This window comes from Heteronotia binoei, chromosome 14, assembly GCF_032191835.1.
Source record: "Heteronotia binoei isolate CCM8104 ecotype False Entrance Well chromosome 14, APGP_CSIRO_Hbin_v1, whole genome shotgun sequence".
Classification (NCBI taxonomy): domain Eukaryota; kingdom Metazoa; phylum Chordata; class Lepidosauria; order Squamata; family Gekkonidae; genus Heteronotia; species Heteronotia binoei.
In genome coordinates this window covers 68,667,074-68,953,833 of record NC_083236.1, presented here as the reverse complement: position 1 = coordinate 68,953,833, position 286,760 = coordinate 68,667,074, and the positions used below count along the sequence as shown (strand labels likewise).

Here is a 286,760-nt window from a genome sequence, read left to right as displayed (position 1 = left end):
AGACAGCACAACCGAAGTTATAGTGACCGAATAACTAAGAATGTCTTGAAACAAAACCATACAAATACGTTCAATAGAAGACTAAACAGCAATAACAATTCCCCAAAGGTTTCCCAGTTCCATCCAAGGAGTCCCAATGAGCAGGCGGTCGACTTGGTTCTTCCGGCTTCGAATCCTTTTCTAGCATAGGGGGCTCCAGCCACATATCCCCACCAAAGGCAGAAGCTCAGAAAAAATATCAACGTGTTTCTGATGCATCAGTAAATTGCAAAAAGTAAATTGCAAAACGCGCAGGATTCTTTTCCGGTGTGCCCAGAAAGACTGCACATAGAAGTCCCAATGGACAAATGGGACAGAAAGCGTCCAGTAAGATTCCACAATCACACTAAACTCCAAAAGGCTCGAGTGCAGTTGCCAATCCCCAGGCCGGACAGGCTATGGAAGTTAAACAACTGCTGTGATGATAAAAAAAAGTTTATAGAAACCATTTAAAAACCTTCATGTATTTTAATGCCCCACGTTTTAAATTTTACACACTTCATGTTGTAATAAAAGTCCAATTTAAATATCTATTCATATCTTTCATGTTGTAAATTTTGCATACTTCATGTTGTAATTTCACAGCATGCTTGTAAGGTAGTACTTTCAAAATCAGAATGTTATTTCACATCAATCTTGTAAGGTAGTCCTTTACAGTCCACTGTCTCAGTTCTCCTTTGCTTGAAAGACGTAGACAGCACCACGCTTGTATAGGATTCCTCCTATGGGTAGCAGACCGAAGTCTGACAGGTGTGGCGGCTACACAGGTCCTAGGTTCAGTTCTGTGCTTCGTTCACCTTCCGCTGGCCGCTTTTCTTTTAGCTTTGGAACCCTGCTAAAGGCGATTGCTCACACATCACAATACAATTCGTGCAAGCTGCAAAGTAACATTGTATTGTAATGTGTGAGCAACTGCCTTTAGCACGGGTTCCAAAGCTAAAAGAAAAGCGGCCAGTGGAAGGCGAGCGAAACACAGAACTGAACCTAGGACCTGTTTCGCCGCCGCACCAGTCAGACTTCGGTCTGCTACCCATAGGAGGAATCATATACAAGAGTGATGCTGTCGACGTCTTTCAAGCAAAGGAGAACTGAGACAGTGGACTGTAAAGTACTACCTTACAAGAGTGATGTGAAATAACATCTCGATTTTGAAAGTACTACCTTTCAAGAGTGGTGTGAAATAACTTTTTGATTTTTCAATGGCCATTTAATGAATTTTGGGTGGTGATGATAATAATATCATTGCATCATTGTGAAAGAAATTGCTTAAGCATTTATTTGCAACATAACAAGGCAGTGGTTTATTTCTAGTGTTTGCCCACCTGGGATTGGCAACCCTAGGCCCGTGCCATTCTTTTTTTTTTTTTTTTTGAAGTTTTAAGGTTTTATTAAGGAAAAGAAAAGTACACAAGATACACAAGAAAGAAGACAAATCACATAAAACAGAACAAAACCCAACTAACAACATCTACTACATCTACTACAATAAACAACTACTACAAATACCCAATCACCCCACCCTGGGAGAGGGAGAGGATTAAGCATGTAATAAAACAAGAATCATTGCTCCATTGTTACTTTTGCTTGATATAGTTACTCTATATCAAAACCTCTGCTTTTAACCCAATTATATACAGGGTCCCATTCCTCCCGACATTTCTGCACACTACCACTTCTTAATCGGGTGGTCATTAAATCAGATTCCGCAGTTTCTAACAGTTTGGTAATAAATTCCTCTCTATTAGGAGTTCTATCTACGGCCCGTGCCATTCTTGATGGACCTGTGTTCTGATTCTGCAGAAGGCAGCTTCAAGTATTCAGCTAGTATTAGGACCACCCAAACGGGCCTGGAATTCAGCTCTGAAATGTGAAATAGGATAGAGAGAGACGGTGTGTTTCTCAGCAGAGGCCAAGTGCCTTGCCCCTGACAAACGGTTTCCTCACCTCCCCACCCCACCCCACCTCCAGCTAGGACGGAGGCATAAAGGATAATGTGTGGCTCTGAGGCAGAACGGATCCCCATCGTTCTCCCGCTGAAAGAACCAGCTGCACAATGTGTCACCTGCCCTTTTCTCTCTGCCAGCGTTTGTCGTGTTCGGCCTGCCAATAAACTGGCTTTGCATTGAATTGAATTATCACCGCGGCCGACTGCCAAGCTGGGAGCCAAAAGGATCCCTGGAGCCTTTCTCAAGATTCGGCTTGGGTTGCTGGCGGAATAGTTTTGCAAAATTCTTTGGGAAGATTCCAAAAGCAGTAATGACTGGAACAAGAATCCCAGGGAGTCACTCGGCTGGAGACGTTGGGCTGCCCATCACGAGGGAGAGAAGAAGAAAAACATGGCTTCTGTCTTTCCTACCTGGAAGGAGGCTGTCGTCTAGGAAGGCATCGTGGCCCCAAAGCTTCTTCCAGCTCTCAGACTTGAGGCTTAGTTGCTGAAAGGCCCCTGTAGCAGTTTTACGCATGGCTGCTAAGGATGTTTTTTCAGCGTAGCTTTAGCACTATCCACTTCATCTTTTCAGGGCCCAATCCTGTGGAATCTTTCATGTGCACAGCACAGATCCTATGTGTTCCGGGATCCTGTTCACACACAGAGGCAATGGACCCAGGCATTTTCCTGCAGCCAGGGAAGCAGGGAAATAATTCGAAGGAGAAGATGATGCTCTGCTAAGGTTCCAGCCCTAGCGCAAGCTGTTGGCTTTTATCTTTGTCTTCTCTGCATTCGGCAGATTTTAGATGACAGCCATCGTGGTGGAGTCGTTAGAGTGTTGGGCTAGGGTCTGGGAGACCTAAGTTTGAATCCCAACTCTGCCAAGGTAGTTTGAAGAGTGACCTTGAACCAGTCACACGCTCTCAGCCAAACCTACCTTGTAAAGTTGCTGTGAGTTTAAAATGGAGGACAGGAGGAGGAGGAGGAGGAGGAGGAGAAGAATTGGATTTATACCCCACTGTTCACTCAGAGACTCAAAGCAACTTACAATCTCCTTCCCTTCCTCTCCCCACAACAGACACCCAGTGAGGCAGGTGGGGATGAGAGAGCTCTTCCAGAACTGCTCCTGAGAGAACTGTGACTGTCCCAAGGTCACCCAGCAGCTGCATATGGAGAAGTGGGGAACCAAACCCAGTTCTCCAGATTAGAGTCCACCGCTCTTAACCACTATGCCAAATTGGCTGTGAGCTGGTTCAGGTCCTCACAGGAGAGAAAACTGGGGCATAAAGGAAGGAAGTAAAATAAAACATGGTTGGGATTCAGAGATGTTTGAATAACAGTGGGCGAGGTCAGAGCTGGAGCAAATTTTCTTTGGGTTCGAGGGTCATTCAGAATGGCCTTGTTCCCCTGGTCTATCTAGCTCAGCAGTGGCTTCATGGACTCTTTCAGCCTAGCCTACCTTGCAGGGTCGTTGAGGAGATAAACTGGGGAAGCGACAGCCATATATTCTATTTCTCTGAGCTTCCTGAAAGAAAGAAAACATCAGATGTTCTCCATGCCAGGGGACAGGCATGTTGTGTGTATGGGAGCTGTCGAGAGTCCAAGCTGCCTTCGTCAGACCCAAGCGCGAACGGAAATTCCTGAGTCCTTAACTCCCAGTCAGAAGGTAGGAGGGGTGTTGCCAAGAATGCTTGCAAAGGATGCCAAAGCTACATGCAGAATGCAGTCAGATGGATCATGTGGCAAACGGGTTCCCCCTGAACCTCAAACAAGCAAAGCAAAGTCAGACAGGTAGATCCATTTCAAAAAGTTTTACGTACAGTAGGAGAAAAGTATACAAGACTGAGTTCACAGTAAAGAATTAAAAAAAATACAATTTTCTTAGAATCATAGAGTCGGAAGGGACCTCCAGGGTCATCTAGTCCAACCCCCTGCACAATGCAGGAAACTCACAAACACCTCCTCCTAAATTCCCAGGATCTTCATTGCTGTCAGATGGCCATCTAGCCTCTGTTTAAAAACCTCCAAGGAAGGAGAGCCCACCACCTCCCGAAGAGGAAGCCTGTTCCACTGAGGAACCACTCAAACGATCAGGAAATTCTTCCTCATGTTGAGCCGGAAACTCTTTTGATTCAATTTCAACCCGTTGGTTCTGGTCCTACCTTCCGGGGCCACAGAAAACAATTCCACACAATCCTCTATAGGACAGCCCTTCAAGTACTTGAAGATGGTGATCATACCCAATTTTATATCTCCCCCAGCCACAAGACCCTACCCCTGTTCCCTGATTAGCTCAAGTACTGAGGGTTTATAATCTTCCAGACCGCCTGTTTCATAACAATACACATTAGCTCCTTACTATGACCCCCCACCCTCTAACACATATCGTATGACTATGTAAATGAAGCAATTACTATGCTGGGCATGTTAGTGACTATTCATACAGCTATTAAGCATGCTCCGTGTCCATCTGTAGACCCCCTCCCATCACACTTTCATCACACCCATCACACCCTGGAGAGCCGCTGCCAGTCTGAGTAGACAATACTGACTTGGATGGACCCAGAGTCTGATTCAGTATAAGGCAGCTTCATAGGTTCATATGAACAATGGATCTCCCAAAACCTTTAGGGGAGGGACGGTGGCTCAGTGGTAGAGCATCTGCTTGGTAAGCAGAAGGTCTCAGGTTCAATCCCTGACAGCTCCAACTAAAAAGGGTCCAGGCGTGAAAAACCTCAGCTTGAGACCCTGGAGAGCCGCTGCCAGTCTGAGTAGACAAGACTGACTTTGATGGACCCAGAGTCTGATTCAGTATAAGGCAGCTTCATATGTTCATTTCTCACTGCCAAGACTCGAATCTCTGGCCTTGAGATGTACCCAACTCAGTCTAACACACAAAGACTTCTCTATAATCCAGAGCATCCCTACGTTTCACTTCTACTGCTTCTCTGTTGGCTAAAGTTAACCCTTCCACCTCTGGTTTCACTTCCGTTCAAACGCCACTTGGGAAACGCTTGGGGGCAGGAAATCAGCAACTGGAGTGAGATAAAAATTAAAAGTCTCGGATAGCTTGGAACAGTGATGAGAAACCCAAGATCAGAACTAGGCACGATGGGTTAGGAAGGCCCACTGCTCCCTGGCCCGCAGTTATTTATTTATATTTATATTTTTATTTATTTCAGTTGGCTTCTATTTTGTCCTTTCCCGAAAGCAGGCTCAGGGCGGATAACAACATAGATGGAGAACGACGAAAACTCACAAATTAAAACCGTCCGACAATATAATAAAACCGTAACATAATAATATACAGCAACGCTAGGCGGCAATTTCAACTGGGCACATTCTGCAGGCCGATATAGCTACGGGCCCAAGGAATGCAGTAATAAGATGACGATGATACGGTCGCGTCACAGCAAGGGAGGCCAAACAGATGGAATAAGGATGCCTGCTGCCTCAACCGAAAGCTTGGCTCCATCTTTTCTTTTTTTTCCTTCTCTGCAGGTCACGAAGATGCTGGCCGTGGTGGTGGTCCTTTTTGCCCTGCTCTGGATGCCCTACCGGACCCTGGTGCTGGTCAACTCCTTCATGGACCGCCCTTACCTCGACCGCTGGTTCCTCCTCTTCTGCCGAGTCTGCGTCTATGCCAACAGCGCCGTCAACCCCGTCATCTACAACCTCATGTCCCAGAAGTTCTGCCTGGCCTTCAAGAAGCTCTGCAAATGCGGGGCGGGGGGGCTGTCGCAGCGGAGCATCTACGCGGCCTCCAGCTGCTACAGCGTCAGGAGGCAACCCAGCGTCCGGCACCAAAGCCAAGGAGAAACGGCCCCACCGCAGTCCGTTGGAGAGAAGGACCCGGCCGCCTTGCAGGCAGGGACAACGACGTCACCCCGCAAGATGGAGAAGGGACTGTCCTTCAGTGTGGTTTGAACCCCCAACTCCTGCTGTCTTCTTTTGTCCTTCTCTGCCTACTGCAAGTAGATACAGCTGGGGAGCTGAGAGAGACTCAATTCTGCCTTGAGCTGGAACCACAGTTTGGCCCTGGAAGAGCTTCATCAGGCCTTGAGTCCCCAGAGATGGCTGTCCCAAGGGCTTGCCCTCTTTAAGCCAGTTTGCAGGGCTGGATTAACAATTAGGTCAAGTAGGCGGTGGCTTATGTGCCCCCACGCCTTTAGGGCCCCCGGCTGGCTCCCCCCCCTTACCCCCCTGCTTGCAGCCCAACTAGCCTGCACATGCAGCCAGAAACTGAGCCGCTCTTTGCTCGACTTGCCTGGTGTGGCTGCTGCTGGCATTGTCGCCAAGTTTGCCTCTCGCTGCTTCTCCCTCGCAGCTTTCTCAAAGGGGCTTTTGAGAAGGGGCCCGCAAGCTGCAGCAGGGGCCGCAGGCAGTGGGGCGGGCGCTCGGACTCTGAGAGAATTTGCGAGGCCCCCCCCCCAAGATTTTGACTGCTTTGGGGCCTCCACAAGGTTTAATCTGGCCCTGCCAGCTTGGGCCAAACCTTGCGATGACAGAAGATCCAAGAGGGCCAAAGGAAAGGCTTCTGAGGTGGTCTGCTGTGCTCTTTTGCTGTACATAGGTTGCTTCCCGCTTTGCCTGCCTCCCCCCCCCAAGACTGTCAAGGAAAGGAAAGGTCCCTTGTGCAAGCACCGGTCATTTCCGACTCTGGGGTGATGTTGCTTTCACGTTTTCACGGTAGACTTTTTATGGGGTAGTTTGCCCTTGCCTTCCCTAGTCCTCTACACTTCCTCCCCCCGGCAAGCTGGGGACTCATTTGATCGACCTCAGAAGGATGGAAGGCTGAGTCAACCTGGAGCCGGCTACCTGAACCCAGCTTCCGCCAGGGATCGAACTCAGGTCATGAGCAGAGCTTAGTACTGCAGCTTTACCACTCTGCGCCACGGGACTGTCAAGCGGAACTGAAAATAAGGGGGGAAGGTGCAAAGAAATTCCCACCGACCCTCCTTGAAAGGGCAGGTTGTGTTTCCGCTACTGTCCTTTCTTGCTTGGGAAGCTGACTCAAAAGATGGGAGGAGGGGGGGGATGGGGGAGGAAGACCTCTGATCCTCAGGCACAGTGCTTGGGAAATCCTAAAACTGGACAAAAGTCCAGCCCTATCAAAGACTTGAACCAGCACCCCAGGCAAGACAAAGAGACCTTGGTGAGTACCCTCTGTCCAGTGCCAACCGCATCAAATGGTGCGTGAAGAAGAAGAAGAAGATATTGGATTTATATCCCGCCCTCCACTCCGGAGGGTCTCAGAGTGGCTCACAATCTCCTTTATCTCCCTCCCTGGAGAGGGGCTGGAGAGGGCTCTCACAGCAGCTGCCTTTTCAAGGACAACCTCTGCCAGAGCTATGGCTGACCCAAGGCCATTCCAGCAGCTGCAAGTGGAGGAGTGGGGAATCAAACCCGGTTCTCCCAGATAAGAGTCCGCACACTTCACCACTACACCAAACTGGCTCTTTCAATCAACCTTTCAAGGACAACCTCAGCAAGAGCTCTGGCTGACCCAAGGCCATTCCAGCAGCTGCAAGTGGAGGAGTGGGGAATCAAACCCGGTTCTCCCAGATAAGAGTCCACACACTTAACCACTACACCAAACTGGCTCTCTGTTTGCCTTCTGTGAGCCTTCTGAAACATATTTTTTTTAAAGAAAATCGTATCTTTATCTTGTCGTCAAATCCCAGTATCCAGGCTTCCACGAAAGCTTAAATAAAAGACCCCTCGAACCAAAATATCCTGCAGAAGAAAGCAGAAACTTCGGAAGAGAGAAAGCCAAAATTGATCCACGGTTAAGACTACCAACACTTTTTTGCAGAAAAAATGGACAAATATGCAATATGACATATAGGGCTCTTTTTTCTAGCAGGAGCTCCTCTGCATATTAGGCCACGCCCCCCCTGATGGAGCCAATCATCCTGGAGCTTACAATAGGTCCTGTACTTAGAGCCCTATAAGCTCTTGGAGGATTGGCTACATCAGGAGCGTGGCCTAATACGCAAAGGAACTCCTGCTACAAATAATGCCCTGCCAGAACTCTTGGGACTCTCTCGCTAGGAGAAACGTCAACTGAAGGGTGACATGATAGAGGTTGACAAGATTATGCATGGGATGGAGAAGAAGTTCTTTTCTCCCTTTATCGGAATGCAAGAACTCGTGGCTCTCCATGAAATTGCTGCAGTCGGGTTAGAACGGATAAAAGGAAGTCCTTCTTCACCCAAAGGGTGATTAACACATGGAATTCACTGCCACAGCAGGTGGCGGCTACAAGCATAGCCAGCTTCAGGAGGGAGCAGATGTCCATCAGTGTCTCTTAGCCACAGCGTATTGTTGGAGCTCTCTGTCTGGGGCAGTGATGCTCTGTATTCTTGGTGCTTGGGGGCGGGGCACAGAGGGAGGGCTTCTAGTGTCCTGGCCGCACTGGTGGACCTCCTGATGGCACCTGTGGGGGGGGGGGGCGGGGTTGGCCACTGTGTGACACAAGAGTGTTGGACCAAATGGACCATTGGTCTGATCCAACATGGTTTCTCTTATGTTCTTATGATCTATAACAAGGCACTCTTTCTGAACCTATACATAGAGGCTGTAAAGACTTCCAGGAGGGGTTCTTCTCAGGTGTGCAAAACTGTGTTTAAAAATCCATCGATTAAATCAGGGAGTAAAAATTGTTGGAGGAAATGTGGAGAAATTGGAACTTTCAGTCACATGTGGTGGGATTGTCCCTTAGTGAAAAAATTCTGGTTGCAGGTTGGCATAGAGATGACAAAGATTATGGGATGGAAAATTAGTATATCCAAAGCAATGGCAATTATTAATTTGGATGGTGTGGGATTAAGATCAAAAGAGGATAGTAAATGGATTAATTTGATGTTAGTAGCAGCAAGACAAGTGATAGCAAGGAATTGGAAAGAAGCTGAGGAATTGACAATTAATCACTGGAGGGATAAAATGAATAATATAATTATTTTGGAGTATTTAACGATGAAGATACGAAGAATGAACGGATTAAAGGTTAGGGAACAGGAGGAGGGGTGGTTTAGGAAGATGGTGAGATATTTGGAAAAGTTTAAACAATTTAAGACGATTGGTTGGTTAATAAGAAAATGAATGGATAAGATGTTTAAATAGAGTGATGGAGTTGTATTTGGATGAAATGTTAATAGTTATAAATTTATGGAATATTATAATGTATCTATGGCCTGGGACTCTCACAGAGGTGGATTGGTGTTGGAATATATAACAATAAATTTTTTAAAAAAATTAAAAAAAAAATCCATCGATTACACCAGACCCCAGCAGACTGAAAAGTGCTTGTAAGTGCTTCTCCAAGGTCTCCTCTGCCCAACAGCTGTTCCGACAAACGAAATGAAGCCTTTATCAAGAGCCAGGAGCAGTCCTCTTAATATCCTGGAATAGAGAGCCAGTTTGGTGTAGTGGTTAAGTGCGAGGACTCTTATCTGGGAGAACCGGGTTTGATTCCCCACTCCTCCACTTGCACCTGCTAGCATGGCCTTGGGTCAGCCATAGCCCTGGCAGAGGTTGTCCTTGAAAGGGCAGCTGCTGGGAGAGCCCTCTCAGCCCCACCCACCTCACAGGGTGACTGTTGTGGGGGAGGAAGGTAAAGGAGATTGTGAGCCGCTCTGAGACTCTTCGGAGTGGAAGGCGGGATATAAATCCAATATCTTCATCTACCTCACAGGGTGTCTGTTGTGGGGGAGGAAGGGAAAGGAGATTGTGAGCCGCTCTGAGACTCTTCGGAGTGGAGGGCAGGATATAAATCCAATATCTTCATCTACCTCACAGGGTGTCTGTTGTGGGGGAGGAAGGGAAAGGAGATTGTGAGCTGCTCTGAGACTCTTTGGAGTGGAGGGCGGGATATAAATCCAATATCTTCATCTACCTCACAGGGTGTCTGTTGTGGGGGAGGAAGGGAAAGGAGATTGTGAGCTGCTCTGAGACTCTTTGGAGTGGAGGGCGGGATATAAATCCAATATCTTCATCTACCTCACAGGGTGTCTGTTGTGGGGGAGGAAGGGAAAGGAGATTGTGAGCCGCTCTGAGTCTCTTCGGAGTGGAGGGCGGGATATAAATCCAATATCTTCATCTACCTCACAGGGTGTCTGTTGTGGGGGAGGAAGGGAAAGGAGATTGTGAGCCGCTCTGAGTCTCTTCGGAGTGGAGGGCGGGATATAAATCCAGTATCTTCATCTACCTCACAGGGTGTCTGTTGTGGGGGAGGAAGATAAAGGAGATTGTGAGCCGCTCTGAGACTCTTCGGAGTGGAGGGAGGGATATAAATCCAATATCTTCATCTACCTCACAGGGTGTCTGTTGTGGGGGAGGAAGGGAAAGGAGATTGTGAGCCGCTCTGAGTCTCTTCAGAGTATAGGGCGGGATATAAATCCAATCTCCTCTTCTTCTTCTTCCCCAAGAAAACTTGTTGCTAACAAATAATATGAGGCTCTGAAGAAAAAGATACTCTTGTATGATATTCTTTGGAGAATATCCTACAAGTACTTTTCAGTCTCTTGGGGGCTGGTGATGTTGATGGATACTTTTGCACACCTGAAAACCTCTTTTGGAAGTCTTTATAGACACTATTTATAGGTTCAGAAACAGTGCCTTGTGGTAGATCCTACTGCATATGTTTCCTATGGTTTATGCAATTTTGGAGTGAGTGTCATGTACCTTTACGCATACCATTATATTTATACACTATTTGCTCCCAGTGAGATGAAAACACTGACATAGCATTAAGGCCTTAACCCCTGAACAACCAGTTTTTCAGCCGGTGCCAATGATGGTGACTGGCTCACCCAACATATTGATCCACCTTTGAGGCTGCTGGAAGCAGGACTAACTATTGGCTTTTTCCCCCCACTTGTGGATTCCCTGAACTATTGCTCGGCCACACTTGGAAACAGTGTGCTGGGTTAGCTGTGCCTTGGGTATGCCCCGCCGGGGCAGTTTTTGCAAGTGATTCTGCAGAGTACCTTTTGCTCACCTGTGGCTCAACGCTTCTTTAGCCCTGAAATGGAGTTGCGCGTGGATAGCTGGGGATGGGCAGAGCAGGCTGAAATTCCGATCTGGGTGAAGGAATAAAAGGGTCACAGGCAATGTTCCCTCTAAGCTGCAGAGTCTTGCGAGCAAAAATTCTACTTTGTGAGCTACTGGCATGAAAGCTGTGAGCTACTAGCATTAAAGTTGTGAGCCGCTGCATAAATTAGTGTGCTCTGGGGTCGTCCTTCCTGAGCTAAGAGAAAAATGTGTGAGCTGGAGACTAAAAGTCTGTGGGCTAGCTCACGCTAAGTCAGCTTAGAGGGGACGCTGGTCACAGCCAGCAGAATCTCTTCTTCTAGTAGCCCATGTCTCAAGGGGAGAGCAGTGACAGATGGAATGTGGGCCTTGGTGGGGAGAGACAGCTCTTCAGCAATGAGGGTCTCAGGCCATGAGTAAGAAAAAGCACCTTAAACAGCAAGTCTGTGTCACAGAACCCAGAAACCAACAGGTAACTCATGTAGCTGCTTAACAACAAGTGTGGCATGCACACATGCGTGAGCCTGGGGAAATAGCCAGGCTGCTGTATTCTGTACTCATCAATGTTTTTGAGCAATCTTCAAGGGCAGCCCCACACAGACCATATTACAGTAGTCCAACGGCCAAGTTCCAGGGGATGCAACTAATAGGCAAATCCAAAACCCCTTTCTGCAAAAATATTGTAGACTCACAACCAATGCTCCCTCTAAGCTGTGGAGTCTTGTGAGCAAAAATTCTACTTTGCGAGCTACTGGCGTTAAAGTTGCGAGTGAGCAATTTGGCTACTGCATACATTAGTTTGCTCCGGGGCCATCCCTCCTGAGCCGAGACAAAAATGTGTGAGCCGGAGACTAAAAAACCATGAGCTAGCTCACACTAACTCAGCTTTGAAGGAACACTGCTCACAACTGAAGGAAGATATTGGATTTATATCCTGTCCTATACTCTGAATCTCAGAGTCTCAGAGCAGTCACAATCTCCTTTACCTTCCACCTCCCCTCAACAGACACTCTGTGAGGTAGGTGGGGCTGAGAGAGTTCTTACAGCAGCTGCCCTTTCAAGGACAGCTCTGCGAGAGCTATGGCTGACCCAAGGCCATTCCAGCAGGTGCAAGCGGAGGAGTGGGGAATCAAACCCGGTTCTCCCAGATAAGAGTCCGCACACTTCACCACTACACCAAACTGGCTACACCAAACAAAGAGCTTGCTTGCGATACCTTCAAGCTGGAAGTAGTCGTTATTCAATTTTTCCAGAGCAGAAGGTACAGGCAGCAGCCTGGGATGCAGATATTTCATTTTCACCAGGACAGGGGGGGAAGGGTAGAACCTCCACATAATATTGCCTCTGTTGCTACTTATGAGTTTCTCAAATGTCTATTCCCCACCCCCTGCTCCCAAGAGCTCTTCTTGGAACATGGGAGAGATTATCTGCATACGTAGGGGGAGCCTCTGCATAGTCCATTCGAAAAGACAATCTGCATGCACAAAATGTTACACTGGAAACAGCCGGTTGCGCCAGCAGAAAAGCAAAACACCGAGCAATCACTACATAAACTTCATTTTTTAAAAAAAGCCCCATTGTGGGTTTGGGGCAATGTTCCCTCTAAGCTGCAGAGTCTTGTGAGCTATTAAAGTTGTGAGCTACTGCATAAATTATTGTGCTCTGGGGCAATTTTTTCTGAACAAAGACAAATATGCGTGAGCCGGAGGCTAAAAATCTGTTAGCTAGCTCACGCTAACTCAGCTTAGAGGGAACACTGGTTTGGGGTAGACAAAAATAAAACCTTGAAATACATAGAAGCTAAACTCCAAAACACCCTGAACAGTTTCTAAAACGTTTATCAAAAATCCCACAAGATCCAAAACAACGGGAAGTGTGCCAGCGGAAAAGCCAGATTCCACCAACTATTGCCAACGAGCTGTTTCTCCCTTCCAAGCACCACCCAGCCTGAAAGCTCAAAGAACGCCACCCCTCCACTCCCATTTATGCCTCCCTCTCATCAGGACCAGAAAGGGCGGGGCGGTAAAGAGTGGGAGAGATTCTCTATTTAAATGTGCTTTTAATTGAAACTGTATAAAGCTCTTTCATCTTGCTTATTGGAGCCAGAGTGCTTTAGTGTGCATAAACAGGCAGTTAAATTCCATCCTTTTTATTCCAAAACAAATGAATCTGGCCTCTTGGAAAAGACTAATTTAATAGACTTTCCATCACTCTATTACACAAGGGGTGGGGGAGTCAGTGGGAGGCTGAGAATGGGCCATTTCGCCCACACTGGATCTCTCACTTGGTTTTAAAGACGCTTTGCAGAGCATGGGCAAATCCAGACCCTTCCGGCAAGGCAGTTCCACCCTGAGAGGCGGGCAGCGCATTCACTATCTAGTAATGTTGGGCACCTTTTCCCTAAGGACCCAGGCAATTGATAGTATGTCAAACCCCAGCCCATTTTGAAAACACCATTGGTTGAGGGGCCGGACTAGCAGCAAAACAGCAGCAATAAATGTGGCGATCCCATGACAAACCGAGCAACCCTCTCCGAAAGTTCTGTAAATTAAAACCAAGATGGAGTCCAGTTGCGCCTTTAAGACCATTTTATTCAGAATGTAAGCTTTTGTATAAGCCCCGTGGCGCAGAGTGGTAAAGCTGCAGTCCTGCAGTCTGAGCTCTCTGCTCACGACCTGAGTTCGATCCCGGCGGAAGCTGGGTTCAGGTAGCCGGCTCAAGGTTGACACAACCTTCCATCCTTCCGAGGTCGGTAAAATGAGTATCCAGCTTGCTGGGGGGACAGTGTAGATGACTGGGGAAGGCAACGGCAAACCATCTCATAAAAAGTCTGCCGTGAAAACGTCGTGATGCGACGTCACCCGCGTCAGAAACGACTGCACAGGGGACTACCTTTTACTTAAAAAAAAAAAAATCTTTTGTATGCCTAAATACTTCATCAGACATATTTCGTATGCATGCACATGAAAGCTGACATTCGGAATAAAACTTTCTTGGTCTTAAAGGAGCTCCTGGTGTCCTACTTTGTTCTGCTGCTTCAGACCAACACGCTGCCCACCTGGATCTCTGGCAGACTTCCATTGCTAGGCTGTTCCTTACGATGAAAGCCAGAATCAGAAAGGCCCTGCTCTACTCACTGGGAGACTTTACCGCATGACTAAAAAAAAATACATGCACGGAGCCTCTTCCCAGGGCTGAGGGAAGGACCAGCCAGTTGGTGGTACCCTCATTCACGTGGGAAAAGGGACGTTTTTTTGATGCCTTCATGAAAAGCCATTGCCCTGCTCATTTGCAGGTGAGGAGGAAGGGTCAGGATGCCGGAAGAGCCTCTGCTTGGCACGCAGAAGGTCCCAGGTTCGATCCCAGGCATTTCCTGTTAAAAATATCAGGTCACACCTATATGACTTTAAGAAAGTTGCAGAGACCTTTCTGCTGGGATTACAAATGGAAAAATTTCCAAAAGAAGATAGGACTCTAATTTGGTATTTGCTCTCAGCTGCTAGGACATTGTATGCGCAGTTGTGGAAGCAAGAAAAAATACCAGAGAAATGGGATTGGATTGTGAAAGTTTTATCGTGGAGTGAGATGGACAAATTAACAGGAACTTTAGGAGACTATGATTTGGATGTGTTTAAAAAGGAGTGGAAGAAATTTAGAGGATATATAGAGAAAGAGTGGAATGTAAAAAGACATTGGACAATTTTTTAATATGAATATGAGAAAAGAAAGATATTGAACTTTGATTGGTTAAGGGTACCTTTATAACTGAACTTAAGTATATAACCTCGGCGGGAGTCTAGTAACGGAGGGAGGGGGGATTGGAAAATATCATATGGGTTAGAGATAGTAATGATACAATTAGATATTGTTACCATATGTTATCAATAAAACTGTTTAAAACCAAAATATCAGGTCACACCTGCGCCTGAGATCCTGGAGAGCAAGACAAGATTGACCTTGATCAGGGCTTTTTTTTGTAGCAGGAACTCCTTTGCATATTAGGCCACACCTCCCTGATGTAGCCAATCCTCCTGGAGCTTTCAGGGCTCTTAGTACAGGACCTACTGAAAGCTCTTGGAGGATTGGCTACATCAAGGGGTGTGTGGCCTAATATGCAAAGGAGTTCCTGCTACAAAAGAAGGCTTGATGGACCAAGCGTTGGCTTCCTTTGTGGAAGGGCCATCGCTCTGTGCCAAAATGCCTACCTTGCAGGTAGAAAATCCAGGGTTCGGTCCCTGGCACACCTGCCAAGGATCTCAGGGAACAGATGTTGGGAGTTGCATTCCTTGGATAGAGACCTGGAAGAGCTGCCATCCGTTGAAGCAGAAAACATCAACCTCGATGGATCAAGGAGAGAAGACAGCACCATATTCAGGGAAGCTGTGGACTTTCTGAAAAGAATATCTTTCACATGGTTTTCTAAAGGACTGCAGTACTGCTTTCGGAGCCCTCCGCTCATGACCCGAGTTCGATCCCAGCAGAAGCTGGTTCAGGTAGCCGGCTCCAAGTTGACTCAGCCTTCTATCCTTCCGAGGTGGGTAAAATGAGTACTCAGCTTGCTAGGAGTCAAGTGTAGATGACTGGGGACCCGTAAAAAGTCTTCCGTGAAAACATTGTGAAAGCAACATCACCCCCAAAATCAAAAACGACTGGTGCTTGCACAGGAGACTACCTTTCCTTTTTTTCCTAAAGGCCCAGCCAGCTGAGCTGGAGTCAGAACGCCAAGGCCGCAACAGAAAAGGTCGTAAGTCCGATAGCACAGGGAAATGGCATGGAAGTAGAAAGGGTCTTTTGGCATTTCAAGAGTTGGCAGGTGTGCTTTTAGGGAAAGTCTGCCAGCAACAGAGGGCGGGACAAAACCCACCGTGTCTTTGCTGAGGTGGTATTTTCTGAGGAACAAAAAACTGTCTGTTCTGGAAATTTCACAGCCGTCTCCAGCTCCTGAGACATTTTCAGAGCAAGCTTCCCCTGTCTGTTGAAAGAAAAAAGTAATTAGCAGAGCTTGCAATCTCCAACTGCAATTACCCGAGAGCGCACTTTCCAGTCTGGGGGAAAAAAAAGCGTCCAAATGGGAGATTTTTTCCAAGGCCAGAGCAAGACGTCAGCCTGCGCACATAAGAGGAGGGGAATTTATAAAACTGTCTCCTTAGGAGGGTGTTGCGAAGTAGAAGTTTTTCCCCTTGAGACAATAATGGGGTGGCTGGCACTCAGCAGTGCCAGATGTAAAGATAGGGGAACACAACAAAAAATGCAAGCTAGTGACCAATTTAATAAGAAGTATATAGAAATCAGTCCAAATGTCCAAAACATGTCTATTCAAGTCCCAAAGTAGTGTGGTGACAAGCCAATCGATTAAGTACTTGTGTCTTTCCAGTCTTCATCAGACCTGGGACCACTTTACTAAGAAGTATACAGAAATCAGTCCAAATGTCCAAAACATGTCTATTCAAGTCCCAAAGTAGTGTGGTGACAAGCCAATTGATTAAGTACTTGTTTCTTTCCAGTCTTCATCAGACCTGGGACCAATTTACTAAGAAGTATATAGAAATCAGTATATTGAATCAACCAATATTGATTCAATTATATAGATTCTTTATACAATTTTCCAAAAAGAGGGACGCAGAGCGTCTCCAGCAGCAATTTCACATCGGCTACAGCTCAGTATGTGACTTCTTGCGCACCCTGATGGTGCAACTAACATGTTAGTGGTCCCAGGTCTGATGAAGACTGGAAAGAAACCAGGACTTAACCGATTGGCTTGTCACCACACTACTTTGGGACTTGAATATACATGATTTGGACATTTGGACTGGTTTCTATATACTTCTTAGTAAATTGGTCACTAGTTTGCATTTTTTGTTGTGTTATCCATTATAGTGACCTCTCTCGGATTGTATTCTAATCCCCAGGTGGAGGCCCTCCCCCCCAAGTCAGGGTCATCAGAAAGTGATGGAGGGGGGAGCAATGTTCCGTCTAAGCTGTGAAGTCTTGTGAGCCAAAACTCTTGCTTCGTGAGCTACTGGCATTAAAGTCGTGAGCAAGCAAGTTTCCTGAGCTAAGATGAAAAGGTGTGAGCTGGAGGCTAAAAAACTATGAGCTAGCTCACACTAACTCAGCTTAGAGGGAACGTTGGGGGCACTGTCTGCTAGGCACTCCATTATTCCCTATGGAGGCAGATAGGGTATAATGGTGAAATGATCTGCGGGTATCTGGGGCTCTGGGGGGGGGGGGCTGTTTTTTGAGGTAGAGGCACCAAATTTTCTGCATAGCATCTGGTGTCTGTCCTCAAAATACTCTTCAAGGTTGAAAAATATTGGCCAAGGGGGTCCAATTCTATGAGCCCCCAAAGTAGGTTCCCCTATCCCTTATTTCCAATAGAGGGAAGGGATTTAAAAGACGTGCGGTCCCTTTAAATGTGAGGGCCAGAACTCCCTTTGGAGTTCAATGATGCTTGTCACACCCTTGCTCCTGGCTCCGCCCCCAATGTCTCCTGGTTTCACCCCCAAAGCCCCCAGATATTTCTTGAATTGGACCTGGCAACCCTATGTACAGAAAATGTTGTGAGAATGCCGTCCAGCAGGAAAAAAAAAATATTTCATTGTTTGTGTGTTCAAATGCATTCAATGTCTTGCTGATTTTTTTTTCTCCACAAGCCCTTTTAATTCCTTTTTAAAAGTGCAACGGTGTGGGATTCATTTTTGCGAAACAAAATTTCAGACTCCTTCCCATGATAGCCACGCAAACGATTCCATTGACGCTCAGTGGAAAAACCTCTGCTTGGCATTTAGAAGGCCACAGGTTCAATCCCCGCATTCTTTAATTTAAAAAGGACGAGGCAGGGGGTGACAGGAAAGACCTGTGCCTGAGATTCCAGAGAGCTACTGCCAGTCTGAGTGGACAGTACCGATAGAACAAGGGCCTGATTCAGTAGAAGGCAGAGTCATGCACAAATGTGTCTATGTTTGGTGTAGTGGTTAAGTGTGCGGACTCTTATCTGGGAGAACTGGGTTTGATTCCCCACTCCTCCACTTGCACCTGCTGGAATGGCCTTGGGTCAGCCATAGCTCTCGCAAGAGTTGTCCTTGAAAGGGCAGCTTGTGGGAGAGCTCTCTCAGCCCCACCCACCTCACAGGATGTCTGTTGTGGTGGGGAGGGAAGGTAAAGTAGATTATGAGCCGTTCTGAGACTGTGAGATTCAGAGTATAGGGCGGAATATAAATCCAATTTCTTCTTCTTCTTCTTCCCCAAGAAAACTTCTTGTTGCTAGCATATAATATGAGGCTCTGAAGAAAAAGATACTCTTGTATGATATTCCACAAGTACTTTTCAGTCTCTTGGGGGCTGGTGAAATTGATGGATTTTTAAACATACTTTTGCACACCTGAGAACCCCTTTTGGAAGTCTTTATAGACTCTTTATAGGTTCCGAAACAGTGCCTTGTGGTAGATCCTATTGCAGATGTTTCCTATGGTTTATGGTAGGAGTTGTCCTTGAAAGGGCAGCTGCTGTGAGAGCCCTCTCAGCCCAACCCGCCTCACAGAGTGTCTGTTGTGGGGGAGGAAGATAAAAGGAGATTATGAGGCACTCTGAGACTCTGTGATTCAGAGTGGAGGGCGGGATATAAATCCAATATCTTCTTCCTTCTTCTATGTGGAGTACCACATAAAACCATCACACTTTGCCAAATAGAAGGGGATGACATGGATGTAGTGACAGACTTCACATTTCTGAGATCCAAGATCACTGCAGATGGTGACTGTAGCCATGAAATTAAAAGACGTTTGCTCCTTGGGAGGACAGCTATGGCGAACTTGGGCAGTAGAATAAAAAGTAGAGACATCACCCTGCCAACAAAAGACCGTATAGTCAAAGCGATGGTATTCCCAGTAGTAATGTGTGGCTGTGAGAGCTGGACCATAAGGAAGGCCGAGCGCAGAAGAAGAGATGCTTTCGAGCTGGGGTGCTGGAGAAGACTCTTGAGAGTCCCTTGGACTGCAAGAAGATCCGATCAGTCAGTCCTAAGGGAAATCAACACAGACTGTTCCCTGGAAGGTCAGATGCTGAAGCTGAAGCTCAAATACTTTGGCCACCCAAGGAGAAGTGAGCACTCCCTGGAGAAGACTCTTGAGAGTCCCTTGGACTGCAAGAAGATCCAATCAGTCAGTCCTAAGGGAAATCAACACAGACTGTTCCCTGGAAGGTCAGATGCTGAAGCTGAAGCTCAAATACTTTGGCCACCCAAGGAGAAGGGAGCACTCCTTGGAGAAGACTCTTGAGAGTCCCTTGGACTGCAAGAAGATCCAATCAGTCAGTCCTAAGGGAAATCAACACAGACTGTTCCCTGGAAGGTCAGATGCTGAAGCTGAAGCTCAAATACTTTGGCCACCCAAGAAGAAGGGAGCACTCCCTGGAGAAGACTCTTGAGAGTCCCTTGGACTGCAAGAAGATCCAATCAGTCAGTCCAAAGGGAGATCAACCCAGACTGTTCCCTGGAAGGTCAGATGCTGAAGCTCAAATACTTTGGCCACCCAATGAGAAGGGAGCACTCCCTGGAGAAGACCCTGATGCTGGGAAAGACAGAAGGCAAAAGAAGAAGGGGCGGCAAAAGATGAGATGGCTGGACAGCGTTACTCTTGTAACAAGCACGAATTTGAGCAGACTTCGGAGGATGGTGGAAGACAGGAGGGCCTGGCGTGGCTTGGTCCATGGGGTCACAAAGGGTCGGACTCGACTGTGCGACTGAACAACAACAGCAACCTTCCTTTGCCAAACAGTTAAGGAGAGCACAGCTCTGTAGCCCAAGATCATGCATTAGTGCCTGGGGCCGGACGAGGCACGGGGCTTTTAATTTGCCGGGAACACGCAGGGCGCGTTCGGTGTCAAACCGGTGCAGAACCCCAATTAAGCAGAGTGGTTGGCTGCCTCATTCAAATGAAAGCTGCAATTAGCATCATGAGGCCTCAACAGCCAGAAAGGAAGGTCCAGTCATAGAATAGAATAATAGAATCATAGTGTTGGAAGGGGCCTCTAGGGTCATCTAGTCCAACCCCCTGCACAATGCAGGGAACTCACAAACCCCTCCCCCGAAATTCACAGGATCCTCATTGCTGTCAGATGGCCATCTAGCCTCGGTTTAAAAACCTCCAAGGAAGGAGAGCCCACCACCTCCTGAGGAGGAAGCCTGTTCCACTGAGGAACCGCTCTAACGGTCAGGAAGTTCTTCCTAACGTTGAGCCAGAAACTCTTTTGATTGAATTTCAACCCATTGGTTCTGGTCCTGCCTTCCGGGGCCACAGAAAACAATTCCACCCCATCCTCTATACGACAGCCCTTCAAGTCTTTGAAGATGGTGATCCTGTCACCTCTCAGCCGTCTCCTCTCCAGGTTAAACATCCTTTTCGCTTTTGGGCTCATCTGAAGGAGGCCGAGATGAGGGGAAGGGGGTCGTTCGACAGTTGGCAGCAAAGCTGATTTCCATTCTGAAGAGATGAGAGATGTTGATGACAGTGCCCTCATTAGCTGGCCAAGAGGTGCCGTCTCTGCAGGGAACCGCGCACAGTGCTGTTCAGGTATGTCCGTAACAGCCAAGCACAATTATTGGCTTGTTATTAGTGCCCAAGCTGTGAGATTGGAAGGTGTGCAGAGAACAGTTTCTGGGCCTTGCTGGCTGGGAGGGGCCCAGAACTGAAGCAGAAGGGGAGGGGTTATGAGAGCCAGCGTGGTGTTAGGGTCAAGAATGGCAGGCTCTTTTATCTGGAGCACCGGGTTTGATTCCCCACACCGCCTCCCCCTGAAGCCTGCTGGGGAAGCTTGGACCAGTCACATTCCTCTCTCAGCCCCATCTACTTCGAAAGGAGACTGTTATAAGGAGAGGGAGGGTGATTGTAAGCAGGGCTTTTTTTGTAGCAGGAACCCCTTTGCATATTAGACCACACACTAGGGTTGCCAAGTCCGGCGTGTACCATAGTGTTTCCCCTCCCAAATTGTTAGAGTGTCCAGGGAAACCCCATAAGAGCCCCATGGCTCAGAGTGGTAAAGCTGCAGTACTGCAGTCCTAAGCGCTGCTCACGACCTGAGTTCAGTCCCTGTACTAAGGAAGCCCTGTACTAAGAGCCCTGTAGAGCCCTGTGGAGCAGAGTGGTAAAGCTGCAGTACTGCGGTCTGAAATCTCTGCTCACGATCAGAGTTCGATCCCGGCGGAAGCTGGGTTCAGGTAGCTGGCTCCAGGTTGACTCAGCCTTCCATCCTTCTGAGGTCGGTAAAAATGAGCACCCAGCTCACTGCGGGGAAAGTGTAGATGACCGGGGAAGGCAATGGCAAACTACCCGTTAAAAGTCTGCCGTGAAAACGTTGTGACAGCAATGTCACACCAGAGTCGGAAACGACTGGTGCTTGCACAGGGGACCTTTCCTTTCCTTTCCAGGAAAACCATAGAGTTTTCCCAAAAGCTCCTAGAGTGGCCGGCGTGTGAAGTCATCAGTGCAATGATGTCACTCACAGGATCCCCTACCCCACCAGCCCAATGGAGACCGGCAGGTTGGGAACCTCCCAGGTGGGGGATTCCTCACCTGACCCGAGAACTTGGCAGCCCTTCCACACACCCCTGATGTAGCCAACCCTCCTGGAGCTTACAGTAGGCCTTGTACGAAGAGCCCTGTAAGCTCTTGGAGGATTGGTTACATCAGGGAGGTGTGGCCTAATATGCAAAGGAGTTACTGCTACAAAAAAGGCCCTGATTGCAAGCCACGAGACTCCTTAGGGTAGAGGAGAGTGGGGCATAAAAACCTACTCTTCTTCTCCTACTTCTTCTAGAGCATCCGTTTGGCATGAAGAAGGTCCCAGGTTCAATTCCTGGTATCTCCAGTTGAAAGGACCAGGCAGGAAGTCATGGGAAAGGCCTCCGCCTGCTACCCCAGAGTTCCACTACCAGTCTGAGTGGATAGTTTTGACCTTGATGAGCCAAGGGTCTAATTCAGTATCAGGCAGCCCGAGGAAGGGCTTTTTTGGTAGCAGGAGCTGCTTTGGATATTAGGCCAAACCCACCAGATATAGCCAATCCTCCAAGAGCTTCCTGGGCTCTTAAAAAGGTCAAGGTAGTCCCCTGTGCAAGCACCAGTCGTTTCCAACTCTGGGGTGATGTTGCTTTCACAACATTTTCACGGCAGACTTTTACGGAGTGGTTTGCCATTGCCTTCCCCAGTCATCTACACTTTCCCCCCAGCAAGCTGGGGACTCCTTTGACCGATCTCGGAAGGATGGAAGGCTGAGTCAACCTGGAGCCGGCTACCTGAACCAGCTTCCACCGGGATCAAACTCAGGTCGTGAGCCCTCTGCAGCTTTACCACTCTGCGCCACAGGGCTCTACAGAGCTCTTAGTACAGGGCTTACTGTAAGCTCTTGGAGGATTGGCTGCATCAGGGGTGTGTGGCCTCATATGCAAAGGAGTTCCTGCTACAAAAAAGGACCTGACTCCAGGTGTTCAGAAGAGGTGAGGACGGAGTATAAAGGGTGCAGAAAGCCAGGGAGAGAGACATGACAAGAAAAGGACCCTGCATTTTGGACCCATGGCACTGGAGACTTTTTAAAGCACTTTATATGTACACCCCAGCTTTCTCTGCAGCGTGGGGCCAAAGTGACTTACATCATTTTCCTGCCCTCCATTTTATCAGCACAACAACCGTGTAAGGTAGAAAAGCTGAAAGTATGTTACTGGCCAAAGGTCACTCAGCAAGCATCCAAGGCAGAGTGGATCTGTGTTTCTGAATTCCTGCCATCTTTGCCATCAGCTCCTGATTTGGGCGCTAAACAGTTCGATCTTGCAAGGTTGAGAGGGGGGGGCATTCCTCCAGCTTTTTTGTTGCAAAAAATAGGGGAAATGATTTGTTCAGGATAAGCAAGAGGTAGCAAAAGTCACTGGCTGGCTTTAAAAGGGGGTTTCAGGTGGGTAGGTTTTTGTTTTACACATGGAGACTGTTTAAACTATTAGGACAGTCTCCTCCAGAGCTTCTCCTTTTTCCAAAGCCGCACCACTCTGGCTCTGAAACAGACTCCGCTTTATAGACTCTTCAGACCCTCGAGAGTCTCAACAAGCCACCGCTCTCTTCTGCAACCACTCTCCAACCGCTTGTTGCACTCCGCTTTACAGCTAACTGCAGTTCTCCAATTGGAGCAAGTTCCACAAGGTGTTAACCAGGTGGTTGACTCACTCTCTTCCAAGCAGCACTGCCTATCAGCATGCCTCTGCTTGCAGGCTGTCACAGACAGGACTGGCGCTAGAAACTCTAGCGCCCCAGGCTGGATCCATAAGAACATAAGAGAAGCCCTGTTGGATCAGGCCAATGGCTCCTCCAGTCCAACACTCTGTGTCACATAAGAACATAAGAGAAGCCCTGTTGGATCAGGCCAGTGGCCCCTCCAGTCCAACACTCTGTGTCACATAAGAACATAAGAGAAGCCATGTTGGATCAGGCCAATGGCCCATCCAGTCCAACACTCTGTGTCACACAATGGCCAAAAAACCCAGGTGCCATTAGGAGGTCCATCAGTGGGGCCAGGACTCCAGAAGCCTTCCCACTGTGCCCCCCCCCACAAGCTCCAAGAATACAGAGCATCACTTGCCCCAGACATAAGAACATAAGAGAAGCCCATGTTGGATCAGGCCAATGGCCCCTCCAGTCCAACACTCTGTCACACAGTGGCCAAAATATATACACACACACACACTGTGGCTAATAGCCACTGATGGACCTCTGCTCCATATTTTTATCCAATCCCCTCTTGAAGCTGGCTATGCTTGTAGCCGCTGCCACCTCCTGTTCATCCCTCCCCCCCATGGCTCAATTTGATGACATCATGATGACATCGTTGTCACACACACACATATCCCGATTTCATGCAGGCCGCACAAGCCTCGGGAGCCTTGGCAAAGTCCCAAAGGCAGTGGGCAACTTTTCTGCCTCTTTTGACTGTTTGACTTTTGATTCTCTGGAAGCCTCGGCAAAGTCAGGATGGCAGAGGGCGTGGGAAGAGGGGTGCCTCGTGGCCCCAGGCGACCACCTACTTGGCTTACTCCCATGCGCCAGCCCTGGTCACAAAAACCTATCACAGATGCACCACTGGAAGTCGGGGCTCGCAGCAAGTTTTATCCCAGACCATAAGGCACAGGATCAGGCCTCAGCTTCAGCAGGAGCTCACAGGAGCCCAGCTCCTGAACCTTTCTGAGGGTTCCCCCTTCCTCCACACCTACCTTGTCCACTGAATAATAGGTGCAGCTGCATAGCAATCGCTGAATTAGGAGAGCGGCCAGGCAGCCAGCAACCGGGATTTTTTGCCACACCCCCAGCAGCCCTCATGAACCCCTGGAGAAGCCCACACCACCCTTTTACCACTTCTTATGTGATTCTGGGCAGTGAGTGACTTTTGACTGGGGGCGGAGGGTGGGTGGGTGGCCAAGGAGAGCCCCAGGTGAGTGAGGCCTGCTTGGGCTGGCTGGATCCCTAGCCAACCCAAGCAGGCCTCGCTCTCCTGGGGCTCTCCTTTCTTACATTGGTTGCTTTTGGCTGGGAGGTGGCAGCATATGCTAATGAGCTCCACCATCTATTTTTCTACGAACGACCCCTGCACAGGATGCTGGCACTGTGATTGCATCTCTCCCTGTTTGTCTCCCTCCCTCCCTCCCCACCCCATCCCACATCATACTGGTGGTGCCAAGGATTTCAGATTGGAAATTGTTCACAGGGAACTCTCAGCCTTCCCTGGCTTTTGAATGTGCAGATCCCGCAGTGCATTCTTCCGTTCATTCAGAGGCAGGGCAAATACTCTCTAGAGCAGAAAATAATTGGGATAAAGCATCCACCAGGCCCTAGGCTGAAGGTGTCGAAGTCTCTCTCTTTTCAGTGATGCCCAACTGCTCTGGAAAAAGAAGACGATGACATTGGAGTTATATTCTGCCCTCCACTCAGAGTGACTCTTTTATCTTCCTCCCCCACAACAAACACCCTGTGAGGTGGGTGGGGCTGAGAGAACTCTCACAGCAGCTGCCCTTTCAAGGACAACTTTTGTGAGAGCTATAGCTGATCCGGGGCCATTCCAGCAGCTGTAAGTGGAGGAGTGGGGAATCAAACCCGGTTCTCCCAGAGAAGAGTCCGCACACTTCACCACTACACCAAACAGAGGGGATACAGAATACTAACCTTGCAATCAAACAGTCAAAAGAGGCAGGATATATTTCACTTCTGCAAAAAAAAAAATGCAATAAAAAAGTCTGAATTTCCTTGTAGGCCCACTCCACACCCATGGAGCCCTGAGCATCCTTGCGCATCTGGGAGTGAACTGACCAACCTCTCGGCTTTGCTTATTAGACTTTTCTGATTGAATTTAGAATATGCTCAATCACATTTTGCGCACGGGGTGGGAGGCAGTCCCTGGAGAGCTGGCTGGCAGCTGCGCTGGCTGTCTTCCCAGCACCGAGCTCCAGATTCATCCCTGGAAACCTGTACAAGTGAATCGAAAGATTAACACTGCACTTGGAACATCTGGAATGCCTTCATTTCTGAAGGCTTCCCGACATGATAAGAACAAGCACCTGAAGGAAGTCATCTGCAAAACCAAAAGCGCAGGAGCCTATCCACTGTGCTTGAGCTCTGAGGAAAAACACAGACAGTTCAGTCTTCCCTGTGCTTTGCACCAGCCCTCGGAGTAGGGTTACCGAGTCCCTTGACACCTCCTCCAATCTTGCCATCGCGATAACGTCACTTCCAAGTGACATCATCGCACTGGTGACGTCACACGCCGGCCGCTCTAGGAGCATCCGGGAAAACTCTATGGCAGGGGTGGCCAACGGTAGCTCTCCAGATGTTTTTTGGCTACAACTCCCATCAGCCCCAGCCAGCATGGCTGGGGCTGATGGGAGTTGTAGCCAAAAAACATCTGGAGAGCTACCGTTGGCCACCCCTGCTCTATGGTTTTCCCGGATGCTCTAGCAAAAACCACCCTGGCTCAGAAACAGAGTGTGTGTGCGCGAGAGAGTGTGCAGTGTGCACCTGTGTGCCTGTGTGTCACCCTATCAGTCGACAATCAAATGCTGCTCTTTGCTTTTCTGCACGGAGGAAATGAAATGACATTTTGCTTGGCAAAGGCAAACAAGCCACTGGGCAGGGCTCAGCCCACCTCCAGCTCTCCTCCAGCCCAGCCTGCCAAGAGACTGACATGGCACAGAAGAAGAAGAAGAAGAAGAAGAAGAAGAAGAAGAAGAAGAAGAAGAAGAAGAAGAAGAAGAAGAAGAAGAAGAAGAAGAAGAAGAAGAAGAAGAAGAAGAATTGCAGATTTATACCCCGCCCTTCTCCTTGAATCAGAGCCTCAGAGCGGCTTACAATCTCCTATGTCAGGGGTGGCCAATGGTAGCTCTCCAGATGTTTTTTGCCTACAGCTTCCATCGGCCCCAGCCAGTTACCTCCCTCCCTCCCCCAGCATGCTGGCTGGGGCTGATGGGAGTTGTAGGCAAAAACATCTGGAGAGCTACCGTTGGTCACCCCTGTCCTATGTCTTCTCCCCCCACAACAGACAACCTGTGAGGTGGGTGGGGTTGAGAGAGCTCTCCCAGAAGCTGCCCTTTCAAGGACAACTCCTGTGAGAGCTATGGCTGACCGAAGGCCATCTCAGCAGCTGTAAGTGGAGGAGTGGGGAATCAAATGTGGTTCTCCCAGGTATGAGTCCGCACACTTAACCACTACACCAAACAGAAAGGCTGGCCAGCAGGAAGACAAGTAAGGAAGACAAGAAACGTCGACTGCGGGGTGACATCAGAGAGGTTTACAAGATAATGCATGGGATGGAGAAAGTAGAGAAAGAAGTCCTTTTCTCCCTTTCTCACAATACAAGAACTCGTGGGCATTCGATGAAATTGCTGAGCAGTTGGGTTAGAACGGATAAAAGGAAGTGCTTCTTCACCCAAAGGGTGATTAACATGTGGAATTCACTGCCACAGGAAGTGGTGGCAGCTGCAAGCACAGCCAGCTTCAAGAGGGGATTGGATAAAAATATGGAGCAGAGGTCCATCAGTGGCTATTAGCCACTGTGTGATACAGAGTGTTGGACTGGATGGGCCATTTGCCTGATCCAACATGGCTTCTCTTATGTTCTTAAGTATGGCGCAGTGGGCTAGTCCCGGGAGACATCTCACCTCCCAGGGGCAAGACAAGCATCTTTCAAACTGTGTTCCCTCTAAGCTGAGTAGCGTGAGCTAGCTCACAAATGCTTAGCCTCCAGTTCACACATTTTTGTCTTAGCTCAGGAAAAATGGCCCCACAGCACAATAATTTAGGCAGTAGCTCACAGCTTTAATGCCAGTAGCTCACCAAGTAGCATTTTTGCTCACAAGATTCTGCAGCTTACAGGGAGCATTGCTCCTGAGTCCTGGGACAGAAGGGCAGCCCCCCTGGAGAGAGAAATTCCAGCCCCCACGGAGGGGCTAGCTTGGAGCTAATGCAGATCAGAGAGTCGCTGATAGCAATCTCTCTTTGCAGAGGCCGACTGGAGCTTTGGCGATTTCCCCCTCACAATGCCAAGAACTGATATCCTTACTAGTCTCAAAGGGCAGGAGACATGAAAGGAAATGCAAGGATATTTTTCTCTGGAACAAATCATATATTTATTCTGCTTGATGAAGAGACCTACAAAACTCAAATGCTTACTTTAGAAGAATAGGGGGTCATTCCTAGGGGGGAGGGTATGGCAAAGAGAACGGCCCTGGCCAATGGACAAATTTCAGAGGAAGCAGAGAGGTTGTTGTTTTTCAGTCGCACAGTCGAGTCCGACTCTTTGTGACCCCATTGACCAAGTCACGCCAGGCCCTCCTGTCTTCCACCATCCTCCAAAGTCTGCTCAAATCCATGTTTGTTACATCAGTAATGCTGTCCAGCCATCTCAACTTTTGCCGTCCCCTTCTTCTTTTGCCTTCTGTCTTTTCCAGCATCAGGGTCTTCTCCAGGGAGTGCTCCCTTCTCATTGGGTGGCCAAAGGATTTGAGCTTCAGCTTCAGCATCCGACCTTCCAGGGAATAGTCTGGATTGATTTCCCTTAGGACTGACTGATTTTTTCTTCTTTCAGTTCTAGGGACTCTAGTTGTGTTGTTGTTCAGTCGCACAGTTGAGTCCGACTCTTTGCGACCTCATGGACCAAGTCACGCCAGGCCCTCCTGTCTTCCACCATCCTCTGAAGTCTGCTCAAATTTGTGTTTGTTACCTCAGTAATGCTGTCCAGTCATCTCATCTTCTGCCGTCCCCTTCTTCTTTTGCCTTCTGTCTTTCCCAGCATCAGGGTCTTCTCCAGGGAGTGCTCCCTTCTCATCCGGGGGCCAAAGTATTAGAGCTTCAGCTTCAGCATCTGACCTTCCAGTGAACAGTCTGGGTTGATTTCCCTTGGGACAGAGAGCAGTGGTGGCCATACACAAACCATCTGGCCCTAAGAGAAACAGACATTATTTGGCCCACCTCAAACTCTCTACTGAGACCTTTTTCTTAATTAGGACATCCAGCAGTAATAGCTAAATAATAAAGCTTAACATCGACTGAATTGACAGCTACCTGCCATAAGAACATAAGAACATAAGAGAAGCCATGTTGGATCAGGCCAACGGCCCATCAAGTCCAACACTCTGTGTCACACAGTGGCAAAAATGTTATATACACACATACACTGTGGCTAATAGCCACTGATGGACCTGTGCTCCATATTTTTATCTAAACCCCTCTTGAAGGTGGCTATACTTGTGGCCGCCACCACCTCCTGTGGCAGTGAATTCCACATGTTAATCACCCTTTGGGTGAAGAAGTACTTCCTTTTATCCGTTTTAACCTGTCTGCTCAGCAATTTCATCGAATGCCCACGAGTTCTTGTATTGTGAGAAAGGGAGAAAAGTACTTCTTTCTCTACTTTCTCCATTCCATGCATTATCTTGTAAACCTCTATCATGTCACCCCGCAGTCGACGTTTCTCCAAGCTAAAGAGTCCCAAGCGTTTCAACCTTTCTTCATAGGGAAAGTGCTCCAGCCCTTTAATCATTCTAGTTGCCCTTCTCTGCACCTTCTCTAAAGCTATAATATCCTTTTTGAGGTGCGGCGACCAGAACTGCACACAGTACTCCAAATGAGACCGCACCATCGATTTATACAGGGGCATTATGATACTGGCTGATTTGTTTTCAATTCCCTTCCTAATAATTCCCAGCATGGCATTGGCCTTTTTTATTGCAAACGCACACTGTCTTGACACTTTCAGTGAGTTATCTATCATGACCCCAAGATCTCTCTCTTGATCAGTCTCTGCCAGTTCACACCCCATCAACTTGTATTTGTAGCTGGGATTCTTAGCCCCAATGTGCATTACTTTGCACTTGGCCACATTGAACCGCATCTGCCACGTTGACGCCCACTCACCCAGCCTCAACAGATCCCTTTGGAGTTCCTCACAATCCTCTCTGGTTCTCACCACCCTGAACAATTTAGTGTCATCCGCAAACTTGGCCACTTCACTGCTCACTCCCAACTCTAAATCATTTATGAACAAGTTAAAGAGCATGGGACCCAGTACCGAGCCCTGCGGCACCCCACTGCTTACCGTCCTCCACTGCGAAGACTGCCCATTTATACTCACTCTCTGCTTCCTATTACTCAGCCAGTTTTTGATCCACAAGAGGACCTGTCCTTTTACTCCATGATTCTCAAGCTTTCTTGCCATTACCAATACATCAACATATACCACTGTTAGATCAAATAGCACCTATCATTATTTTATGATATTGTTTTATATGTTTTTATTTATTATGTACCTTATATTTTTATGTTACGGCTTATCATTACTGGCTTTTATGACCTTTCAATGTCAGCCACCCTGAGCTTGCTTCGGTGGGGAGGGTGAGATATAAGTCGAATTAATAAATAAAAAATAAATATCCCCCCAAGAACTGGCACAGGAGAAAGGAAGCACGTAGCTTCTGGAACAGCCAACAGACAGGTTTCTTCAGAGAAGGTGTCACAAGTGGGGGACCAGGCAGGGCCTTCTATTGACTGCCACCACGCGGGTAAGGGACTGTCTGGGAGGGTCCAGAGCACCCACCCAACCCTTGTATTTCTTCTCAGCAAGCACCTTTTATCTGTGACTGAAGAAGTGTGCAGACCCAAGCATCTTTAAAAAAGGTTCCAGAGGAGATCCGGGAAATTACAGGCCAGTCAGTCTGACTTCAATACCGGGAAAGTTGGTAGAAACCATTATCAAGGACAGAATGAGTAGGCACATTGATGAACACGGGTTATTGAGGAAGACTCAGCATGGGTTCTGCAAGGGAAGATCTTGCCTCACTAACCTGTTGCATTTCTTTGAGGGGGTGAACAAACATGTGGACAAAGGAGACCCGATAGATGTTGTTTACCTTGACTTCCAGAAAGCTTTTGATAAAGTTCCTCATCAAAGGCTCCTTAGAAAGCTTGAGAATCATGGAGTAAAAGGACAGGTCCTCTTGTGGATCAAAAACTGGCTGAGTAATAGGAAGCAGAGAGTGAGTATAAATGGGCAGTCTTCGCAGTGGAGGACGGTAAGCAGTGGGGTGCCACAGGGCTCGGTACTGGGTCCCATGCTCTTTAACTTGTTCATAAATGATTTAGAGTTGGGAGTGAGCAGTGAAGTGGCCAAGTTTGCGGATGACACTAAATTGTTCAGGGTGGTGAGAACCAGAGAGGATTGTGAGGAACTCCAAAGGGATCTGTTGAGGCTGGGTGAGTGGGCGTCAACGTGGCAGATGCGGTTCAATGTGGCCAAGTGCAAAGTAATGCACATTGGGGCTAAGAATCCCAGCTACAAATACAAGTTGATGGGGTGTGAACTGGCAGAGACTGATCAAGAGAGAGATCTTGGGGTCATGATAGATAACTCACTGAAAGTGTCAAGACAGTGTGCGTTTGCAATAAAAAAGGCCAATGCCATGCTGGGAATTATTAGGAAGGGAATTGAAAACAAATCAGCCAGTATCATAATGCCCCTGTATAAATCGATGGTGCGGTCTCATTTGGAGTACTGTGTGCAGTTCTGGTCGCCGCACCTCAAAAAGGATATTATAGCTTTAGAGAAGGTGCAGAGAAGGGCAACTAGAATGATTAAAGGGCTGGAGCACTTTCCCTATGAAGAAAGGTTGAAACGCTTGGGACTCTTTAGCTTGGAGAAACGTCGACTGCGGGGTGACATGATAGAGGTTTACAAGATAATGCATGGAATGGAGAAAGTAGAGAAAGAAGTACTTTTCTCCCTTTCTCACAATACAAGAACTCGTGGGCATTCGATGAAATTGCTGAGCAGACAGGTTAAAACGGATAAAAGGAAGTACTTCTTCACCCAAAGGGTGATTAACATGTGGAATTCACTGCCACAGAAGGTGGTGGCGGCCACAAGTATAGCCACCTTCAAGAGGGGTTTAGATAAAAATATGGAGCAGAGGTCCATCAGTGGCTATTAGCCACAGTGTATGTGTGTATATAACATTTTTTGCCACTGTGTGACACAGAGTGTTGGACTTGATGGGCCGTTGGCCTGATCCAGCATGGCTTCTCTTATGTTCTTATGTTCTTAAGCAGTATAACAATAAGTTTATTGTAAGTGCTCAAGAACAAGTGGTTTTAATTATTAGTGCAACACTAAAAGTGAAAAACAGCAGTAAAGATGATGCAGAGAAAATAAAAGCCCTGATGCAGCTAGCTACACGTTCTCTTCTGCTTTCAACTGACTCACCGCTCTTTGGATGAGGGAACTCTCATGACTGCAGCCTTTTCAGAGAGTTCTCCTGACTGCAGCCTCTCCAGAGAGAATAACCCTCCCTCTCTAGCTGGGCCTTTTATTTCCATCCTCCCAGGTCCCAGCCCTCTGGTCTCCACTGGGCAAGTTTCCCCCCCCAAACTGCTGCCCACTCAATCAGAGGGACAGAAGGTATCTTGGGAAATGTAGGTCCTGTAGCTACTCTGATACAGGCTTCCCGGGAGCCTGTAGGCCTCACTAGACCTAGGATCATGACAGCAGGGATGCCACAGACTTTGCTTCATCTCCATCCCTGAGAAGAAAGCAGTGAAGTTTGCAGATGACACTAAATTGTTCAGGGAAGTGAGAACCAGGGGAAATCGAGAGGCACTCCAAAGGATCTGTTGAGGCTGGGCGAGTGGGCATCAATGTGGCAAATGAAGTTCAAAGTGACCAAGTGCAAAGTAATGCACATTGGGGCCAAAAAGCCTAACTATAAAGTCCATCAATCGTCCCTCTGGGTTTTGGAGCCTTTATCAGATATTTCCAAGAGAGCCGCCATGTTGGTCTGAAGCAATAGAAGAAAGTAGGAGTAAAGTTGCACCTTTAAGACCAACATGATGAAGTGTGATTCTAGCACACAAAAGTTGACATTCTGAATAAAACTTTGTTGGTCTTAAAGATGCCCCTTGATTCCTGCTTTGCTTTAGCAGATATTGTCCATTTTCAGGCTTTCCCCTTAATCACAGGTGTGGGCGAGCCAGATTCCATAAAAGTCTGAAATGATTCCAAACTCTGCTGCTAATATGAGGCTTCAGACTTGCCTTGGTTAACTCCTGATTGCAGCCCCGGGGACGTGTTTGCATGATTTCCCAGCCAGGGAGAAGTGAAGAGTGAAGAGGGGACACTTCTTTCTCTGCTCCAAGTTAATCCCAAAGTCCTTCATCTGATCCTGGAGGAGTGGATGTGCGTGTGTTGGGGGGTGGTGGGGAAGGGTGACTGATGCCGTCGCCCTAAACAGGGGCTTGCGTTCATCTGGAAAGTGCTGACATGGGGATAAAAGGAACAGGCCGCTAATGGAAGATCACAGCAGGTTTTCCTCCCAGCGCCTTCACAAGGCAACTTACCCAGGCCCTGTCTGTGGTCCTGAAAGGCAAAGCCTAGAACAAACAGGACGAGGGTCTTTCCAGACAACCATGTTACTGAACAGTACGCCCACCGTCATCACAGGAGGCCCAAGTCTGGTCCTCTTCACCCGGCATGGCTGTATGTGGCAAGAGAACGTGCCTGTGATAAAAAGCATGCGGAAACTTTGTCCCTGCCTTTGACACAGTTGAAAGGCATTACTTTAAACGGAGGAAACATATAGCTGAAAGTAAGAGCAGTAGGAAAACGCAAGAGCCCAGCCGCACCTCAAAGAATAATAAGGATCATAATGCTCCTATATAAACCAATGGTGTGGCCTCATTTGGAGTACTATGTTCAATCTTTTAGAGGGGGAGGACCCTCCAAGATGGAGATGGAGGGGAATTCCTTCCTGACCCCAAAGCATCTTCTTTCTCTGGATGGATATCTTGGCTTCTGTGACAGGCTCAGACTTCCTGCCAGGTTTTCCTATTGTGTGGCAGCAGCCTCTGCTCTTCTAGAATCTTGCAGGGTTCCCAGAGATTTTCTGGAACTGCCTGGAGGGCTGGCTCGTCTCTACCCCTCTGCCAGTTCTCTGGAGAAAGCTGGCTACAACCAGGGGGAAACCAAGAGGATTTGGGTTATTCTCTTCTCCACTGCAGTCCAAGTGAGAATGCTGGACGATACATAATATAAATAACTCACAAAATAAAAGTTATTAGAAACAGGTGGGGATGAAGGAGAAAATGGATGCACCACATCCCCTGGCTAGGCCAAGGCAGATTCCATCTCAGGGGTAGCCCAACTGTGGTTTGGGAGCCACACGTGGCTCATTCACACATATTGTGTAGTCCCCACTCACCCCATCAGCTGGGTTGGAGAAGGGATGTGTCTCTTTAAATCACTTTGCCAAGCCAAGCCAGCAGGTGACTTGGATAATGCATTTAAAGTTGCTTTCTTTGCACCTCTCTCTCCCCCTTCCCCATCTCCCTCTCTCCCTCCCTCCCTTCCAGTTTGGTGTGGATTCTTATCTGGGAGAATCATGGAAGGGACCTCCAGGGTCATCTAGTCCAACCCTCTGCACAATGCAGGAAACTCACAAATACCTCCCCCTAAATTCACAGGATCTTCATTGCTGTCAGATGGCCATCTAGCCTCTGTTTGATTCTGGATTTGATTCCCCACTCCTCCACTTGCACCTGCTGGAATGGCCTTGGGTCAGCCATAGCTCTGGCAGAGGTTGTCCTTGAAAGGGCAGCTTCTGGGAGAACTCTCTCAGCCCCACCCACCTCACAGGGTGTCTGTTGTGGGGGAGGAAGGTAAAGGAGATTGTGAGACGCTGAGATTCAGAGTGGAGGGTGGGATATAAATCCCGTATCTTCTTCTCCCTTCCCTTGCCTCCCCTTCTTCCTGCCTTCCTTCCGGCTCTCAAACATCTGACGTTTATTCTATGCGGCTTTTACATTAAGCAAGTTTGGCCACCCTGCTCTATCTTGTATCCCAAAGAACAAGGCTATTAAGGATGCAGCTGGTTTTGGGCAGGTTTCCCACCAGGCATTCCGCCTTCTCTTCACCCTCCCTGCCAGGGCACAATCCATTCGAAAGGAGGACAATCTGTTCCGAAGAGCGATATTCTGTTTGGTAAAGGAAAGTGACTTCCAGACAAAGCCACCTTTGAGGCAATAAGAAAAGGCAGCCATTCAGCCCGGCTTAGAAAAGGAACCGGGCTCCATTTTGCAGGTTGAAAGGCTGTTGCGGGGGACAGCTGCTGAAAGAGGCAGGGAGGGGGGTCACAGCTGGCCGGCTATTTCCTCTCTGCCTCTTTTTGTGCTCTGGCCTCAGAACTGCGGGCACCCTGCTAAGCGCAGCGTGAAAACCGAGTGATAGCTTTGGGGGGGGGGGGAATAGCAGTCATGCCAGAGTTGAAAATGCATCTAATATGTCTTGCACTTTACAGCATGAGGCAAATACATTTACAACCCCTTCAATCTCATTTCCCCCCATCGAGTTAATGTACTGGAGAGATACTTCTTTGGGCTGTGCCGTGAAAGGCTATTCGGAGGCTTCTGACAATTTACGGTTGTTACTTAGCACAGAAGTGGTGTGTGTGGGGGGGGTGGGGGGTGGTCAGACCTTTGAACACCCCTTCCCAAGACAGAGAACTGGCATCCGATGTTTCTCTTGACGGCGGAGATCCGACACTCTCGGACTCCCTTCATTTCTAAGTGCAAATTCAGCCCACTTTGGAAATGGGGGAAGAAACAGAAGAAAGAAACTTGTTAACAGAGAAGGCAGAGAAGGGCTGGGGCGCGATGCGCAGGGGAGGGGGGCAGAACAGAGGAGAGAAGCCATGAAACCCATCGCTCACGCCCTGCTTTTGTGCAAAGCTCAAGGCTTCCATTATGGAACTCGTAATCCCGCTTTTATCTGCTCTCCGCGGAGATCAGAGCCACGTGCAAGGCGTCTTCGGCCTCGATTTTATCTTCATCATCATCGCAGCACCTTTGTCAGGCATTTGTTGCAAACACTAAACAATCTGAAACGCCGCGGAGGCAGCGAGCACAAATGTACACATCAGAAAACACACTGGTACCCGGGGTTCATTTTATAGAAAAAAAAACAGGTGGTGGAGCTCATTAGCATAACTCATTAGCATATCCTACCCCCACCCCCAGCCAAAATCAACCTGAGGCAAGAAAGAAGAGCCCTGGGCAAGCGAGGCCTGCTTGGGGTGGATAGAGATCCAGCCAGCCCAAGCAGGCTTCGCTCTCCTGGGCCACCCCTTCCTCACAGTCAAAAGGCCAGCAAGCCACTCACTGCCCAAAATCACATAAGAAGTGGAGAAAGGGTGGAGCTGCTGGGGGCGTGGCAAAACTCCTGGTGGCTGGCTGGCAGCCTGCTCTCCTAATCCAGGGATTGTTATGCAGCTGGATTAGCTATTCAATGGACAAGGAAGATGGGGAGGAGGAGGGGGAACCCTCAGAAAGATTCAGGAGCTGTAATCCTGTGAGCTCCTGCTGAATCTGAGGCCTGCTGATGCCCTTTCCCTTCACAACAACTCTGGGAGGGAGGGATGGTCCGAGGTACCTACCGGACTTCAGGGCTGAGCCGGCACCCAGCCCAGTATGTTTTCCTTCTACATCCCAGCGATGGCTGAAACAATGAGGGGGAAATGCTTCATGGAGAGGAACAGAGCTTTGTCGGAGCCCTGCCTGCCAGAAAACAGCTTCAGAGGACTCAAGCCACAAAACTAAGCCAGGGGAACGAGGAGATGGTCTCTGCTCATGCCCAGAGGCACAGCCCCGCTGTATAGCCATGCCTGCTGAGCCCTGGATTTGAAAACAGCCCTTGGGACTGAGTCTGAACCTGAAGGACTTTGAGAAGGGGGCTCCGCAAGTAGCTGTCTCTCTCTGCTATTCTGTTCCAAAAGGATTTTTAGCGTGCCCTCTGCCCACAGAGTGGTAAAGCTGCAGGACTGCAGTCCTAAGCTCTGCTCATGACCTGAGTTCGATCCCGGCGGAAGCTGGGTTCAGGTAGCCAGCTCCAGGTTGACTCAGCCTTCCATCCTTCCGAGGTCGGTCAAATGAGTACTCAGCTTGCTGGGGGGAAAGCAAGCATAGATGACTGGGGAAGGCAATGGCAAACCAGCATGTAAAAAGTCTGCCGTGAAAATGTCGTGAAAGCAACGTCACCCCAGAGTTGGAAACGAATGGTGCTTGCACAGGGGACTACCCTACCTTACCTCCCCCCCCCCGACTGGTGAAGCACCTCACTGCAGGATAGAGCACAGCGTGGATAAAAATACCTGAGAGGCCTCTTGGAGCCCCCAAAAGCCAGCCACGTCCGTTGGTGGGGGAAGGTGAGGAGTAGAACAGAATAACTTGCTCACAGAGGAACGCTGTCATGTGCCGGCAACGCAGGCTTCCTCTGCGCTTGTTCTCAGGAAACAGGCCTTTCCCATCCCCCTTTGCACCCTTCATGGGGACGGCCTGAGTCAATCTCCCAGGTCCAGTGGCAGTTCCAGTAGAGCTGGCAATGTTCAGAGAAACTGCCACTGCTGTTTAGAGAGAAGAAAGGAAAGGTCCCCTGTGCAAGCACCAGTCATTTCCAACTCTGGGGTGATGTTGCTTTCACGTTTTCACGGCAGAATTTTTATGGGGTGGTTTGCCATGGCCTTCCCCGGTCATCTACACTTTCCCCCCAGCAAGCTGGGGACTCATTTTACCGACCTCGGAAGGATGGAAGGCTGAGTCAACCTCAAGCCGGCTACCTGAAAACCCAGCTTCCACTGGGATTGAATTCAGGTCATGAGCAGAGCTTAGGACTGCAGTACAGCAGCTTTAACACTCTGTGCCACGGAACTCCCCGTTTAGAGAGAAACAGAGATGTAAAAAAGCAAAAAGTGACACAAGGCTGTCTCCTAGGTCAGCTGATGGACCCAGGGTTGCCAATCCCCAGGTGTGGGCAGGGGATCTCCCAGTTTGGAGGCCCTCCCCCTACTTCAGGGTCTTCAGAAAGTGTGGGGGAGGGGAGGGTTTGATTCCCCACCCCTCCACTTGCAGCTGCTGGAATGGCCTTGGGTCAGTCATAGCTCTTGTAGGAGTTGTCCTTGAAAGGCCAGCTTCTGGGAGAGCTCTCTCAGCCCCACCTACCTCACAGGGTGTCTGTTGTGGGTGGAGAAGATGTAGAAGATTGTAAACTGCTTTGAGAGTCTGATTCAGAGAGAAGGGCGGGGTATAAATCTGCTGTCTTCTTCTTCTACTGCATCCCAGTCAGATGCTGTGATTTACAGGCTGGTTTTGAGCCTCTGTGCCTCTTTCTTTACATCCCATCTTTCTCCCCAGTGGCCACTCAAAGCAGCTGACCTCCTGCTCTTCTCCTCTGTTCCATCCTCATAACAGCCCTGTGAGGTGGGTTAGGCTGAAAATATGCGACTGACCCAATGTCACCCAATGAATTTTCATGGCAGAGTGGGGATTCGAACCTGGATCTCCCAGATTCTCCGCTTTCCTTCCCAAGATAAGTCGTGGTGAGCGGAGGACATCCCACGAGGGGGACGGGATGACCGCCGAATCCTTTCCAGATCAGGCGAAGCAAAGAGGCCCAGGCTGTCTCCGAATCTCTGGCTTGTTCTCCAGGCTGCTAAATCCGGCTGCTCAGTCCTCCGTTGTGAATTGCGAGGAGGGATTTGAAGCTGTGCCCTTCTCTGGAGCATCCCGTCCTCAAGTTGGCAGCAAAGGCTCACAGCCAGACAGAAGGCCGCCTGTGCCCGTCTGGAGCTGCGTTGGCAGCAAGGCGCAGTGTGAACAAGCGTGGAGACGGGAGAGCGGCAGCAGGCAGCCGTTCTGGTGGACAGCCCAGGCGCACGTTGTGGTGCAAGGAGGTGGGAGAAGACGCACCACCTTGCTTTGGTGCTCCGAGACCTCAGCGGCTTTGCTGTTGCGCTAACTGTGGCGAAAAGCCCCCACTTGGCTCAGGGAAGGGCCTCTCAGAGAGGAGGCGAGGCGGCAGCTCCCCTTCCTGAGGCTACAGCTGCAGCTGGCCACAATACTGATGTTGCACCCTAGAAGGCCCTGCACCGCTGAAGGGGGTCCTGGGCTGAGGCACATCTGTGGGGCTGTGCAGCCAGCTCTGCTCACAGAGGCAACAGGAAGAAGACTGCAGATTTATACCCCGCCCTTCTCTCTGAATCGGGGACTCAGAGCAGCTTGCAATCTCCTCTATCTTCTTCCACCACAACAGGCACCCTGTGAGCTGGGTGGTGCTGAAAGAGCTCTCCCAGGAGCAGCCCTTTCAAGGACAACTCTTGCGAGAGCTACGGCTGACCCAAGGCCATTCCAGCAGCTGCAAGTGGAGGAGCGGGGAATCAAACCCGGTTCTCCCAGATAAGAGTCTGCGCAGTTAACCACTAAACCAAACTGGCTCTTTCAACCACCCTTCCAAGGATAACCTCTGCAAGAGCTATGGCTGACGCAAGGCCATTCCAGAAGTGCAAGTGGAGGAGGGGGGAATCAAACCCGGTTCTCCCAGATAAGAGTCCACGCACTTAACCACTACACCAAACATGCTTGGAGACCTTTCTGTTCCAGGATTGCCATGAGCACCAACAGGGGTGGAATTCTAGCCGGAACTCCTTTGCATATTAGGCCACACACCCCTGATTTAGCCAATCCTCCGAGAGCTTACAAGGCTCTTTTTTGTCAGCTCCTGGAGGACTGGTTATATCAGGGGTGTGTGACCTAATAAGCAAAGGAGCTCCTGCTACAAAAAAAGCCTTGCTCCTAAGTAAACTTCACCGAGTTCAGCAGGCAAGACTGCCAAAGATCACAGAGAAATTGGTTCTTGTAGATTATCCGGGCTGTGTGCCTGTGGTCTTGGCATTGTGAGACCTGACGTTTCACCAGCAATTGTGACTGGCATCCTCAGAGGTGTCACCCAGAAAACCTATGAAGCAACGTAATCTACGAACGGTGTTCGGATCCACCAGAAAAATACATCAGATGCTATGATCTGCAAAAGACAGAAGAGACCCCCTCACTTCTGCAGGAGTATACCGCATACCCTGCAGTTGTGCACAAGTTTACATCAAGACCACACAACATAGCATCCAGACAAAAATTAAAGAACATGAAAGACACTGCAGACTTGGAAAAATCAGCAGGGGCTGAACACAGCCTTACTCAAACAGGGCACAGTATCTTATTCCAGGACACCATAATGAAGAAGAAGAAGAAGATGAAGATGATGATGATGATGATGATGATGATGATGATGATGATATTGGATTTATATCCCGCCCTCCACTCCGAAGAGTCTCAGAGTGGCTCACAATCTCCTTTCCCTTCCTCCCCCACAACAGACACCCTGTGAGGTGGGTGGGGCTGGCGAGGGCTCTCACAGCAGCTGCCCTTTCAAGGACAACCTCTGCCAGAGCTATGGCTGACCCAAGGCCATACTAGCAGGTGCAAGTGGAGGAGTGGGGAATCAAACCCGGTTCTCCCAGATAAGAGTCCGCGCTCTTCACCACTACACTAAACTGGCTGGACAACACATCCAATGACCTGGACAACACATCCAATGACCAGGTTAGATTACACAGAGAAGCCACTGAAATCTAGAAACATAAACCCAATTTCAACAGGAAGAAAGTTTAAAAATGAACAGGCCCTGGCTTCCAGTCCTGAAAAACAAAATGCCCTACAGCTTACAACAGCACTACAGATAAGATTAGAATTTCAATCCATATACAATAGCCAATACAAAAGAATCCCCTCAGGGAAGCTCCTCCATTAGCATGTCATAGCCCAGGAAACTCCCACAAGACAATGACTCAGCCCTGCCCCATCGGCCTGAGTAGATATAAATTACCTGCCTGCCAACTTCTCAGGTTTTTTTTATATAGAATCATAGATTCATAGAGTTGGAAGGGACCTCCAGGATCATCTAGTCCAACCCGCTGCAAGAAGAAGAAGATATTGGATTTATATCCCGCCCTCCACTCCGAAGAGTCTCAGAGCGGCTCACAATCTCCTTTACCTTCCTCCCCCACAACAGACACCCTGTGAGGTGGGTGGGGCTAAGAGAGCTCTTACAGCAGCTGCCCTTTCAAGGACAACCTCTGCCAGGCCTATGGCTAACCCAAGGCCATTCCAGCAGGTGCAAGTGGAGGAGTGGGGAATCAAACCCGGTTCTCTCAGATAAGAGTCCACACACTTAACCACTACACCAAACTGGCACAATGCAGGAAACTCACAAATACCTCCCCCTAAATTCACAGGATCCTCATTGCTGTCAGATGGCCCTCCAGACTCTATTTAAAAACCTCCAAGAAAGGAGAGCCCACCACCTCCTTTGGGGTGACCCCTGCCTTGGCATGCATTGCTTCCAATGGACTCCTGGCTGCTCCCTTGGGACACCCCACCCCACCCTCAGTCCCTTGAAGCCGTTTTTGCCTGGTCCTCCTAGTACCCACCTCCTGTGGAAGCCTGTTCCACTGAGGAATCGCTCTAATGGTCAGGAAGTTCTTCCTCATGTTGAGATGGAAACTCTTTTGATTTAATTTCAATCCACTGGTTCTGGTCCTGCCTTCCGGGCCCACAGAAAGCAATTCCACATCATCTATAGGACAGCCCTTCAAGGACTTGAAGATGGTGATCCTATCACCTCTCAGCCGCCTCCTCTCCAGGCTAAACATGCCCAGCTCCTTCAACCCAGAAAGAACTCCAGTTTTCTGGGCTCCACTTCTGAGGAAGCCAGTCACAGTTGCTGGTGAAAAGTCAGGTCTCACAATGCCAAGACCATGGCCACACAGCCCAGAAAATCTACAACAGCCAGTGGACTCCGGCCATGAAAGCCTTCGACAACATATCACAGAGAAAGCCTGTGTGACCCACCCCAACTGGTCTGGCTCGCCAGCATCAAGCAAAGTTTCTCCAGGGACAAGCTGATGTTAAATAAAGATTTCCCGGAATCTCTCTCCCATGGAAAAACCCTTCAAAAGAGCTGCACTTTACGGCTGTCAAGCATTCTGAATAAATAGATGCTAATTAAGCCTAATTAAACAGCTGAACAACAACTCATTTCCAAAGGAAAGTCGTGCCCCGTAGCAAGCAAATCTCCCGCCTCAGCCCCAGTGGCTCACAGCTCCCAAACTTTGATCCAGATTTACAGCCTTCCCCATTTCTTTCCTATTTCAGCTGAAACGCTTCTTAGATGACGGATTGATTTAAACGTTTTGATCAGTTACAAAGCTGCCCGCCTCTCCATTTACTAAGAGACAGGGGTCCCATCCCCCGCCCCATTTAAAATCATTTTTAATACAAATGCTACAAAAAACTGCAGATGGCAAACACCTTCCTCGAACAGGCCTTCCCACATGTGCACGAAGAGGAAAAAAGGAAGGACGGTTTCCTCCAAAACCAGCTGCAGCACAGACGCCCGGCATCCCCAAGCAAAATATGATGCTTGTCTTCTTAGAAGTCTGGAATTTTGCTCCTAGGTGGAATTATGCAAATGTCACTAAAACTCACAACATTAATAATTTAAAATGTGTTTAATGACAAAAGGCTACTCTGATATGTTTCGGTTCCACGCTGTGGAGAAATGCATTTTTCTTTGGAGGTTTGAACTAAACAAAAGCTTCACCCTAAGGGTTTTTTTTTTTTAAGTTTCTCTCTTGGCAGAGCACAGGAGTGGGGAAGGCCTCGGCCTCCAGGCCCTGTTGTTGGCCCTCCAGAGGAACTGGTTGTCCACTGTGTGAGACAGGAGGCTGGACTAGATGGACCCTCCCTGGTCTGACCCAGCAGGGCTCTTCTGATGTTCTTATGAAGGCCTCGGCCTTTCTGCCCTGTTGTTGGCCCTCCGGAGGAACTGTTCGGCCCCTGTGTGAGACAGGAGGCTGGAATAGATGGATCTTCACTGGTCTTATGTCAAAGCAATTGTTTTCTGGCCTCACCTCAGCCATCCTTTTAGAAATCTGATAAGTCTAGCAAGAAACAACGGGGAAGGTCAAGTTTTCATCCCTCTCCATCTAGACAGGTGATATCTGGACAAGGAACAGGGAACAGAGATTTGGAGCACTTAAAGGGCTAGAAAGACTTTAGGAAAGCTTCTTTGACGTGACCTGGCCAGCGGGAGATGGACAAGAGATGACTGAACTCGTGGGAGGGAGGTGGAGGGTCTCTTTATGCTGGTTCCATCGAGGCAGCTGCAAGTCTGACCTGAAGGCTGTAGGAGGTGACTCTTGCCATGTGCTGGCCCCCTCATCCAAGCAGACACTTCAAGGAGAGCCAGTTTGGTGCAGTGGTTAAGTGCGCAGACTCTCATCTGGGAGAACTGGGTTTGATTCCCCACTCCTCCACTTGCAGCTGCTGGAATGGCCTTGGGTCAGCCAGAGCTCTGGCAGAGGTTGTCCTTGAAAGTTTGGTTGAAAGAGCCAGTTTGGTGTAGTGGTTAAGTGTGCGGACTCTTATCTGGGAGAACCGGCTAAACATCCCCAGCTCCTTCAGCATGATATGGGTCATTATATATTAGCATGTACTCCGAATGAAACTATCAAAACGACAAGGCCGAGTTATCTGAGCCTGCTGAATGGTAAATCCTAGGTTTCCCCTGCCGCTTCAACTGTACGTTGTAAGTGGAATGTCTGCAAACATTCTGTGAGTTCACAATAGGTCAGTCAGTGGGAGTAGAAACCGAAGGCAGAAAGAAGGGTGCTTTTGTTTTGTTTTTTAAAAAGCAACTACAGATAAAAATACATTCCTGGTTCAACGCCATTAAAACTAGGAGCCAGAGAAGAGACATCACAGATAACAGGAACGACTCTTCCCTCCCCCCTTCTCATGTTTTCTCTCCCTTCAGAAGGCCTTTAATTAGACTCTTTTTCATCGCCACCAATATTTAGAATCCTATCCGCATTTTTTTTTTTAAAAAAAAACCCCAAACCCTCAGAGAGCATTTATAGGAAAATTAGTCGGGAAGGGTGTAAAATAAAAGTTAATTAAAATCAATTCTGTTTTGCTGGCAGAGACCTCCTTTGCTGTTTGCCAAGTGTATTTTCTCAAACGCAACGATGCCCAGATATTAATTGGTGGAACAAACTGTTTATCAATAGAGCTTATCTGGCAGTAAGGACTCCCCCGCAATTGGAACACTCCCCTTCAGTCTTTAGAAAGGGAGGCAGATGACTGGCTGCCGGCAGCACAGGGGGCAATCCCACTGGTGGTGCTTGCAGAAGAACATAAGAGAAGCCATGTTGGATCAGGCCGATGGCCCATCCAGTCCAACACTCTGTGTCACATAAGAACATAAGGGAAGCCCTGTTGGATCAGGCCAACAGCCCATCCAGTCCAACACTCTGTGTCACATAAGAACATAAGAGAAGCCATGTTGGATCAGGCCAATGGCCCATCCAGTCCAACACTCTGTGTCACATAAGAACATAAGAGAAGCCCTGTTGGATCAGGCCAATGGCCCATCCAGTCCAACACTCTGTGTCACAGAAGAACATAAGAGAAGCCATGTTGGATCAGGCCAATGGTCCCTCCAGTCCAACACTCTGTGTCACATAAGAACATAAGAGAAGCCATGTTGGATCAGGCCAGTGGCCCATCCAGTCCAACACTCTGTGTCACATAAGAACATCAGAGAAGCCCTGTTGGATCAGGCCAATGGCCCATCCAGTCCAACACTCTGTGTCACACAGTGGCCAACCCCTCCCCCCCCCAAGTGCCATCAGGAGGTTCACAAGTGGGGCTAGAAGCCCTTCCACTTTGCCCCTCCCCCCCAAGCACCAAGAATACAGAGAATCCCTGGCTGGCATCCCCACGAAAGTCTCCTTGTGTGTCTCTCTCTCCCCCCCCCCCCTCATCCATTTGGAAATAATGAAGGATAGGGGCACATTTTGCACCAATAGTCTGTTTGGGGGTGGGTTTTTTTAAAATAAGAGCCCTGTGGTGTAGAGTGTTAAATCTGCAGCACTGCGGTCCTAAGCTCTGCTCACGACCTGAGTTCGATCCCCGGTGAAAGCTGGGTTTTCAGGTAGCCGGCTCAAGGTTGACTCAGCCTTCCATCCTTCCGAGGTCGGTAAAATGAGTCTCCAGGGGAAGGCAATGGCAAACCACCCCATAAAAAGTCTGCCGTGAAAACGCTGTGAAAGCGACGTCACCCCAGAGTCGGAAACGACTGGTGCTTGCACAGGGGACCTTTCCTTTCCTTTCCTTTTTTTTAAATGGAGAGAGACTTTTGTTTAGGAGGGCTTTTAACTTGACTGGCAGGATCCCACCGCATCGCTGCTACCACCAACCCTGCTGTTTTCCCCCAACTGTTTAGGCAGGTGTGAAAAAGTTCACAACACTTGCACATTTTCAGACGGCTTCGTCAGAAGCCAATTTGGAGGATCCCTTGCAACAAACAAGGCAGGAGAGAAACATAACAACGTCACTAAATAAAGCAAACTATTCTTCTGGAAAGCTTTTGAAAAATGCAAAACTGGCTGCAGGCTCCTGGGTCGTTCCAGGTTATAGTTGCTTAGGGTTGCCAATCCCCAGGTGGGGGCAGGGGATTCCCTGGTTTGGGGTCTCCCCCCTTCCTGCTTCAGGGTAATCAGAAAGCGGGGATGGGGGGAGGGAAATGTCTGCTGGGCATTATTCCATTATTCCCTATGGAGACCGATTCCCATAGCAAATAATGGAAGATTGATCCTTAGGTATCTGGGGCTCTTGGGGGGGGGTGTTTTTTGAGGTAGAGACACCAAATTTTCCACATAGCATCCAGAGCCTCTCCTCAAAACACCCTCCAAGTTTCAAAAGGATTGGACCAGGGGCTCCAATTCTATGAGTCCCCCAAAAAGGTGCCTCTGTCCTTCATTGTTTCCAATGGAGGGAAAACTTGTAAAAGGTGTGCAGTCCCTCTAAATGTGATGGCCAGAACTCCTTTTGGAGTTCAGTCATGCTTGTCGCACCCTTGCTCCTGGCTCCATCCCAGAGTCTCCTGGCTCCACCCCCAAAGTCCCCAGATATTTCTTTTTTTTTTTTTTATGTCCAAAAACTTTTTTATTGAATTTAGTAAACATACAAATAAAGCAATCAATGACTGTATCTGCAATCATTCTTTGTGTATAAGCATAGCATACCAGTAGAAAACAGAATATATATATATACACAAAATACAAACAAAACAACACATACATACATTCACACATACATACATACTTGGCAGCTGAATTAAAAAATAAGTACTCTGTCCATATGTTGGAGTTTGCAACCCTATTGCTATGGACAGCTATTTTTTTTTTAAAAAACTAGCTAACAAAAAGCCTGCAGAAGTGAGGAGTGACTCATAAAAGAAGAAGAAGAAGAAGAAGAAGAAGAAGAAGAAGAAGAAGAAGAAGAAGAAGAAGAAGAAGAAGAAGAAGAAGAAGAAGAAGAAGAAGAAGAAGAAGAAGAAGATGATGATGATATTGGATTCATATCCCGCCCTCCACTCTGAAGAGTCTCAGAGCGGCTCACAATCTCCTTTATCTTCCTCTCCCACAACAGACACCCTGTGAGGTGGGTGGGGCTGGAGAGGGCTCTCACAGCAGCTGCCCTTTCAAGGACAACCTCAGCCAGAGCTATGGCTGACCCAAGACCATGCTAGCAGGTGCAAGTGGAGGAGTGGGGAATCAAACCCGGTTCTCCCAGATAAGAGTCCGCACACTTAACCACTACACCAAACTGGCTCTCCTCCTCTGCCACAAATTGTGTTGGTCTTTCTGGTGCTCCTGGAGCCTTGGTCTTTTTTACAGCGACAAAAACCCTCTTTGTGCCACGGCCGATATATCCTAGCTGGGCCAGCGAAAAGAAGCTGACTTCCAAGGGGTTGAATCTTGCAGCCGCCCCTGCCTAAGAGCCAGCTCCTTACAAGAGCAACTGTTAAAGTCTGCTCCTGCCAAGCCAGAGTCACCAAGACACCTCCCCCCCCATCGGTTCCTTTAATAGAGCCTTAATGGGTGTGATTAACCAGATGATGCTTTTTACCTCCAGCTTCCCATTTGCACACCTTAAGCCTCTGCTAGAGGGACAGAATATTTATCTCCAGGCCTGTGGGCGACTCTGGCCACTCACCTTTTCTAAACAGGATTAGGGCCCCAGCACTTCACGCCTAGAAGCGTGCACTGGAACAATGGCACGGCTCAGTGACTCTAAACCCTGGGGGAACAGGCTCCTTTTTAGATGGCAGCAAAACGCGTGACTTTAAATGGAAATCGTGAAAGGAACGTTCATTTCTAGGGTTGCCAAGTCCAATTCAAGAAATATCTGGGGACTTTGGGGGTGGAGCCAGGAGACTTTGGAAGTGGAGCCAGGAGGCACTAGGGGTGGAGTCAAGATCAAGGCTGTGACAAGCATCACTGAACTCCAAGGGAGTTCTGGCCATCACTTTTAAAGGGACGGTACACCCTTTCAATTCCTTCCTTCCATAGGAAATAATGAAGGATAGGGGCACCTTCTTTTGGGGCTCACAGAATTGGACCCCCTGGTCCAACCTTTTTGACACTTGGGGGGTATATTGGGGAGAGGCATTAGATGCTATACTGAAAATTTGGTGCCTCTACCCCAAAATACAGCCCCTCCCCAGAGCCCCAGATCAACATTTCCCTCCCCTCCCCCCGCTTTCTGACGACCCTGAACCAGGGGAGGGTCTCAAAACTGGGGGATCCCCTGCCCCCACTTGGGGATTGGCAACCTATCCATTTCACACGCTGTAAAATGATCCTTTGCGTCTTTACTCAGAAGTAACTTATCCTACAGAGCTCCACGGGGATTGTTCCAAAGCTAGTGTGTGCCTACGGTTGCAAATCCCCAGGTGGGGGCAGGGGATCCCCGGGGTTTGGAGGTCTCCCCCCTGCTTCAGGGTCATCAGAAAGGGAGTAGGGAAGTGTGCGGACTCTTATCTGGGGGAACCGGGTTTGATTCCCCACTCCTCACTTGCAGCTGCTGGAATGGCCTTGGGACAGTCATAGCTCTGGCAGAGGTTGTCCTTGAAAGGGCAGCTGCTGGGAGGGCTCTCTCAGCCCCACCCACCTCCCAGGGTGTCTGTTGTGGGGAGGGAGATAAAGGAGATTGTGAGCCACTCTGAGACTCTGAGTGGAGGGCAGAATATAAATCCAGTCGTCATTCAGATGTGGTTTGCCATTGCCTGCCTCCGCGTCACACCCCTGGTATTCCTTGGAGGTCACTCATCCAAATACCAGCAAGGGTTGACCGGGTTTGATTCCCCACTCCTCCACTTGCAGCTGCTGGAACGGCCTTGGGTCAGCCATAGCTCTGGCAGAGTTGTCCTTGAAAGGGCAGCTGCTATGAGAGCCCTCTCAGCCCCACCTGCCTCACTGGGTGTCTGTTGTGGGGGGAGAAGTTATAGGAGACTGTGAGCCGCTCTGAGACCCTCTCCTTGCAAGGGCAGCTGCTGGGAGTGTCCTCTCAGCCCCACCCACCTCACAGGGTGTCTGTTGTAGGGGGAGAAGATTAAGGAGATTGTAACCTGCTCTGAGACTCAAGAGTGAAAGGAGGGATATAAATCCATCATCATCATCAATCTTCTTCTTCATCTTCTAATTCCACTGCTGTACTACTCTGACGGAGCCACTTTGACTTCCTGCATCAGCTCGTTGTGGGGAGAAAATGGGGAGGTGGGAGGGGGAGAGAGAAGCAGCTGCTCGAGGGTGTCTCAAAGGGGGCAAGGCGGCCACCCCCCTCCAACCTCTGCTGGCCTCTTCTCAGCTCCCTTCTCGCAGCAACAGGGCTGTACGGTTGCCTTGGAAACCACAGAGCTGTCCATCACAGCGCCCTGGATGGAGTCTGGAGGGGACCACTCTGAACCAGGAGCAGAGCAATCTGCCCTTCAGTGCCCGCCCGCCTCCCAACTCTCACAGCCACGGTGAGGTGTGACTCGCAACCTTAAAAACATCGGGCAGGATTCGGAAGAACTTCTGTGCTGCTTCCCTCCAAACTGGGGGGGGGGGCTAAGAAAGGGAGGCGGTGAAGCCACAGAGGCGGCCCCTCCAACACCCACCCGCAGGGAGCAGCAGTGGCCTCCTTCTGGTCGGACTCAGCACAGGGGTCAAGGGTTACCAGGGGTCGTTTTGTAGAAAAATAGGTGGTGGAGCTTAACTCCTTAGCATATGCCACCCCCGCCCCCCAATCAGCCAAAAGCAACCCGACGCAATAAAAGAGAGCCCTTGGTGAGCAAGGCCTGCCTGGGCTGGCTAGAGATCCAAACAGCTCCAGCAGGCCTCGCTCGCCTGGGGCTCTCCTTGGCCACGCCCCCCCCCATCAAAAGGCCAGCCAGCCATCCGCCACCCAAAATCACATAAGAGGTGGAGAAAGGGTGTCGCGGGCTTCTCCAGGGGTTGATGAGGGCTGCTGGGGATGTGGCAAAGCCCCAGGTGCCTGGCTGGCTGCCTTTTCTCCTAATCCAGAGATTGTTCTGCAGCTGCACCTCCTATTCATTGGATAAGGTCAGTGGGGAGGAAGAACCGTCAGAGAGGTTCAGGAGCTGCACTCCTGCGAGCTAGGGTTGCCAAGTCCAATTCAAGAAATATCTGGGGACTTTGGGGGTGGAGCCAGGAGACTTTGGGGGTGGACCAGGAGACATTGGGGCGGAGCCAGGAACAAGAGTGTGACAAGCATAACTAAACTCCAAGAGAGTTCTGGCCATCACATTTAAAGGGACAGCACACCTTTTTAAATGTCTTCCTTCCATAGGAAATAATGAAGGATAAGGGCACCTTCTTTTGGGGCTCATAGAATTGGACCCCCTGGTCCAATCGTTTTGAAATTTGGGGGATACTTTGGGGAGAGGCACTAGATACTATATTGAAAATTTGGTGCCTCTACCTCAAAAAACAGCTCCCCCAGAGCCCCCGAAACCTCCAGATCAATTCCCCATTATACCCTATGAGAAGACGTTTCCCTCTCCTCCCCCTCCCCCCCCCCGTTTCTGGGAAATCTGATGCAGGGGACAGAACTCACTCACCTCCGGAGGTGCAAAGGCACATGGTCCTTTGGGGGCGTGGCTGGGCTCCCCTCCCTTCACCGGCCAGCTGACTGGGGGTGGGAAGCAGCCTGAGAAAACGGAAGAGCTCTGGCTGCCATTCTCCTCCCTCCCCTCCCCCCGCTTTCCCTTTTATGGCCAGCGGGGGGAGGAGGCTCCAAATCTGGAGTCTCCAGGCCTAGCGGGGGATTTGGGAACCCTACTGCGAGCTCCTGCTGAATTCAAGGCCTGAGGGTTACCATCCTTCAAGCGAGGGCTGGAGAGCTCTCGAGATTGCCGCTGATCTCCACAGGACAGAGAACGCTTCCCCTGGAGGAAAATGGCTGCTTTGGAGGGTGGATTCTTTGGCACTAATAGCCCAGTGGGCTCCCTCCTCTGAGCAAACCTTGCCCCTCCAGGCTCGACCCCCCCACCCCAATCTTCAGGACTTTCTCGAGAGTGAAGGGATGGTATCACTTTAGTCTGCTCTGGTAAGACCTCACCTGGAATCTTGTGTTCAGTTTCGGGCACCACGTTTTAAGAAGGATACGGACAAGCTGGAACGGGTCCAGGTGACGAAGATGGTGAGGGGTGGCTGGGGACCAAGTCCTATGAAGAAAGGTTGAGGGAGCTGGGCCTGTTTAGCCTGGAGAGGAGGCGGCTGAGAGGTTATAGGATCACCATCTTCAAGTCCTTGAAGGGCTGTCATAGAGAGGATGGTGTGGAATTGTTTCCTGTGGTCCCAGAAGGCAGAACCAGAACCAATGGGTTGAAAATAAATCAAAAGAGTTTCTGGCTCAACATTAGGAAGAACTTCCTGACAGTTAAGAACGTAAGAGAAGCTATGTTGAATCAGGCCAATGGCCCACCCAGTCCAACACTCTGTCACACAGTGGCCAAAAACCCCAGGTGCCATCAGGAGATCCATCAGTGGGGCCAGAACACTAGAAGCCCTCACACTGTTGCCCCCCCCCCCCCAAGCACCAAGAATACAACATCACTTGCCCCAAACAGAGAGTTTCAACAGTCTTCAAGTATTTGAAGATCTGTTATACTGAGGATGGTGTGGAATTATTTTCTGTGGCCCCAGAAGGTAGGACCAGAACCAACCGGTTGAAATGAAATCAAAAGAGTTTCCGGCTCAACATAAGGAAGAACTTCCTGACCATTAGAGCGATTCCTCAGTGGAACAGACTCCCTCGGGAGGTGGTGGGCTCTCTTTCCTTGGAGGTTTTTAAACAGAGGGTAGATGGTCATCTGACAGCAATTGTGAATTTAGAGGTATGTATGTATGCTGAGGGTGAAAGCACAAAAGATGTTGAAACTCAACATCAAAAAAGCTAAGATCATGGCATCTGGCCCCATCACTCCTTGGCAAATAGAAGGGGAAGACATGGAAGTAGTGACAGACTTCACATTTCTGGGATCCAAGATCACTGCAGATGGTGGCTGCAGCCATGAAATTAAAAGACGTTTGCTCCTTGGGAGGACAGCTATGGTGAACCTGGGCAGTATAATAAAAAGTAGATACATCACCCTGCCAACAAAAGTCTATATAGTCAAAGCGATGGTAGTGTATGGCTGTGAGAGCTGGACCATAAGGAAGGCCGAGCGCAGAAGAATAGATGCTTTCAAGCTGTGGTGCTGGAGAAGAATCTTGAGAGTCCCTTGGACTGCAAGAAGATCCAATCAGTCAGTCCTAAGGGAAATCAACCCAGACTGTTCCCTGGAAGGTCATATGCTGAAGCTCAAATACTTTGGCCACCAAATGAGAAGGGAGCACTCCCTGGAGAAGATCCTGATGCTAGGAAAGACAAAAGGCAAAAGAAGGGGACAGCAAAAGAGATGGCTGGACAGTGCTACTGATGTAACAAACACGAATTCGAGCAGACTTCGGAGGATGGTGAAAGATAGGAGGGCCTGGCGTGACTTGGTTCATGGGGTTGCAGAGTCGGACTTGACTGTGTGACTGAACAACAACAACAAATTTGTGAATATCCTGCCTTATGCCCTGGGGGTGGGGTCCCTTCCCACTCTATTATTCTATGATTCTATAAGAGGGAGATGGCAACCCCCAGGAGCCTTCTCTCCAATCTCCTTCTCCTCTCCGTGCACAAGAAATGGAGTTTCAGCCGATCCTTGCTCTGGAAGAACCGGGGATGGGCCTCATTCCTACCACGAAGACCAGCCTGCTCCTTCCTCCACTGCCAAAGCAGCTGATGTCTTTCTGGCTTCTTAGCCTCTGTCTTGCCTGGGGAGCCCCAGCACTTCCAGCAGTCTCGGAGCAGAGATGAGAAGCCTCCTCTCGCTTCCAGCATGTACCTTCTTGCTTCATGGATCCCCTTGAGCTGCCGCCCGCTATGAGCACCATGCACCCCACATGCTCTGCTCCACCCTCTGTGTGGAAGCAGCAGCTGCTGTGGCACTTCTATGAGATCTAGTTTCAGAAAAAAAGGAATGCAAGAATCTAAAAATTAACATGCTGGGTTGGAGTGAAGGTCCCAGGGCAGGAAGAGTTGCATCAAGTGCTTAATTCTCGTGCCTCTTCCTTTGTTTGGGCCGTCGTGGACCGGGGGGGGGGGGAGGAAATCCCCCTGCCGGTTTTTGACGGTGCGCCGCTGATGGCGGCGGACAGGGTCAAAAGCCTGGGGGTGCTACTGGAGCCGTCCCTAAAGATGGCGGCTCAGATAGCAACCACTGCCAAGTCCGTGTTTTTTCATCTTAGACGGGCAAGGCAGTTGGCTCCCTTCCTGGACCGCGACGACCTAGCAACAATGATCCATGCTACGGTCACCTCGAGGTTGGATTACTGCAATGCCCTCTACATGGGGCTGCCCCTGTGCCGGACCCGGAAATTGCAGCTGGTGCAGAATGCCGCAGCCCGGCTGTTACTGGGCCTCCCAAGGTGGGGGCACATTCGGCCGGGTCTTCGGGCTCTGCACTGGCTTCCAATAATATACCGAGTCCGGTACAAGGTGCTGGTCATTACCTTTAAAGCCCTATATGGCCTGGGACCTGCCTACCTGAAGGACCGTCTCTCCCCACACGTTCCCCAGAGAGTACTGAGGTCTGGGATGCAAAACCTTCTCACCATCCCCGGGCCCAAAGAAGTCCGTCTCAAGACAACCAGAGACAGGGCCTTTTCTACAATGGCCCCCACATGATGGAACCAGCTGCCGGAAGAGGTGAGGGCCCTGCGGGATCTTACTCAGTTCCGCAGGGCCTGTAAGACAAGCCTCTTCCGGTTAGCCTACGCCTGACTAGATAAATGTAGCTTATCAGACTTCAGTGAAATATACTGTATAGTTTTAACGTTAAGATTTTAAGGTTTTTAGGTTTTTAAATGCTTCGACTTTTTTAAATGTAATAACTTTGCGCCCTGTTTATTGTTTTATTGTTTGTTGTGAGCCGCCCTGAGCCATTTTATGGGAAGGGCGGGATATAAGTCATAGAATAAATAAATAAATAAATAAATACATGCTCAGGGCATGTAAGAAAGCTGTGGAGTCTCGTGAGCAAAAATTCTACTTGGTGAGCGACGGGCATTAAAGTTGTGAGCTCCTGCATCAATGATTGTGCTTTGGGGCCATCCTTCCTGAGCTAAGACAAAACTGTGCGAGTCAGAGGCTAAAAAGCTGTGAGCCGGCTCCCGCTAACTCATCTTAGAGGGAACACTGGCTCAGGGAAAACACTTTGGGGTCTGGAGGAAAGAGTTTTTCCAAGCCAGTTTGGCCAGGCATCTTGGAAGGGGGCTTTGCCATCTTCTGGGCATGGAGTAGGGGGCACTGGGGATGTATGTGTGTGGGGCAGAGGTATTTGTGAATTTCTTGCATTCAGCCGATCCTTGTGCAGGGGGTTGGACTAGATGACCCCGGAGATCCCTTCCAATTCTATGATTCTAAGAGTCAACTTCTGGGGATGTACCTTGAGATGGAGGAGCCCAGCTGTGTAGTTCTGAAAACTTAAGGGCACTTTCTTCATAGAATCATAGAGTTGGAAGGGACCTCTAGGGTCATCTAGTCCAACCCTCTGCATAATGCAGGAAACTCACAAACACTTCCCCCTAAATTCACAGGATCTTCATTGCTGTCAGATGGCCATCTAGCCTCTGTTGAAAAACCTCCAAGGAAGGAGAGCCCACCACCTCCCAAGGAGGAAGCCTGTTCCACTGAGGAATCGCTCTAATGGTCAGGAAGTTCTTCCTAATGCTGAGCCAGAAACTCTTTTGATTTAATTTCAACCCACTGGTTCTGGTCCTACCTTCTAGGGTCACAGAACCACACCCTCCTCTATATGACAGCCCTTCAAGTCCTTGAAGACGGCGATCCTATCACCTCTTAGTCACCTCCTCTCCAGGCTAAACATCCCCAGCTCCTTCGACCTTTTCTCATAGGACTCGATCTCCAGACCTCTCACCATCTTTGTCACCCTCCTCTGGACCTGTTCCAGCTTGTGCATATCCTTCTTAAAATGTGATGCCCAAAACTGAACACAAGGCTCCAGGTGAGGTCTTACCAGAGCAGAGTAAAGCGATACCATCACATCACGTGATCTGGACACTAGACTTCTGTTGATACAGCTCAAAATTGCATTGGCCTTTTTAGGCACCGCATCACACTGTTGACTCATGTTCAGCGTATGATCCACTAAGACCCCTAGATCCTTTTTTGCACAGACTACTGCTAAGACAAGTCTCCCCCATCCTATAACCATGCATTCAGAGTGGGTGGCAATTCTAGTTAATTTTCCCTCCTGCTGCAGCCTACTGAATTGCACAAATTTTGTTTCTGGGAGTCTGGAGAACCTCAAGAACAGCACGGGGGTGGTGGGGGAGGGGATCATCAAAAACCACAATTTAAGAAAAATTAAGTGCCCATAATTCTTTGGAACATAGGGTTGCCAATCCCCAGGTGGGGGCAGGGGATCCCCCGGTTTGGAGGCCCTCCCCCCACTTCAGGGTCATCAGAGAACAGGGCGGGGGGAGAAAAATGTCTGCTGGGAACTCTATTATTCCCTATGGAGACCAATTCCCATAGGGTATAATGGAAAATTGATCCGTGGGTATCTGGGGAGGGATCTTTTTTTGAGGTAGAAGCAACACTTTTTCAGCATAGCATCTGGGGACTCTCCTCAAACCACCCCCCCCCCCCAAGATTCAAAATGATTGGATCAGGGGGTTCAATTTTATGAGCCTCTAAAGAAGGTGCCCCTGCCCTCCATTATTTCCAATGGAAGGAAGTCATTTAAAAGATGTGTGGTCCCTTTAAATGTGACGGCCAGAACTCCCTTTGGAGTTCAGTTGTGCTTGCCACACCCTTGCTCCTGGCTCCACCCTCAAAGTCCTCAGATATTTCTTGAGTTGGACTTGGCAACCCTAGTTGGATGGAGGCCATGAGTTCTCGGCAAGGGCTTCCCCTGTAGTACTTTCCTCTGGGATGTAGGAAGCCCTTGGAGATGGGGGCAGAAACAGCCTCATGGGGCCAGTCCTCATTCCTTCGGTGTCTTTCCGACCTTAGGGTCCGTCAGCTAGAACAGCTCCCACCGCTTTCCGGGTCCTGTGGGCACAACAGCCAACTCAATTGGTTTGTAGAATATTCCTCTTGGCCTCTAGGCCAAGGTGTTGCTCTTCAGCCTCCCAAAGCAGACATGGCTGCCAATGGCCGAGTGGAACTGTGGCCAATGGCAGATGCGTTCCCTTCTGTGATCTCCTGCTCCAGGTAACAGCCTCACCTGCATTTCCATTTGAACTGGGCCATGCCCTCAGGAAACCCTCTTTCTAGTACAGGGGCTAGGGCTCAAACCTGCTGCAGCACGTTGCAGAAATGCAAACTCAATAGGACACAAAGGCACTCTGCACATGCCCAGTGTACCTTTATTCTTAGAAGACTGTAGATTTATACCCCACCCTTCTCTCTGAATCAGAAACCCAGAGCGGCTCACAATCTCTTGTATCTTCTTCCCCCACAACAGACACCCTGTGAGGTGGGTGGGGCTGAGAGAGCTGTCCCAGAAGCTGCCCTTTCAAGGGCAATTCCTGAGATAGCTATGGTGACCCAAGGGCATTCCAGCAGGTGCATGTGGAGGAGTGGAGAATCAAACCTGGTTCTCCCAGATAAGAGTTTGCCCACTTCACCACTACACCAAACTGGCTCTCTGTTAGAGCTCTGGCTGACCCAAGGCCATTCCAGCAGCTGCAAGCGGAGGAGTGGGGAATCCAACCCAGTTCTCCCAGATAAGAGAGCTCTGGCTGACCCAAGGCCATTCCAGCAGCTGCAAGTGGAGGAGTGGGGAATCAAAACCGGTTCTCCCAGATAAGAGAGCTCTGGCTGACCCAAGGCCATTCCAGCAGCTGCAAGTGGAAGAGTGGGGAATCAAACTTGGTTCTCCCAGACAAGAAAGCTCTGACTGACCCAAGGCCATTCCAGCAGCTGCAAGGGGAGGAGTGAGGAATCAAAACCGGTTCTCCCAGATAAGAGAGCTCTGGCTGACCCAAAGCCATTCCAGCAGCTGCAAGTGGAAGAGTGGGGAATCAAACTTGGTTCTCCCAGACAAGAGAGCTCTGACTGACCCAAGGCCATTCCAGCAGCTGCAAGGGGAGGAGTGGGGAATCAAACCTGGTTCTCCCAGATAAGAGTTTGCCCACTTCACCACTACACCAAACTGGCTCTCTATTGGAGCTCTGGCTGACCCAAGGCCATTCCAGCAGGTGCAAGTGGAGGAGTGGGGAATCAAACCTGGTTTTCCCAGATAAGAGTCCACGCACTTAACCACTACACCAAAATGGCTCTCAGAACATTGCTCAGAACTCTCTCAGCTGCACCTACCTCACTGGTTGTCTGTTGTAGGGAGAGGAAGGGAAGGAGATTGTAAACCACTTTGGGACTCCAAATGAAGGGTGGGGTATAAATCCAACCACCTCCTCCTTCTAGTGCAGGGGTAAGGAACGCTGGCTCTCCAGATGTTTTTTTGCCTACAACTCCCATCAGCCCCAGCCATCGGCCATGCTGGCTGAGGCTGATGGGAGTTGTAGGCAAAAAACATCTGGAGAGCCAACGTTCTCTACCCGTTCTAGTGCAACGTGCCATGTCCGGTGATGCTCTGTGAAAGTACACACCACCCTTACCTCGAAGGCAAACAAAAAAAGTTTCAGGACTGAGCTGAGATTCTTCATGAGTGTAACTCACGAAGAGTTAATTCAGAAGACTTCTTCCCAACTCACCCCATTGCTTTGGCCAGTGGGAACACCCCCATGGACTGTTTTGAGCCTATCAGCAGCGCTTTGGCACCATCTAGTGCCCACTACTGCAAACTACAAGCGATCTTAACCAACCTCGCTGGCTTCCGAATGGAGTGCCGCCAGCCATAGGCAAAAGGCCATGTTAATAATTACCTTGGAAAGCATCCAGCCCCGGACGGAGTGTGCGTGCACAGCAGCCCAACGGTTTCCTTGGAACGCTTCCCATTCCCACCAGTATTACTACTTCTGTTTATAACTAGCGTCGCTGACAACCTTTTACCCATATAATGCCAACATTGCAACGGAGGCCAGGTTCCCCAGCAGTTGAATCTTGGCAGCGGGCTCCCTTCTTGCAGGCTTGGGATTTCCGGTTTGCCGCTTTCTGGTCTGTGGAGCGATCCCGTACCAACGGCACCCCCTCCCGCATATTCCTCCCCTTGAAATCCACCCCCCATGTCCCCCCACTGAAGAGCCAGTCTCTTCCCGTCTTTCTGCCTTCACTCTAGCAAATTTGCCTGAACATACAGGAAGCTGCCTTGGGATCCATCTACTCAGGCAAGCAGCAGCTCTCCAGGGTCTCCGGCAGAGAGAGCCAACGTTCCCTACCCCTGTTCTAGTGCAAGACTGTATAAATCTACAGTTTTCTTTCACATCACCTCCGGCCTGGTGCTTTTTAACTGGAGGTCGAACCTGCAATCTCTTGCATGCAAAACGAGCGCTCCCTCGCTGAGCTGGGGCTGGCATTTATGCACCTCGCAAATTCCGGAAACCATCACGGGCAACAGAATTTGCGTTGCTGTCCACACTTTGTTGCAAAGCCCTTTTATTCTATATGGGGCAAAAGACCCCCAAAGCAATCCCACCGGTGATGTGATTTTTGCTAAGCCTCCTGATGAACATAAAAGAAGCCATGTTGGATCAGGTCAATGGCCCATCCAGTCCAACACTCTGTGTCACAGTGGCCAAAAAACCCAGGTGCCACCAGGGGGTCCATCAGTGGGGCCAGGACACTAGAAGCCCTCCCACTGTGCCCCCCCTTCCCAAGCACCAAGAATACAGAGCATCACTGCCCCAGACGTAAGAACATAAGAGAAGCCATGTTGGATCAGGCCAATGGCCCATCCAGTCCAACATTCTGGGTCACATAGTGGCCAAATAAACCAGGTGCCATCAGGAGGTCCATCAGTAGGGCCAGGGCACTAGAAGCCCTCCCACTGTGCCCACCCAAGCACCACGAATACAGAGCATCAATGCCCAGGACATAAGAACATAAGAGAAGCCATGTTGGATCAGGCCAATGGCCCATCCAGTCCAACATTCTGGGTCACAGAGTGGCCAAAAGACCCAGGTGCCATCAGGAGGTCCACCATTGGGTCCAGGACACTAGAAGCCCTCCCACTGTGCCCCCCAAGCACCCAGACTACAGAGCATCACTGCCCCAGACATAGAGTTCCATCAATACGCTGTGGCTAATAGCCACTGATGGACCTCTCCTCCAGATGTTGATCCAATCCCCTCTTGAAGCTGGCTGTGATCCCCTCAAGAGACAGACCACAATCCCATTTGACAGCTAACCCCCCCCCAATCCTCCCCTCCCCCTCATTGTGCCAGAAACCGGAATCAGTCTTTGCAACTGGCTGGCGGGAAGTTCAAATCAAGGAGCGGCACTTCACACAACGGGCGCTTGACTTTTGGGACTCCTTGCCACTTGAGTTGGCAACGGGCAGTGGCCCAGACGGATTTAAAAGGGGGAGATGGACACATTTATAAAGGTTACTATCACTGGTTACTAACCGTGAGAGCTGAATGGAACAACTGGTTTCTGATTGTCAGATCTGGGGAGTGAACCGCATCGCAAGGATGCTGTCAATGGCTGCTGAAGGCGTCTCCCCCCCCCCCCCCCGAGGCATCTGATCAGCTCCAACAGGGCGTGGAACTAGGTGGGACTCTGATATGCTAATGACCAGGGATTTTTTTTTGCAGCAGGAACTCCTTTGCCTATTAGGCCAAACCCCCCTGATGTAGCCAATCCTTCTGGAGCACGGGTGTCGAACTCATTTGTTCTGAGGGCCGGATCTGACGTAAATGAGACCTTGTCGGGCTGAGTCATGTTGGGCCGGGCTGTTTGTGTACCTATTTAAGATTACGTAGCAGAGATATGAACTTTATAAAGGACACAACAAACACAACGTTTTTTTTATAAAAAACTTAAAACATTAGCGTTCCTTGGTCTTAAAGGCGCTTTCTTTGTATGTCTCCCATGGGATCCAGGGAACTGGGCAAAGGAAGCTCTGGCTCTTTCCTTCCTTCCCCAGGGGACCAGGAGGGGGAGGAGCCTCAGCCAATAGAAGGAAGAGAGGCTTGGCTCAGTAGCTCTGCTGTGTGATTGAGAGAGCCTGGCAAAGCAAGCTATTCCTCCTCTTCCTCCCCAAGTGAGGAGCCTCAGCCAATGGAGAAAATAGAGGTTTTGCTCTGTAGCTCCTGTGCAATTGAGCAAGCCTGGTAAAGCAAGCTGTGATGCAGAAGGGAGCAAGAGAGAGCGAGAAGGAAGCAGATGACAACCAGTTGCTCGGGAGCCTGAGAGGAGCCCTCCGGGGGCCTGATTTGCCCCCCCAAACTGCATGTTTGACACACCTGTTCTGGAGCTTCCAGTAGGCCCTGTACTAAGAGCCCTGTAAGCTCCAGGAGGATTGGCTGCATCAGGAGTGTGTGGCCTAATAGGCAGAGGAGTTCCTACTACAACCCCCCCCCCCCCCCAGCTAATGATTGTCCGGCACAGATGAATTCACACAATCACCACCAGGAACTCACAGGAAAGACAGATCCCCTCGCTTCCTGCCCAGACACTGCGCTCCAACCCCCCCCCCCCCCCCAAATGCAAAGCCAGACCAGATGCTCAGATTCTGTAGACATTTATTTATGTACACACTTATACACACGGTTCCCGAGGGGAGAAGTCGTCCTCCTCTTCAGTGCTCTCTTGTTTGCATTTCTGTTCCAGTCCACATCAATTCTACATCAACCCACCGGACAACGATCGGGGGAGGGAAAAGGGGAGAAATGCACACCCTATGCAGTCCCCCCCACCCCCCTTTGCTCTGCAGAAAGTGACAACCAGACCTAAAAAGAAAAGAAAGGGGGGGAAGAACAGAAAAGGCCACCTGCTTGCGCCCCGACAAGGGGCCACCGAGCTAGCCCCTGCAGAGGTATGCTGGCCTCTGCAATCTAGGCAAGCGTTCGCAATGGCATCCAAAATGGGAAATGGACTAATGGCAGGGAGAGACCCTTCTCTGAGGGGCAGGGGGCAGGAGCTGCGGGCTGCGCCTGGGTACCTGAATTCCAAGGGCCTTCTTGCCCAAGCAGTGGGTCTTGCTGAGTCCGGCTAAGTGCACACCTCCAGGGAAGCAGAACTAACCTGTGCCACGTTGTCTTATCCGGGTCTTAAGTCTTCCAGTACAGCAGGCAGGTCTGCACAAAAGCGCCTCACTTTAACCTTTACGCCCTGCCTTCTGCTCCCCCACCTTTGGGGGCCTGTGACTCTGCCCGGGCCCATCGTCTCCACCATGAAAAAGTCTCCGGCAAGCTCCAAAATCAGCAGCCACCACATCCCCCAAAGTGGAGCGCTTTCCAAAAGCAGAGAGCCGGTGTGGCGCAGTGGTTAAGCGCACAGGCTCTGATCTGGGAGAACCGGGTTTGATTCCCCCGCTCCTCCGCTTGCAGCTGCTGGAATGGCCTTGGGTCAGTCGCAACTCTGCCAGAGGCTGTTCTGGAAAGAGCAGTTTCTGCCAGAGCTCTCTCAGCCCCACCCGCCTCCCGGGGTGCCTGTTGCGGGGAAGGGAAGGGAAAGGAGATGGGAAGCTGCTCTGAGACGCCTTCAGGCAGCGACAGGCAGGGCATAAACCCAATCTCTTATTTTTCCTCAGCTGAGGGGTGTGGCTCCTCCTTCCCTTGTCTCTGGACAGCCCATCCGGTGAAGGCAACCCGTGGGGAAGGAGGCCGCCCCTGGCTCTCTGCAACAAGGGGGCCGCTTTGGAGAGGGGCAGAAGCAAAAAAAACAAGAGGAAGAGAAGCTCCCATTCAGCAGCGGCAAACAGGGCCATTTGCCCTGGTTTCTGGCTGAACAGCCGCTAGGCTAGCAGACCACACTCGCTCTCCAGCCCCCTGGCTGCTAGGGCTCCAGGCCACAAAAAGCCAAACCCGGAGAGACCCTGCCCTGCCCTGAAGCTACGCATCCTCCTGGCACTCCCCAGATGGAAAAGGGGGCAAAAGAACTTTCCATTTGACTAGGACTTGGGGGGGCTGCATGTGGTCAGGACACCAGGCCCCCACATCCGGGCACGAGACGAGCTAGGAGAGGGGAATTCCGTTGCCTCCCTCCGGTCCCGAGAGGCAGGCAACCTCTCCCCCACCCCGGCCCTGCGTGCCGCTCGGCTGTCCCTTGCCGGCCTCAACGTTCGGGGTCCGAGGCTGTCGAAGAGTCCACCTTGGCCGGTGGCTCGGCTTCCCAGACGTGGCCAAAGTGCTATTTGATGTGTTCGGCAGCGTGTGAAGAACAGTAATACTTCTTGTGGGCGATGAAAGTCGACAGGCTGCTGAACTTGATGTTGCAGAGGCGACAGTACCGGTGGTTGCCGTTGGCGACGGGGGTGGGGGGCCCTTTGCCGGGCGGGGTCTGCACGCTCTTGTCCGTGTACCCGGGAGGGGTGCGGGGAGGGGCCTCTGGCAGGGGGGAGGCGGTCAAGGGGAGGGAAGGGGAGACGGGAAGGCCGGGCTGGGGGGAGAGGGTCGGCCGGGGGCTCCCGTTGGACACTGAAGGGACGGGCGCCTCATTGCCGTTGAAGCTGTCCTTGTGCAACCGGGGGAGGGGCTGCGGCGGGGAGGCGGCGGGAAGCGGGGGGAGCAAGCTGCTCTCGGCCAGCGTCCGCGTGGCCTCTATCAACGTGGCCCCGGGCACGGTTTTGGCAACAAAGAGGCCGTGGGCATTGCGGAAGTGCTCCGCCAGGTCCCCTTTGATAGCCCCGTTCAGCGGGCAGTAGGGGCACACGGCCAGGGACACCTTGGCGGCGTGGAGGTGAAGGGCTTTGGCATCCAGGTAGCGCTGCTGCAGCGAGTCCAGGCCAGGATAGGGGGCCGGGGGGCCCACGGAGCTCAAGGAAGTCGCCGTTTTCTCCATCTTGACCGGTACCCCTTCGTGCTCCTCGTTCAGCCGGTCGGGGCTGCCTCGTGGTTTCAGAAGGGGGGGGACGGCCCCCTTGATTTTCTGCAGCTGCTCCAGCGTGCTGGGCTGCAACGGGGTGGCTGGGCAGTAGTATTTCTTGTGGGCCAGGTAGCTGTCCAGGCTGTGGAAGCTGATGCGGCAGGCCGTGCACTCGTGGTAGTCCGCCAGGGGCAGGATCGGGGCCGGCAGCGCCTCCCCGCCATGCAGGCGTGGCTTCTTGCTGAGGTCAATCGGTCCCTCAGCGTCGGGGCTGGAGCTAGGCGAGGGGGTGCTCTTGACCACGGAAATGAGGGCCGGGACCGCGGGGGGCACCTCGGGGCGCGGGACGTCCAGCGTGCTGCTGGGCTGGCTGGCGGCCCCGTGGATCTCGTACAGCTTGCGCCGCTTCCGAGTGCGGATTGGCTGCGGCAGGAAGGGCACTTTGCCGGCGGTGCCGCTGCGGCGTAGGGGCGGGTCGTGGCGGGAGGCGCAGTAGTAGCGTTTGTGCACAACGTATGTCTCGTGGCGGCTGAAGCGGATGTTGCAGGCTTCGCACACGGTTCGGCTGGGGTCATCGTCGGGCTCCTCCACAGAGCTGCCCCCGGGGCTCTGGCTGTCTTCACTCATACGCCCAGTACCATCGGCCTCTGGGGAGGGGCTTGCTTTGGCCCCGCCCTCCTCTACCTTGACCTCTTGCTTGATCTCTGGGAGGGAGGGAGGGCTGCCTCCCCCAGCCTCTCCCTCCTGCATCACCTGACTCTCTCCGGGGGCCTGGGGCGTCAGGAGCACCCCTGGAGTGGGGGGGCCTTTTGGGGCGGACAGCGGGGCAGCTTTCAGCTTGCGGGGGCCAGGCGAGCTCTCCTCTGCCACGCGGCGGCTGGAGCAATACAGCCGCTTGTGGACATAGTAGTTGTTGATGTTGTTGAAGGTTATCTCGCACTCGAAGCACGTGGCGCCCTTGGGCACCGGGGTGCCCGGGAAGAGGGCGGGAGGCACGCTGCCATGGCCCTGCTTCAGACGGCTGTGCACCAGTTCCGACATCTTTGCCAAGATCTCTGACGCCTGAGGGACCACGGTGGCCTCATGGCCGAACACGTACTGTGGCAGGAATATCGTGCCCCCGGATGTGCCCGAGCCTGGCTCGCTGGGCACCGGGCTGGACCCTGGAGTGGGGCTGGCCATCTCGGACTTCACCTTCACAGACCGCAGGCTATGCGGAGAAGATGTCCGAGAGGAGGCGTCTGGTTCTGCCTCAGCAGCGGTAGCTGAGCCCGCTGGGGAGATATGTTTGGGGCCTTCTGCTTCATCTGGAGGCTCCTCCTTAACCCGCACTAAAGGTGCCGCATCGTTCGAGGGGGTCAAGGAACTTCTTTCTTGTTGAGGGGAGCTATCCTCTGCTTCCTCAGCAGGGGGTGTCTTTACTGACTTGGCGGAAGTCTCCGGCTGGTTTGGGGCTGCTTTGGGCTCTGAGCTGGGCAGAACCGCTGCTGCTGCGGCACTGTGCAAAACCACATGCTGCTGAAGGCTGGGCAAGCTGTCCGCCACGTAGCCGCAGAAGCTGCACTTGAGCGTGGAGGCAGGGCCCGGCGTGCTCAGACCTGCAGGGAGAGGGGAGGAGTCAGAAAAGGCAAGGGTTGAACCAGCAATCGTTTTCCTGTCTTGAGACAATTTCTGTTTGGTGGCTCCAATCTGCAGGTCCACTGCAGAACTAGAAACTGGAGCGCCCCTGGACTGAACAAGCCAAAATGTACAGTTTGATCCATCAGGAGAACCTGACTTACCTGGGGTGAGTGTTTTTGTGGCAGGGACTGAGGAGCCCGGAGAATAGACCTCCCCCTTGGAGCCTGGCTGGCAAATCATATGATTGGTCACCAGGTGGCTGTAGAGGATGTCTCGGGTGGTGGAGATGAAGCCGCAGCTGTGGCAAATACCTGAGGGAGACAGAGCACAGAGCATGTGCTGAGGAAGCTGCCTCAAACGAAGTTGGACCAAAATATTGCACTGAGTAAGCTCCCAGGCCAAGGTCTTCTCAGGGCCACGGGGAAGGGGCAGACGCTGGAGGTCCCTTCCAACTCTGATTCTATGATAGCAGTCTGGGCCCGTAACCCAATCTCTGGGCAAGCACGCTTTAACATGAGGCTTGGGGTGGGTCTGTTTGGAGTGAAGAGGGAATCTTTGTCAAGATACCTCTGGCAATTCATAGCCCCTCGCAACACTCTTCTCTGGAGGGGCTGAGGATTGAGCTGGGACATTCTGCCATGCAGTGCCAGTGCCAGGCTCTGAGTCTGTCTCCAAAAGATGGAGCTGGGCTGGGAAGCTCAGAAGACAAAAGTCTGAGGGGTCACGTGCACGCCTGCACATCGTACACCAACAGGTGGCTCAGTCCCATGCACAGAGGGGACCTCAGACAGCACCCGAGCCCCAACTGAGCTGAATGCATGAGCACACGCTACCAAACAAGGTCCTGTTTCTCCCGCCTAAAGGCAGTAAGTCATGTTTTGCGAAGCTCCCAGCTTCCCTACAGTGCTGCCACTAATAAACGCTGCCTGTCTGCTCGGATCCTACCTGTGGACTTACCATTCAGGGTGTCTGTGTGAACCTTCAGGTGACGCTCACAATTGGCTTTTGTGGTGAAGGCGGAGAAGCAGATCAGGCAGACAAAAGGCCTCTCTCCTGAAAGAGAAGCCCGGAGCAAAGAGTCCATGGTGAGGTCGGGCACTTTCTTGGCTCCTAACTGCCAGCCCCCTTCTCATTTAGGGTTGCGAACCTCCAGGTTCCGATGGGGAATTCCCCTCCCCTAAACAGGGACGTCATACGATGACATCACTTCGATGACATTACCTGGAAGTGACGTCATTGCACTGGGGATGCTCTGGTTTTTGGTCCCAATTTAACCACAGAGTTTGCCCCAAAACTGGAGCATCTCCCACACGATGTCTTCAACCACCCACGGAACACCTTCCCAAACCCCTCCGGTAAGGGGGGCCTGGCAACCCTATACCTCGACCCACAAGCAATGTGACTTCCTTCCCTCCTCCACTCCAAAACCAGGAAGCGCCTCATTGGCGCCATCCTGAAAAGAAGACTGCTTTGGCCTTCACTTGGCTTTGTTTCCTACCCCTTCCAATTTAGTATCACCTGCAAATTTAAATAAGCATTCTCTCCAATCCTTCATCTAAATCAGCGGTCCCCAATCACCGGGCCCCGGACTGGTCCCGGTCTGTGACCCATCAGCAACTGGGCCGCCAGCCGAGCTGCCCGCCCCCACAGCCTCCCGCCCCCTCCCGTGTCGCCTCCTGCTCCCTGTGTTTATTAGGTTAAGCCGGGGAAAGCGCCTTCCCGGCTCTTTAATTTGTTTTTTTTCATTTTTAAAAATTTATTATTCCAAACATAACATACATACATTGCCATGTAATTCTAGCATACTACACAACATACATCTTCTAACTCTTGCACCCACACCTACCACCCTTCCACCCATCCATACAAGGAGCTTAAAGGGTATTACTATTATACAGTTTCTATTTTCTCATATCAATTCCCAAGTTTCTGGCCCAAACATATATTGGTTCCCATGTCTTTCTACATTCTTGTAAATTTCCATCTCTTAACCTTGTGGTCAGTGTATCCATTTCAGCGGCTTCAAATAATTGTAATAAAAAATTCTTCTCTAGCAGGTATTTTAGCGACTTTCCAGTATTTTGCATATAGAATTCTAGCGACCGTAATTATATGGAGTAATAGTTTTTTCTCTGTTCTGGGAATACTCTCTTTACAAATACTCAATAAATACAGTTCTGGAAACTCCTCCCAGCTCTTTAAAAGCTCACCTCTCTCCCCCCGCGGCAGCAGCTGATCCGCGGGGGAAACCGGCAGCAGCGGTGAGCGACCACTGTACAAGGCAAAGGCAGCACCCCTTGTTTAGCAGATCGCTCACCGCTGCTGCCGCGGGGCGGGGAGCTTTTAAAGAGCCGGGAAGACGTTTCCCCTGGCTTAACATAATAAACACGGAGGAAGGAGGAGGCGACGCAGGAGGAGGAAGACAGGGCGGGGTGAGGCTGCACGGCACGCGGGGGGAGGCCAAATTCAGTCCCCCCACCCTGCCGGTCCCTGGTGCCAAGAAGGCTGGGGTCCAGTCATCTAAATCATTGATAAAGATATTAAACAAAACAGGACCCAGGACAGATCCTTGAGGCACTCCACTTGTCCCGCCTCTCCTACAGTTAGAACTTTCCTGACCGTTAGAGCGGTTCCTCAGTGGAACAGGCTTTGTGAGGAGGTGGTGGGCTCTCCTTCCTTGGAGGTTTTTAAATGGAGGCTAGATGGCCCTTTGACGGCAGTGAAAAAGAAGAATTGCAGATTTATACTCCGCCCTTCTCTCTGAATCAGAGACTCAGAGCGGCTCACAATCTCCTTTATCTCCTTTCCCCACAACAGGCACCCTGTGAGGTGGGTGGGGCTGGGAGGGCTCTCCCAGAAGCTTCCCTTTCAAGGACAACCTCTGAGAGACCTATGGCTGACCCAAGGTGATTCCAGCAGCTGCAAGTGGAGGCGTGGGGAATCAAACCCGGTTCTCCCAGACAAGAGTCCGCACACTTCACCACTACACCAAACTGGCTCTCAGGAGACAGACACCCTGTGAGGTGGGTGGGGCTGAGAGAGCTCTCCCAGAAGCTGCCCTTTCAAGGACAACCTCTGCCAGAGCTATGGCTGACCCAAGGCCATCCCAGAAGTTGCAAGTGGAGGAGCAGGGAATCAAACCTGGTTCTCCCAGATAAGAGTCTGCGCACTTAACCACTACACCAAACTGGCTCTTTCAACCGCCCTTTCAAGGACAACCTCTGCCAGAGCTCTGGCTGACCCAAGGCCATCCCAGCAGCTGCAAGTGGAGGAGTGGGGAATCAAACCCGGTTCTCCCAGACAAGAGTCCGCACACTTCACCACTACACCAAACTGGCCCTCGGGGAGGACTTAGGGGGAGGTATTTGTGAACTTCCTGCATTGTGTGTGCTGAGGGTTGGGCCAGATGACCCCGGGGGTCCCTTTCAACTTTGATTCTCCCTGCCTCGTACCACTGTGGCTGCGCATGTGGATCTCCAAGGAGCTGGCACTGGGACAGCTCTTCTTGCACTGAGGGAAGGGGCAGACTCGCTCGTTGGGGTAGGCCTCCTTGGGCTTCTCGTCGACCGCAGGGGACGCAACGTTCTGGCGGCTGGCGCAGTAGTACATGAGATGAGCCTGTAGGTTCCGCTCGCTGCGGTACCAAATGCCGCAGTCTTTGCAAGGAAAGACATCCTCTGGAAGGAAGAAAAACCAGGGGAAGGGGGAGACAGAAACACACAATGAGAAGAAAACAGGACTAAAAGAGCACACTTGCATATGAATGAGGTAATCTACAAATTAGGCCATGCCTGCCACAGCACCATAAGTGCCATGTGAGTAGGCCCCGCCCCATTAAGCCTCCAGACATTATTTGTGTTGGCCACACTCCTTCTACGTCACCAGGGTTGTCTCTTTTTCCCCAGCCCAAGTGCAACTTTCTCAGCCCCCTAACTGCCAGTTTGGTGTAGTGGTTAAGTGTGCGGACTCTTGTCTGGGAGAACCGGGTTTGATTCCACTTGCAGCTGCTGGGATGGCCTTGGGTCAGCCAGAGCTCTCTTATCTGGGAGAACCGGGTTTGATTCTCCACTCCTCCACTTGCAGCTGCTGGAATGACCCTGGGTCAGCCAGAGCTCTTTTTTCTGGGAGAACCGGGCTTGATTCCCCACTCCTCCACTTGCAGCTGCTGGAATGGCCCTGGGTCAGCCATAGCTCTCTTATCTGGGAGAACCGGGTTTGATCCCCCCTCCTCCACTTGCACCTGCTGGAATGGCCTTGGGTCAGCCAGAGCTCTCTTATCTGGGAGAACCAGGTGTGATTCCCCACTCCTCCACTTGCAGCTGCTGGAATGACCCTGGGTCAGCCAGAGCTCTTTTGTCTGGGAGAACCGGGCTTGATTCCCCACTCCTCCCCTTGCAGCTGCTGGAATGGCCCTGGGTCAGCCATAGCTCTCTTATCTGGAAGAACCGGGCTTGATTCCCCACTCCTCCACTTGCAGCTGCTGGAATGGCCTTGAGTTAGCCAGAGCTCTCTTATCTGGGAGAACCGGGTTTGATTCCCCCCTCCTCCACTTGCAGCTGCTGGAATGGCCTTGGGTCAGCCGTAGCTCTCGTAGGAGTTGTCCTCGAAAGGGCAGGTGCTGTAAGAGCTCTCTCAGCCCCGCCTACCTCTCAGGGTTTCTGTTGTGCGTGCGGGAAAAGGTAAAGGAGATTGTAAGCCGCTCTGAGACCCTGAGATTCAGAGTATAGGGCGGGATATAAATCCAATATCACCTCACCTCTCTCAGCCCCACCTACCTCACTGGGTGTTTGTTGTGATTCAGAGAGCAGGGCAGGGTATAAATCTATGGTCTTCTTCTTCCCCTTCTTCACCCACTCGCAACACAGGCACTCTGTGTTCTGGTCTGGGATGACCTACCACATTCAGAAGTACCATCAAGTCTGAACTGACTTAGGGCGACCCCTGCAAGGGGGGCTTCCAAAGCAAGTGAGGGGGTTGGCCCTGGCCTTCCTCTGCAGAGCCTTCCTTGGTGGTCTCCAGTCAACTACCAACCCTGCTTAGCTTAGAATCCTAGAGTTGGAAGGGGCCATAGAGGCCATCTAGCCCACCCCCCTGCTCAATGCAGGATCAGTTTAGCGCAGGGGTGGGGAATCTTTTTTCTGCCAAGGGCCATATGGATATTTATAACAACATTCATGGGCCATAAAAAAATTATCAACTTAAAAAACCGTGCTCTGCCAAGGGAGAACGATTCAGGCCAGCAAAATTAATGCAAATAATTGTTTTTCTATTTGAAGTCATGTGGGGAGACCTTAATCTGGCTCACACACACACACGGCCCGCTGTCCTAGGCAAGTGCAAAGGTCCAGAGCTTTTTTGTAGAAAAAGCCCAGCAGGAACTCAGTAGCATATTAGACCACATCCCCTAATATTAGCATATTAGGCCACACCCTCTGGGACAATCACGTGCAAACTGAACTGTGGCAGTAACTTTTCCAGGCCCTGCAGCAATTCCGGCCGGCCAGCCAGGCCCCAGGGAGGCTGCCGCACAGTACATTTGGGCCCTGTGATCCCTGCCTGGCCCTGGGGAGGCTGCTGCACAGCGCGGCTGGGCCCCACGATCCTCACTGGCCAGCCAGGCCCCAGGGAGGCTGCCGCACAGTACATTTGGGGCCTGTGATCCCTGCCTGGCCCTGGGGAGGCTGCTGCACAGCACAGCTGGGCCCCACGATCCTCGCTAGCCAGCTAGGCCTCAGAGAGGCTGCCACATGGCTCAGTTCAGCCCAGCAATCCCCGAGGGCCACACCAAGTGACCTCGGGGGCCGGCTACGGCCCTTGAGACGGAGGTTCCCCAGCCCTGGCGTAGAGCATCTGTGACCCATGTTTGTCCAGCTGCTAGTTAAAGACTGCCAGCGTGGGAGAGCTCACCACCTCCCTCAGGAGCTGATCCCACCCCTGAACAACCCCCACTGTCAAAAAGCTTCCAGTCAAATACCTTCCCATCCATAATTTCAACCCACGATTGCTAGTCCTCTCCTCTGCTGCCAACAGCTCCCTGCCCTTCTCGAAGTGGCAGCCAGGCCTTGGATCCAGCAGGAGCTCACAGGAGCCCAGCTCCTGAACCTTTCTGAGGGTTCCCCCTCCTCCTCCCCGCCTGGTCCATTGAATAGGAGGTGCAGCTGCACAACAATCCCTGGATGAGCTCCACCACCTATTTTTCTACAAAGACAGGCCTCGGATTCAGCAGGAACTCAGCTCCTGAACCTTTCTGAGGGTCCCCCCCTCCTCCTCCCCACCTTGTCCACTGAATAGGAGGCGCAGCTGCACAACAACCCCTGGATGAGCTCCACCACCTATTTTTCTACCAAGAGACCCCTGGTGACAGCCCTTCAAAGACTTAACGACAGCCCCTTCAGCCTCTTCTTCTCCAGACTGAACCTTCCCCAAATCCCTCCACCTTTCCTCTGAGGGCTTCTTGGTCTCCAGGCCCCAGATCATCCTGGTTGCTTTCCTCTGCACCCGCTCCATTCTGCCCGCATCCATAAGAACATAAGAGAAGCCATGTTGGATCAGGCCAATGGCCCCTCCAGTCCAACACTCTGTGTCATATAAGAACATAAGAGAAGCCCTGTTGGATCAGGCCAGTGGCCCCTCCAGTCCAACACTCCGTGTCACAGAAGAACATAAGAGAAGCCATGTTGGATCAGGCCAATGGCCCATCCAGTCCAACACTCTGTGTCACAGAAGAACATAAGAGAAGCCCTGTTGGATCAGGCCAATGGCCCATCCAGTCCAACACTCCGTGTCACAGAAGAACATAAGAGAAGCCATGTTGGATCAGGCCAATGGCCCATCCAGTCCAACACTCTGTGTCACAGAAGAACATAAGAGAAGCCATGTTGGATCAGGCCAATGGCTCCTCCAGTCCAACACTCTGTCACATAAGAACATAAGAGAAGCCCTGTTGGATCAGGCCAATGGCCCATCCAGTCCAACACTCTGTGTCACAGAAGAACATGAGAAGCCATGTACAATCAGGCCAATGGCCCATCCAGTCCAACACTCTGTGTCACATAAGAACATAAGAGAAGCCCTGTTGGATCAGGCCAGTGGCCCATCCAGTCCAACACTCTGTGTCACACAGTGGCAAAAACTTTTATATATACACACACACTGTGGCTAATAGCCACTGATGGACCTCTGCTCCATATTTTTATCTAAACCCCTCTTGAAGGTGGCCATGCTTGTGGCCGCCACCACCTCCCGTGGCAGTGAATTCCACATGTTAATCACCCTTTGGGTGAAGAAGTACTTCCTTTTATGTGTTCTAACCCGACTGCTCAGCAATTTCATTGAATGCCCACGAGCTCTTGTATTGTGAGAAAGGGAGAAAAGGACTTCTTTCCCTGCTTTCTCCATCCCATGCATTATCTTGTAAACCTCTATCCTGTCACCCCACAGTCGGCGTTTCATCCAAGACTGGGTTGCCCCATGCCATCTTCCCTCTGATGACCCGCTAAGGAGGCAACGCACGTACTGTTTACGATGGCTGTGGCCAGGATGGCGGCCATGCCCGCTTGCTGGGGCAGGAGCTGGATTTCAGAGGGCAGCACCGCCGGACCTCCGGGCTCCGATTTCACCGCGTGGCTGGGGATGCCCATCGGCTCCGCCATGACGAACGCCTTCAAGGACTCTCCTTCCGGGATGGCCTTGGTGGTCTTGCAGCAGATGGACTCATCTAAGGTGCGATAAGAGCATCGCTTCGGGGTTACCAGGCAACCGCAGAGCCACATCAAAAGGGGTCGAAAGGGTGAGGGGAGAGCAGTTGGGGCAAGGAGGGGGGGATCTGATTGCTCAGATGGCAAATGCCCTGCATGCACGCATAATTAGGAATCTCCCATTATGACAAATAAGGCAGCGTTTGATTGCTATCTCCGCTCCTTTCCCAGCCCAATTGGGAAGCCCATCCCAGTCTTATGTCCTGAAAGGTCTCTGGGGTAGGGTTGCCAATCCCCGGATGGGAGCAGGGGATCCCCCGGTTCGGGAACCCTCCCTCCGCTTTAGGGTCATCAGAAAGCAGGGGGGAGATGCCTGCTGGGCACTCCATTATTTATTTATTTATTTATTTATTTATTTATTTATTTATTTGGGATTTATATCCCGCCCTTCCCACAAGTGGCTCAGGGCGGCTTCCAGTGATAGATCCAACAAAATTACAGTATTTAAACATATAAAGGGATCAGCATTTAAAACAGATTAAAACAGATAAAACCATGGTTATCAATAAATATTAATAAATATTAATAAATATATCAACTGTATATAAAAGAAAGAATTCCCTATGGAGACCGATTTCCATAGGGAATAATGGAGAATTGATCCTTAGGTATCTGGGGCTCTGGTGGGGCTGTTTTTTTTTAGTTAAGAGGTACTAAATTTTCAGCATAGCATCTGATGCCTCTCCTCAAAAGACCCTCCAATTTTCAGGATTGTACCAGGGGGTCCAATGCTATGAGCCCCCAAAGAAGGTGCCCCTATCCTTCTTTGTTTCCAATGGAGGGAAGGCCCTTAAAAGGTGTGCGGTCCCTTTAAATGTGATGGCCAGAACTCCTTTTGGAGTTCAACGATGCTTGTCACAACCTTGCTTCTGGCTCTACCGCCAAAGTCTCCTGGTTCTACCCCCAAAGTTTCCAGATATTTCTTTAATTGGACTTGGCAACCCTAATGATTTCCAATGGAGGGAAAGCATCTAAAAGGTGTGCAGTCCCTTTAAATGTGATGGCCAGAACTCCCTTTGGCGTTCAATCCCAGCTCCACCCCCAAAGTCCCCAGGTATTTCTTGAATTGGACTTGGCAACCCTACTCAGGAGAGAAAAATGTAGGTACAGTAATTAAATCGGCAGTACGATCATACTGAAATGATCTATTATCTTGGATATAGGATGTAGTGTTGTTTTGTGGAGGAACTGTTTTAATGTATTTTAATATTGTTTTAATTCTATTCTATATGCATTTGTTTCTGATGCCAGCTGCTCTGGGCCTTGCTTTTGCAAGGAAGAGCAGCATAGGTAATCGAAATAAATAAAAATTATGTTTAAGGGGGAGAGAGATGCTCAAGAAATAAAACCCTTATATCTGGGAGAGGATCGCAAGGATGCAGTGAGCACGAAGCGCTAAACAAAATACAAAACTACGTGGCCCCCAAATTGCTTATATCGCAATAAATTGTATTCAAACATATCTCACAAAACACAATCAAAAGTGCAGAAGAATGAATGGAGCCCAACTCCAGCAAGGATATCTCAGTTCAATTAGTCCCGTTCTAACAGAAGATGAAGTAAAGTCCAGACCCTTACAAAAAGGGAAGAGGCTCAAAAGAACACCGGAAGAGCGCAAGTCCGTTCCAAGGAGGAGGTGGGGCAACGACAGCAACTCCTCTTCACTCGCCGGAGAAATCCAACTTCCATCTCTCGACGCCTCTGTCGACTGGACTCGCTGCTCGTCTCGAAGAACCGCCCTACGGCAGTTCACACTTTATCAAGAGCAAAACGGTGCATAACTTTTCTCTCAACTGCACTTCACACATTTCATTCCAGGCAGTGTGAACTGCCATAAGGCGGCTCTTTGAGACGAGCAGCAAGGACAGACGACAGACGCGTTGAGAGATGGAAGTTGGATTTCTCCGGCGAGATGAAGAGGAGTTGCTGTCGTTGCCCCACCTCCTCCTTAGAACGGACTTGCGCTCTACCGGTGTTCTTTTGAGCCTCTACCCTTTTTGTAAGGGTCTGGACTTTATTTGATCTTCTGTTAGAACGGGACTAATTGAACGGAGATAGTCTTGCTGGAGCTGGGCTCCATTCATTCTTCTGCACTTTTGATTGTGTTTTGTGAGATGTGTTTGAATACAGTTTATTGTGATGTACGTGATTTTTGGGGCCACATAGCTTTGTATTTTGTTTATCGCTTATCACTGTGTTTTGTTGTGACGTGCTCTTTGTGAACATAAAGTGCGGCTGGGAGCGTCCCGGGGAAAGGGCGGGGGGACAGAAGGAGCAAAAACCAGGCAAGGGCAGGCACCTGCAATACATGCAATTCGCCTCTAGAAGGCAGCACCAGCCCACGCATCCGTTGATGAGCCCTTGGTTTCTTCTCAAACTCTCCCTGCTGAATGCTGCTCTGCCCCCTGCAGCCCCCCCCCAGCGGTCTCATCCTTGCAGCCCCCCTCTCAGATATGCAGCCCCCTCCCTGAACACAGATCCACTCTCAATCCCTCCTTACAGCCCGCCTTTCCATAAGGGAGGGTTGTCCCCTTTTTAGACTGCCAGCTCCTTGGGAGCAGAGAGCTCTCCATTTCTGTCTGTTCAAGTCTGCCGGGGACATGTACAAAGACTGGGTGATTTGGGGGCAATCAGCGTGCAGGCGAAAGATAGCTGCCCATTTGTCCCATGCACAATTGCAAGTGCTGCAGCTCAACTTTAAAGCCCACACAGCTTGGGCCTAAGCTACTTTCAAGGTCCACCATCTCCCCTCCTGTCCAGCCCTCCAATTAAGACCACCACTGCAGCCTCTGCCAAAAGGGCCCTCACAAAGAAACCAGAGGCAAGCAGTGTCTACGGGCGGGGCTTGCTCAGTGGTGGCTCCTCGGCTGTGGAGTACCCCCCCTCCCGCCTAGACATTCATCTGGCACAGCATCTTACTGCCACTTAGGCAACAGGCAAAACCATTTCATTTCACCCAGACTTTTAGACGACATTCTTTTAGACGACATTTTTAATACCGTTCTCTGCAGCCTGCCCAGTGCTGGTAATCTTTTCGTTTTATACAGCTGTCTTTATTGACTGCATCTGGATATTTATTGCTGAAATTTTATGAGTTATTTTTAACTGGACTAATTGGGTCCTTCTGTTGTTTCACTTCTGCTGTTACCTGCACCAGGCAAGATTAAAAGAAAAAAAAATCTAAAGAAATGCCATATTCGTATGGATATAGCTTCCAGCCACTACTATCGAAAAGACTCAAATTTAGGCATTCAGGAGTTAATCAGGGCAGATTTAATCGGAGGGAACTTCTCTCTGCCCAAAGGTGACAAAAAGGGGTAAAGACCTCCTGGCTATTCTGAAGGACTTCCCTTAGCCCCTTTCAATATTCTGCAGCAGGTGTGGCCAAACTTGCTTAATGTAAGAGCCACAGAATAATCATCAGACGTTTGAGAGCTGCAAGACATGAACGTCAGATGTTTGATAGCCATAACACAAGGGAGGGAGGGAGAGAGGGAGGAAGGAAGGAAGGAAAATAGATTGGTGTGGGAGGGTGGAAAGAAAGCAACTTTAACTTTCAATGCATTCTCAAAGCTGCCAGCTGGCTTAGCTTGGAGAAGTGATTTAAAAAAGACAAATGCCTTCTCCGAGCCAGCTGACAAGGCAGAGAGTGCTTCAAGAGCTACACAATATGTATGAAGGAGCCAAAAGTGGCTCCGGAGCCACAGTTTGGCCACCCACGTCTTACAGGATACCGTTAACACCTCCCACCATACTCCTCTCTCCGCCCCCCTCCCAGAGGCCACCACGTAAACCAATACCAACCCTTTTTATACACCACCACGTTCGCTTCTCCTTCTCCGGAAACCAAAGGCAGCTTGGAGATCCAGCAATTCTCATCTTCTAACATCAGGGTCACAGGTGGGTTCAGCTGCCAACAGAAACAGAGCGCATTTAACATGGACCTGAACAGCCAGGGCTTTTGGACGGTATTTCCTTGTCCCCTTGCGAGATACTCCCATCTCCCCCATTGCTCACACTGCCACCGGCAGGGTCCAGAGAGGATGCCAGACACCTCAACTCTGCTACTCAGGATGGAACAGAGAGTGACATTTTAGATAGATAGATAGATAGATAGATAGATAGATAGATAGATAGATAGATAGATAGATAGATAGATAGATAGATAGATAGATAGATAGATAGATAGACAGACAGACAGACAGACAGATAGATGGACAGACAGACAGATAGATGATAGATAGATAGATGATAGATAGATAGACAGACAGACAGATAGATAGACAGATAGATAAATTTATTGTCATTGTTCTCAACAAAAAGAGAAAATTCTGGATTTGCTGCCAGTGGCCCCCAGCACAGCTGGCTTTCGAAGGGCATGAGGCAGATCCTTGGAGGACAGGCCCGTTGAGGACTACTAGCCACGATGGCTTAAGACAGGGGTGTCAAACTCATTTGTTATGAGGGATGGATCTGACATAAATGAGACCTTCTTGGGCCGGGCCGGGCCATGTCGGGCTGGGCCATGTGTGTACCGATTCAAGATTAGGTAGCAGAGATATAAATTTTATAAAGAATGCAGACAAGCACAAAGATATTTTTTAAAAATCCTAAAACATGCTTAAAACGTTAGCACTTGTTGGTTAGCACTCGTTGGAGAGCCAGTTTGGTGTAGTGGTGAAGTGTGCGGACTCTTATCTGGGAGAACTGGGTTTGATTCCCCACTCCTCCACTTGCAGCTGCTGGCATGGCCTTGGGTCAGCCAGAGCTCTGGCAGAGGTTGTCCTTGAAAGTTTGGTTGAAAGAGCCAGTTTGGTGTAGTGGTTAAGTGTGTGGATTCTTATCTGGGAGAACCGGGTTTGATTCCCCACTCCTCCACTTTCACCTGCTAGCATGGCCTTGGGTCAGCCATAGCTCTGGCAGAGGTTGTCCTTGAAAGGGGGCAGCTTCTGGGAGAGCCCTCTCCAGCCCCACCCACCTCACAGGGTGTCTGTTGTGGGGGAGGAAGGTAAAGGAGATTGTGAGCCACTCTGAGACTCTTCGGAGTGGAGGGCGGGATATAAATCCAATATCTTCTATCTTCATCTTAAAGATATTTTCTTTTCATTTCTTCCATGGGATCCGGGAACTGGGCAAAGGAAGCTCTGGCTCTTTCCTTCCTTCCCCAGGGGACTGGGGGGAGGGGAGCCTCAGCCAACAGAAGGAAGAGAGGCTTGGCTCAGTAGCTCTACTGTGCAGTTGAGAGAGCCTGGCAAAGCAAGCTATTCCTCCCCCCTTCATCCCCAAAGGAGGAGCCTCAGCCAGTGGAGAAAACAGAGGCTTTGCCCTGTCGCTCCTGTGCGATTGAGCAAGCCTTGCAAAGCAAGTTGTTATGCAGAAGGAAGCAAGATATAGAGAGAAGGAAGCAAATGAAAGCCACTTGCTTGGGGGCCTGATAGGAGTCCTCTGGGGGCCAGATTTGGCCCCTGAACTGTATGTTTGACACTCCTGACTTAAGAGAATGTCCTTCCTTGGAGTTTTTAAATAGAGGCTGGAGGGCCATCTGACAGCAATGAAGATCCTGTGAATTTAGGGGGGAGGTGTTTGTGAGTTTCCTGCATTGTGCAGGGGGTTGGACTAGACGACCCTGGAGGTCCCTTCCAACTCTGTGACTCTGCGATCTCTAGAGGCAGTTTGTCTCTGAACTGCAGTGCTGGCAGGGAGCATCGGTGGAAGTCCTTGGCCTCCGTGCCGTTTGCTGGCTCTCCAGGGCAACTAGTTGGCTGCTCAGTGAAACAGGATGCTGGACCAGACGGACCACTGGTCAGATCCAGATGGGAGGACTCTTAAGTTGGATGCGCGCCAACCATCTTTTGCATGGAACAGTCACCTCCGGGGGGGAGAAGGCTGCTAGGTCCAAACTGGGGTGGGGGAGAGAAGAGGACCAAGACGGCGGAAGCTTTCCAAGGTCACCACGCACACCCAATGCCTCCCCTGCGGAAGGCCCAGCTGGCTCCAGCGTCGCTCGGAGCGTGACTGCGAGCACACAACAAGTTTGTTATTTCCTCCTCTCCTTAACCCGGAGGCTGACCATGGCAGGCTGTGAAGGAAACTGCCACTTCACCCCTAACCTCCGCTCAAGGCAGGGAGGAAAAGACATGGGCAGGAGGGGAGGGAGAGATGGGGCAGGGCTTCACCCCTAACCTCCGCTCAAGGCAGGGAGGAAAAGACATGGGCAGGAGGGGAGGGAGAGATGGGGCAGGGCTTCACCCCTAACCTCCGCTCAAGGCAGGGAGGAAAAGACATGGGCAGGAGGGGAGGGAGAGATGGGGCTTTCGGCTGCTTTCGCAAGTCGAGAGGAAGTGCCGACGTCCCCCCAGCCTCGTGCTGCTGACGCAGCCACAGATGTTCGAGGGGAGACAGGAAGAGGACGTCGGTGTGGACCGGGCAAGACGGTCACAAAGCGGGCTGCCTGCCTGCCTGCCAAGCTTGCTCCGTGGAAGGTGTGACGGGACCCTGGGTGCCAGGCACGAACAACCTGAGTGGCAGAAGCCCATGCCTGAGATGGAGACCGATTTCCCCCTAGCCTTACCTCGTTCTCGCTCTCCTCTTCCATCGGCTTCCGCACAAGCTGCCCCGGGGTTGCAAATCGCTCCGCCTCTTTCACGCAGCAAACAAGAGCCTCTAAAAATGGGGTTTTCTTTGCCGTGCGAAAAAGGCGAAGTGAGTTGCAGTCCCAGGGCAGATAGTGTGACATCCGACGGAAGCCCCGCGGAGAAGAGGAGCGGGAGAGCGGCAGAAATCTAGTGGGGAATCGGTAGGACTCAGCTTTGCCCCCACCCTGAGTGGGTCCACCCGGAAAGCCACTGCATAAAAGAAGAGGATGGATGGAGATAGACTGGAGGGAACCTGGGGTCAGAGATCAGATCGACTTCCCCAGGGTACCAACACCTGGTCTTCCAGCTGCAAAAGGGACGTGTGGAAAGAAACTCTGTTGGGGCAACAAGTACTTTCCATGGAGGCGAATCCTCTCCATCCTCTCTTTCAAATGGCTCTCCTGCAAAAAATAAACTCTATCCAAGGAGTTGGACCATCCCTTGGGGCACAGCAAGCTGGAGACAGAGAGACTCCCTGCTAAATTATGAATGCACATAAAGCTGCTTTCTATGGAATGAAACCTTTCGGTCCATTACCCACTTGCTGGGGATTGAACCTGGGGCCTTCTGCATGCCAAGCAGAGGTTTTTCCACTGAGCTACAGCACCCCGCCCCCCCAATCCAGGCTGGCCCAGTCTCTTTGGAACTTGGAAGCTAAGTAAGAGTCAGCCCTGGAGAGCCAGTTTGGTGTAGTGGTGAAGTGTGCGGGCTCTTATCTGGGAGAACCGGGTTTGATTCCACACTCCTCCACTTGCACCTGCTGGAATAGCCTCGGGTCAGCCAGAGCTCTGGCAGAGGTTGTCCTTGAAAGGGCAGCTGCTGTGAGAGTCATCTCAGCCCCACCCACCTCACAGGGCGCCTGTTGTGGGGGAGGAAGGCAAAGGAGATTGTGAGCTGCTCTGAGACTCTTCGGAGTGGAGGGCGGGATATAAATCCAATATCATCATCATCTTTTTACTTGGATAGAATCTTGAATCATAGAGTTGGAAGGGACCTCCAGGGTCATCTAGTCCAACCCCCTGCACAATACGGGAAACTCACGAACACCTCTCCCTAAATTCACAGGATCTTCATTGCTGTCAGATGGCCATCTAGCCTCTGTTGAAAAGCCTCCAAGGAAGGAGAGCCCACCACCTCCCGAGGAAGCCTGTTCCACTGAGGAATCGCTCTAACGGTCAGGCAGTTCACAGAATCACAGAGTTGGAAGGGACCTCCAGGGGCATCTAGTCCAACCCCCTGCACAATGCAGGAAACTCACAAACACCTCCCCCTAAATTCACAGGATTCTTATCACTGTCAGATGGCCATCTAGCCTCTGTTGAAAAACCTCCAAGGAAGGAGAGCCCACCACCTCCCAAGGAGGAAGCCTGTTCCACTGAGGAATCGCTCTAACGGTCAGGAAGTTCTTCCTAATGTTGAGCCAGAAACTCTTTTGATTGAATTTCAACCCATTGGTTGTAGTCCTACCTTCTGGGGCAAGAATCCCATGGATGCAGTGTTCCCTCAAAGTTGAGTTAGTGTGAGCTAGCTCACAGTTTTTGAGCACCCGGCTCACACATTGTTTGTCTGAACTCAGGAAGGCCGGCCCCGGAGCAAACTAATTTCTGCAGTAGCTCACGGCTTGAATGCCAGCAGCTTTCCAAGTAGAATTTTTGCTCACAAAACTCCACAGCTTGGAGGAAGCACTGCTTGGATGGGAGACCGCCAAGAGATCCCATATTGCTCTACAGAGCTGGGCAACAACAAACGGCTTTGTCTCGTGCCTTGAAAATCCTATGGGGTAGTCATAAGTTGGTTACAACTGGACGGTCCTGTCTACTAACATACTTTGCAACTTGTCAGAATCCAAACATCCCTTCCAAGTGACCCAGAAAGATCTGCCCCTGTTCCAAAGATGAAAGTCTTGCTCCTCTGACAAACTGACGTCTACAACAAGATTGATTCCTCACCGGCATTTGAAGAAGAAGATATTGGACTTATATCCAGCCCTATACTCTGAAGCTCAGAGTCTCAGAGTGGTCACAATTGCCTTTTACCTCCCCCCCCCCAAACAGACACCCTGGGAGGTGGGTGGGGCTGAAAGAGCTCTTACGGCAGCCACCCTTTCAAGGACAACCTCTGCCAGAGCTATGGCTGACCCAAGGCCATTCCAGCAGCTGCAAGTGAAGGAATGGGGAATCAAACCCAGTTCTCCCAGATAAGTCTGCACACTTAACCACTACTCCAAACTGGTTCTGCTTTGGACAACTCCTGTGATAGCTATGGCTGACCCAAGGCCATTCCAGCAGGTGCAAGTGGAGGAGTGGGGAATCAAACCCGGTTCTCCCAGATAAGAGTCCGCGCACTTAACCACTGCACCAAACTGGCTCTCCATTTGCTCCACCCCCACACTTCTCCCAGCACCGGCTCAAGCGATGGATTCCCCACTAGTTGCTCCGCGGGCGCCTCTCATGTCGCGGCTCCTTCCTATTAATGTCGCAGCAACAGGACGCTGGCTTTTTTGGAGTTTCGGTTGCTGCGACGGGAATGGGAAGGAGCCACGAAGCAAGAGGCACTGCGGAGCAACTGGTGGGGAACCGACGGCTTGAGCCGATGCAAGGAGAAGCACTGGGGGGAAGGAGCATATGCCGGTGAGAAATCTGCCCAAGTCTGGCTAAATAAAGCCCCGGTGTAGTCCCAGGAGACGGGGACTGCCGAGGAAGGGCTCACACATAAAGATATGGAATTCAGTGTGCAGGAAGGCCTGCGATGTGAAAAAGGGTCGAGACCGGGAATCGGAAAGGGGATCAAAGCTGCAGCCACCCTGACGAGACGGAGCGCGGCAGGAAGCAAAACCGTGGGCGAACCCTCTCAGACGGGGGGGGGGGGGGGAAGGAATCGCGGGCTGCCTTAGCCTCCCCCCTTTCTGTCCACCCCCCCCCCTTTTCCTGGCTCTCGGCCTCCGCTCTTCTCTGCCTTCATGTGCCGCTAATGAATATTAATGAGCAGAGGAGGGAAAGAGAGAGAGAGAGAGGGGGAAAAATTAATCTGCCTGATCCTTCGATGGCTGCAGCGGTAACGATATGAAATCTAATTATTCGTCCCAATATTTCTAAACCCTCCAACTCAGACTGACAGTCTTGGCCGGTTTAGGGCTTATCACTTGAAGGAGAGGAGTGCTCACGGCTTGATAAAAACACACACACACACACATGTGTGCACGCACACACACAATGCTGACAGTGCAAGAAAGGTAGCGGCCCAATTCTTGACTGCACGCTTGTATGTAGGAAGGAGGGACCTGTGTGCAGAAATAAGTCTATCATGTCGGCACGGGAGGGGGCATTCGGAAGGGGGGCAGGGGGCGATTTGGTATAGTGGTTAAGTGTGGTTTGGTGTAGTGCTGAAGTGTGCAGACTCTTATCTGAGAGAACCGGGTTTGATTCCCCCCTCCTCCACTTGCACCTGCTAGCATGGCCTTGGGACAGCCATAGCTCTGGCAGAGGTTGTCCTCGAAAGGGCAGCTTTTGTCAGAGCTCTCTCAGCCCCACCCACCATACAGGGTGTCTGTTGTGGGGGAGGAAGGGAAAGGGGATGGTGAGCCACTCTGAGACTCTTTGGAGTGGAGGGCGGGATATAAATCCAATATCTTCTTCTACCTCACAGGGTGTCTGTTGTGGGGGAGAAAGGTGAGTTTAGCGTGAGCTAGCTCACAGATTCTCCGCCTCCCACTCACACTTTTTTTGTCTTAGCTCTGGAAAATTGACCCTGGAGCACAACCATCTACGCAGTAGCTCACAGCTTTAATAGCAGTAGCTCACAAAGTTGAATTTTTGCTCACAAAGCTCTGCAGCTTAGAGGGAACATTGCTGACAACATTCATATCCTCTGGAGAGCTTTTCCCCATTTGGATGCTGCGTACCACAAATCTTCACAAGGAAGCCGCCAAAGCTGTGCAGCTCACATCTCTGACTCAAAAAGGTGGCGGGAGCCAAGGACAGGTGTATCTCTGTATGCTGTATGTGAAGTGGCCAAGTTTGTAGATGACACTAAACGGTTCAGGGTGGTGAGAGGATTGTGAGGCACTCCAAAGGGATCTGTTGAGGCTGGGTGAGTGGGCGTCAGCGTGGCAGATGAGGTTCAATGTGGCCAAGTGCAAAGTAATGCACATTGGGGCCAAGAATCCCAGCTACAAATACAAGTTGATGGGGTGTGAACTGGCAGAGACTGACCAAGAGAGAGATCTTGGGGTCGTGGTAGAAAACTCACTGAAAATGTCAAGACAGTGTGCGGTTGCAATAAAAAAGGCCAAGACCATGTTGGGAATTATTAGGAAGGGAATTGAAAACAAATCAGCCAGTATCATAATGCCCCTGTATAAATCGATGGTGCGGTCTCATTTGGAATACTGTATACAATTCTGGTCACCGCACCTCAAAAAGGATATTATAGCATTGGAAAAAGTGCAGAAAAGGGCAACTAGAATGATTAAAGGTTTGGAACACTTTCCCTATGAAGAAAGGTTAAAACGCTTGGGGCTCTTTAGCTTGGAGAAACGTCAACTGCGGGGTGACATGATAGAGGTTGACAAGATGATGCATGGGATGGAGAAATAGAAAGAAGTACTTTTCTCCCTTTCTCACAATACAAGAACTCATGAGCATTCAATGAAATTGCTGAGCAGTCAGGTTAAAACAGATAAAAGGAAGTCCTTCTTCACCCAAAGGGTGATTAACATGTGGAATTCACTGCCACAGGAGGTGGCGGCGGCTACAAACATAGCCAGCTTTAAGAAGGGATTGGATAAAAATATGGAGCAGAGGTCTATCAGTGGCTATTAGGTACTGTGTGTGTGTGTGTGTGTATGTATATATTGGCCACTGTGTGATACAGAGTGTTGGACTGGATGGGCCGTTGGCCTGATCCAACAGGGCTTCTCTTATGTTCTTATGTGACACAGAGTGTTGGACTGGATGGGCCACTGGCCTGATCCAACAGGGCTTCTCTTATGTTCTTATGTGACACAGAGTGTAGGACTGGATGGGCCACTGGCCTGATCCAACAGCGCTTCTCTTATGTTCTTCTGTGACACAGAGTGTTGGACTGGAGGGCCACTGCCTGATCTAACAGGGGCTTCTCTTATGTTCTTATATGACACAGAGTGTTGGACTGGAGGGGCCACTGGCCTGATCCAACAGGGCTTCTCTTATGTTCTTATGTGACACAGAGTATTGGACTGGATGGGCCATTGGCCTGATCCAACAGGGCTTCTCTTCTGTTCTTATATGACACAGAGTGTTGGACTGGAGGGGCCACTGGCCTGATCCAGCAGGGCTTCTCTTATGTTCTTCTGTGACACAGAGTGTTGGACTGGAGGGCCACTGGCCTGATCCACCAGGGCTTCTCTTATGTTCTTATGTGACACAGAGTGTTGGACTGGATGGGCGTTGGCCTGATCCAACAGGGCTTCTCTTATGTTCTTATGTGGCACAGAGTGTTGGACTGGATGGGCCACTGGCCTGATCCAACAGGGCTTCTTTTATGTTCTTATGTAACACAGAGTGTTGGACTGGATGGGCCACTGGCCTGATCCAACAGGGCTTCTCTTATGTTCTTATGTGACACAGAGTGTTGGACTGGATGGGCCACTGGCCTGATCCAACAGGCTTCTTTTATGTTCTTATGTGACACAGAGTGTTGGACTGGATGGGCCACTGGCCTGATCCAACAGGGCTTCTCTTATGTTTCTTATGTGACACAGAGTGTTGGACTGGATGGGCCACTGCCTGATCCAACAGGGCTTCTCTTATGTTCTTATGTGACACAGAGTGTTGGACTGGATGGGCCACTGGCCTGATCCAACAGGGCTTCTCTTATGTTCTTATGTGACACAGAGTGTTGGACTGGATGGGCCACTGGCCTGATCCAACAGGGCTTCTCTTATGTTCTTATGTGACACAGAGTGTTGGGACTGGAGGGGCCACTGGCCTGATCTAACAGGGCTTCTCTTATGTTCTTATATGACACAGAGTGTTGGGACTGGAGGGGCCACTGGCCTGATCCAACAGGGCTTCTCTTATGTTCTTATGTGACACAGAGTGTTGGACTGGATGGGCCATTGGCCTGATCCAACAGGGCTTCTCTTCTGTTCTTATATGACACAGAGTGTTGGACTGGAGGGGCCACTGGCCTGATCCAGCAGGGCTTCTCTTATGTTCTTCTGTGACACAGAGTGTTGGGACTGGAGGGGCCACTGGCCTGATCCACCAGGGCTTCTCTTATGTTCTTATATGGACACAGAGTGTTGGACTGGAGGGGCCACTGGCCTGATCCAACAGGGCTTCTCTTATGTTCTTATGTAACACAGAGTGTTGGACTGGAGGGGCCACTGGCCTGATCCACCAGGGCTTCTCTTATGTTCTTCTGTGACACAGAGTGTTGGACTGGAGGGTCCACTGGCCTGATCCAACAGGGCTTCTCATGTTCTTCTGTGACACAGAGTGTTGGACTGGATGGGCCACTTGGCCTGATCCAACAGGGCTTCTCTTATGTTCTTATGTGACACAGAGTGTTGGACTGGATGGGCCACTGGCCTGATCCAACAGGGCTTCTCTTATGTTCTTTTGTGACACAGAGTGTTGGACTGGAGGGGCCACTGGCCTGATCCAACAGGGCTTCTCTTATGTTCTTATGTGACACAGAGTGTTGGACTGGATGGGCCATTGCCTGATCCAACAGGGCTTCTCTTCTGTTCTTATATGACACAGAGTGTTGGACTGGAGGGGCCACTGGCCTGATCCACCAGGGCTTCTCTTATGTTCTTCTGTGACACAGAGTGTTGGGACTGGAGGGTCCACTGGCCTGATCCAACAGGGCTTCTCATGTTCTTATGTGACACAGAGTGTTGGACTGGATGGGCCACTGGCCTGATCCAACAGGGCTTCTCTTATGTTCTTATGTGACACAGAGGTGTTGGACTGGATGGGCCATTGGCCTGATCCAACAGGGCTTCTCTTATGTTCTTATGTGACACAGAGTGTTGGACTGGAGGGGCCACTGGCCTGATCTAACAGGGCTACTCTTATGTTCTTATATGACACAGAGTGTTGGATTGGAGGGGCCACTGGCCTGATCCACCAGGGCTTCTCTTATGTTCTTATATGACACAGAGTGTTGGACTGGAGGGGCCACTGGCCTGATCCAACAGGGCTTCTCTAATGTTCTTATGTGACACAGAGTGTTGGACTGGATGGGCCATTGGCCTGATCCAACATGGCTTCTCTTATGTTCTTATGTGACACAGAGTGTCGGACTGGAGGGGCCACTGGCCTGATCCAACAGGGCTTCTCTTCTGTTCTTATATGACACAGAGTGTTGGACTGGAGGGGCCACTGGCCTGATCCAGCAGGGGCTTCTCTTATGTTCTTCTGTGACACAGAGTGTTGGACTGGAGGGGCCACTGGCCTGATCCAACAGGGCTTCTCTTATGTTCTTATGTGACACAGAGTGTTGGACTGGATGGGCCATTGGCCTGATCCAACAGGGCTTCTCTTCTGTTCTTATATGACACAGAGTGTTGGACTGGAGGGGCCACTGGCCTGATCCAACAGGGCTTCTCTTATGTTCTTCTGTGACACAGAGTGTTGGACTGGAGGGGCCACTGCCTGATCCACCAGGGCTTCTCTTATGTTCTTATATGACACAGAGTGTTGGACTGGATGGGCCACTGGCCTGATCCAACATGGCTTCTCTTATGTTCTTATGTGACACAGAGTGTTGGATTGGAGGGGCCATTGGCCTGATCCAACAGGGCTTCTCTAATGTTCTTATGTGACACAGAGTGTTGGACTGGAGGGGCCACTGGCCTGATCCAACAGGGCTTCTATTATGTTCTTATGTGACACAGAGTGTTGGACTGGAGGGGCCGCTGGCCTGATCCAACAGGGCTTCTCTTATGTTCTTATGTGACACAGAGTGTTGGACTGGAGGGGCCGCTGGCCTGATCCAACATGGCTTCTCTTATGTTCTTAGTGACACAGAGTGTTGGGATTGGAGGGGGCCACTGGCCTGATCCAACAGGGCTTCTCTTCTGTTCTTATATGACACAGAGTGTTGGACTGGAGGGGGCCACTGGCCTGATCCAGCAGGGCTTCTCTTATGTTCTTCTGTCACACAGAGTGTTGGACTGGAGGGGCCACTGGCCTGATCCAACAGGGCTTCTCTTATGTTCTTATGTGACACAGAGTGTTGGACTGGATGGGCCATTGGCCCTGATCCAACAGGGCTTCTCTTCTGTTCTTATATGACACAGAGTGTTGGACTGGAGGGGCCACTGGCCTGATCCAACAGGGCTTCTCTTATGTTCTTCTGTGACACAGAGTGTTGGACTGGAGGGGCCACTGGCCTGATCCACCAGGGCTTCTCTTATGTTCTTATATGACACAGAGTGTTGGACTGGATGGGCCACTGGCCTGATCCAACATGGCTTCTCTTATGTTCTTATGTGACACAGAGTGTTGGATTGGAGGGGCCATTGGCCTGATCCAACAGGGCTTCTCTAATGTTCTTATGTGACACAGAGTGTTGGACTGGAGGGGCCACTGGCCTGATCCAACAGGGCTTCTATTATGTTCTTATGTGACACAGAGTGTTGGACTGGAGGGGCCGCTGCCTGATCCAACAGGGCTTCTCTTATGTTCTTATGTGACACAGAGTGTTGGACTGGAGGGGCCGCTGGCCTGATCCAACATGGCTTCTCTTAGTTCTTATGTGACACAGAGTGTTGGACTGGAGGGGCGCTGGCCTGATCCAACATGGCTTCTCTTATGTTCTTATGTGACACAGAGTGTTGGACTGGAGGGGCCGCTGGCCTGATCCAACATGGCTTCTCTTATGTTCTTATGTGACACAGAGTGTTGGACTGGAGGGGCCGCTGGCCTGATCCAACATGGCTTCTCTTATGTTCTTATGTGACACAGAGTGTTGGACTGGATGGGCCATTGGCCTGATCCAACAGGGCTTCTCTTATGTTCTTCTGTGACACAGAGTGTCGGACTGGAGGGGCCACTGGCCTGATCCAACAGGGCTTCTCTTATGTTCTTCTGTGACACAGAGTGTTGGACTGGAGGGGCCACTGGCTGATCCAACAGGGCTTCTCTTATGTTCTTCTGTGACACAGAGTGTTGGACTGGAGGGGCCACTGGCCTGATCCAACAGGGCTTCTTTTATGTTCTTCTGTGACCCAGAGTGTTGGGCTGGAGGGGCCACTGGCCTGATCCAACATGGCTTCTCTTATGTTCTTATGTGACACAGAGTGTTGGACTGGAGGGGCCACTGGCCTGATCCACATGGCTTCTCTTATGTTCTTATGTGACACAGAGTGTTGGACTGGAGGGGCCGCTGGCCTGATCCAACATGGCTTCTCTTATGTTCTTATGTGACACAGAGTGTTGGACTGGATGGGCCATTGGCCTGATCCCAACATGGCTTCTCTTATGTTCTTATGTGACACAGAGTGTCGGACTGGAGGGGCCACTGGCCTGATCCAACAGGGCTTCTCTTATGTTCTTCTGTGACACAGAGTGTCGGACTGGATGGGGCCACTGGCCTGATCCAACAGGGCTTCTCTTATGTTCTTATGTGACACAGAGTGTTGGGCTGGAGGGGCCACTGGCCTGATCCAACAGGGCTTCTCTTATGTTCTTCTGTGACACAGAGTGTTGGACTGGAGGGGCCACTGGCCTGATCCAACATGGCTTCTCTTATGTTCTTCTGTCTAGCCAGGGCTTTTTTTTTTAGCAGAAACGCAGTTCCGGCTGGGTTGGTGTCAGGGGGTGTGGCCTAATATTCAAATAAGCTTCTGCTGGGCTTTTCCCACAAAAAGCCGTCTGCAAAACAATGGTGCCATCAGGGGTGTGGTCTAATATGCAAATGAGTTCCTGCTGGGCTTTTTCTACAACGAAAGCTCCGTCTCTAGTCCTGCCCCTTCCTCACTACCAGCTCCCCAATGAACTCTCAAGCCAAACAGCAAAATATTGCCCCCCCCCCCCCACTCACAACCTTCTCTGTAAAGGACTCCATCTCTCAACCACACAAGGCCGGTTCTGCAACAGTCGCCCTTTCTTTCTTCCCCCCTCCCCATGTTCATGGGGAGGGAATAAGGGGGCCGTGACGGACAAACATTGGCAACTGAGGTGTGGCTTCCTTTCCCGGTAGGTTCCATGCCAGCCCGGGGTAAGCGGGACGGGGCAGCGAGGCGACTCTGAGAAACCTTCCTTGTTTCACCCCCGAACAAAAGGGTCACTGTCTCCGATCTGCAGCGGCCCAGATAACCATCGGAAACTCTATCTGAGCAACATCCGCTTGGGATGCTTTATCTGGGGCAGTCCAGACCCCTCGCCAAAGAGGGGAAGGGAACCGCCACGCTGGCTAATCAGTAACCTTCGGGAGGATTTGGCCTCCCTGCAGGAAGGGGGGGGTTGAGATTCTCTCGCCTTTTCAAAGCCAGTCTGTTGCTGACCTTGCAAAGGAGGGGGGGGGCTGTCCTAAACTGCTGTGGCACAGATCCAGGCGTGTGGGGAGAAATCTCCAGTGCAAAGTGGGCATGTTTCTATTTTGCATGACAGATTTTGGCTGAGCAGGGCAGACCAAGTGGCGTGGGGGGTGGAGGGAGGGGAGTTGTGGCCCTCGACTAGCAAGCCCCTCCAAGGACCAAGACAGGAACACAGAGCCCTGTCTCTACCTGATTGGCCAAACACAAAGAGCCCACCCCCCAGGCTGTCCTATATATATCACAAACACACACACATATATACACACTGTGGCTAATAGCTACTGATGGACCTCTGCTCCATATTTTTATCTAACCCCCTCTTGAAACTGGCTATGCTTGTAGCCGCCACCACCTCCTGTTGCAGTGAGTTCCACGTGTTAATCACCCTTTGGGTGAGGAAGTACTTCCTTTTATCAGTTTTAATCTGACTGCTCAGCAATTTCATCGAATGCCCACGAGTTCTTGTATTGTGAGAAAAGGAGAAAAGGACTTCTTTCTCTACTTTCTCCATCCCATGCATAAGCTTGTCAACCTCTATCATGTCACCCCGCAGTCGACGTTTCTCCAAGCTAAAGAGTCCCAAGCGTTTTAACCTTTCTTCATAGGGAAAGCGTCCCAACCCTTTAATCATTCTAGTATACCCCTGGTATAGAGTCAAGACTAGAAAACACCAGATCACTGTGGGGAAAGATCAAATATCATGCATTACTAATAAATTCATTAGTAATTCCTAATTCCTCATGGCAATCTGGTACTTTCTAGTATACTTAAACTGTGACACAGTCAACCAATCTCTCCCCCCACACAAAAAAAGCGTTGCACACTGGATTCCTTGTTCTGGCCCAAGCACCAAAGGGCAGAGGCAGCCGGAAAAGTTGCCTTCTGACTGAAATCTCCCCCCCCCCCTTTCCCTGTCTCCAAGCCAGAGAGCCCCACAGTTACTTTCTGTGATAGAGAACTGTGATTTCTTCTTCCGGGCAGAGACAGTGAAGGGAAGCAAGAGAAAGGAAAGGGGGGGCATGAGAGAGAGAGAGAGAGAGAGAGAGAGAGAGAGAGACGCAGGGCTGGGAATCATCAGCCCGGCTTGATAAGGGAAGCTGCTGAAATGGGAGCAAAAATATTTAGACAATAAATGAAAAAAAGCAACCGCATATCTTTAAGAAATCAATCATCCTGTACCGGTTGTCTGGACATACGGCGCCACAGGAGAGATAGCCACCAAACTGGCAAGATAAGGGTTAATCAAGGATTTAATTCAGCAAAAGATAAACGGGGAGGCTCGAGCGGTGGAGAAAAGAGAAAAGGGAGAGGAGAGGCCAAGACTTTCTGTCCCATTATTTCTCGCAAGCCATCGTCCAAGAGCTGGCTGGATGGCTTCCCGCTAGACCCACCTCCTCGCTTCCCCGCTCTCACTTAAGGAGGAAGCACGAGGAGCTGGGGCTGGCCAAGGATCTTGGCTGCGCTGGGGGGCAGAGGAATCACCTGGAGGCCAGGGCCCCACACTCCCCCCCCCCATGTGGGTCGGGTCCAGTTCTGCTCCTCTCCAGCACCTCTTCAAGGAAGACCGTAGATTTCTACCCCGCCCTTCTCTCTGAATCAGAGTCTCAGACGGCTCACAATCTCCTATATCTTCTCCCCCCACAACAGATGCCCTGTGAGGAGGGTGGGGCTGAGAGAGCTCTCCCAAAGGCTGCTCTTTCAAGGACAGAGTCTCAGAGCGGCTCACAATCTCCTATATCTTCTCCCCCACAACAGACGCCCTGTGAGGAGGGTGGGGCTGAGAGAGCTCTCCCAAAAGCTGCCCTTTCAAGGACAGAGTCTCAGAGCGGCTCACAATCTCCTATATCTTCTCCCCCCACAACAGACGCCCTGTGAGGAGGGTGGGGCTGAGAGAGCTCTCCCAAAAGCTGCCCTTTCAAGGACAGAGTCTCAGAGCGGCTCACAATCTCCTATATCTTCTCCCCCCACAACAGACGCCCTGTGAGGAGGGTGGGGCTGAGAGAGCTCTCTCAGAAGCTGCCCTTTCAAGGACAACTCCTGCAATAACTATGGCTGACCCAAGGCCATTCCAGCAGCTGCAAGTGGAGGAGTGGGGTATCAAACCCGGTTGTCCCAGATAAGAGTCCTTGCACTTAACCACTGCACCAAACTGGAGGAAGGGTGAACTGAGCATTTTTCTTAAATTCTGCGGTGTCGTTGAGCTCACTGCGTTTATTTACAAGTCACCCCCCGTAGTGCTTTTGGGGCTCAGCTGTTCTTCTATTATTCCAAGCGTTTTTTTGGAAATATTTCACAATGTTTCTGTGGGAGTCAACGCACTAAGAGACATCTCTTTCCCCCTCTTGAAAGCACAAAGAACACCACACCCCTTTCTACCAGCCCATATCTCATGCAATGTTCCCTCTAAGTCTGGTGAGAAAAAAATTCTACTTTGTGAGCTACTGGAATTAAAGTTGTGAGCTCCTGCATAAATTATTGTGCTCCGGGGCCATTTTTCCTGAGCTAAGACAAAAACGTGTGAGCTGGAGGCTAAAAATCTGTGAGCTAGCTCAGCTCAGAGGGAACAGCGATCTCGAGTTAGATCTCCTTCAGGTTTCTGCAAGGAATCGGCCAGCTCAAAGGCAGAAGGTCCCTGAGAGAGAGAAACTTGGGGGAAGGAAACTGGCTTGGGGAGACACTCCTCCACCTCCTTTCATGTTTTTGCAATTGTGGGGGGACAGGAAAGACTAACAGGGGAAAGCAGGGCCTGAAAAACTCTTTTCCTCTTTTCACAGCAAAGACACAAGAGCTGTTCAACCAAGGCTAAGGGACTTTCTCATTCCACCGTTACATTTCTTTTGGTGGCTGGCCGAAGGGATGCTTCCAGATGCAAAGCCTATGAAGCAGAGCCTGAAGACAGCAACTTTTGCCATTTCCTTATCCTTCAGCAACTGGCATTCAGAGATACTAAGAGGGGATTGGATAAGTATATGGAGCAAAGGTCCATCAGCAGCTATTAGCCACAGCATATTGATGGAACTCTCTGCCTGGGGCAAGTGATGCTCTGTGTTCTTGGTGCTTGGGGGGGGGGGGCAGTGGGAGGACTTCTAGTGTCCTGGTCCCACTGGTCGACCTCCTGATGGCACCTGGGTTCTTCTGGCCACTGTGTGACACAGAGTGTTGGACTGGATGGGCCATTGGCCTGATCCAACACAACTTCTCTTATGTCTGGGGCAGTGGTGCTTTGTATTCTTGGTGCTTGGGGGGGGGGGTACAGTGGGAGGGCTTCTAGTGTTCTGGCCTCACTGGTAGACCTCCTGATAGTACCTGGGTTTTTTTGGCCACTGTATGACACAGAGTGTTGGACTGGATGGGCCACTGGCCAGATCCAACACAACTTATGTCTGGGGCAGTGGTACTCGGTATTCTGGCTGCTTGGCAGGGGCGGCAACAGTGGGAGGTCTTCTAGTGTCCTGGCCCCACTGGTGGACCTCCTGATGACACCTGGTTTTTTTGGCCACTGTGTGACACAGGGTGTTGGACTGGAGGGGCCATTGGCCTGATCCAATATGGCTTCTCTTATGTTCTTATGTCAGGGGCAGTGATGCTCTGTATTCCTGGTGCTTGGGGGGGCCCAGTGGGAGGGCTTCTAGTGTCCTGGCCCCACTGTTGGACCTCCTGATGGCACCTGGGGTTTTTGGCCACAGTGTTGGACTGGATGGGCCACTGGCCTGATGGAGACTCTGCATGATGATAAACATCACCTCTGTGGTTGGGGCGGTGCTACAATCACGGGACAGCACATGAGAAAGAAGGAAACGCACATCTGGATACAGTTGTTTGGATGCTGCCTTTAAACAACAGCTATTACTTTAAGTGCCAAACCATATCAGGCGGAGAGGGGAAAAAACCCCTGGAAGTTGAAGAGACCACCCCAAAGATGCTGCCAGAAATCTAAAAGAACAATCGACCGAGCAGTCCTTTAGAGACCACAAGACTCCTTCCTCCACTAGGGGACGGCAACCCTTTTCGTGCTCATTTAATCAGCAGATTAATTTTTATTTAAAACGTTTTTTATGCCAGCTTTCCACTTGCTCACGGTCCGCAAGGTGGAACTTACTGGCTTAGGCTTGGTCAAGACGCAGCCGTGAGAGGATTCTGTACAGGCAGGGACCACAATTTCGAATTAATCCCCCTTTCCTGTTAACCAGAAACTCTCTGTAAGCAGAAACTAGCATCTCCACAACAGATTGTGCTACAGCCTGGAGAAATGTCGACTTAGGGATGACATGACAGAGGTTTACAAGATTATGCATGGGACAGAGAAGGTAGAGAAAAAAGTCCTTTTCTCCCTTTCTCACAACACAAGAACTTGTAGGCGCTCCATGAAACTGCTGAGCAGTCATGTTAGAACGGATAACAGAAAGTCCTTCTTCACCCAAAGGGTGATTAACAAGTGGAATTCACTACCACAGGAAGTGGCGGCGGCTGCTGCAAGCATAGACAGCTTCAAGAGGAGACTGGATAACATATGGAGCAGAGGTCCATCAGTGCCTATTAGCCACAAGGCATAAGAACATAAGAGAAGCCATGTTGGATCAGGCCAATGGTCCATCCAGTCCAACACTCTGTGTCACACAATGGCCAAATTTTTTTTATATATATACACACACACACACACTGTGGCTAATAGCCACTGATGGACCTCTGCTCCATATTTTTATCTAACCCCCTCTTGAAGCTGTCTATGCTTGTAGCCGCTACCACCTCCCGTGGCAGTGAATTCCACATGTTAATCACCCTTTGGGTGAAGAAGTACCTCCTTTTATCCGTTTTAACCTGACTGCTCAGCAATTTCATTGAATGCCCACGAGTTCTTGTGTTGTGAGAAAGGGAGAAAAGTATTTCTTTCTCTACTTTCTCCATCCCATGCATAATCTTGTAAATCTCTATCATGTCACTCCGCAGTCGACGTTTCTCCAAGCTAAAGAGCCCCAAGCGTTTTAACCTTTCTTCATAGGGAAAATGTTCCAAACCTTTAATCATTCTAGATGCCCTTTTTTGCACTTTTTTCCAATGCTATAATATCCTTTTTGAGGTGCGGTGACGAGAATTGTACACAGTATTCCAAATGAGACCGCACCATCGATTTATACAGGGGCATTATGATACTGGCTGATTTGTTTTCAGTTCCCTTCCTAATAATTCCCAGCATGGCGTTGGCCTTTTTTATTGCAATCGCACACTGTCTTGACATTTTCAGTGGGTTGTCTACAACGACCCCAAGATCTCTCTCTTCGTCAGTCTCTGCCAGTTCACATCCCATCAACTTGTATTTGTAGCTGGGATTCTTGGCCCCAATGTGCATTACTTTGCACTTGGCCACACTGAACCTCATCTGCCACGTTGACGCCCACTAGATGGAACTCTCTGTCTGGGGCAGTGATGCTCGGCATTCTTGGTGCTTGGGGGGGGGCAGTGGGAGGGCTGCTAGTGTCCTGGCCCCACTGGTGGACCTCCTAATGGTACTTGAGTTTTTTGGTCATTGTGCGACACAGAGTGTTGGACTGGATGGACCATTGGCCTGATCCAACATGGCTTCTCTGATGTTCTTATGTTCTAACCCCTCAGCTCCATGGGCTAGCTTAAAAAAAAAAAATTAGGGCGTTTTTTAAATGAGGGAAGGGGTTATTCAAAACCAGCCATGGCAGATTATTTTAAAATGTCCTAATTTCTTTCATTTGTAAATGAGACTGTTGAAGTTCCGAGGTCTTCCTTCAGCTCAGCGCAGATAACTTTTGGTGAAGACTTCATTAGTTTATAACAAAAGAACATGTTTTGCATATTGGTTATTTGTTGCTCTGTGTGCACTGATTCACAAGTAATGGTATGTCATCATTTTCCTTATTTATTTTATATTTCATTCATATTGTCAGCCTTTGTATTATTATTCAGTACAACCATTTTTAACCTCTCTATTTTGTTTTGCTCTTTTTTTTTTTTTTGCTTTCTAGAGTTATTTTGAGGGGAATCAATCCAAAACTTTATAACAAAAAACAAGACGACGAAGAAGACTGCAGATTTATACCCCACCCTTCTCTCTGAATCAGAGACTCAGAGCGGCTTACAGTCTCCTAAATCTTCTCCCCCCACAACAGACACCCTGTGAGGTGGGGGCAGATTTATACTCCGCCCTTCTTCCTGAATCAGAGACTCAGAGCAGTTTACAATCTCTATATCTTCTCCCCCCACAACAGACACCCTGTGAGGTGTGTGGGACTGAGAGGGCTCTCACAGCAGCTGCCCTTTCAAGGACAACTCTGTGAGAGCTATAGCTAACGCAAGGCCATTCCAGCAGCTGCAAGTGGAGAAGAAGTAGAAGATATTGGATTTATATCCCGCCCTCCACTCCGAAGCTCAGAGTCTCAGAGCGGCTCACAATCTCCTTTCCCTTCCTCCCCCACAATAGACACCCTGTGAGGTGGGTGGGGCCGAGAGGGCTCTCACAGCAGCTGCACTTTCAAGGGCAACTCTTGCGAAAACCATGGCTGACCCAAGGCCATTCCAGCAGCTGTAAGTGGAGGAAGGGGGAATCAAACCCGGTTCTCCCAGATAAGAGTCTGTGCACTTAACCACTACACCAAACTGGCTCTCAGGAGACAGACACCCTGTGAGGTGGGTGGGGCTGAGAGAACTCTTACAGCAGCTGCCCTTTCAAGGACAACCTCTGCCAGAGCTATGACTGACCCAGGGCCATTCCAGCAGCTGCAAGTGGAGGAGTGGGGAATCAAACCAGGTTCTCCTAGATAAGAGAGCTCTCGCTGACCCAAGGGCATTCCAGCAGGTGGAAGTGGAGGAGGGGAGAATCAAACCCGGTTCTCCCAGATAAGAGAGCTCTGACTGACCCATTCCAGCAGGTGCAAGTGGAGGAGGGGGGAATCAAACCTTGTTCTCCCATATAAGAGAGCTCTAGCTGACCCAAGGCCATTCCAGCAGCTGCAAGGAGAGGAGTGGGGAATCAAACCCGGTTCTCCCAGATAAGAGTCTGCACACTTAACCACTACACCAAACTGGCCCTTTCAAGGACAACTCCTGCAACAGCTATGGCTGACCCAAGGCCATTCCAGCAGGTGCAAGAAGAGGAGTGGGAAATCAAACCCGGTTCTCCCAGAGGAGAAAGCTATGGCTGACCCAAGGCCATTCCAGCAGCTGCAAGTGGAGGAGTGGGGGAATCAAACCCGGTTCTCCCAGATAAGAGAGCTACGGCTGACCCAAGGCCATTCCAGCAGCTGCGAGTGAAGGAGGGGGGAATCAAACCCGGTTCTCCCAGATAAGAGAGCTCTGGCTGACCCAAGGCCATTCCAGCAGGTGCGAGTGGAGGAGGGGGGAATCAAACCCGGTTCTCCCAGATAAGAGAGCTCTGGCTGACCCAAGGCCATTCCAGCAGCTGCGAGTGAAGGAGGGGGGAATCAAACCCGGTTCTCCCAGATAAGAGAGCTCTGGCTGACCCAAGGCCATTCCAGCAGGTGCGAGTGGAGGAGGGGGGAATCAAACCCGGTTCTCCCAGATAAGAGAGCTCTGGCTGACCCAAGGCCATTCCAGCAGGTGCGAGTGGAGGAGGGGGGAATCAAACCCGGTTCTCCCAGATAAGAGAGCTCTGGCTGACCCAAGGCCATTCCAGCAGGTGCAAGTGGAGGAGTGGGGAGTCAAACCCCGTTCTCCCAGATAAGAGTCCGTGCACTTAACCTCTACACCAAACAAGGCCTCTCTTTGCACCCCACCCCAAACCTGGCTGCAGGCACGGACAGACAGACCACATTGCTGGAGAGGCTCTTACCGTCTCGCCTTGCCCTGGAGAAGGGGCAGGTTCAGTGTGAATGTTCCCCTGGTAGGGACCCCAGGACAGGCCCTCCGGCACGTTCTGCCTGGCAAAGACTTTGCTCTCGTCCTCAGACACTGTCAGCTCCAGCTCACCTGCCAGAAAGAGGGTGAGGAAAGAAAAAAGAAGGTTGGGAAAGGCAAGGCAATGACTGACACACACAAACACACACAGACAGTGTTCCCAAGCCCTGCTTTGTGACTAAGGCAAGGTGCTCTGGCTGAGTTATGACTTGTCATGCTGGGGTTTTGATTTCTTACTGCCATGGTAGTGGGATGACGAGGCAGTTCCCACAATGCCTACAAAACCGCTTTCCACACCAGCCGCTTCCTTTAGAACAAAAGCCTCCAGAACTCATGCCCATTTCTGGGGAGGGGGGGGGGCGAGACACCCCCTCCCCCAAACACACAGCTCCTGCACAGCTTCAGTGGTGCTTGACAGAACATATATATGAACATATGAAGCTGCCTTCTACTGAATCAGGCCCCCCTCTGTCCATCAAAGTCAGTATTGTCTACTCAAACTGGCAGCGGCTCTCCAGGGTCTCCAGCTGAGGTTTTTCACACTTATTTGCCCGGACCCTTTTTAGTTGGAGATGCCGGGGATTGAACCTGGAACCTTTCGCTTACCAAGCAGATGCTCTACCACTGAGCCACCGTCCCTCCCTTAATAACAGAACATATGAAGCTGCCTTCTACCAAATCAGACCCCCCTCGGTCCATCCAAATCAGTCTTGTCCACTCAGACTGGCAGTGGCTCTCCAGGGTCTCCAGCTGAGGTTTTTCAAACCTATTTGCCTGGACCCTTTTTAGTTGGAGATGCCGGGGATTGAACCTGGGACCTTCTGCTTCCCAAGCAGATGCTCTGCCACTGAGCCACTGTCCCTCCTTAATAACAGAACATATGAAGCTGCCTTTTACTGAATCAGACCCCCCTCGGTCCATCAAAGTCAGTCTTGTCTACTCAGACTGGCAGCAGCTCTCCAGGGTCTCCAGCTGAGGTTTTTCACGCCTACTTGCCTGGACACTTTTTAGTTGGAGATGCCGGGGATTGAACCTGCTTACCAAGCAGATGCTCTACCACTGAGCCACGGTCCCTCAGTCACTGCTTTTGGGCTTGGCTGCCCTTCGGAAGGAAAAAGAAAATGGGCTCTCTGTTTTGGATTAACATGGTGATGGCTCTCAGGTGGTCGCTCTCTCTCCCTATGTTATATGGCTGCCAGCCTCCAGGTGGGGCCTGGAGATCTCCCGCTTTTAAGGTTTAAGGTTTAGTAGATTTATATCGCACCCTCCCCGCCGAAGCTGGCTCAGGACAGCTCACAACCAGCAAAATAAGAACAATTTAAGAATTAAACAATCAAACAAGTTAAACAATCAAAATGGTTCAGAACAATTAAAACAGTCTGGTGCTAATTGTATCTGATGTCTTCTCGCTTCAGATGGCATTCAGTCTACATTCGATGTATCTCAGTCACCCCATAGCAGTCCTTTGATGCCAAATTGAAGGCCTGCCGGAATAGAGCTGTCTACTGGGCGAGGTCCCGCAAGGCCCTAGCTTCTTCCGGCAGTTGATTCCACCAATAGGGGGCAGCAATCGAGAAGGCCCCACTCTCTGGTGGACTGTAGTCTAGCCTCCCTTGGCCCGGGGATTGCTAACAGATTTTTCGTTCCAGATCTAAGTACCCTTTGGGGAATGTGTGATATCCAGCTCCCCTGGAGAAAATGGCTGCTGGAGGGTTATAAACACAAGTTGATGGGTTGTGAACTGGCAGAGACGGACCAAGAGAGATATTGGGGTCGTGGTAGACAACTCACTGAAAATGTCAAGACAGCGTGCGATTGCAATAAAAAAGGCCAACGGCATGCTGGGAATTATTAGGAAGGGGATTGAAAACCAATCAGCCAGTATCTTAATGCCCCTGTATAAATCGATGGTGCGGTCTCATTTGGAATACTGTATACAATTCTGGTCACCGCACCTCAAAAAGGATATTATAGCATTGGGAAAAGTCCAGAAAAGGGCAACTAGAACGATTAAAGGTTTGGAACACTTTCCCTATGAAGAAAGGTTAAAACGCTTGGGGCTCTTCAGCTTGGAGAAACGTCGACTGCGGGGTGACATGATAAAGGTTGACAAAATTATGCATGGGATGGAGAAAGTAGAGAAAGAAGTCTTTTTCTCCCTTTCCCACAATGCAAGAACTTGTGGACATTCAATGAAATTGCTGAGCAGTCAGGTTAAAACGGATAAAAGGAGGTATTTCTTCACCCAAAGGATGATTAACATGTGGAATTCACTGCCACAGGAGGTGGTGGCGGCTACAAGCATAGCCAGCTTCAAGAGGGGATTGGATAAAAATATGGAGCAGAGGTCCATCAGTGGCTATTAGCCACAGTGTGTGTGTGTTTGTGTGTGTGTGTGTGTGTATATTTTGGCCACTGTGTGACACAGAGTGTTGGACTGGATGGTCCATTGGCCTGATCCAACAGGGCTTAACTTATGTTCTTTTGTATGGGGCAAGTGCAGTGGGAGGGCTTCTAGTGCCCTGGTCCCACTGATGGACCTCTTGACGGCACCTGGGTTTTTTGGCCACTGAGTGACACAGAGTGTTGGACTGGAGGGGCCACTGGCCTGATCCAACAGGGCTTCTCTTATGTTCTTATGTGACACAGAGTGTTGGACTGGAGGGGTCACTGGCCTGATCCAACAGGGCTTCTCTTATGTTCTTATGTGACACAGAGTGTTGGACTGGAGGGGCCACTGGCCTGATCCAACAGGGCTTCTCTTATGTGACACAGAGTGTTGGACTGGAGGGGCCATTGGCCTGATCCAACATGGCTTCTCTTTATGTTCTTCTGTGACACAGAGTGTTGGACTGGATGGGCTACTGGCCTGACGCAACATGGCTTCTCTTATGTTCTTCTGTGACACAGACTGTTGGACTGGATGGGCCACTGGCCTGATCTAACATGGCTTCTCTTATGTTCTTAAGTCTGGGGCAGTGATGCTCTGTCTTCTTGGTGCTTGGGGAAGGCAACAGTGGGAGGGCTTCTAGTTTCCTGGCCCCACTGGTGGACCTCCTGATGGCACCTTTTTTGTTTTTTTTGCTACTGTGTGACACAGAGTGTTGGACTGGAGGGGCCATTGGCCTGATCCAACATGGCTTCTCTTCTGTTCTTATGAGGGTGGACTCTATGGCACTGCACCACGCTGAGGCCCCCCCTCTTTCCAAACCCCACCCTCTCCAAAGTCTCCAGGTATTTTCCAACCCAGGCCTGCCAACCCTAAAATATGATCTTGTTTCTCATCGATGCACCGCTGTTCTAAGCCATTTAGCCTTCTGTGCAATGCAAAAACTTGGACCCTTCAGCACTGGAAGAAAGTCATCTCTGGAATCTGCCACATTCACAGCAACAACAAGACTATCTGCCTTGCTGCGAGCTTGCAACCCCCCCCCCTCCTCCCAAATTCTGAGTGGACACCATTTCCACCCCACCATACAGCAAAGGAGATCAAAGCTGGTTGGAATTCTTCATCCAAAGGGAGTTTCTCTCTCTCGGGCTTCATTAGGACCCTCTGTTGAGGCAGCTTCCCGCTGTAATGGCCTTGATGTGCCGATAAGAGAGGCTTTAATGGGCTAGATAACATGTAAATAGGTTAGGAAGACTTGCCCTAAAATGTTTTAGCTGCACCTTCATCTCTCAGCAGGCAGATAAGATGGCAGCTGAGCAATACGCCAACGGGAGCTAAGTGGAGATGCCCGCCACCTCTCCGTGCACATCTGAAAGCAGAGAGACCCCTGAGAAGGGGGCAGGCCCCGCACGCCTCTCTCCCCCACTCCCACCAAAGGGGGAGACATTCCTGAGGACAGACAGAGGGCCAGGAGAGCGGCTGGCCAAGGTCCAGGGGCAACTTCCTGCGTGGGAAACAAGCCCTTGAAATCAGACTGCTCTTTTCACCAAAGTACATCAAATGCACTGGGGCGGGCAGAGAAGCCGTGGTTCCGGCACGCTCACGCTTATCAGAACTTAGGCGGGATGTTTCAGCAGACAGCATCTCTGCTCGGGCAGACCTTCCTCTACATGTGAACTCGGGTGGGAAGATTCGGTCATCAGCCTAGCTGGAGAAGACCTCAACCGAGCCCATCCAGTCCAGCCCAGATGCCCTCTGGAAGTCCCCATGCAGGGTGTGGAGGCACAAGCCCCTCCGACCTGTTCTTTGCAGCCCATCAGCTTGCTACCCCATAGGATGCTTTCAGAAGCTGGCATGCCGAGTCCTCTTCGGTTGACCCATCAGATAATCACTGGGGGCCCTTCTTTGCATGGGTTCTCCCGGATAAGAGTCCACACACTTAACCACTACACAAGATAAGGCGGGATTATAAATGGCCAAACGAACAAACAAACAAGAGCGCTCTGTGCATGATCAGAAGGCATTAACATTCAAAACAGATGCTAGAACTGCCCTGACTTGGACAGCCCATGCAAGCCCGATCTCATCGGATCTCGGAAGCTACGCAAGGGCAACCCCAGCAAATACTTGTATGGGAGACCTCCTTGGAATACCAGCGGTTGGGAGGGAGGAGTAGGCTTCATTCAGCCACCTCTCTGGATATCCTTCAGGCTCCCAGTAGGGGCCAGTCACCAGAGGTCTCCAGGACTTCCAGCTGCACACACAAGCTCTCTAACGCACATGCCCATAGAAATACAACGTCCCCCAAACCCAGATGCCAAAACTAAGCCCTAAGGAGCATTGCCTCAAATTAAGTCCTCTTTTTGGAAGTGCAGAATGCTTTCTCCCCCAATCTGAACTCTCTGATACTGCCCCCCCAGGGATGTTCACTGGGCCTCATCCTTGCCCTCTGTTCAAGTGTCTGCCAATAGTTTCCTTCCGCCTTCTATTTATTGTATTGGTCCTTCACATTTTTAAGAGGACCGCAGATTTATACACAGCCCTTCTTTCTGAATCAGAGACTAAGAGCGGTTTACAATCTCCTTTATCTCCCTCCCCGACAACAGAGAGGCAGGTGGGGCTGAGAGAGCTCTCACAGAAGCTGCCCTTTCAAGGACAACTCCTACGAAAGGCCATTCCCAGCAGGTGCAAGTGGAGGAGTGGGGAATCAAACCTGGTTCTCCCAGAAAAGAGTCTGCAAACTTCCTGATTATATAACTTTTATTTCAACACCACAACATAACAACATAACATAAATAACATAGAATACACAATAATGAAACTTAACCGCTACACCACGCTGGCTGGCTGGCTGGCTGGCTGGCTGGCAGGCAGGCAGGCAGGCAGGCAGGCAGGCAGGCAGGCAGGCAGGCAGGCAGGCAGGCAGGAAGGAAGGAAGGAAGGAAGGAAGGAAGGAAGGAAGGAAGGAAGGAAGGAAGGAAGGAAGGAAAAGACTGCAGATTTATACCCTGCCCTTCTCTCTGAATCGGAGACTCAGAGTGGCTTACAATCTCCTTTATCTTCTTCCCCCACAACAGACACCCTGTGAGGTGGGTGGCTGAGAGAGCTCTCACAGACACTGCTCTTTCAAACACAACTCCTACGAGAGCTATGGCTGACCCAAGGCCATTCCAGCAGCTGCAAATGGAGGAGTGGGGAATCAAACCTGGTTCTCCCAGATAAGAGTCCGCACACTTCACCATTACACCAAACTGACTCTTGTTTTTAAAACAAAAACCCAAGCTTCTGAAAAGCTGCCTTGAAAATTCATTTTGAAAAGAACTCCAACTACAGCCACAAATGAACAATACCAAGAGAGACTCTTCCCAATGCAGTAGGTGGGATCTCATGAGAGCACCTCCTAATCACACTTCCATCACACCATCCATGTGCTAGAAAGCCGCATTTTCATGAACTGGTTTCTGCAAAGCATAGACACACTGTGCATGGGCTGATACGCTCGCCATTAATGACATTTTATAGGTTACATGCAGTTCCTGACATTAATGAAATTTTGCTGACACAGTCCTAAGGGGAAACAAGACACATTCTGAGTGATTTGGGAGCAACTTGGTGGTTTGGCTGCCGGGCTGGTTTGTGTTTTTTGGCAACTACTGGACTGGCTTCTGTTTTTACGCAGTCTCTGGATTTTCATTGCATTTTGCCTCTTTTGGCATGCTTTTAGTGGGACTGTACGCTTTTAGTGTGACTCTGTTCTGAGGATACTTGAGAGCCAGTTTGGTGTAGTAGTAAAGTGTGCGGACTCTTGTCTGGGAGAACCGGGTTTGATCCCCCACTCCTGCACTTGCAGCTGCTGGAATGGCCTTGGGTCAGCCATAGATCTCGCAGGAGTTGTCCTTGAAAGGGCAGCTTCTGGGAGAGCTCTCTCAGCCCCACCCACCTCACAGGGTGTCTGTCGTGGGGGAGGAAGGGAAAGGAGATGGTGAGCAGCTCAGAGACTCTGAGATTCAGCGTGGAGAGAGGGATATAAATCCAATATCTTCTTCATCTTGAACATCCGAGAAATTTGCACAAAATGTATCGGTGGGGGGGGGGGGGGAACACACCGCAGAAAGGGCACACCTATATAGCTTTGTTGCAAGAACAGGTGCGTGGATAAATGGAGAGGAAGTGAAAACCCAGCCTTTGTATAGGACAGAAGCCAGGGCAGCCCTCCAAGAATTCACCTGCTGCTAAGAACCAAGGGCTTTGATGAACTCGATCTGGGGATTACTCGCACTTGAAGGTGAGAAGGGGCAACAGGACTCCCAGCATCTCTAATCCCTCATGCGGCAATTGGCGTGAAGGGCTCTGAAGGACGGGAGGACAAGCAAAGCAGAAGGCCCAGCTCACCAGTCTCTCTTTCTCCCGATGCCCCTCCTTAGTTTTATTCAGGAAACCAGAGCAAAATCCAATGAAAATATGATGGGGTGAAAGAGAGAGAGAGAGAGAGAGAGAGAGAAGTGACTCCCCTGTGGTTTCGGATCTGAGAGAAGCCAAGAAAAGGAGCACGATTGGAAGTTTGGAGAGCAGCCAAAACCCCCAGCTTGGCATAATTCAGATTTCACACTCGGAAGAGATGCAAGAATGCTGTCACACTGTCCTATGTATGTCAGCCAATCTCTGGAAATATGCCTGGAAGCAGCCCCAGTAGCCAGTCACCCCTCGTTCAAATGTGGGGCTGCTCTGTGCCTATATTGATGTAAGAAGAAGAAGATAATGATGATACTGGATTTATATCCCCCCCTCCACAATGAATCTCAGAGCGGCTCACTATCTCCTTTACCTCCCCCCCCCAACAGACACCCTCTGAGGTGGCTGTGGCTGAGAGAGCTCTTAAAGCAGCTGCCCTTTCAAGGACAACTCCTACGAGAGCTATGGCTGACCCAAGGCCATTTCAGCAGCTGCAAGTGGAGGAGAGTCCGAGCACTTAACCACAACTAACTGGAAGCAAAATAATTTTGAACTATTAACGTAAGCGGTCCTGAATCACAAGATAAGGCGGGATTATAAATGGCCAAACGAACAAACAAAACAAGAGCGCTCTGTGCATGATCAGAAGGCATTAACATTCAAAACAGATGCTAGAACTGCCCTGACTTGGACAGCCCATGCAAGCCCGATCTCATCGGATCTCGGAAGCTACGCAAGGGCAACCCCAGCAAATACTTGTATGGGAGACCTCCTTGGAATACCAGCAGTTGGGAGGGAGGAGTAGGCTTCATTCAGCCACCTCTCTGGATATCCTTCAGGCTCCCAGTAGGGGCCAGTCACCAGAGGTCTCCAGGACTTCCAGCTGCACACACAAGCTCTCTAACACACATGCCCATAGAAATACAACGTCCCCCAAACCCGGATGCCAAAACTAAGCCCTAAGGAGCATTGCCTCAAATTAAGTCCTCCTTTCGGAAGTGCAAAATGCTTTCTCCCCCTTATATGACAGCAATCACCCCTCCAAAGACTGTGAAACTGCTGGAAGTTTCATTCTGGATCCTTGCAAAGGGACTCCCAATGAGAAACCTTAAAGGACTCCGGCAACTTGATCAGGAAAGACACTATACAGCATAGGTGTCAAACATACGGCCCAGGGGCCGAATCAGGCCCCCGAGCAACTGGCTCTTGTCCGCTTCCTTCTCCCTCTCTCTTGCTTCCTTCTGCATCTCAGCTTTCTTCACAAGCCTAGCTCAATCGCACAGGAGCTACAGAGCAAAGCCTCGATTTTCTCCATTGGTTGAGGCTCCTCCCCCTCCAGGTCTCCTGGGGAGGGAGGGAAAGAGCCAGAGCTTCCTTTGCCCAGTTCCCTGGATCCCTTGGGGAAAATGCAAGGAAAGCACGTTTAAGACCAGGTGCTAATGTTTTAAGCATGTTTTATTTTAGTCGTATTTGTCTGTGTCCTTTAAAAAGTTTATATCTCTGCTACCTAATTTTGAATAGGTCCACACACGGCCCAGGCCCGACACAGCCCAGCAAGGTCTCATTTATGTCAGATCCGGCCCTCGTAACAAATGCGTTCGACACCCCTGATCCACAGTCCCTTTCCATGGACTAAGAAAGAACACTTAATGATTTCGGCTTGGTTTAAACAAACCTCAGTCCCAGGCGGATTCACCATCTGAACAAAACACCTCCCCTGTGTGTATAATGTTTGCCAACAGGAGACTGAACTTTGGACAGATCTGTGCAGCTTTCCAGAGAAACAGCAACATTTAGGCCCCTTTTATGCTTCTGTGGCTCAGCGGTAGAGCATCTACTTGGAATGCAGAAGGTCCCAGGTTCAATTTCCAGCATCTCCAGTTTTTTAAAAAAGGACCAGACAGTACTTGGTGATAAAGACCTCTGCCTGAGACCCTGGAGAGCAGCTGCCAGTCTGAGTAGACAATACTGACACCGATGGAGGCTCTAATTCCATATGGCAGATTTATGTGTTTATGGTTCATTTTCTTTGTTACTAAGGTCTGAGTTTGATACATAAAACCTACTGCCAAGAACATACATTTGGTTTATTCATGCTTCTGCCCTCCTTTCATAGAATCATAGAGTTGGAAGGGACCTCCAGGATCATCTAATCCAACCCCCTGCATAATGCAGGAAACTCACAAATACCTCCCCCTAAATTCACAGGATCCACACTGCTGTCAGATGGCCATCTAGTCTCTGTTTAATAACCTCCAAGGAAGGAGAGCCCACCACCTCCCGAGAAGAAGAAGATGATATTGGATTTCTATCCCGCCCTCCACTCCGAAGAGTCTCAGAGCGGCTCACAATCTCCTTTACCTTCCTCCCCCACAACAGACACCCTGTGAGGTGAGTGGGGCTGGAGAGGGCTCTCACAGCAGCTGCCCTTTCAAGGACAACCTCTGCCAGAGCTATGGCTGACCCAAGGCCATTCCAGCAGGTGCAAGTGGAGGAGTGGGGAATCAAACCCGGTTCTCCCAGATAAGAGTCCACACACTTAACCACTACACCAAACTGGCTCTCCGAGGAGGAAACCTGTTCCACTGAGGAACTGCTCTAACGGCCAGGAAGTTCTTCCTAATGCTGAGCCGGAAACTCTTTTGATTTAATTTCAAACCCATTAGTTCTGGTCCTACCTTCTGGGGTCACAGAAAACAATTCCATATCATCCTCTAGATGACAGCCCTTCGTACTTGAAGATGGTGATCATTTCCCCCTCTCAGCCGCCTCTTCTCCAGGCTAAACATCCCCAGCTCCTTCAACCTTTCTTCACAGGACTTGGTCTCCAGTCCCCACACCATCTTCGTCGCCCTCCTCTGGACCCGTTCCAGCTTGTCTTTATCTTTCTTAAAATGTGGTGCCCAAAACTGAACACAATACTCCGGGTGAGGTCTTCCCAGAGCAGAGTAAAGCAAAACCATCATTTCACGTGATCTGGACGCTATTCTTCTGTTGATACAGCCCAACGCTGCGTTTGCCATTTTTCTATCTTGCACTAAGAACCACATCCCAGCCCAAAAGGTACTTTTAGCATCACTTATGAAAATGAATTTTTAGAGACTGCTGCAGCTTGAGAAACAAGGAACCGACTCAGAGTAAGAGGTTTACAAGATAATGATAGAGGTTTACAAGATAACGCATGGGATGGAGAAAGTAGAGAAAGAAGTACTTTTCTCCCTTTCTCACAATACAAGAACTCGTGGGCATTCGATAAAATTGCTGAGCAGACAGGTTAAAACGGATAAAAGGAAGTCCTTCTTCACCCAAAGGGTGATTAACATGTGGAATTCACTGCCACAGGAGGTGGTGGCGGCCACAAGCATAGCCACCTTCAAGAGGGGGTTAGATAAAAATATGGAGCACAGGTCCATCAGTGGCTATTAGCCACAGTGTGTGTGTATATATAAAAATTTTTTGGCCACTGTGTGACACAGTGTTGGACTGAATGGGCCGTTGGCCTGATCCAACATGGCTTCTCTTATGTTCTTATGTTCTCTTATGTTCTTATCTTAGCCAAGAGATTAAAAAGCGGGTTGAGAGGATCTTCGTTTTCCATAGTGCATATACGTCATTTCCCCCCCCCCCGCCCCGCAAATCAAACTGTTTATTAAATAATAGAACAAATACAATGTAATACAGTTACAAAATAATTAGTAAGGTTGTAGAAAAACAAGAAATTTCATTACAAGCCGTTAAGGGCTTTCTCCGTTATGGCCCCCACATGGTGGAATCAGCTGCCGGAGGAGGTGAGGGCCCTGTGGGACCTGGTTCAGTTCCGCAGGGCCTGTAAGTCGACCCTCTTCCAGCTAGCTTACACCTAGCTGGGATGAAAACTTGATGTAAATGGCAGCCATCTGTTTATATGAAATGAAATGTTACTGGTTTTTAAGGTTTAATTGTTTTTATGAAATTGAAATGTTACTGGTTTTTAAGAACATAAGAACATAAGAGAAGCCATGTTAGATCAGGCCAATGGCCCATCCAGTCCAACATTCTGTGTCACACAGCGGCCAAATATATATATATATATATATATATATATATATACACACACACACACACACACACACACACACATACACACTGTGGCTATATATATATATATATATATATATATATATATATATATATATATATATATATATATATATATATATATATATATATATATATATATATATATATACACACACACACACACACACACACACACACATACACACTGTGGCTAATAGCCACTGATGGACCTCTGCTCCATATTTTTATCTAACCCCCTCTTGAAGGTGGCCATGCTTGTGGCCGCCACCAGAGGCGTCACTAGGGCAGGGCCAAGGGGGCCATTGGCCCCCCCTAGAGCATTCTCATTGGCCCCCTAGGGCTCTTTGAAGGCAGTAGGCGGCAAGCAATCACAGTCTTTATTGGCGGGAGACGCGGGGAGGCTCTTTCAAGGCAGTGGCGAAGCGAGAGAAGGCCGGGAGGGAAGAGGAAAGCGCAGCTCTCCGCAGGCAGGCATCAGAGGGCGAGCAGGCAAACCAGGGAAGGGAGGACGTTGCGAGCCAACCAGCGAGGGAAAGGAGGCTTTAGACGCGCGGGGCGCAGGAGGGAAGGGAAGGGGGCAGGCAGGCAGAGAGCGAGGGAGTCCCTCACGCAGGAGGAAAACAGGCGGCATCGGCCGCGCTCGCAGCAGCAAGAGGAGGAGCGGGTGAGGGGTAGCGCAGGAGCATTGCCGGCAGTGCGCATGAGCGCCAGTGCTGAAGACTCCGCACCGCAGGCGCTGCTGCTGGCGGCGGGGGAGGAGGGGGCAGGCGACGAGGACCCGAAGCGGGCTTCTTTCTCGCTGGTTCTCGCCAGGTGCGCTGAGCTCCCCCAGCCGCCGCTCTCGGCTAGCAACTGGTCTTGCACAAGCCCGCGCCGCCGCCAGCGCCTTGGGAGGGACGGACTGATGGAAGAAGTAGTTTGCAGGACGAGCAGCGCCTCTCCTCAAGTTTCGGGACGGTTACCGTCCCCAAATCTTTCGGCTTCTCCAGGCGGAGGCTTCCTTTGTTCGAACGCGAGGGATTTAGCACCTCTGGGCAGCGCACGAGGACTGCTGCTCTTCCCTCCGAGTCCGGCACACTTGGCCCCAGGGTGCAACCGACTTGGCCCCAGGGTGCAACCCACGCACTTGGCCCCAGGGTGCAACCCACCCCAGTGACGCCACTGGCCGCCACCACCTCCTGTGGCAGTGAATTCCACATGTTAATCACCCTTTGGGTGAAGAAGTACTTCCTTTTATCCGTTTTAACCTGTCTGCTCAGCAATTTCATCGAATGCCCACGAGTTCTCGTATTGTGAGAAAGGGAGAAAAGTTTTAAATGTTTAAGCATCTAATTGTTTTATACTTAAAATTGTTTAAATTTTATGCTTGATCAATTGTTGGAAGCCGCCCTGAGCCACTTGTGGGAAGGGCGGGATATAAATTCCGAATAAATAAATAAATAAGCCTCAAACTACCTTTGGCGCCTATCTTACTAATACAAAGAAAAAGAGGCTGTTCAAGTCACAGGGAGACATTTCTAACACTTAGTGACGTAGAACAAAGCAGGAGTCCAGTGGCACCTTTAAGACCAATTTTTATTCAGAATGAACGCTTTCGTAAAACTGAGTTGGTCTTAAAGGTGCAATCGACTCCTATTTTAGCCAACTTAAGAGTTAAACGACAAGCCCTGGCCGGCTTGGCAAACAAGCGGATTTTGTGCCCAACAACTGCCAGCCACCCTTCCCTCCTGCTTCTTGCTGGCTAATCAGTGGAGCTTGGGTCAGGAGACCATGCCTCCAAGATAACAGCCTTTTGCCTTACACTTTCCATGTCAGAGCACTCCATCTTCTGTGTATCAATCCCCACCAGAGAAAACACACGGCCACTGATAAAAGAAGGCAACCGTTCCAGACGCAAGGGGACAAAAATAGGGCAAGCCAGGCCCTGCTGGATTTTGTAAAAAAACAAAAAAAAAAGGGGGGAAAGGGCAGGACAGAAATTATGCCCTAATTAAAAGCCAAGCGGAGGGGAAGTCAGTGAAACAAAATGGAGACGGAGCAGCTGTACGCTAGCAAGTCGCTCCAGCCGGCAGGCCAACGGCTCCTCTGAAGAAGCCCGTTTGGGCCAGGCAATAAACCCAGGAAAAGAGGCCCACCTCCCCAGGCCAAAGAGAGCCATTTTTCACCCGCATGTCAGAGAATCAGGAACCACCTGCAGCCAGACTAGAGCTGCCTCCATTCAGTCCATGGCCAGGAGGGCTCAAACTGAAACCGCAGCTGTTCCTTGTTGACTGTGAGAAAAATGCTCTTGTTCTTGCAAAAAGGGTGCTCAAGTCAAGGTGGTGGTGGTGGGGGGGGAGGCGAAGGCTGGATGATGATCCCATTTTCAGACAGGAAGTCGGTCGGCTTTCCCACAGTAACTGTACTCCTCCACCTACAGGTGCTGGAATGGCCTTGGGTCGGCCGTAGCTTTCACAGGAGTGGTTCTTGAAAGGGGAGCTGCTGTAAAAGCTCTCTCAGCCCCACCTACCTCACAGGGTGTCTGTTGCGGGCGGGGGGGGGAGGTAGATATAATATAGTGGGTTTGATGCACTGAAGAGGTGAGATGGAAGTGATTATCAGCTCTTTATTAAATACAGCGTGGTAGGTGGATGCACTACAAGACTGGGGAACTGGGCCAACTATATACACTCATGGCTCTCGAGCAAGCATGTGATTGGATCATTCAAACCAGCAGGAGCTTGTGATTGGTGCAGGACAACAGAGATTTGGATCCTGATGCCTATTGTTCCCAAGTCCCCGACTGTATGGCTCCAATGAGCCAGGCAGGAACATCCAATCCAGTCTTCTCAGTCCACATACATAACAGTAGAGGAGACTGTGACTGCGCTGAGACTCCGAGTTTCAGAGTATAGGGCGGGATATAAATCCAATATCTTCTTAGTGGAATTTCCTGACTGTGTTCTCCTTTACCCATCAAGGACGGAAGTCTTTCCCCTTTTCCTGTGTACTGATATTGCTCACTGTGAATTTGCAAACTGGGGCAATTTTGTTTGAGTGATTATTTTTATTGCATTGCCCGGCTTTCAACTGTATATATATTTTTTGTACCTCTAGCATTTCATTGCCTTTTGGCCTTACGGTTTAGAATTTTATTTTTCTCTTCCATTGCACGGGCTTGCAACATTTTCATCCGCCTGACAGAGTAGGCTGTGGCTCAGGGAAGCCCAAGCCACAACGAATCAGTTAAGCCCCCAAAGTGCCACAAGACACTTTGCCAAGGTTTTATCTCGAGAGGATAACACAAAAGGCTCCCTTCTCTGAAATCTAGAGAGATTTCTCTTGCCTTGTCCGAGTTTTGCTGTGGTGCAAATCTGTTCGCACAGTTCTAGTGTGGTAGAAATCTACAGGGGTTTTTTTTGTGCATGAGTCAACAATATGCAAATATGTGCTAGATTCCTTGGGGTCGCCATCAGTGTTCCCTCTAAGCTGAATTAGTGTGAGCTAATTCAGGTTTTTTTTTTAGCCTACAGCTCAAACGTTTTGGTCTTAGCTCAGGAAGGCCGGCCGCAGAGCAAACTAATCGATGCAGCAGCTCACAACTTTAATGCCAGGAGCTCAGCAAGTAGAATTCTTGCTCACAGGACTGCACAGCTTAGAGGAAATATTGGTTACCATCATTCCCTGCTCTCTTAGAAGGTGCTGTCTGGTCTCCTGCAGTGCTCTACAACAGCAGTCCCCAAATTTTGGCACTAGGGACTGGTTTCATGGAAGACATTTTTTTCCACGGACCGGGGGGATGGTTTCAGGATGATACAATTGTGCACTTTATTTTGTTGGGGTGGTTAAGTGTGCAAACTCTTATCTGGGGGAACTGGGTTTGATTCCCCACTCCTCCACTTACGGCTGCAGGGATGGCCTTGGGTCAGCCACAGCTCTGGCAGATGTTGTCCTTGAAAGGGCAGCTTCTGGGAGAGCTCTCTCCAGCCCCACCCACCTCGCAGGGTGTCTGTTGTGGGGAAGGAAGATCAAGGAGATTGTGAGTCACTTTGAGATTCGGAGCGGAAGGCAGGGTGTAAACCCAGTGTCGTCTTCTTATTGTTATTATTACTACATTGTAATATATAATGAAATAATTATACAACTCATGGCCCGGTAGCTAACAGACCACGGACCGGTACCGGTCCACGGACTGGGAGTTGGGGACCCCTGAAGCCTGGGCTTCTTTCCTACGCTGTGCTGCCTTTTTCCTGTTCTCCTTCAAGCTCCGATTCCCATCGGGCTTTTGGTTTTGCCTTCTTAGCTTTCCTCTCCAAGAAGCCTACGGGGCAATCACTTCTCCTTCCCCCCTCAGGACGCTTCTCGGCCTCCCGTCTCAGAAGGGCCAAGAGATGCCCCACTCCGAGGGTCATACGGCGCGACACCCTCTGTGTTTCTCTGGACCGCGTCCAAACTGCCGGAAAGAAAACAAGAAACTACGAAGCGTACCTTAATAAGCGCCAGGCCCAGCCTAGCTAATGGCCAGAACAATCTTGCAGATTATCGTAAGGCACAAAGTCCATTTCTCTCGCTCAGTGCGCGCACGCGCGTCTCGCTGCCCCTAATCTTGGGATCGGTGGCGCTGGCTCTCGGTTTCACCACCCTGCAGGTTAATACAATTCCCCCCTTATCTTATCTCTCCATCAGCTTCCTGGCAAAGCCGGATCCGATTGGCTCCTGCAAGCCAGCTGGCCTGGAAGTTATCGGAATAATTCTTATCTCTGGGATCATTAACCAAATTGGGCTGGTATCGGTCTGTACGCCTGCGATAATAAAGTTACAAAAGGAATTGGGGAGGGGGGAGAAAATAGGGAAGGGACGGAGTCTGCAAAGGTTCTCTTCCCCGGGGTTCCACTCAGATGCTGAGGAAAAAACAGGGATCCCAGGCTAGAGTGGCGGGACCAGGAAATCCTAAAGCTACCCCGAATCCTCATTTTTCTGAGCAAGGCAAACAAGATGGCGGCTAGAACATCTGCATGCAGAATGGCATCCATCACTCCTGCCCAGGGAAATGATTTTGCCGCTACCTCAGCTTATTCAGCCCTTTGCAACATCCAGTGGCTGTGAGTTCCACAGTTTGGCAATCTGTCCGTGTATGAGCAACTTCTCTTCGTTGGCCTCCAACCTTTCAGTCTTTGGCAACGGAACTCATTTCCAAGTCACTTTCTTTGCACATTACATCTACCATGAACATCTGCAGTGGTGTGCTTTTCTGACCCTAAGGGCTCTGTTTGCTTACAAAATGTGGCTGCCTTCACATCTGAAGCTGCAGCATGTTTGGTTCCGGAATCGTTTGTCCCGACGGCCGGAACCGTGGGAAGACGGTGCTGATGGTGAACACAACTTTTAGCTACAGCTAACAACTGACTAGTCCCATATGAACCTACCTAACCACTATGCCATCTTCTGAGTCCCTGCTGTGGGTGCCTCCAAACATCTGAGGCTAGACAGGTCATCTCCAGTTAAAAGGGCCAGGCAGGAGGTGGTGGAAAAAACCTTAGTCGGAGACCCTGGAGAGCTGCTGCCATTCTGAGTAGACAATACTGACCCTGAGGGACCCAGGGTCTGATTAATATAAGGCAGCGTCAGGTGTTCAACTCTTCACAGAAATATTTTAGGGAAATAAATAAAATTCTGCATACCGCACTGTTGGGCAGTGACCACACACTGTCCCTTGCCGTTTTCTTCACTTAAGAGCGTAAGAACAGCCCTGCAAGATTCCTTTGTTGGGGAGGGATGGTGGCTCGGGGGCAGACGCGTAGGGAGGGGGGGGCGGGGATGGCGGACCGCCCCAGGCCCTGGGGCCCCGCGTTGGCAAGGGGGCCCCCCAAACAATGGCCGTGACGTTGCTGAAAAAGAATGGAAGCGCCCGCGGCGCCCGACAGCGAGGGGAAGCGCGCGCGCACGGCGGAAGAAGGGGGTGGGGAGGGGCGCGCGCACGCACGCACCTCGGGGCTCCTCGTTGGGAGCCGGGGTTATGCTCTGGGCGGGGATGACACCCGACGATACGCAGATGAAGGAGCGAGCAAAGGTGGGCAGGTCCTGCGGAGCGGCTGCGAGGTTGGAGCAAGCAAAGGCGGAGCTGCAGAGCGCTGGATGCTCGCAGAGCGTCTCACTCCAAAGGGCTAGAATTGTTAAGGTTGCCATTGCCAGTTCTGGGTCAGACGGTTTTTGGGGACTGGGGCCGGAGCCTGGAGAGGGAGCTTCGCAGGGGATAGTGGCATAGAGGGCACCTGCCAAAGCAGCCAGTTTTCCCCAGAGGAGTGGGTCTGGAAAAGAGTTGTTATTCCAGATCTCCAGGCTCTGCTTGGAGGTTGACAATCCTAGTATGTTGGGAGTGGGGAACAGCACACTTGCTTTGCAAGACTGAGGATCCCGAGTTTAGTTTGTGGCAACTCGGGGCTGAGAAACATCCTTTAGAAAGTTGTTGCAAATCTGAGTACAGTGTACCAAGTGAAATGGACTAATAGTACAACGTGACATGTAAAACAGTTAAAGTGGTGTCAAGGGAGGTATGCTGGCTTGGTAGCTAAAATCGTGCTGAAACTGGTTTTTGTTTATGTAGTTTATTTGTTCTTCCTTTTTTAATCCCACTGTTCTCTGAAAAGCTCAGGGTGGCATACATCGTTTTATTTTTACAACAACCCTGTGAGGTAGATTAGGCTGAGAATGACCCGCTCATTTCTATACAGTAAGCTTCATGACAGAGTGAGGATTTGAATTCTGACTCTCCCAGACAGTCTTGGTTGCTAAAGAGGTGTGATGTACTGGACTAGCGGTCTCATTCTGTAATGAAGCTGTGGTTTACTTTGTTAAATGATTTTGGTTTGTATCATTTTTTCGAACAGGCAGTGAAAAATATTAAAGATTTTAAAAACTATTCTTTGTTGTTGTATAACTTTATAGTACCATTAACATACATAATTTTTATTAAGCAAAATATTCAAAAGAGAAGGGCTGTGCCCCAAGGAGCGTGCTATCTAAATTCTGACAGTGAGAGAAATAAAACACAAAGATGAAGAGACAGGCAAAATAAGCAGGCGATGACCATGCATGGATGAAGTGACAGATACAGAGTATCCATTTAATTAGAAGTAAGTCCTATTTTATTAAATGGGGTTTACTTCCAGGAAAGAATTCTTATATGACTGCAGCCTTAGTCATCATTTACATAAGAGATAAGGATGAACAGAAAGTAGAAAACTTTATTTTTAAAACAAAAGTCTTTATCTCTGAAAGTATTGATGTTCTGGCAACATTGATATCTATTAAAATATGCTCAATCCATTAAACTGGGTGTAGTTAATTAATTTTGCTTTCTAAATCAGCATGTCTGAATATTATGAATGATTTTATTGAAAATGGTGGCATATCACATTTGACCATTTAGAGGCCTACAATTTTTTGAAGGTGTATTACAGAGACTCCATGTGTCAGGAAACTAGCTTATTTAGAGGGGAGGCAATTTCATACACGTAAGTATATGTAAATATCAAGTGACTGAAAATTGTTCTTTTATCTGACGTAACTACAGAAGCAAGATAGTGAACTTAGGACCTTTTGGTATGCAGGGCTTGTGTCCTACTGTTGAATAACAGGCCTTTCTGTAGTCAGCAGAGATTATTGGTTTAGGATCCGTTCTCTTGAAAGGCAAGGAGCAGGCCAGTACAGGTACAGATGATGCTACCTGTGATTAGATCTTAGACTATTAGCCATAGTGTGTGTGTATTGGCCACTGTGTGATACAGAGTGTTGGATTGGATGGGCCATTGGCCTGATCCAACATGGCTTCTCTTATGTTCTTATGACTCTCCCAGCTGAGCTGTTTCAGCTGATAAGGGCTACATAAGAAAAGCCATGTTGGATCAGGCCAATGGCCCATCCAGTCCAACACTCTGTCACACAGTGGCCAAAAAACCAGGTGTCATCAGGAGGTTCACTAATAGGGCCAGGACATTAGAAGCCCTCCCACTGTGGACCCCTCCAGCACCAAGAGTACAGAGCATCACTGCCCCAGACAGAGAGTTCCATCTATACCCTGTGGCTAATAGACACTGATGGACCTCTGCTCCATATGTTTATTCAGTCCCCTCATGAAGCTGTCTATGATTTACAAGAGGCCTAAAAAACACGGACTGGAAGTTGACCTGGCCCAGGAAAGTGAACAACAGAACTCTCAAGTGATCAGAAGGTCTGGCTGAATTCAATCAAGTGCTGACTGGCTTATTCTTATTATGGGACATCCAGGGATCCCTGGAAAGATCTGATAGTAGCAACTAGCATAAAGGCAAGGGAAATCCTAGCTTGGGAGAAAATCTAAGTGATTAGACGTTCTGGAGGCGTGCACACACATGGGGGGCCCACATAAATCTTGGGCCCCGGGCCCCCAAAGCCCTAGCTACGCCACTGCTCGGGGGTAGAGCATCTGCTTGGTAAGCAGAAGGTCCCAGGTTCAATCCCCGGCATCTCCAACTAAAAACGGTCCATGCAAATAGGCGTCAAAAACCTCCGCTTGAGACCCTGGAGAGCCGCTGCCAGTCTGAGTATCAGACTGACTTTGATGGACTGTGGGTCAAGTATAAGGCAGCTTCATATGTTCAAGATCATACCCTAACCCAGCGTCTGCCTAGTCTCCAATCTAGTACTCCATGCTGGCTAACCAGCTCTCCCAGAAGACCCACCAGAAGGGGCATCCATACGGCCTCCAAACATGAAGGTTCATAGAAACATAGAATTGGAAGGAACCTTCAGGGTCATCTAGTCCAACCCCCTGCACAATGCAGGAAACTCACAAACACCTCCCCCTATATTCGCAGGATCCTCATTGCTGTCAGAGGGTTATCTAGTCTCTGTTGAAAAACCTCTAAGGAAGGAGAGCCCACCACCTCCCAAGGAGGAAGCCTGTTCCACTGAGGAATCGCTCTAATGGTCAGGAAGTTCTTCCTAATGTAGAGCCGGAAACTCTTTTGATTTAATTTCAACCCATTGGTTCTGGTCCTACCTTCTGGGGTACAGAAAACAATTCCACCCCATCCTCTATAGGACAGCCCTTCAAGGACTTGAAGATGGTGATCCTATCACTTCTCAGCCGCCTCGTCTCCAGGCTAAACATTGCCAGCCCCTTCAACCTTCCCTTTCAGCATAGCATCTGGTGCCTCTCCTTAAAACACCCTCCAAGCTTCAAAAAGATTGGACCAGGGAGTCCAGTTCTATGAACCCCAGAAGGTGCTCATAGCCTTCATTATTTCTGAATGGAGGGAAGGTATTTAAAAGGTGTGAGGTCCCTTTAAATGCGATGGCCAGAACTCCCTTTGGCCAGAACACCCCCAAAGTCTCCTGACTCCATCCCCAAAGTCCCCAGATATTTCTTGAATTGGACTTGGCAACCCTAATCAGACCTGTGCATGAATTCCAATCCAGCAGCTTTTCCCTACAGAACAGCAGACCCCTGCAACAGCCAGCCTCTAAGGAACAGGTCTCTTCGGAGCCCCACGGACTGGGAACAAGCAAGCCAGACCAGCCAGCGGTGAGAGTAGGCGGAGCTAATTTCCTTTCTGCAAAAAGGCAAGTCCTGTGTTTGAAGCGGTTTTTTTTTAAAAAAAATATATATCTATTATTTTTCTTCGACAAGCTGCAAACACGAGGCAGGCGGAATATTAACACGCGCATCTCTCTCTCCCCCCCCCTCCCCTGACAACTCAACTAGAGAAATGATGCAGGATAGCAGGGCCCTGATAAGATGGAGGGGGCGATTGGGAGAGGTTTTAAGCTGCATACAAGCAACGTCTCCACTCTTCACCTTCCTGCACAAAAGGAAATCTCTCCAAAGGGGCTAAGGAGATTATCCCGGCTTTGCCAGCTTGGGTGCTCAAGTAATCAGGGGCAGCCTTGGGAATAACAAAGGAGCTGTTGGGTCTTCAATTAGACCAGCAGGAAGGCAGAAGGGGGTAGCAGAGACCCCTTCCCAGGACAATAGCATGCCCTGAATTTGCCAACACGCAACTAGGGAGCTGTGGAATTGGTGGCCCGCGGAGGTTAAGGCAACGATGCCAGAGATGCGAGAGATGCTATTTGTTTCTCTGGTCAGCGTCATCTTCCAGGACTGCCTTGCCCTGTCGAAGCCAAGTCTGCGTCTGGTGTTCCCTCTAGGCTGAGTTAGTGTGAGTTAAAAAGGTAAAGGTCATCCCCTGCGCAAGCACCAGTCGTTTCCAACTCTGGGGTGATGTCGCATCACGACGTTTTCACGGCAGACTTTTTACAGGGTGGTTTGCCATTGCCTTCCCCAGTCATCTACACTTTCCCCCCAGCAAGCTGGGGACTCATTTGACTGACCTCGGAAGGATGGACGGTTGAGTCAACCTTGAAACGGCTACCTGAATCCAGCTTCCGCTGGGATCGAACTCAGGTCATGAGCAGAGAGACTGCAGTGCTGCAGCTTTACCATTCTGTGCCACAGCTAGCTCACCGTTTTTTAGCCTCTGGCTCACACATGTTTGTCTCAGCTCAGGAACATATGAACATATGAAGCTGCCTTATACTGAATCAGACCCTCGGTCCATCAAAGTCAGCCTTGTCTACTCAGACTGGCAGCGGCTCTCCAGGGTCTCAAGCTGAGGTTTTTCACACCTTCTTGCCTGGACCCTTTTTAGTTGGAGATGCCGGGGAATGAACCTGGGACCTTCTGCTTCCCAAGCAGATGCTCTACCACTGAGCCACAGCCCCATTCATGGCTCTCCAGGGTCTCAAGCTGACGTTTTTCATGCCTACTTGTCTGGACCCTTTTCAGTTGGAGATGCCGGGGATTGAACCTGGGACCTTCTGCTCACCAAGCAGATGCTCTACCACTGAGCCACCGTCCCTCCCCTATGGTCCAAGAGCAAGCTAATTTATGCTGTAGCTCACCAAGTAGAATTTTTGCTCACAAGACTCCACAGCTTAGAGGGAAGCCAGCCCAGGTCCACTCCAAACCTAGAAGCACTTTGAACATGAGCCACACCTAGGGGAGAAAGATCTGCCCCACCTTGCAAGCAGGGCGCTGCAGCCGTCCTTAGACCCACAACAAGAACCAGCCTCGGCGCCTCCAACTACAGCTGGAGAGAGTTATCTACAATTCAGGGCACGGCAAAGTCCATCCCATCCAGGGACTACCCCTCCCAAAGCAGTATAGTCCTCGAACCTCCCCACTGCCCCTCACCTTCGCCTCTTGGCATCCGATCTTCCGGGCTACCTTCTGTGAGCGTCCGCCGGCTGCGATTCATTTCAAAATGGCGCCCTGGCAGCAGAGCAGCGAGCCGGTGGTTCAGATGTCCCTGATCCCTGCCAACTCTTCCTGCTTTTCTAGGGTCTCCTCTGACGCAAAGTCCCCGTCCCCCCCACTCCCTCCCCGCCAGTGTTTGCCCAGCCCCCACCGCTTAGCTGACTATCGGGGATTTCTTCTTGCCTATCGCAGTTGAGCATCGCAGAGGATTTATTGATTTTTTGACACAGTTAACAACAGCAAATCTTTATCACTGCAAACCCTGACCCCATTAATGGAGAAGCTCTTACCAAGCCTGTGTAGCGAAGGGGGCCTGTCTGCCCACCCCGAGTGCAGCGCCAACCACCGACTCCCCAGCAGGAGTTTCTGGGGAAAGGCTTCCGAAAAAGGGAACGAACCCCAAACTACCTTTTAAACCACAGCCATCGAAGCAGCCAGAGTCTTGTGTTCCTTTCTCTACATCAGTGGTCCCCAAACCTTTTTGGCACCAGGGAGCAGTTTTGTGGAAGACAATCTTTCCACGGACTGGGGGTGGGGAAATGGGAATGATTTTAGAATGATACAATTGTGCACTTTATTTCTATTGGTTTGGTGTGGTGGTTAAGCGCGTGGACTCTTATCTGGGAGAACCGGGTTTGATTTCCCACTCCACCACTTGCAGCCGCTGGAATGGCCTTGGGTCAGCCAGAGCTCTGGCAGAGGTTGTCCTTGAAAGGGTGGTTGAAGAGAGCCAGTCTGGTGTAGTGGTTAAGTTTGCGGACTCTTATCTGGGAGAACCGGGTTTGATTCCCCACTCCTCCACTTGCAGCTGCTGGAATGGCCTTGGGTCAGGGCTTTTTTTGTAGCGGGAACTCCTTTGCCTATTAGGCCACACCCCCTGATGCAGCCAATCCTCCTGGAGCTTACAGCAGGCAGAGGTTGTCCTTGAAAGGGCAGCTGCTGTGAGAGCCCTCTCAGCCCCACCCACCTCACAGGGTGTATGTTGTGGGGGAGGAAGGTAAAGGAGATTGTGAGCCGCTCTGAGACCCCGAAATTCAAAGTGGAGGGCAGGATATAAATCCAATGTCGTTGTCGTCTTCTTTTTCTGCTTCTTACATTGTAATATATAATGAAATAATTATACCACTCACAGCCCGGTTGCTAACAGGCCACGGACTGGTACCGGTCCACGGGCCGGGGGTTGGGCATCACTGCACTACAGTGCTATGGAGCCTTTTAATACCGCGAGGTACGGGGGCAGAAAGAGATGTCTGATGTTCAGCATGTCGGCAAGTAAAGCAGGGATCTGCATGTCTGCCTCATAAACAAAACCCATCCGAAATCTTTTTGACAGCTGCTCCAGAAGATTTGGGAGCGGTGGGTCTCTGGCACAGCTCATAAAAAAAAGCCCCTTCCCCAGATTACAATTCCCAGAATTCTTTAGACCAGGGGTGTCAAACTCATTTGTTATGAGGGCCGAATCTGACATAAATGAGACCTCGCCAGGCCAGCCCATGTCAGGTCAGGCCGGGCCATGTGTGTACCTATTTATGATTAGGTATCAGAGATATAAACTTTATAAAGGACACAGACAAACACAATTTTTTTTTTAAAAAAAAAAACCCTTAACGCATCCTTTAAAAATTAGCACTCAGTCTTAAAGGTGCTTTCTTCGTATTTCTCCCATGGGGACTAGGGAGCTGTGCAAAGGAAGCTCTGGGTCTTTCCTTCCATCCGCAGGGAACCAGGTGGGGGAGGAGCCTCAGCCAACAGAAAGGAAGAGAGGCTTGGCTCAGTAGCTCTGCTGTGCCTGGCAAAGCAAGCTCTCCCTCCCCCCTTCCTTTCCAAGGGAAGAGCCTCAGCCAATGGAGAAAATACGGGTTTTGCTGTGTAGCTCCTGTGCTATTGAGCAAGCCTGGCAAAGCAAGCTGTGATGCAGAAGGAAGCAAGAGAAAAGGGAGAAGGAAGCAGAGGACAGCCAGTTGCTTGGGGGCCCGATAGGAGCCCTCTGGGGGTCTGATTCAGCCCCTGGGCCGCATGTTTGACGCCTCTGCTTTAGCTAGAAGCCATGACAGTTAAACCAGTTCTGTAACAACCAGTGCTAGTCTTCAGGGTTGAATTATTAGTATCATCAGGGCTTTTTTTGTAGCGGGAACTCCTTTGCCTATTAGGCCACACCCCCTGATGCAGCCAATCCTCTTGGAGCTTACAGCAGGCCCTGTACGAAGAGCCCTCTAAGCTCTTGGAGGATTGGCTACATCAGGGGTGTGTGGCCTAATAGGCAAAGGAGTTCCTGCTACAAAAAAAGCCCTGATTATTATCAAAATTATATGTTATTACCCCCTCACCTGGATAGTCCACGCTGGCCCTATCTCGTCAGATCTTAAGAGGTTTGGTAAGGCCAGCTCTGGTTCGTACTTGGATGGGAGACCACTGCGGAAGTCCAGAGTTGCTCTGCAGAGGCAGGCAACAGCCAACCACCCATTTTGTCTCTCGTCTTGACCCAGGTTAGCCCAGTCTCATCAAATCTCAGAAGCTAAGCAAAGGCTGGCCTTTCTTCATATTTGCATGGGAGGCCTCTAAGGTCACGATGCGGAGGCAAGCAGTGGCAAGCCGTCTTTGAACGACACTCGCCCTGAAAAACCTTGCAAGGTTGCCCTAAGTTGGCTGCATCTGGCTGGTGCCTTCCTCCACCGCCACCAAATGTTCTTATGTAGCCTCAAGGTGCAAAAATACCGATTTCTATCCCCACAGCTGCTTACAGCAGGACTGTGCTAGGGGGAGGGGGGCAGAAAAAGGGGAAGAAGGCAGGAAAATCACCGAGGGACTTTGCCCTCTTCTCCTCTGGAAAGTTTGCCTAAGGGAGGTGGGTATCAGACAGCTGTCCTAGGTGGACCAGGCAAAAGTGGCTTCGAGGGAGCGAGGGTGGGGTGGGGTGTCCCAAGGGAGCAGCCAGGAGTCCATTGGAAGCAATGCATGACAAGGCAGGGGTCACCCCGAAGTACCACGTACAGGAGGTGGTGGGCTCTCCTTTCTTGGAGGTTTTTAAATAGAGGCTGGAGGGCCATCTGATAGCAATGAAGATCCTGTGAATTTAGGGGGAGGTGTTTGTGAGTTCCCTGCATTGTGCAGGGGGTTGGACTAGATGACCCTGGGTGGGTCCCTTCCAACGCTAGGATTCCTGACACTTAGAGCAGTTCCTCAGTGGAACAGGCTTTCTTGGGAGGTGGTGGGCTCTCCTTCCTTGGAGGTTTTGAAACAGAGGCTAGATGGCCATCTGACAGCAATGAAGATCCTGTGAATTTAGGGGAAGGTGTTTGTGAGTTCCCTGCATTGTGCAGGGGGTTGGACTAGATGACCCTGGGTGGGTCCCTTCCAACTCTAGGATTCCTGACACTTAGAGCAGTTCCTCAGTGGAACAGGCTTCCTCGGAAGGTGGTGGGCTCTCCTTCCTCGGAGGTTTTGAAACAGAGACTAGAGGGCCATCTGACAGCAATGAAGATCCTGTGAATTTAGGGAGAGGGGTTTGTGAGTTACCTGCATTGTACAGGCGGTTGGACTGGATGACCCTGGAGGTCCCTTCCAACTCTATGATTCTATGATCTTGAGCAAGGGTCGTGGACTGCTCTGTGCCCTGTTAGCAACTAGGCAGTGTTGTATATTTATTTCATTACATTACATATTACAATATTTCATTACATAGTACAATGTAATAATAATAATAATAATAATAATAATAATAATAATAATATGATGATGATGATGATGATGATGATGATGATGATGATGATGACGACGACGACGACGACGACGACGACGACGACACTGGATTTATATCCTGCCCCCCACTTTACATTTCAGAGTCTCAGAGCGGCTCACAATCTCCTTTCTCTTCGTCTCCCACAACAGACAGCCTGTGAGGTGGGTGGGGTGTCCACACACTTTACCACCACACCAAACTAATAGAAATAAAAGGCACAATTGTATCATCCCGAAGCCATCCCCCCTGCCCCGGTCCGTGGAAAAACGGACTTCCACAAAACCGACCCCTGCTGTCAAAAAGGTTGGGGGGCCCTGATCTTGAGACTTCAGCTGCTAACCTCCCCAAAGGGCTGGACTGTACCCGACCTACTGCTGGCCAAGTATTCTTGGGGAGGGGGCCGTGGTGCCAGCTATTTTGCGGTAACACGCCCTTGAAAGGAGTTGAGTGTGCTTGTAAGTGCCTCTGAAAAATCTACTATTTTATCAACTTTGGAAGAAAAACAGGTTGCTTACCTGTAACTGATGATCTTCGAGTGGTCATCTGTGCAGTCACACACATGGGTCTTGCCGCAGGCAACGGATCCATACCTCGGAGCTCCAATAGCTCGCCTATAGCGCTTTTTGGCGCGCTTTCCTCCCGCCCTGGGGAGCAGGCAGCGACTGCGCATGCCTGGAGCGGGGGGAAAGCGCCCATTCCACTCAGTTTCTTCCAGCCGCCAGTGGCACTGACAATATGCAAGGTTAAGTAACAATCACAAGAGGCCAGCAGCGGGGAAGGCTGGGTGGGCGTGTGTGACTGCACAGATGACCACTCGAAGATCATCAGTTACAGGTAAGCAACCTGTTTATCTTCTTTGTGGTCTCTGTGCAGTCCCACACATGGGTGACTAGCCAGCTGAATGTCCTGGAGGAGGGTGCTGGTAAAAGAAAGAACGAAGAGAGAACGAGCTAAGGAGGAAACGCAGCGAGGTAGGTGTTGTCCGGGCGGCGGTAGAGAAGAAACTGAGTGGAATGGGCGCTTTCCCCCCGCTCCAGGCATGCGCAGTCGCTGCCTGCTCCCCAGGGCGGGAGGAAAGCGCGCCAAAAAGCGCTATAGGCGAGCTATTGGAGCTCCAAGCTATGGATCCGTTGCCTGCGGCAAGACCCATGTGTGGGACTGCACAGAGACCACGAAGAAGATCTTCACATTCCCCTCTTTGACAACGGATCTGAAACGGCGCAGCAAGCGTCAGCCGGCTTCGGGCTCCGTCGGAGGTGGATTTACGGAGTCTTCTGGGAATGAACTTTCTAAAATTATTATTATACAAGCCCCTTATTGCACTCAGCACTTTATTGTATGCTTTGAGAAATTGTTCTCGAGATCAGAGGTTGTCTTGATACATGTATTACTAATGTTGCTAATATACATTTCGTTGATGTGACGTAGAAATGCTAATAGAATAAGCTATTATTGTAAGAGTAGAGCTAACTGCATTCGTTATTTTTTCACGGTATGTTTTTGGTTCAGCTATTTTCCTTCCAGTAGCCCCCTGCCCTTCCCGGCAGCTGGATTTGACAACTGGGCCCTGCCATAAAAACCTGATGCTCAGACAACCTGGATTGGGGGTTTTCTTTGAAATAGTTGGCAACCCTGGGTGGGGTGGCCAAGGTTCCCCCCACGCTCAGTTCCATAAGTGACATCCTGCACCAAGATCTTCCACTGGGCCTCCCCAATCCTCTTGCTAACGCAGGCACCAAACAAGCCCAGACTTTCCTCAGCCCTCTCCTGTCTGGCTCCATTCTTTCTCCTCTCCGTTGTGCACCGGCTTATTTATTTATTTCCAACCCTCCCCTCCCCACACACACTCCTCCCCCCATGCACCCTGTAGAGAATTTCTCATAATCGGCGCCCTGGACAGGCAGCCCCCGATACCATCAGCTCCGAGGAGAAGGGACAAAGGAAGGTGGGCTTTTGAGGGTCTGATCATATCCTGGCAGCAAGGGCGGCCCATTCAGGTCTGGAGCGAACCGTGATCCTATCTCTCCCCCGCCAGGGTGGGGGGCTATTGTGTCTCATAAAAGGGAGGACTCCTCACCACCTTCTCTTCTACAGCAGTTTCTTATCGGCACTGGCATGACCCCCCCCTTCCATGCCTACCCCGCCTCACCTGCCCACCAAAAGCCCCTTCCTACGCAGTTTAGTCCAAGCATTTCAGCCGAATGTGCGAGGTTGAGACCAAGGAATCTTTCACACCAGTGATCCCCAACCTTTTTGGCACCGGGACCGGTTTTGTGAAAGACAATTTTTCCACAAACCGGGGGGGGCGGGGGGATGGTTTCAGGATGATACAATTGTGCATTATATTTCTATTAGTTTGGTGTGGTGGTTAAGTGTGCAGACTCTTATCTGGGAGAATCCAGTTTGATTCCCCCACTCCTCCACTTGCAGCTGCTGGAACGGCCTTGAGTCAGCCAAAGCTCTCACAGACCCGTCCTTGAAAAGGCAGCTTCTGAGAGAGCTCTCTCAGCCCCACCCACCTCACAGGGTGTCTGTTGTGGGGGAGGAAGGGAAAGGAGATTGTGAGCCACTCTGAGACTCTTGAGATTCTGAGTGGAGGGCAGGATATATAGTATGTAGTCTTCTTCTTCTTATGACTACATTGTAATATATAGTGAAATAATTACACAACTCACAGTCCAGTTGCTAACAGGCCATGGACCGGGACCGGTTGGGAAACCCCCGTTTAAAACCTATCAGCGCTCTGCTCCAGAATATCAGAATAGAGGGAGAGAGTTCCTCTGACCATGTACAGAAGGTAAAGAGATCCTCTGAGTCCAGAGGACATTAGTTGCTGGAGGCTATGCTGAACATCACATGCTTGGGGGATCAAGGGCAGCCTGGCCCCACAAGCGCTCTGTTCCCACCGCTGCCTGCCCCCTCCCTGCAAGCATGGGTAATCTAAAACAAACAGGACTATCTAGTGTAAAAACTCTGTCCCAAGCGATAAAAGAAAATTGCTGGAATAATTTTTCCCACCCATACATACCAACGTGAAGGGAAAGAAACACACACACACACACAAACAGAGACAAATGCAACCAGATAACTGGGAAGATGGTGGCCAGCAGCGCCCTGTCCATCACAACGGGCTGTCCCGCCTCACACGGCTCTGCACCGCCCGATAATAAACCTTGAGGTTTGCACAGAAACTTCAGGCAGGGAGAGATTACTCAGACAGGAGTCACAGCACAGATAAAAAAGAAAGGAAAAGGAGGGGAAAGAAAGATCGAACAAAAATAGAGAAAGGGAAAAGTTTGCCACTTGAGATAGCAAACTGTCTCCCCCTGTCTAGACTGCGGCTGCAAGAGGTTTATGTAGCCACTGACCAGAGCGGATTGGATAAGCATATGGAGCAGAGGTCCATCAGTGGCTATTAGCCACAGCCTATTGTTGGAACTCTGTCTGGGGCAGTGATGCTCTGTCTTCTTGGCACTTGGGGGGCAACAGTGGGAGGGCTTCTAGTGCCCTGGCCCCACTGATGGACCTCCTGATGGCACTTGGGGGTTTTTGGCCACTGTGTGACACAGAGTTTTGGACTGGATGGGCCACTGGCCTGATCCAACATGGCTTCTCTTATGTCTGGGGCAGTGATGCTCTGTATTCTTGGTGCTTGGGGGGAAGGCACAGTGGGAGGGCTTCCAGTGTCCTGGTTCCACTGGTGGACCTTCTGATGGCACCTGGGTTTTTTGGCCACTGTGTGACACAGAGTGTTGGACTGGATGGGCCACTGGCCTGATCCAACATGGCTTCTCTTATGTCTGGGGCAGTGATGCTTTGCATTCTTGGTGCTTGGGGGGGGCACAGTGGGAGGGCTTCTAGTATCCTGGCCCCACTGGTGGACCTCTTGATGGCACCTGGGTTTTTTTGGCCGCTGTGTGACACAGAGTGTTGGACTGGATGGGCCATTGGCCTGATCCAACATGGCTTCTCTTATGTCTAGGGCAGTGATGCTCTGTATTCTTGGTGCTTGGGGGGAAGGCACAGTGGGAGGGCTTCTACTAGTGTCCTGGCCCCATTGGTGAACCTCCTGATGGTACCTGTTTTTTTTGGCCACTGTGTGACCCAGAATGTTGGACTGGATGGGCCATTGGACTGATCCAACATGGTTGCTCTTATGTTCTTACCAGTGGTTATTAGCTGTACCGACTATATGGAACCTCCCTATCCGGAGGCAGCAAAGCATTATCTGACTGTTGGATGCTTTTGATAAACATGAAGTTGTCTGGTTGTCTGTGTTTCAGGGGAGCTGGCTCCATCCAGCATGGAGCGGGGCCTGGCTGGCGGGTGCCTCTGCTCCCAGCCTCTGATAGCCCAACCTAGCTGGGCCTGGTCAGATCCTGGAAGCTAAGCAGAGTTGGCCCTCGCTAGTACTTGGATGGGAGACCTCCAAGGAAGCCCAGGGTTGTTCTGCAGAGACAGGCAATGGCCAACCGCCTCTGGATCTCTCTTCCCCCCCAAACCCCTCAAGGGGTCTCTGTAAGTTGGTAAGTTTGAGGGGGGGGGTGTGAACTGGCAGAGGCTGACCAGGAGAGAGATCTTGGGGTCGTGGTAGAGAACTCACTGAAAATGTCAAGACAGTGTGCGTTTGCAATAAAAAAGGCCAACGCCATGCTGGGAATTATTAGGAAGGGAATTGAAAACAAATCAGCCAGTATCATAACGCCCCTGTATAAATCGATGGTGCGGTCTCATTTGGGATACCGTGTACAATTCTGGTCGCCGCACCTCAAAAAAGAGATTACAGCATTCGAAAAAGTGCAGAAAAGGCCAGCTAGAATGATTCAAGGTTTGGAACACTTTCCCTATGAAGAAAGGTTAAAACGCTTGGGGCTCTCTAGCTTGGAGAAGCGTCGACTGCAGGGTGACATGAGAGAGGTTTACAAGATTATGCATGGGATGGAGAAGGTAGAGAAAGAAGCACTTTTCTCCCTTTCTCACAATGGAAGAACTCATGAAATTGCTGAGCAGTTGGGTTAGAACGGATAAAAGGAAGTCCTTCTTCCCCCAAAGGGTGATTAACACACGGAATTCACTGCCACAGCAGGTGGCGGCTGAAAACATAGACAGCTTCAAGAGGGGACTGGATAAACATATGGAGCAGAGGTCCATCAGTGGCTATTAGCCACAGCGTATTGATGGAACTCTCTGTCTGGAGCAGTGATGCTCTGTATTCCTGGTGCTTGGGAGGGGTACGGTGTGAGGTCTTCTAGTGTCCTGGCCCCACTGATGGACCTCCCAATGGCACTTGGGGTTTTTCTGGCCACCGTGTGACGCAGAGTGTTGGACTGGATGAACCACTGACCTAATCCAACATGGCTTCTCTTATGGTATTATGACAACACTTTCCATCATGAAGGACATTTCCTAAGGAAGGCTCAGGGCTCTGCATGTACTAACAATTCTCTCCAGCTGAGAAGGGAGCGAAGCTTTAGAGAGCCTTTTGCTTTCAGCCCACAAAGGTGTGTCCTGGCAGTGTCTGGACCAGGGCTCAAGCCCCCCACTTCCCCAGCAAGCTAGCAGGGTTTGTGGGCAAGTCTGCACGATCATCTCCGGGGTTTCCAGGGGGAGATGGAGAGAGCCTGGCTGAAAAGAAGCCGCTTCCAAGACGCCAGCAGAAAAGGAAACCATCCTGCATCCCTCTCCTTCCTCCCCGAAATTAATAGTAAAAGCTCTTTGCCGGGAGACAAAAAGGTATAAAACGTGACAAACGGCCTTACATAAAGAGGCTCTGGGGTCGCCAATCTATTTGAATATTTGATGGGGTGTGAAAATAAAGAAGCCCATAAAAAGGAAATAGGACAATAAAACACCAGGTAGAGTTACAGGTTGGGAAGGCAGTCGGGCGCCTTCTAATTATTTTCCCCCTCTTTAAAGGGGCTGCTTGGTATTCCAAGGGCTTGACAAAGCAGCCGGGGTCTGCGCCTTGATCTACGGTCCAGGCAGAAGCATCGCTCAGCCAGGGAGAGGTTGCAAGCCCAGGAGAGGGACCTCTTCTCCAGTCCTGCCGCAAGGATGCCAGGCTCAGCGGGGAGGCGGACTCGCAGTGACCTCTAACAAAGCTCGGCTACAGCTTCCGGCAGCCAGCGCAACAGGCAAGGCTAGCAAAAGGCCAAGCTCTGACTTCTCTGGGGCAGCCCTATTCCAGGCTCCTATTCCAGTCCTGATGACTGCGAGACATTGACCGATTCTGCACTCCCCCTTACGCCGCTCTCACGTCCGTCTTCTCCACGCGGCGTCCTCCCGAATTCCCACTATCTGTGCCGGGGCTGCAGCAAACGTCGCGGTTTTCACGCGGCAAACGGAAACCGCCAAAAGCCAGTTTCCGTTTGCTGCGCAAAAATCGCAATAGTGGGAAATCGGGAGGGCGCCGTGTGGAGAAGATGGACGTGAGGGCGGAGTAAGGTGAGTGCGAAATCGGCCATTGTTTGTGATGCTGCTCGTGGTAACTATTTGAAACTTCAGCTGGGGCACAAGCTGACGTATTTACAGAGGACCAGTCATCAGGGAGTACATTTGTGTGGCCCGTGTGATCCTCTACAGGTAGGAATCTACTGGTGATCCCTGGCCCCAAAGAAGTCTGGCTGTCCTTAACGAGGGCCAGAACCTTTTTAGTCCTGGCCCCGACCTGGTGGAAAGCTCTGCTGGTGGAAAACACCAGAGGCCTATGGGATCTTTTACAATTCTGCAGGGCCTGCGAAGCAGGTATGTTCCGCGTGGCTTTTGATTGAGGGTAGCAACAGTTGCTGAGCTGGCCCCCCCCTCCCCCAAAGGGGGGATTCTATGTTCCTGATGCCTCAAAAGCTGAATTGTTGCACACTACAAAGGAGGTTATTGGGTTTTTTAAAAATAATATTTCTAGTTTTATTATTTGTTAATAGAAAAGAAAAAAAAATACAGTTTAAAACCCAATAACATCCAACATAGTGAAGGATGTTATTGGGTTTTAAACTGTTTTTAATCTGGATTTGCTGGTTTTAGATGTATTTTATGTTGGTGTACATCGCCTAGAGCATGGGTGTCGAACTCATGAGGGCCAGATAAGACCTTGTTGGGCCAAGCCCTGTCAGATTGGGCAGGGCTGGGTGTATACTTATTTATTAGGTAGAAGAGATATAAACTTTATAAAGGACACAGACAAACCCAATTAAAGATTTTTTTAAAAAACCTTAAAACATGCTTAAAACATTAGCACTCTTTGGTCCTAAGAGTGTTTTCTTTGTATTGCTCTCATGGGATCCAGGGAATGGGGCAAAGGAAGCTCTGGCTCTTTCCTTCCTTCCTCAGGGGACTTTGGGGGAGGGGGGAGCCTCAGCCAATAGAAGGAAGAGAGGCTTGGCTCAGTAGCTCTGCTGTGTGATTGTTCTGCCTTTCCTCCTTCCTCTCCAAGGGAGGAGCCTCAACCAATGGAGAAAAAAAAAGAGGTTTGGTCTGTAGCTCCTGTGCGATTGAGCAAGCCTTGCAAAGCAAACTGTGATGCAAAAGAGGAAGCAAGAGAGAGGGAGAAGGAAGCAGATGACAGGCAGTTGCTTGGGGGCCTGATAGCCCTCCGGGCCTGATTTGGCCCCTGAGCCACATGTTTGACACCCTGGCCTAGAGCCTGGCATTGGCCGGGATAAGGCGATTTACAAATCCTCCTGCTCCTCCGTCCCTCTCAGGAAAGAAGTCTTTGCCAGGAAAGGGCTTGTGCCACTCCATAGACCGGGCTCCACCTCTAGCAAGGGTTTAATTGACTTCCTCCCATCATTCCTACCCCTGGAATAGCAGCTCCCAGTTCCGCACAGGCCATCCCACCTGTTGGAGGCACCCCGAGCTCCCAGCCGCTGGAAACGCCACGTTCCGCCTGAGAGCGAGATTTACGAGAACAGGAAGCAAATGGAATGGGCTGCTACATCTGCAAACGCTCCCAAGTTGAGGATTATAGATTATAGCTATCAGCTATTTGCATATCAGAATTTTAAAACAGCCGGGACCCCTCCAGCAAACAAGGTCACAGCAAAGATTTCTTTTTTTTTTTTAAATCCCTCTCATTTTCTTCTCCTTCCCTTGACTTTCTCATTCTGGCTACACAATGCACAGTACTGACAAAAGCACTCCGGCGCGCCGTTTGTCCTTTCCTTGGCCAACCGTTCTCACAGCGCACATGCTGTCAGCGCCATTGCTGGAGGAAAAAAAGGGTTTGCATTTCAACAGGAATAGTGGGGCGGGGCAACTCCCACGGCCAAACCCTGCCATTGCCTGATCTGGGGGAGCAGACATGATTTATTATTATCGTCGCTTTTTTGACTTGCCTTCCTGAAGCTGGGCTCAGGGCGGCTCACAGCAGCTATAACAGCTGTACACAACAGTTCCAACAGATAAAAATCAAAATAAATAATGCTAAAAACTTTATGATCCCCTAAAAGCAGGCCTTGAATTCAGCAGGAGCTCACAGGAGCACAGCTCCTGAACCTCTCTGACAGTTCCCCTTCCTCCGACCTACCTACCTCGTCCATTGAATAGGAGGTGCAGCTGCATAACAATCCCTGGATTAGGAGAGCAGGCAGCCAGCCAGCCACCAGGGGCTTTGCCACGCCCCCAGCAGCCCTCATTAACTCCTGGAGAAGCCCACGCCACCCTTTCTCCACTTCTGATGTGATTTTGGGCGGAGGGTGGCTTGTTGGCCTTCTGACTGGGGGGGGGGGCAGCCAAGGTGAGCCCCAGGTGAGCGAAGTCTGCTTGGGCTGGCTGGATCTCTAGCCAGCCCAAGCAGGCCTAGCTCGCCCGGGGCTCTCCTTTCTCGCCTCAGGTTGCTTTTGGCTGCTGCTGCTGCTGGTGGTGGTGGTGGTGGTGGCATATGCTAATGAGCTCCACCACCTATTTTTCTACAAAACGACCCCTGGTGTTAGCCTGGGTCTTTCAACCTTTGCTAATCAGAGGGCCGAAGGGCTGAGGAGGAGGCTCGGCCCCTTCTGGGTCTGGGTGCCTGAAGCTCAGTTGGCCACTCCTGGGCCACAAAAATGCATCCAGAATCCAGGAATGCTTGCCAAGGCCAGCTGGGACTGAAGCAGCCAAGAGGGTGCATGGGAGAGGAGGTTTAAAACAGAGGACGGGGAGCACAACCCCACCCCCAGCACACAGACACGCACAACTGCCTCTCCGCGCACACACACCCCCGGCCTCCACACACCATCTTCCCAGACTGCCTCTGCTGACACACGGCGGATCCTGCCAGATAAAGAAGAAATTCAGGCTGCTCACAAGCTTCCCTTTCCCCCCCTGCCCGTTCCATTCCTGATAAGTGCCGTGCCTGCACAGAGACTGATAGAAGGCCTATCGCGGCGGTTAGTGCAAGAAGGAAAAGCCTATCGCCGCGGCATCGCCGGACTCGCCTAAACTCCCAGCCACACAGAAATTAATATCACTCCAATTACCAGAGTGGAGATGGGCTGCGCAGCGACGATAATAAAATCTCTTTTACATAAAGGATGCAAATAACCAACTCCGGTGGTGGTGGGGGGAAGGGAGTGGGGTAGGGAAGAGGTGGAAACAATGCTCCATCCCGATGCTCGCTGGGAGCGGGGCCACCAGGAAATATGTCCCCCCCCCACCAACTGGCTGAACTCCAGCGGGCTCTTCTCCTGGAAGAGAGCTCATCTGAGCATGCACAGAGCACTGACCGCAGCCAGCTCTCACACTTCTACAACTAAATCAGCTTGAAGCCTTAGCAGCCTACATGGAAAAACATGGAAAATTGCTCCACTGCACCCCTCCCCCCAAAGCTCACAACAATGAGGTTTTAACATACAGGCTAAGACAGGGGTGTCAAACTCATTTGTTATGAGGGCTGGATCTGATATAAATGAAACCTTGTTGGGACACACCGTGTTGGGTTGGGCTGGGCCATGTGTGTACCTATTTAAGATTAGGTAGCAGAGATATAAACTTGATAAAGGACACAGACAAACACAAATATATATTTTTTAAAAACTTAAAACATGCTTAAAATGTTAACACTGATCGGTTTTAAAGATGCTTTGTTTGTATTTCTCCCATGAGATCCAAGGAAGCTCTGACTCTTTCCTTCCTTTCGCAGGGTACCGGGGGGGGGGGGGGGGGGAGCCTCAGCCAAGAGAAGGAAGAGAGGCTTGGCTCAGTAGCTCTGCTGTGCAATTGAGAGAGCCTGGCAAAGCAAGCTATTCCTCTTCCCTTCCTCCCCAAGGGAGGAGCCTCAGCCAATGGAGAAAATAGAGGTTTTGCTCTGTAGCTCCTCTGCAATTGAGCAAGCCTTGCAAAGCAAGCTGTTATGCAGAAGGAAGCGAGAGAGAGGGAGAAGGAAGCAGATGACAGCCAGTTGCTCGGGAGCCTGATAGGAGCTCTTTGGGGGCCTGATTCGGCCCCCAAACTGCATGTTCGACACCCCTGGGCGAGGGTTTTGTTAAGCTCCCGATGGCTGCAAAGATGTGAGGCCGGGACTCCTCAGAGCACAGAGGAAACAGAACTGGACGCTTTTATGGATACTTTAAAGGTCACAATGGAGTATAAGTGGGATGGTCTCTACAGGGGACTCCCAGGCAGCCTGAGCTGTCCCTGCAGGGCCAGGTTGGAAGAAGAAAAATTATTTCTTAACACAAGTCTGGAATGAGCTGGCCATGAACGAAGCTTGAATATGCCCTGGTTATTGTAAGCAGCATAAGAACATAAGAGAAGCTCAGTTGGAGAAGTTCAGTGGCCCATCCAGTCCAACACTCTGTGTCACACAGTGGCCAAAAAACCCAGGTGCCATCAGGAGGTCCACCAGTGGGGCCAGGACACTAGAAGCCCTCCCACTGTGCCCCCCCAAAGCACCAAGAATACAGAGCATCACTGCCCCAGACATAAGAGAAGCCATGTTGGATCAGGCCAATGGCCCATCCAGTCCAACACTCTGTGTCACTCAGTGGCCAAAAAACCCATCAAGAGGTCCACCAGTGGGGCCAGGACCCTAGAAGCCCTCCCACTGTTGCCCCCATCAAGAACCAAGAATACAGAGCATCTATGCCCCAGACTGAGAGTTCCATAAGAACATAAGAGATGCCATGTTGGATCAGGCCAATGGCCCATCCAGTCCAGCACTCTGTGTCAAACAGTGGCCAAAAAACCCAGGTGCCATCAGGAGATCCATCAGTTGAGCCAGGACACTAGAAGCCCTCCCACTGTGCCCTCCAAGCACCGAGAATACAGAGCCGCCCTGAGCCTGCTTTGGCGGGGAGGGTGGGATATAAATAAAATTTTATTATTATTATTAATTCTGGAATAAACTTTCCGGGACTAGAGGGCTCTAGCTAGCCCTGCGAGGAACGGTTGAAGGACTTGGGGATGCTCAGTCAAGAAAAGAGGAGGCTAAGTCTTTGAAGGGCTGTCGTTTAGGGGAGGGTGTTCTTCACCCAAAGGGTGATTAACATGTGGAATTCACTGCCACAGGTGGCGGCGGCGGCTACAAGCACAACCAGCTTTAAGAGGGGATAGGATAAAAATATGGAGCAGAGGTCCATCAGTGGCTATTAGCCACAGTATATATATATGTGTGTGTGTATATGTGTGTGTGTGTATATGCATGTATGTATAAGTGTGTATTGGCCACTGTTTGACACAGAGTTTTGGGACTGGATGGGCCATTGGCCTGATCCAACATGGCTTCTCTTATGTTCTTATGGAACTCTGTCTGGGGCATAGATGCTCTGTATTCTGGGTGCTTGAGGGGGCAGAGTGGGAGGGCTTCTAGTGTCCTGGCCCCACTGGTGGACCTCCTGATGGCACCTGGGTTTTTTGGCCACTAAGTGACACAGAGTGTTGGGACTGGATGGGCCATTGGCCTGATCCAACATGGCTTCTCTTATGTTCTTATGGAACTCTCTGACTAGGGCAGTGATGCTCTGTATTCTTGGTGCTTGGGGGGAAGGCACAGTGGGAGGGCTTCTAGTGTCCTGCCCCACTGATGGACCTCCTGATGGCACCTGGTTTTTTTGGCCACTGAGTGACACAGAGCGTTGGACTGGATGGGCCAGTGGCCTGATCCAACATGGCTTCTTTTACGTTCTTATGTCTGAAGCAGTGATACTCTGTCATCTTGGTGTTTGGGAGGGCAATAGTGGGAGGGCTTCTGGAGTTCTGGCCCCACTGATGGACCTCCTGATGGCTCCTGTGGGTTTTTTGGGGGGGCCACTGAGTGACACAGAGTGTTGGACTGGATGGGCCATTGGCCTGATCCAACATGGCTTCTGTTATGTTCTTCTGTGACACAGAGTGTTGGACTGGATGGGCCACTGGCCTGATCCAACAGGGCTTCTCTTATGTTCTTATGTGACACAGAGTATTGGACTGGATGGGCCATTGGCCTGATCCAACATGGTTTTCTTATGTTCTTATGTCTGGGGCAAGTGATGCTCTGTATTCTTGGTGCTGTGGGGGGCACAGTGGGAGGGCTTCTAGTGTTCTGGCCCCACTGATGGACCTCGCCCCACTGATGGACCTCCTGATGGCATCTGGGGGGGGGGCGTTGGCTGCTGTGTGACACAGAGTGTTTGGACTGGAGGGGCCATTGCCTGATCCAACAGGGCTTTTCTTCTGTTCTTCTGTGACACAGAGTGTTGGACTGGAGGGGCCATTGGCCTGATCCAACATGGCTTCTGTTATGTTCTTCTGTGACACAGAGTGTTGGACTGGATGGGCCACTGGCCTGATCCAACAGGGCTTCTCTTATGTTCTTATGTGACACAGAGTATTGGACTGGATGGGCCATTGGCCTGATCCAACATGGTTTCTTATGTTCTTATGTCTGGGGCAAGTGATGCTCTGTATTCTTGGTGCTGTGGGGGGCACAGTGGGAGGGCTTCTAGTGTTCTGGCCCCACTGATGGACCTCCTGATGGCATCTGGGGGGGGGGGCGTTGGCTGCTGTGTGACACAGAGTGTTTGGACTGGAGGGGCCATTGGCCTGATCCAACAGGGCTTTTCTTCTGTTCTTCTGTGACACAGAGTGTTGGACTGGAGGGGCCATTGGCCTGATCCAACATGGCTTCTGTTATGTTCTTCTGTGACACAGAGTGTTGGACTGGATGGGCCACTGGCCTGATCCAACAGGGCTTCTCTTATGTTCTTATGTGACACAGAGTATTGGACTGGATGGGCCATTGGCCTGATCCAACATGGTTTTCTTATGTTCTTATGTCTGGGGCAAGTGATGCTCTGTATTCTTGGTGCTGTGGGGGGCACAGTGGGAGGGCTTCTAGTGTTCTGGCCCCACTGATGGACCTCCTGATGGCATCTGGGGGGGGGCGTTGGCTGCTGTGTGACACAGAGTGTTTGGACTGGAGGGGCCATTGGCCTGATCCAACAGGGCTTCTCTTCTGTTCTTAGGAGCAGTTCCTGCGGGCAGCAGTGGAGAGGACTCACAATCATGGGTCTGATTTAAGGGCAGGAAGGTACCCGCTGGATATTAGGAAAAGCTTTTTTACAGTCCGAGTTGTTCAGCAGCGGCATCAGCTACCGAGGGAGATGTGAGTTACCTCCTTGCTGGCAGTCTTTAAGCAGCGGCTGCACAAGCATTTGCCAGGGATACTCTAGCCCAGAGGTGGGCAAACTTGCTTAACATAAAAGCCTCACAGAATAAAGGTCAGATGTTTGAGAGCTGCGAGACAAGAATGTCAGATGTTTGAGAGCTGGAAGAAGGAAGGAAGGAAGGAAGGAAGGAAGGAAGGAAGGAAGGAAGGAAGGAAGGAAGGAAGGAAGGAAGGAAGGAAGGAAGGAAGGAAGGAAGGAAGGAAGGAAGGAAGGAAAGGTGGAAAGCAAGCAAATAGATGGGAGGGAGGGAGAGGTGGAAAGAAAACCACTGTAACTTTAAATGCATTCTCCAAGCAGCTGGCTGGCTGGCTTGGCTTGGCAAAGCGATTTATAGAAGAAGAACTGCAGATTTGTACCCCACCCTTCTCTCTGAATCAGAGTCTCTGAGCAGATCTCCTTTATCTTCCTCCCCCACAACAGACACACTGTGAGGTGGGTGGGGCTGAGAGAGCTCTCCTAGCAGCTGCCCTTTCAAGGACGATTCCTGCAATAGCTATGGCTGACCCAAGGCCACTCCAGCAGGTGCAAGTGGAGGAGTGGGGAATCAAACCCGGTTCTCCCAGATACGAGAGCTATGGCTGACCCAAGGCCACTCCAGCAGGTGCAAGTGGAGGAGTGGGGAATCAAACCCGGTTCTCCCAGATACGAGAGCTATGGCTGACCAAGGCCATCCCAACAGCTGCAAGTGAGGAGTGGGGAATCAAACCCGGTTCTCCCAGATACGAGAGTTATGGCTGACCCAAGGCCATCCAGCAGCTGCAAGTGGAGGAGTGGGGAATCAAACCCGGTTCTCCCAGATACGAGAGCTATGGCTGACCCAAGGCCATCCCAGCAGCTGCAAGTGGAGGAGTGGGGAATCAAACCCGGTTCTCCCAGATAAGAGAGCTCTGGCTGACCCAAGGCCATTCCAGCAGCTGCAAGTGGAGGAGTGGGGAATCAAACCCGGTTCTCCCAGATAAGAGAGCTCTGGCTGACCCAAGGCCATTCCAGCAGCTGCAAGTGGAGGAGTGGGGAATCAAACCCGGTTCTCCCAGATACGAGAGCTCTGGCTGACCAAGGCCATTCCAGCAGGTGCAAGTGGAGGAGTGGGGAATCAAACCCGGTTCTCCCAGATACGAGAGCTCTGGCTGACCAAGGCCATTCCAGCAGGTGCAAGTGGAGGAGTGGGGAATCAAACCCGGTTCTCCAGATACGAGAGCTCTGGCTGACCCAAGGCCATTCCAGCAGGTGCAAGTGGAGGAGTGGGGAATCAAACCCGGTTCTCCCAGATAAGAGAGCTCTGGCTGACCCAAGGCCATTCCAGCAGGTGCAAGTGGAGGAGTGGGGAATCAAACCCGGTTCTCCCAGATACGAGAGCTCTGGCTGACCCAAGGCCATTCCAGCAGGTGCAAGTGGAGGAGTGGGGAATCAAACCCGGTTCTCCCAGATAAGAGAGCTCTGGCTGACCCAAGGCCATTCCAGCAGGTGCAAGTGGAGGAGTGGGGAATCAAACCCGGTTCTCCCAGATACGAGAGCTCTGGCTGACCCAAGGCCACTTCAGCAGGTGCAAGTGGAGGAATCAAACCCAGTTCTCCCAGATAAGAGTCCAGGCACTTAACCACTACACCACAGACAGAAGCCTTCTCCAAGCTGACCGACAGACTGGAGGGGGCTTGAGAGCCGCACAGTTATGTGTGAAAGAGTCACAAGTGGTTCCTGAGCCACCCCTGCTCTAGACTGATCCTGCATCTAGCAGGGAGTGGACTAGATGGCCTCTGTCGGATCCTGGGACTCTATGATTAATTCTAACACATGAAGCTGCCTTATACTGAATCAGACCATCAATCCACAGTGTCTATTCAGACTGAAGCTCTGCATGAGTTCAAGCAGAGAGGTCTTTCACATCACTTCCTGCCTGTTCCTTTAAAATTTATTTGTGTGTGTGTGTGTGTGTGTGCACACTTGGAAGTCATGGCAACCTCTGGTGACTGACCCCCTACTGGGAGCATGGAGGGTATTCAGAGAGGTGGCTGAATAAAACCTGCCCCTGCTTTCTGGCTCTGGCATTCCAAGGAGGTCTCCCATTCACAATCTTGCCTGAGTCGACCCCGCTTCGCTTTTGAGATCTGATGAGATCGGGCTTGCCTGAGCTACATGGGTCAGGTGTCCAGTCCTTTCTAACTGGAGATGCTGGGGGTTGAACCTGGAAGCTTCTGCATGCCAAGCAGAGGCTCTGCCACCGGGACACGATCCCTGCCAAACTTAAGCTGAAATAAAATCTTGTCAGTCTTTACCAAAAATAAAAAAGTCTTATTGTGCCATTTTTTAAAGCACAGTTTGCTAAAGAGGTTTCAGGAAGGGACATTTGTCCAAAACCAGACATACATATGAACATATATGAACATGTGAAGCTGCCTTCTACTGAATCAGACCCTCAATCCATCAAAGTCAGTCTTGTCTTCTCAGACTGGCAGCGGCTCTCCAGGGTCTCAAGCTGGGGTTTTTCACACCTATTTGCCTGGACCCTTTTTTTGGAGATGCCGGGGATTGAACCTGGGACCTTCTGCTTCCCAAGCAGATGCTCTACCACGGAGCCACAGTCCCTCCCATGTAATGTAATGCCTTTTACTGGGACCAAAGAGAACGGTGGCGGCACAGTGGAAAATCAGAATACAAAACAACCGGGCCTAAAACATATACTGAACACATACTTAGAGGAGAAACATTCAAAAACTTTTTAAAAGAAATACAAGCATCAATGTATCAACAATACAATACAAACGCAAGCCTTATAAGCACTAAGTCTCATAAAGAACAAGTCAATTTCACTGCGTGACTCGAGAAGAGTTCTTAGTCCTTGAGCGTTTGTAGAAAATCCCGATTAAATTCGGGACAGGGAGTCTATCCGCAACACTCAGCGCTTCCTCCTTCTTCCTGGGCTTTCCTCCTTTCGGTTTATGATTCACACACGTGGTCTCCCAAACAGACCTCACCTTCTTCTGCCCCAACTCCACTCACTATTTGTTCGGCTTATGAAAAAGCTGCATTCAGCGAAACGTGATTTTTCAAGCTGACAAGCACGTGAAGGCAAACTTACCTTCGGAGCCGACTTTTGCGGATAGACTCCGTGTCACGCATTTACTTGGGGTTTTCTACCACCCCTCAAGGACTAAGAACTCTTCCGGAGTCACGCAGTGAAACTGACTTGTTCTTTATGGGGCTCTGTGCTTATAAGGCTTGTGTTTATATTGCTGATACACTGATGTTTGCATTTCTATAAAAAGGTTTTTGAATGCTTCTACTTTAGGAATGCGTTCAGTGTATGTTTTCGGTGCAGTTGTTTTGTATTCTGATTTTACCGTGACCAAGCAAAATGACACCACTCAGAGTGCAAGTATTCCCAGAATACTTAATTAAGGTGGATTTTTTTTTTTTAAAGGAAGGAGTAAGAGAGAAGAAGAACACGTCTTTCTTGCATCCCACAGGCAAGATGCTCCTTCAGAGCTCACAGAATGCCCCCCGGTATGCTGGGTAAAGAAACCAAACGTATTTTTCTTCTAACGGCAAACAACAATATGTATGTTACATGCAGGCCTCAGATCCAGTGGGAGCTCACAGGAGCACAGCTCCTGAACCTTTCTGAGAATTCCACCTCCTCCTTCTGAGAGTTCCACCTCCTTGTCCATTGAATACTATGTGCAGCTGCATAACAATCCCTGGATGAGCTCCACCACCTATTTTTCTACAAAAAGACCCCTGGTTATATGTTAAAAGGTAAATTAGTTAGATGGGAAAAACTTCTGAGAAAGTAATGCCCTCTTTTTGACCCAGGCTTATATAACAGAGCACTGACAGACGTTCTCACATTTTGACATATTACTGTTTTATTGCTTTCACATGCTCATGCTACCCAGATTAAAGGTTTGCTCAATTTGTTAATTTTACTATTCTGTCGCTGGATCTTAAATTTGTACCGTTTTCCATTCTGAACCACTGCCGACCAGCTATATGTGGCTCTGCTCGCTGTACCTGATTCCTCGTCTTAAGAAGTGTGCTTGGAGCACACGAAAGCTTACGTTTTGAATAAAACTTGGTTGGTCTTAAAGGTGCTCTTGACTCCTACTTTGTTCTATTGAAGCCTCCTGTTAGAAATGTAAGCGCCCCCCCACCCCAGGTGTTTAAACACTGAGGCAGGAGACACTCAGTTACTTCTAGATGCACACAGAGGTCTGAACATCTCTGGGGCCCAGTGGGGGCTCTGGGGGGCAGTGGCGGACTAGCCAGGGTGTCAGCTTGCCCGATGGCAAGTGGGCCCTTAGGCAATATGTTAAAAATGTTAATGTCCTTTTAGTAGCTTGAAAATATAATAGAAGCTCCAATATTATTACTGTCATGCAGCTAAAATGTACATTGTATTAGGGTTGCCAGCCTCCAGGTGGGGCCTGGGGATTTCCTGCTTTTACAACCGATCTCCAGCTGGCAGAGATCAGCTCCCCTGGAGAAAATGCGATCTGTATTCACATTTCATATCTACTGCATCCTGCCAGTAAAGAAGAATAAGAATAAGAAGAATTGCAGATTTATATCCCGCCCTTCTCCCTGAATCAGAGACTCAGAGCGGCTTACAATCTCCTATGTCTTCTCCCCTCACAACAGACACCCTGTGAGGTGGGTGGGGCTGGAGAGGGCTCTCACAGCAGCTGCCCTTTCAAGGACAACCTCTGCCAGAGCTATGGACGACCCAAGGCCATTCCAGCAGGTGCAAGTGGAGGAGTGGGGAATCAAACCCGGTTCTCCCAGATAAGAGTCTGCACACTTAACCACTACACCAAACTGGCTCTTTCAACCACCCTTTCAAGGACAACTTCTGCCAGAGCTATGGCTGACCCAAGGCCATTCCAGCAGCTGCAAGTGGAAGAGGGGGGAATCAAACCTGGTTCTCCCAGATAAGAGTCTGCACACTTAACCACTACACCAAACTGGCTCTAAAATGTACAACATATGCACACCGTAATTACTAAATATATATATGCATTTATTTCGCAAAAGTTTTAATTGCACCTTTTTTTCCCACTTACGTATTTTTTGAAAATTTTATTTCTGATAAAAATTAAATGATAGCCTTGCAGTTGTGGGTGGGCCCCCTTTGTCTCCTGGCAACCCATATTTTTAAACCCAGCCCGCCACCGCTGGTGGGATCTGGGGCTGTACGTCTTCCTGTCAGTTGCCAAAGAGGACTAGAAGTGGAGCAAACTTTGCATCGCTCCATCAAGGGCAAAGGGCTGGGTGGGAAAGCCCAGATAACCCAGGAGGAGGTGGGACGTCTGGCAGATATTTCCGGCCAAAGCATCCAGGAAGGGAAAGGGAGGGATATCAGTTTGACTGTGGAACACATTTCCCTTCCTGGACTTGGTGGGGGGAAGGGGAAGCAGACCAACATTTTGAGGAGACGCTCAGAAGCCACTGTGGGGACGGAAATGTGCCGGCTCCGCTCCTCCTTGTCTAGAATACCGATAAGCGGTCAGGCAGCTGATGCTCTGGACCACTTTAGAACGAGATCTGGAGGATCCTTGTCGATCCTTAAGTCCTGTTTGGCAGTCTGAAGACTATCAGTGGCTACTTGCCCTGGTGACTGAGAGGAACCTCCACTTTCAGAGGCAGTCAACCTCTGAATCCCAGAGCCAGGAGGCAACTTCAGGGAAGGCCTCGGCCTCTAGGTCCTGTCGTCGGCCCACCAGAGAAACTGGTTGGCTGCTGAGTGAGACAGGAGGCTAGACTAGATGGACCCTCACTGGTCTGATCCAGCAGGGTTCTTCTGAAGAAAGGATTCAGCCTCTCTGCCCTGTTGTTGACCCTCCAAAGGAACTGACTGGTCACTATGTGAGACAGGAGGCTGGACTAGATGGACCCTCACTGGTCTGACCCAGAAGGCTCTTCCTAGGTTCTTCTCAGGGGAAGGCCTCGGCCTCTCTGCCCTGTTGTTGGTCCTCCAGAGGAACTGGCTGGCCACTGTGTGAAACAAGATGCTGGACTAGATGGACCCTCACTGGTCTGATCCAGCAGGGCTCTTGTGATGTTCTTATGAAGGCCTTGGCCTCTCTGCCTTGTTGTTGGTCCTCCAGAGGAACTGGCTGGCCCCTGTGTGAGACAGGAGGCTGGACTAGATGGACCCTCCCTGGTCTGATCCAAAAGGGCTCTTCTGATGTTAACTACATAGTAAAGTAACTGGCCAAACTGAGGCCAGCCAGGACAAGAGCAAAGCAATGGGACAGTTTTGTTTCCCAGATGGTTTCAAAAAAGAGCTGAGTCAATATAGTGCAGATTCTCTGCTTTCATGGTCCATATTGGAAAAAGGTACAAGGCAGCACAGCCTGTGCCCCTCATTGTAGAACGAGGGGGAGGGATGGTGGCTCAGTGGTAGAGCATCTGCTTGGTAAGCGGAAGGTCCCAGGTTCAATCCCCAGCATCTCCAACTGAAAAGGGTCCAGGCAAGTAGGCGTGGAAAACCTCATCTTGAGACCCTGGAGAGCCGCTGCCAGTCTGAGTAGACAAGACTGACTTTGATGGACCAAGGAGGGTCTGATTCAGTAGAAGGCAGCTTCATATGTTCATGTTCAACATCCACGTTTAGAGACAACATACCTCTATCCCAAGGGTAACATCGGGGGGATTTTGGGGGGCTTCTGGAGACATCTGGCTGACCATTGTGGGAAAACAGGATGCTGGAGCAGATGAAGATGTGCTCTGATCCAGTAGCTCTCTTCTGTTACGACCTCAGCAGAGACCAAGAACTAGGGCCCACAAGAATCAGGAGAGCCAGTGTAGTGGTTAAGTGTGCGGACTCTTATCTGGGAGAACCGGGTTTGATTCCCCACCCCTCTGCTTGCAGCTGCTGGAATGGCCTTGGCTCAGCCAGAGCTCTCACAGAGCTGTCCTTGAAAGGGCAGCTGCTGTAAGAGCTCTCTCAGCCCCACTCATCTCACAGGGTGTCTGTTGTGGAGGAAGAAGATAAAGGAGATTGTGAGCTGCTTTGAGACTCTGATTCAGAGAGAAGGGCGGGGTATAAACTTACAGTCGTCTTCTTTTCCACCTTATTTCCTGCACGGTTTCCTGAACAACCAAAAAAACCCCATGACAGAGTAAACACTCACTCCACTTGGAACACTTTGTGCCAGAAAAAGGAAGGATCACAACAGAAGAGGAATAGCTTTTTCTCGGAGGTGATGATAACACTGCCTACCAGCATCCCGGAATTTTATCAGGACTTCTTGGAAACCAGGGAAACCCACAGCCTGACCCAATTCCAGTAAAGACCCTCAGTCCATGAGCACCAGTCTGTTTAGAGCAGAGGCGGCCAAACTGTGGCTTCCTTGGGAGCCATATGTAGCTCTTTCACATATATTGTGTGGCTCTTGAAGCCCCCACTGCCCCTTTGGTTGGCTTGGAGAATGTGTTTAAAGTTGCTTTCTTTCTACCTCTCCTCCCTTCTTTCTCCCCTCCTCCCTCCCTCCCTTCCAGCAAGTTTGGCCACCCTGGTTTAGAGAAACCAGCTTGTGGCTGCAGCATTCTACAGTGAACTGAGTGAGGGGAAGAAACTTTTCCTGCTATAAAGATACAGACCACTCTGAGAGTGATCTTGATGAGCAAACCAAAGAGCAATAATAAAGAAGAGGAGACTTCCTCCAAAGTCCAGCTGTGCTGTTCAGCTCTTACAACAGGGAGTTCCGCAGGTTCATTTCAGACATCTTTCCACCTCACCCCACCCCCCAAGCTAGATGTAACCACACCACTGTTTGCCAGCTCATGACGCGCTCCCTTCCTCTTCTGTTAGCAGATGGAGAGCGGCACACCTAGCGTTTCACCGTGTGCCTCAGTGGCAGAGAGATGAAAGTCCAGTGAGAGAAGCAGACAGGCTACAAGTAGCATCCTGGCCTGGAGAGAATCACAGAGTCGGAAGGGGCCTCTAGGGTCATCTAGTCCAACCCCCTGCACAATGCAGGAAACTCACAAACACCTGCCCCTAAATTCACAGGATCTGCATTGCTGTCAGATGTGACTAAACTTTGCGATCTGCACATGCCACAATGCCCCTGTGTTTTTGAATGTGTTTGCTTCCGGAAGCCGCTCAGAAACCGAGTTGTTACTTGCTGTGTGCTCACACACTAACCTGCGAGGTACAAACAGGAGTGCCAAACTCCAGGTGGGTCTTGGAGATCTCCTGGAATTATAACTTTCTGGGATTTCCACCCCCCTGCCTCCCCCTGAGGTTCGTGACAGCATTAAAAAAAAATGTCATGCCCTCTTTTGGTTCGTGCTGTGTTTTATGGGTTTTAATTTGTTTTTAATGACAATTGTATGATATGATGCCATACACTGTCCTGAGTCCAGTCTCTCTGGGGGAGGGTGGTTTAAAATCAAATTTAAAAAATAAAGATCCTGTGAATTTCGGGGGAGGTATTTGTGAGTTTCCTGCATTTTGCAGGGGGTTGGACTAGATGATCCTGGAGGTCCCTTCCGACTCTATGATTCCTCAGGAGGTGGTGGGCTCGCCTTCCTTGGAGGTTTTTAAACAGAGGCTAGATGGCCATCTGACAGAAATGAAGATCCTGTGAATTTAGGGGGAGGTGTTTGTGAGTTTCCTGCGTTGTGCAGAGGGTTGGACTAGATGACCCTGGAGGTCCCTTCCAACTCTGTGATTCTATGACCTCCAGACAACAGAGGTCACTTCCCTTGAAGAAAACAGCTCCAACAGCAACCGGACTCTATGGTAGTACACCTGCTGAGGCCCCTCCCTTCCCCAAGCCTCAAACTCCACCCCCAAATCTCCAGGAATTTGCTGACAACCTCAGTGCATACCGAATAGTGAAGACAGCCTTTCCACTTCCTAAAAAAAAAAAGGCAGCCCTTTTTTTCCAGTTAAGGTTTTCTCATTCTCAGAAGAACAAAGTTTGAGTCCCCCGTGGCACCTTTTAAGACCAACAAAGTTGAATTCTAGGTTACACCGAATTAAACTCGGTTGGTCTTAAAGGTGCCACCGGACACAAATTTTGCTCTACGGCTCCAGACGAACAGGGCTGCCCATCTGAATCTATTCTCAGAAGAAGGCACTGTCTTCCTGGAAAATCCGCTGAAAAGGGTCAATCGATGGAATTTAAAAAATAAAAAATAAAATCTTCCACTGCGATCACCTGTGTTTTTAGCAACCGTGAGTGCCCAAGTTCACAGAACAACTACGTTGCGCAGACCAGAGTCATTTGGTCCATCCACTGAATATCCTGAACTATGCTAGTTTTTTGTTGTTGTTGTCAGTGTTCCCTCGAAGCTGAGTTAGGGTGAGCCAGTTCACAGATTTTTAGCCTCCAGCTCACACATTTTTGGGGAGGGACGGTGGCTCAGTGGTAGAGCATCTGCTTGGGAAGCAGAAGGTCCCAGGTTCAATCCCCGGCATCTCCAGAAAAAGGGTCCAGGCAAATAGGTGTGGAAAACCTCCGCTTGAGACCCTGGAGAGCCGCTGCCAGTCTGAGAAGACAAGACTGACTTTGATGGACCGAGGGGGGTCTGATTCAGTATAAGGCAGCTTCATATGTTCATATGTCTTAGCTCAGGAAGGACGACCCCAGAGCACACTAATTGATGCAGCAGCTCACAACTGTAATGCCAGGAGCTCACAAAGTAGAGTTTTTGCTCACAAGACTCTGCAGCTTAGAGGGAACACTGGTTGTTGTTGGAAGGTTGTCAGGCCCTGAGTGGGGAGAATCTGGATACCACCCAAGAGAGTTTGGATGAACCTGGTGGAAAGGGAGACTGCAGATGTGGAGAGTGGGAGAGAGGATTTACCTGGCCCGTTCCACGGATCCGGCTCCTGGGATTCTTCTGGGATTTCTTGCTTATCGGGCTCCTTCGGACTGGCTGAATTCTCTTTGGGCTCCGCCTCTGAAAGGGAAAGAGCAAAATGGCACCAGAGTCCTTGGGGAAGATACAGTGGGCAGCTGGGGTCACAGCTGACCACCTGACTTAATCACATGATCCTCCTTCAGGTTCTCTGCCCAGACTCACAGGGCTGAATGTTCCTCCTTCGGAGCCCTCCCCTGGCTTTTAGAAAACTAGGGTCTCAGGAGGGGAAGACTAGACTAGAACACTCCTCCCAATATGTCTGCTGTCTGCATGCAGGGGGTTTGTACAGCTGGAGGAGTATTCACCCATAGGAGCGTCTACTTTTGATAGTTAGGTTTGAGTTCAGTAGCACCTTAGAAACAAGCAAGATTTTTAGTGTATAAGCTTTCGATAGCCAAAGCTCCCTTCGTCCCGTCTGATCTTTGATAGGAAATTGTATAATCCAGATACAGATTTACAGCTTTACTAGATGTTTGTGAGGAGGAGGTCTAAGGGGAGGGGCCGTGGCTCCATGGCAGAGCCTCTGCTTGGCATGCAGAAGGTCCCAAGTTCAATCCTCAGTATCTCCAGTTAAAAGACCAGGTGATGTGAAAGACCCCTGCCTGAGACCCCGGGCTAGGGGCGTCAAACTCATGAGGTTTTTATGTATTTTATTGTATAATTTTAATCGTATTTAAATCGACCTCTGTTAGCTTTTATTGTTGTAAGCCGCCCTGAGCCCACCTCGGTGGGGTAGGGCGGGATATAAATCGAATAAAGTAAGTAAGTAAGTAAGGCCCAGATTAGACACAAATGGGCAATGCATGTCCTAAAATGAAATGTAAGGTAGCAGAGATATAAACTATATACTGGTCACAAACACAATTAGACAGGGGTGGAATTCTAGCAGGAGCTCCTTTGCATATTAGGCCAAACACCCCTGATGTAGCCAATCCTACAAGAGCTTACAGGGCTCTTTTTTGTAAGCTCTTGGAGGATTGGTTACATCAGGGGTGTGTGGCCTAAGATGCAAAGGAGCTCCTGCTAGAATTCCACCCCTGCAATGAAATATATTATTTTTTCAATTAAAATGCAAACATTCTTTAAAAAGATTTCAGTTTTTCACGGCTGGTAACATCATTAGAGTTTGTAGAATCTTTTGGGATCAAGTGCTGTGTTCTACTGGAGAAAGTTTTCCTTCCAGACGTTTCGTTTTCAGCTGCGGAGAACATCCTCAGTGGCGTTGCAGCCGGAGCAGGCGCTCAGACCTTCTTGGCTGCTGTGCATTGAGTGCTGTGCATTGAGTGCACTCAATGCACAGCAGCCAAGAAGGTCAGAGCGCCTGCTCCGGCTGCAACGCCACTGAGGATGTTCTCCGCAGCTGAGAACGAAACGTCTGGAAGGAAAACTTTCTCCAGTAGAACACGGCACTTGATCCCGAAAGATTCTACAAACCCTAATGATTCTTTAAAAACTCTTGCAATATTTTGTTTAAAATGGAAATGTGGGGGAATAGTGGGATTTGTCAATGCAATTTTAAAAATAAATTAAGAAAAGGCACAAGGGTCATCGAAAAAACTAAAAATATAAAATGCTCTGAGTCTGGGAAAACATGAAATGGCTGGGCATTGCCCCACCTCGGGGTCTACTCAGATTGGCAATGGCTCCCAAGTGTAATGTCCACCTTTGGCTGTGGGTTCCCAGGTTAGAGTACTCACTAGGCACCAGTTCTCAGGTCCATTCAGTAGAGACAAGCTGGCTCAAAGCACCAACCCTTTATTTGCAAGAACACACAACTCCAGGAAGCATGAGTTTCAGCTGGCTATAGGAACACTGAAAAGTGGAACTGATCTCCACTCCATTGAAATGCATTGCAGGCCAGACAAAGTTGAAAGGAAAACGTGGAATGGATTTTCCATTAAGGTCTCTGGGCCTAAATTTGCTTCCTGCTGCAGCTTGCAAAGATAAGGCAGAAAGAGCAGGGAACTTTGGAAGCCTTGGAGCTTCAAAGGGTGAGGACAGGAGAGAGGGAGGGGGAAGAACAGACCCCGAGAGGCCTCATTAAAGCCCTGGGTAGGCTGGTTCCGCCCTGGACAGTAGCCGCCAGTTTGAGTAGCTAACACTGACTGTGATGAACCAAGGATCTAATTCAGTGTCAAGCAGTTTCATATGTTCTTCATAAGTTAAACCTAGCACTAGACTGGACTGGTACCATTGTAGGTCGGAAGTGGCATCCAGAGAACATAAGAGAAGCCATGTTGGATCAGGCCAATGGCCCACCCAGTCCAACACTCTGTGTCACACAGTGGCCAAAATACACACACACACACTGTGGCTAATAGCCACTGATGGATCGCTGCTCCATATTTTTATCCAATCCCCTCTTGAAGCTGGCTATGCTTGTAGCCGCCACCACTTCCTGTGGCAGTGAATTCCACATGTTAATCACCCTTTGGGTGAAGAAGGACTTCCTTTTATCCGCTTTAACCTGACTGCTCAGCAATTTCATCGAATGCCCACAAGTTCTTGTATTGTGAGAAAGGGAGAAAAGGACTTCTTTCTCTACTTTCTCCATCTCACGCATAATCTTGTAAACCTCTATCATGTCACCCCGAGAAAGACTTCTATATCTTGACAGGAAGCACCCCACAAATATTGGCCAAAATACAGGCATCCTTTGGAGAGATGCCAAGATCAACCACGATTTGTTGCTGTAGGAACAAACCTGAGGGAGTCGCATCTGCAGGTACCCTGGCCTCATACCCCCTCACAGGTGGCCCCAGAAATGAAAAGGGTCTATTGTTGTAGCAAACCATAGTTAGCCCAGATATGAAAAGTTTTGCCGTTGAAGTGTTTAATACTGTCTGTGTACGAAACATGGGAAATAAGAGGGAGGCAGCAAACAACGGAGTCTCCAGTTCTCTTCAGCTAGCATTTATGCCTGAACCACAAGACGAGGGAGGGGGCGTGGTCTTGACCATGGGCCCCTCCCCTCCCTGCTCATTTTCCAAATTCTTCTCCTTCTTCCTTCCTTTAGGCACAGCATGTAAAGTAAGATTTTGTGAGATAACATCATACTATTTAAAAGCAGAAGTTCACATTCTGTACTCAGTTCTATGACCCAAATACAATAAATAATTCTGATTTGTACGTAAATTATCTGGAACTTGGGGGACAAACCGTGTCATGGGCAAGTTTGAGGATAATGCCAAATTATTCAGGAGGAAGAGGAAGATGACGACATCAGGACAAAAAAGGCAAATGCCATCTTGCGGTATATCAACAGAGGCATAACATCCAGATCACAAGATGTCATAGTTCTGCTGTACGCTGCATTGGTCAGGTCACACCTGGAGTGCGGTGCGCAGTTCTGGAGGCCTCACTTCAAGGATGCGGGCAGGATGGAGCAAGTGCAGAGGAGAGCAAGGAAGATGATCAGGGGCCTGGAGACCAAGCCCTATGATGAGGAAAGGCCGAGGGAATGTCCATTTTGGAGAGGAGGCGGCTGAGGGGGGACATGACTTCTCTCTTGAAGCATGTGAGGGGCTGTCCCTTAGAGGAGGGCAGGGAACTGTTTCTGTTGGCAGCAGAGGAGAGGACTTGCAATCACGGGTCTGAATTATGGGCAGGAAGGTACCAGATGGACATTAGGAAAAAACTTTTCTCCAGTAAGAGTCGTTCAACAGTGGACTCAGTTACCGAGGAAGGTGGTGCGCTCCCCACCCCCGTCGGCAGTCTTTAAGCAACAGCTGGGGGAGAAAAAAAGCGTCAGGGTTGGGATCCTGCATCTAGCAAGGGGTTGGACCAGATGGCCTCTGTGGTCCCTTCCAGCTCTATGATTCTAGGAAGCTCTCTCTAGATGAGGTGAGCAGGCGGCAATGCGTCAAATGAAAGTAACTGATGGCAAGCGTAAGGTGAGGCACATGAAAGCAGAACATCTCGACTTTAAATATAGGTTAACGGGGTCTAAACAGGCAGAAACTGAGAGGGGAAAAGATCCTGGAATTGTGGTGGGCAGCTGAATGAAAATGTCAACGCTGTGAGCGGCCATGGCGACAAATGGCAAACTCTTTGCTGGGGATTATTAGGAAAGGTTGAAATAGACCTGTCAATATCGTAATACCCTCGAATAGATCTATGGCTCAGCTTTCATCGGAGTATTATGTCCAGTTGTGGTTTCCATCTCTCAAAAAAGATACTGCAGAGCTGGAAAAAGTGTAGGAGGGAGCAACCAAGATGAGGGTTAGAACCCCTTTCCTACGACACCAAGTCCTGCGAAGAAAGGTTGAAGGAGCTGGGGATATTTAGCCTGGAGAGGAGGCAGCTGAGAGGTGATAGGATCACCATCTTCAAGTCCTTAAAGGGCTGTCCTATAGAGGATGGGGTGGAATTGTTTTCTGTGGCCCCGGAAGGTAGGACCAGAACCAATGGGTTGAAATAAAATCAAAAGAGTTTCGGGCTCAACATCAGGAAGAACTTTCTAACCGTTAGAGCAGTTCCTCAGTGGAACAGGCTTCCTCAGGAGTTGGTGGGCTCTCCTTCCTTGGAGGTTTTTAAACAGAGGCTAGATGGCCATCTGACAGCAATGAGGATCCTGTGAATTTAGGGGGAGTTATTTGTGAGTTTCCTGCATTGTGCAGGGGGTTAGACTAGATGACCCTGGAGGTCCATTCCAACTCTATGATTCTATGAGGAAAGGCTACTGAAAGTGGGGGTTTTCAGTTTAGAAATAAGGTATGTGAAAGAGAGGGACATAATAGAGAATTATAAAATTATGCATGGGCTGAAGTGAAGGAGACGGCAGAGAGAACTTTTTCTCCTTCACCCATAACGAGCACTCAAGGGCATTCAATTGAAGCTGGCAGATAGTGGGCTCGGAACAGACAAAAACCCCTTCAACAAAGCGTGATTAAATTGTGGAATTCACTGTCGAAAGATGTAGCGATGGCCGCAAGTTTAGTTGGCTTTAACAGGATTAAACAGATACCCGGAGGAGAGGTCCATCCATAGTTACTAGCTGTGATGACTAAGGGAAACCTCCACATCCAGGAGCAGTTAATCTTTCCATGCCATTGCTGAGAAGCAACATCAGGGAATGCCTTGGCCTCTAGACCCTGTTTCTTGCCTCTCCAGGATGCTGGACAAGGTGGGTCACTGTTCTGATCCAGAGAGACACCTCTGACATTCTTACAACTACTGTTTATTTTAGAAATCTGTGTCCTACGGGGCCTGTTCAGACAGCAACATCTGGCTCCCGGTAGTCAATCGTTGTGGCCACCCCTTCCCCCAATCCTTCTCCAAACTGGATTATTTTGTTACCTGCTTCTTTGTGGTATTTTTTTGATTTGTCTGGTTTCACCTCGTAGTTTTTTCCGACTGGATAGTTTTCAACCAACTTCCGGATGTCTGAAGGCTGTCCCAGAGCAAAAGGAGCCTCAGACATCTGGTTTATGGTCGCCATTTTTTTTACTACTTAGCGATATGCGCATAACCACATGTTTTCTGACCTGTGCGCAGAATGTGCCCATATGCATGGGTGCATAATGTGCGCACGCGCATATGCACATGATGCGCTTATGTGCATTATAGTGGGGGGGGACAAAAAACCCCTGCATGGTGCCGTTGTGCCGGCGGCAGAAGATGGTTTTAGGGTTTGGAGAATCTTTCGGGCTCAAGTGCCGTGTTCTACTGGAGAAAGTTTTCCTTCCAGACGTTTCGTTCTCAGCTGCGGAGAACATCCTCAGTGGCGTTGCAGCCGGAGCAGGCGCTCTGGACACTCAATGCACAGCAGCCAAGAAGGTCAGAGCGCCTGCTCCGGCTGCAATGCCACTGAGGATGTTCTCCGCAGCTGAGAACAAAACGTCTGGAAGGAAAACTTTCTCCAGTAGAACACGGCACTTGAGCCCGAAAGATTTTACAAACCCTAATGATGTTACCAGCCGTGAAAACCTGAAATCTTTGAGAAGACGGTTTTACCGCGGAGTGACTCGAATTGCAATACGACAGTCTGATTGATAATATCCGGAACAAAGATATTTGGAACAGAACCGGGTCAGTTTAACACGGACTCAACACGTTGTGTGAACAGGGCCACGGTTAGCCCCCCCCTGCAGGGGAACTCAAAGACAGTCCACAAAATCCAGCTGTGTGAGTCAAATTCTAGATGTTGTGTATTTGCATAATGTATTCAGGCTCTGGTAGCACCAGGGAGCAGCAAACAACACTGTGGCTTCTTGGATGTCAGCCATGCCTTTTCCAGCTTATCGTCTCAGCCAGTGAGGTTAGAAACTTAAAGGGCTTCATTTGTAGCAGGACCTCTTTGCCTATTAGGCCGCACACCCCTGATGTAGCCAATCCCCCAGGAGCTTACAGTAGGCCCTCTACTTAGAGCCCTGTAAGCTCCAGGAGGACTGGCTACATCAGGGGTGTGCGGCCTAATAGGCAAAGGAGTTCCTGCTACAAAAAAGCAATGGAAACTTGTAAAAGGCAGTGAGCGCTAAAAGTCCCTAATGCTCCAAACTCTAGGCTTGCGTGGCACATACATGGCAGCCCAGGCACTCATAGAGGCTGCGGCTTAGGACATCATAAGTCAGCAACAGCTCTCTGGTGACTCAGAAGGCCGAGTGCAGCCCTCCAGCCGGGTTCCCAGGCCTGCTCTCCCTCTGGCGTCCTCATAGCAACTTGGGCGGCAATTATTTTCCCCATTAGGGGCCGTTCGAGATGCTGCCGATAAGCCTATCTGCATAAGACAGCGTGAAAGATCAGCGCCCAAAGTGCATGTTTGCCTTTTGCATCCGGGCTCGATAAACCACCACCCCCCAAAAAAAAACCACCTCCACCACCGGGCCTCAATCGATGGGCGCCGTAAAGGATGACGTCACCAACCATCGGCGATTATTAATACAGGTGATAAGGGTGGGGGTGATGATTAACATCAAATAAATCAATCGCCGGGGATAAAAGTCCCATTATTTTTGGCTATAAATCAAAGTGGCTGGCATATTGATTGTTATCCATCGCACTGAAAGCTTTTTGCTATTTGCCACTGGAGCAGCAGTTATTGCAGCCGAGAGCGTTATCGGGCGCTATCGCCTTCTTTTTTTTTTTTTATCACAGCACACTAGTGCCAGGTGGAGCACTCAGCTGGAGTCTTTGGAGCTCTTCCCCCCCACCCCTCTGCCCAAGGCTTTTGCAGCAAGCTCCAAAATCAGATAAAGGGACTTGTTGTTTCCCTTCTGCAGGGGGGAGGGGGCAGGAGAGGGTCAAAGTCTGCTGTCAAACAAGCAGCTGGCCTTTTCGTTAACCTGCTTCCTTTATCCCATCCCCGAAACATGCACTACGCACATCCAACTGGATCAGCTCCGGAAGACCAGTTAGAGTGGAGTCTGGAAAGGAAAGGTCCCCTGTGCAAGCGCAAGTCGTTTCCGACTCTGGGGTGACGTTGCTGTCACGTTTTCACGGCAGGCTTTTAACGGGGTGGTTTGCCGTTGCCTTCCCCAGCAAGCTGGGTACTCATTTTACTGACCTCAGAAGGATGGAAGGCTGAGCCAACCTCGAGCCGGCTACCTGAAAACCCAGCTTCCACCAGGGATCGAACTCAGGTTGTGAGCGGAGCTTAGGACTGCAGCACTGCAGCTTTAACACTCTGCACCTCGGGGCTCTGGTGGAGTCTAGTAACACCTTAAACACCAACAAGATTTTGGGTGTATAAACTTCTGAGAGCAACGCCAGTGTTCCCTCACAGCTGAGTTAGCATGAGCTAGCTCACAGATCTTTAGCCTCCAGCTCACACATTTTTGTCTTAGCTCAGGAAGGATGACCCCAGAGCACAATCATTATGCAGTGGCTCACAACTTTAATGCCAGGAGCTCACAAAGTAGAATTTTTGCTCACAAGACTCTGCAGCTTAGAGGGAACATTGGTCAATGCCCCCTTTGACTCCAGAAAGCTCACGCCCTGACAATTTTGTTGGTCTCTGAGGTACTACTAAGTACTATGTTACATGTTGAAAGGCGGATTGGTTGGCTGGTAAAACTTCTGAGAAAGTGGTGCCCTCTTTTTGACCAAGGCTTAAATGGTGGGGTGATTGACAGACAATCTCACATTTTGACATACTGCTCTTTTGTTGCTTTCTCGTCCTCATGCCACCCAGATCAAAGGTTTCCTCAATTTGTTAATTTTACTATTCTGTCAATGGATCTTAAATTTGTACCATTTTGCATTCTAAACCACAGCCTGCCAGCTATATGCAGCTCTGCCCACTGTACCCGGTTCTTCATCTGATGAAGTGTGCTTGGAGCACACAAAAGCTTACGTTCTGAATAAAACTTTGTTGGTCTTAAAGGTGCCACTTGACTCTTGCTTTGTGCTACTGCTTCAAACCAACACGGCTGCCCGCTTGGATCTATCTACTAAGTACAAAGGTGCCCAGCCTGCCGGGGGGGGGGGGGGGAGTGCAGATGACCGGGGAAGGCAATGGCAAACCACCCCGTAAAAAAGTCTGCTGTGAAAATGTCATAATGTGACGTCACCCCAGAGTCGGAAATGACTGGTGCTTGCACAGGGGACTACCTTTAAGGTACTGCTGGTCTCTAATCTAGATCTTCTACCGCAACCCGGCATGGCCATCCTCTGAAACTATCTGGAGAGCCAGTTTGGTGTAGTGGTTAAGTGTGCGGACTCTTATCTGGGAGAACCGGGTTTGATTCCCCACTCCTCCACTTGCACCTGCTGGAATGGCCTTGGGTCAGCCAGAGCTCTCTTATCTGGGAGAACCGGGTTTGATTCCCCACTCCTCCACTTGCACCTGCTGGAATGGCCTTGGGTCAGTCGTAGCTCTGGCAGAGGTTGTCCTTGAAAGGGCAGCTCTGTGAGAGCCCTCTCCAGCCCCACAGGGTGTCTGTTGTGGGGGAGGAAGGGAAAGGAGATGGTGAGCCGCTCTGAGACTCTTCGGAGTGGAGGGCGGGATATAAATCCAATATCTTCTATCTGAACATTCATTTACACTTCGGGGAAGCAGAGCCTTTTGGTGAATATCTGTTGTATGGGTGCACATATGTGCATATGGCTGGCTCATGTTGTTATTTCTGTATCTCTTTATTAACTTATTTATAATCTGATATATGCCAATAAAGGCGTGTGTGTGTGTGTGTGTGTGGGGATGTGTGCACAAAAGGAGAGAGATTAGAGAGGGGTGGCCAAACTGGCTCAGGAGCCGCATGGGGTTCTTTCATACATATTGTGTGGGTCTCAAAACCCCCACTGCTCCGTCAGCCGGCTTTGAGAAGGCATTTGAGAAGTAACATCATAATATATGGTATGTAAAGTGCTGGTTAGATTCTGAGCTCAATGCTGTAACTGATTTTATTATGATTTTAGCTGTTCTTGATGGTTTTAGTATTGCATATTTGATGTACTCCAACCTGAGCCCCCATGGGGAAATGGGAAGAAGAAGGAGGAGAAGAAGGAGAAGGAGGAGAAGGAGGAGGAAGAGAAGGAGGAGGAAGAGAAGGAGGAGGAGAAGAAGTCTCTTTAAATCAGCAGCTGGGTTGTTGGAGAATGCATTTAAAGTTAAAACTGCTTTCTTTCCACCACTCCCTCCCCCCTCTATTTCCTCACCAAATGCCAGTTTGGTGTAGTGGTTAAGTGCGTGGACTGTTATCTGGGAGAACTGGGTTTGATTCCCCACTCCTCCACTTGCAGCTGCTGGAATGACCTTGGGTCAGCCATAGCTCTTATAGGAGTTGTCCTTGAAAGGGCAGCTGCTGTGAGGGCTCTCTCAGCCCCACCCACCTCACAGGGTGTCTGTTGTGGGAGAGGAAGATAAAGGAGCTGGTGAGCCACTCTGAGACTCTGAGATTTGGAGTGGAGGGCGGGATATAAATCCTACATCTTCTGCTTCTTCATCCTTCCTTCCGGCTCTCAGAATCTGATGTTTATTCTATGTGGCTCTTAGGTCACACAAGTATGGTCACCCTTGGATAAGGGAGACAAAAGTCACCAGCTAAATTCCAACCCTTCCCAGGCCCCCTATGATATGACGAATATTAGGGACCTCCATTCCATAGGACAGGGGTGGCCAACGGTAGCTCTCCAGATGTTATTTGCCTACATCTCCCATCAGCCCCAGCCATTGGCGATGCTGGCTGGGGCTGATGGGAGTTGTAGGCAAAAAAACATCTGGAGAGCTATCGTTGGCCACCCCTGCCCTACGGGCTTTGAGAACATATGAAGCTGCCTTATACTGAATCAGACCCTCAGTCCATCAGTCAGTATTGTCTTCTCAGACTGGCAGCGGCTCTTTCTCCAGGGTCTCAAGCTGAGGTTTTTCACACCTATTTGCCTGGACCCTTTTTTGGAGATGCCGGAGATTGAACCTGGGACCTTCTGCTTCCCAAGCAGATGCTCTGCCACTGAGCCACCGTCCCTCCCCAAGTTGCAGTCCACCGTGTCCCCAATGGGCTGAGTACTCCTCCCATGAGAATGGCCGACGAAATGAAATCTGAAAGCGAGTTTTCAGGAAGTGTGAGTTCTGCAGTTCTGTCCTTGCTGTGAAAATCCACATTCCATTACTAAGCAAGATTGCTAAGGATGGCACAGTCTCGGTGAATCTGGGCCCAGCTAATGTATTTTTTAAATAAAAAAGAAAGCTAGGAGTAAAACACAGAATACTTTCCTGCCAGTTGGGTTTTCACAGCGTGAGAGCGAACGGCGAACAGTATGCATGTGAGAACACAATCTGCATTTCTGAGTCAGCTGCGACTGAACTGTGCCATGGCTAAATTCCGTATCCGCCCTTCTCGCCAGTGTGCCTTGAAAAACTGATTCTAGGCTGATATTATCCATTGCAATGTGTGAGGCAGGCAGGGTAGAGACTTGGTGGCAAGGATGTCTGGTGGCAAGAATCCCTGGTTCAAATTTCACTTCTGTTCAGCATTTGCTGGGCAGCCTTGGGCTAGCCACTTCGTTATAGTGGTTCAGTGTGCGGACTCATATCTGGGAGAACTGGGTTTGATTCCCCCCTCCTCTACTTGCAGCTGCTGGAATGGCCTTGGGTCAGCCACAGCTCTCGCAGAGTTGTCCTTGAAAGGGCAGCTTCTGGGAGAACTCTCTCAGTCCCACCCACCTCACAGGGTGTCTGTTGTGGGGGAGGAGAAGATACAGGAGATGGTAAGCTGCTCTGAGTCTCTGATTCAGAGAGAAGGAAAGTAAAAAAGGAAAGGTCCCCTGTGCAAGCACCAGTCGTTTCTGACTCTGGAATGATGTTGCTTTCACAACATTTTCACTGCAGACTTTTTACGGGGTGCTTTGCCATTGCCTTCCCCAGTCATCTACATTTCCCCCCTAGCAAGCTGGGGACTCATTTGACCAACCTTGGAAGGATGGAAGGCTGAGTCAACCTGGAGCCGGCTACTTGAACCAGCTTCCGCTGGGTTCTAACTCAGATCGTGAGCAGAGGGCTTCGACTGCTGTACTGCAGCTTTACCACTCTGTGCCACGGGGCTCCTTTCAGAGAGAAGGGCAGGGTAGAAATCTGCAGTCGTCTTCTGCTTTTTCTTCTGCCCTCTGTCCTCTCTCCTCCTGCTCACATATGGGGGGAACAATTCCAGCTGACTCTGGTTGAAATCATGAAACGACACTGCACGCAAAACGTTTTGAACATTCAGCAGCAGCAGGAGCTGAAAGTGACGACATGGAGCAGCCCTGGAATGACTCAGCACAGCAGGAAAGACGAGTGCCCCGGGCACTGGCACATCGCCTTTCCCTCCTGATGGCAACTTTTCACATTTTCAGGGTGAGGATGCCAGGCACGAGGAAACAGAGGAGATCCTTTGTGTTCACGCCTCTGTGCTGAGGAAGCCAAACTTACCTTCGCTGCAAGGGGAACTGGATGAGTCGCCCTCCACGGAGCCCTCGCGGTCCGAGGCGCTGCCCTCTCTCTCCAAGTGGCTTCTGTCTTCCAAAGGCGCTTCGCCTCCCTCCTCCATTTCACCAAAGGTGTCTGTGAGCACAAAAGCCAAGAGCGGGCATAAAGATGAATCCTCCCACCTGCATCTCTCAAAAGAGGACTAGATGTTATGCTGTTTATAGATAAAAGAAAGATGCAATTCAAGAAGGAATAGATATTGGATTTATATCCCGCTGTATACTCTAAATCTCAGAGTCTCAGAGTGGTCACAATCTCCTTTACCTCCCCCTCCCCGCAACAAACACCCTGTGGGGCTGAGAGAGCTCTGACAGAAGCTGCCCTTTCAAGAACAACTCTGCGAGAGCTATAGCTGTTTAAAACAATTTATTATAATGTAATATATTGTAATAATGTGTCGTCATTTGTCATTAAATGTTAGTACACATATATAACATTTTCTCCACACACCCCCTTTTGTGGAGAGGGTGCAAAACGTCCCCGTATTACTATTTAATCTAATTTGTTATAAGGTAATAAGCTCTATAGCTGACCCAAGGTCATTCCAGCAGCTGCAAGTGGAGGAGTAGGGGAAACAAACCCGGTTCTCCCAGATAAGAGAGCTATGGATGTCCCAAGGCCATTCCAGCAGCTGCAAGGGAAGGAGTGGGGAATCAAACCCGGTTCTCCCAGGTAAGAGAGCTCTGGCTGACCCAAGGCCATTCCACCAGCTGCAAGTGGAGGAGTGGGGAATCAAACCCACTTCTCCCAGATAAGAGAGCTCTGGCTGACCCAAGGCCATTCCAGCAGCTGCAAGGGAAGGAGTGGGGAATCAAACCCGGTTCTCCCAGGTAAGAGAGCTCTGGCTGACCCAAGGCCATTCCACCAGCTGCAAGTGGAGGAGTGGGGAATCAAACCCACTTCTCCCAGATAAGAGAGCTCTGGCTGACCCAAGGCCATTCCAGCAGCTGCAAGTGGAGGAGTGGGGAATCAAACCCGGTTCTCCCAGGTAAGAGAGCTCTGGCTGACTCAAGGCCATTCCAGCAGCTGCAAGGGAAGGAGTGGGGAATCAAACCCGGTTCTCCCAGGTAAGAGAGCTCTGGCTGACCCAAGGCCATTCCAGCAGCTGCAAGGGAAGGAGTGGGGAATCAAACCCGGTTCTCCCAGGTAAGAGAGCTCTGGCTGACCCAAGGCCATTCCAGCAGCTTCAAGTGGAGGAGGGGGGAATCAAACCCGGTTCTCCCAGATAAGAGAGCCATGGCTGACCCAAGGCCATTCCAGCAGCTGCAAGTGGAGGAGTGGGGAATCAAACCCGGTTCTCCCAGATAAGAGTCTGCACACTTCACCATTACACCAAACTGGCTCTACACTAAATTCAGGACTCACATCCTGGCTACTTAACAGTCCCTTTAAGCAACACCGGCTAACTCTGACTCCATTTAAACGTGACTCTGGCAAGCTATAAACACTGCCCCGTGGGACTTGGCACTTGCTTGGCACCTTCTTCAAACGGGGCAACCATCTGTGCACAGCAGTTTTGCAAAACGTTCAGGTTTGAGTTCCCCCAAAGTCAGAGGCATCCACAGGCGTTCACAGTTTTGCAGCCTCTTGATGCAAAGGCTCCCTTTAGTTATCATGGCTTGTAGTAGCCACTGATGGACTAATCTCCTTTTAAAGGGATCCATGCTCACAGCCATCCCTACATCCACTGGCAGCAAAACCCAGCATACGGTTAGTCACCGAGTAAAGAAAAGATGTGCTGCCTGTTGCCCATCAACTTCATTGGGTGCCCTTAAGTTCTAGTGTTCCAAAAGAGGGACAAAATGCTCTCTCTATATCAGGGGTGGCCCAACCGCAGCCCAGGAGCTAAATGTGGCTCTTTCACACATATTATGTGGCTCTCAGCCGGCTTAGAGAAGGTATTTCTCTCTTTCAATTGCTTCTCCAAGCCAAGCCAGCCGATGGCTTAGAGAATGCATTTAAAGTTAAAGTTGCTTTCTTTCCACTCCCGTCTCCCCCATCTATTTGCCTTCCTCTCTCCCTCCCTCCCTGTCTTGCGGATCTCTGATGTTTATTCTATGCGGCTGTTATGTTAAGCAAGTTTGGCCACCCAAGCTCTATATACATTCTTCACCCCATGCCTTTGCTATGTGTGGCTCCCCTCCCCCCCAATGTCTTTTTTTCCTAAACTGAAAAATCTGTCACACTTTCAGAATGCAAAGGTCTTCTTGGAAATCAGCACCAGGCCCATCTTCGTTCTCCTACAGGCACAATTTCTGTTCTCTTTCGCTTGCTAAGATATTTTTAAAAATGGTTATCGTATTATTTGCATCCACCCTGTTTTTGGGTGAGATTGTTTGATACCGATCTTAATTCAGTTTCTGGCTTTGCATACGAGCCGCCGGAGACGACGTTAGACAAGCCAGACCTTCCAATCAGTGACAAAGCGGCTTGAAGGTCTGGTTTGTCTAACTCTGCGACTGGGGTAGCATCTTCCCGCACGCAGGCACAGTTCTTGGACCGCTTGTACTTCAGAAGCTCAGGATCCCCTGCACCCACCTGGGGATTGGCAACCCATTCGGCAGGTTGATTCCACGCTTCAGAAAAAGCCCCGGCGGCAGGCTCATCCACCCACAAATCCAAGCAGCTCACCTGACATGACCCAGAAAAACACACAATGCAACATGAGAAACACAACGCATTGCAGAAGATGCACACAGAGACAGATCTCCAGATCACAGACTCTCATCAAGGCCACTGCATAAAACCTGCTCTAGAGTTTCCAGAGACCCTCAGCCACAAGAGCATTCATGGGGAGGGTTGCCGAGTCCAATTCAAGAAATATCTGGGGACTTTGGGGGCGGAGCCAGGAGACATTGGGGTGGAGCCAGGAGCAAGGTTGCAACAAGCATAATTGAACTCCAAAGGGAGTGCTGGCCATCACATTTAAAGGGACCGCACACCTTTTAAACGCCTTCCCTCCATTGGAAATAATGAAGGACAGGGGCACCTTCTTTAGGGGCTCATAGAACTGGACCCCCTTATACAATCTTTTTGGAACTTGGTGGGTGTTTTGGGGAGAGGCACTGGATGCTATGCGAAAATTTGGTGTCTCTACCTCAAAAAACAGCCTCCCCAGAGCCGCAGATACCCGCGGACCAATTCTCCATTATACCCTATGGGAATCAATCTTCATAGAGAATAACGGAAAGCCCAGCTGACATTTCCTCCCCCCCCCCCCCGCTTTCTGATGACCCGGAAGCGGGGGGAGGGCCTCCAAACCAGGGGATCCCCTGCCCCCACCTGGGGATTGGCAACCCTAATCACAGGACCCCCCCGCCCGACACCAAGGACCCTACCCATCCATTACAGCAGGCATCCCCAGCCCTTTTCACCCTATGGGCTCCTTTTGGAATTCTGATACAGGGTAATGGGTACAACCACAAGATGGCTGCCACAAGAGGCGGAGCTATGTATGTACAGGAATCTCAAATGCAGGGGGGAAAAGGGGTAATTTATATATAATGGGAAAGAATGAGAGAGGGAGAGAGAGGGGAAAAAACCAATCGCTATTGTGGCAGCTGTTGCCAAAACAACAGTTTAATCTGTACAGCCAATCAGATCTTCAGTGGCCAATCGGAATCCTTGGTGGACAAGAGCCCCACCTGGGCCTACCCACTTTCTAAACATATGTGACCGGCGCCAGGGAAGGTACTGTTGGGATCCATACAAGGATCCTTGCATGACAGCTATGCTTGAGGGAGCGGAACACGATTCGGACCCCTTTTCAGGCCCTCTGGTTCTGACAGGTCTCGAAGGAACACGAAATAACCGAAATTCCGTTCCTTTCAGAAAACAGGGATTGCTCCAGAGGTCTCCACGGCAACGCTGGAGTCTCTGGGGCCATCTCCCATTTCTTCATGAGAAAGGTGCTTGGAAAAGGCCGTGTCCTGTTTCCTCCACTGGCACCAAGCGTAGGCCAGCATCTCAAGGGGGTAATAAGCCCTCTGACAGACTGTGGACTTCAGCATGCGTCCAGTCATGCTGACCCTAGACCATCTCACCATCCAAAGTTCCTCCCAAAATAAAGCTCCAAGCTAAAGGAAAAGGGACATTAGCCAAGAAGACCTGCAGAATTTTTTTCCCCAGACCCCAAATACATGAAGCTGCCTTCTACTAAATCTGACCCTTAGTCCATCAAGACCAAAGCAACACCTTTAAGACCAACAAAGTTTTATTAAGAATGTCAGCTTTCGTATGCGTGCACGCTTCTTCAGACGTCTGAAGAAGTATGCAGGCATACGAGAGCCTACATTCTTAATAAAATCCTTTTTAAGAAGATGATATTGGATTTATATCCCGCCCTATACTCTGAATCTCACAGTCTCAGAGAGGTCACAATCTCCTTTACCTCCCCCCCTGCCCCCCCAATAGAGGTAGGTGCGGCTGAGAGAGCTCTTACAGCAGCTGCCCTTTCAAGGACAACTCCTGCGAGAGCTATGGCTGACCCAAGGCCATCCCAGCAGGTGCAAGTGGAGGAGTGGGGAATCAAACCCGGTTCTCCCAGGTAAGAGTCCGCACACTTAATCACTACACCAAACTGGCTCTCAGCTCTCAATCTCTTAAATGGAGATGGTGGGGATTGAACCTGGGACCTTCTGCATGCCAAGCAGATGCTCTGCCACTGAGGCATGGTTCAGCTCTGTGGGGCAGAGCTACCTGTGAGCAGTAGGGATACTTCCCCCCCCCCCCCCCAGTGGACACCACTGACGACGCCCAGCTTCCAATGGCTTGGAGGGAGGTTTCTTTCCAGTTATCTTCTCCCTCTCACTTATTCTCTCTCCACACACACACACACACACTCCCACCCTCTCTGCTGTTTTTATAAGCTTTGATGGGAACACCATTTACAGATTATTGGAGAAAAATATATCAAAGTCTACAAATGGCTTCTTGCCTTGTAAACACACAGAGTTCCCTCCCCCCCCCCCCAAACACACAGATTTTTCAGGAAAGATAGGAGCAGGGTGGGGGAGGCAGGCAGTAGGTTGTATAAAATACCAGAAAAAGAAGAAAAGGCAATCATCTCCAAGGACCCCTGGTTAAGGAACAGGGGTAGGGGGACAATGAGTCTTCTTAGATGTACCAAATCAGGCCCAGTTCCGAGTCACGCCTTTGGACCTTGTGTATATGAGCATGGGAAGTCAACCTATATTGTGATTTTATTATGATGTACTCTGCTCTGAGCCCCTATGGGGTAATGGGCGGAATATTAATAATAATAATAATATACCACCTTAACCTGCTGACAGTTCCCCCAAAAATAAAGCTCCAAGATAAAGGAAAAGAGCCATTAGTCAAGAAGACCTACTTCTGGGAGCGCCGCAACGGCAGGAACTCCTTTGCATTTTAGGCCACACACCCCTGATGTAGCCAATCCTCCTGGAGCTTACAGTAGGCCTTGTACAAAGAGCCCTGTAAGCTGCAGGAGGATTGGCTATCCCAGAGGGGTGTGGCCTAATATGCAAAGGAGTTCCTGCTACAAAAACCATCCTGACTCTCCCCATTCTCTCTGGGCATATCCCCATTCCCTAAGCGGTAGGAAAATGGTGCCCCCCCCCCCCCCCGTAAATCAAAGTGATGTCCCTCAGGATTTTGGGGTGTACTTGGGCCACATCTGCAGGAACTGGCCAAAGGGTCCCCTTTCTGTTGCTGCGGCCCAAGCCAACATAAGAACATAAGAGAAGCCATGTTGGATCAGGCCAATGACCCATCCAGTCCAACACTCTGTGTCACACAGTGGCCAATAAATATGTGTGTGTGTGTGTGTGTGTGTGTATATATATACACACACACACACACACACACACTCTATATCTGCTCTATATTTTTATCCAATCCCTTCTTGAAGCTGGCTATGCTTGTAGCTGCCACCACCTCCTGTGTCAGTGAATTCCACATGTTAATCACCCTTTGGGTGAAGAAGGACTTCCTTTTATCCGTTTTAACCAGACTGCTCAGCAGTTCCATCGAATGCCCACGAGTTCTTGTATTGTGAGAAAGGGAGAAAAGCACTTCTTTCTCTACTTTCTCCATCCCATGCATTATCTTGTCGACCTCTATCATGTCACCCCGCAGTCCACGTTTCTCCAAGCTAAAGAGCCCAAAGCGTTTTAACCTTTCTTCATAGGGAAAGTGTTCCAACCCTTTAATCGTTCTAGTTGTCCTTTTCTGCCCTTTTTGTTGGTCTTAGTTTGCCTCAATGGTGAGGCCGGCTTGCCTTCTGGGAAAGATGGCAGGTGTCTTACACAGCCGGTCTGCCGCTTTGGCCCTCCTCTGTCCGGGCAAAGCTGAGAGAGGGGGTTTCTAGACGGCAGAGGAGGGGAGGGGGTTAACTTTATCAGAACCCCAGAGCCGCGAAGCCGTGAAAGAAAAAATTAGCCTAACGATGTTTCATTTACAGCGAGAGAAACGATTTGTTAGCTGGCGATTGTTTCTGAATATTATCAGAGCCTTTTTAATTGTGCTGGAACTGAAATTAGTAGAATTAGAATAAATTGCCTTCCCTTCTCCGGCAGGCTCTTTATTCACGCTCATTGTTGTCTGCTTTGTATAGATTATGGGGTCTTTGTTCTCCCAGCGTAAATATACATGCCTGGAGTCAGAGAGAGTGGTTGAGGTCTGGAGAAACGCGCTGCGTATGCCACCCCCTTCCTCCCACCTCAGCCTCTGTTTTGCCTTTTGGTGAGCCAGTTTGGTGTAGTGGTGAAGTGTGCCGACTCTTATCTGGGAGAATCGGGTTTGATTCCCCACTCCTCCACTTGCACCTGCTAGCATGGCCTTGGGTCAGCCATAGCTCTGGCAGAGGTTGTCCTTGAAAGGGCAGCTGCTGTGAGAGCCCTCTCCAGCCCCACCCACCTCCCAGGCTGTCTGTTGTGGGGGAGGAAGGTAAAGGAGATTGTGAGCCGCTCTGAGACTCTTCGGAGTGGAGGGCGGGATATAAATCCAATATCTTCATCTACCTCACAGGGTGTCTGTTGTGGGGGAGGAAGGTAAAGGAGATTGTGAGCTGCTCTGAGACTCTTCGGAGTGGAGGGCGGGATGTAAATCCAGTATCTTCTTCTTTTCAGGGCAATGACGGGCAGATGACCACATGATACAGAGGTTGCCCATTTTAAATATGAGTGCTACAAGTTTTGTGGGTTTTTTTGGGGGGGGTGTCTCTATATTCACTGCATCAACAGCTGGGCCCTGTGCGTTCTTTGTGCACTGAAACACATCAGCTGTTCCCATCTGGTATGTGACACAAAATTAATACTCGGAGGACCTCAGTCGTCACCAAAGTTCTCTTGAAGCTGAGTTATTTATTTATTTATTTGTTCGATTTATATCCCGCCCTACCCCACCAAGGCGGGCTCAGGGCAGCTTGTTAGTGTGAGCTAGCTCACAGTTTTTTTAGCCTCCGGCTCACACATTAGCTCAGGAAGGATGGTCTCAGAGCAAACTAATTTATGCAGTAGCCAAATTGCTCAAACAGAACTTTAATGCCAGTAGCTCGCAAAGTAGATTTTTTGCTCACAAGACTCCACAGTTTAGAGAGATGATGAAGAAGAAGAAGATACTGGATTTATATCCCGCCCTCCACTCAGAGTGGCTCACAATCTCCTATATCTTCCTCCCCCGCAAAAGACACCCTGTGAGGTGGGTGGGGCTGAGAGAGCTCTCACAGCAGCTGCCCTTTCAAGGACAACCTCTGCCAGAGCTATGGCTGACCCAAGGCCATTCCAGCAGCTGTAGGTGGAGGAGTGGGGAATCAAACTCGGTTCTCCCAGACAAGAGTCCGCACACTTAACCACTACACCAAACTGGCTCTCTAGAGAGAGCATTGGTTATCACCGGTGTTCCCTCTATGCTGAGTTAGTGAGAGCTAGCTCACCATTTTTTAGCCTCCGGCTCACACATTTTTGTCTCAGCTCAGGAAAAATGGTCCTAGAGCAAGCGAATTTATGCAGTAGCTCACAGCTTTAATGCCAGTAGCTCATGAACACATCACAAAACCATCACAACAGACTTTTGATCACAAAACTCCACAGCTTAGAGCGTGCATTGGTTGTCACTTCATTTCCTTTTTTAAAAAAAGCACCAAGGTTCTAGCCCATACGGTGGAGCAGATGAAATCGAAAATGATGTGAGAAATAGTTTGGTGAAATTCTGGAACCCAGAGGTAGGGAGCAAGATTTTCAGAGAGTAGGCACCTATGCAATTAAAAAACCCCCCCAGATTCCTATAAAGACAACAGATGGCTCTTTTGGTAAGTCCATGCTTGAGACGAGATGAACGGCGCTTAAGAACTAAGGACTCTTTTACACATCCACTTCCTATTATACATATCTATTGCTTTGCTCTGCCCCCGCCCATTAAAAAGGTAAAGGTAGCCCCCTGGGCAAGCACCAGTCGTTTCCGACTCGGGGGTGATGTCACATCACGACATTTTCATGACAGACGTTTTACATGGTGCTTTGCCATTGCCTTCCCCAGTTGTCTACACTTTCCTCCAAGCGAGCTGGGAACTCATTTGACCGACCTCGGAAGCATGGAAGGCTGAGTCAACCTGGAGCCGGCTACCTGAACCCAGCTTCTGCCGGGATCGAACGCAGGTCGGGAGCAGAGCTTGGACTACAGTACTGCAGTTTTACCACTCTGCGCCACGGGGCTCCTCCCCCGCCCCTTAAATGCAAACAAAGGCAGCCCTATGAACTTAGTTTGTTCTCGCTGGACATTACATTGTAGGCTAATTTGCTCTTCACCTACATAGAGAGAGATGTGTGTGTGCGTGTGTGCGTGAGTACGATCCCCTGCACCCAACTGGGGACTGGCAACCCTACCTCCTACACTTCCCTCCAGCTGTGTGCGTTCCACTTGCCTGGGTGTTGTTCCCCGGCCGCTTGTGAGCTCTCCCACTGCCCGTGCCCACTCCTATCTGCAGCCTTTCCACAGCGGCGCTAGGCAATGAAGAAGATGATGATATGGGATTCATATCCCGCCCTCCACTCCGAATCTCAGAGCGGCTCACCATCTCCTTTACCTTCCTCCTCCACAACAGACACCCTGTGCAGTGGGTGGAGCTGAGAGAGCTCTCCCAGAAGCTGCCCTTTCAAGGACAACTCTGCAAGAGCTATGGCTAACCCAAGGCCATTCCAGCAGGTGCAAGTGAAGGAGTTTATTTATTATTTATTTATTACTTTCCATTTATATCCCGCCCTCTCCGCAAGCGGACTCAGGGCGGCTTACAACAAACCCGGTTCTCCCAAAAAACCCGGTTCTCCCAAAAAAGAGAGCTCTGGCTGACCCAAGGCCATTTCAGCAGGTGCAAGTGGAGGAGGGGGGAATCAAACCCGGTTCTCCCAGATAAGAGAGCTCTGGCTGACCCAAGGCCATTCCAGCAGGTGCAAGTGGAGGAGGGGGGAATCAAACCCGGTTCTCCCAGATAAGAGAGCTCTGGCTGACCCAAGGCCATTCCAGCAGGTGCAAGTGGAGGAGGGGTGAATCAAACCCGGTTCTCCCAAAAAAGAGAGCTCTGGCTGACCCAAGGCCATTCCAGCAGCTGCAAGTGGAGGAGTGGGGAATCAAACCCGGTTCTCCCAGGTAAGAGAGCTTTGGCTGACCCATGGCCATTCCAGCAGCTGAAAGTGGAGGAGGGGGGAATCAAACCCAGTTCTCCCAGATAAGAGAGCTCTGGCTGACCCAAGGCCATTCCAGCAGCTGCAAGTTGAGGAGGGGGGAATCAAAACCGGTTCTCCCAGATAAGAGAGCTCTGGCTGACCCAAGGCCATTGCAGCAGGTGCAAGTGGAGGAGTGGGGAATCAAACCCGGTTCTCCCAGACAAGAGAGCTCTGGCTGACCCAAGGCCATTCCAGCAGCTGCAAGTGGAGGAGGGGGGAATCAAACCAAGTTCTCCCAGATAAGAGAGCTCTGGCGGACCCAAGGCCATTCCAGCAGCTGCAAGTGGAGGAGAGGGGAATCAAACCCAGTTCTCCCAGATAAGAGAGCTATGGCTGACCCAAGGCCATTGCAGCAGCTGCAAGTGGAGGAGGGGGGAATCCAACCCGGTTCTCCCAGATAAGAGAGCTCTGGCTGACCCAAGGCCATCACCGCAGCTGCAAGGGGAGAAGGGGGGGAATCAAACCCAGTTCTCCCAGATAAGAGAGGTCTGGCTGACCCAAGGCCATCGCAGCAGCTGCAAGGGGAGAAGGGGGGGAATCAAACCCGGTTCTCCCAGATAAGCGAGCTCTGGCTGACCCAAGGACATTCCAGCAGCTGCAAGGGGAGGAGTGGGGAATCAAACCCGGTTCTCCCAGATAAAAGAGCTCTGGCTGACCCAAGCCCATTCCAGCAGCTGCAAGGGGAGGAGTGGGGAATCAAACCCCGTTCTCCCAGATAAAAGAGCTCTGGCTGACCCAAGGCCATTCCAGCAGCTGCAAGGGGAGAAGGGGGGGGGAATCAAACCCCGTTCTCCCAGATAAAAGAGCTCTGGCTGACCCAAGGCCATTCCAGCAGCTGCAAGGGGAGAAGGGGGGGGGAATCAAACCCCGTTCTCCCAGATAAAAGAGCTCTGGCTGACCCAAGGCCATTCCAGCAGCTGCAAGTGGAGGAGTGGGGAATCCAACCCAGTTCTCCCAGGTATGAGAGCTCTGGCTGACCCAAGGCCATTCCAGCAGCTGCAAGTGGAGGAGTGGGGAATCAAACCCGGTTCTCCCAGATAAGAGAGCTCTGGCTGACCCAAGGCCATTCCAGCAGCTGCAAGTGGTGGAGTGGGGAATCAAACCCCGTTCTCCCAGATAAAAGAGCTCTGGCTGACCCAAGGCCATTCCAGCAGCTGCAAGGGGAGAAGGGGGGTAATCAAACCCGGTTCTCCCAGATAAAAGAGCTCTGGCTCACCCAAGGCCATTCCAGCAGCTGCAAGGGGAGGAGTGGGGAATCAAGCCCGGTTCTCCCAGATAAGAGACCGCACACCTCACCACTACACCAAAGTGTCCTCTCAAACTGAGGACAGCTGGGAGCACAGCAGAGTTCTGGCAAGTAAGTGAGTCAACAGAAGAGGGCTTTGCCAAAGCCCTGGGGCAGCTTCCCCACCACGGGGTATCCTGGCACTGGTGCCGCTGGCAGGCACTCGCTGCTCAGCTTCTAAATCTGGAGTTGTTGCTGCCAGCGACCCCCGCCCCCCAAACACTGTGAAGGAAGATGGCTCCGGTCCCGCACGGAGGAGCACCACGGTTCTGAGCTGAACCCCTGGGGGGTGGGGTCACAACACAGTCCAGGAACGTCCCTCACAGAATATTTAGGGGAGAACATCATGTTCCAGTGCTGAATCCTAGGCATGCACCCAAACAAGCGTGCGGAATTACTAGCCAATTTGCTATTTCGCAGAGACTCATTTCAGTGTGGATTGCAGGGATGTGGCTGCCCAAACCCGTACTCATCTCTCCCCCCACCCCGCTTAAAAATGCTATTGTCACCCAAACATCTCGTTGCTTGCAGGAACTCTTGGCAGCTACGAAGGGGCCAAGAGCAGCCAGCTTCCTCGTGCCAGGCAGCGTGGGTTAAAACTGGGCCGTTGGGTTTTTTTAAAGGTGGAGGGGGGGGGGAAGAAAAGAGAAAGCTGGGCTGGAGCGGGGCGGCTGGGGGGCGGGGAGGGGGGGCAGAGCCGGCAAGGCTGTGAGCAGAGCGTCATTTCTGTGGGATTGCTGGAAGCCTTGAGGAGTTATCGTCTCCCGCAGACTCCTCCGTCAGCCTGATCTGTCTATTCTTCATTAAGCAAATACGCCGAAATGGAAATGAAAACATAATAGCTATTTGATTTTCGGCGAGATATTTTGCATATTGGTTCAGTGCTGATAGGGGAATTTCATCAACTCCCTTTTTTCATGCTTTAAAAACTGAATTACTGAAGGCCGGCTTTACAGAGAGGGGATGAGCCAAGGAACACGTTCCCTTCCAAGATACTCCGCTTAGACGATTAACTGGACTCCCTTCTTTCTCCCCCCCCCCTCCTCTCTCCCCCCTTTTTTTTGATAACAAGGAAGGATTTCTTTTTTTTTTAAATTACAGCGATTGTAAAGAAGAACTTGCATTAATCTGAGATGATGCGACAAAGTTCACTGTGCAGATGCTAACTGGCTTTTCTGCACCCCCCACCCTTCCTCAAGCCCCTTCCCGTTAACCCAAAGGGGAAGAAGAAAAAGATGGGGTGGGTACAGATTGGGGAAGCATTCGGCTAGTTTGTGCTAGCCACGGCATACAAAGAGCCTGGATCCTTTCCTGCAAAAGCCTCAATAGATGGGACTCCTGCACAACTATCATGTGACCTCCCTTGGGACTTCGGAGGATAATTTTTTTGGGGTAGAAAAGACTGGAGCAGGGAATTTTCCTTCAGAGTGGCTGTGCTGGTAAGGAGCTATGAGCCAGCGGACGCAGCAGCCCTGCATAGGAAAGCCAGGCAAAAGGCTGACCTCCGTCATGGGAGCTGTGCCCTCTGCTACTCAAAATGGAGGCTGCCATTTTGATGGCCGACGTGCCCTTGCCACATCCTCAAGACCTTCCCAAAGTCACGCCGAGTCAGTGGTTATCAGGGCAATCTTGTGGCGGTGAGTTCCACAGGTCAACTGTGCATGAAGAAGTTCATTTCTTTCATTTGACTCTGAAGGAGGACTGGGTGACCTCCGCCTGGTCTCTTTCTTGGCCCGATCTTTCTCACAGCGGGGGCTCTTCAGAACCTTCTGGGTTGCAAGAACATGACAGCAGAGTCACATGGCAGGAAGAGGCAGAACTAGAGTTATGGTTAAGATCAGCCGCCCTGAGCCCGCCTCGGTGGGGAGGGCGGGATATAAATCGAATAAATAAATAAACATTGTTGAGACCAGGACTGTCACAGCAAACCAAAAGGGCCGGGGGTAGCCAAGCTTGCTTGCAGAGCCACATAGAATAAACATCAGATGTTTGAGAGCCGCAAGGAGGGAGGGAGGGATGGAAAGAAAGCAACTTTAATGTTAAATGCATTCGCTAACCTGCCAGCTAACGTGGATAAGTGATTTAAAAGACGACGACGACTGCAGATTTATACCTCGCCCTTATACCTCAGAGCGGCTTACAATCTCCCACATCTTCTCCCCCCCACAACAGACACCCTGTGAGGTGGGTGGGGCTGACAGAGCTCTGACAGAAGCTGCCCTTTCAAGGACAACTCCTGTGATAGCTATGGCTAACCCAAAGCCATTCCAGCAGCTGTCAGTGGAAGAGTGGGGAATCAAACACGGTTCTTCCAGATTAGAGTCCACGCACTTAAGCGCTACACCAAACTGGCCTCCTCCAAGCCAGCCGATGGGGCAAGGGGGACTTCCAGAACCACACAATAGCTGTGAAAGAGCCACGTGTGGCTCCCAAGCTGCAGTTTGGCCGTCCCTTGTCCAGGCGATGAGAGCACAAGCTGAACTCTGAAACCAGACAAAGGTCAGAAGCAATGTTCCCTCTAAGCAGCAGAGTCTTACGAGCAAAAATTCCACTTCGTGAGCTCCTGGCATTAAAGTTGTGAGCTGCTGCATACATTAGTTTGCTCTGGGGCCATTTTTCCTGAGCTGAGACAAAAATGTATGAGCTGGAGGCTAAAAAATTGTGAGCTAGCTCACACTAACTCAGCTGAGAGGGAACACTGGTTAGAAGACACCTGGAGGGAATTTCCTCCACTGCTCTGACAGTCTTGTCTCACTGCCTGGCTCTCCTTTTAGCAAAGAGAGGAGCAAGATCTGTCGCAGTCTTGCTCTTTGCCCGCAACTGAGGCACCAGGTCCTTCCCAAAGGCAGCAAGAATCCAGCAACTGGGCTCCTGACCAAGGGACCATCTATTCCCCCCCTCCCCCAAGCGGAGAAGTTCACATCCTGAGCAGAACAAAAACTGCTGTCATCTTTAAATGGGAACGGGCAGCTGCCCGGACTGCTGCTGAGTGGCGCTTCCTGTGTTAATGAGCAGCCCCTCACCCACACAGCGTGTGCCGTGGTGGGCTGGGCCTAAAAATATGGGTTGCCAGGAGACAAAGGGGGCCCACCCACAACGATAAGGCTATCATTGAATTTCTATAAGAAATAAAATTTTCAAAAAATAAAAAGGTAAAGTCCCCTGTGCAAGCACCAGTCGTTTCCGACTCTGGGGTGACGTTGCTTTCACAACGTTTTCACTGCAGACTTTTTTACGGGGTGGTTTGCCACTGCCTTCCCCAGTCATCTATGCTTTCCCCCCAGCAAGCTGGGGACTCATTTGACCGACCTCGGAAGGATGGAAGGCTGAGTCAACCTGGAGCCGGCTACCTGAACCAGCTTCCGCTGGAATCAGACTCAGGTCGTGAGCAGAAGGCCTTGACTGCAGTACTGCAGCGTTACCACTCTGCACCACGGGGCTCTTTCAAAAAATACATAAGTGGAAAAAAGGTACAATTAAAACTTTTGAGAAATAAATGCATATAGGTTTCTAGTAATTACAGTGTACATATATTGTACATTTGACTCGCAGTATGAAGTAGATATTAAATGTAAATAATTAATAACTACTGTAAATTTTAGTTGCATTACGGTAATAAAAAGTTATTATTATTATTATTAATGGTATTGGACCTTCTATTATATTTTCAAGCTACTAAAAGGACGTTAACATTTTAAATATATTGTCTAATGTTTAAGGGGGCCCACTTGCTATCAGACAAGCTGACACCCTGGTGTCAATGAGCGTGTGTAATGTTTACTGTACTAGACTAGGATCTGGGAGACCCAGGTACGAATCTTCCCATTCAGCCATGGAAGCGGCTGGTTGTCCTTGCGCCAATCACACACTCTCAAACTTACATATGGGCTCTCCTTCCTTGGAGGTTTTTAAACAGAGGCTAGATGACCATCTGACAGCAATGAAGATCCTGTGAACTTAGGGGGAGGGATTTGTGAGTTCACAGAGCCCCGTGGCGCAGAGTGGTAAAGCTGAATTACTGCAGCCAGAGCTCTCTGCTCACGACCTGAGTTCGATCCTGGTGGAAGCTGGGTTCAGGTAGCCGGCTCGAGGTTGACTCAGCCATCCATCCTTCTGAGGTCGGTAAAATGAGTCTCCAGCTTGCTTAGGGGTGGCGGGGGGGGGGGAGTGTAGATGACTGGGGAAGGCAAACCACCCTGTAAAATGTCTGCTGCGAAAATGCTGTGAAAGCAATGTCACCCTAGAGTCGGAAACGACTGGTGCTTGCTTTACTACCTTTACCTTTTTATTTGTGAATTTCCTGCATTGTGCAGGGGGTTGGACTAGATGACCCTGGAGGTCCCTTCCAACTCTAGGATTCTATGATATCTCCCAGGACTATTGCAAGGATAAAAATGGAGGAATGGAGAATGAGGTATGCCACTTTGAGAGAAAGGTGCTATATAAAATAAGCCAGGGGTGGCCAAACTTGCTTAATGTAAGAGCCACACATAATAAACATCAGCTGTTCAAGAGCTGCAGGACATGAACATCAGATGCTTGAGAGCCACAAGACAAGAAGGAAGACAGGCAGGCAAATAGATAGGGGGAGGAAAAGGTGTTAAGAAAGCAACTTTAATTTTAAACGCATTCTTGGCTTAGAGAAGTGATTTAAACAGAGAAATGCCTTCTCCTAGCCAGCTGACGAGATAAGGGGGCTTCGAGAGCCGCACAATGTGTGTGAAAGAGCCACATATGGCTCCCAAGCGACAGTTTGGCCACCCCTGAAGAAAATAAATAAAATGGGGCTGGGAGAACCACGTCAGCTATCAGGAGCTCCTTAGAGAAAGAATAAACAGATGGATAAACATGGAGCAGAGGTCCATCGGAGGCTATTAGCCACAAGGTATAGACGGGACACTGTGTCTGGGGCAGATTCAGTTGGGTAGCCATGTTGCTCTGAAGCAGCAGACGAAGCTTGGGTCCAGTGGTACCTTTGAGACCAACGAAGTTTTATTCCAGGTATAAACTTTCGTATGCAAGCTTATGCCTTGAATGAAACCTTGTTGATCTTAAAAGTGCCAACGGACTCAAACTTCGTTCTGTGTCTGGGGAAGTGATGCTCTGTATTCTCGGTGCTTGGCAGGGGGGCAACAGTGGGAGGGTTTCTGGAGTTCTGGACCTCCTGATGGCCCCTGGGTTTTGGCCACAGTGTGACACAGAGTGTTGGACTGGAGGGGCCACTGGCCTGACCCAACATGGCTTCTCTTATGTTCTTATGTGACACAGAGTGTTGGACTGGAGGGGCCACTGGCATGATCCAACATGGCTTCTCTTATGTCCTTCTGTCTGGGGCAAGTGTTGCTCTGTATTCTTGGTGCTTGGGGGGGCACAGTGGGAGGGCTTCTATTGTCCTGGCCCCACTGACGGACCTCCTGATGGCACATGGGTTTTTTGGCCACTGTGTGGCACAGAGTGTTGGACTGGATGGGCCACTGGCCTGATCCAACAGGGCTTCTTTTAGGTTCTTATGTGACACACAGTGTTGGACTGGATGGGCCATTGGCCTGATCCAACAGGGCTTCTCTTATGTTCTTATTTCTGGGGCAGTGATGCTCTGTATTCTTGGTGCTTGGAGGGGGCACAGTGGGAGGGCTTCTATTGTCCTGGCCCCACTGATGGACCTCCTGATGGCACCTGGGTTTTTTGGCCACGGTGTGACACAGTGTTGGACTGGATGGGCTGCTGGCCTGAGCCAACATGGCTTTTCTTATGTTCTTATGGACAGGATAAAAATATGTTCATTGGACCCTCACTTCCCATAGCTGCTGTGGGAATAACATTAACTTATAGGGCAGAGAAACTGCCTTATATTAAGTGCATCTACTGGTCTATCTAGCTCAGTGTTGCCTTCTCCAATTGGCAGGACCTCTCCAGCATTTTGGGCAGAAGATGGTCTTCCTTAGCACTTACTAGCCAAAATCCTACAAAGTGGAGATGCTACGGACTGTAGACTGTCCGTCATTGAGCCTCATCACAAGCTTCTAGTTCCTCCAAAGGGTTGTGTCAAGCGGAAAAACTTATAAAGGTTTATTGCAAACAGATTTTAAAAACAGGCCAATGTTACCCACCAGATGTCCGTCAGCTTATCTCCAGGCCTGAAGCACTGGCCCAAAAAATCCAGGCAAGAAAATCCCACAACCACGTAACATCCCGAGAATAGCTTACTACACAGACTGACTATCTGTTTTCTGTGACCCGAGAAGGTAGGACCAGAACCATTGGATTGAAATTAAATCAGAAGAGTTTCCGGCTCAACATTAGGAAGAACTTCCTGACAGCTAGAGCAGTTCCTCAGTGGAACAGGCTTCCTCAGGAGGTGGTGGGCTCTCCTTCCTCTTTTTAAACAGAGGCTAGATGGCCATCTGACAGCAGTGACGATCCTGTGAATTTAGGGGGAGGTGCTTGTGAGTTTCCTGCATTGTGCAGGGGGTTGGACTAGATGACCCTATGGGATCCCTTCCAACTCTATGATTCAATTATTCTATCTGGACCAGCATCCTAACTGGAAGCCTGCAGAACCTCTGAAATCCAATTAATCCAGGAAACAGCTTCCTCCCCTCCCCCCCTTTAGAAATATGACATGGGAACTGCGAGACCGGAAGGGTGGGGCAGGGCGAGTTGGATGACAGAAGGAGAAACGGCAGAGCAGGAGGAGGGCCCCCCCCCTTTATCTTCCACTTGTACACTTCCCCTCCTCTTAAAGCGACTGTATAGAAAACACCCAAAGAAAAATGCTCCATGATAAATGTGATTTAGCTGAGTGGACTGCCGCACAGTAAAAGCAAAGTCCGCACAGCAAAACAGGGATTGTTCTGGCTGCAACTCAGACCCCCCAACTGCAGCGCCACATTTTTCCAAAGCGTGTCTGTCCACACTTGGAAGTGGGGCTCTCCACACTATGAAACCGGAAAGTCTTTTCACTAAGTTGATGTTCATCGCCTGGTGCAACCCAGCTGTGTGAAGTCTGATCTCCAGGAAATGGCTGGAATCCGGGGTAGGTGACCTATAGGTACCATTATCCTGGCTTGCAAGACGGTCCTACAGAAAGAAACATGCAAACGCTAGCACATCCTGAAGTCTTTGTCTATGGCAGTTCCTGTTATTCTCAGCTCAAGAGTAACCCCGCTTGAAACTGCTTTACAACACACACACACACACCACACACACACACACACACACACATATACACACACACAGAAACAGAGTTTCTAAAAAGAAAATAGCATAGTATAACAAATTCTAATTCTGAAACACATAATGCAAATCCTTCAAAATTACTTATGCTCACTTCTTCTGCATATGTTTTGTTGCTTTTTTGCCTCTATAATCTTAAGAAATTGTGCACAAAAATTTCTTGTCGAGAAAAAAAAAGAAAATAAAATTTGGAAACAGGCTCAGAATGCAGCAGATGGAGAACTCAGGCCAAACAGAATCAAAAAGATGAAATACATAGCAATTCTGGAAGGACAATAGGAACGCCAGCCTGCAGCCCGATCCTAAACGCATTCTCCCTTCTCAGGCAAGAAAAAACAGCTCCATCGCTTTAATGGTTTTTTTCAAAAGACTACATTTTTGTACCCTACAATGCGGTCCCCAAACTTTTGGCACCAGGGACCAGTTTTGTGGAGAACAGTTTATCCAGGGACCGGTGTGTGTGTGTGTGTGTGTGTGTGTGGCGGCGATGGTTTTAGGATGATACAATTGTGCACTTTATTTCTAATAGCTTGGTGTAGTGGTTAAGTGTGTGGACTCTTAGCTAGGAGAACTGGGTTTGATTCCCCACTCCTCCACTTGGAAATGCTAGAATGGCCTTGGGTCAGCCATTGCTCTCGCAGAGTTGTCCTTGGAACGGCAGCTTCTGGGAGAGCTCTCTCAGCCCCACCCACCTCACAAGGTGTCTGTTGTGGGAGAGGAAGGCAAAGGAGATTGCGAACCGCTCTGAGACTCTGAAATTCAGAGTGGAGGGCAGGATATAAATCCAATGTCGTCATCTTCTTCTTATTACTACATTGTAATATATAATGAAATAATTCTACAACTCATGGCTCGGTTGCTAACAGGCCACGGCCCGGGACTGGTCCAAGGTCCGGGGGTTGGGGACCCCTGCTCTACAATATTTAGAAGCATGTTCTCTTTTTAAGAAACTGAAATTTCAATTTTTATTTCTGCACAAGGGGGCATACTGTGCAGCCTGTAGATCACAGTAAAAGAATGCTTCTAAACTTGCAAATGCCACCAAGTTAATCCAACTTTGGATTTTGCCAGCATCATTTCTTAGACTCTCAAAGGTCGTTTGGATCATCAACCCCTTGCAGGGTGTGCTTTGGACAAAAGAGAGAGAGAGACGGAGACTGTGTGACAAAGTTTAAATTGCGGGTTGCCAGTCAATTTGTTCGAGCTGAGGACAGTGGAGATGAATATTTGAAATACACACTCTGAGCTGAATAGCGGGTTCCTGTATGCTCCCTAGTGATCCTGTGCTCCTAATTAGCACCTTCAAAAGCCTTGGGCTCCACACCAGGTGCTGCACTGGAGGGGACAGAGCAGGTAGGTGGGATACCTGTTCCCGGAACAAAGACCTCGCTGCTCTTTTGTACAGAGGCTTACCTAACGCAGAAGTCCTCCCGGCTCTGCACTGGAGACAGGAATGTGAACATTCCAAAATGGCTTTTTTTGTGGCAGGAACTCCTTTGCATATTAAGCCGCACCCCCTTGATGTAGCCAATCCTCCTTGAGCTTACAGTAGGTCCTGTAAGAAGAGCCCTGTAAGCTCTTGGACAATTGGCTACATCAGGGGTGTGTGGCCTAATATGCAAAAAAGGCCCTGCTCGAAAAGCATCTTCAGGTTCATCAACATGGATTAGTTACCCCTTAAGGTAAGACAAAAGTCCGTATAGTCAAAGCAATGGTATTCCCAGTAGTAATGTATGGCTGTGAGAGCTGGATCATAAGGAAGGCCGAGTGCAGAAGAAGAGATGTTTTTGAGATGTGGTGCTGGAGAAGAATCTTGAGAGTCCCTTGGATTGCAAGAAGATCTAATCAGTCAGTCCTAAGGGAAACCAACCCAGACTGTTCACTGGAAGGTCAGATGCTGAAGCTGAAGCTCAAATACTTTGGCCACGCAATGAGAAGGGAGCACTCCCTGCAGAAGACCCTGATGCTGGGAAAGACAGAAGGCAAAAGAAGAAGGGGACGGCAAAAGATGAGATGGTTGGACAGTGTTACTGATGTAACTAACACAACTTTGAGCAGACGTTGGAGGATAGTGGAAGACAGGAGGGCCTGGCGTGACAAGGTCCATGGGGTCGCAAAGAGTCGGACTCGACTGTGCGACTGAACAACAACAAAGGTACTTTGGTGATCCTGCTATACTTTTAACTAGGTGGGCATTCCTCACCTTCTAAAGAATGCTCATGGGTAACATGAAAACCCACTACAATACGGGGGTCTACAGGGTGGTAGCACCAGAATTATAGGTACTTCTTGCAAATGAAAGACTTGTGTTTTTACATTTCTGAGGGCCGTTCCACATTCGGCACATCTAATAAGATGATTTGGGTGCAGGCTGGCTGCTTCTGGGGAATTCATTTTTTTTTATTTTTTTAATACTTTTTGCCTAGCCTATCCCTGAAGCACTTAAGGCAAGTCCTAACAGAAAAACCAATAATCCCATAAAACTCACGGAAACAAAAGACTGTTCAGAGTTTTTTTTAAAAAAACCAGCCCATCAAAAACAAAATAGCCACAAAACACCTCCTTTCATATGAACATATGAAGCTGCCTTATCCTGAATTTATTTATTTATTTCTGTGGATTTATATTCCACCCTTTCCCATAATGGGCTCAGAGCGGATTCCAACATGTCAAACAATTTAAACCAACAATTACACTACAACCATCAATAAATAAGCAATAAAACAGTAAAGCAATTGAACAATCAGACCCTCTGTCCATCAAAGTCAGTCTTGTCTACTCAGACTGGCAGCGGCTCTCCAGGGTCTCAAGCTGAGATTTTTCATGCCTATTTGCCTGGACCATTTTTAGTTGGAGATTCTGGAGATTGTTAACCTGGGACCTTCTGCATGCCAAGCAGATGCTCTACCACTGAGCCACCGTCTTTCCCCAAAGGAAGTATCATTGAACGGCAACTAAATTATCCTTAATATTAACACAACATCCTTTGAAGAGGATGTGTCTTCCTGAAAGACAGAAAGGATTTTTTTTATTTTTTAAAAAAGGTTGGCTATTCCAGAATCCCGGTCCAAGCTCTGGTCACGGACAGATGGGGAAAAGGAGCCAACCACATCACTACCATAACAAGGCAACCCCACCTTAAGGACCATTTTTAAAAACTGGATTCCTATAGTCCTGTAGAGCTGAATATTTCCAATGGAGACTCCCACCTTAAACCACCTGCCAAAAGCCACCTGAAAGCTCATTTTGCAAGGCCAAAGAGGTAACACAAAAGTGGTTTTCAGCCACATGAGGAAAGGGTCGCTGGTGAACATATCTTCCACTGTGAAGTAAGATCACAAGGATGGTGGAGGGACGGTGGCTCAATGGTAGAGCATCTGCTTGGTAAGCAGAAGGTCCCGGGTTCAATCCCCGGCATCTCCAACTAAAAGGGTCCAGGCAAATAGGTGTGAACAACCTTAGCTTGAGACCCTGGAGAGCCGCTGCCAGTCTGAGTAGACAATACTGACTTTGATGGACTGAGGGTCTGATTCAGTATAAGGCAGCTTCATATGTTCACAAGTGGGAAAATCTCCCCCTAAACTGAAGGCCAGCATAGCATGGAGATTAAAGGCACTGAAGCGGGATTAAAGGCACTGAAGCCGGGGGTCCCAAAGGCCTTAGAACAACCTCTCAGCTGGGTTTTCCCACAGTCATGTGGCAAGGGCAAAGGACAGTGAAAGCAAAGCACGCAGACAAACCAAGCTTTCTTGTTGTGCCTCTCTCAATTCCTTTGCTTCTGGCTGGGCGACGCCCTGTCTCTGCCGGTTTATCCCAACAATCAGCTCAGTGCATTTCCATAACCCACTATGACAGTCCTGGTGTTGCAGCTAAGGGCGTGAACCAGGAAGCTCTTGTGTTTAAGGCCTGTCTCTGCCCTCAAGTACCTTCAGCAAGTCATTCTCTCAACCTCAATCCCCACCTGCAGGATAGCATGGCTAAAGTACCTGGCCTGGTGTAAGGTTATTGAGAACTTCCGAAACTTCTGAAGCTATAGCCAGGGACTAGCATACCTTAGGGACTGCCTTTCCCCACACGTGCCCCAGAGAGCACTTTGGTCGGGGCCACAAAACCTGATCTCGATCCCCAGCTTTAAAGAGGCCAGGTTCAAGACGACCAGAGCCAGGGCCTTCTCGGTTGCAGCTCCCGCCTGGCGGAATGAGCTGCCGGAGGAGGTTAGGGCCCTGCGAGAGCTTCCGCAGTTCCACAGGGCCTGCAAAACGGCGCTCTTCCACCAGGCGTTTTTGAATTAAAATCGACGGCAACGGAAAGGCAGGGACTAATCCATCAGGCCCACCTCGAACATCACGTTGTGACTGGGGATCTTTTTCTTATAGGATATCCAGCAGAAATACTTGAATAATAAAATTCAAACATCGACGGAGTTGGTAGTATCCGCTGTCGTTAATACAGTTTTAATACATCAATATACCTGATCTAATAGCACCTACCATTGGGTCGAATAAATAAATAAATAAATAAATACACTTCCCCGGGTTAACAAGGTCCGTTTTGCCTGTTCTGATGAGCAGTGGCTCCCCAGGGTCTCAGGAAGAGAAAAGCCTTGCAGAAGACGGCAGAGCACAACTGAGCCACAGGTGTGGCGTGGACCTGCCTGGACAAAACCCAAAACCCAGACCATCAAGCCTGACTACATAAAAGAAAGGGGCTCAGTGTTCAAACACGCAGTTGCAATCAGAGCCCTGCAAGTTGAAATTTTAAAAAAATCTCCCTGACCTGGATAGCCCAGCCAAGATCTCAGGACGCCAAGGAATACCAGGGCTGGGACGCAGAGGCAGGCAAAGCAAGCTGCTTTTCCGAACGTCCACGCCCCAGTAGGGGTCGCCAGACACAAAGAGAGAGACTCAAAACACACACACAGAAACAAAGAAATTCAAAGGCAACAGTGTAAACGTCAGCCCAGAGGTAGTGGATGGCAAGGATGAGAAAATAAACGTGCTAGGAATATGGCTGCAATGTTGGCTGCTCCCTGTTCCTCTACTCCAAAAGCGGGATGATGTGCATTTCGTCTCAAGATGGAAAGGGCAGTGAGTTTAAAACACCATTCTCCAATGTGATCCCTGCCAAGTACTTTTATAAAGTGGGAGGAGCTATCTGGGGCTTCTGATTGGCAGTACAGATGAAACAGAGCTCCTGTCTGAAATGTTGGTGGCACTATTAAGTTACATATAACCTCACTCCCTGAGAGTTTGTAGTTGGCTTTGCCTCCTGTGGCAACCATTTTATGATCGGCTCCACTTCCAGGCAGCCATTTTGTCACTGTGCCTGCTGCCCTGTGTCAGAATTCTAAAGTTGCCCGCTGGCTCAAAAGGTTTTGAGATTCCCCGTCTACTAGGATAGGAGGTGAAACAGAGTAATTTAAAACTGAAGTGAGGATAGTCACCTTGTTAGTTTCATTTCCTCAGGGAGCCCAGTTAAGTGTCCAAGTCTGAAGAGGTGATATGAAACAGCCCAGTGCCCTTCTCCACATTTGATCTTGACCTTAATATTTCTCAGCTCCAGTCAAAAGTTACCCCTTCGCTGTACGGGCATTGAGTGTTAATAGGGTAAAGGCACATGAGAGACAGTGGTGTTGTTCATCGTTCAAGACATCACTGGTATTATCCAATAAAAAGGTAAATGTAGACCCCTGTGCAAGCACTGAATCGTTATCGACTCATGGAGTGACGTCACATCATGATGTTTTACGGGGTGGTTTGCCGTTGCCTTCCCCAGTCATCTACACTTCCCCCCCAGCAAGCTGGGGACTCCTTTGACCGACCTCGGAAGGATGGAAGGCTGAGTCAACCTGGAGCCAACTACCTGAACCAGCTTCCACTGGGATTGAACTCAGGTCATGAGCAGAGGGCTCCGACTGCAGTACTGAAGCTTTACCGCTCTGCGCCACAGGGCTTCTGGAGATCATCCACTAAGGCAACCAGCACCGTCTCTGTCCCATGGGCAGGGCGAAAGCCGGACTGGAAGGGGTCCAAGATGTCCGTTTCCTCCAAGAAAACCTGGAGCTGCGTTGCCACTGCCTTTTCCACCACCTTGCCCAGAAACGGTAAATGAATCTGGACTTAAAGGCCAGAGCGTAATAGGGGTTGTGGCCAGAAAGCATCAGTACACTCCTTTTATAGTTTTCAGGGAACACAGTATTGTAGAACATAAGAACATGAGAAGCCATGTTGGATCAGGCCAATGGCCCATCCAATCCAACACTCTGTGTCACACAGTGGCCCAAAAAAATTATTTATATATATATACACACACACACACACACACACACACACACTGTGGCTAATAGCCACTGATGGACCTCTGCTCCATATGTTTATCTAAACCCCTCTTGAAGGTGGCCATGCTTGTGGCCGCCACCACCTCCTGTGGCAGTGAATTCCACATGTTAATCACCCTTTGGGTGAAGAAGGACTTCCTTTTATCCGTTTTAACCTGGCTGCTCAGCAATTTCAGCGAATGCCCACGAGTTCTCGTATTGTGAGAAAGGGAGAAAAGGACTTCTTTCTCTACTTTCTCCATCCCATGCATTATCTTGTAAACCTCTATCATGTCACCCCGCAGTCGACGTTTCTCCAAGCTAAAGAGTCCCAAGCGTAGTCTACTCTATAGTTTATCAGGGCATGCAATACAGCAGCTAGGTTTCCATTTCCTACTAAATGGGATGCAGCTAACATGCCACCTGAAGTTAAGAAAATACATTCCTGGCTACTACTGCCTTCTGAGAATCAAGAAGCAAATCCAATAGGTACTCTCAAAAAATGATCCAAAACCATCCTCCAAAACCATGTTCCAAAACCCTCAAAATGGCCCTGTTTTGAGGAAAGAATCTCATTTCCCCAGGACCAATGCTCTGTCGTTTTAAGTACTGGAAAACCCCAATTCCCCTGAGACAGAAACACTTCCTCAAGAGGAGACACCTAGAGCCAATTCAGCAACTACTGTTACTTCACATGTGGCTTCACATTCTGAAAAAGGTCCTTGAGAGCATTTTGATGCTCTTTGCAGAGGAATTGGTGCCAAACCAGTTTGCTTCCCCTCTGCCACTGTGCCTAGACAGTACTCTTTGTTAAGTCCCCAAGACAGTCGAGAAAATGCATAGATTACTTTTGGACAGAGAGGCACAGGAAACTCTGGCTTCAGGAAGTGCAGAGGTCAGCACAAATCACCATTAGACATTTAATTGTTTGATCATTTCACTCATATTAGACCTCCGGCATCTGAACAATAAACCTTTTCTTAAATCTTTCTCATTTATCCAGTAAATTAAAAAGAATACGGTGTATATATGGCGAGAGAGAGAGATTATTCCCCCACCCCCCTTTGTGCTGCCAAGAGAGAGACCCTGGACAATCCACAAGCAGGCATGTAGACAAGAGAGAAACGATAAGAAGACGCGATAAGAGATAGAAAATAGCAACAGATTCAAACTTTCCCACCAGCCTGGAGAACAGGGGAGGCAGGGATTCAGCCAAGCAACTGACAGTTTCCCCCTCTTTCCTTGGCCCCCTCCCACACCGCGCACCACCCTCTACGCACCTGTCAGGCCGATGAGTGAAGAAGAAAGGAGGGGGGGGAGGAGAGCCTGTACAGGCTCCCTGTCTCAAACTAAAAATCCACCTGGTTCCTTTGAGCTGCTTATATGACGGAGCCATGGAGAGGGGGAGGAAAAAGCGTTTTTGAAGTTTCCCCCTGAAGCTGCCTCATGGGGCATGTTTCAACGCACCACCTGCCCACCCCCCTGTTATTGCAAGGAAGTCTTCCTCCAAGAAAACCTGCAGTTCTCTGGCAAGGAGAACACAACGAACATAAACACCACTCTTCTGTGAAGTGGAGATAGCAGGATAGGATAGATACACCCACCCACGAGAGATAAAACAATGTCTCCGGGGAGAAGGCTCTGCTCTCTCCTGCAGTCCACCGAGGTCATTCCCACCAGACAATAAAGTCTTTACACAGACAAGTGGCTTCAGCATGCTTTTTCACTTCACACGCAAGACCCTTTCCAGACCATAAGGCACACGAGACAGACAAAAAGTCTAGTATTGTCCAGAGGGTTAGAGAGAGCAGACTTTGGAAAGGTCTAGATTCAAAGAATCATAGAGTAGAAAGGGACCTCCAGGGTCATCTAGTCTAATCCCCTACACCAGGGGTGTCAAACTAATTTGTTATGAGGGCCAGATCTGACATACATGAGACCTTGTCAGGCCAGGCCATGTCAAGCTGGGTCATGTGTGTACCTATTGAAGATTAGGTAGCAGAGATATAAACTTTATAAAGGACACAGACAAACACAATTGAAGATTTTTTAAAAAGAAAAACTCAAAACATGCTTAAAACATGAGCACTTGTTGATCTTAAAGGTGCTTCCTTTGTATTTCTCCCATGGGATCCAGGCAACTTGACAAAGGAAGCTCTGAATCTTTCCTTCCAGGAGGGGGAGGAGCCCCAGCCAATAGAAGGAAGAGAAGCTTGTCTCAGTAGCTTTGCTGTGCGATTGAGAGAGCCTTGCAAAGCAAGCTCTGCCTCTCCCCTTCTCCTGCAAGGGAGGAGCCTCAGCCAATGGAGAAAGTAGAGATTTTGCTCTGTAGCTCCTGTGCGATTGAGCAAGCCTTGCAAGGCAAGCTGTGATGATGAAGGAAGCAAGAGAAAGGGAGAAGGAAGCAGATGACAGCCAGTTGCTTGGGGGCCTGATAGGAGCCCTCCGGGGGCCACATGTTTGACACCCAGCGCTACACAGTGCAGGAAATTCACAAGTACCTTCCCTTCGCCCCCCCCCCCCACACACACATACCCAGTGCCAACTGCTCCACACCTAGAAGATGGCAAAAAAAAAAAAAAAAAAATCCTCCAGTATCTCTGGCCAAAGTGGGCTGGTGGAAAATTGCTGCCTGAACCCAAAGTAGTGAACAGCATTTCCTGGGTGTGTAAGAAATGCCCATGAGAACAAAGCACTGATGCAAACCTTCCTGCCCTCCTTCTCTGTCTAAGTTCACAGGATCCTCATCGCTGTCAGATGGCCATCTAGCCTCTGCTTAAAAACCTCCAAGGAAGGAGAGCCCACCACCTCCCGAGGAGGAAGCCTGTTCCGCTGAGGAACCGCTCTTAACAGTCATAGAATCATAGAACTGGAAGAGACCTCCAGGGTCATCTAGTCCAACCCCCTACACAAGGCAGGGAACTCACAAACACCTCCCCCTAAATTCATAGGATCCTCATTGCTGTCAGATGACCATTTAACCTCTGCTTAAAAACCTCCAAGGAAGGAGAGCCCGCCACCTCCTGAGGAAGCCTGTGGGAACTTAGAATTACAGAATTTAGAGTTGGAAAGGACCTCCAGGGTCATCTAGTCCAACCCCTTGCACAAGGCAGGAAACTCACAAACACTTCCCCCTAAATTCACAGGATCTTCATTGCTCTCAGATGGCCATCTAGCCTCTGTTTGAAAACCTCCAAGGAAGGAGAGCCCACTGCCTCCCGAGGAAGCCTGTTCCACTGAGGAATCGCTCTTAATAGTCACAGAATCATAGAATTGGAAGAGACCTCCAGGGACATCTAGTCCAACCCCCTACACAATGCAGGAAACTCACAAACACTTCCCCCTAAATTCACAGGATCCTCATTGCTGTCAGATGACCATCTAGCCTCTGTTTTAAAACCTCCAAAAAAGGAGAGCCCACCACCTTCTGAGGAAGCCTGTTCCACTGAGAAATCGCTCTTAATAGTCATAGAATCATAGAACTGGAAGAGACTTCCAGGGTCATCTAGTCCAACCCCCTACACAAGGCAGGAAACTCACAAACACCTCCCCCTAAATTCACAGGATCCTCATTGCTGTCAGATGGCCTTCTAGCCTCTGTTTAAAAACCTCCAAGGAAGGAGAGCCCTCCACCTCCCGAGGAAGCCTTTTCCATTGAGGAATTGCTCTGTCAGGAAGTTCTTCCTAACGCTTAGCCAAAAAACTCTTTTGATTTAAATTCAACCTGTCAGTTCAGCCATGCTCAGTCATTGGTGGGCAACTTTGGGTAGTTCTTCTCTATGGGTGTTTTCGCACTGATCTTAATCGGCAGCGACGCCCCTCTTCACCGCGCAGGATCTGCGCGGATTTCGCACTAATTGCCGCGGAGCACCCGGAAGAGCCGGAGAGTCCTGCGGCTTTTGCAGCGCAAACGGAAACCGCCAAAAACCAGTTTCCATTTGCGTCGCAAAGCCGCGGGACTTTCCGGCTCTTCCGAGTGCTCCGCGGCAACTGGTGCGAAATCCGCGCAGATCCTGCGCGGTGAAGAGGGGCGTCGCTGCCGATAAAGGTCAGTGCGAAAAACGCCCTATCTGAAGCAGCAGATGGCACTGGAGAGGGGAAGCCAGGGTTCAAATATCTGCTCAAACATGAAACTCCCTGAGAAGGGCCCAGGACAAATCCCAAAACTGACAGCCTACTCCAGAGGGTTGTTGTGAGTACCAGGGGTAGAAACTACTTGCATGCTGGCCTGAGTTCCTAGGAAGGAGGAGAAAACACAAATAAGAAAATACAAACACAGCCTAAAAATGTTTTTTAAATAAACGGAAAAGAAAGGAAAAGCAGAGCTGCTTAAATGCCTTAAGATCAAAGCCCAACTTTGTCAAGCCTGCTGGTTCCTTTGCAATTCTGACACAGGATGGCGGCCAAAACCACAAAATGGCCACGGTAGGAGGCGGAGCCACACCCCAACACAGCGGAAGACCAAGTATACAGGAGGAGAGGAGTAATTTTTAAAAATACACCAGGAAAGTGCAGTGCGAGAGAGAATACAAGCAACGCTGTGGTAGCAGCTGCCACCAAAATGTTATTTTAATCTGCAAAGCCAGGCAGATTTCCAACAGCCTATCAGAAACCCAGGTGGGTAGAAGCCCCACCCACTGTCTAAAACATTTGGCAGATTTTTCAAAAGAAATTGGCAGGTACCAAGAAAAGTGCTTGCAGGCACAAAGACACACATGGGCATCACACCGGAAACCCTGGCTTAGGTTCTATTGCGGCATTTGTCTAGCCAGGATTTTTCATTTACACTCCCCCGCCCGCCCCCCCTTTGCTTTTTCTCAGCAACTTGGTGCACCTTGAAAACCTGTTCTGCAGCCAGCATTTTCTAAACAAATCCAATCTGGGCTGTAGGCCTTTCCAATACGGTCTGGAACAACGCTCCCTCTAAGCTGTGCAATCTTGTGAGCCCAAACTCTGCTTTGTGAGCTCCTGGCATCGGTGCTACTGCAGAAATTAGCTCGCTCTGGGGCCATTTTTCCTGAGCTAGGACAAAAATGTGTGAGTTGGAGGCTACAAAACTGCGAGCTAGCTCACACTCCCTCAGCTTAGAGGGAGCACTGGCCTGGAATAACTCATTTTCTCTCAGTAGTTCAGGCTGCCTGAGGAAAGGCAGGTGGTTCTTGGCATAAGAGGGTTTTCCCTCACGAGAAGCCAAAGGGAGGCAGGAGACTGTGGCAAGGTTAAATTGGCTTGTAGACAGTTGCGTCACAGGACAGACGTGAAAGAGAAATTAATGTGGGAACAAGAACTGATGCTGAAAAGGGGGTGGGGGAAGGCAATGGAATCTATTCTGAACTGGAGCAAAGTTTGAGTCCAGTGACACCTTTACGACCAACCAAGTTTGATCCTCGGTACAAGCCTCGTTGCTCTCAAAGGTGCCACTGGATGAAAACTTTGATCTATTGCAGGTGTGGCCAAACTGTGGCTCAGGAGCCACATGAAGCTGTTTCACACATATTGTGCGGCTCTCAAAGCCCCACCACCCCATCAGCTGGCTTGGAGCTTTAAATTACTTCTCCAAGCCAAGGCAGCTGTGGGCTTGAAGAATACATTTAAAGTTAAACTTGCTTTCTTTCCACCTTTCCCTTTCACCATCTTCCTTCCTTCCTTCCTTCCTTCCTTCCTTCCTTCCTTCCTTCCTTCCTTCCTTCCTTCCTTCCTTCCTTCCTTCCTTCCTTCCTTCCTTCCCCCTCCAACATCTGATGCTCATGTCTTGTGGCTCTCAAATATCTGACGTTTATTCTAGGTGGCTCTTATGTAAAGCAAGTTTGGCCGCCCCTATTGCTTCAGACCCCGTGGCGCAGAGTGGTAAAGCTGCAGTACTGCAGTCGAAGCTCTCTGCTCACGACCTGAGTTCGATCCCGGTGGAAGCTGGGTTCAGGTAGCTGGCTCAAGGTTGACTCAGTCTTCCATCCTTCCGAAGTCGGTCAAATGAATACTCAGCTTGGTGGGGGGAAAGTGTAGATGACTGGGGAAGGCAATGGCAAACCACCCCGTAACATGTCTGCCGTGAAAACATCGTGCTGCGACATCACCCCAGAGTCAGAAACGACTGTTTTTTGCACATGGGACTGCCTTTACCTTTTTATTGCTTCAGACCAACATACCAACCCACCTGAACCTTTTCTGAGCTATACTGAATGCTCTCCGATACAACCGCTTTCTTCATATACAAAGCCAGTATATTAGGGAGCAGGCTATGCTGGAAATCACATGTATGAATTACTTCTCCATGTTTAAAAAGAAACCTCCTCCCAGCATGCAGAAAGTCAGCACACTGGGGCAAGAAGTTTCTTTTTTAACCATGGAGGGACAACGTTTCTTCACTTCAGCTAGCACAATCCAAAAAGGATTTTTCCCCCTTGGATTCTGCCAAATACTTCCTTTTGCTCTTAGCTACTGCAGCTTCTACGAAAGGAAAGGCCAAATGTCCCTTCGGATGTACCTCTTGGCCAACTTCTGGAAGTTCTGGAAGCCAACCAGACAAAAGGAGCTTCGGAAAAATTCTGGTCTTTTAACAAGGGAAAAAAAAAACATTGCAAATTGTTATAAATGTGCGTCTTGTGACACCTTAAATACCAACAGCATTTTATTCTGGCATAAGGATTTGTAGAATAAAGACCCACTTCTTCAGATTCATCTAGTCCACAAAGCATTACGCCGGAATAAACCTGTTTACTTTTACTGCAGCAAATTAAAAGGGCTCCACTTGCAGAACTGCAGTCAAAAGGATGTCTCGCTTCAGTTTCCGATAGGAAAACCTGCCTTCCCCAGAACACACTGAGCTCTCAGAAAGACGAAATCAGTTCTCTGGTCCTTCCGAGGGCTTCAAGCACCTCCTTAAGCCACTGAAACCAAAACAGGGCTACAATGTTCACCTGAACCCAAAGCTATCGAATGCGCTGCCCCCATTTGAGGGACAGGGTCTCTCACCGTGAAGGCAACAATATGCCTCGGCAGCAGAGCACAGACAAACCCCATCTTTCTGCTAGGGGAGATGGGTAAGTGAGGAGATAGCGAAGGATACCGCCAAAGAGGATGTTGGGTAGATAAAAGAGAGAAAGAAGAGCCCTCAGCCAGACACAAAACGGAGATAGACGGCCCACAAAGATGCCAAAATCATTGCAGATCAGAAATCTGCTGCCCAAAGTGAGGTTTTCCTTCCCTCTGGAGACTCAAGTCACTTTTGTGCACAATGCAAAGAGACTGGATATGCAGAACCTCCCCCCACCCCTTCTCCGGGTTGCATTACACTAGAAAATCAGGGTCACCCAATGAAATTTATTGGCAGCAGATTTAGGACAAACCAAGGAAAGTATCACTGCACGCAATGCAGATTCAAGTTACGGAGGAACTCCCTGCCACAGGATGTCTTAAGGATTGCTGACTCTTAAAGGATGGCTTTAAAAAGGCACTGGAGCAATTCTGGGGAGCGTTTAGCCATGGCTGCTCGATGGAACCTCCAGTTTCAGAGGCAGCGTATCTATAAATGCCAGTTGCTGGGGAGAGGGCTGTAGATCCCATGCCCAAATTGTGTGATTTTTGCAGAATCACTGAGGCGGTTGCCAAGGGAAGCAGAATGCTAAACTAGATGGATCCTCGGTTTGAGTGTGTAGGGCTCTGATGTTGAGATTTAACTCTTGGCCTGTCCTGTCCTGAATAACATATTAACTGAATCATCCATGTTTTTCTTCCCAAAACAGACTCCAACCAGCTTCTGGCAATCACCATTGAACCAGAACAAGCTCCCCAAATAACAGAAATCAAAATGTTTACATGGACTTCATCCTGATGAAGCCTCTAGAACAGGGGTGTCACATAAGTGGCCGGAGGGTTCCTATCAGGCCCCTGAGCAACTGGCTGTTGTTCGCTTCCTTCTCTCTCTCTGTTGCTTTCTTCTGAATACCAGCTTGCTTTGCAAGGCCTGCTCAATCACACAGGAGCTACAGAGCAAAACCTCTATTTTCTCCATTGTCGGGGGGAGGGGGGGAGGCAGAGTTTGCTTTGCCAGGCTCTCTCAATTGCACAGCAAAGCTACCGAGCCAAGCCTCTCATCCTTCTATTGGCTGAGGCTCCTCTCAGTTTGGTGTAGGGAGAGCCAGTTTGGTGTAGTGGTTAAGTGTGCGAACTCTTATCTGGGAGAACCGGGTTTGATTCCCGACTCCTCCACTTGCACCTGCTAGCATGGCCTTGGGTCAGCCATAGCTCTGGCAGAGGTTGTCCTTGAAAGGGCAGCTGCTGTGAGAGCCCTCTCCAGCCCCACCCACCTCACAGGGTGTCTGTTGTGCGGGAGGAAGGGAAAGGAGATTGTGAGCCGCTCTGAGACTCTTCGGAGTGGAGAGTGGGATATAAATCCAATAACTTCTTCCTCTTCTTCAATCGCACAGGAGCTACAAAGCAAAGCCTCGATTTTCTCCATTGACTGAGGCTCCTCCCTTGGGGAGGAAGAGGGGGAGAGCTTGCTTTACCAGGCTCTCTCAACCGCACAGCAAAGCTACTGAGCCAAGCCTCTCATCCTTCTATTGGCTGAGGCTCCTCCCCCTCCTGGTCCCCTGGGGAAGGAAGGAAAGAGCCAGAGCTTCCTTTGCCCAGTTCTTTGGATCCCATGGGAGAAATACAAAGAAAGCACCTTTAAGACCAACAAGTGCTAATGTTTTCCTTTATAAAGTTTATATCTCTGCTACCTTATCTTAAATAACTACACACGTGGCTCAGTCCAACATGGCCCAGTCTGACAAACCTCATTTATGTCAGATCTGGCCCTCATAACAAATGAGTTTGACATCCCTGCTCTAAAAGTTGCAGAGGATACTTCAGGTCCTGCAAACTCTCTTGTTTGTGCCCAAAAGTGCTGCCCTTGAAAACTGGCTCAGGCATAACACAGGCCAATATTAAGGGTTATTAAAAATAAGTCATTAAACAACACAGTTTGCAAAGAAGATACCTCCTCCATCTTGCACCAGCAGAAACAGTGGCAGGATCCAACCCCAAAAGGCCAACCATGCAGGAGGGGTTTTGCAACCTTCTCTCCTGGTGGGCTCAGAGAATCCGCGCCTTGTTCAGTCATCTGAACCCACGCTTACAAGGCAACTATGAACCAGCAACATTTTCTTATCAATTCAAGCTTCTTCTTTTGATGGTACCCTCACATTGTTGGAAGCCTGTTGTTAGGAAGTCCAGACAACATAAACCAAACCATCTTCAAGTACTTGAAAGGCTGTCATCTAGAGGATGGGGTGGAATTGTTTTCTGTGGCCCCAGAAGGTAGGACCAGAACCAATGGGTTGAAATTAAATCAAAAGAGTTTCTGGCTCAACATTAGGAAGAACTTCCTGACCGTTAGAGCAGTTCCTCAGTGGAACAGGCTTCCTCAGGAGGAGGTGGGCTCTCCTTCCTTGGAGGTTTTCAAACAGAGGCTAGATGGCCACCTGACAGCAATGAGGATCCTGTGAATTTAGGGGGAGGTATTTGTGAGCTTCCTCCAGGGGGTTGGACTAGATGACCCTGGAGATCCCTTCCAACTTTATGATTCTATGAGGCAGCCACACAGAGATCACCCTTTTTTAACCAAAGGCAAGATGGTCATCTGACAGCAATGCTGATCCTGTGATCTCAGGGGGAGGTCTTTGTGAATTTCCTGCAGGGGGTTGGACTAGATGACCCTGGGGGGTCATTGTATGACCCTAGCCGATCCTATGATCCTACGACCCAAGCCAATCTCTGCTCCCCTATGATCCAGTACATGGCAAAACCCCAGCAACCCACAAACAAGGTGTTGCCCCTACTCCACAAGGACAGTTGGCAGTCTTGCAGCCCTGCCACACACAGCCTCCTGTTTCTTCGTTTGGCTAGCATCCAAGTTAGGAGGTGACATGTCAAGGTTTTACATAAAACAAAACGGATCGCCACTGTAGCTCCCCAACTCTCCTAAACTCTTTTCCCGACTTTTGAATGCAAATTGCAACCAGGATTGCATTATGAGAAGGCGTTGCAAGGGAGAAGTCAGGACCTTCCAGGGGAAGACGGGGCGGGGGCTGAGAAATGGAGACCCTTGCCTCATATCAGCCTACCACAAAGCCGGCAGGCCCCGGAGCAGGCTGGTTTCTGGCTCTCTCTCTCTTCCCGTCCCTGCCCAAACTTTAAACTTGTCTAAGATAATTTTAATATCAGTCTGGTGTGAGCAGCTGATAACGTTCGGGCGACGCCCAGCCCCTAAGTCGAAGGAGCACCCTCTTGCTCATTAGGAGTCCTTTTCTATCGCGCCAAGATAAACTCGGCCTGACCTTTCACGTGGGTCTCCATGGCAACCCGGGCGCCATCTATGCGTTATCCCGTTCCATATACCCCCAGTGATTAAAAACGCTAAGTATGGGGAGGTTGAGAGACATCACCGAGGGAAGGGAAGATGCGGAAGACTGATAGGCTTCATCCCCACCCCCCCACCCCATCCCGCTGTGCTTAATTTAAAGGCAAAGGTTCAGTCGAGCCGCTTTTCGGAGCCAGGCCTCGGCTAAGCCAACCATCACATCCGCACAAAGGGCCAATGGCCTGCGACCCCCCCAAACGGCGTGGGATTTCTTCATCCCTCAAAGGAAGAGCCGCCCCACACTTAAAACTGGTTTAACAACCATTCCTTTCTCTCAGGGAAACTCAAGTTCTGCTGAGGATTTCCTCAGCATCCGTATGCATTTAGGATTTGGGGTGTGTGCGTGTGTGTGTTGACTTTCCAAAAGCCAGCATAAAAGTAGATAGACCCCTAAGCTGGAATGAAACGCAGTCACAGATGGAAGGGATAGCCAGAAAAGCAGGTCTGCCATCCGCAGAAGCGAACAATGAGGAAAACGCTCCAATTTTTAATTCACACGCATGCCCAACTCCCCTCCCCAGCTAAGAACCACCCACAAAGCATACTTCTTCCTCAATTCCATACAATATTTACCACATAATTATGCCTTGTTATCCTTTAGTTACCAAGTTGTACACAAAAGGAGGATAAAAAGGGTGAATTCTCCCTCTCCTGTAATGTGTGCTTTACAGACGGGAGTGGGAATCCTAATTTATAGATTGCCTCACAAATAAAATGTGAGCATACTGAGTATACTGCATACACATGAAGCATACCTTGTAATGCACAAAAGGGAAACACATCCTTTAAATAAATTATTATTTATGTAAGTTCCTAACGCACATTATACTTTGGACTACACATATGCTATCAAAACTCAATGTTGTAACCTGTGGCTGATAACAAATTGACCCCCCCCTCCAGTGCTCCCTCTAAGCTGAGTTAGTGTGAGCTAGCTCACAGTTGTGTAGCCTCCAGCTCAGGAAAAATGGCCTCAGAGCAAACTAATTTATGCAACTTTCATGCCAGTAGCTCACGAAGCAGAAATTTTGCTCATAAGTCTCCACAGTTTAGAGGGAATATTGCCCCCCTTTCCTTAATAACTGTGGAATATGGGACGGGCAATGGTGTGGGGATTTTTAAAAATTTTGATATGTATGCTGGTTTGGGGGAGGGATTTTTGTTTTTTAAAGGGCAATTAGGGAAGAGTCTGATTCTTTCTGGGATTTTTAAAAAAGTAAAATGCTTCAGTCTTCACTCCTGTTTTGCAAAGGTCAACATGCATTTTGAAGCTGGGTGTTTGTACAGAAACAGTGAGAAGAAACCCTCCTAATTTCCTAACTTACACCGAATCACATCCGCAGGTACTATCTGCGCCTATTAAAGAGGTACCTAAGCAGTGTTACTCCAGCCTAAGTCCTTTGAAATCAATACAGTTAGACAGGAGTAAGTCTACAAAGGTGTGCACTGTTAGTTCCCCCAAAGTGGGACAGAAATATCCCTTTGTCGCTAGCACTAATTACAACCATTATTCTTGGCTCAACGTATCTGAGAAGAAAGATGACCGTGAGAAACCCAGCAAACTTTTGGCAAAATGTTTCAGAGGCACCCTTGACACAAGATGGCTGCCCAGAGGTCAGAAGAGGATCTGAACTTTCAGGCTAGCTTCAGCCATCTCCCTTCCCTATCCTATTCCCCCAGATCTCCAGGGACAGGAAAGAGAAGGGGCAGAGAGAGGAGGAGGAGGAGAGCCACAGCCTGAGAAAAAACAGCCCTGCTCCTGCTATCAGGGAGATTGGTTTCAGACAGAGCTGCTCTCTCTGCCAAGTCCATATCCTATCTGAGGCGGGTGCAGTTACTTAACATTCATCACGGACTGAACTCTGTAACTTTATCAGTTCTCGAGTATGGCGCCATCGCAGGGGCCGGCCATTCTCAGCTCTCAGATAGGCCCGATAAACCACTGATAGATTACAAAAGATTGTTTCACTTCAGGGGACGCGATTACTAATACTAATAGTGCGAGAGAGAGAGAGAGAGCTCACATCATATCAAGCAAAGAAGGGAAGTGGTGGGGAGAGAGAGAGAAAGAAGGAAAGAAGAGAGGAGACGAATAATGAGAAAGAAAATACGAGGGCAATAGCAATGAAGTGACTTTACGTTTCAGATGGGGGCCGATAACGCACTGATAGATTTTAAGAGAGGGAAAGATTCTAATAGAGCTATCCCCAGTCCTCAGACACATCAGATGGATAGAAAGAGATTGCTTCGTAAAAAGAGGAGGCGACTTTTAATGCAGTGCCGGGCTTTTCATCTGATAGGGGTAAGAGAAGGGGAAACTTTGGAATCAGGAGGCAAATTGAAGGCCTGGAAAAAGAGAGAGGCTTTTTCCACACACACCCCTCCAGATACAGTAAAGTGAAATTAAAATTTTAAAAAGAGGAGAAATAAGACAAAATTGTATTTGGAAATGCAAGGTACAAACATCTACTAACAACATTCCACATTTGCATTGCATATCAGAGAATCCCAAGAGCTTTGCGGGATACCACCAGAACCTACGTTCATACAGAATGGGTCTCTTCATACAATCCAGTTCTTATGTTGATTTCACCATGTTAGCAACAAAAAATAATTAGATAATACCTGTGCAAAGGGGAAGAAGAGGGAAGCAATTGTCTATCACCACCCACAGACATCAAAAATTGTTTAAAAGGCAGCCAATCAGTAATTCTGCAATCTCTCAATGCAAAGGCCTTCTCTAGCGTAATTGTTCTGTATACCATGTAGAAATGAAATTGCTTAAGGGAGGGGATAAACAGAAACCTCTCCTACCTGCCCCAGAATAATAACAGCAGCAGCAGCACAAAATTAGCAGAAAAGTTTCCCTTTTGTAATAAATAAAATGATATGGCTTTGTGGTCATTTCCAGTAAGGAAGCAACAATGGAAACGAAAGCAATCTCTGTGCCGGTTCTTTAATATTCTTTCCCTTAAGGAACATAAGTTTGGATACTGCAAGTTAAAAAGAAAAGAGGCGGCCAACCCCTGGATCAACCCCTGGGCCCAATAAGCTGCTTTCTCTGGACTCTTGATACAACCACCTGGCCAGGTCAGCACCTCCAACAGACCTGTTACCAGCAAGCAGAAGCTGGTCCAGGCACTTGAGCCTACAGACAGGCTTCAGACCAGCATAAGAACATAAGAGAAGCCATGTTGAATCAGGCCAATGGCCCATCCAGTCCAACACTCTGTGTCAAGAACAGAAGAGAAGTCATGTTGGATCAGGCCAATGGCCCATCCAGTCCAACTCTCTGTGTCACATAAGAGAAGCCCTGTTGGATCAGGCCAGTGGCCCCTCCAGTCTAACACTCTGTGTCACAGAAGAACATAAAAGTAGCCATGTTGAATCAGGCCAGTGGCCCATCCAGTCCAACACTCTGTGTCACATAAGAGAAGCCATGTTGGATCAGGCCAATGGCCCATCCAGTCCAACACTCTGTGTCACATAAGAGAAGCCATGTTGGATCAGGCCAATGGCCCATCCAGTCCAACACTCTGTGTCACACAGTGGCCAAAAAAATCAAGTGCCATCAAGAGGTCCATCAGTGGGGCCAGGACACTAGAAGTCCTCACACTGTGCCCTGCACCAAGAATACAGAGCATCACTGCCCCAGACAGAGAGTTCCATCTGTACCCTGTGGCTAATAACCACTGATGGACCTCTGCTCCAGATGTTTATCCAATCCCCTCTTGAAGCTGTCTATGCCACATTCTTCAGAGCACCCAACTCCCAAATAGCCATAGTAGGGGAAGGGAAGGGTTCTCTCCATACAACTATCAGGCCCTCTCAAGCCTATCATCCCTTAGGTCCCCCCTCCCCTTTGAAGGCATATCGTTTTGCCTTGAGGATGGCTGGTTCAAGGTGCTGCATTGCCTCCTTCATCACGAAGTCCCATCTAAGCTGAGCTGGGACGTGACCTATAGCTGCGTGGGTCCAGAGAGTAGTGCCAGTCGCCTCCTGTGCCACCCCCAGCTGGGAGCAAGTTGAACCCCGCAGCGCCTCAGCAGCACCCATTTCTTGGGCCACCCCAAGCAGATACTTTGACGGCTTGGCCAGAAAATGGGCCAGGAGACCACAGCCTGGATTAGGGTTGCCAGGTCTGTATTGGAAAATACCTGGAGACTTTGGGGGTGGAGCTGGAAGAGGGTGGGGTTTGGGGAGGTGAGGGGCCTCAGCATGGCCCAATGCCATAGAGGCCACCCCACAAAGCAGCCATTTTCTCCAGGGGAGGCTGATCTCGGCCAGCTGGAGATCCGTTATAAAAACGGGAGATCTCCAGGCCCCACTTGGAGGCTGGCAACTCGAGCCCTGGTCCACACAGCATAGCACTTTTTCTGTTGAGAACTCCACCAGTCAGGAATGGGAGGTGTGAATTTTCACTGCTGCTGCCCGCTTGCCCGGATGCCGGTGAAAATGTCTTCCTTTTTTCTTTTTTTTTAATGCCTTCCAAAGCTGAATTTCTGCTCCATATTTATTGCTTGGCTGGCCTTCATTTTATGCTGCTTGCTTTAAACAGCTTTATGATCTTCCTGATGCATTGCGATGTGGTCGCGTTAGCTTTCTGTGCACCACTTTGGAAATCTTTATTGCAAGGCAGTATTAAAAAAAAAGAAAAAGATCTTTTATTTCAGGTGGCCAGCCTTGTATTCTACCACCAGCATCGCACATACGAGCTTGCATCACTTCCAGAGGGAGAGGCGGACGGGCTGGCGTGGCCTCTTACCTCCTGTAGCCAAGTGAGGGGTAGGAAAGAGGGATACTCCTTATTTCTGTACCATGAACATAGATGCCAGGAAGACTTGCTGCTGAGTACTGAGATCGGGAACCCAAAACCTTCTCGCTATCCCCGGGCCAAAAGAAGCCCGCCTAAAATCCACCAGGGATAGGGCCTTCTCTGTTATGGCCCCTACATGGTGGAATCAGCTGCCGGAGGAGGTGAGGGCCCTGCGGGACCTTGTTCAGTTCCGCAGGGCCTGCAAGACAACCCTCTTCCGGTTAGCCCACACCTAACTGAAGAGAAACTAAACGTAGCTTTACCTGTTATATATTCTGTTGTGATGTTTAATGTTTCTAAGGTTTTAAATGTTTTAAATGCTTATATAATTAAATGTTAGTTTAATTTTATGTTTGATTCCTTGTTGTAAGCCGCCCTGAGCCACTTTGTGGGAAGGGCGGGATATAAATCCTAAATAGATAAATAAATGGCTTTCCTTTCAGCGGAATCCTGACAGATTTCCCACTATCCTTACCTCGCTCTCCTCTTCTCAGTGGGACTTCATCATTTTCCCCACAAGCTGCCCTGAGGCTGCAACTCACTCCGCCTCTTTTGCGCAGCAAACAAGAGCCTCTAAAAACCAGTTTCTGTTTGCCGCGCGAAGCCAGTCGCAGCCCCGGGGGAGGTAGTGTGAAATCCGACGGAAGCCCCGCGAAGAAAAGGAGCATGAGAGCGGCATAAGACTAGTGGGAAATCGGTCCCTGTCTCCATATTGCAGCATCTCCCCTACCCCCACTATGATTTCAGGAGCGGATAAATAGCCCTTCTGTCTCTCTCCAGCGAATCAGGACACCCCAGGAAGGCATGGTGCAGACTCACGTCGTTCTCTCATTTTCTACCCAAGCGACACAGAAAAATCTAGTGCATAACTGTCAATTATTTCACTGCCTATTTCTTGGTCATGGCGGCAAAAATCATCTGGATCCCCTCTCCAGAGAAATGTCTCTGTCTCCCTCTCTGTGCCTTCCATCAGCAGCATAAGACTATTTTTTGTTTCATCCTGGGATACCCCCCCCCCCTAAGAAGCAAGATCCAGCCACAGCTGCAGCATCTACCCAGACACCAAGACTAAAAGCAGCGGCACCATTTTTGCGAGTCACTCCCCATGAGCTCATTAATCATCCGGGCAGGCAGCAGAGAGCCAGATGTGCTGCCATTCAAGCTTCCCATCCGGTTTACTAATGGAAGTGGTGGCCGCTCCTTTTATGGCGAGCTTTACAGCCACGTTTGGCCTTCCAAAACGGCTCACGAGAATCCAAGTGACAAAACCTTCATATGCGTGTAACAACGTTTACTCAAATGCAAGACTGGGTTTTCTTGCATGTCTGCTATCAAACGAAGAAGAGAGGAACATCTTACGTTTGCTTACAGGTTACAGTTATGTCCAATAATCTCTTCTTTGTGTATAACGTTTTTCAGGAGGTGTCTTACATTCAGGGTCATCTTCCTTTCTACCAGCCTCCAGGTGGGGTCTGGGTATCTCCCAGAATGCCAACTGATCTCCAGACAACTGAGATAAGTTCCTCTGGAGGAAATGGCTCCTTTGGAAGGCAGGCTGTAGGGTATTAAACTGCCCTGCACTCCCACCCTCAGTACCATCCTCTCTAGCATCCATGTCCAACTCCCCAGGAATTTCCCAAGCTATATTTGTCGACCCAAATATTGTACTAAACAGCACGCGGCTCAAATGATGGACATGCAAGGTGCTAAAGGGACGAGAGAAGCCCTTGAAGGTGTGGGTTTTCCTCTCTATACCACACACCACACTTTTTTCTTTTAAATATGGAAGAGAAGGGTTCTTTGCTTTCCAAATTCCTGGAAACAAGCATCTCTGAAAATAATGCCATACAACAGACAGACCAAAGACAGGCTTTCTGTTCTATGCTCAATCAGGGCTCTCTCTCTCTCTTTTTTTTAGCAGGAATGCACAAGAACGGAGTTCCGGCTGGCTGACATCAGGGGTTGTGAAACAATGGTGACATCAAGGGTGTGGCCTAATATGCAAATAAGTTCCTGCTGGGCTTTTTTGTAGAAAAATGTGTCCAATGAAGATATATGCTGCAACTATAGAAAGCAAAAGAGCCCCGTGGCACAGAATGGTAAAGCTGCAGTATTGCAGTCGGAGCCCTCTGCTCACGACCTGAGTTCGATCCCAGCGGAAGCTGGTTCAGGTAGCCGGCTTGAGGTTGACTCAGCCTTCCATCCTTCCGAGGTCGGTCAAAGGAGTCCCCAGCTTGCTGGGGGAAAAGTGTAGATGACTGGGGAAGGCAATGGCAAACCACCCCATAAAAAGTCTGCTGTGAAAACATTGCGAAAGCAACTTCATCCCAGAGTCGAAAACAACTGGTGCTTGCACAGGGGACCTTTCCTTTTCCATAGAAAGCAAAGTTGAAGAAAAGAGTTTGATTGCTTGCAGAAACACACCTTTTTCCTTTAAAATGCTACAAAATACTCCACATGCCCCCCTTTTAAGGTCCATTAGCTTCAGCCCGAATTGGAGAGGAAAAAGTCCGACAGGATCAGTCCATTTTTACCAAACTATTAGGCACTATCTCCACTCGCTCAAAATAATAATTCCTTGTTATTTTTCTGGGTGGGGCTGGAACAGACGAACCCTCTCCCCCATCATGTGAGTAAATCTTCCCATTCCAGATCTTATTACACGACAACAGGATAAGAAGTCAGCTGCTTTTCTCTCCTGAGTAGTATTATTATGATTTTTTTTTTCATTTCCCAGGTTGTGTTTTGACTTCATTTGCAAAAAAGGGAGAGAGAAAAAAAACATCCAGCAATTTTAATTTAATGGTAACATTTTATCACCAGTTCCATGAATTATCAAGGCAGTGGGGTTTGTGTGTTTTCTGTTCTTGGCATTTTGGTGGAGCGAGATAAAGAGTGAAAAACAACAGAGCTGCTCGAAGAGTGAAAAAGGGAGATAGATAACGTAGATATCAACTCCTACACAAAACAGCCCTGGACTTATCTGTGCTTTTTATCGCAGTTCTTGGTTTTTTAAAAAAAATAAAAATAAAAAGAAGAGAACGGCCCAACTGGAATGGGGCTGCACACTGAAAATGAACTTTATACAGCTTGGTCTTGAGTTGTAAAATTTAGAGGGAAGAAAACTTGAGATTTGTGAGAGATACTTTCAAAGGTCAGTAAACCTTGAACATTTAGGAGCCAAAGTTTATTTTTAAAGCAAAACTCAAAAAACTTCCTCCAAGATCCACGAAAGGTGCTTACGTATGGATTTAGGAAGCTGCTTCATCACTTTTAAAATGATCGTGGGCCCACAAAATGCCAACTCACCTGCTACAGAGACACGCTTACTGCTAGCAGAAAGATTTCTGGCAAGCAAATTTATGGAGGAAGCTAGCGGTGAATCAAGAGGGATATTCTCTTTACCTACACTAAGTAGAGAAATAGAAAAGTAACCATCCACACCCAGCGCACACACAACTCAACATGCCACAGGAACATTAAGTAGTCGATCTGGTAATTAAGCTCACTTTAATTGGTATTTCTATTGGATTGTAAGTGCTCTTAGACTGGGAGCCAATATGTGGCTGGAAAATAGGATAAAGCTATATATAAATAAAATATCCCTCCCTCACCCCCCCCCCCCAAAGGAAATCCAGCTCATCCTGGTTGAAAATGCAAGACGCTGTTTTTGGCACCAATTTTTTTGTTCCCGAGACCAGGATGTTTAATAGAGCGGTAAAATTATTTCTATCCTTCTAAAGAGCTTTTAAAATGGCAATGCCAACACTCTAGCATACATAAATATCACAAATCTATGTATGTTAAAACAAAGGGTTCCAATACAGCTCTAAACCCTGGAACAAGCATCAGCTATTCACAATGCAGTGTTGGGTTGCCAGCCTCCAGGAGAGCCCCTGCTTTTACAACTGATTTCCAGCTGGCAGAGCTCAGCTCCCCTGGAGAAAATGGCTGCTTCGAAGGGTGGACTTTGTGGCATTGTTCCATGCTGAGGCCCCTCCCCTCCCCAAACCCCGCCCCCTCCTGGCTCCACCCCCAAAGTCTCCAGATATCTTCCAGCACAGACCTGGCAACCCTATGTAAACATCTCCCTGAAACATGCCAAGACGCTCTCTCAGCTTCACAATGTCCTAGAATTCAGGACAGGTTTCAAATATTTACCCTGATAAACCCAAACCAAGGTTTATTTATATTATTTAATTTCATTTCTATCCCACCCTTCCCGCCAAAGCGGGCTCAGGATGGGTTACAACATAAAAATATACAATAAACTATGTATAATACAGCAAATGGTACTAAATATCTAAAGTCACATCAATTAAAACCAGTGCACTACATTAAGATGGCGTCATTTCACCTGGGCCTGTTCAGATATTTAATAAATATGGACTGATCATTTGGTTCCCGAGTATCAAGTGCCCAAGAGTGACATGGTGCTTAAAACCAGAAGTTTAAACAGGCAGTTTGAGCAGGAACAAAATGGTTTTCCCCAAAAATGCGCTGAAAATGGGGAGAATGAGAATCCACCCCACACCCACCTTGAACTACACATGCCCAAGGAAACCAACTTGCCCCTGGATTAATGAGATGTAGGGATAAACTCCTTTCTACTTTCAAGAAGCCCAGCTATTACCTTTGCCTTCACCTGGATGGCTCTTGCTAGCTCAGTCTTGGATCTTGAAAGGTATACACGTCAGCCCTGGTTAGCATTTGTGTGCGAAACCACCAAGGAAAGTCCAGGGTTGCTAGACAGGCAGGCAATGGCCAACCGTCTCTGAACGTTTCTTGTCTTGAAAACCCTTCAAGGCCTTCATAAGTAGGCTGTGATTTGATGGCCCTTTCCACCACCTCCAGTTAATCCCTTGAGATGATGAAGCCAAACTCAGCTGCCAAACCAGCCTGAAAGGCACAAGCTGGTTTATGACCCCAATTCCTAGTTCTGGGGTCCTCTACTGTAGGAGAACTTCATAAGCTCTTTTGGAAAGACACCAAAGATGTAATCATTGTCAGACACAACACCTCACTCTGCAATCTGGACTTCTGGATACAATGCTTTGGGCTCCTATCCTTACCGGTGACAAAGACCAATCCCTAATCTAGACACACAGGGGGCAAAAAAGACGCACACAGTTCTACCCCACCACGCTCGAAGAAGCAGTATAACATAATACAAACAGCATCTTATAAGGACACTCACACATGGCAGGAAGTCAAAAGCACTAATTGGTTCCCACATCTGCCTCCATCTTTCAGGTTATTGTGAGGGTTGTTTAATGTGCATACAGGACAGAATGGATTCTGGGCACTTTAATTATCCCACAGGGGCCAATCACAATGTATGCTACAGAAGGCCGAACTGCAGATGAGTGTTGTGACTTCTCTGTTATCTCTTGGTTCTTGAGGAGAACTCTCAAAGCCTGGAAGAGTGAAAGAGTGCATGCCCATGCGGGCTTACAATCAGGGAATCTTTGGAACAAGACTTCCCACGAGCACAGGGGAATGTGGACCACTTGGAATACACTGATCTTACGAAGGATGCAAGAGCAGACCTCCTGGACCAGGCCAATGGTCCATCTACAGCACCATCTTGTTTTCCCACCACGTTCCAACACATGCATCCAGGGCTTTGTTTTATAGCAGGAACTCTTTTGCATATTAGGCCACACACCCCTGATGTAGCCAATCCTCCAAGAGCTTACAGGGCTCTTAGTACAGGGCCTACTGTAAGCTCTTGGAGGATTGGCTACATCAGGGGCGTGTGGCCGAATATGCAAAGGAGTTTTTGCTACAAAAAAAGCATCACACAGCCCGTATCATTTAATCAGAAAATGTAGCATTTTTATAGAAACTTAAAGCATTCAAAACAAAATTCACAAATGATAAGCGTGCCAACTTCCACGAGGGGCCTGCCTATCTCCCAGAATTACAAAGGATCTCCAGGCTGCAGAGATTAGTCCCCCTGGAGTAAATGGCTGCTTTTGAGGCTGGATTGTATGGCATTATACCGCTCTGAGGTTCCTTCCCCTCAATCTTGGCCTCCACCAGTTCCACCTCCTAGACTTTCCAAACCTGGAGTTGGCAACCTTACTGAAGGTAGGGAAGGCAAGGCTGAGGGAATGCAACTGGACCGGGCCAAAACCCCCCACCCACCCACTGACATTGTGGCGAGAGAGAAATTTGCACGCAGGACCTCTCAACCCACTACGCTACACCAGCCCTTTTCAGCCAAAGAGAAATGCTGGGGGTAACCTGTGAGGGGCCTTTATTAGAAGCCAGCGAAGCAAAACCCTTCCTGTGGCAGGACGGTTGCCAGAGGAGTTGAAGCACCAGACCAGAAAAAAGTCATTTTCTTCCTTCAAACGTGTTGGGTTGTAATGGCTTCCTCTGCCTAGAGGCCAGGAGAGCCATTTGAATGCAAACAACACACCCACACTGTGATTTGACACCAGAACAGGTCTGACCTACAACCAGGAGTCATTTTGTCAAAAAAGAGGTGCTGGAGCTCATTAGCACAACTCATTTGCATATGCCACACACACACACCCCCGGCATCCCCGGAACTCAATTCTATCAGCTCAGCATGTACCTTAAATGTTTCTTGAATTAGAACTGTCATCATAAAACCTTTCTCCCATCATACTTTTAAAATTACTTTTCCCTATGCGGCCACAATGGCAGGAGGAAGATTTCCACCAGTCTGCTTTAGATGTTTTGGTTCTTTCCCCCTTTTTTGTGTGGGGAAAAATATTAGAAAGCTTGTCAAATCTTAAGAGTTCAGCAAAATTCTCGCAGAGATGATACAGTTGTGCACTTTATTTTGGTGTAGTTAAGTGTGCAGAATCTTATCGGGGAGAACCGGGTTTGATTTCTCACTCCTCCACTTGCAGCTGCTGGAATGGCCTTGGGTCAGGTCAACCACAGCTCTCGCAGAGCTGTCCTTGAAAGGGCAGCTTCTGAGAGAGTGCTCTCAGCCCCACCCACCTCACAGGGTGTCCTGTTGTGGGGGGAAAAGGTAAAGGAGATTGTGAGCCACTCTGAGATTTTGAGTGCACGGCAAGATATAAATCCAATGTCATCGTCTTATAATTATTACATTGTAATATATAATAAAATAGTTATACAACTCATGGCCCGGTCGCTAGCAGGCCACAGACCGGTACTGGTCCATGGACCGGGGGTTGGGGACCCCTAATTCAGAGGTTCCAGAGTTCCAGCTCCTGCCCAAAACAAGGCCTGCTACAACCCCCCTCACCTCCCAGCCAAACAGACCAACCTAGACACTCGGAGTATACTCCACTCTCAACAAAAGAGACCAAGCCGGGTCAGCCCAAGAGGAAAGCTTCACAGGCTGCTGCAGTACGGATGCTCCAACAGCCCTGGAACCAACGGCCATACAAGCACGCCACACTTTTAATCGTCTGGCTACGTTCTGTTCTTTGAACGCTGCGAGATCTGGGCCTTTATGCAGTCGAGACGTGGGGCAGAGCCCAAGAGGCAGGAGGGGAGGGGGAAAAAAAACGGGCTCAAGGCTGTCCCTCTTTCTTCGCTTCCCCCTCCCTCTGCCCTCGCACTCCCGTCCCTACCTTCTTTTTGAAAAACATAATTTATCTGTGTATTATCAAGAAATCCAGACACTTTAATCAGTGAGCTATGAAGTCAGTATTTCCATTCTTATCTAGTGGAGGAGTGGAAATGGAGAGCAGATAGGCAGCTCCAAGCCGGTCCGTGGTGGGGAATGTTAATGGGAGAAGCGGCTGAGCGATTGGCTACTGAGCTCTGGCTATCTCCACCATTATCAAGCCCTTATCAATTCAACCATCAGTGGCGCAGTAATGGGGCCAGTTCAACTTTCCGCATTATCATATCCGCTGAAACCTGCAAGAGAGGCCTCAGCTGGGAGACAGAGAAGTGAGCGAGCAACTGAACTCCACGCTTTGGGGGGAAAAAAACAGGAGAAGAAGAGAAGAGGAGGAGGACTGGGTCTATTGGAGGGGGGGGGGGGATGGGATGAGCTGGAATGCCAGATGAATCAATCCAGATCCAACAGGGCAGAAAGAAGAGATGGCAGGTTACTTCCCCTTTTATTCTCTTCCAGGAATGGTGAGCCATTCTCTGCAGGACTCGCTGAGTGTCAAGATCCGCTGGCTGCACTTCACAGGTTGGGATAAGGTTGCCGATCCCCAGGTGGGGGCAGGGGATCCCCTGGTTTGGAGGCCCCCCCCCCGCTTCAGGGTCATCAGAAAGCAGGGAGGGGGGAGGGAAACATCTGCTGGGAACTCCATTATTCTCTGTGGAGACTGATTCCCATAGGGTATAATGGAGAATTGATCTGTGGGTGTCTGTTTTTTTGAGGTAGAGGCATCACATTTTCCGCTTGGCACCCAATGCCTCTCCTCAAAACAGCCTCCAAGTTTCAAAAGGATCGGATGAGGGAGTCCAATACTATGAGCTCCAAAAGAAGGTGCCCCTATCCTTCATTATTTCCACTGGAGAGAAGGCATTTAGAAGGTCTGTGGACCCTTTAAATGTGATGGCCAGAACTCCCTCTGGAGTTCAATGATGCTTGTCACAACCTTGTTCCTGGCTCCACCCCCAAAGTCCCCGGATATTTCTTGAATTGGATTTGGGAACTTTAGTTGGGGAGGAATGGCAAGGTAAGGGAGTGCCACCAACAGAGTTTCTGGAGGGCAGCCATGTTGGTTTGCAGAAGAACCAGGCCTCATTTTGGGCAGGAGCTCACAGGAGCGGAGCTCTGGAACCTCTAAATTTTATTGTGCTCTTTCTTTCTTACTACCCCCCACCCCCATCCCAATACTTGCTTCTGGGCTCCGTTATCCAACCCCCCCTGTGAGAATTTCGCTGAACAATCTGACAAACATTCTAATATTTTGCCCCACAAAAAATGGGAAAATAACCAAAACATATAAAGGAGGCAGATGGAAATCTTCCTCATACCACTGTGGCCACATAAGAAAAGTAACTGAAAAAATGTGGTGGGAGTAAGGTTTGATGATAACAATTCTAATTCAAGAAGCATTTTAAGGTAGATGCTGAGCTGATGTGATTTAGTCCACCTTCCGGCGTGTGCCATAAGCACGAGTTATGCAAACAAGTTATGCTAATGAGCTCTAGCGCCTCCTCTTCTATAAAACAACCCCTGAGAACAGCTTGATTCAAACCCAGAAGCACCTGAGAAACTAGGGTTGCCAGGTCTGGCATGGAAAATACCTGGAGACTTTGGGGGTGGAGCCAGGAGAGGGGTGGATCAGAGAGTGGGTGGGATTTGAGGAGGGGAGGGGCTCCAGCACGGTGCAGCAGGGTGTTATTAGCCACAGGGTATAGATGGAACTTTCTGTCTGGGACAAGTGATGCTCTGTCTTCTTGGTGCTTGGGAGGAGAAACAGTGGGAGGGCTTCTAGTGTCCTGGCCCCACTGATGGCACCTGTTCTTTTGGCCACTGTGGGACACAGAGTGCTGGACTAGATGTGCCATTGGCCTGACCCAACATGGCTTCTCTTGTGTTCTTATGTGACACAGTGTTGGACAGGAGGGGCCTTTGGCCTGATCCAACATGGCTTCTCTTATGTGACACAGAGCATTTGGACTGGATGGGCCACTGGCCTGACCCAACATGGCTTCTCTTAGGTTCTTCTGTGACACAGACTGTTGGACTGGATGGGCCATTGGCCTGACCCAACATGGCTTCTCTTGTGTTCTTCTGTGACACAGAGTGTTGGACTGGATAGGCCATTGGCCTGACCCAACATGGCTTCTCTTATGTTCTTCTGCGACACAGAATGTTGGACTGGATGGGCCATTGGCCTGATCCGACATGGCTTCTCTTATGTTCTTCTGTGACACAGAGTGTTGGACTGGATGGGCCTCTGGCCTGACCCAACATGGCTTCTCTTATGTTCTTCTGTGACACAGAGTGCTGGACTGGATGGGCATCTGGCCTGATCCAACAGGGCTTTTCTTATGTTCTTCTGTGACACAGAGTGTTGGACTGGATGGGCCATTGGCCTGACCTAACATGGCTTCTCTTATGTTCTTCTGTGACACAGAGTGTTGGACTGGATGGGCCATTGGCCAGACACAACATGGCTTCTCTTATGTTCTTCTGTGACACAGAGTGTTGGACTGGATGGGCCATTAGCCAGACACAACATGGCTTCTCTTGTGTTCTTATGTGCAATGCCCTAGAGTCCACCCTTCAAAGCAGCCATTTTCTGACAGCTGGAGATCAGTTGTCAAAGCGAGAGATCTCCAGACCCCAACTGGAGGCTGGCAACCCTAAGAGACCATCAAGCTTTTGGGGGGGGGGGCTTCCGAGAGTTGATGCTCCCTTTGTTAGATCTTCACATATCTGAAAACTCATATCCCATAAATTTTGTTGCTCTGAAAAGCGATACTGGGCTTGAATCTCAGCTGTGCCACCAGTGTAGACTCCGCTAGCTCTCAACCCGAATTGCCACCGGGCCTCGCATTCCACAAACCACAGAACACTCTGCAGTTTCCCCCCAACCCACATGGCCGAGCATTTCACATGGCAAAAGATCCCATTTCTCCTGGGCTCACCCGTAATCCTGAATATGACTTCCTGAAAAGGCCTTGTAAGGGACTCCTGTGTCTACTCAACCGGCAGCTTCTCACTGGCTGTTTCCATTTCCTGGGTAGATTCCCATCTACATGTACTTGCTCTAAGGTGAGAGGACAATTCCTCTGCATGCTCCTTAGCAGGCCTCAGATTCAGCAGGAGCTCACAGGAGCAGAGCTCCTGAGGGTTCCCCCTCTCCTCCTCACCTACCTTGTCCATCGAATAATAGGTGCATCTGTATAACAATTCCTGGATTAGGAGAGCAGGCATCCAGCCAGCCACCAGGGGCTTCGCCACCCCCCCCCCCAGCAGCCCTCATTAACCCCTGGAGAAGCCCGCATCACCCTTTCCCCACATCTTATGTGATTTTGGACAATGGGTGGCTTGCTGGCCTTTTGACTGGGTGGGGGGCGGCCCAGGAAGAAGATGATGATATGGGATTTATATCCTGCCCTCCACTCCGAAGAGTCTAAGAGTGGCTCACAATCTCCTTTACCTTCCGCCCCCACAACAGACACCCTGTGAGGTAGGTGAAGATATTGGATTTATATCCCGCCCTCCACTCCGAAGAGTCTCAGAGAGGCTCACAATCTCCTTTCCCTTCCTCCGCCACAACAGACACCCTGTGAGGTAGATGAAGATACTGGATTTATATCCCGCCCTCCACTCCGAAGAGTCTCAGAACAACTCACAATCTCCTTTACCTTCCCCCCCACAACAGACCCCCTGTGAGGTAGGTGAAGATATTGGATTTATATCCCGCCCTCTACTCCGAAGAGTCTCAGAGTGGCTCACAATCTCCTTTCCCTTCCTCCCCCACAACAGACCCCCTGTGAGGTAGGTGAAGATATTGGATTTATATCCCGCCCTCCACTCCGAAGAGTCTCAGAGCGGCTCACAATCTCCTTTACCTTCCTCCTCCACAGCAAACACCCTGTCAGGTGGGTTGGGCTGGAGAGGGCTCTCACAGCAGCTGCCCTTTCAAGGACAACCTCTGCCAGAGCTATGGCTGACCCAAGGCCATTCCAGCAGGTGCAAGTGGAGGAGTGGGGAATCAAACCCGGTTTTCCCAGATAAGAGTCCACACACTTAACCACTACACCAAACTGGCCTGCTTGCCTGGGGCTCTCCTTTCGTGTGTCCGGTTGCTTTTGGCTGGGGAGGGTGGCATATGCTAATCAGTTATGCTAATGAGCTCCACCACCTATTTGTCCACAAAACGACCCCTGCTCCTTAGCATACTTTAGGCCACCTTTCCACTCAAAGGGCCTCAAGGCAGTTCACAAGTTGACATATTCAATCACACTATAAAAATTAACACAGGGCAACAAAAAAAGAAAGTGGAATGATCAATTCCCCAGTATCAATCTGATCTGAAGGCCAATAGAAATCTGAGCTGAAGATCTGAGCTGAAGATCCGAGGGGGGTAGGAAGAGGGAAGTCTTTAACACAGAAGGTCTGCAGGGAGTTCTAAGCTACCTTCAGTGGGAGGGAGTTCCACTGTTTCTGGAAAGCCCGATAAGCTCAGACAGTACTGGTCCCCACAAGAAGCAACTTGCTTGCAGTTTCTGGCAAAGGAGACTTTCAAAGCTGGATCTCCTTAGCCCACACAAAGAGTAACACATGATAGAACGGAGCTGAGGGATGATAGACTGTCAGTCCTCAAGGCCTAGTATGGCGGTCAACAGAACACAAAACCGATTTCTCAAACCATTTATATCTCACTTCCCATCCTCATGCAAGAACAGGGCCCTTCAAGCAGTAGTTAACACCAAAGCCTCCAAAATTAAAAACAGCAAATGACACCAAGAACAAAGAAATAGAAACAAGGAGCAATCACAAGAACCGCACAGGAGAAGACCGCAGCAGACCAAAGGGGCACTGAAACAGTCGCATTGCAACAACAGCTAACGGGAAGCAAAATGGCCTCCTGCCAGAAGAGATCCCCAAACAGGGGTGCCGCCATTCTCACGATACTTTCTGTTCCATACAAGCATGATGAGAAACCCATCTGGGGGGAGAAATGAAGACTCCAAGTCTCAGAGATGTAGGCTATGCACCCCTGGCCTTGGGAAAAGATGCACGAATGTTACCTTTTGGTTCCCTTATAAATGTAAAGGTCCCTTTGGAATGTATCTGAAAACTGGCCTTCAGTTCGGGGAGGAGAGGAGAGGTGAAAATGGAATTATTTGTTGTTTATGGAGGACAGGTTGGGGAAAGCAGTGCCTTAATTCCCCCGGCAAAGAGCCAAGGGTGTGGGCTGACATGAGATGACCTCTTGGAAAAGCTTTCATTTGTCAGGTTGCTGTTTATTCTCCTTCTGGAAAGCATATCAACATATTCTAGATTTTCCCAGTGCTAGAAAACGACGATTACTATTATCTTTATTATTGGATTCATTTATTCCCCACCTTCTTCCCCAACGGGAAACCAAAGCGGCTTCCAACGTTCTCTTCTCCTCCTTTTTATCTTCAGAACAGCCCTGCAAGGTAGGTTGGGCTGAGTACCTGTGACCGGTATTCCCTCTAAGCTGAGTTAGTGTGAGCTAGCTCACAGATTTTTAGCCTCCAGCTCACACATCTTTGTCTTAGCTCAGGAAGGATGACCCCAGAGCACACTGATTCATGCAGTCGCTCACAACTTCAAGGCCAGTAGCTCACAAAGTAGAATTTTTGCTCACAAGGCTCTGAAGCTTAGAAGGGACACTGCCTATGACTGGCCCAAAGTCGCCTAAAATGCTTCCATGGCAGAGTGGAGGTTCAAACCCCCGATTTCCCAGACTATATTTGGACACTCTAACCCAGGGGTGGCCAAACTGTGATCAGGAACCACATGTAGTTTTTTCACACATACTACGTGACTCTCAAAGTTCCCACCACCCTGTGGGTTGGCAGCTTGGAGAATGAAGATAATATTGGATTTATATCCCGCCCTCCACTTCGAAGAGTCTCAGAGCGGCTCACAATCTCCTTTCCCTTCCTCCCCCACAACAGACACCCTATGAGGTAGATGAAAATATTGGATTTATATCCCACCCTCCACTCCGAAGAGTCTCAGAGCGGCTCACAATCTCCTTTCCCTTCCTCCCCCACAACAGACACCCTATGAGGTAGATGAAGATATAGGATTTATATCCCACCCTCCACTCCGAAGAGTCTCAGAGCGGCTCACAATCTCCTTTCCCTTCCTCCCCCACAACAGACACCCTATGAGGTAGATGAAGATATTGGATTTATATCCCACCCTCCACTCCGAAGAGTCTCAGAGCGGCTCACAATCTCCTTTCCCTTCCTCCCCCACAACAGACACCCTATGAGGTAGATGAAGATATTGGATTTATATCCCACCCTCCACTCCGAAGAGTCTCAGAGCGGCTCACAATCTCCTTTCCCTTCCTCCCCCACAACAGACCCCCTGTGAGGTGGGTGGGGCTGGAGAGGGCTCTCAAAGCAGCTGCCCTTTCAAGGACAACTTCTGCCAGAGCTATGGCTGACCCATGCATTTAAAGTTGCTTTTTTCATCTCTCCCTCCTTCCTCCCCATCTATTTGCCTCCTTCCTTCCTATCTTATGGCTCTCAAACATCTGATGTTTATTCTATGTGGCTCTTACATTAAGCAAGTTTGGCCACCCCTGCTCTAACCACTACCCCACGCTGGCTCTTAACACAAGTAATCCTACAGCACTGTTTTGCTGCATCGTATTGTGATGCCATCTGGTCCTGCTGGACTATTCTGTTGGACGGTATATTGAAATTGGTTTTACTGTAATGCTGTTTTATTGTTATGTTGATTTTATTGTGATTTTACTATTCATGTTGTACTCTGCCCTGAGCCCCTATGGGGAATGGGCGGAATATAAATAAACAGATGATGATGATGATGATAATAATAATAATAATAATAATAATAATAATAATAATAATAATAATAATAATAATAATAATAGAGTTATGAGTTCTGTTTCCCCCCATACCCATGCCTTTCCAAAATGTATTTTAAAATGTCAGGACATAGACATTAACTTCAAAGAAAGATTGGTCAGGCTCTCACTTGAACTCATGACCCTACAGAGCATGAATTTGGGTGTGCACAATAAGCGATAAGCAGCAGCAGCACATAACTCCTGAGGATGTTTTATTACTGAGTTCGGAAGAAACACCAACACTGAAAGAAAAATGGAGATAAATGTAAAGCAGAGGATTTTACCGATGGGCGGCTGAACACAGGCATTGTGAGCATCCTCCAAGGCAGTGGTCCACAACCTTTTTGGCACCAGGGACCGGGGTTTTGTGGAAGACAATTTTTCCACGGACCAGTGGGGAGTCGGGGGATGGTTTGGGGATGATACAACTGTGCACTTTATTTTGGTGTGGTGGTTAAGTGTGCAGACTCTTCTCTGGGAGAACCGGGTTTGATTCCCCACTCCTCCACTTGCAGCTGCTGGAATGGCCTTGGGTCAGCCATAGCTCTCTTATGTGGGAGAACCGGGTTTGATTCCCCACTCCTCCATTTGCAGCTGCTGGAATGGCCTTGGGTCAGCCATAGCTCTCACAGAGCTGTCCTTGAAAGGGCAGCTTCTGGGGAGAGCTCTCTCACCCCACCCACCTCACAGAGTGTCTGTTGTGGGGGAGGAAGATAAAGAAGATTGTGAGCCACTCTGAGATTTGGAGTGCAGGGCAGTATATAAATTCAATGTCTTCTTCTTCTTACTATATTGTAATATATGATGAAATAATGATACAACTCACAGCCCGGTTGCTAACAGGTCATGGACCGGTACTGGTCCACAGCCCGGGGGTTGGGGAACCCTGCTCCAAGGAATGACCCACCTGTACTTTTTATTTGCATCCAGGAGAGAATAATATTAAACCGCATGGTGTGCCAACACACCCTTGATTGCCTGTTGTTCAGCATGGAGAATTTTTATGCTCCAACAAAGAACTCTCTCTCCTCCACGCCTTCTGGCCAAAATGACACATTTCAGCTTTCGCAAACCCAAGGATAAAGGCAGGGAATTATCCAGTCTCGGGGGACTCCTCATTTTGTCCTCCGTTGACAGCATCGACAAAAAGAGTCATTGTCCATGGCAGAGTTGCGACAGGAACCCCGGCACAGAGGGAAACAGCGGCAACCCACGCTGACTCCTGTTAGCAACAGAGAGCCAGCTAAGGACTGCTGGTCACACCCACCCACCCCCAACATACATATCCTGCTCAGATGCCAAAAATCCCAAAGGAAGGGGACAGGGTGCCGGGTGTGTGTGTGTCCCCTCTATTCCAAGGATTTTCAAAGGCTCCAGATCCACTCAGGCTCAATACAGAGCAAGAAAAGAGACTAGATTGTCTCACCCAGGAAATCCAAGGTTCTCAATTTGTACTGTGATCTGTCAAGGGATGAAAATGGAAAACCCCACCCCAACAATAGCCCTCTTTAATCCCCACCTTTTGCCTCCTGCCCTGGAACACTTGGATTGGTCCTTAGACCTTGGAGAGTGGAGTGCTTTCAGATGCCAAATGATAATAGCACACATTGGTAATAACGAGAGAGGAAAACCAGCTCTCAGTTCAGTCCAGGAGGATGCCTTGTCTTGAGTTTCCTTATCAATTGCAATTCGTCTGTCTCGCTTTCTAATCTCCCTTTGAAATTCCTTTGTAAGACCTCTGCTCCTCTTAGTTCAGTAACTGAATGTCGTGGTTTCTAATGTCAGACTTCTGCCCGTTTATTCTTTGCGTCCTCCTGGACAGAATTGAGACCTAGGTTTCCTGTCTCATTACCAATGCTGGTTATCTCCATGCCATGGGGAGGGACGGTGGCTCAGTGGTAGAGCATCTGCTTGGGAAGCAGAAGGTCCCAGGTTCAATCCCCGGCATCTCCAACTAAAAAGGGTCCAGGCAAATAGGTGTGAAAAACCTCCGCTTGAGACCCTGGAGAGCCGCTGCCAGTCTGAGAAGACAAGACTGACTTCGATGGACCAAAGGTCTGATTCAGTAGAAGGCAGTTTCATATGTCATATGTCATGCCTGCTACTCCCCTGCATACCACACCTAATCCAATCAAACCTGCTATTGCAATTTGGCATCTGAAATCACCTTTATAACATTTATATATTCGGTACTTCACACAATGGCAAAAAAACCCAGATGCCATCAGGAAGTCCATCAGTGGCGCCAGGGCACTAGAAGCCCTCCCATTGTGGCCCCTGCAGCACCAAGAAGACAGAGCATCACTGCTCCAGACAGAGCGTTCCAACAATACGCTGTGGCTAATAGCCACTGATGGACCTCTGCTCCAGATGTTTACCTGGCACCTTTCCCTAAACAGGGAAGAAATGGCTGCTGTCCCAACTTGAGAGCTATTTTGCCTACGACAAGCAGTTCCTGGAGAGGGAGTGGCAACGCTGCTGATGCCAATCAATGGATTAAGTAAACGATCACAAGGAAAGCTAATAATAGCCATATACGTGGCATATTCACTATCCTATCCGTTGAAAGAAACGTATTTACCTTGTCTGTTGCAAAGACTACTGCAGTCAAGAATACTGATGCTTATTTAAACACACATGCACACCTTACTTGGGTCACCAGGAAATGCTCCCATCTGGCATGTCGGGGTGAGCCAGAGCAGGAAACAGGGTTAGAATCACAGAGTTGGAAGGGACCTCCAGGGTCATCTAGTCCAACCCCCTGCACAATGCAGGAAACTCACAAATACCTCCCCCTACATTCACAGGATCTTCATCGCTGCCAGATGGCCCTCTAGTCTCTGTTTAAAAACCTCCAAGGAAGGAGAGCCCACCACCTCCTGAGGAAGCCTCCTCCACTGAGGAACCGCTCTAACGGTCAGGAAGTTCTTCCTAACATTGAGCCGGAAACACTTCTGATTCAATTTCAACCCGTTGGTTCTGGTCCTACCTTCTGGGGCCACAGAAAACAATTCCACACCATCCTCTATATGACAGCCCTTCAAGTACCTGAAGATGGTGATCCTATCACCTCTCAGCCGCCTCCTCTCCAGGCTAAACATGCCCAGCTCCCTCAACCTTTCTTCATAGGACTTGGTCTCCAGACCCCTCACCATCTTTTGTTGCCCTCCTCTGGACCCGTTCCAGCTTGTCTATATCCTCCTTAAAATGTGGTGCCCAAAACTGAACACAAGACTCCAGGTGAAGCCTAACCAGAGCAAAGTGATACCATCACACAAAAAAAGGGGAGGGACGGTGGCTCAGTGGTAGAGCATCTGCTTGGGAAGCAGAAGGTCCCAGGTTCAATCCCCGGCATCTCCAAAAAAAGGATCCAGGCAAATAGGTGTGAAAAACCTCAGCTTGAGACCCTGGAGAGCTGCTGCCAGTCTGAGAAGACAATACTGACTTTGATGGACCAAGGGTCTGATTCAGTATAAGGCAGCTTCATATGTTCATATATGTTCACATCATGTGATCTGGACACTAGACTTCTGTTGATACAGCCCAATATTGCATTTGCCTCTTTAGCCACCGCATCACACTGTTGACTCATGTCCAGCGTATGGTCCACTAAGACCCCTAGATCCTTTTCGCACATACCACTGCCCAGACAAGTCTCCCCCATCGTATAACCATGCATGGGATTTTTCCTACCTAAATGCAGAACTTTGCATTCATCCCTGTTAAAATTCATGTTATTGGTTTCAGCCCAGTTTTCCAGCCTGTCAAGATCATCCTGGATCCTGTTTCTGTCTTCTACCGTATTTGCAACCCCTCCCAATTGAGTGTCATCTGCAAATGTAATAAGCATTCCCTCTAGTCCTTCATCCAAATCATTTACAAAGATGTTGAACAAAACAGATGTCGAACAACTAACTCTCTGTATAGCCCCAGGAAGTGTGATTAGTACACCTTGGCAAGTTGTTGATGCTTTATTATTATTATTATTAATTAGAATAATAGAATCACAGGATTGGAATCTGTCGTGGAGTCTCCATGTGGGGCTACGCAGAAGCCACGGCGATGAACTGGGAGCGAGGTCAAAAGATCTACACCCAAGACTGAACCAGGAAGACTGTGCCTGCTCAGGATTTGGAGGTCTCTCCAGACCAAACAGGCTGCCCCTTGGGGTTTGGAAGGGAATAAGAGGCCTCCAGATTGACCGAAACTCAATGGAAGGTCCCAGTGGATGGGATTAAGACCAACTGCTCTAGGATACCCACAAGCTCCAGCTTCCTGGCACAGGAACGTCTGAATGTGCCTTCCCTGACCAGACCAGCAAGCCCAGTGCTGCCTACTCTGACTGGCAATGGTTGGAGATATTTTTCTGCTTTCTCCATCCATGCATAATCTTGTAAACCTCTATTATGTCACCCCGCAGTCGACATTTCTCCAGGCTAAAGAGCCCCAAGCGTTTTGACTTTCTTCATAGGGAAAGTGTTCCAACCCTTTAATCAGCCTAGTTGCCCTTTTCTGCACTTTTTTCCAATGCTATATCATCTTTTTTGAAGAAGAAGATGATGATATTGGATTTATATCCCGCCCTCCACTCCGAACAGTCTCAGAGTGGCTCACAATCTCCTTTCCCTTCCTCCCCCACAACAGACACCCTGTGAGGTGGGTGGGGCTGGAGAGGGCTCTCACAGCAGCTGCCCTTTCAAGGACAACCTCTGCCAGAGCTCTGGCTGACCCATGGCCATCCCAGCAGTTGCCAAGTGGAGGAGTGGGGAATCAAACCTGGTTCTCCCAGATAAGAGAGCTGTGGCTGACCCAAGGCCATTCCAGCAGGTGCAGGTGGAGGAGTGGGGAATCAAACCCGGTTCTCCCAGATAAGGGCGCTCTGGCTGACCAAAGGCCATTCCAGCAGGTGCAAGTGGAGGAGTGGGGAATCAAACCCGGTTCTCCCAGATAAGAGTCCGCACACTTAACCACTACACCAAACTGGCTCTCCTTTGAGGTGCGCTGACCAGACTAGCTACCTTCGTTTACTTTATTCACACCTCACCTTTCACCCCACTGGAAGCCCAAAGCACGACCTCACTCCCCTCCCCTCCATTTTATCTGCACAACAATCCTGTGAATTAGGTTAGGCTGAGAAAGTGTGATTGCCCCAAGGTCACCCAGCAAACTTCCATGACAGAGCAGGGATTCGAACCTGGCTCTCTCAGATTCTAGTCTGACACACTAACCATTACAGCATTCTCCCTCAAATATCTCTTTCCAGAACTATAGCTTAGATGCAGGGGTGGAATTCTAGCAGGAGCTCCTTTGCATGTTAGGCCACACACCCCTGATGTAGCCAATCCTCCAAGAGCTTACAAGGTTCTTTTTTGTAGAGGGGGTGTGGCCTAATATGCAAAAGAACTTCTGCTAGAATTCCACCCCTGCTTAGATGTATTCCCTGTGTCCCATGCAGGTCTCCATTCCTTATCTCCCCCCCTCCCCAAGGTGTTCCTCCACCTTCAGAAAGGGAGGGGCTCAGTGATGGAGCCAGTTTGGTGTCGTGGTTAAGAGTGGCAGACTCCAATCTGGGAGAAGCGGGTTTGATTCCCCACTCCTCCACTTGCACCTGCTGGAATGGCCTTGGGTCAGCCAGAGGTCTTATCTGGAAGAACCAGGTTTGATTCTCCACTCCTCCACTTGCAGCTGCTGGAATGGCCTTGGGTCAGCCATAGCTCTCATAGGAGTAATTCTTGAAAGGGCAGCTGCTGTAAGAGCTCTCTCAGCCCCACCCACCTCACAGGGTGTCTGTTGTGGGGAGAGGAAGGGAAGGAGATTGTAAACGGCTCTGAGACACTGAGTGAAGGGCAGTGTGTAAAACCTATCCCCACCTCCTCCTCTGGTTTATATGAAGGTGGTCTTGCGTTCAGCCTCTGAAATCTTCAGTTAAAAGAATCCTGCGGCAGGCAAGGCCTACCTGAGACCCTGGAGAGCATCTGCCAGTCAAAAGGGACAGAACTGACATTGATTGATCAGCAGCCTGAATTTCTTTTTCTTAAAAGCAGCTCCATATGTGTTCAAAGAAGGTGGGCAAGTCATAAAGAACCTTTCCAGCTCCCATCGCTCTGAATTCCTCCCGCTGGTTGATTATTATTAATCATGTCTACACTTTCTGTTTTAAGCAGCAGCTGCTGTTTTACATACACACACTTAGCTTGCTGGTTAATTACAGGACGGTGCCATCAGGATTCGTTTGGATGTCGCTTTATGGCACACGGCCAGCTGCACTTTCTGTGGACAGGAGTTGCATCAATATTTTAAACAAATACTCAACAGCTGGAATGTCAGGCTACAAAGAACAACAGAAGCATTGGCTTAGGCGACACGCTATACTTCCAGGGTTACAACCCTCCCAGATGCCTAGACACCAATACTCCCTCTAAGCCGGGGGCGGGGGGTGTCAAACATGCAGTTCGGGGACCGAATCAGGCCCCCAAAGGGCTCCTATCAGGCCCCCAAGCAACTGGCTGGCATCTGCTTCCTTCTCCCTATATCTTGCTTATTTATTATTTATTTATTACTTTAAATTTCTATCCCGCCCTCTCCGCAAGCAGACTCAGGGCGGCTAACAACATTCATTTTTACAGATTAAAACCAATAAAAATTACAATTTAAAATTACTGAAAATATTTCATTACATGGTGCTGTATCTCTATAATATAATAATAATAATAATAATAATAATAATAATAATAATAATAATAATAATAATAATAATAATAATAAAGTTTATTTATATCCCGCCCTCCCCACCGAAGCAGGCTCAGGGCGGCTAACAAGACATGGTATGTACCATGATTATTATACAAGTCAATTATAAAATAAATACAATTAAAACAGTTAATAAATACAATTAAAACAGTTACAATTTTTTTTAAAAAAAACTACAAAAAATTAAAGGTGCTACATTCTATAAGGTGTGTATCCAGATGGCTAGATGTCACTTTCACATATTATAATATAATATAAGTTGTGATCATATAGTGCTCTATAATGATGTAGGGTGGCCGCACTCTCCCGGTTAGATTTCAAAGGCCTGTCGAAACAGTTCTGTCCCTGCAGAAAGTGGAGAAATCCCGCAGGGCGCTTCCGGCTTCCGGGAGAGCATTCCACAATTCTGGTGCTGCCACCGAGAAGGCCCTAGCTCGCATCAAATGCAACCTAGCCTCCTTTGGTCCAAGGATGGACAATAGATTTTTTGTCCCTGAACGCAGTGCTCTCCAGGGAACATGTGGGGAAAGGTGGTCCCGCAGATAGGTCCCTGACCATAGAGGGCTTTAAAGGTCAATACCAACACCTTGAAACGGACTCGGAACACAATAGGTAGCAGCTCTTTCAGCACTGGCCGAATGTGCTTCCTTCTGCCTAACAGCTTGCTTTGCCAGGCTTGCTCAATCGCACAGGAGCTACAGAGCAAAACCTATTTTCTTCATTGGCTGAGGCGCCTCCCTTGGGGAGGAAGTGGGGAGGAATAGCTTGCTTTGCCAGGCTATCTCAATTGCACAGCACAGCTACTGAGCCAAGCCTCTCTTCCAATTGGCTGAGGCTCCCTCCCCCCAGTCCCCTGGGAAAGGAAGGAAGGAAAGAGCCAGAGCTCTCTTTGCCCAGTTCCCTGGATCCCATGGGAGAAATACAAAGAAAGCATCTTTAAGACCAACGAGTGCTAACGTTTTAAGTTTTTAAAATATATATATTCGTGTTTGTCTGTGTTCTTTATAAAATGTGTATATCTGCTACGTAATCTTAAATAGGTACGCACATGGCCCAGCCCAACCCGACATGGCCCGGCCCAACAAGGTCTCATTTATGTCAGATCTGGCCTGCATAGCATATAAGTTTGACACCCCTGCTCTAAGTTGTGGTGTCTTATAAGCAAACATTCTACTTCGTGAGCTACTGGCATTAAAGTTGTGAGCTCCTGCATAAATTCATTTGGCTCTGGGGCCATTTTTCCGGAACTAAGACAAAAAACGTGTGAGTTGGAGGCTAAAAAGCTGTGTGCCAGCTCACACCAACTCCGCTTAGAGGGAACATTGCTAGACACCTTTCCCTCCTGAAAGCTGTGGACCTCTCCCCCCAATGCCAATTATTTGCCTACTACGCTTTCAGTTTTGTAAAGGGCTTCTACATCAAGCAATGACCGCTGTGTACGACTGCTACCGACCAGCGTTCCCTCTAAGCTGAGTTAGTGTGAGCTAGCTCACAGATTTTTAGCCTCCAGCTCACGCATTTTGTCTTAGCTCAGGAAGGATGACCCCAGAGCACACAAATTTATGCAGCAGCGCAAAACTTTAAAGCTAGCAGCTCCCCCTTTAAAGCCAGTAGCTCACAAAGTAGAATTTTTGCTCACAAGACTCCGCAGTTTAAGAGGGAAAATTGCTACCGACATAACATTTCTATCCGCTCGGACGCAGCGAGTCCATTGACACGTTCGGCTGCCAATCAAGCGAAGCTCACACATGCATGTGCGAATGAGGCACAGTTTCCAGATATCGGACAGAGAATGGCAACAACAACAAGAAGAAGGCATGGGCGTTCAGAGATTATAAAAATATACGAGATTAGAAAACGAGAGAGAAGACATTTCCTCTCTCTGCTGGCAAAGAGTGAGATGTCACCAAAATATGCTGAGGGGAGAGGAGCAGAGATAACAGATATTTGGGAAGAGAAAAGGCACTGGAAAGCCCTTATCTGGAATGACTCAGAGCTGCTCACTCCTTAACCCTATTCCAGCCCAAGGTCAACAGCCGCATTCCTCTCAGTGTTTCATCCTCTCAAAAAAGAAAACGAAAAAAATCCCACAGCTCTGTAGAACAATGTGGAGTCTCTCTTCAGCTCCCTTTCAGAAACGGCACCCACAAGGCCAGATGCTGCAAATGGTTCTTTGGAGACGGAGCTCCTCAGTTCAACCAAAGGGGAAATGTCTACCAGGCAGGGGCAAAAGCGAGTTCCTCAAAAAAGAACGCACTCACCCAGCGAGACAGAGTGAAAGTGGGTTTCCCCAAAAAGCATGCGCACACTCACCCGGCAAAGGACACCAAGCGAGAGGTCCTCATAAAAAGATGCCCACCCCCAAGTCAAGAAAAGCACAGGTCAAACCTCCTATGGCAAGTCTGCATGTGTGCAAAGTGCAGGGCACTTTTGAGCACGATCGGAGTCAGCACTCAATGATGTCTGGCTGCAAAACATAAGAGAAGCCACGCTGGGTCAGGCCAGTGGCCCCTCCACTCTGTGTCACAGAAGAACATAAGAGAAGCCATGTTGGGTCAGGCCAATGGCCCATCCAGTCCAACACTCTGTGTCACATAAGAACATAAGAGAAGCCATGTTGGATCAGGCCAGTGGCCTATCCAGTCCAATGGCCCATCCAGTCCAACACTCTGTGTCTCAGAAGAACATAAGAGAAGCCACGTTTGGTCAGGCCAATGGCCCATCCAGTCCAACACTCTGTGTCACAGAAGAACATAAGAGAAGCCACATTGGATCAGGCCAATGGCCCATCCAGTCCAACACTCTGTGTCACATAAGAACATAAGAGAAGCCCTGTTGGGTCAGGCCAATGGCCCATCCAGTCCAACACTCTATGTAACAGAAGAACATAAGAGAAGCCACGTTGGGTCAGGCCAATGGCCCATCCAGTCCAACACTCTGTGTCACAGAAGAACATAAGAGAAGCCACGTTGTGTCAGGCCAATGGCCCCTCCAGTCCAACATTCTGTGTCACACAGTGGCCCATTCCTCAATGCTAAGTTCAGCCTGAAGTTATATGAGTGTGCTAAGCAAGTGCAAGAGGCATCTCCCTCACAGCCACTCCCATAAGCCTCCTGCTATCTGAAATGGTGGCAGGGGGCTTTATCATTATGGCGCATCAATCCCAAACAAGCCTGTGGCCAGATATTTCCTGATTCAGAAATGAACTTTGGGGAAACATCTTCATTCCCCAATGATTTTCAGTGGGACAGGTCAGGGTGTTCTTTAAAAAAAAAAATCCACCAGCCTCAAAAAAATTATCCTATCACACACAAACACTCCGATAAATCTAAGAACAAATTAACAATACCCAGCACATTCTAACCATCCAAGATGCACATAACCAGCAGGAAGTCATTTGCATGTTAGGTCACACCCCCTGATGTCACCAATGTTTCACGCAGGGCTTTTTGTAGAAGCCCAGCAGGAACTCATTTGCATATTAGGCCCTGATGCCAAGCCAGCCGGAACTGAATTCCTCTGCGTTCCTGCTCAAAAAAGCCCTGCACATAACAACGAAGAATAAACTTTTCCCTTTTGTGCATAATTGATCTGCACAACTCTACACTGGTTGAATGCAGCTGCTAGCATGGCCTTGGGTCAGCCATAGCTCTGGCAGAGGTTGTCCTTGAAAGGGCAGCTTCTGTCAGAGCTCTCTCAGCCCCACCCACCTCACAGGGTGTCTGTTGTGGGAGAGGAAGGGAAAGGAGATTGTGAACCGCTCTGAGACTCTTCAGAGTGGAGGACGGGATATAAATCCAATATCTTCTTCTTCTACACACTGCATGCTATTAACCACCCAGTATAATTCAGGAAAAAACCTCATGTTTCACCCATTTTGAAACAGTTTTATGCCAGTATGGTGAAGTGGTTAAGTGTGTGGACTCTTATCTGGGAGAACTGGGTTAGGGTTAGAACTGGGTTTGATTCCCCACTCCTTCACTTGCACCTGCTGGAATGGCCTTGGGTCAGCCACAGCTCTGGCAGAGGTTGTCCTTGAAAGGGCAGCTGCTGTGAGAGCCCTCTCAGCCCCACCCACTTCACAGGATGTCTATTGTTGGGGAGGAAGATAAAGGAGATTGTGAGCCGCTCTGAGACTTGGAGTGGAGGGCGGGATATAAATCCAATCTCATCATCAACATTTTGTTACCCCCCAGTCCTCCAACACACACCCAACTTTGGCCAACAGACTTCAGGATGATCACTCCACATCCGTTCCTTCCCATATGAACCCCAGAGAGCACTGAGGTCAGCAGGGAAGAACCAGCTGACTATCCCTGGACCAAAGGAGGCCAAACTCCAAAACACCCGTACACGGGCCTTCTCCATTGCAGCTCCACGCCTATGGAACCAGCTCCCGGAAGAAGTGCGAGCCCTGCAGTGCCTTGACCAGTTCCGCAGGGCCTGCAAGACCACCCTTTTCAGGATGGCCTTTGCTGGCTGAGAGACCGCTGTTGGGTGACTTTCGCTACTATCATCTTATAAATGGAATTAGCACCTGAAAACTTGTATAATATTCGATTAATTGGAATGTTTTAAAGCTAATGTGATTTTAAACTCTGTATAATTTTTATGAAATGTTGTTAGCCGCCCTGAGCCCGCCTCGGCGGGGAGGGCGGGATACAAATAAAATTTTATTATTATTATTATTATTATTATGTCCCACCACTGAGATCTTGCTCTTCCACTCCTTCGTTTCGTATTCTTCAAGGACCTCCCGGGCAAGAAAGAGTTAACATTATCCCTAAAGACAGGATTTAAGATTAGGCAGCATTAATGTCAGAAGTTGCACACATATATAGGTAGCAAGATCAGATGCTGCTGAGATGTAGCTGCTTAACACCTGTGCTGATAATGTTAGCTGAATGGGGTTTCGGGCCTGAGCGATCGCCGTTTTAGGCTGAGGAGCCGATGTCATCCATTGGAACAGGCTGACGCTCGGTTCAATTTTGCTGCAGCCTGAACTTTGCAGCACACTCTGAACTATCTGGGACTTTGCATAATCCTAAAATTAACTCCCACAGATTAGAGTGGTGATTGGTTCCCATTACAAAATCTGCAGGTTAATCCACAATGCAAATTTCCCCGCCAGCATTCACTGGAGAATCTGGAGGCTAATGTGGCGTCTCCTCTGTGAGCTCATGAATACTGTTGACTGCTGGAACCCCAAACCAGCCCAAATTAGTCACTCACTCACTCACACGCACAAACACCAAAGTTTAAGTCCAGTGGCACCTTTAAAACCAACAAAATTTAATTAACAGAATCAGAGAATCAGAGTTGGAAGAGACCTCCAGGGTCATCTAGTCCAACCCCCTGCACAATGCAGGAAACTCACAAACACCTCCCCCTAAATTAAACAGGATCGTCATTGCTGTCAGATGGCCATATAGCCTCTGTTGAAAAACCTCTGAGGAAGGAGAGCCCACCACCTCCCGAGGAGAAAGCCTCTTCCACTGAGGAACCGCTCTTAACAGTCATAAAATCATAGAATTGGAAGAGACCTCCAGGGTCATCTAGTCCAACCCCTGCACAATGCAGGAAACTCACAAAGACTTCCCCCTGAATTCATAAGAACATAAGAGAAGCCCTGTTGGATCAGGCCAATGTCCCATCCAGTCCAACACTCCGATGGACCTGATCAATCGCCACTGATGGACCTCTGCTCCATATTTTTATCTAACCCCCTCTTGAAGCTGGCTATGCTTGTATCTGCCACCACCTCCTGTATACAGTGAATTCCACATGTTAATCACCCTTTGGGTGAAGAAGTACCTCCTTTAATCTGTTCTAATTCACAGGATCTTCATTGCTGTCAGATGGCCATCCAGCCTCTGTTTAAAAACCTCCAAGGAAGGAGAGCCCACCACCTCCCAAGGAGGAAGCCTGTTCCACCGAGGAATCGTTCTAATGGTCAGGAATCATAGAGTTGGAAGGGACCTCTAGGGTCATCTAGTCCAACCCCCTGCACAATGCAGGAAGCTCACAAAGACCGCTCCCTTAATTCACAGGATCTTCATTGCTGTCAGATGGCCATCTAGCCTATGTTGAAAAACCTCTGTTTAATTCTGGGTATAAGCTTTCATGCACACACAAATGCTTATAACAAGGTGCCACAGGACTCAACCTTTGTTCTGTTGCTATAGAACAACACGGCTGTCCACCTGAATTTACACATATGCTTGAGAACGGGGAAGTGCAAGTTTAATGACTGCCATGGACTGCTCTTCTTTTAAAAATGTGCATGTTGCCTTTCCGTCCAAGGCCGATCACAGGAACAATAGAATTATGCGGTTGCAAGGCCTGTGTTGGACAATACCTGGAGGCTTTGGGGGTGGATCTGGGAGAGGGCGGGGTCCCTCCCCCCCCCTCTATGGACTTCACCATCGAGTCCACCCTTCCAAGCAGCCCTTTCCTGCAGGGGAGCTGATCTCTGCCAGCTGGAAATCAGTTGTCAAAGTGGGAGAATTCCAGGCCCCACCTGGAGGCTGGCAACCCTACATTATGATAACTACAAAAAATCCAAATAGCAGCACAACTGAACTCAGGGACCAGATCACAAAGGCACAGCCAAGAAAACCAAGGCACAGCCAGAAACACGCAGAAGGCAAAGAGAGACACACAGAGAGAGAGAGAGAGAGAGAGAGAGAGAGAAAACACTCCATGGCTATACACACAAATAACTAGGTTACCAGCAGTGTTCCCGCTAAGCTGAGTTAGTGTGAGCTAGCTCGCATTTTTTTAGCTTCCAGCTCACACATTTTTGTCTTAGCTCAGGAAAAATGGCCCCAGAGCAAGCTCTTCAATGCAACAGCTCACAACTTTAATGCATGTAGTTCACAAAGCAGATTTTTTTTTTTTGCTCACAAGGCTCCACAGCGAAGAAGGAACACTGCTTACCAACCACCAGGCAGGGCCTGGGCTTCTCCTGGAATTACAACCACCTCCAGATTCCAGAGGTCCTTTCCTTCCACCTCTGGAAGACGTGGCAGCTTGGGGGGGGGGGGAGACTCTACTCCAGCATCACATCTTGGTTGAGCTCCCTCCCCTCCCCAAATACCCCCCCACCTCCCCAGGCTCTGCCACCAAATTTCCAAGGGTTTCCTAAGGCTGAGTGGGCACCCCTAACGATCACAGATTTACAAGGAATTCTGCCAGCAAGACACAACCGCTGAAAAGTTCTTTTTCCAGTGGACTTCTGGAGGGGGCAGGTAGGAAAGAGCCTCCAATAAGAACCTCAGATGCTGGACAGCCATGTGGGGCTTTCACCGTGACTGCTTTAACTGTACCTGGAAAACAGAAAAGGAGCCACCAAACATCAGAGAAGTGTGCCCAGCAGTTCTCCCTCTAACCCAGGGGTGTCAAACTCATTTGTTATGAGGGCCAGATCTGACACAAACGAGACCTTGTTGGGCCGGGCCGTGTCAGGCCGGGACATGTGTGTACTTGTTTAAGGTCAGGTAGCAGAGATACAAACTTTTTAAAGGATACAGACAAATGCAACGAAAGATGCTTTTTAAAAAAATAAAACTTAAAATAAAACATGCTTTAGCACTTGTTGGTCTTAATGGCGATGCCTTTGTCTTTCTCCCATGGGATCCAAGGAACCGGGCAAAGGAAGCCCCGGCTCTTTCCCTCCCTCCCCAGGCGACCAGGAGGGAGAGGAGCCTCAGCCAATGGAGAAAATTGAGGCTTTGCTCTGTAGCTCCTGTGCGATTGAGCAAGCCTTGCAAAGCAAGTTGAGATGCAAAAGGAAGCAAGGGAGAGGGAGAAGGAAGCGGACAAGAGCCAGTTGCTCAGGGAGCTGATAGGAGCCCTCTGGGGGCCTGATTCAGCCCCCGGGTTGCATGTTTGACACCCCTGCTCTAAGCTGTGTAGGTGAGGGGCTACTCATTAACACAGGAAGCCCCGCTTGGCAGCAGTCTGAAGCCGGGCAGGGTCTTGCGCTGCCCATTGCCCATGTGAAGATCACAGCAGTTACATTCTGCTCAGGATGTAAACAGCTCCACTTACATATTGAACATATGAAGCTGCCGTCTACTGAATCAGACTCTCGGTCCATCAACGTCAGTATTGTCTACTCAGACTGGCAGCAGCTCTCCAGGGTCTCAAGCTGAGGAAAACTGCCCCAGTGTTCTGAGCTCCAGACACTGACTGCTCACCATAAGCATTGAGGGATGTAACAGCACTCTGAAATCACGGGCCTCTTCCTACAGCACATGGCCTTTGTTCCAGGTGGCAAAACCCACAACTTTCCAGATTTTAAATCTGTGTTGCAAACCATTTCTGGCCAAGACCCACAAGAAATGTCTACAGATTCCATTTCCAGTAGATCAGGGGTGTCAAACTTGCAGCCCGGGGGCTGAATCAGGTCCCCAGAAGGCTCCTATCAGGCCCCCAAGCAACTGGCTCTGGTCTGCTTCCTTCTGCATTTCGACTTGCTTTGCAAGGCTTGCTCAATCGCACAGGAGCTACAGAGCAAAACCTCAATTTTCTCCATTGGTTGAGGCTCCTCCCCCTCCTGGTCCCCTGGGGAGGGAGGGAAAGAGCCAGAGCTGCCTTTGCCCCGTTCTCTGGATCCCACGGGAGAAATACAAAGAAAGCACCTTTAAGTGCTAACGTTTTAAACATGTTTTAAATTTAAAAAAAAGCTTTAGTCACATTTATCTGTGTCCTTTATAAAGTTTATATCCCTGCTACCTAATCTTAAATCGGTACACACATGGCCCGGACCGACGCAGTCTGGCCCAATAAGGTCTCATTTATTTTAGATCCGGCCCTCATAACAATTGAGTTCGACACCCCTGCTAGATATTCACATTTGCTTTCCTTTCTTAGATCACTGGAAACTACACTTTTTAAAAGGCCAGTTTTTAAACCCAACAGCCCCAAACCAGGTGAGGCTTAAACCCACCTTTGGGAGAGCGAATGCGAGCATCCAGCCACACACTCCTTGTTACTGCAAACTCGGTCTCCCAAATTCATCCTTGCCATCTCAAACGTTTACACAACTGGAAGAATTCCGTGTAGGTCTCGTTCATTTGCCTCCAGATATTCTGGCTGACTTGTACGATGCACCAAAGATACCTACCTGTATATCAGAGGTTGCTCACTTATCATCAGACCGCTGAAGGGATAAAACTCTCAACACCCTAACCTTCCCTCTCCAGAAAACACCGCGATAGTCATCAAAATCCTATCTCTGCACAATCAAAACTTCTCCCTCGTCACTGTTTCTCAAGACCTCTCATCTCATCTCATCCTGGACAGCCAGCAATTTGCCCTCTGGCACTCTTCCGACTCACTAGGTGGCCAGTGACTCAGTGTGTGTGTGTGTGCGCTTGTGCAGGGAAGAGTTCTCTCACCCAATGACGTGAGTGACGCTTTGAATATCTGGGGCAACCGGATTTTGTATTGCAACTCACGGCCGGAGGATACGGCGAGGATAGGAGCGCAGAAACCAGAACTGGGAGCAAGACTCCTCTTCATTAAGGATGCTTATAACAAGCTTATAACCTTTATGAGTTTAAATTTAATTTAAAAGGAGCACGTGAACCAATGAAGCTGCCTTATTCTGAATCAGATAGTCCTGGGTAACCCGAATAAACAAAGGAAACTGTGTTCTATGGTACGCTAAAAGTATGCAAACGCTTCAATTAAAAATGTTCTTATACAATATAACAAATAATCAATAAATACAAAAGTCCCAAAGGCTCAACTATAATTAACAGATAAATATATACCGAATCAGACCATTGATCCATCACAGCCGGTCTTGTCTACTCAGGCTGGCAGCTGCTCTCCAGGGTCTCAGGCAAAAAAAAGTCTTTCCCATCACCTCCTTCCGCCTGGTCCTTTTAACTGGAGATGGTGGGGATTGAACCTGGGACCTTCTTCCCGTCGAGCAGAAGCTCTACCACTGAGCCATGGCCCCTCCCTAGAAACTGTGCTGCCAACACCCAGTAAAAGCTCACTATGCAAATGAAGAGGCTTCGACATTTTCCTATTGGTCAGGAGGTACGTTTTTCCATGGCTGTGAAATCCGGCTCCCCAATGCACAACAAACACTGGCATCTAATAAATGTGCTGCAATTAGGCTATGAAGACCTGGATTGAAATCTTGACTATGGACCGGTCCCTCTCTGCCTCACCTATCTCACAGGATTGTTATGAGGATAAAATGGGGAAGGCAGAGAACTATTTACACATGAAACCACTACTATTATTAGATGGGCAGCCGTGTTGGTCTGAAGCAGTAGAACAAAGCAGGAGTCAAGTTGCAACTTTAGGTGCAACTTGACTCTTGCTTTGTTCTACTATTAGTATTATTGTTTATGTTATTTATAGCAAGGGTGTCAAGCATGCGGCCCAGGGGCTGAATGAAGCCCCCAAAGGGCTCCTTATCAGGCCCCCAAGGAACTGGCTCTTGTCTGTTTCCTTCTCCCTCTCTCTTGCTTCCTTCTGCATCTCAGCTTGCTTTGCAAGGCTTGCTCAATCATACAGAAGCTACAGCGCAAAATCTCAATTTTCTCCATTGGTTGAGGCTCCTCCCCTTCCTGGTCCCCTGAGGAGGGAAGGGAAAAGCCAGAGCTTCCTTTGTCCAGTTCCTTGGATCCCATGGGAGAAACATAAAGTAATGTCCAGTAATGTACCGAGTTCGATACAAGGTGCTGGTCATTACCTTTAAAGCCCTATATGGCCTGGTACCTGCCTACCTGAGGGACCGTCTCTCCCCACATGTTCCCCAAAGAGTACTGAGATCGGGAACCCAAAACCTTCTCGTTATCCCCGGGCCAAAAGAAGCTGGCCTAAAATCCACCAGGGATAGGGCCTTCTCTGTTATGGCCCCTACATGGTGGAATCAGCTGCCGGAGGAGGTGAGGGCCCTGCGGGACCTTGTTCAGTTCCAAAGGGCCTGTAAGACAACTCTCTTCCGGCTAGCCCACACCTAACTGATGAGAAACGAAACGCAGCTTGCCAGACTCCTGTTACATATCTTGCTGTGATATTTAATGTTTCTCAGGTGTTAAATGTTTTAAATATTTTAAATGCTTATATATTTAAATGTCAGTCTAATTTTATGTCTAACTCTTTGTTGTGAGCCGCCCTGAGCCACTTGTGGGAAGGGCGGGATATAAATCCAAGAAAGAAAGAAAGAAAGAAAGAAAGAAAGAAAGAAAGAAAGAAAGAAAGAAAGAAAGAAAGAAAGAAAGAAAGAAAGAAAGAAAGAAAGAAAGAAAGAAAGAAAGAAAGAAAGAAAGAAAGAAAGAAAGAAAGAAAGAAAGAAAGAAAGAAAGCACCGTTAAGACCAATAAGTGCTAATGTTTTAAGCATGCTTTAAGTTCCCCCCCTCCCCCAAAAAATTCTTTAGTCACATTTATCTGGGTCCTTTTAAAAGTTCATATCTCTGCTAGCTAATCTTCAATAGGTCCACACGTGGCCCTGCCCGACCCAGCCTGGCCCAGCCCAGCCCAAGAAGGTCTCATTTATGCCAGATCCGGCCCTCATAACAAATGAGTTTGACACCCGAGTGCCTTTTTGGCTGAGACTCAAGGTGGATGCCGCCGTGTGAGTCATGAGCAATCGACAGGAAGGGACATCCAATGAAGGCTACGATGAGGTTTGGACGACAGACGCCTGAAAACAAACAGAGCTGAAACTTGGTACATTAAGTGAGGAGGAAACTACCTAGTCCGAAGCATCAGCACAGTAACAGGCAGCAAATGCACAGGCCACAGTTCCTCTCTCAACCCTTTTCTGGCCATGTCATTTACTTGTGCAAAAAGCCCTCCTGAATAGGATAAAAACACGGCAGGTGGATAGATGGATGAACCATGTGAACTTACTAGGAGCAAGTCAAACAACTGTATGATCTATGTGGCCAGTGCCGGATTAAACCCCGTGGAGGCCCCAAAGCAGTCAAAATCTCGGGAGGGGGGGGGGCTGGCAGATTATCTCAGAGTCAGAGCGCCCCACCACCACCTGTGGCCCCCACTGCAGTCTGCAGCCACCTTCTCAAAAGCCCCTTTGACAAAGCTGCAGGGGAGAGGCAGAGAGAGGCAAACTTGGCGACGACGCCAGCAGCAACCACACCAGGCAAGTTGGGCAAAGAGCGGCTCCGTTGCTGGCTGCATGTGCAGGATGGAAAGGCTGCAAGCAGGGGGGGAACCGGGGGGGGAGGGAGCCAGCCCAGGGCCCCTAAAAGTGTGGGGGCCCATAGGCCAGTGCCTACTTGGCCTAATTGTTAATCCAGCCATACACACTGTTTGCGCCAGTGTCTCCCGCTCGTGCTGAATTTGCCAAATCTGGCTACAGTGGCTTGTGGAAAAGTAGCTTTGCTGGACCTGAGGAAAGAGATGGATCACAGCGCTGACCGGGATAGCCCAGGCAAGCCCGATCTCCTCAGATCTCAGAAGCAAAGCAGGGTCAACTCTGGCAAGTACTTGGATGGGAGACCTCCTTGGAATACCAGAGCTGGGAGACAGGGGCAGGCTTGATTCAGCCACCTCCCTGGAGAAAATAAGAGGTTTTGCTCCGTAGCTCCTGTGCAAATGAGCAAGCCTTGCAAAGCAAGCTGTTATGCAGAAGGAAGCAAGGGAGAGGGAGAAGGAAGCAGAGGACAGCCAGTTGCTTGGGGGCCTGATACGGCCCCTGAACTGCATGTTTGACACCCCTGTTCTAAGCAGTCATGGAGTGCTGTTGCTCGCTCGCTCTCTCTGTGAAGGAGACAGGGAGGGAGAGAGGGAGGAGGGGCAAGAAACAGGAAGCAAAGAGCCATTGAGGGACCTGGGGGAAAAGCAAGCCTTCATGCAGCTACAGGAGCAGCCCTGGAAAAGCAAGCAGGAGAAGGAAGTCGCCTGGGGGCCAGATACGAGCCCTGTGGGGGCTGGATGCACCGCTTCCCCCCCCACGAGGTGCCAGAGACTGGATCTGGGACTCTGGGCTCTTACACGGAAGCCACACCCTCTAGGGGCTCTTCAATTATGGTGTTTAAAAGGAAAACAGGAAACGAAGAGGAAGTGGAAAATAAGAGGCTTCTAAAATGATGGACTGGAACTCAGCCTGGGGCCAGTATACCTTAAGGCAGGGGTGTCAAACATGCGGCCCAAGGGGCGGATCAGGCCCCTGGAGGGCTCCTATCAGGCCCGCCAGCAACTCACTGTCATCTGCTTTTTTTCTCTCTCTCTTGCTTCCTTCCGCATCACAGCTTGCTTTGCCAGGCTTGCTCAACTGCACAAGAGCTACAGAGCAAAGCCTCTATTTCCTCCATTGGCTGACCAGCACACAAAGCAACTTATTTTCAAAAGCCCAGCCGTTTCATGTTTTCCGCTGGGTCTTAGGCTCAAAGCATTATGAGATTTCTGTAATGAATGTGAATAAATCAAAAGCTTGCAATTTACACACACCTGAACAGGCTACTCAAGGTGGCTACAGCACAGGCAATGTCTCCACATTTTGATGCAATAATTCAGAGCAAGAAGTGTCTGTTATCAGAAACTGTCAAATAAATAAAATATTGCTAGAGTTTTAATATTTTAAGCATGTTTTCAATTTTTAAAATAAGAGCTCCACGGCGCAGAGTTGTAAAGCTACAGTACTGCAGTCCAAGAGCTCTGCTCACAACCTGAGTTCGATCCTGGCAGAAGCTGGGTTCAGGTAGCCGGCTCCAGGTTAACTCAGCCTTCCATCCTTTCGAGGTCAGTAAAATAAGTCCCCAGCTTGCTGGGGGGGAAGTGTAGAGGACTGGGGAAGGCAATGGCAAACCACCCCGTAAAAAGTCTGCCATGAAAACATCCTGATACGACGTCACCCCAGAGTGGGAAATGATGGGTGCTTGCACAGGGGACTACCTTTACCTTTTAAACTTTTTAAATAAATCTTTAATCTGTTTGTCTGTGCCTTTATAAAGTTTACATATACAGTACCTGGCAGTAACAGTAACTTGGTCCAGCCTGACAAGGTCTCATTTGTGTCAGATCCAGCCCTCATAACAAATGAGTTTGACACCCCTGCCTTAAAGACCGTCTTCTCCAATATGAACCTGCTCGTTCACTACGGTCATCTCTGGAGGCCTTCCTTTGGTCACCCCCATCAGCTGAAGCTAGACGGGGGGGGGGGCAACTGGAAAAAGAGCTTTCTTAGTGGTGGCCCCCTCCCAGGGAGATTAATCTACCTCCCTCTTTTGCTGTCCTCCACCAGAGGCTGAAGCCATCTTTGTTTCATCTGGCAAACTCCCGGTAACTGTTCTTGGCCCTCCTTTGTGATTCTGATGCTGTCTGTTTGTGTATTTTAACTTAATTATCATTTTAAGTGTTGTTTTTAATGGTTCAAATGCTTTCATGTTTTTAACCTCCACTGCCTGGGCGTGCCTGATCAGGCGGAAAGGCAGCATAAAAATATTTTAAATAAACAAAAATAAACAAACTCAAGAAGTTCCCAATGAAGCTAATGGCAATATGCCTAACTAACTCAAAGTGCCTAACTAACCTAGGGAACAGATTGCCACAAGATAGGGTGATGTCCCCTGGCTCTGGTGTCTTTAGAAAAGACAGACAAACTTCTGAAGCGCTGGCAGAATCCTAGACAGAGAGCCAGTTTGGTGTAGTGGTTAAGTGTGCGGATTCTTATCTGGGAGAACTGGGTTTGATTCCCCCCTTCTCCCCTTGCAGCTGCTGGAATGGCCTTGGGTCAGCCAGAGCTCTCTTATCTGGGAGAACCGGGTTTGAAAGCTCTCCCAGAAGCGGCCCTTTCAAGGACAACTCTGCCAGAGCTATGGCTGACCCAAGGCCATTCCAGCAGGTGCAAGTGGAGGAGTGGGGAATCAAACCCGGTTCTCCCAAATAAAAGAGCTCTGGCTGACCCAAGGCCATTCCAGCAGCTGCAAGTGGAGGAGTGGGGAATCAAACCCGGTTCTCCCAGATAAGAGAGCTCTGGCTGACCCAAGGCCATTCCAGCAGGTGCAAGTGGAGGAGTGGGGAATCAAACCCGGTTCTCCCAAATAAAAGAGCTCCGGCTGACCCAAGGCCATTCCAGCAGCTGCAAGTGAAGGAGTGGGGAATCAAACCCGGTTCTCCCAGACAAGAGAGCTCTGGCTGACCCAAGGCCATTCCAGCAGCTGCAAGGGAAGGAGTGGGGAATCAAACCCGGTTCTCCCAGACAAGAGAGCTCTGGCTGACCCAAGGCCATTCCAGCAGCTGCAAGGGAAGGAGTGGGGAATCAAACCCAGTCCTCCCAGATAAGAGAGCTCTGGCTGACCCAAGGCCATTCCAGCAGGTGCAAGTGGAGGAGTGGGGAATCAAACCCGGTTCTCCCAAATAAAAGAGCTCTGGCTGACCCAAGGCCATTCCAGCAGGTGCAAGTGGAGGAGTGGGGAATCAAACCCGGTTCTCCCAGACAAGAGAGCTCTGGCTGACCCAAGGCCATTCCAGCAGGTGCAAGTGGAGGAGGGGGGAATCAAACCCGGTTCTCCCAGATAAGAGACCTCTGGCTGACGCAAGGCCATTCCAGCAGCTGCAAGTGGAAGAGTAGGGAATCAAACCCGGTTCTCCCAGATAAGAGTTTGCCCACTTCACCACTACACCAAACTGGCTCTCTATTAGAGCTATGGCTGACCCAAGGCCATTCCAGCAGCTGCAAGCAGAGGAGTGGGGAATCAAACCCGGTTCTCCCAGATAAGAGTCCGTGCACTTAACCACTACACCCAACTGACAGTACATGTAGCTGACAATACAGGTTACATGAAAGACCTCTGCCCGAGACTCTGGAAAGCTGCTGCCCATCTGACTGGACAAGACTGACCTTGATGGGCCAATAGCTGTGATTCTTTGTAAGGCAGCTTCATATGTTCAAACAGCCGCTTCCCTGGTAGCCTGGCAAGAACAACTGCCTGAAGATTACCAAGGAGGGGAAGTTTTTTGAGCAGATCAGTTCACTCCCAGCCCCCCAGTAAATGGGTCGATGACTAAGACTGCTGTGGTGGGGGCTGTCCCAGTATGCATGTCTGAGGGCCAGTAACGCCTGTGGACTCTGTTAGGGTGAATAATTGGAAGTGAGTAAGGGGTTCCACGCCAGCTTGGTTAACCAGCCACTGGAAGGCATGCAAATCACTACCAGCAACTGGTGCCCGAGGTGCCAGCCAGGCGGCAGAGAGGGAGGAGAAAGCTCAGGGTTTGGGCAAGCTGAAAATAGGTGCCAGGCTGGCTCTGGCTGCTGCCAAGGTAGGAGAAGAAATCTTCACAGGGACACCAGCTACTGTATTCACCAAAAGGATATTCACCACTTGGCTCCAAAACATTGCTTGGACCAATGGCGGGCTATTTTAATTTTAATCCAGGCTTATTTTTATTGAACCCCTTTTTTATTGGCTTGTTGCTGCTGTTTTTCCCTCTTCGTTGTGAACCACTCTGAGCAGGCTCCGGAGAGGTGGGTGTTGCGGAAAATTCTAACTGGTCCCCTTATGGAAACAATCCCCGAAAGACATAAGTCAGGGGCACCGTTCCCTCCAAGCTGAGTTAGCGTGAGCTAGCTCACAGATTTTTAGCTTCCAACTCACACATTTTTGTCTTAGCTCAGGAAGGATGACCCCAGAGCACACTAATTTATGCAGTAGCTCATAACTTTAATGCCAGGAGCTCACAAAGTTGAATTTTGGCTCACAAGACTGCAGCTTAGAGGGAACATTGGATAGGGGTGTCAAACATTTGGCCCGGAGGCCAAATCAGGCCCCCCCGGAGGGCTCCTATCAGGCTCACGAGCAACTCCCTGTCATCTGCTTCCTTCTTCCTGTCTTATTTCCTTCTGCATCACAGTTTGCTTTGCCAGGCTTGCTCAATCACACAGGAGCAACAGAGCAAAGCTCTTCCCTTGGGGAGGAAGTGAGGGAAGGAGAGCTTGCTTTGCCAGGCTCTCTCAATTGCACAGCAGAGCTACTGAGCCAAGCCTCCCTTCTGTCGGCTGAGGCTCATCAAATCAGTGAGGTGGATTAGGCTGAGTGTGTGCGCATGTCTGTGTCCTTTATAGTTTACATCTCCCTGACCTGGCATTGCATTTCCTGACACACATGGTCCGGCCCGACAAGGTCAAGATCCGACCCTCATAGCAAATGAGTTCAACACCCCGATCTAAGTCATTTTATACTGTTTGAAGCACTTGAAACCTATAAGTCTGTAGATTTAGCTGCTAGGATAGAATCTAGGTCAGAGAGAAAGTTTATTTCAGAAGAATCTTAGAGACAGAGAGGGGAAAGTATTTTGGCAGAAAAGATGCTTGTCTGACTCAAGTGGAAAGAATCAGATAAGAGAAAAGTTCTCATCGGACATTATCTGAGATTCAGAGAGAGATGGACATTAGCCAGTATAAGTGACCATCTGCATTTGCAGCTGGTGAGAAATTTGTCAGATTGACCAGGAAAGAGAGATAGAATCAGAGATAAGAGATAAGTTCTCATGGTAGAATCTATATAAGCCTTAGAGATTTCCCACCAGCTTGCTGCCTGAATCAGAGAGCTAAAAGGTTTCTCTGGGCAGGACAGCCAAAGAACAAGCTTGATTCAAGATCTTTAACAAAAAATTAAGTTGATAGTATTTAGAGATTTCTAACAAAGATTAAGAATACAGAATCATAGCTACTATGCTTAAGCACATTTAGAAATCTTGCAGGTATAAAATTGTATGAGATTTGCTATCAAAAGAAATAGAGTGTGTAAAACCTTACTACTAAAACTGGAAATTATTTTAGCTATGTAAGAATGTATAAGGGTTCTAACTATAAGAGCATAATGTGTGAGTTTGCTACCTAACTGTTTTGCTTTTTATATATTATTGTACTATTAACTAAATATTGTAACTAGTTTTTATTGTGATGTTATTGTGATTTTATTATTACTTATGTTGATGTACTCTGCTCTGAGCCCCCATGGGGGAATGGGCGGAATAATAATAATAATAATAATAATAATAATAATAATAATAATAATAATAATAATAATAATAATGCCCAAACGTGGTGCCTTGAGAGAACACCGTAAAAAAATAAAGCTCATCTCTTGTTTATGAAAAAGTCTCTGGGTCCCATGACCTAGATCAGGGGTGTCAAACTCATTTGTTATGAGGGCCGGATCTGACATAAATGAGACCTTGTCGGGCCAGGTCATGTCGGGCCGGGCTGTTTGTGTACCTATTTAAGATTAGGTAGCAGAGATATAAACTTTATAAAGGACACAGACAAACACAATTAAAGATTTTAAAAAAAAACATTAGCATGTGTTGGTCTTAAAGGTGCTTTCTTTGTATCTCTCCCATGGGACCCAGGGAACTGGGCAAAGGAAGCTCTGGCTTGTTCCTTCCTTCCCCAGAGGACCAGGAGGGGGAGGAGCCTCAGCCAGTAGAAGGGAGAGGAGCTTTGCTCAGAAGCTCTGCTGTGTGATTGAAAGAGCCTGGCAAAGCAAACTCTGCCTTCCCCCTTCCTCCCCAAGGGAGGAGCCTCAGCCAATGGAGAAAATAGAGGCTTTGCTCTGTAGCTCCTATAAGATCTTGAGCAAACCTTGCAAAGCAAGTTGAGATGCAGAAGGAAGCAAGAGAGAGGGCGAAGGAGAAGGACGCAGAGAACCAATTGTTCAGGTGCCTGGTAGGAGCCCTCCGGGGGCCTGATTTGGCCCCCGGGACGCATGTTTGACACCCCTACACTAGATCCTGTGAGAAGCAGGATGGTTTTGGAGAGTATGGGAAGAGTATGGTTTATGAATTATAGAAAAGGGAAAATTCCCCAACAGTGGGAGACGAATCACTAAATCAATCAATCATTTCTACAAAGCTTACGCCACAAGGAAGGCGACAAGCAGGGCTTAATTAGAGTCTGCCCGCTTCACGGCTTGGCCTCAGAACCTGCTGAAACATCAACAGCCCAGCCCAGTTCAGAATCACAAGTGATACCCATGAGGCACTCCTAAGTTATGCGCCAAGGAAGCACATGGACTTAAGAGATGGGGCTCCCAAGGAGGTTGGAGACCCACCACTTCATTTTTTCCACTGGAGAAACTGAGGCAAACGGGCCCACCTCATGAATAAGCATGCATCCTCTGCCATGTACCATAAGAACATAAGAGAAGCCATGTTGGGTCAGGCAGTCCAACACTCTGTGTCACAGAAGAATATAAGAGAAGCCATGTTGGATCAGGCCAGAGGCCCATCCAGTCCAACACTCCGTGTCACACAGTGGCCAAAAAACCCCAGGTGCCATCAGGAGGCCCACCAGTGGGGCCAGGACACTACAAGCCCTCCCACTGTTCCCCCCCCCCCCAAAGCACCAAGAATACAGAGCATCGCTGCCCCAGACATAAGAACATCAGAGAAGCCATGTTGGATCAGGCCAGTGGCCCATCCAGTGCAACACTCTGTGTCACAGAGTGGCCAAAAAATCCAGGTGCCATCAGGAGGTCCATCAGTGGGGCCAGGACACTACAAGCCCTCCCACTGTGCTCCCCCCAAGCACCAAGAATACAGAGCATCTCTGCCCCAGACATAAGAACATAAAGAGAAGCCATGTTGGATAAGGCCAATGGCCAATCCAGTCCAACACTCTGTGTCACACAGTGGCCAAAAAACCCAGGTGCCATCAGGAGGTCCATCAGTGGGGCCAGGACACTACATGCCCTCCTACTGTTGCCCCCCCCCCCGCAAGCACCAAGAATATAGAGCATCACTGCCCCAGTCATAAGAACATCAAAGAAGCCATGTTGGATCACGGCAATGGATCCAGTCCAACACTCTGTGTCATATAGTGGCCAAAAAACCCAGGTGCCATCAGGAGGTCCATCAGTGGGGCCAGGACACTAGAAGCCCTCCCACTGTGCACCCCCAAGCACCAAGAATACGGAGCATCACTGCCCCAGACATAAGAACATAAGAGAAGCGATGTTGGATCAGGCCAGTGGCCCATCCAGTGCAACACTCTGTGTCACACAGTGGTCAAAAAACCCAGGTGCCATCAGGAAGTCCATCAGTGGGGCCAGGACACTAGAAGCCCTCCCACTGTGCCCCCCCCCCCAGCACCAAGATACCACTGGCATCAACCCCACCAGTGACGCATCTGTAGCTGGATAGCACAGTGCAGAGTTCTCATACGGTATAATGGAGAATTAAACCATGGATATCTGAGGTTCGAGAGGGGCTGTTTTTTTAATTAAAGGCACCGAATTTTCAGCATAGCATTTGGACCCTCTCCTTGCAACCTTCCCCAAGTTTCAAAAACACTGGACTAAAGGGCCCAATTCTATGAGCCCCCAAAGAGGGCGCCCCCAACCTCCACTATTTCCAATGGAAGGACAGCATTTAAAAGGAATGTGATGGCCAGAAAACCCTTCAGAGTTCAATCATACTTGCCACCACCTTGCTCCTTGCTTCACCCCGCAAAGTCCCCAGATATTTCTCAAATCAGACCTGTCAACTGTAGGCCGGGGTAAGCGATTCTCCCCCTTTTCCCCTCATGACAACACAGGCTGAGAGAGAGTGGCAAGCCCAAGACCATCCAGTGAGTTTTTTCATGGAGTATGGATCTGAACGCAAGCCTGAGCAGTTCTCGCCTGGCACACTCACCAACACCCCACAGGGTGAAACCTGGGTTAGGATGAGACCTACTCCTTTATCACCCTTCCTGATCTGTCTTGAAGTCTCACTCAAAAGTCTATCTTTTGGCAGATTAACTCATGGACACTCCACGAAATTGCTGAGCAGTCGGGTTAGAACGGATAAAAGGAAGGCCTTCTATGCCCAAAGGGTGATAGACACATGAATTCACTGCCACAGGAGGTGGTGGCAGCTACAGGCATTGCCAGTTTCAAGAGGCGATTGGATAAACATATAGAGCAGGGGTCCATCAGTAGCTATTAACCACAGCGTATTGTTGGAACTCTGTCTGAGGCAGTGATGCTCTGTATTCTTAGTGCTTGGGGGGCAATAGTGGGAGGGCTTCTAGTGTCCTGGCCCCACTGATGGACCTCCTGATGGCACCTGAGTTCTTTTGGCCACTGTGTGATGCAGAGTGTTGGGCAGGATGGGCCACTGGCCTGATCCAACATGGCTTCTCTTAAGTTCTCATTCCAGATGGGCATTTTGTTGCACTTCCCAAGTCTGACAACATTGCACCATGCTGATGACACCCCCCCTTCTCTCTGAATCAGAGACTCAGAGCGGCTTACAATCTCCTTTCCTTTCCTCCCCCATGACACCCTGTGAGATGGGTGGGGCTGAGAGGGCTCTCCTAGTAGCTGCCCTTTCAAGGACAGCTCTGCGAGAGCTATGGCTGACCCAAGGCCATTCCAGCAGCTGCAAGTGGAGAGTGGGGAATCAAACCCAGTTCTCCCAGATAAGAGAGCTCTGGCTGACCCAAGGCCATTCAGCAGCTGCAAGTGGAGGAGTGGGGAATCAAACCCAGTTTTCCCAGATAAGAGAGCTATGGCTGACCCAAGGCCAATCCAGCAGCTGCCCTTTCAAGGAGCCAGAGCTATGGCTGACCCAAGGCCATTCCAGCAGGTGCAAGTGGAGGAGTGGAGCATCAAACCCGGTTCTCCAGATAAGAGTCCACACACTTAACCACTACACCAAACGGCTCTCTTAAAATAACGTACTTAAAATATTTCTAACCTGTCTTTCCACAGAGCCCACACACGGGATTAAGTTTGTGTCTCTGAAAGGTTCTTAACTGGAAGCTCCTATGTGGTCCAGCCGCATTATGCTGCCCATCTGCCTCTTTGGCCCCATTTTAAAGGCAGAGGGGAACAAACCTCACACTTAAGCCTGGCTCATCTCTGAAACGGCCCACAGAGATTCGCTTTGCAAAAGGGACCGCTCAGCTCAGGGACAACAGAATCTAGCCCAGCCTCCAAGAGTAGTTAAAAGCAAAGGGAAGGCCACACACCCACACCGCAAGACCCAGGCCACAGCTGCGAGAGGAGAGTGGTTCATCGCCTCGTGGACTCAGTTACCTTCTCGTGGATTAAAAGACATATTTGCTGCACTCCACAGAACAGCCATAAGAATTTAAAAAGCTCCTGTCCATGAAGCGACATCAAGTTAGAGATAAATATGTGGCATGTTTTGGTGTTGTTTTTAAAAACCAGAGAAGCGTGGGGAAGGGCCAACCTCTCCCCCCCCCACACCCCCATCAGATAATTAAAATGCCTGCATTAATCACATTTGCAATGGAACAAATCGTTGGGAGCCCTTTCGTCTCCCCCCACCCCACCCCGCCTTCCCAGGGCCTGCTATTGTAGCAGGCGAATCCTGCTGCAGTCTGTTTGGCAGAGATAAGGAAACCTTTATCAGACTTGGCAATCTTTATCAGAGGAAGATCAAGTCCTCTCCTTTATCAGCAGCTCAGATCTGCTTCGGCAGAAAGCAAAGCGGAAGGGGAGGGGGGCAGCAGAGGAGAGCAGCAGCAGCAGCAGGGGGGGGGGGGACTCCAGAAAAACTTTGCTGAGTTTTTGTTTTGTTTTTTTGCTTCTTGCTCAGATGCGAGGGTGGTGGCTTTCCCCCCCAAAAGCACACCAAGGCACCCATGCATGCCCCGGTGCACACAACCACGCAATCGCCACTAGATCAATCTGCCGGTTCTATCAGCTCCTCCAATCTAAAGAGCCGAGACTGGGGCGGCAGGCAGAAAAGGCACGCAACGCAGCTGCCAAAAGGTTTGATCATTTTCTCTCTGTGCCCACACTCCCTCGTTTGAAGTTAATAAATGTAACCAGCTATCTGGGCTGGGGATCAGTTCCTTGCCTCTTCCCCCCCCCCCCTTCTTCTTCTTTTATCAGCTGTTCAGATCTATCAAACAGCCGAACAAAAGAGACACTGGAGGAGAAGGAGAGAGAGAGAGAGAGAACACAAACATCGCCAGATGCATCCTGATGTTACAAGAGGTTTGTCATTTTTTTTTAAAAGCCACATGATTTGTTGGGGCAGGAGGAGGAGAAAATGTGGGGGAAAGGGATCCTTGAATCACCTTAAAATTTGAGGTTGCAATTATCTGATTGGCTTCCAGTGACCTAAAAAAAACCACACACACAAAGAAAAAATGCAAGACGCAACCAAGTCTACCTAGCAAACCGGCAGGGCAAAAAAAAAAAGCCGAGGAGAACAGAGAGAAGGTTGAAAAAATTAAAACCACCAAACGCCTGCGTGGCTGGGGTGCTCTGATCCCCCTTTTATCTCAGCCACCATCAGCTCCCAGCTACAATCAAGCTTTTTTAATGCCTTTAACTGCACAGAGCATCTGAGTCCCAGCCAGAAAGGAAGAGGAATGAAAGTGAGACGCGGCTCTCAGGCCCCGGTCGTTTGAAAGCTCCTAATAGCACAAGCAATTACCAGCCATACCTCCGTGGGGTGCACACCGGCTCCTGGCTGCACACCACAGAAGGGCTCAAGATTTTGGCAGGGAGGGGCGGGGCAGGCCTTCCCTCCCACAACAGGGGCTCGCTGGTGATCTGCCAGCAAAGACAACTGCCTTCCCACCCCACATCTCAGTCTCTCTCTCTCTCTGCATTCCCAGATTAGAGGCTTTGTGCCAGGTTAGATCTCCCAGAGCAGTGGTGGCCAAACTGTGGCTCTTTCACACTTATTGTGTGGCTCTTGGAAGCTTCCCATCACCTCGTTGGCTGACTTGGAAAAGGCATTTCTCTCTTTAAATCACTTCTCCAAGCCAAGTCAGCTGGCAGCTTGGAGAATGCATTTAAAGTTGCTTTCTTTCCACCTCTCCCTCCTTCCTCCCATCTATTTGCCCGCTTGCCTTCCGGCTCTCAAACATCTGACATTTATTCGATGTGGCTCTTATGTTAAGCAAGCTTGGCCACCCCTGCCCCACAGCCAGGCAACCCACTAGTGGCAAGGGTTTCCTCCAGTGGGAGGAATCTTCTGACCTATACGGAACAGATCTTCACGATCCCAACAACCCCTTGGCATTGGCTCCAAACTTATGGGATACTTTCAGAAGGTGGTGCCGCCAAGAGATGACAGTTCTTACCACTGAGCATCACATGAAACCACTGGGTAAGACTGCTTTAAAGACTGCCCTATATGGTCGAGGACCTGCCTACCTGAAGGACCGTCTCTCCCCATACGAGCCCCAAAGAGCACTGAGGTCAGCAGGGAAGAACAAGCTGACTATCCCTGGGCCAAAGGAGGCGAAATTGCAGAACACTCGTGCACGGGCCTTCTCTGTTGCAGCTCCGTGCCTGTGGAACCAGCTCCCGGAAGAGGTGCGGGCCCTGCGGAGCCTGGACCAATTCCGCAGGGCCTGCAAGACCATCCTTTTTAGGCAGGCCTTCGCAGGCTGCTGACAAAGGATGGCCGAACTGATGACCCATCAAAGTGACTCTATACAGTGATCTCTGCCACTACGTAAAAGCGCCAGCAACATCCCTGTTGCTGTTAAATGTTAAATTATAAATTATATAAACTGGAATGGTTTTAAGACATGGATTTAACTATTGTATAACTTTTAATGCCGTTTTAAATTACTGTATATTGTATAATGTTTTATTTGAATGTTGTTAGCCGCCCTGAGCCTGCCTAGGCGGGGAGGGCAGGATATAAATAAAATCTAATAATAATAATAATAATTTAAATCAGGGTGTCAAACTCATTTGTTATGAGGGCCGGATCAGACATAAATGAGACCTTTTGGGGCCGGGCCATGCCGGGTCATGTGTGTACCTATTTAAGATAAGGTAGCTGAGATATAAACTTTAAAAAGGACACAAACGAAAGCAACTTTAAATAAAACATGCTTAAAACATTAGCATTAATTGGTCCGACAGGTGCTTTCTTTGTATTTCTCTCACAGGATCCAGGGAATTGGGCAAAGGAAGCTCTGGCTCTTTCCTTCCTTCCCCAGGGGACTGGAAGGGGGAAGGCGCCTCAGCCAACAGAAAGAAGAGAGGCTTGGCTCAGTAGCTCTGCTGTGCAATTGAGAGAGCCTGGCAAAGCAAGCTAATTCCTCCCCAAGGGAGGAGCCTCAGCCAATGGAGAAAATAGAGACTTTGCTCTGTAGCTCCTGTGCGATTGAGCAAGCCTCACAAAGCAAGCTGTGATGCAGAAGGAAGCAAGAGAGGGAGAAGGAGAAGGAACCAAATTGCATCCAGCTGCTCCTGGGTCTGATAGGAGCCCTCTGGGGTCTGATTTGGCCCCGGGCCACATGTCTGACATCCCTGCTTTAGATGACTCCTCAATCCATCAGTGTCCTGAGAACACCTAAGTTCCAGGGGGGCAGCTGTGTTGGTCTGAAGCAGCAGAACAAAGATTAACATGGGGAGGGACGGTGGCTCAGTGGTAGAGCATCTGCTTGGGAAGCAGAAGGTCCCAGGTTCAATCCCTGGCATCTCCAACTGAAAAGAGTCCAGGCAAATAGGTGTGAAAAACCTCAGCTTGAGACCCTGGAGAGCCGCTGCCAGTCTGAGAAGACAATACTGACTTTGATGGACCAAAGGTCTGATTCAGTATAAGGCAGCTTCATATGTTCTGAGGTGCTTTTTACTCAGATGTGTGCCTGCACACAAAAGCTCATCCTTGAATAAAACTTTGTTGGTCTTAAAGGTGCTTGACTAGACTCGTTTTGTTCTCAGAACACCCTTGCTTACGTTGGCCATCCCACCGCATCAGTGAGCAAAATCAGCGAAGGAGTCGATGAAGGCGAAGGCACTGAAGTTCAGTCAAAAGGTCAGAGATGCTGAAAGATGCGCTTCAGTCCACAAACAGGGGCCAAGCCAGTTCCAGAGAGGAAACAGACTCAGGCCCTGGGTCCATCAAGGTCAGTATTGTCTACTCAGACTGGCAGCAGCTCTCCAGGGTCTCAGGCCAAGGTTCTTCGTATAATCTCTCACCTAGTTCTCTAACTATGCTGGGTAAGAACATAAGAGAAGCCATGTTGGATCAGGCCAGTGGCTCATCCAGTCCAACACTCTGTGTCACGCAGTGAGCAAAAAACCCAACTGCCATCAGAAGGTCCATCAGTGGGGCCAGGACACTAGAAGCCCTTCACTGTTGCCCCCCCCCCCCCCAAGCACCAAGAATACAGAGCAGCACTTGCCCCAGACAGAAGAACATAAGAGGAGCCATGTTGGATCAGTCCAATGGCCCATCCAGTCCAACACTCTGTGTCATACAAAGGCCAAAAAAAACCAGGTGACATCAGGAGGCCCATCAGTGGGGCCAGGACACTAGAAGCCCTCCCAAGCACCAAGAATACAGAGCATCATTGCCCCACAAATAAGAATTTCAGGGAAGCCATGATGGATCAGGTCAGTGGCCATCCAGTCCAACACTCTGTGTCACACGATGGCCAAAAAAACCCAGGTGCCATCAGGAGGTCCATCAGTGGGACCAGGACACTAGAAGCCCTCCACTGTTGCCCCTCCCAAGCACCAAGAATACAGAGCATCGCTGCCCCACAAATAAGAATATCAGGGAAGCCATGTTGGATCAGGTCAGTGGCCCATCCAGTCCAACTCTCTGTGTCACACAATGGCCAAAAAACCCCAGGTGCCATCAGGAGGTCCATCAGTGGGGCCAGGACACTAGAAGCCCTCACACTGTTGTCCCTCCCAAGCACCAAGAATCATAAAACCAAGCACCAAGAAATCATGACTCATGGGTACTGAACTGGGACCTTCTGAACGCCAAGCAGATGCTTTACCCCTAAGTCACAGCCCCTTTCCTGACCCCCTCGAACACATGAAGCTGTCTTATACTGAATCAGTTCATCGTGGTCAGTCTTGTCTACTAAGACTGGCAACAGCTCTCCAGGGTCTCAGGCAGAAAATGGTCTTTCCCATCCCCTCCTTTTAATTGGAGAGGCCGAGGATTGAACCCGAGACCTTCTGGGCGCTGAGCAGACGCTCTTCCACTGAGCCACAGCCCCTTCCCACACTCACCTTCCACATCAGGCTTGGGAACCTTCCTAAATCCAAGATGGCTTTTGAGCACTTAGGCATCGGCCATTCAACTGATACGCCATCTGCTTCCTTTTGTAAGCAGATGGCTTGGCCAGTATCATGACCGCCCCGGTGGCCTCTCGGCTATTACGAGGAGCTGGGTGCGAGGCCGCCTTCGAAAACACCATGGAAGCCTCAGTCGGGCGTGGTGTCCTCACTTCATGCCTGGCTGTTATTGTATCTTTAAACCAATGGCCCGATTTGTGTGATGGTTATTCATTATAATTATATTCCCTTAATTTTTAATTGTCCAGAGCCTCAAGCAGCTTTCTCAACAGGCAGTCGAGATACAAACTAAATCGCACGCTGGTAATAAACAACTAGTCCGGGATGCAGGCGCTTGGGAGCCAAAGGCCGGGCACACAGACAACCAACCCTCTTTTATTCTGACCCTCTGCCAGTCTCTTTCTAAGACAAGTTCCAGGCGTTGGCTTTAGCCTTAGACACCCTAAACGACTAGGATACTGTAGGAAACACTTTCCCCCATACACATGCACCAAACACACATCCTGCAAAGGGCAAGACGCTGATCCAGGGTCGAAAGGGATCCACCGCCAAAGACTAGCGTTCCCTCTAAGCTAAGTTAGCGTGAGCTAGCTCACAGAATTTTAGCCTCCATCTCACACATTATGAACACATGAGGCTGCCTTCGACTGAATCAGACCCTCCTGGGTCCATCAAAGTCAGTCTTGTCTACTCAAACTGGCAGCGGCTCTTTCTCCAGGGTCTCAAGCTAAAGTTTTTCACACCTATTTGCGTGGACCCTTTTGGACACATTTTTGTCTTAGCTCAGGAAGGATGACCCCAGAGCACAATAATTTGTGCAGCAGCTCACAAGCTTTCATGCCAGTAGCTCACAACTTCAATGCTGGTAGCTCACAAAGTAGAATTTTTGCTCACAAGACTCCTGCAGCTTAGAGAGAACATTGCCAAAGACAGATTTACTAAGAAGGCAGCAGCCGTACATATGATGTCCCTCCCAGTGCAAACCTGCTGCGGCCATTCTAGAGAGATTTTTAGGGTATCAGTCAGATCAGCAGACGCTAGGCACAGCAATCGACATTCTGATTTAGCTCTTTCTTAGTTTTAATACTATTATCCATTCCCTTTAAATTAGGATGCTTTGGCTTTTAAGCTGCGTCAAGGGCCTTTATTGCCCCCAAACACCCTATAATGAAGATCAGAGCTGCATTCAATGCCCGAGAAACCAAGCCTCCCTGCCAGGATTTGTGTCTGACTCCACAAGGTCCCTTCCAAAGTTGATGTCATAATGACAGTCACCATGAAGCTGTCTACATATACGGGACCGTCTCTTCCCATATATGCCCCAGAGGTCGCTTCATTCGGCCTCCCAAGATCTTCTGAGAGTCCCCGGCTCAAGAGATGCTCATCTTGCCTCTACCAGGGTAACGCCCTTCTCGGTCCTGCCCCCAACCTGGTGGAATCAGCTCCCTATGGAGATCCGGATCCTACCTGGCTCATTAGCCTTTCGTAGGGCCTGTAAAACGGAGCTGTTCCACAGGCTTTTGGATGAGGCGGCGGGTATTTACCTATTAGATAGGTTGGCCTCCCCTACTGTACCATTCTGCTGTGCCATCCTGCGATACCATTTTGCTATACCATTTGCTTTATATATACTAAATGTTGTAACTAGTTTTTATTGTAATGTTACAGTGATTTTATTGTGATTTTATTATTACTTGTACTCCGCTCTGAGCCCCAATAATAATAATAATACGTTTTCCAGGACCACCTCTGGATAAAGGAATCTCTTTGGGACATTTTCCCTGTGTTTGCGCTTACGGAGGAAAAAAAGTCTAAGGAGGTCTGTTACCAGAAGACAAACCACTAGAAGTCACCACTACAGACATCACACTTTTGCCCTATTCTGCACTCTGGAGCCACTTCAAGGAACTCCCGGCTGAAAAGCTCCCCTCAGGAACATGACAGGGAACGAGGGCATTCGGGTTCCACCCACAGGAAACCATCTCCTCTGGTGAGGACGTTCAGAAAGTGCTCAAGAATATCGTCGCTATTATTATTAACTGTTATTAACTGCCATGGCACTAGCTGTGGCACAGCGTCAACAGAACAGGTGAGAAGCAGAGTGCGTGCTTTGTATGCGTTAGGCCACAGGTAGTATTTCACAGCAGAACAGCTCGGGAAAGACCCTGGAGAGCCAATTCTGCTCACAAAAAACGGCCCTGCGGGGAGAGGCCTCAAGTACGCATGACCCAGTGCCGGAGAGTTCCTGATCCTCACAAGTTAACAACGCTGGTGGAATTATTCCTTACAAAAAAAAAAAAAAAGGCTGCATAAAACCTTTCATGAACTAGCTAGTTAAATATAATCGAGCATCTGATCTTTTTGCTTTATCAGGCTTCCTGTTCCCTTCAGAGATCATCTGTCTTTGCATCGAGCAAAGTGGGGGGGGGGGGTCAAAAGAGGGCAATGAAGAAACAAGGAGGCAAACTAAAATAAGCATATATCGATTCGGGAGGGGAGGAGAGGGGAGGGCAGACAGCAACAACCACTTCTCTATTTTTGTTCAAAACAGGTCTTGCGTCGGACTAGAAGAACCCTCAATCAGTGGATTCTGTCCACCCTTCTTTGGAGAAACCAAATACGAAAGAGAACGGGTTTCACCACCCACCTATTTCTCCCACTTGCATATTTTTTCGGAGGGCTATTTTCATGCCGACACACCAACACACAGAGGACGGCCTCCGCCGAGTCTTCCATCTTCCACCGCTCATCAGTTTTGGCCATCTCTATCTGGCTCCAGATCAACTCCCCCCCCCCCCCCCCTTATCACATCTTCACATCTCTACAGAAAGCAGCAGAGGCAAAAGCCAAGAGCTGGAGCCAGCTAATGCATTCCGAGAGCTGCCCATCCCTGGAAATATCCCAATCCATCTTCAGATCACCTTTGGCTCCTTATTAAGCGGAGGACGGTGCAGAGGGGTGACAAGGAAGGAGGCCGGAATTAATGCACAACAGCCGCTCACAAAGACCTAACAACTCCTGCAAGACAAAGCAGGGTGGAAAGTTGAAAGGGAGGGGGGGGGAGGAAGAAAAATGCACCACCCAAACAAAACGCATCTAGCAAAAAGGAAGAAGCTTGCAGAACTCCAGCCGGGCATGCACCGATGCCAGGAAGAAGGGCCTGTCAGTTCGGAAAAGTCCCCAGTCCTGAATTCACCATCCTTGGAACAAAAACTGCAGGGTACCCGGCATTTCCGACAGCATCAAGAAGCAGCCTTTTACTGAAAAGGCCCCCACCCGCTTCCGGATCACCACCCGGCTCATTCCCACCCCTCAATTGACTCCAAGCAGCACAATCCAAGGACTGTCACCAGCTCCTTCCCCGCAGTTCGCAAGTTCACCCGAGGACATTCAAAGGCTGTTCCTACAAAACAACGTTGGCATAAAGGCACACGCTAGCAAAGGACCCCTGGCAAAGCCGGTGCTGACTTTTGGCAAACTGTGGCTCCAATTAAAGATGATTCGTCCCATGTTCCCTCTAAACTGGAGAGTCTTGTGAGCAAAAATTCTACTTTGTGAGCTAGTACTGGCACGGAAGTTGTGAGCTGCTGCCTTAATTAGCGTGCTCCGGGGTCATCCTTCCTGAGCGAAGACAAAAATGTGGGAGCCGGAGGCTAACCATCTAGCTCACACTAACTCAGCTTAGAGGGAACACTGATTTGCGCAGGTTCTTGCCTATCAGAAGCAGAAGTCACATTGTGTAAGCCAAGAGGCAATGTGGGGGAGTGGGTCAGCGTCTGGCTAGGACTGGGGGAGACCTGGATCCAAACCACACTCGCTCCAAGCGACCACACTCGCAGCCTGGTCTACCCCGCAGGGTTACAGTGAACACAACATGGAAGGAAGAAGAGACATCTGTGCTACTTTCCGCCTTGGAAGAAGGAAGGGGCAGAATGACAACCCGATGGGCCCCGACCCCATCAGAGACACCCGGAAGACAGAGGCGGGGGCCTCTCTTCCCACCCAACACCCCACCCCGAGAGAGGTCACGCCACAGAGGCGGGTTTCAAAAGCAAAGAAGCCAGTGAAAAAAAGTTTGCCATTTGGAAAAGTTTCGTGTTGCATTTCAGGGGGGGGCGGAGGCGGATTTCATCCATTTTTTAAAAAGTTTGCTTTGGCCTTATCAGCAGAAGAAATCACCTCAGGCAGGCAAACAGGTAGATGCAGCCGAGGCGGGCAATTATTGCCAAGAAAAGATAAAGCAATATTAGCTCAGGAGGGCCGGCGACGCTATCCGGGCATCTCTCTGTGCGCTTTATCGGAGCCGAGATCTTTTCAGGAAGGAAAGGGAGGGAGGGAGGGAGGGAAAAAGAGACAAAGACAGCCCCATGCAGCCAGCGGGAAAGTTCCTGCAGTTGATATGACCAGCCATGCCCTGCATGCGCCCCCCCAGCCCTCGCCCTAGCCGGCCTCCTATCCCCCAGAGCCGCGCTGCTCCTTCCACTCGGGCTCTCTGCAATGGGAGCTTCCACTCCGAGGCGCCACCAGGGCTGGGGAAGAGGCAGCGCACAAGCGGGCCGATCCGGCTCCAATCGGGCGTCGATCTGGAGATGCTTATCAGGCCCTCCTGAATCTCATTCGGGTTGGAGAGATGTGGGGCGGCGGGGAAGGAGAAGCAGCAGAAGCGCCGGCCCGGGAAGGGCGGGGGGGGGGGGGACCACAGAAAGTAGGCTGGGAAGCTTCTTTTGGAGGGGGGGGGGTTGCCCCAAATCCAAAAGTGTGGAGAGGAAGCCAGCCAGGGAGGGTGAGGTGCTCCAAAGGGGGGGGGGGGGGCTTCTGGAAGCCAAGCCTGGGGGGGGGGGGAGAGGGGGAGTCACTCTGGTCTGCTCAAGTCCTAGATCCGGTGGAGCACCTGGGGGATGAGCTGCGGCCGGATCCGAAGGCCCCCCGGGCGGGCCAGCTCTCTGGGGCCTGCTGGCCCACTAGGCAAAACTAGGTGGCTGCCTAGGGCGCCGGGAAATGGGGGTGTGCCGAATTGGGCTCCCCCTTTCCCGGCGCCCTAGGCAGCCGCCTAGGTTGCCTCTTCCCCCCCCCCGCGCCCTAGGGAGTCCCGCTGCCCCCTCTCCCGCGTTCCGGCCGGCCTGGGGAACAGGACGGCGCGGCCGGGAACCCCCCCCCCCCCGAAGCCTCGCGGGGCGGCGGCCCTCTGCCCATGCCCAGAGGCCCCGTCGCCCCCCTGGCGGCCCCGCGGGCGCTCCCTCCTCTCCGGGAGCCAGCGCGAGGGAGCGAGCGAGCGAGTCGAGGCGGCGGCCCGATTAGATCGCAATTTCAGCCCGTCCCGCCGGGGCGATGTTATCGGGGCCGGGGAAGCGCAGCGAGGCTGGCCGGGGGCGCCGCAAGAAACTTCGCCGGCCGCCCCGGGCGGGAGAGGCGGGAGGCGGGCGGGAGGGGGCGGGGGAGCGCTCACGTTTGATCTGCCGGGGGTTGCTCTGCTTCCTCCTGGACATCGCGGGGCTCCGGCGGGCTCGGGCTGCAGCGGGAGGCGCGCGGCGCTCATGCCCCCTTCCTCGGCGCCGGGCGAGCGGGGCTGCTGCTGCTTCCTCCTGCGGCGCCGGGCGAGCGGGGAGGCGGGCGGGCTGGAGCTCCGGAGCCCTCCGCTCCCTCCTCCCTCCCTCCTTCCTTCCCGGCGGCGGCGTGGCCCCCCTCCTCCTCCTCCTCCTCCTTTTTCTCAATGGAGCCCGGACTGGAGCAAAAGCGCCGAACGTTCCAAAGGGGCGGGGCCGGCGAGCCGAGCGCCGCCCGGCGGCGCCCGCTCATTGGCTCGCCCGCCCGCGCCACGCCCACCGGGTCAGGTCGGAGACGCGGCGGGGGCGGAGCCGGCCGGCCTTTGAAGCCCGCCGGGGGGGCGGGGCCTTGGCGCCCGGGAAAGGCAGCCGCGGGAGCGCCGCCTCCTGGGGGCCTCTGAGCTTGCCGGCGCCTGCCCGCCTCCCCTTGCGTTTCCCCGCCGCGCTCGCTCACGTGCGCCCTCTCCTGCCCCCCCCCCTCCCGCGACTGTATTTCTGCCGATCCCCCGGGGCGGTTTTGCAAACCGCCTAGGCGGAGGGGATGTCAAACGTGTGGCCCTGGGGGCCGAATCAGGCCCCTGAGCAACTGGCTCTCTGGTGCCTTCTCCCTCTCTCTTGCTTCCTTCTGCATCTCGGCTTACTTGGCAGGCCTTGCTCAAGATCCTACAGGAGCTACAGAGCAAAGCCTCTATTTTCTCCATTGGCTGAGGCTCCTCCCTTGGGGAGGAAGGGGGAACGCAGAGCTTGCTTTGCCAGGCTCGCTCAATTGCACAATCTGAGCGAAGTCTCTCTTCCTTCTATTGGAAGAGAGGGCCGAATCAGGCCCCTAATCAGGCTCCTATCAGGCCCCTGAGCAACTGGCTCTCTGGTGCCTTCTCCCTCTCTCTTGCTTCCTTCTGCATCTCAGCTTACTTGGCAGGGCTTGCTCAAGATCCTACAGGAGCTACAGAGCAAAGCCTCTATTGTCTCCATTGGCTGAGGCTCCTCCCTTGGGGAGGAAGGGGGAACGCAGAGCTTGCTTTGCCAGGCTCACTCAATTGCACAATCTGAGCAAAGTCTCTCTTCCTTCTATTGGCTGAGGCTTCTATTGGCTAAGGACGCAATCCTTCACTGATAGACTCACATGAGGGGCACCAAATTCAAAACCCAGCACAAAAAGCGACGGTATCTGTCTTCTCCTCTACGCTACTTATTGCGTTTTAGGGTTGCACAAGGCAACCTCGGCTTTATCAAGAGCATTCATTCAATCCAAGGAAAGAACCTCCAATATTTCTCACATCCACTTTCTTACACACCAAATAGCATAAAAATTATGAGGGACGGATCTGACATAAATGAGACCTTGTTGGGTTGGGCTGGACCGGGCCATTTGTGTACCTATTTAAGATTAGGTAGCAGAGATATAAACTTTTTAAAGGACACAAACACGACTTTTTTTAAAAAAACCCTCTTAAAATAAAACATGCTTAAAACATTAGCACTTGGTCACCAAGTTTCTATTCTGGCAGCAATGAAGATTCTGTGAATTTAGGGGACAGTATTTGTGAGTTCCCTGCATTGTGCAGGGGGTTGGACTAGATGGCCCTGGGGGTCCCTTCCAACTCTATGGTTCTATAATTCTGTGGTGGTCTTCAAGGCGCTTTCTTTGTGTTTCTCCCATGGGATCCAGGGAACTGCGCAAAGGAAGCTCTGACCTTTTCCCCTCCCTTCCCAGGGCACCAGGAGGGGGAGGAGCCTCAACCAAAGGAGAAAACAGAGGTTTTGCTCTGTAGCTCCTGTGCGATTGAGCAAGCCTGGCAAAGCAAGCTGAGATGCAGAAGGAAGCAAGAGAGAGGGAGAAGGAAGCAGACAAGAGCCAGTTGCTCAGGGGCTTGACTCAACCCCCAGGGTGCATGTTTGACAACCCTGCTTTGGAGGGTGGGCTCCAGGCCCTTGTACCTCACTGAAGCCCACCCCCCTCGTCCTCCTCCTGAGCCTCCACCCCCAAATCTCCAGGAGTTCCCCAGCCTGGAGCTGGCAACCCCACCCCTGGTCTCTTTCCAGGGGCCAAGGGAAACCCGTCAGCCCCACCTGGGTCTGATGCAGCCCTTTCCCCGAGGGAGGCTCTGATCTGGGAGGGAAGTCCCGTCCCGGGGAGGGAAGGTCCTTGAGAGGGTTGTGCTTTTTGCAAGATCGTTTTATGAATGGGGAAGAGTGAGCCATGGGCGAGGCAGCCCGTCTTGCTGAGGGCGCCAACGAGACATGGGTTCGAGGCACGGCCGGCACTAGACTGTCTGGCACCCTAGGCAAGGTGGACTTCTGGTGCCTCCCCCCTTGCACAGATAACACAAATAACTAAAGGGAGGGACGGTGGCTCAGTGGCAGAGCATCTGCTTGGGAAGCAGGAGGTCCCAGGTTCAATCCCCGGCATCTCCAACTAAAAAGGGTCCAGGCAAATAGGTGTGAAAAACTTCAGCTTGAGACCCTGGAGAGCCACTGCCAGTCTGAGTAGACAATACTGACTTTGATGGACCAAGGAGGATCTGATTCAGTAGAAGGCAGCTTCATATGTTCAACATCACCAAGTCACATGATGGGCTGCCCAATACGGCGCCCCCCAGAAGGCCAGCACCCTAGGCGATTGTCTAGTTTGCCTAGTGGCAGGGCCAACCCTGGTGGGGGGGCTGCCTTGCCAGATGCCCCGCTTTTGCTTTGCCCAGCCCCCTCCTGCACTGGGGCATCTGACCTCTCCCCCCTTCTCTTGCATGACTGGGCACCCTCGTTGGCCCAAGCAGCCATGCAGCGGCTCACTTCTTCTTCCCACGCAACTTCTCTTTTGCAATGTTCCTACACGAAGCGCTGTTCATGCTCTTGCCCTGTTTCCTTCCAGGACTGGGGGCAAAGGCCTGCTCTCCTGGGCAGGGGTCGTTTTGTAGAAAAATAGAGTGGTGGAGCTCATCCAGGGATTGTTATGCAGTTGCACCTACTATTCAATGGACAAGGTGGGAAGGAGGAGGTGGAACTCTCAGAAAGGTTCAGGAGCTGCGTTCCTGTGAGCTCCTGCTGAATCCGAGGCCTGCTCCTGGGAAAAGGGAAGGTTCACAAGTGAGATTCCCGCATCTGCCTTGTCTTGTGCCCTTCTGACAGAGGGAGTCTTATGCCCTTCTGACAGAACATGCCCCGCCGTGAGCAGATTGAGGCGGAAAGACCCAATAATTCCTTTGGCTCTCGTTTTAGGATTTAGATTTTGGACGCGGGTGACAGCCAGCCATCTGCTTTCCTGTTGCCTCCTGAACAGTTCAGTGGTCACCAATGAGGGAGGGGGACGCGGCGACGCTGCCTCTAAGCTGTGGGGTCTTAGGAACAACAATTCTACTTGGTGAGCTGCTGGCCTGAAAACTGTGAGCAGCTGCATGAATTAGTTTGCTCTGAGGCCACCCCCCCCCCCCCCGAGCTAAGACAAAAAGTGTGATCTGGAGGCTAAAAAACGGTGAGCTAGTTCTCACTAACTCAGCTGGCCTATGAGGTGGGGGGGGCAGCGAGAACTCTCCCAGAAGCTACCCTTTCAAGGGCAGCTCTCCGAGAGCCATGGCTGAGAGCCAAGGCCATTCCAGCAGCTGCAAGCGGAGGATTAGGGAATCAAACCCAGTTCTCCCAGATAAGAGTCCGCGCATTTAACCACTGCACCAAACCGGCTCTCTGAATCATACCCTTGGTCCACTATCTACTCAGACTGGCAGCGGCTCTCCAGGGTTTCAGGCAGAGGTCTTTCGCCATTTCCCTTTAACTGGAGAGGCCGGGGATGAACTAAGGACCTTCTGCATGCTGAGCGGATGCTCTCCCACTGAGCCAAGTCCCCTCCCGTCTCTGCGTCGAGCGCTATCTCTGCACCAGTTCGGCAAGACTGCTGACAACTCCTCAAAACTTTTTTTTTTTTAAACATACAAAGGGCTTTTAATTAACTTCTTGTTTCAGTGGGGGGAATAATGAGTTTTAAGCACCACATGACTCTAGTAAAGAGGTCAAGCGGAGCAGGGAAGATGTTGCAATGAAAGCAGCGAGGAAAAGTTTGAAATGGAGGAGGAAGGCAGCAAAGAGGGAACTCTCGCCTGCCGGAAAGCTGAGCTCCAGTGCCCACAAAAATGCCCAGATGCCAGCACCCCAGAGCTCCACTACAGCTTAAACTTGGAAACCAGGTAACACCCCACCACCACCTGTTAAAATAAAAGCCCTTGCCCTCTTGCCCCGAGCATGCCAGAGTGAGCGGCGGAGTCCCCCGGCGAAGATTCCATCTGTCTTTCTTGAAAGAGGTGTGAATTTTGCTCTCCCCGCCAAGGCTTCAACAGATCAACAGTGGGAAAGAGACAGAGTGCCTTGGCACCAGGCCAGAACCCTGGGGGCTGAGGCCTATTTGCATATAAATTTTCACCCTTTTATCATAAAAAAATGCTGATGAGGAGAGCGTTATTTACCTAACACCTTGCATATTTGCTGAGGTCTTCTTTGATAAATGGCTGCTGAGGTGAAGGCGGGCGATCGAACGACAGACCATGGGCGACTTTTGAAGAAGAAGATATTGGATTTATATCCTGCCCTATACTCTGAATCTCAAGAGTCTCAGAGCGGCTCACAATCTCCTTTTACCTCCCCCGCCCCCACAACAGAAGCTTTGTGAAGTGGGTGGGGCTGGGAGAGTTCTTACAGCAGCTGCACATTCAAGGACAACTCCTGCGAGAGCTATGGCTGACCCAAGGCCATTCCAGCAGCTGCAAGTGGAGGAGTGGGGAATCAAACCTGGTTCCCCCAGATAAGAGTCCGCACACTTCACCACTACACCAAACCGGCTCTCATATGATGATGATGATATTGGATTTGTATCCCACCCTCCACTCTGAATTTCAGAGTCTCAGAGCGGCTCACAATCTCCTTTACCTTCCTCCCCCACAACAGACACCCTGTGAGGTGGGTGGAGCTGGAGAGGGCTCTCACAGCAGCTGCCCTTTCAAGGACAATCACTGCCAGAGCTATGGCTGACCCAAGGCCATTCCAGCAGCTGCAAGTGGAGGAGTGGGGAATCAAACCCGGTTCTCCCAGATAAGAGAGCTCTGGCTGACCCAAGGCCATTCCAGCAGCTGCAAGGGGAGGAGTGGGGAATCAAACCCGGTTCTCCCAGATAAGAGAGCTCTGGCTGACCCAAGGCCATTCCAGCAGCTGCAAGTGGAGGAGTGGGGAATCAAACCCGGTTCTCCCAGATAAGAGAGCTCTGGCTGACCCAAGGCCATTCCAGCAGCTGCAAGTGGAGGAGTGGGGAATCAAACCCGGTTCTCCCAGATAAGAGAGCTCTGGCTGACCCAAGGCCATTCCAGCAGCTGCAAGTGGAGGAGTGGGGAATCAAACCCTGTTCTCCCAGATAAGAGAGCTCTGGCTGACCCAAGGCCATTCCAGCAGCTGCAAGTGGAGGAGGGGGGAATCAAACCCGGTTCTCCCAGATAAGAGAGCTCTGGCTGACCCAAGGCCATTCCAGCAGCTGCAAGTGGAGGAGGGGGGAATCAAACCCTGTTCTCCCAGATAAGAGAGCTCTGGCTGACCCAGGGCCATTCCAGCAGCTGCAAGTGGAGGAGGGGGGAATCAAACCCGGTTCTCCCAGATAAGAGTCCGCTCACTTCACCACTGCACCAAACTGGCAGAAGCACCCATCCCCCAGGTAACCAGGTAATGGCAAAATCAATCTCTCTCACACCCACAGCTGCTCCATTTGTACACAAGAGGATACACACATTGGTGCACTTCAGAGTCAATCAAAACCTTGGTCCATCCAAGTCATCCTTGTCTACTCAGGCTGGCAGCTGCTCTCCAAGGCCTCAGGCACAGAGAGGTCTTTCTCAACACCTCCTGCCTAATCCTTTTAGTTGGAGATGCCGGGGATTGAACCTGGGACCTTTTGCATGCCAAGTATAGACACTACCATGAAGCCAAGGCAAAGAGGTCAAAATTAAGGGGCAGGGGTGGTCTTAATGATTTGGGGGGGCCTTGGAAAAAACCCAGGATGGGACTCCAGGATCACTACCACCCACCAGCTCTAATAAGAATGCAGAGCATCACTGCCCCAGACATAAGAACATAAGAGAAGCCATGTTGGATCAGGCCAGTGGCCCATCCAGTCCAGCACTCTGTGTCACACAGTGGCCAAAAAACCCAGGTGCCAGCAGGAGGTCCATCAGTGGGGCCAAGACACCCGAAGTCCTCACCCTGTTGCCCCTCCCAAGCACCAAGAATACAGAGCATCACTTGCCCCAGTCAGAGAGTTCCAACAATATGCTGTGGCTAATAGCCACTGATGGACCTCTGCTCCAGATGTTTATCTGAAGGGGTGAAGTGATAGAGATTTACAAGATTATGCATGGGATAGAGAAGGGAGAGAAAGATGTCCTTTTCTCCCTTTCTCACAATGGAAGAACTCATGGGCACTCCATGAAATTGCTGAGCAGTCAAGTTAGAATGGATCAAAGGAAATCCTTCTTCACCCAAAGGGTGATTAGCACATGGAATGCACTGCCACAGGAGGTGGCGGCGGCTGCATGCGTAGATGGCTTCAAGAGGGGATTGGATAAACATCTGGAGCAGAGGTCCATCAGTGGCTATTAGCCACAGGGTATTGTTGGAACCCTCTGTCTGGGGCAGCGATGCTCTGTGTTCTTGGTGCTTGGGGGGCACAGTGGGAGGGGTTCTAGTGTCCTGGCCTCACTGATGGACCTCCTGATGCCCCCTGTGTAACACAGAGTGTTGGACTGGTTGGTCCATTGGCCTGGTCCAACATGGCTTCTCTTATGTTCTTACGGTCTGCAGACTGGAGTCCAGTGTCACCTGAGAGACGAACAAGGTTTTGTGGAGTATGAGTTCTTGAGAGTCAGCACTCCCTGCATCAGATACAAGTTGGAATGCAGTTCCGTCTTGACTTGTATCTGATAAAGGGGGAGCTGACTCCCAAAAATTCACGTCCCCCCAAAATTTGAGGGTGTCCCTGGACTTGAATCTAGCATGAGGATGAAGCGCCTTTACAAGATTACTAAAATGGCTTGGGAGATGATGCACATGGAGGGTGCTCTAAGGAAGCATCACATAGGCTAGGACTGGCCAAAATGTGGCTCAGGAGCCACATGTGACTCTTACACACATATTGTGTGGCTCTTGAAGCCCCCACCCACCTCATCAGGTGACTTGGAGAAGGCATTTCTCTCTCTAAAACATTTCTTCAAGCCAAGCCAGCTAGCGGCTTGGGGAATGTATTTAAAGTTCCACCTCTCCCTCCCTCCATCTATTTTCCTTCCTTCCTTCCTTCCTTCCTTCCTTCCTTCCTTCCTTCCTTCCTTCCTTCCTTCCTTCCTTCCTTCCTTCCTTCCTTCCTTCCTTCCTTCCTTCCTTCCTTCCTTCCTCCCTTCCTTCCTTCCTCCCTCCCTTCCTCCCTCCCTTGTCTTGCAGCTCTCCAACTTCTAACGTTTATTCTATGTGGCTCTTGCGTTAAGCAAATTTGGCCACCCCTGGCGTAGGCCCAAAGTGTCATTATGTTTCATGACTTTTGTCCACCATAGACAAAGGACAACCTCATGGAGTGGAGTGGAGTGGAGGGCACTCTCCATTTGGGATGTAGCCCCCTCCCCCCAGAAGATAGGCTCTGCATTATAACAGGGAGAGACACTTCAGTATAGACCATCCAGTGGAGATCTTGTGTGTGTTTGGGGGGAACGTTCATGTGTATGGATGGCCTGGAGAAATCACTGATTCCCCCACCGCGCCCCATGACAGTGCAACAATACTCCTCCCCCCCCCCCCCGCGGAAGTGAGAGCTTTTTCTGTTCATGTGTTGTTGTTGAGTTGCACAGTCAAGTCCGACTCTTGGCGACCCCCTGGACAAAGTCCCGCCAGGCCCTCCTGTCTTCCACCATCCTCTGAAGTCTGCTCAAACCATGTGGTGCAGAGACCCAACTCAACAGAGGTAGATTTTGGTTCTCTTTGAACTAAGAGAATGGTGCACTCCTGTGCTGCCTTGTGAGTGCTGAAGTCTTCTCCCCCTCTCCCCAAATTTAAAGTGCTTTGGTGCAGCTCAGTTGTGTGCCTGTGTGTGTGTGTTTGCGTGTACGTGCAAGCGCAAACGTGTGTCCGCGCTTGAGTTGTGTTTGCCGAGAGATTGTCATAACGCACCAGAATAAATAGAATGTTTTCCCGCGGCCTGAATTACATGCCTGCAGAGCAGAGATAATATGCAAGCCGACGCAACTCCCATTGTGTGCAAAGTGATATCTTTTTATGGAGCTGTGTACATTTGTATTAGTGCCAATTAATCAGGGGCGATATTATAAGCAACACGCAGAAAAGGGGTCCGGGTGGGTGGGAGAGGTTCGGTGGGGAGGTGTGGGGGAGGTAGAGGAGTTGAGTAGAAGAATGCTCCTTTCATGAGGCTACAAAGGAAGCGGAAGAGAAAGTCAAAAATGGAAAGTTGGGAGCAGGAAGGGTCCTTTTGGAACTCTTCACCGCGGGAATCCCCAATACGATATTCAAGGCAGCAGTTCCCGTGATGGAATCGACGTGAGCGTGAGGCATGTGCAGCAGAATCGGGGCCACTGTTTGCATAAATCGATGGTGCGGCCCCATTTGGAGTATTGTGTGCAGTTCTGGCCACCACACATCAAAAAAAAGATATTATAGCATTGGAAACAGCGTAGAAAAGGGCAACTAGAATGATTGAAGGGTTGGAACACTTTCCCTATGAAGAAAGGTTAAAACGCTTGGGGCTCTTTAGCTTGGAGAAGCGTCGACTGTGGGGTGACATGATAGAGGTTTACAAGATTATGCATGGGATAGAGAAGAAAGAGAAAGAAGCACTTTTCTCCCTTTCTCACAATACGAGAACTCGTGGACACTAAATGAAATTGCTGAGCAATTGGGTTAGAACAGATAAAAGGAAGTCCTTCTTCACCCTAAGGGCGATTAACACATAGAATTCACTGCCAAAGGAGGTGGCAGCTTCAAGAGGGGATTGGATAAGCATCTGGAGCAGAGGTCCATCAGTGGCTATCAGCCACAGTCTTGGGCAGTGATGCTCTGTATTCTGGAGAGCCAGTTTGGTGTAGTGGTGACGTGTACGGACTCTTATCTGGGAGAACCGGGTTTGATTCCCCACTCCTCCACTTGCACCTGCTAGCATGGCCTAGGAGTGGGGTTTGATTCCCCACTCCTCCACTTGCACCTGCTAGCATGGCCTTAGGTCAGCCAGAGCTCTGGCAGAGGTTGTCCTTGAAAGAGGTTGTTATGAGAGCCCTCTCCAGCCCCACCCACCTCACAGGGTGTCTGTTGTGGGGGAGGAAGGGAAAGGAGATTGTGAGCCGCTCTGAGACTCTTCGGAGTGTAGGGCGGGATATAAATCCAATATCTTCATCTACCTCACAGGGTGTCTGTTGTGGGGGAGGAAGGTAAAGGAGATTGTGAGCCACTCTGAGACTCTTTGGAGTGGAGGGTGGGATATAAATCCAATATCTTCATCTACCTCACAGGGTGTCTGTTGTGGGGGAGGAAGGTAAAGGAGATTGTGAGCCGCTCTGAGACTCTTCGGAGTGGAGGGCGGGATATAAATCCAATATCTTCTTCTTCTTGGTGCTTGTGGGGGGGGCACAGTAGGAGGGCTTCTAGTGTATTGGCCCCACTGGTGGACCTTGGTTTTTTTTGGCCACTGTGTGACACAGAACGTTGGACTGGATGGGCCATTGGCCTGATTCAGCATGGCTTCTCTTATGTTCTTAAGCATCCACACAAGACACATTTTAAGTTGTAAACTCTGTTTAGTTCTTCCAAGGATTTTCAATTTTTTTTTTTTAAAAAAACCCCCACGTAGGAAAGCAGCCAGAAAATGATTTAAGAGGCTTGTCTTTGAATATCCCAGAAAGGTCAGTTCAGCCTCAACTATTGCTTTTTGCCCAGCGAATTCCCCTGCCTTCCCTGTTCTGGCTCAGCAGTTGCATTCCCGAGCCTAGAGGTGGGGCAAAGTGGGTGGGCTGTGCTTCCCCCCTGAGCGGAGGGTTTAATCCGCACATTCTCAGAGGCATGCAAGGGGCTGAGAGAGACCCCAGACTCAATTCTCAGTCTAGTCCGAAAGCAGTTGACTCCCCCCACCACGGCCCTCCAAAGTTTGCAGGGCCAGAAAGATGCTCTCCTTTGTGCATACGCCAACTTTGCCTTTTCTGATACTGTCTTTTCCCAAAGTGCACGGAGCTGTGCAATACTGGGAAATAACCCTGTGCTATGGCTCTGAAAAGTCCCCCTGTGGTGTGTGGCTTGTCTTTGGGAAAGGATGGAGTGGGAGGAAAGACAAGCCTTCCCTGGTCTGCTGGAATGAAGGGCGCTGCGCTGCCACCTGCTGGAGAGTTCCCGTTGCGAGATTTCACAGGACTAGGGTTGGTGCTTTACGCGCTAATTGGTCTCCCGGCCAACGCTGCGCCAACTGCATTGGCTACTAACTGAGTACCGGATCCGTTTCAATGTTTTAGTTCTGACTTTTAAAGTCTTACACGGCCTGCGACTGACATATCTACGGGACCGCCTCTCCCCTTATGTCCCCGGAGATCACTATGGTCTGGTAGTGCTGACCGCCTCTAGCCTGAAGGACATATATATATATATACGAACATATGAAGCTGCCTTCTACTGAATCAGACCCCCGGTCCATCCAAGTCAGTATTGTCTACTCAGACTGGCAGCGGCTCTCCAGGGTCTCCAGCTGAGGTTTTCCACACCTATTTGCCTGGACCCTTTTCAGTTGGAGATGCCGGGGACTGAACGTGGGACCTTCTGCTTACCAAGCAGATGCTCTGCCACTGAGCCACCGTCCCTCCCCTTAGACATAAGAACATATGAAGCTGCCTTCTACTGAATCAGACCCTCCTGGGTCCATCAAAGTCAGTCTTGTCTACTCAGACTGGCAGCGGCTCTCCAGGGTCTTCAACTGAGGTTTTTCACACCTATTTGCTTGGACCCTTTTCAGTTGGAGATGACGGGGATTGAACCTGGGACCTTCTGCTTACCAAGCAGAGGCTCTACCACTGAGCCACCATCCCTCCCCTGACCAGCAGTGGCTCTCCAGGGTTTCAAGCTGAGGTTTTTCACACCTATTTGCCTGGACCCTTTTCAGTTGGAGATGCTGGGGATTGAACCTTGGACCTTCTGCTTACCAAACAGATGCTCTACCACTGAGCCACCGTCCCTCCCCTCGTCCATCTTGTCTCAACCGGGGCCGGGGTTTTTTCAGCCTTGGTCCCGGCCTGTAGAATCAGCTCCCTCTAGAGATCCGGGCCCTCAATGAATTGTTATCTTTCCGCAGGGCCTGTAAAACGGAGCTGTTCCGCCAGGCCTTTGGTTGAGGCTGCGGGCGTCCTACTCCACCGGCTGGCCCTGTGCTATGGTACCATCTCTGCTGTAATATGAATGTTGCTGTATCTACTGTTTTAGACTCTCATTTTACATAACACGTGCGCAGCTGAGCTGCTATTTATAACGGATGTGATCTGTGAAACTGTCTTGTTACATTGGTTTGGTTTTAACTGTTGTCTTATATTGTGATCCGCCCTGAGCCCATTTTGGGAAAGGTTGTTGTTGTTCAGTCGCACAGTCGAGTCCGACTCTTTGTGATCCCGTGGACCAAGTCATGCCAGGTCCTTCTGTCTTCTACTATCCTCCGAAGTCCGCTCAAATTTGTGTTTGTTACATCAGTAATGCTGTCCAGCCATCTCATCTTTTGCCGTCCCCTTCTTCTTTTGCCTTCTGTCTTTCCCAGCACCAAGGTCTTCTCCAGTGAGTGCTCCCTTCTCATTGGGTGGCCAAAGTATTTGAGCTTCAGCTTCAGCATCTGACCTTCCAGTGAGCAGTCTGGGTTGATTTCCCTTAGGACTGACTGATTGGATCTTCTTGCAGTCCAAGGGACTCTCAAGAGTCTTCTCCAGGGAGTGCTCCCTTCTCATTTGGTGACTGAAGGATTGGAGCTTCAGCTTCAGCATCTGACCTTCCAGGGAACAGTCTGGGTTGATTTCCCTTAGGACTGACTGATTGGATCTTCTTGCAGTCCAAGGGACTCTCAAGAGTCTTCTCCAGCACCACAGCTCAAAAGCATCTATTCTTCTTTGGGAAAGGGCGGAATAGAAATTGCCTAAATAAAATAAAATAACAAATAAAAATACAAACTTTGGCCCCCTGTGGTTCTCTCCTGACCTCTTCCTTCCTTCCATGCCCTTTCTATACTCCTTCTTCCTACAGCCCATCAAAAAACAGACTGTAAGCGTTTGGGGCCAGAGCCTTCTGTGTCCAGGCCCGGTGCTTGGGGTGCCTGCGTCCCTAGGCCGGATGGCTTACCTGTGCCCCTGGTAGAATCTCCCTCATGTGTGCGCACCCCGATAACGTCATAATGAGCCAAGCTGGCAGCCAGCGCAGGGGGTGGGGCGGGGAAGGGACGGCAGCACCGGCAGCAAGCAGAGGACGGTGGCGAGAAGGCTCTGAGTATGCTCGCTCCCTGCTCCCCCCAACCTCGCCGAAGGTTCACTGCCACGCAGCCTCCCGACTTCGCCGATGCTGGGAGGGGGGGGGCGTGGTTTGCTGTGTCTTGCTGTTTCTGATTTGGTAAAAAGCCTAGAGAACCCTGACCTGGGCGGCTCAATCGTGTCAGGTCTCAGAAGGTAAGCAGGGTCAGCCCTGGTTAGTACTTGGATGGGAGACCAGCAATGAAGTCCAGGGTGGTTCTGCAGAGGCAGGCAAGGGCAGACCACCTTTGCTTGTCTCTTGTCCTCACCTGGAGGACCCAGGCCAGCCTGATCTCATCTGCTCTAGGAAGCTAAGCAGGATTGGTTAGAACACAAGAACGTAAAAGAAGCCATGTTGGATCAGGCCAATGGCCCCTCCAGTCCAACACTCTGTGTCACACAGTGGCCAAAAAACTCAGGTGCCTCCAGGAGGTCCATCAGTGGAGCCAGGACACTAGAAGCCCTCCCACTGTGCCCCCCTCCAAGCACCAAGAATACAGACCATCACTGCCTCAGACATAAGAACCTAAGAGAAGCCCTGTTGGGTCAGGCCAATGGCCCATCCAGTCCAACACTCTGTGTCACACAGTCGCCAAAAAACCCAGGTGCCATCAGGAGGTCCATCAGTGGGGTCAGGACTCCAGAAGCCCTCTCACTGTGCCCCTCTCCAAGCACGAAGAATACAGAGCATCACTTGCCCCAGACATAAGAACATAAGAGAAGCCCTGTTGGCTCAGGCCAATGGCCCATCCAGTCCAACACTCTGTGTCACTCAGTGGCCAAAAAACCCAGGTGCCATCAGGAGGCCCATCAGTGGGGCCAGGACACTAGAAGCCCTCCCACTGTGCCCCCCTCCAAGCACCAAGAATACAGACCATCTTGCCCCAGACAGAGTGTTCCATCTATACCCTGTGGTTAACAGCCACCGATGGTCCTCTGCTCCATATTTTTATCCAATCCCCTCTTGAAGCTGGCTATGTTTGCAGCTGCCACCACCTCCCGTGGCAGTGAATTCCACACGTTAATCACCCTTTGGGTGAAGGACCTCCTTTGATCCGTTCTAACCCGACTGCTCAGCAATGTCATGGAGTGCCTTTGAATTCTCATATTGTGAGAAAGGTTCTGGTTAGTACTTGGATGAGAAACCACCCAGGAAGTCCAGGGTCACCACGCAGAGGCAGGCAACGGCCAAGCACCTCTGTTCATCTCTTGCCTTTCAAAACTCTACAGGATTGCCATACGTTGGCAGCACTTCCCACCACCGAAGCATTGCGTATGCGGCAGCATCCTCATCAGCCACCTTCTGGAGATCCATCAGAATATTTTAGCTCCATTCCGCAATGAAGTACATTTGGGGACACTTTACTTTTCTTTGCATATACATGGCATGTTTTAGGTACACAGCCTGAATGTGCAGTGGGTTGGATTTTGCCATTCCATTACACTAAGAACATAAGAGCATAAGAGAAGCCATGTTGGATCAGGCCAGAGGCCCATCCAGTCCAACACTCTGCGTCACACAGTGGCCAAAAAACCCAGGTGCCATCAGGAGGTCCAACAGTGGGGCCAGGACACCAGAAGCTCTCCCACTGTTGTCCTCCAAACACCAAGATGACGTATTGCTACTTCAGACATAAGAATGCAAGAGAAGCCATGTTGGATTAGGCCAGTGGTCCCTCCAGTCCAGCACTCTGTGTCACACAGTGGCCAAAAAACCCAAGTGCCATCAGGAGGTCCATCAGTGGGGCCAGGACACTAGAAGCCCTCTCACTGTTGCCCCCCCCCCGGACCAAGAATACAGAGCGTCACTGCCCGAGACATAAGAACATAAGAGAAGCCATGTTGGATCAGGCCAATGGCCCATCCAGTCCAACACTCTGCATCACAAAGTGGCCAAAAAATCCCAGGTGCCATCAGGAGGTCCATCAGTGGGGCCAGGACACTAGAAGCCCTCCCACTGTTTCGCCCCCCAAGCACCAAGAATACAGAGCATGGCTGTTTTCTCGATTAACGATTGATGATTAACGATGGCATTTGATTAAAACAGTTCCGAGTGGCGCTTTTAATTTTTTTGCTTTTATATGTATTTCACGCCCTTTGTTTTACGTATTTTGTTTGTATCGTAAGCCACGCTGAGCTCTGTGAGGAAGAAAAAGGCAGCTAGCAAAAGTTTCGAATAAAACGCAGAAATATTTCCACATCAGCTGCTCCTGCAAGGGTCAAACTGGGCCAGAGAGCGGCATTCTTATTCTTATTCTGGCCTGGCTCTCCGCACGAGCAAGGCCCCACTCCGGCTGCTGCCCTTTTTGGACACCCACCGTGCAGCTTCCACTAATCTCTTCGCTTCCCCCTCCTCATTGGAATGAGGCAGGCGGCATCCTGCCATCTTCCAAGTGTCAAGCGCCTCCGAAAAGGCGAAGTGATAAAGAAGGCTCAGCAAACTCGAGGGCTTTAGGGAACTGAGTCTGACTGATGGATGGGAACGGGGAGGATCTTTTTCTCTCTCCCCCCCCCCCCCCCCGCTGGAGTTCCGATCTCGGGAGGATCACCCACCCTGGCAGAGGTCTTGCAAATCTCCTTATTATGCACCAACAGATTTCTGCCCAGCTGCAACATCATCAATGTCTACGGGGAGAAAGAGGGGGTGGGAAGACCTGACGCCCAAAGCAAACGAGCAAAGGAGCTCCCAGATTGGAAACATCGGCTTGTCTCCTGCACCGAAGCCGTGTCAACGAAGTGGAAGACTGTATTAGCCACCATTTGGAGACCCTGGGGCAGACTCTAGTCTAAACCTTCGGTTGGGCTTCTAGCGAAAAGGAATGCAGGAAGCCATACTGATTTCTCTGAATAGGGTTGGCTCTGGGTGTTAATATGGGCCATACAGGGCCCCGCGCATGTGTGCGTACAGCCCCTGTACACCCGTGTGCCTACCAGTGTTCCCTCTCAGCTGAGTTAGTGTGAGCCAGCTCACAGCTTTTTTAGCCTCCAGCTCTCACATTTTTGTCTTCGCTCAGGGTAAAACGGCCCCCCGAGCAAACTAATTTATGCAGTGGCTCAGCACTTTTATTGCCAGCAGCTCACAAAGTAGAATTTTTGCTCACAAGGCTCCATAGCCTAGAGGGAGCATTGGTGCCTACCACTATTTGGCTTCTTGTTGGGTTCTACACCAGTTTGATGTAGTGGTGAAGTGCGTGGACGCTTATCTGGGAGAACCAGGTTTGATTCCCCACTACTCCACTTGCAGCTGCTGGAATGGCCTTGGGTCAGCCATAGCTCTGGCAGAGCTGTCCTTAAAAGGGCAGCTTCTGGGAGAGCTCTCTCAGTCCCACCCGCCTCACAGGGTGTCTGTTGTCGGGGAAGAAGGGAAAGGAGATTGTAGGCTGCTCTGAGCCTCTGTCCTTGAAAGGGCAGCTTCTGGGAGAGCTCTCTCAGCCCCACCCACCTCACAGGGTGACTGTTGTTGGGGAAGAAGGGAAAGGAGATTGTACACCGCTCTGAGCCTCTGTCCTTGAAAGGGCAGCTTCTGGGAGATCTCTCAGCCCCACCCACCTCACAGGGTGTCTGTTGTGGGGGAGAAAGGGAAAGGAGATTGTGAGCCACTCTGAGATTCAGAGTGAAGGGTGGGGTATATATCCAATATCTTCTTCTTGATAAACCCCCAGCGTTCCCCCAGGGAACACAGTTTGAAATGCGCTGATCTAGTAGTCACACACATGAGTGCACTGGCCTACATGGTTCAGGATGGCTAGCAGCGGCTCTCCAGATCTCAGGCTGAGTTCTTTCAAATCACCGAGGGTCTGATCCGTGTTAACTGGCGAGTCCAAGGACTGAACCTGGGATCAAACAAAGGCTCCACCGCTGAGCCATGGTCCCTCTCCGGAGGGCTATCATCCTTCAAAACTTTATGCTGGAGTCCCCTACCCAGCCTGTGGACCGATACCAGCCTGTGCCCCGTTAGCAACCGGGCTGTGAGTTGTATAATTATTTCATTATATATTACAATGTAGTAAGAAGAATAAGATGACATTATTTATAGACGACACTTATATTCCGCCCTCCATTCAAGAGTCTCAGAGTGGCTCACAATATCCTTTATCTACCTCCCCCACAACAGTCACCCTGTGAGGTGGGTGGGGCTGAGAGAGCTCTCCCAGAAGCTGCCCTTTCCAAGGACAACTCCTATGAGCGCTATGGCTGACCCAAGGCCATTCCAGCAGGTGCAAGCGGAGGAGGGGGGGAATCAAACCCGGTTCTCCCAGATAAGAGTCTGCATACTTAACCACGGCACCAAACTGGCTCTCAGGGGATAGACACCCTGTGAGGTGGGTGGGGCTGAGAGAGCTCTGACAGAAGCTGCCCTTTCCAAGGACAACTCCTATGAGAGCTATGGCTGACCCAAGGCCATTCCAGCAGGTGCAAGTGGAGGAGTAGGGAATCAAACTGAGTTCTCCCAGGTAAGAGTCCGCGCACTTAACCACTACACCAAACTGGCTCTCAGGGGATAGATACCCTGTGAGGTGGGTGGGGCTGAGAGAGCTCTGACAGAAGCTCTCTTTCCAAGGACAACTCCCATAAGAGCTATGGCTGACCCAAGGCCATTCCAGCAGGTGCAAATGGAGGAGTGGGGAATCAAACCCAGTTCTCCCAGGTAAGAGTTCGCGCACTTAACCAACACACCAACATAAAGTGCACAATTGTATCATTGCAAAAGCATCACCCCTCCCCCCACCCCCGGTCCGTGGAAAAATTGTCTTCCACAAAATTGGTCGCTGGTGCCAAAAAGGTTGGGGGGACCGCTGACTTAATGGACACATGAAGCTGCCTTCTACTGAACCATCCAGCGCAACATTGTCTACTCAGACTGGTAGCGACTCTCCAGGGGGTCAGGCAGAACTGCTTCACATTTCCACCTACCTGGTCTTCTTTACTGGAGATGCGAGGGACTGAACCGGGGATCTTCTGCATGCTGAGTAGATGCTCTGCCACTGAGCCCACAGGCTGTCCCAGTTGTTCTTTTGACTTGGAAATTGAGGTTGCTTCACCATGATCTTCTACAGGTGTCTCACCCACCCACCCCCATGCCCCATGCCAGACTAATTCCTTAGGCTGTTGTCTCATGAACTTTCCTGCTGAGACAGACAATCGCAAACTAAATGCAACAGATTTACTCAGGGGTGGAATTCTAGCAGGAGCGCCTTTGCGTATTAAGCCACACACCCCTGATGTAGCCAATCCAAGAGCTTACAAGGCTCTTTTTTGTAAGCTCTTGGAGGATTGGCTACATCGTGGGGGTGTGGCCTAATATGCAAAGGAACTCCTGCTAGAATTCCACCTCTGGATTGACTAAGGAGGAGGAGGAGTTGGATTTATACCCCGCCCTTCACTCAGAGTGGCTTACAATCTCCTTCCCTTCCTCTCACCACAACAGACCCTCTGTGAGGCAGGTGGGGCTGAGAGCTCTCCCAGAACTGCTCTTGAGAGAAAAGCTCTAACTGTGGTTCACCCAAAGTCACCCAGCAGCTGCATGTGGAAGAGTGGGGAATCAAATGTGATTCTCCCTGATTAGAGTCTGCCTTTCTTAACTACTACAACAAGCTGGGTCTTCATGGGGAGGTTGGCGGTTGCCCAGAATTCCCTGAGTTGTTTTCAGCTCCAACAAGGAAGAGAAGAAGAGGCTAAGGTTGTCTGCCACATATATCAATAAGTTAGGCTTTCTGAATGACCGTCTGGAGAGCACCTGCTGCAAGCACCATACCGCTTGCCATTCATGTACTAAGGAGAGCCAGTTCGGTGTAGTGGTTAAGTGTGCGGACTCTTATCTGGGAGAACCGGGCTTGATTCCGCACGCCTCAACTTGCAGCTGCTGGAATGACCTTGGGTCAGCCAGAGCTATTGCAGGAGTTGTCTTTGAAAGGGCAGCTTCTGGGAGAGCTCTCTCAGCCCCACCCGCCTCGCAGAGTATCTGTTGTGGGGGGAAGGAGATAAAGGAGATTGTAAGTCGCTCCGAGTCGCTGATTCAGAGAGAAGGGCAGGGTATAAATCTACAGTCTTCTTCTTCTTGACTGCAATAAGAACCAGGGCCATTCTCCCGGGAATATTCTCACCCAGTTCCTGGGGTTCGCCTGCAGGCCTTCCCCAGTGGAAGCGAATGCTGCCCAAATCAGCGTTCACCTGAGCCGAGCTTTGATCCCAGGAAGTCTCTGAGTGCGTCCAGAGTTTTTTTTAGCTCCCAATCCTAGCCAGCACTCGCGTGCTTGGGGTAGGCAGGCAGGGTTGCCCTCAATTCCAAGGGTGTGTCTTCCAGGCAAGGCTGAGCCCCGGCTTCAGAAACCAGCGGAAGGTCTCCAGATTCCAGCTGCCGTCAAGTTCTCTTCCTACAGAGCCTGTTGCTTGCTGCACAAGTGTTTGGAAGGATCTTAATGCTATTAATCTGAGGGGGGGGGGGAGTGGGAGGCAGCAGGTATGAAATATTCTCCTCTCTGCTGCATTTGCATCCGCAGAGAAATAGATCAAGGACGCGGCATTCAAGTCCCGTTCCCCGCTCCATAATATTCCCTGCCAAAAACCCGCTTGCAAAAACACACTTGCTGTAAATTTCCTGACAAAATTCTTTTGAGGTTATTTCCCCTCCTAAATTAAGCCATACTAATTATTTTCAGCCGGCTTTATCTCCACTTTGCCACACTCCGGGAGGGTGTGGGCGGCGAGCATTTTTAAGCCGCCATAAACAAAAGAGTGGTTTGGAAAATAATTCTATCAATTAATCAAATTAATCCTGCCGTTTTAGTTACAAGCCCCGAGTGGCAGGATTCTAGCCTGCGGTTATGAGCTATCTCTCGTTGACAGCGTTTAAATGTTATGATTGCAACAGTAATTAAAGAATATAATATACTCGTTGCGGTGCGGCCGCCCCCCCCCCCACCCCTCTGGGTTGCAGGGCGGCCTTGCACAGAGGTCAACCGGAGGACAAAGGAAGACTGACCAGGAGGGGTCTCCCTCCATGGGGGGGGCAGTTTCGGGGACCGGCAATCCTGCTTCTAGAGCTCTCACCTTCTGAGAACAGCTGAAAGCTCCAAGCTGCAAGCTTGACAAACAGCACAAAGATCTGGTGGTCTTCCCTGTAGCCTTTTCCAACAGCGAAGGTAGCAACTGGATGCAGGGGAATCGCCTGTGATGGAGATTTTGCTAGACCAGGGGTGGCCAAACTGCGGCTCAGGAACCACATATGGCTCTTGCACATACACTGGGCGGCTCTTGAAGCCCCCAACATCACATCAGTTGGCTTGGAGAAGGCATTTCTCACTTTAAATCACTTGAGAGCCAGTTTGGTGTAGTGGTAAAGTGCGCGGACTCTTATCTGAGACAACCGGGTTTGATCCCCCACTCCTCCACTTGCACCTGCTGGAATGGCCTTGGGTCAGCCAGAGTGTTGGACTGGATGGGCCACAGGCCTGATCCAACATGGCTTCTCTTATGTTCTTACATGACACAGAGTGTTGGACTGGATGGGCCACTGGCCTGATCCAACAGTGCTTCTCTTATGTTCTTATGTGACACAGAGTGTTGGACTGGAGGGGCCATTGGCCTGATCCAACAGTGCTTCTCTTATGTGACACAGAGTGTTGGACTGGAGGGGCCACTGGCCTGATCCAACATGGCTTCTCTTATGTTCTTACGTGACGCAGAGTGTTGGACTGGAGGGGCCATTGGCCTGATCCAACAGGGCTTCTCTTATGTTCTTATGTGACACAGAGTGTTGGACTGGAGGGGCCATTGGCCTGATCCAACAGGGCTTCTCTTATGTTCTTATGTGACACAGAGTGTTGGACTGGAGGGGCCATTGGCTTGATCCAACAGTGCTTCTCTTATGTGACACAGAGTGTTGGACTGGAGGGGCCACTGGCCTGATCCAACAGGGCTTCTCTTATGTTCTTATGTGACACAGAGTGTTGGACTGGAGGGGCCACTGGCCTGATCCAACAGGGCTTCTCTTATGTTCTTATGTGACACAGAGTGTTGGACTGGATGGGCCACTGGCCTGATCCAACAGGGCTTCTCTTATGTTCTTGTGAATTCACAGATCATGAAGGGCTAAGTATGCTGAAGGACACATCAGTTCAAGAAAGAGCTTGACTTATTGTTCCATTTTCGCTTTCTCCAGTTGGTCCAGGGCAGGATGCTAACACCACTCACCACCGCATTCCATTGCCTCTGGAAATTGTAACTCTTGGTTACCAAGTTTAGCAGCTATATTTACAGCTGGCAGGTCATCGTATTATCTGGCAACGGTATTGCAACATCCCGGGGCAATGAGTTCCACAGGTTAATTGGACTTCATATAACAAAGCTGTGCCCTACCTACTCTCGCTTGTCTCGCGGAAATTAAGGCCAGACCTGTTTGCCAAATACACAAACAACGCCTCCACACCTCTCCCCAGCAGTTATCCCTCTTCCCACATCCCAAATGATAAGCAAGCGATCAAAAGCAGAGTGTTTGAAAAATGCAAAACAGACCGGCAGGCTTCTGTGAAAATATTGGACTATATTTGAGAGGAGAAATCCAGGCCCTGTTTTTACAGTACCACTGCGTATTGTTCATCTCATATTTTATTCAACAACATTAAAGAGGTGCTCCACTGGCCCCCTGTACAACATTATAAAAAAAAAAAAACCCAAGAAAAAACAAACGGGCGTTTTCAGCGCTTTTTCTCTGCTCTCTGACAAATATCAAAATAAAAACTTTAAAAGTAACGCATTGCACCCGATGTATAATTAACCTACTATATTTTTTTACACAAAGAACTGTAAAAGTACATATTAACAGGATAAAGCCACTTAATTCCTTTTTTAAAAAATCTGAAAAACAAAACACACCTCATTGCAAGACACACACAAAGAACGCTGCTCCCAACCCTTTCAGTGCACCTTCTCTGCTCCTCCGTGACGTCGGAGGCCCTTAAAAGTGACGGATGACCCTCCAAGAATCTGCACCTGAGACTCAAACCTCAAGATATAACTGTGGTTGCATACACACTGCAGAGTAACAGGACTGCAAGAGAACATGCAAGATATCCCCCCCTCCCCCCCCCCGTTCTCTCTCTGTGTGTTAGGTTTATACAGGCAACGGTTAACTTCTTTAATGAGTTGTGTCTTTCCCCCCCCCCCACTGCCTTTCCTCCACTGGTTTGTTCCTGTTGGTATTCACATTACAAAAACAAAAATAGCACCAGTTAACTGCGTAGTGAAAGCCCGAAGTCTAGCAACTATCTCAATACAGTAAGAGTTAGAAACCATACCTTACAGGTAATTAGGACAGTACTGCATTTGTGGGAAGGGTGGTAGCGGTAGTGAATTGGCACAGTCTTTTTTTTTTTTCCCCTTACGGGAAAAAGATATCAATAATTAAAAAGAATAATTAAAAAGAAACTATGTCAACAATCTTCAAGGTGCAGTTCAGCTAGGTTGGAGGGGGCATATAATTTTCTTTTTTCTTTTAAAAAAATCCCTTTCAGCGACATCTACAGTGGTCTAAAAAAAAAAAAAAAGGCAACAACTTTGAAGGCCCCCGAGGATGTACAAATTAGTTCATTCTTAACTCCACATTCTTGGGAACGGACGTCTGTCGAAAGCGCAAGCGCCGCTTCCTTCTTAATTTAATTTTTTTAATTGTATCATGTCTTAGGCTGCTCCCAATTAAACGAAATCGTTCAGGATTATTTGTGCAAAATCTTCAGGAGAGGAGGGGGGGGAAAAAAATCTGCTTTTCTACAGTGTACTGCACCTTATGAATAAGATGTCTCTGGAATGAAGTTCATCTCTTCAAGTACTTTTGTACGAAGATAAGAGAGGCACAGTCTCAAAAGGGGCTTGGGATTTGCAAGTATCCCCATAACCTCCGCACTTCTCCAATAAAGCATTTCCTCTTGACGCTTCGCTCTGCCCAAAGCGATTACAGTTTTAGTTCATGAAAATCATCAGCAACATCAAAGTTCTAGCATTTGCATGATAAATCAGGTGAATTAAAGTAGATTATCGAGACACAAAAGCAAAACTATTTCAGAGGCGGCAGTGCAAGTTCATTTAAGCTAGACAGAGAAATCACGCGACACAAACGAATTAAATGCTTTGATAATTTTTCTCTCTCCCCTCCCCCCCCCCTTGAAAGCAGCGAAAGGATCACCAGAAGTCACTTTCATAAATTACTCAGAAGTATCTCTTCTTAAAGGAATTTTAAAGCTAGTTAATTTCTGCCCAAACAGTTGGCTTAGGAGATTGTTCTGGGATTCAGCCGTCCGGTAGTGGTGAGCCTCGGGAAGCTTAGCACCTTGGACAGCTCTGGGTCTGTTGAAAGAGCTGGCCAGGGAAGGGGAGGGGTCTTTGGGTAACAGGGGATGATGGTAGGTCTTGCCCAAGACGTCCTTCTTGCGCTTCAAGTCTCCACTGGAATGGCGGATCTCTGCTTTCTTCTGGAAACCCTGGTCAAGCACCGACTTCTTGAGTTGGCTGCCTGCCGCCGATACCTTGGACTTGGGGGCCAGTTTGTTGCAGTGAGGATCCCTCCTTCGGGGGGAGAGGGCCAAAGCCTCATTGTTTGACCAGTCGGCCCTCTTGAAGCCTCCAGCACCGTCGCCCCTCACAGCTTCTTGCCCCTGGACTTTCTTTTTTTTGCCTCCGTCTCCTTCGATATTCTCACGGGAAGCTGAGCTACCCTTGTGAGAAGGCTTGTGTTCTCTCCGCTTTTTGGGGAGCGGTCTGGAAAGCCCATTTGTCACGGGTCTTTCTTGGAACCTGCTGGGTTCAGAGTGGTTGTGTCTCACCTGAGAGCCTCCCATGTCGCTTTGGACGTGGGCACTCATTGGACCGGTCTGGATGGTTCCCGTATCTTTGATGCCCCCCTGGGCTTTGCTGTCTTTGGGGCAAGCGGCCATCTCTGGCGGGGCCTTGTCTTTTAGGCAGGGTGGCTTCTGAACCTCTCCTGGACCACCCAGGGAATTCTGGGTGTTAGTCCGATTCTCAGTGTCAGTCTGGCCCCCTGTGGTTTTCTTGGAAGGGATCTCTTTGGCAGGCCGATTTAGGGTCGGCGATGATCTCTTGTCCTTCAGAGGTGAGGGGTGGAAGGCAGCTTCAGACGCGTTTAGCTTACAAGCACTTTCCTGAGGAACAGTTTCGATCGGTTTAGGATTGCTGACCCACTGAGTTTTATGGGGACCGTTGCACTCTGTAACCCCCAAACTCACAGCGGGAAGTTCGAGAGTCTTGCGCAGGGGGTCGTCTTGCGCGGGTGAATTGTCCCCTATGCCCATGGAGCGTTCAGCCTCACTGCTCAAGGTGACCTTTTCAGGAGTGTCCATTTGCTTGTGCTTCTCGGAGAGATGAGGTGGAGACAGCTTGTGTGCTTCTGCTTGTTTATGTGCTAACCTGGCAAGATCAATGCTAATTGCGTCAGGAGAGTCTAAAAATGGAGGAGGACTCTCGTCTGGTGAGCTGTTTTTCATCAGCTGGTGGGTGGGAAGTGTGGCGGCGTGCCTGTCCTCTGGGCGCTCTGATGCTCGCTGGTGTGCCGGAGGAGGGGGCGAAGGCAGACAGTCAAACAGAGGTTCTTCTACTTCAGCCAAGAGGCCAGAGAAATCTCCCATCCGATCTTCTGTTTTGACACAGGCCTGGGGTGGAGGTGTAGTTGCACGCATGGCTACAGAAAGAGGCTCACTTGGAGGTAGCAGGGCTTCTCCCCCTAGCTGGGGGGAATGGAGGCAATCAAACTGCACAGGTGAGCCCTGCACAGATGAGCTGTTGTGGTGGAGAACCTTCTTCTTTTTGGCAGCAGGTGTCCCTTCCCTGGGGCGCAGCTCCTCTTTGATTTTCCTGTCCCCCTCCTTTGGAAAGACTGCTGGGCGCATAACCCCTCGGAAGCGGAAGGTCTTGCTGTTGCCCGCCAGGTGTTTTTCCATGTGCCTGTCGTACTGCTCCTTCTTGGAAAAGGTGTAGTTGCAGGTGCTGCAGATAAAGGACTTCTTGATCACGTGCATGACATCTGCGCACAGCTCGCAGGCGTACAGCGTGGTATGCTTAATGTCCATCTCCTCGGCCGTCCCGTGCTCTTGACAGAGATGGCTCCGGAGCTCTTTGGTCTCCTGATAGAACATGGGACATTTGTGGCACAGGTAGATTTTCTGCAAGCTGTGCACCACCAGATGGCGCTGGAGCTTGAAAGGCTTGGGGAACTGCTTCCCGCAGTGGTGGCAATCTCGAGATGGATCTTTGCATTCGGGGTGCATGGGCACCATCTTGGGAGGCCCTTCGACTTTCGGGGCAGGGTCTGGAGAGGAAACTGCCGGTGCTTTGGGGGAGGAAGCCGGTGGCTTGGTTCTGACCGGCCTTTCTGAGGGATCCTTGCCGACCTTCCCCTCTTGCCCCAGAGGTTCTTTAGGGGTTTTGCTCTCTTTGCCAACAAGGGTCTTGCCACTGGGCTCTGTGTTCTTGGAGGACTTGCTGGGCTTTCGGCACAGGATGGAGTTCAGGAAGTGAGTGACAGCTGCGTCCTCATCATTGAAGCAGCCAGATATCCCCAAGACAGACTTCTGAGCCTGGCCTTTCCGCGCGAACTGAGTCGCATGCTCCCTTAAGTGCTCGTTGTACATCCAGACATCCGAGATCTCCTTGAGGCACATCCCGCAAGCCCAGAGGCCAGCTTTGTTCTTGGCATGCTTCTCCTTCAAGTGGTCCCTCAGCTGCTCCCGTGAGCTGAATTTCCTCTGGACGCACATGTAGCAGGTGGGCGGCGGGGAAGGGTTATGGGTCAGTTTGTGAAAGTCCAGCTCCCCTAAGGTCAGGAACCACTGGAAGCAAACTTTGCATTTGTACTGCTTTTCTTTCGTTTTGAGGTTTAAGTCGCTGCGGGGTTTCAGTCCCTGCTTCCCTTCTTCTAGCTTATTTTTGATCGGCCGGCCTTGGCTGGTGGGCGTCGGGTTCAAATCTAAGGTGCATTCATTTGTAGGATGGAGATCATCCTCTTCAGCACAGTAGGAGGACATATCCCTCATCTCAAATTTTGTGTTCAACATCTCCAAATCAATCGTACGGAATTCAGGCAAGGTAGGGTTTTCATTCCTTCGAGCATCGTAGAGTTCTTCTTCCAGATCTGGAGGTTCTGGACTGGCTTCCATCCCAGAATGGCCACTGGAAAGCTCTGTGGATGAACTGAGCGCTGGTCCATCAGCAGAGGCTACGTCTGCCTCTTTTCCTACACCACCCCAGTCGCTCAAGGTTGGAAGAGTTTCTGTTGGACTCGTTTGACACAGGAAGCTTAATGTGTCATCCTTCTTCAAATCAGTAGCTTCTTCGCTTAGTCTGGCATCTGGTTGAAGAGCAGTGTTTTTGCTAGAACTGGAACTGGGGTCGCTCGGCATTGTTTTGCTACTGTGGCACATGTCAAGCAGCAACGCATCATCGATGGAGATGGTTTCATAGTCACAAGGATCGTCTCTAGTCACACAAAACGAGCTGGTTTCCCCAAGATCTGAAGCCATCCGGACAGTGAAGAGGTCCCTTGTAACTTCTGGCCTGGAGTTTGCCTCTGAAATGGGTTTCAGATTTTTGGTCCGTTTTCCGTACACACGAGTGCACTTCCTCCGGGTGAACTGATCGTTCCTGGGGAAGAGCTGTGAAAATGTGGTGTCGTCATCAAACAAGCTCTGCAGGTCTCGGCCATCATTACAGAACTCTTGGCTCTTTGGAAGCTCTCCCGTCCTCCAGGGCTTGGAGTCCATGGAACAAGGGGAAACTTCAGTTGCTTTTTCCGAGGTATCTTCTAAGGAACTTGTTTTGTCTGGTACAGAATCCAAAGGCTGCTGTTGACTCTTGGGGCTGAGCGGAGGCACCAACAGGCTGTTGTGATTTGGGCAATCTGCCTCTTCCAAAAGACTGTCCTTTCCCTCATGTTCCTTCACATTTATGCCATCACGCTGGTTTTCGCAAAGGTCACTCAACAGTTCCTCACCTCGCTTTGGGGATCCAGTTGGCCAACTGTCTTGTGGACAAAGCTTATCTTTTAATTCTGGATCTTCATTCCCTTCTCCTCTGACACTCCCTACATCCTGAGCTGTCTGTTCTCCAGCAGTTTCTTTGGCTGAGGACATTCTTTCACCTCCTTCAGGTTCATTGATTCTCAGAGACTGAGGGGGCAAAGAGGCCCAGGTGGAGGGGGATGTGCAGTTATTTCCCAGTTCCTTCGAGATCCTAGTCACAGTGAGGTTGATGGTGTTGAGGACCTCATTCTCCACATTAGAAGACACCGTGAGGTTGTTTGGGTCGGCAACTCCTTTCCCTTTCCCCCTTTTCCCTTTCCTCCTCAGTTTCTTCTCTGCCGAAATGCCTGAGCCAACAGGCTTGGCCTCTCCCTCTATTCCTCCTGTTTTTGAATCTTTTCTAGAATTAGGCGTTGACTCATCCATTTGGGCTGGTGTCGTTTTCATTTCTTTACTCGGATGGCCTGTGCCTTGCAGTTCATGGGTTATGTCAAACGAAATGACGCTTAGGTTACTCAGCACCCTGCTAACAACTTCCTGGATCTCCTCTCGGGGCTCCTTCCTCCGTCTTCTGTAGGATCTGGGAACCGCTTGGCCAGAAGTTGTTTTTGGGAGACGTGAGTTGCACCCCCTTTCTCTGACCAAAGCCTTTGTATTTCTCTTGGAGGCTGGCTGGCTTGGGCCTGAAGAAGTCCCTGCCAATGGAGCTCTGTCCTTGTTCTCCTGATGCTTCACAGCCCTGTGCCTCATCAACCCCACTTTGGTTCGAAAAGAAACAGAACAAATATCGCAGGACACTTGCAGTCTTTTCTCTTCCAGTGGACCTGTTTTGGAATCATCTTTGGGATTTCCTCGTTTGCTCTCTTCTTGCTCCCTGGAACTAGGAGAATCTTCCACCTGCTCATTCCATTCATGGCTTTCCTTCTTCATATCATTCGGTCTTCTGTCCGTGTTTTGAGAAGGGTAGCTACACCCAGTCTCTGGACAATGGCTAGCACTTAGGCGGACCGCCACAGCTTTGTCTGTTTCTGTAAGGTCAGCTGCTGGAATGTCTCGGATATTTACGACTTTGCTGAAGACCTCTTGCTGGGATTCATCTTTACCGACTTCCGGAGAGCAGCCTCCAGCCTCTTTTGCTTCCTGGAGCGTTTGCTCTGCACTTTCATCTCTGCATTGAGTAGAAGAAATCTCTGATGGAGAAGGACCAAGGACGTTACCCTGGAGGGAAACTGGGGGAGAACTGGCAATCCCATCCCTGACTGAGAGTGTGTTGCTATCTTCACAACACGGCCTTTCGAGTAGCCCTTCCGAGAGCTCCTTATGCATAAAAGACGACACACCAGGGGATTGGCTGCTGTTGGTTTGCAATGTCAAGGGTCTTTCCTTTTCTGGGAGAGGAACCACTGGGTTGCCCAAGCACAGAGGAGAGACAGGCTGGGGAGCGACTTCCTTCGGAGGCGGCGTCAAAGCACCAGCTGCACCTTCTGCGAGGTGTTGCCGTAGGTTGCCCCTCACATCCAAGAGCGGTGGAGATCCAGCATCGCAGCACTGCGAAGTGGGGGTCAAGGGGAATGCTTCTTTCCACGCCCTGTGTTCTGAAGGACTCCTAATGGCCCCCTTCTCTTCCCCAGAGGAGTGCTTGCATGTGCAAAGTGGCTGGCCCTCAGGTACTGTGGAGTTCTTGAGTTCTTGAGATGCTGCCTCTATGAAGTTGGGAATTGCCGCACAGATTGTGTTCTTTTCCTGCATGCACTTCTGATCAGCAAAGCCTGATTCCCCTGGAAAACTGTCCTGGGAGACTTCCACGCAGTGACTTGTTTGCTTTCCCAGGCCTTCTGTAAAGCTTGGGCTGATTCCTGAACCGAAGCCCGCTTTGGGTCCATTTTCAGGAGGGCTGGTAGGGGCTGCAGAAGTGTCATCGTCTTGTGACTGATCCCTGCTCAGTTTGGCCAGCTGGACTTTCCCAGCTAGTTCCTTTTGTCTGGCTTCGTCCCAAGTAGCACAGTGTGTGATTTGGATTTTGAGCCCCGCTGCTAATGTCTGGCCTGGTGTATCTTGCTCAAATGATCCAGGACTTAAAGGGGATTTTCTGCGGATCCTAAATGCCAAGGTTGCTTTTTTCTGCTCTCCTGTAACCTGAGCGCCCTCCTCCCTTAGCAATGAGGTTATTATTGAGTTGCCGAGCAGAGAGAGGTTACTGTGGTCTGGTGAAAGGCCATCTGCGCACCTATTAATGTCAGCCTCTGCTGAACATTCATCTTTCAAGCGCTGCTCTGGGATGCTGAGTTGTTCGGGGCACGAAAGGACCAACTGCTCTGCTGCAGGAGAGACTTTTTCTCCCGAACACCCTGCTTGGTTGATTGTTTCCAAACACAGTTCCGATGAACTGGGTGCCTTGGTCCCCAGTTCGTCCTCCACAATCCCCTTCCTTTCTCCCAGTGTGGGGCACTCGGCCACATCTGCATTTGCCCCACTGTCTGCAACTCCATTTTGATGCTCAGGCTGCACATTGGTACTTGGGGGCAGGAAAGGAGCAGGATGCAGGAGGGGGAAACAAGGGATCAGCAGATCTTCCTCCTTGTTCTTGACTGTTCTGGCAACGAACAGCTGCAGTTGCTGCAGTGGATTAGCTGACTTCCCTTGCGGGGCTGAGGCATATTTTGCATCTTCTTCCTCCTCCTTGGAAAAGGGCAACGAATCAAAGAGTGAGGCTTTGCCATTGCCAGCTTTATCGCACGGTGCTGGACTCTGGCCAGTTGCTGCCCCTTCAGTTTCCTTGGCCTCTTCCAGCAGCACAGATCCATCTTTGTCCCTCTGCATGGGTGTTTGAGGTCCCAGTATTTCAGGTGCCTCACTCTGACTCAAGGGTCTTTCTTCTGGGTCTTTGACATTCTGGGTGCTAGAAGGGAAACTACCATCATCCTCTTCATCTCTGACATCTTGTAGCTCAAATTCTGGTTTCAAACACGTGACCTGGTGGCCGTACGATTCCAGCTCTGCAGCGCCGTCAAACGTTTTCTCTTTCTGCGGCATTTCTGGAAAACCATCTGCTTCCAGTAGCAAAGCCTCATGAATATTTAGCCCAGCTGCCTGCAGGGACTTTGGAAACAAATGATCAGGGCTTTGTATCAAATGGTCTGTGTAGCAGGGAACCTCTATGTTGTCAGGGATACGTATCATTCCGGTAGACGCACCCCTCGTTTCCCTGAAACCATCTCCCCCAGAGATTTCAGCATCTTTCAGATCTTTGTGAAGTCTCTCATGGGACTCTTTGGAGCTGAAAGGGTCAATCAAGATCAGATCAGTGGCCGATGGTGCATTCATGGTAGACTGCAGAGGGCTGAACTGGACTGAACATGGCCAAAGATTCCTGTGGTTTCCATACTTGGTGTCTAAATCTGGAAGCAGAGTTTTCTCATTTGCTGGATTTTCAGGGAGGCAGGCTTTTGTGGAAGGAAGACCCGTATTATCAAATTCACCCTCCACTAAGAATAACCCCTTTCCATCACAACGTTGCTCTGGGGTTAACGGTGAAAACTGGCTGACAAACTCCTTCCGTTCCGTATCAGTGCGGTCTTTGGGCATTTGGTGTTCATCTGACAACTCCACGTTAAGTTTGCTAGTCTGTAGCTGGCTTTCCAGCTCAGTGACTAACCTTTTGATCTCCAGGTCATCATCTGAGATGCTGTTTATAAAAGGTTCATTGTAATCGGGAATCCTTTCTGGCAAAGTCATTGGCATTTGGGTAATCTCACCAGGGAACCTCTTTGCTAACGGCTTTTCAACAGAAAGGCCTTGAAACGGGGCAAGGTCTTCTGGTAACACTGGCGACACTTCCACTAGTTGGTTCCACTCCTTTTCTTGCAGGAATGAAGAGTACTGCTGGTCGAAAGGGGTCATCTTGCCGAGCGGATGACTGGCACACGGAAAGGTGGCATAGTTGTCCTTGCTTGAAGAAACACTGTCATATAAAGTAGCATCAAAGTCAGCTACGGGGATCTCTCCAAAGACAGAGGAAGAATCAAAGCTAAGGGGTGATGAGACCTTGCCTTGATCGGCCTCGTACGAGGAGATCACAGGGTGTTTCTGTCTGAACGAGCTGACGTTGATATCTCCCTGGCGCAAGTACACATTGTCACCGTGGGACGACTCTATGGATGGAGAGCCAGAGAAGAAACCTGGTGACTCATAGCCACTGGATAATTCTTTGCAGTCATAAAACGAGTCAGCAGTGTTGACTAGCACATTTGGTCCTTTCTCGGTTACCTCCAAGCCAACAGGATTGTCACTAAAACAGCTAATAGGGGCAATGAATTCTTTTTGCTTCTCTAAAGACTTAGCGTCTGCCTTGTCATAGACAGTATTCTCATCAAGGGGGAGTCTGTTGTTGTCAATGGAGGAAGGACCGATGAGTTCTTCCACATGGTATTGCCCATTATAGGCAGTAAACTGGTGCCAGCAATGATCTGTTCCTAGCACACACGGCTCTAGGGCTTTGTCTGTAGCCCTTGGCTTATCTTCACTATGGCTGGCACACTGCTCTGACTCTTCAGAACCAAAAAGCACACCTGGGCTCTTGCCAAGCGTAGCTTTGCTGGGATGCAGGTTCTCTTTAGTAAGCAGCAATCCTTCACCTTCATCTGTATAACGGATGGGAGAAATGTTGGGACTGTGGTTTCGAAGCACGTTAAACATCGGAGGTGGGATTTTGGCTGAGTCGATGCTGTCGGGCTCCCCGGACAAGTCAGAGGTGAGAGTATGGCTTCCTCCCAGTGTTTCTTTCTCAGGAACATTCAGAAGTTCTCTTGAAAGCGGTCCTGCACGCTTTGGATTCTGCAGAGGCCTCTTTCTCTCCTCGCCTTCTTTCTCAGTGTCTGAATCAACCTGTTCGGTGCTTTGGGGGCTGTTGTTGCTGCTGCTGGTTTCACTGGAGAATGTTGTGCTTTGGCAGCTGCTTACGGAAGACCGGCTGTTTCGCAACCTGCCCACGCCACTCTCCTTCCTTCCAGCCTCCTTGCCCGAGGCCCTCTTGGGCTCCTCTCTGTCTTTCCATTGCCTGTAGCTCCAAGCCAGCTCTCTTTCCTTCTCCCTTCCCCCTCTCCCTTGGCGTCTCCTGCTGAAGCCGCTTCTCAGCCTGCCGTTGAACCTTGAGCCCAGCTTCCGCCTGCAGTGCCGCTTGGCATATTCCACCCTCTCGTCATCCGATTCAGAAATGTATTCGTATTCTCCGAATTTACTGTCCTTCGTTTCGGGCAGCAGTCGGTCGGCAAGCAAGGACAGCGGGACAGCTTTGGTACTCTTGTTGTGCAGTTTGTGGAGTTTATTTTTCTGCTGGACAATTTTTTGAATGAGCTCCTTGCTCCATGTTCCACTCCGCAGCTTCCTCTTCTTTGCCTCTTTCGCGGAGAGCTTGGTGTTCCCAGCAGCGACAACAGGCTCACCAACCGGCTGTGGGCTGCTCATCGGAGTAGAAGGGCACTTTACATTCTTCGGTTGCTTCAGTTCTGGAAAAGTTTTGGTTGCCTGCTTCACAGGCAGAAATGACCCACAGCAACCTTTCCTTCTTATCTTCAGTGGGGCGTTTGTGTCCGTTTGCCCCCCATCATACATTGCCGGATCCACAGCCTTGCCTCGAACCAACTCTGTGCTGCTCTGTTTTTCAGACTGCTCTCCTCCATGGTCTGGACACCAGGTTGCCAGCCTCTCTTTAGCTCCCTGTTGCTTCCCGGCTGCTCTGCTTTTGGCCAGGTCTCCACAGGGATGATCATCGTAACAATTTCCCATTTTCACATTCTCATCCATCACCACATGCTTCGTTTTCTTCCCCTTGTAAGGTGCCCCACCACTGGTGACCTTTATGGTTGCCAGTTCTTCATCCGCAAACACATCTATGAAGCTGCTGTCGATTTCTGGGTTATCTGATTGGTACCCCAGTCCGTTCAGAGCTTCGGTGATCAAGCTGTCTAGCTTGGCATCATCGATTTCCAGGTCAGAGGTAGTAAGTGGCAAAGGGTTCGTCGCTAGGCTGCCAAGCTGGTTCACCTTGAGCGGATCTTCTTTGGGCTCTCCTTTGCCCTCTCCATCTGCCAGGAAATCAACAGTCTTGTTCAAAGCAAGCAATTGCAAATGAGGATCAGGTAGCAGCAGTGGTCCCAGCATGTGTTTTCCGGAATCAGAAGGCACGTTTTGCTGCTTCCTGATTTCTGACCCCCGGGAACTGTCCTTCGTCTGACCCTGTGGAGCCACGTGCGAGTTGCAGAACTGGCGGTGCTCCAAGAAGGAGGAGAGGTTGCTGAAGTTCTGGTCACACTGCTTGCAGGTCAGGAACACGTCCAGCTGGTCAAGGCTGGCGCTGCTGAGTGAGCTGGCCAGAAAGTGATGCGAGGAATAAGGTGGAGATGGCACCTCAGCCTCAAAGCCCTCCAGGCACCCTTTGGAGACGTCCATATTTGGCTTGAGGAAGTGCTCTTCTGTGGGGAGGCCTTTGTAAAGCAGTTCGTCTTTTGAGGCCTCTTGCGAGAGGCGAAAGGCCTTGATAGGGTCTGCTTCACGATAGTGCAGTGCGCCGGTGCACAGCGGCTCTGAAACGTTGATGGGCTTATTGCCATCCTTTGTGTGGCAAGGATGGTGAAAGTAGGGGTGCGTGGTCAGCGGCGTGCCGTCTTCAAAGCCATGGCTACTGGGGCTGCTGGACAGTGGAGAGAGGGATGAGCAGGTGCTGCCGCTGTTGGGGTTGGGGGCAGGTGACGGGAGAGGGGAGTCGCTCGGGGATGCAGCCAAGGCCAACGGGGGCAGCACCAAAGCTGAGCCAGAGGGGACCCGCGAAGTTGGTGGGGGGACCCCTGGGCTCATGTTGAAAAAGAGGGACTTGCTCCTTGAGCCACACACAGCAGGGAGGTCGGCGTCTTTGGGTCCATCAAAGCAGAAGGTGTTTGTCGAACTGCAGTTCTGTGGGACCGGATCATGCCTCTGTATGATGGCCCCCTCCCCAGTCAGCAGCACTTTACTGGAATAGCCAGGGGCACCCTTGTGTGCCTTGCTGTTCCCCTCCCACTCTGACGGGAAAGGGAGTTTCTGATTGGCGAGTTTCCTTGAGAGCTCGATCCGGTTCTGGCCAGGCATGGTGGAAGGAAGTTGGAGATGGTGCCAAGTCTTCTTGATGTGCTGTCTCTGGTCTGGTCCTGAATGGCTCCCGAAGGACAACTGGTTTGCGACAGGACTTGCATAAGGTGTCGTGTTTTGCTCCAGGGGAGAATAAGGTCTCTTGCCTGCCTCCCAGGCTTGCAAGAGCCGGGGATGGGTCTGAGCTGTAGTGGAAAGGTTCTTCTCAAAAGGCGCTAAACCTGGGCTGCTCAAGCCATTAGCTGGGGGGTCACCGTAAGTCTTGTTCTGAAAGTGCACTTGGGGGAGAGAGATTTGTGGCATGTTCCTTCTTAGCAAGCTACCTGCGTCCAGTATCCTTTGACTAGCTACACTATCTTTCAGGGAGGGCTGCCTCTTACCGATTGACTTTGGCATACTAGAAACATGTAAACTGGGTAGGAAAACGGCTTGGTTTTCTTGCAAAGTGCTTGGGTTTTGGTCAATAGCACCTGAAGGAGAGATAGCACCATTGTGGTCAGTGGAATGTTCATTCCTTCCTTTGTAGCAAGGCAAATGCCCTTGAGTCGGCGACTGGAGGAACTGAGTCAGCGGAGAAGCCAACCCGTAGATCCTGCTCTCCAGAGCCACGTTCTCATAGGGGCCATTGCCGAGGGCTTCCTCTTTCCAGTCCCTGGAGGAAGTATGGAAGGCCAAAGCACCATGAGAGGCCTGACTTGTGGCCAATGAAACATCTACGTAGTCTTGAGCGTTGGCGTCACCCTGGAAGGAGTCCGTGGCTGGGCTGTGCAAAGCCTGGAAAGGGTACTGGAATGTCGGAGGCCCCAAGCAGTGTGCATTTGATTTGTTGTTCTCAGGGAAGGGGCAGGTCTTTGGGGCAGAGAGTCCATTGTTAGTACCCGGAAGGCTTTTGTCTGGTGAATGCCACGAGTTATTCCCATTTCCTGGGAATTCCAGATAATGCAACTGCCCACTGCTGCCAGGACTTTCGTGAGGAATGCCAACTGAAGGTTGCATCTTTGCACCATGGTTCGGGCGTGCAGCTGCTGTCGGTGAGGTATAGTTGCTGGAAACATGGCTTGAGGGGGTCTCTGGGAAGCAGCGGGCAAAGCTGAGATCTTCCTGTTGGAGTTCCACCTCCCTCTCGGGGATTCGGGGGACATGGAACCGGTAGCTTCCAGAGATAGGTCCTCGTCCGGGTTCTACCTTCTTGGGCGGGGTGACCTTCTGTTGAGGGTAAGCGATGCCGATGGTGGGGTTGGATCTGGCATTGCTAATTGTGAGCCGGTAGAGCTGCTGGTGGCCACGCTCCCCTTTCCCCGAGCGCTTGTTCTTATCCCTCGCTCGGCTCTTTCCAGTGGGAGACTGGGGGCTTCCTTTGACGGTCCCCCAAGAGCTGTCAATGGGAAAGTTGGACCTGCTGTGTAGGGACTTGAAGTCGATTTTGCCTGCTTGCTGGGGCCGGATCACAGCTTCCCTCTGGTTATGAGGCTCCTTGTCCTTGGTGCTGATGAAACTGGATCCATGTTCAGCCCCATTGCGTAAGCATGACTCCGAGCCATCCAGCAATCCGCTGTCGAACACGTCACTCGCATCTTTCTTGCCAAACTGCTCAAAGCTGACCTCTTTGTCTGGGGCGCTGGACTCGATATCATTGGTGACATAAACACGCTGGGTCTCTCCCATCATTGTCCCAAGGAACAGGCCTAAAAAGAAGCCGGTCTCCTCAGCTTCTCAGTATGAAAGCGCTTCTTCGTATGCATCACCTTCTGTTCTCAGCCAGCTATGAGGCAGTTTGGCCTCTAGGGGAGCTGCTCGTTCCATCCTGGCTACTGGACCGGACATCTGCGTGGAGGGCGACAGGAGTTCATTTCACAATTCCGCATGAGACCTACAAGACAGAAA

At 49.9% G+C, this 286,760-nt stretch overlaps 3 protein-coding genes across 4 annotated transcripts in view; 1 reads left to right on the top strand and 2 right to left on the bottom strand.

Moving 5' to 3' along the window:
* The window catches only part of LOC132582326 (thyrotropin-releasing hormone receptor-like), a gene marked incomplete at its 5' end in the record, with an annotated part of 9,309 nt that extends 3,416 nt beyond the window's left edge, over nt 1-5,893 (top strand). The window contains 1 exon segment of the mRNA XM_060253861.1: nt 5,468-5,893. Coding sequence (XP_060109844.1) covers nt 5,468-5,893 — 426 coding nt within the window.
* Nucleotides 5,894-61,164: 55,271 nt separating this feature from the next.
* On the bottom strand, nt 61,165-251,147 carry ZFPM1 (zinc finger protein, FOG family member 1). 2 transcript variants are annotated; one of them, XM_060253629.1, is made up of 10 exons: nt 251,098-251,147; nt 157,545-157,676; nt 145,640-145,735; nt 96,205-96,341; nt 75,027-75,132; nt 70,982-71,182; nt 66,918-67,142; nt 64,423-64,518; nt 63,627-63,776; nt 61,165-63,443 (listed from the first exon to the last, which is right to left on the bottom strand). In XM_060253629.1, the coding sequence occupies exons 1-10, from the start codon at nt 251,135-251,137 to the stop codon at nt 61,171-61,173; spliced, it is 3,456 nt and encodes a 1,151-aa protein (XP_060109612.1). In that variant the 5' UTR covers nt 251,138-251,147; the 3' UTR covers nt 61,165-61,170. The 2 variants fall into 2 exon arrangements, with proteins under 2 accessions (XP_060109612.1, XP_060109613.1); XM_060253630.1 differs by having other exon boundaries at nt 64,423-64,467.
* A 21,105-nt stretch (nt 251,148-272,252) lies between these two features.
* ZNF469 (zinc finger protein 469) overlaps nt 272,253-286,760 on the bottom strand; it is a 566,114-nt gene continuing 551,606 nt past the window's right edge. The window contains exon 4 of the mRNA XM_060253917.1: nt 272,253-286,746. Within this exon, the coding sequence (XP_060109900.1) occupies nt 273,930-286,544 (12,615 nt within the window). The 5' untranslated portion in view covers nt 286,545-286,746 and the 3' untranslated portion in view covers nt 272,253-273,929. The remainder of the gene's footprint in view (nt 286,747-286,760) is intronic.

Bases quoted from the DNA above. Each gene is read 5' to 3' on its own strand.
- ZFPM1 (XM_060253629.1), bottom strand. From the start codon at position 251,137: ATGTCCAGGAGGAAGCAGAGCAACCCCCGGCAGATCAAAC. The intron at 145,736-157,544 runs GTAAGTTTGGCT...TTTCCCTTTCAG, and splicing joins CAGTTCCCCTTGCAGCGAAG to AGGCGGAGCCCAAAGAGAAT. The intron at 75,133-96,204 runs GTAAGAGCCTCT...TTCTGTTGGCAG, and splicing joins CTCCAGGGCAAGGCGAGACG to CTGAACCCACCTGTGACCCT.